The following is a 277,681-nucleotide window of genomic DNA, read 5'->3' on the forward strand; positions in this document are numbered from 1 at the left end:
TATTGAATGGGTTGGTTTCTGCCTTTTTTACCACTTCTTGGAGATTACACGTAGACGATATTCTTTGGCGTATTGCATCTGTGGTAGATGATACTTGGTTAGTGTAATTTTAAAAATTACAATGGAAAAAAGTGAGAAATACTGGACAATTTGATAAACTAAAAATAAAACTGAATTAACACTGTGCTACATTTCTTGAGCAATAATTGAAAGAGCCGATTTGCAAACAATGGAAACAGGAAAGTCATAGAACACAACCTAGTACAGTAGAAGAAAAAGAAATATTGTTTGTTTTTTTTTCAATTATAATCGTTATTATAGACAACCTTATGCGGCTACAAGTGGGGAAAATTTGTAGAAAACACTAAAAAACAAGGTCAGCTTTTGAAAAAAGATAAGATATTTACTAACAATTTTGATTATATCTAACTGCTGTGTACATCTTGAGTAACCATAATCTTTGAGTCGACTCTTATAACGTCATCGGAAATTATGACTGTTATTCGTTTTAAAATAACGCCTGTAATGCTTCGCAATTGCTCGAATTCGAGCAACAGGTACACTAGTTTAGATTTATTTAGTTTTTTTGTGTCATTTTAAATAGCTAAGTATACTTTGAAGCTGCGTGGATGGTAGCGTGTCGTCACGTGAAATAAAGTCAATAAATGGTAAGTGCTTCAGCTTCACATACGGACCCTTCAATGTATGGCCAGGATAAACTGTCCTTATTTTGATTTACTAATTTACAAGGGTCCACCGGGACACTTAAAAACTTCACTACTAGATTAAAGAGAAACAATTACCAGCTCAATAATTTTAAAACTAGCGAATCTATGCTAATGTATGTATGTATGTATGTACCTATGCGAATGTGTTTTAACAATAACAGCATGAGTATTTCCATTAGTTACATAAGCTTTTAGTTGAGTCTTTTAAAATCATCGAAAATTATGACCGTTATTTAGTTTTAAAATTACTCTTGTAATAACGGTACTTGACAATTGCTCGATTTCGAGCTACAAGAACATTAGTATCCTATTTTTCTCTTATAGAATGTATACATTATACTTACACGTGTTAGTTTGGAGTCTGGAGACCCTACATTACCAGAAATACACCGTCGGTGGGCTATAATCGAGAAACAGCCGTTGTGCGCTATAGTGACATTGTTGGATTTGAATGCCGCGCCAAAATGGCACCAGTGGCGCTGCGGCAGGGCACACATCAACTTGGCCGGGCAATCGAGTTCGCCTCAACTGCCCCATATATATGACTTATCTACTTGAGGAGTGTTTTATCTATGCTATAACCCAGAATGCTAACCGCATGGTAAAAAGCGTTGAGTACTTGGAGAGAGCTTTGCCTGTCAATTCGTAGGCAGCGCCACCAGCGTTGCTATGCTGGTGCATTGTAAAGATAAGATTCCCCATCAGATAAAAGGTTATTCTATTTTCTATTAATCACTGACTTCCTACGCCTCATTCATAGTTTTATATAATAATATATAATAGCCTCTACTTTACAAAAGGAGTCTTAAATGATAATAAGAAAAGGATTAGAGTTCATTAAATGTTGTATGTTCCAATATTCCCACAAAATGTTTGAACAATTGTTAAGAGTCTTCCTTAGTGGAAGCCATGTTGGATTTCTTCCCCATAAGAACAATGTTAAACATTACATCATTTGTGGACACGTAACGGCGTTATTTGTTAAGATATAGCTTTGAAATTTATAATTTGTATTTTTAACATAATAGACTCGTGACTGAGGTTTTTGAATTTCGAAAATCCATTTTCATTTCCTTTCAATAATTAGCTTAATTTTAAGCTAATTAATAATCAATTATTCATTATAAAAATTAAAAATTGTGAAATAAAAAACGTCAATCTCTAGAGGACCGCAATTCCTTAAATTTAACTTCTTATCCATAATTATATGACAATTTGCTGATGAGATATTTGGACCCAAAGTTAACATTGTTCTTATGGGGAAGAAATCCAACATGGCTTCCACTAAGGAAGACTCTTAACAAAAGTATTTGCATCATTATTAACTGACTCAAGAAAACCACAACTGTCATCTCTAATAAATTTGATAAAATCCCTATAATCCTCCAACAGACACAATCCGCAAAAAAACCTCAATTTCGTGAAAATCGCCAAAAGTGGCAACATTGGTCCGCATTGGTCGTGAACCGGATGTACGATTTAGATAATGCAAAAGGCATTCCATTATTGTCATCGAATATACCATTTACTTTGGATACTGCAAGTAGAAACTCATTTAATTGGACCAGATAAACCATTGAATCTGGATACTGTAAATAGGCATTCCATTTCATTTATGTAAACAAAAAAATATACCATTGCCTTGGATACTGCAAGTAGACATTTCATTTGCATTACGTGAACCAGAGAGAGTAGGCCTAACATTGCGTTTGGATTTAGCATCTTTAAATTTAATACGCTAGGCATATTTTTGTCATAATTGTTTTATAGCGGTGGTGCTACCGATCACCATGTCTAAGGTGATCAGTGGCCTTCAAAGTTCCCATGTTATTCTTAGGGAGAAAATGTTTGTTTACATTTGAAAAGGTGAGTACTTTGAAATTTACACTAATATTTGAAACAGCTGGTTATACTAAAAATGGAGACATGTGCTATAAGGATCTCTCGGATCTCTTATATTAATACGTGAGGGCTGTTTTTTTGTTTTTTTTTTTTACAAAACTCCGTTATTTCTGGATCGATTTTAACGTTCGTGGTGTCAAATAATTAGTCTCAACTCGTAGTTTTGCATTAAGGTTTTAGAATTTAAAAACTCTTACCCTTAAGGGCACGAGACGCTCTCAAAGGTCGCATTTACCCCTTAAGATTTACATTGAAATCAAATTTTAAAACAAAAACAGCTGTATATAAAAGTAACTCGCCAGCTTTTTGGGAGTAAATATTGATGTTTGTAATATTTAGGAGGTTATAGACGAATATAAACAGTCAATCAGTTTTGTTGGAAGAACAGACAATTTCTTGAGTTTAAAGGAGAAATATTGAAAACAGGAGGATGAGACAATTAATAGGAAATCTTATACGTATGGGAAGAGTAGAGGAGAGGCCTCTCACAGTAAGGAATCCAGGTACACAATCACTTGGGGGAGATGAATCATTTTTGCCAGTTATGCTAAGCAACGTTTTTGGAAGTAAAAAAAAAACCATGAAGAATATATGGACACTTCATGTTGTCACAGTGGTAAAGTAAACCTACCTAAAGTCAGATCAAATAAATAAATTCAAGAAATGTTTACTGGGAAAAGCTTGTTTTGGTTGCTTGGTTGGGAAACATTTGTTGAAAACACTAAAAATAAGGTCGGGTCCAAAATATTCGAAAATATTTTTACCAGAATCGTTTATTATTTCAAAGCGCTATTAAATAGCGTGAGTATTTCAATTAGTTAGGTACATAAGTATTTAGTCGGATCTTTTAAACTCATTGAAAATTATGACCGTTATTACTGTAGTTTTAAAATAACTTCTGTATAATACCGGTACTTGAAAATTGCTCGATTTCGAGCAGCAGGTACACTAGTTGGATTTGGATACTGCAAAATATACATCCTAACGTAAACCAAATGTACCATTGACTGCAAGTAGACCTCGTATATATGTGAACCAGTTCCTGGTCCTATTGACTTTGGTTACTGCTAGTATACATCCCATTTATGTAAATAAGATTTAGCTTTTACTTTGGAAAAGTATTAGATTAATATGCTTGCTCCACTCAATACTGAAAGCAAACAACTGCATTGTTTGTACCCACAGCCCAATGTACCCCTAGTGTTTTTGTTATATATGTGATTTCGGCTTTACTTGCCGAGAAAGCGATGATATTTCAAAGGCAGTGGAAAAGTTGAAGCTGAAGCTGTTAGCTGGCTCGCTGGGCTGGTGTGGGATGAGATTGGGAATGAGAGTCAGTTGATCTGATCTACTAGTAAAAAGTGGTGCAAACTGTTGGTAAAAATTTCTTTAGAGATTCAATGGCGATGAGAAAAATTAAACAATTGATTTTTAGTAGGTTTTCATAGTCTGCGTTGGTAGAACTGGTAGCTTCCCCATTTGGCATTTCTCAGGTGCAGTGTCGTGTGCTTACACCTTACTGCTAATTGATAAGAAAAAGAAGTAGGCCTTCCCTTGTTAATTGTATCAATGTGTGGAAATGGTGTGCAAGGAAGATGTTGTTTCGTGGTTTAAGAGTTTACAAAGTCATACACGCATAGATGTCATGTGTAACCTGTTTAATTTGTGCTTACCCTTCGAACTACGGTTCCTAGGCACATGCCTGGAAGACCTCGGAAAACGAGATTTTCATGATCTCAGGACTACCGAAACTTCGGCTAATAACCCTTCAGAATTAAGTTCTCCAGACTTTCAGTGTATCAGTGATAAGCGTGCTCGAACTAAGTTGGCTTTATACATATCGCTGCTTCATTCTTGTAACTATGCATGCTCTAATGGTTTTTATAAAATCCTCTCTAACATTGAAGAAGTGAACCATCTTATTAAAGTTAATGGTGTATCTAGTGCAGATGATGAAGTTTTGGAAGAACTTCTTTTGATATACACCTTGGCTTTAAACCATCCTGCATTTACTTTTGAGCAAAAACTCTACTTAGGTGAAGTTTTTACTAAGCTTCAGCAAGAAGATGATCGAAGACAATGTGTTAAACGGACTAGATCGGTGCAAGGATCATCGGGGCTAGAGCAAGTTGACAAGATCTCAATGCAGGTAAGTTCATCGTCTCTTGTTAAAACTGCTTAACTTAGTGTAGGCCTAACACTAATCTTCTGAAATCCCCAAAGTTAGGCTAGAATCAATTTAGCTTTGAGTAAGTTAGGGCCGGCCTATGCCTATGCCTAAGCTTAGTCCTTTGAAACTAGCAATAGGCCTACGTTATCACTTTTTCCCTACATGACCTTAGCTTGGGCCATTGCATAGAGCTAGGTTTTCTTTTGCTTGTTTAAGTTAGACTAGGCCTAGGCCTACCTTTTTTAATTTCATGGGGTTAATGCTACGTAAGTAAATTAGGCCTAAGTGATCCTATTTATCCACTAAGTTACTGGTAACAGTTAATCAGTAGGCCTAGGCCTAGTTAGGTAGGCAGAGGATTTGCGTCCGGTAACCAGACGTGGATTAGCCTAAGTTAGGCGTCTGGCAGTTACCGTCATAACCTAAATTAACCAAACTTGCTGATAATGAAAAAAATCAAATGAAGGTTAAATTATGTTCATAAAATAGCCTAAAATTATAAGTTAAAGACCTCATATTCTAACAAGATGTAGGCCTACAGTTAAGGAGAAATGGCATTATAAGCAAAATCTTGGACAAACAGTTAGGCTAAAGTTAGTGTCACCGCACCGATGGGATTCCATCTAGATACTTACCTCTTGTAAATCAGCCGAGTACTCTTTCCACTACACCACAAACACCTATGGCTGTAAATCGTATCGTTGTGGAAATGGTGTTCCGGGCCCCCACAACCCGGTGACGTCACTGCCGGACGCCTAATCCATGTTCGGTTACTGGACGCGTATCCTCTGCGAGGTAAAAAGGCCTATCCTTCTGCACGAGTAGGCCTTCTGCTAAAGGTAGAGGCCTACTGGTATTGGTAGGTCCTAACTCATTCTTTGCTTCTTGTAGGATTTTAGGCTAGATTGAGCCTAAGTTATGAAAGAAATTCGTAGATTTTGGTTCTTATTTTGTTGTTTAAGTCTAAACATGAAAATAGCCAATTTTGATTTGGAAGTTATCGTGGGGAGCTTAAAAAGACGAAGACCTAATTTTGTTTAAGTTATTTAAGTTGAGTGTTGTTTCTTCTAAGTTTACAAAGATAACCTAGTTTGGGAAAAAATCACACTTTAAGTTAAGTAGGTAGGCCCAAGTTAAAGCAGATTGGCAATCGCATACCGTCAGATGGGGCTACTCTGAACGAAAAGTAAAAAAAAAATGTTTTGGCTCTGCGTAACACACATGAAATATGTCATATCCTGCATCTAATATTCATTTTCTAATTCCTTGGTTTATTTACTTTAAGAATATAAGTTTTATTAGCCTGCATAAGTCTTCATCTTAATATAGGCCCTAAGTCTTACTTATCATAAAGTCTTCACGAGGATCAGGTTTATTTACCTTCGATGCTGACCTCAGCAACTACAGTAGAGGTATCATGTAAAAGAAAGAAAAAGAAATTAAAGAAAGTAAAAACTGTAGGTAGGATATCTTATCTTATCTTACTAATATTATAAATGTGAAAGTTTGTGTGTTTGTTTGTTTGAAGTTCAATCACGCTTTAACTACTGGACGGATTGGGCTGAAATTTGGCATGATGATAGCTCACATTCCCGATTAACATAGGCTATAGGCATAGTCTTATCTCAAAAATCCTTTCGGGCTCCGCCCCACTGGCTCTGTAGCTCCCCATGTTAACCTTATGAGTATTCATATTTAATGGGAATTAAAGAATTTAGTCAGCTGTGTTTCAATTAAAAAAGTTGGTTCTATGATATGCAAAAGCATTACAAAGTTATACGAATTACCAACAGGGTGCAGCACTATTATATTTTTTTGCATTTATAAAAACAGCTAATTTGAACTAAGCAGCAACAAAAAACTGTGATACGCAATGAGAAATGTTAAATTAGGATTGTTTACAGGCATGTTTATGTTTTTAATTTTATGAATGATTTGAGATATTTTGCGAATTTTTTATAATTTATTTTTCTCTATTGTTTAGAAGTGGTAGAAAATTATGGCTATGGTAGATATGTAATACTATAGTATAACGTAAATTTAAGGAAGCAAATTGTATCAAACTGTGTCCTCCCCCATTGCAAACGCAAAACTTGAGTATAACTGCAATATAACCTAAGCATTTTGTACTTTATGCCAACCCCGTACGAAGGACGGGTTCTCTGCTAGTTGTAAATATATTAGGAGTTTTTAAGTTTTTGTTATTGAAAAAATGTTTTTCACTGTAATATTCATCGATAACTTAATTAAGTGAAGAAGTTTAACCATTACCAGGCCTCTTGAAGAACTAAAGAATCATACTAATGGAGGAGTAAATTACAGTTTTTTTGCGAGTTGTTTCAGGTTGTACTTAGGCTAAGTAAAAATTTTAATATTTAGCCTAATATTTTTTAATATTTTGTGTACGGTATATATTTGTTCATTGAAACCCCTTTTTTTATGGCATATCAAAGAAGCCCCTAGGTTTAACAGTAGATATGAGGTTAAAGTTTAGATGTTCATAGAAGCCCCATCCATGAGGCTACTTTGAACAGTCACAAAAATAGTATTTTTTTTTCTATAACATCTCTTTTACCGTAGTACTCATGGTAAGACCTGGACCCAGGACCGATTTTTTTTTTTTCGTTTTGAGGTCCTTAGAGACCAAAAACACCATCCGTTGAAAATTCATATATATATATATTTATATATATATATGTGTCCGTTAGCGTGATAACTCAAGCAAAAATGATCCAATTTTGATGAAATTTGGTACAAACGTGTAAACCTACGTTTATTCAAACGAGTTCGCCAACCAGCATGATCGGACCATGGGAACGGGGGTTTATGAGGGGTTTTATGGGGTAAAATTGGGTTTTTCCCATTTTTGACCCAAAAAACATCAAATTTTGCAATTTCTTTCTAAACTATTTTGTAGAGCTTAAAAAAACAAATAATTTAGTATATTGAAGCGTTATAATGCGCCTAATGGTTACGGAGAAAATTCCAAAAAATTGCAAATTTAAAATTTCCATGTTATTCTTATGGAGAATAAGTAAACTGTTGTAGTTTGCTTGTTTATTAACATATTTTGCCCAAATTTGGAACATGTTTTTATTTCTTACTAACAATTAACATTTTACATAAAAAAACACTTTTACCCTCCCTGTTGCAGCAAACCTAAGTATGTGTTTTAAACTGATTCTATTTAAATAGGGATAAATGTGATATTTTTAAGGAGACATTTTAGTGTAAATCCAATCAGGCAAATGGAAATTCGCTTAGTCTGCAGGTTTGCTGCGGCGGGGGTATTTTTTTTTAACATGCACAAGCTATAAGTTAGATAACATCCACTAGTTTTTAAGTTATTTAAATTTTTGTAACAAATTAGGATCACCGGAATTTTATCCCCCAGAAATTTTACCCCCTGGGCAAAGCTACCGTCACTACGACTTAGTAACCTGAGCGCTCAAAAGTTTGTTCGCGGCCGGAATTTTTCCCCCGCGGATTCGGAAGTATGCTAAATGAAAATAGACAGCGTGATTAATTAGATTAGCAATAAAAACCGGAATTTTAACCCCTGTCCATATAACTAGCGTTTAGACAACTGAAGAATGAAGATGTATGGGCCGGATGTTTACCCCCAGATTTTTACCCCCCGGAATTTCACACCTTAGCCGGATATAGAAATTATTAAGAATGATTGATTTTCTTATTTCTATTTTTATTTAATTGTAAACATTTTATTATTAAATAGCCTAACTTATCTTTATTTAAACATAAATTCACTGTTTAATTTTGATCATATTAACTAACCAACAGTTGGCTGTTGGCTTCAATGATTAAATCCTGATATTCGAATCTCAAAATTAAAATTAAAAACCTGTTTGATTTAGTTGATGTTACAAATAAATCAAGATAGCTACTCAACAATAAAATGTTTACTATTAAATTAAAATTGAATGAAGAGTCTTAACCATTCTCACTAATTTATATATCTAGCCAGGGGGTAAAAATCCGCCCGGGGTTAATTACGGGGGTAAACTCAGCTTTGAAGGTGTAGCGTCAGCTGATGTCTTAGCAACCAATATTTATTCTCGCTATTGGAATTTTACAGGAATGTACACAACTTATAGTTAACTCTTTATTAAAAATACTTTTCTCTTACTCATTTGATCGTAAGTTTATTGAACTACACACAACTATGACCAATGGATCTCCTAAGACCTACACCCGCATCATGCCACAACATACAGGATCGTTTGTTTTCAAGAACCTCAGCACTTGTGATTTTGTCTTCCTCCGTCAAGATAGTTTAAGAAGATCTTAACAGGCCCCATATGCTGGTCCCTACAAGGTCATATGTGCCGTGATGACAAGCCAATCACAATCATTATAAGAGGCCAAACAACTTAAGTGTCTTTTGACAGGGTCAAGCGGATAGTGTCTTATATTGTCGCGGATGAAAATCGTTTTCCTGAGCCTACGAAACGTTTGGTGCCACCTGGACTTAAAGCGGAGGAATCCTCAAACCTACCACCTTGTAAAACTCCACCTGCGAAGCCGTATCAAACTCGTTCTGAAAGACAAATCCGACCCTGGGTTACTCTTCAGAATATATAGATTCCTTTTCTCTGTGGGAGGCTGGTGTAGCATCAGCTGATGTCTTTGCAAACACTATTTATCATTCTTGCTATTGGGTTTTTAGAGGAATGTACACAACTTGTAACTCTTCATTTTATCTACTAGGTACGTTTTTCTTTGATCATAAGTTTATTGAACTACACAAACAACTAGACCAGAAAGTCTCCTCTAGCGAAGTTGCAAAAATTTACACATTGTTCATCATAGGCTAAACTCTGTTAGGTACAAGAGTTGGTTTAACTTACTGCTAGTAAGCTGTTCGATACATGATAGGCCTATAGGACTAGAAGTTATATATTGTGTACTGTAATTGTATTGTAAATCGTCAGAAAAGTTTGTTTAAGTAATTGTAGTCTTAACTCAATAGAGCGTATTTATCTATTCGTATAGCCTGTTTATTATTACACAAAATTCAGTATTTCTAACTAAATAGCCTAGCCTACTTAGATTAATCACTAGAGATAACATTTTGAGGAATTTACTTACCCATGAACATTTGTAGGCTTATCAGCCATGTGGTTCACCGGATCAAATCCAGATGCATCCCCAGAGCAACACTGGTCACTCTACACCCATGACTCCTGCGGCTCTAACAGGTAATTTGGTACATAGGCTAAGTTTGCCAACAACTCTACTCTTTTTTTGTGATGTAGGCCTACTCTTGTTATGCAGTTAATTAAGATGCCCCATTTTTTTTTTTAGATCCAAAAGTCATATGGGCCTATGATTTAAAAGGTCTAGCCTACACAGGGTTTCCCTAAGTACTCAGCCAAAATCTGGGAAATGGTTTTATAGATCAAAATAAAGAGAAAAATGAGACACACTGACTAGCGCACGACCTTAATTTAACCTTATTGTATAAGAAATAACTAAAAATCTTCATATATCAGCTGTGATATTTATTAAGTTATCCCATCTTTTTTATTAAGGTGTCTTTTGATGGGAAATTAAAAATTATATGAAAGTGCTCTTGACATTTTTTCATAAAATTGGCCATTTTTTGGGAGCCTAAGTTAGCCTACAAAAAGTAAAATGGCCGCCATTTTGAATCTTCAAATTGGACAGACTTAACTTTACTTGGCAGATATCTGGTTGAATGAATAAATGATGGTGATTTACTCTAGAAAAATTTGCTATATGGTACAAAAGTTTATATTTTAAAATGCCAGGCATTAATTTCAGCAAACATAAATTAACTTAAATTTGGGCCTGCTACAAAAATATGGCAGAGGGAAAAAATTAACAAATGAACTTTAATGTTGAACGATAAAAAGTAACAAAACGAAGATAAAAATAAACTTTATGGTTAGTGGAGTGGACCTTTATATTGTCTCATAAAACCATTTCTCAGAGTTTGGCTCTTTACCTATGGGACACCCTGTTTACTTTCGTAGGTTATACTACAAATTGCATACCTATGCCTATTTTCCAGGCCATCATCAATGGAGACCTAAAGTAGCCTATTACCAGTATTGAGGAATAAGTATTTTTTTTCTGATTTGTCTTGATTTATTTATTTAATGTTAGTTTGTTAGGTGTTAGGTCCTAATAAAAGAATGTGTCTCTAAGATTTTGAATGTTTGTTCTATTTAGAAAGATGTTAATTGTATCAGAGTGTAGGCCTAATGATGAAGAGGTTAGAATGTTTGTCTACCATTCACGCTATAGGCCTAGTCTCTTCTTAGCGCATATCTACAGCCGAATGTATGAGTCAGTAATACTAGGCTGACGTTCGCTGAGGCGTCCACAAAATCGTGTGGAGTTATCAGGGCATTGTCATTGCCCCTTACCATCATTCTTCATTATTAAGTTATTTTACCTTCAATATTGGAGTGAGTAAGACAGTTACATATTGTTCCCAGTGAATAGAAGTAAAATCCACAGTGATCTCATCTATCTATATATATAATACGCTAAGCCGATTTTTGTAAACAGAACTCCTCCCTCATTTTTTGACCGATTTTGATGATTAAAGTGTCAAAAGAATGGCCCTGATCTGTAGTTTTGCAAAGTGTTTTTATTTTTTTGAAATCTTTATTAGTTCGGGCTGGATCTTCCATTAAAGTTGGGGTTTTTCCCATAAGATTAAGATGGGGGAATCTAAATATTTAATTGGAAAATTTGTCTCCAGTAATTGAAGAGAACGACTGGGCGTAGAAACTTGGTAGAGGTGTCCAAAGAAAGGTCTTGGTCTGTAGATGAGTTATCAAAAGAAAAACGAAGTAAATTCGCTTAGGGCTCTGCCCCAGAAGCCTTAAAGGATACCTCCACAGATTTGTTTACATTTTGGCCATGTGGATAGTACTTTTTAATGAAACAGCTGTTAATTTTTAAATTGTATTTTAAACAACAAACATTTATTGAGAGTTAGTTACTGAATTGTCCAAAGAAAGTATTTGCAATGTTATTTTCTTGAACTCTTAGAGAGCCTTTGAATATTAGGCTAACGAAATGGGTTGTGCATTTTTACTAGCGCGCTACTCAGCAACACAAACAATTTAATTTATCTCTAAAAAAAACATATTCTTAAAGTGCACTGAGCAGCAGCCTAAAAAATACTATGTAACTTCCTCATATAGTTACAAAATGCTCAAACTCGCATTTTGACATTTATGAATCGGCTTATATTTCTCCAACAGTTATTCATCTGCAGAAGATGTTCAGTGTGCTCTTATCGTGTCTAATAACATACAAACACAAAACCTTGCCTAAAATGGTACCTATCTTGACAAATTATTTGCAGTGGCCTATATAACGGACCGTGGCCAACTGGATTGGTAGGTAACATTATTGAAAGTAACACGATATTTTGGCTGTAAGAGTAAATACTATTTAAGCAGCTACTGTCATGACAGAAAGTCATGTTCCTTTTAAACTAGATTGCATTATCCTTTATAAGATACGTTGATTAAGAATGCATGTAAACGTCAATATTTACTTAACAGCCAATTTAAAGAATGTTTTTTCTCTTCGGAAATGCCACATTGCTATTTAATTTGCATTATTTGTTGCCAATGAAGCCACACGACCATATAAACGAGGAGGCCCCTAACCGTCCATTTCGACGGGTTTCACCTAGTTATATGTATTTTCAGAGACCTGTATATTTACATTTCAAGCTTAAAACCCTTGAAGTATGCAAACTTGTAGATAACAGAGAGTGATACAGTTATAAATAGTGTAAAGTAGAATCCAACCAAAATAGTTTCGGTTTCTACCATAACTGCATAAAAGTTTTACTGTTTGCAATGGTAAGTGTAAGAAGGTAAACACAAAAGATATATATCTCCCTTATATCTGACCCCCTGAAAACTAAAAGAGTTGAACCAACCAAACAATTAGATAAAACTATTCAATAAACTAATTTACATCTAGGCTACTGCAATATTATTTCATAATATACAATAGGCCTACTATTTATTGATACGGACAATTAATTTTAATGACATTGAACATTCCTTACTAAAACTGTGATATTTAAACAATGATTATCGACTTGCTTATTTGTCCAGACCGAGCTTTTTTAAATGCTTGTCGGTCGTTACTTTGGAAATCTAGGGTTAAAAAATAGTACATCTATCAGTGGAACTAGGCTCTAATATAATATGGTTTTCATTCAAACCAATTCATCACTGTATGGACTACTATTAAACATTAAATTTAAAGGATTTCTCAAGTACGCATATTTCATATAAAAAAAAATAATTTTAACTAAGATAGCCTACTATTATTTTGTAGCGATGGGCTGGTTAGAGATGATTTATTTTTGAGTGGGTTATGGTTGGTGCTGGCTGGCTGGGGGTTACATGAAATCAGGAACATGAGATTAAGGCCCCTTTTAATCACCGTGGCAGCCCGCCAGGGGTTCCCCGCCGCGGTTTTGTAAATGCATTGCCGTAAATGGGTGCTTTTATTCAAATAGGAGCGGTCTCTGAAGTTGCGGCTAGCCGCGAAGGTTTGTAAATTCATCCTAAGTTACCACATGGGTGGTTAGGTATTGGTGTACTTCAAGAAATGTCTGGTCAGACTAATTTAACTGAGGGCTTAGGAAGCGCTGGATCTGTTTAATTAAAAGGAAAAAAGGCTTTACTCTTGCTAAACATCCTGAGCCATCTATTTACGAGCTGTGATTAACCAATTTGTACTATGTTCAACTTAATAAACAACCTGAAAATCTAATATCTGCATTGATATGAATAAATTAATAAATGCCTTGATATTGAATAGGCCTACTGAATTTTAGACTGATAATTTATGGACTAGTGAATTACTTGGATTGGAAGGAGATAAAAGTTTTTAGATCAGTTTAATATCATGTGGTTAGATTGTCCAAATAGATGCTGGATTTAATAAAAAGGAAACTCTTTAAACACACAAGCAAACTATTTCCTTAAACCCCTGGTTTCTCCACAGCAACCCCTGACTAAAGCTGAACTATTGCATACTAAAGAAGTTAACTTAACCAAAATTAATAATAATAATACCCTACTCTCAGACTCAGGTAGGCTACTTAGGTAGAAAACTCTGATCCTGTTTATTTGCAATAGGTCTTGGGCGAGGGAGGTTGGATTTGTTTCGTTTCCGTTTCTGCGGCTGACTATTGATTTACCAGCCATTTACACATTGTCCTAAAATAGCTAAAACCCTAAAGCTGTTATTTAACTGAAGGTTCTTAGACCAAAAAATATAGAATAATGTAGATAGAACTGGTGAAAAACATTTTTAATTTAAGTAAGGATTTCAAAAAATAAAATGTATGTTTGATGGTCGAGTAATACAGTAGATCAAAGAATGATTTTATGTAAACCGACAATTTTGTCTAAGTTAAAACATGTAGTTCTGTTCTGTCCGAATGAAATCCCACGTAATTTATATTAGCATGTGGTTTTCATGCAAACGAATCCATAGATAATATGAGTGCTACTATAAAACTATTAAAGAAGCTTTCCCCAAGTAAGCTTAGGGAACTACGAACACACCATATCAGCTATTATTTAATTAGATATGATGTTGTTTGAATTTAAACAGGTTTATGTTGGATCAATACTTACTTGATTAGTATTAAAATAATAGTTTTCATTCAAACCATTTCAACACTATTATATGTTCCTAAATAAACTTTTTCCAAGTAAGCCTTGGGCAGTGTTGTTAAATTGTATCGTACTCTTGTACAATAATCGCAAAGTAAATGGCTTAACATTTTTTTTATAGCATTTCAAATTGTCTATTTTGTAGGGTAAAACTAATAAAATTTTGCTACAAATACTTAATAATAAAATAAAATAAATTTGGTTAGTCCATGTAGTAAATACTAAATTATATTCAAACTAAAACCAAGAATTAATCATGCTAAATAATAAATAACAAGATGATTAACAGCCTGAATATTAGAACAGAAACGGTATTGATTATAAGCTTAACAAAATTACGTCATTGGCACAAAAGTAAACATTTTTTTGTATTATTATTTATATGAAACTATCAAAGTTGTCCATACCATATGTTAATCTAAATAGTTTAAGGTTCCAACTAGTGCAACGTCATTTGTTCATGTTTATGATCCATACCGTTTCGGTTTTAATATCCGTAATCAACAGTTAATATAATTCTATCGGCTGTTTCAAAATGCGTTGCATTCAAGATAACGGCTGATCTCATGCCTTTGTTTATGTGTCAAATACTGCTTCCATAAGGATTACAATGAAACTTTAATTGAGACCATGTAGGGTGGATTCCTGGGATAATATTTTAATGCCATATAGATGTTGGCACTCACCAAATAGTATTTATCACCATCCAGAAATTTTGAAAATAATTGCTTCAGCCATTTATAAGGGGTTTGTGTATGACAAAATGGACAACAGTTGATGTAAAGGAGCTTTGCTCGCTCCGCTCAAAAAAGGGATTGAGGGTGTGATGATTTTATTGTTTGTATGCTCTACCTTGTGATCTTGCAAATTTGTACACATTTCTAATAGAGATTGGAAATACTATTACTTAGCAAAATTAGTCAAGAACGTTCCATAACAAAGTAAAAGGTGAAATAATACTATTTTGTCACCTATTACTTCCCTGTCCTAGATTAGAGTTATTGTATTTCTTGCCGCAATAGTAAGCACGCAGACTATTACTATTACTTGATGATGCTACCTGTTAATAGGAAGAAATAATTTGTATTATTCAACTCCCTTGTTCTATTTCTGCTCTATGTTTGTAGGTGATCCGCTTGTGAGCATGCCCGAGCCAATGATGGGGTTCCTCCCGCCATATTTAATGAGTTACCACCCTGCCATGGTGCTACAGCCACCCCCCTCAGATCAAAGATCTCCCTTGGTCAGTCGTACCAACTCACCTTGCCAGGTTGGAAGAGATTTACTGGAAAACAATTTTTTTATATTATGAAAATGTCTACCATAAAGGTGGAACTACTGAAATATAGTGTCCAAATTGTAATCTATATAATCTGAGTGATAGAGTTCATTTAAGCTTAAAAGGTTTTTAAATACCCTTAGTTTTTAATTTTATAAACTTTAAGTGTCTTTGTTTTATTAGGGTTTTGTGTTAAACAGAGTGTTTTGTTTGATTTAACTGTAAAAAAAACAAACGCAAGTAGCCTATGCCTCTATCGCTCAAGAGATTGAGTTTATGTCCTTAATATGTGTACGACTTTGCTTCTGAAATATAAGTTTTGGTCCTGCTTCAGTGGTTGATACTTTTGTGTTATTTATTTTTTCTTTGTCCTCAAAACAGGAAATATATGAATATGATGTTTTGGAGAAAGTTTGAGTGTGTTGCAATCTAGCTACCATTAGAGCATTTTTACGCATATAGTTACAGTTTCATGAAGTGTTTTATTAGTTTTATGTTCTCATTGTTGTACAAATTGTAAAAACTTGAACTAGAACTTTGATTGCAGTCTGCGGTTATTGAAACTGAACTTAAGTTATTTTCTGTATTGATCCAGAAAATTGATATCTGTGAAACAAGAAATATAAAGTTTATAAAGGGAACTTGCAATATATAGGGACATATAGTTGATGTTTTCTCTTGTTACAGTCTAACTCCCCTAGTAGAGCGGGCTCACCAGGGAGACCGAAGACTCTGCCTCAGTCGTTCAACCGACCTCCGCCCCCCGTCATCGACCCTCTAAGGGTTGAACAGATGGGTAAAGATGTGCCACACAACTTGCCTAATGCTGGGAAACCAACGTCCATGGAACAGGTACAAATCTGTGTGTCATTAGATCAATAAGACATGAATGATTCTTGGTAGGCTACTTTGGCCAAGCTAAAAATTACAGTAGCATTATTTAATATAGTATTAAGTACTGTATTTGCAAAAGATTGCGATTTTTTAAGAATCTCGCAAATCATTTCACTCATGCAGTGTAGCCAATTAAAGGTAGAGTTAGTTGATAACTCAATTGTTGCACCAGTTGAGACGGCTGACTGATGAGGAACTACGAGAGCAAGGGTTCAACAACCTGTCTATCAACCAGTTCCGTACGTTGGAGACCAAGCTTCAAGCTACCAATGGTTACAACCTTCCGGGCAAGAAGTTACCTCCCGTAGAACCTGAGCCTGCGCCCGCAGCTGACGTCTCTGTAAGTTCAACTTAACATGTTTTAGTTTTAGTAGTTTTACTAATTGTCAAAATCAGAATTTCTAATATTGAAACCGGAACATAATATCAAATCTTAACTCTCCTGCTACTATTTTTTTGCTTCTATAAAAATATCAAAATCAGTGTAACATTAGGCAGATACGAAATTGATCTCACTTTGTATCATCCAGTTAGCATTATACAGGTTGTTTGAAGGTCAGTTAGCTTAACTCATAATTTATCTTATCATAAGGTTGTTTTTTTAGGCTACCAAATTTATTATTTATTTAATAGTTACTCTCAGCTATATATTAAAAGATAAATTCGTAAGTGCCACAATCTATTTTAGAGGTCAGTAGCTAATTGTGCTTAGACTGTCACTAAACTATTATTTGTCGGTCTTACCGATATTAGTTTATTTGTAGGTCAGTGGCTGAAGTTGTTCCTCTGTAATTTTTTTTCAGTATGTTACATTATGTGTTTGTATTTGTGTACACAGGCCGCTGGACCGTTGCGGAGGTACAACAGCATGGACGGCCCACTCAACCCTGCGCCGCCTCAGCCGCAGTTTTACTACCCGTGTATCACGTCACCGTCGTGTCTGGCGTGCATGGTGGGCTACCGTGGTGCGCCACACGCCAAGTTCCCTCTGGTACATCAGCTCAAGTGCATGAGTCTGGAGAACGACGCCAGCCTTCACAACTCCAGTGCTAGTGACTCTGCTAGTGACCACTCACCACCCGACACACCTAGTCTGACCACTGCACCGTTAGAGAGAGGAGGTAATTATATCAACCAATTAAGCTTATATTCAACATATTTTCAAATAGTTTTCTTTTGTGGAATTGTTAAACATAGTACTAAAGACGCAAAACTGTTTTTAATGTCTAATGTGTGTAAAATTTTATCAATCTGTGATTGTGGCCCTAGTTGGTATTTACTACTGTAACAGCGACATCATCCTTAACGGAAAAACATGAACATCTACTGGGATTTAGGAGATGTCATCATTGTCACCAACCATACCGACAAAATCGTGAACATTTTGTCTGCTGTGTTCACGGGGACTTGTAATCGTAGGCACAAGTGTAACTCACGGTGACATCATCATATTCTCCCGCAAAAGTAGCGAATTAGTGGACACCTTCCTCAATTGCAAATACCAAGGGCTATTGTAATCCACCAAGCTGACAAAATCGTTCAGATCTCCTACGATGGCAGACACATCATCGTCATTTGCGATTGCGGCAAATTTCTTACAGCTAAAACATATCTCATACTGATTAAATCCAATCATACCTGAGGATCAGGAATGTATTTGTCCCAAATGTTTTCTAGAATTTTGGGAACCGTTTATTCATTGAGTTACCAGTAGGTAGCGAAGGTTGTGCACATAAGTAGAAGCTTTATAAGAAAAATATAGACTTGGTTGTTGTCTCTAGTATTCAGTTTAGTAACAGTAGCAGTGTTTGTAAACAGATGTGTGATGTGTATGTGTCACAGGTCCAGTGGTAACAGTTGTTTGAGTTGTCACAGGTCCAGATGTAACAGTTGTATGATGTGATACAGGTCCAGCAGAGGTGTGGGAGGAGCAGAGGTTACCAGAGACAAGTGACAGGATAGTAGCTGGACATGGACGTTCACGAGGAGCTGGCCGCAGCAGTCGTACCAACCCTCCTGGAATACAGACCTTGCCTCGGGGCCGTGGACTCAATCCTGCTCATAGGTACACTTGAATTTGTTGTCACTTTGCCAACAACTTCTCAACAGATATTACATCTTGATAATTTAATGGTATTGGGAAAACTATTCACAGCTAATTTTAACATGAAAATAGTTCCAGTTAATAGCATTCAATAATCTAACATACAAGTTTATTTCATATTTTGCCCCAAAAAAACTAACTCCAGAAAGAAATGGTATGTTAAAGTTGTATTTTAACACTTAAAATAATTTTCTACTAATATTTTTTTTTTTCACCGTCACATTTATTTTGATTTTGTAGGCGTCAAAAATACACACTTCCTGCACTTTTTATGGACGACATTTGTAGAAAGTAGTTGTACAAGTTTTGGAAGAAATAAATAGTGGAAGCATCTCTAGAAGAATTAGTTAAAGCAGATCAACAGTCAGTTTGAAGAACCCTTGCCACAAGCTTAATGTAATGTTTTTATTAGTTAGAGGATTCCTATAAGAAACGTATTAATACTGAACTCTAATTATGTGCAAAAGCCTTATATAAAAGATTGTACGTCTGTTCAGCAGATGGAATTTCTGCTTGTGTACTGGTTTTCGTAATACGACTGATGCAGATAAAGGAACATGGTGCACGCTGATGTAAATTAAGATTTTAGTATGAAAAATGTTATTACAGTAGTGTGAAACTGACTTTCTTTTATCACTTATTGGTATGTTGTGCTCCTAAATTATATCATTCAATCTTCTCAGCAACGCATTTAAATACATCACTACCGATTTACATTATAGGTATATTTTAACTGTTGCTGAAAATCTCAGAATTTGGTGTTAAATCACATGCTTGTAGAAATTCATAATCTGTTGGAGGTTTCACCCCTAGAAGACACTATGACATCTGATATTTGACATCTATGTAAAGTAACACATGATGAAGATTCAAAACATCACAGAGGCAGCCAAAAGCATATTCTTAGATTGAAAATACTAAAATCACTATAGTTTAAAGAATCTGGGAGAAAGATAAGTATTAATAAATAAAAGTATATATTTGAAATAACAAACAGTTGAAAAGTAATATACACACTGACAGCTGATCAGAGTTGCAACAAGGAAAGGTTATCAACTACGAGTTTTTGAGACTAAAAATATGAAAAAATTAGCAATTCCCTCACAGATTTGTTTATTGACCCTTAGGTCAAGTTCAAAAAGAAAAAGAAGTTTTGAAGAAGATGCAATGCTGATTTGTTTATTGACCTTTAGACAAGTTCAAAAAGAAAAAGAAGTTGTGAAGAAGATGCAATGCAGATTAGTTTATTGGCCCTTAGACCAGTTCAAAAAGAAAAAGAAGTTGTAAAGAAGATGCAATGCAGATTTGTTTATTGACCCTTAGACAAGTTAAAAAAGAAAAATAAGTTGTCAAGAAGATGCAATGCAGATTTGTTTATTGACCCTTAGAGAAGATCAACAAGAAAAATAAGTTGTGAAAAAGATGCAATGCAGATTTGTTTATTGGCCCTTAGACAAGTTCAAAAAGGAAAATAAGTTGTCAAGAAGATACAATGCAGATTTGTTTATTGACCCTTAGACAAGTTCAAAAAGAAAAAAAAGTTGTGAAGAAGATGCAATGCAGATTTGTTTATTGACCCTTAAACAAGTTCAAAAAGAAAAATAAGTTGTGAAGAAGATGCAATTAGTAGATTAATCGACCCAGGATGGGATGATTAGTGTAATAGAACTGTAACAAATGAGAAACCTCCTGAAGTAGGCTTGATTGTATGGAGTGACCAAGTGACCATGTCGGAAATAAATTATTGCGAGGCTTACAATCACTTCAGATTTGAGTGGCCACAGGAATAAGTAAGTAATTAGTGCACCTCAGTTAAAATAACATCAGGACTTATAAAGATAAAATAATACAAATAAAACTTTTTTTATAGAATAATTGCTATTGACAATGCTATGCTACTGTGCCTTTGTCAATATCAGGCAAAAGAATAATTGGGGCATTGGTTTATTGAGATTGGTAAGGTCTTTTTAGCCATTGAGTAGCTGATTATCAAAGCAGAAATATCAAAAAGTCATAAATATTTAATAAATGTTTTATACAATACCTATTCTATGTTATGTATGTGAATAAAGGCTGATGATTGTTTAAGTAACTTGCTGGTTTACTTACATATTTATTTACTTATGATAAAACTCTTACGTACTTTTTTTATTCTTATTCAAAAATTAGTAATTGATGCAAATAAATATATGCTTAGCTCATGCCGTACAACAAAATAATTTTTTTGACATACTAAAAAATCCACTGTGTTCTCAAACAATTTTTTTGTAGAATCCCAAATTTGTATTTAGGCTATTGATAAACGGTTTTTACGTTTCAATTTTTTCACAGGCGGAGGGATGCAAACTCTGCTAATGGCTCGGTAGACGACCGCAAAGTGTTCAATAACGAAGGAGGCAACGGCGGAGGGGTGACTTTCCCCTTCACCACCCCGTTGTATCCCCAGAATCAGTTCGTACATGCAGCCGCCTTCCCGTCATTCACGTCGCAGGGCTCCGTTTACCATCGACTGCCTCTACATCATCCCAACGGAGAGATGCTGTTCCATCCGTTGCCGCCACCTCCCACGACACAGTTCCTGCCCACACGGCCTGCGCTGCCGCATATGCCTTTCTCGCCCCTTGTCCCTCCGCCTAAGATCTCTTGTTACAACTGTGGCAGTCAGAGTCACATCGGCCCGGACTGTCCCGAGGCTACCATTGAGGAGATTACCAACAAGGGTGAGTTCAATGAATCCCACACCACCCAAATCGTCATTCTTGACATTTTAAATTATATAAAAAAAGTATATACAACAAAGTATTTGAGGAAAATAATCCGCAGATAAGATAAATCAAATTAACAAAACTACTTGAATTTGACATAACTTAACCCAAACAAACTTCCTCCAATACTTCCAATACCAAACATTTTGAATTTTGTTCTCCACGAATCACAAAAACTGAAATAATACAACCTAATCTAATCTGTCCATAAAGGAACCAACCAGCCGGTGAGTGTCCACCCACACAGGACAAGCCTCTCTCTTGTGCTCTTGTTATGTGTTGCTGACCGTGTATGTGTTATGTGCAGGTCAATACAAGATCGACTACACCAACAACCATCCCAAGCCTGGCGAGTGTCCACCCACACAGGACAAGCCTCTCTCTTGTGCTCTGCTATGTGTTATGTGTTGCTGACCGTGTATGTGCTATGTGCAGGTCAATACCAGATCGACTACACCAACAACTATCCCAAGCCTGGCGAGTGTCCACCCACACAGGACAAGCATCTCTCTTGTGCTCTGTTATGTGTTGCTGACCGTGTATGTGTTATGTGCAGGTCAATACCAGATCGACTACACCAACAACTACCCCAAGCCTGGCGAGTGTCCACCCACACAGGACAAGCCTCTCTCTTGTGCTCTGCTATGTGTTATGTGTTGCTGACCGTGTATGTGCTATGTGCAGGTCAATACCAGATCGACTACACCAACAACTATCCCAAGCCTGGCGAGTGTCCACCCACACAGGACAAGCCTCTCTCTTGTGCTCTGTTATGTGTTGCTGACCGTGTATGTGTTATGTGCAGGTCAATACCAGATCGACTACACCAACAACTACCCCAAGCCTGGCGAGTGTCCACCCACACAGGACAAGCCTCTCTCTTGTGCTCTGCTATGTGTTATGTGTTGCTGACTGTGTATGTGTTATGTGCAGGTCAATACAAGATCGACTACACCAACAACTATCCCAAGCCTGGCGAGTGTCCACCCACACAGGACAAGCCTCTCTCTTGTGCTCTGTTATGTGTTGCTGACCGTGTATGTGTTATGTGCAGGTCAATACAAGATCGACTACACCAACAACTATCCCAAGCTTGGCGAGTGTCCACCCACACAGGACAAGCCTCTCTCTTGTGCTCTGCTATGTGTTATGTGTTGCTGACTGTGTATGTGTTATGTGCAGGTCAATACAAGATCGACTACACCAACAACTATCCCAAGCTTGGCGAGTGTCCACCCACACAGGACAAGCCTCTCTCTTGTGCTCTGCTATGTGTTATGTGTTGCTGACCGTGTATGTGTTATGTGCAGGTCAATACAAGATCGACTACACCAACAACTATCCCAAGCCTGGCGAGTGTCCACCCACACAAGACAAGTGACCTCGCCTCTCTACTATAGTTACGTCTTCCAGCACCAGCGCAGCGCCATTGTCACCGTAAACTATTTATTTCTATGATTACTTTTTGTTTTAATAGTGTAATTAGCCTTATCTGTGCACATTCTTTTATATAATTTTCTAAGCGTATAAATTATTTAAAGTCTTAACGCTTATCACGGCAGGTGAAGCTGATTCGTATTATTTATTGTAGTCGGGATATTATTATTTTTTTAGTCCGACTTTATTTATGTCTTAAGGTGGTCACACCGACTATATAGCGTCCCTTTATGACTCAAAGTATTTTGTTATACCTTTTTATTGATTGAAAACCGTTTTTATATTTATACTGAAATATTTTCTGTAATATTAATCTTGAACAGATTTTACTGAAGTTAACAACCCGATTTACACTCACACGATGAAGCTCTCTCAGAAAGTGTCCTTATCGACAGATCGGTGATGATCCCGGTACTTAATCGCTTGCTTCACATCGTCTCTAAGTGACATCTACTGTTGAGTCTAGCGTTTCACAACTACGGTAGTGATTTGTCTGTGTTCATTGCTGTAAATACCATTAATGTTACATTTGTGTAAATAGATTTACTATAAATACTACCAATAAGTCATGAAAAATATATTTGTTAAGTTGTAACGTGTGAGTTAAAAATATTTTACCTTTGTGTATTTTAAAGGAAAAAAGATAAAAAATATTTGAATAAAAAGAAAACCTCTATTTTTTGTGTATTTATTTATCCCTTACTTCCTTCCTTCAATTATCAATGATCTTTATTTAGGGGATTATGAGTGTCTATAATTTGTATGATTTTGCCCCTGTGTTTGTGTTGTGTGAGTGTGAAGCCTCTGTTATTTGTAAGAAGACTATACAGTAAATAATTTTGTCATTAAAGGATATTGGTTCAATGGTGTGTAGTGTCAAGAGCCTTGGAGAACAAATAAGGGCAACACACAAGGGCTTGGCAATTTCACCTCAAAAACAGCTAATATTCAAGGTATTTCAAGGCAAACCTAATTTCATGTTAATTTGGACTTTGTTGCTGTAACTTACAGTTTATAGTTGTTTAGATATGTTGTTTTAGTGCTCAACGAATACAATTAAATGTGAGGTTGCTGGCTAGATCCTGAGATATAAGTGTCTCTTGGAGGTTGGAACTTGACTCATCTGCAAGTTACTTGATCATTGGGCTTATAATAAATAATAATGGCCAATAGAGCTAACTGGTCCTAGAGAAAAAACTATAATCTTATTTTTCCTCTGTCTCATCTTAAAATACACACCCTTGTTGGTAAGTCAACAGTCTGGAGTCAACATATTAAATTGAATCAGGGGTACCGCAAGGCAGTGTTCTTGGTCCTATTTTATACATTTTGTTCACTTATGATCTACCAAGAAGGGTATTTCAGTTGCAACGTTTGCAGATGACACTGCTTTTTTATCAAACCAGGATCATATTTTGGCATCATCAAACTTACAGGCTGCATTAGACTACAAAATTGGAAAATTAAATTAAACGAAACGAAGTCCATTCAAGTTACATTTACTATGTCAACAAGAACTTGCCCACCAGTAACATTGAATAATGTCATGCTTCAACAAGAAAAGAAGTTAAGTAGGTACCCTACCTCGCTATGCACTCAACAGAAGACTTTAGACCTACACCAGCTCTGGGGAACCTCTTCAAACTCAAATAGGTAAAGAAATAATTCAAAGATTTCAATCCAAAACACTTAGAAAACTTTTACAAGCACCTTGGTATGTATCTAATAAAGTTATTCATCAAGATACAAAATTAACTTTTCTTTAGAGAAGAAATAAAGAAACGAAGCGAAAATTGTCAAAGAAAATCATCCAAATTTCCAGGCAGTCAACTTCCTCGATAATAGCGAAGCTACTTACAGGCTCAGAAGAATACATCCAATCTATATTCCAAATTGTTTCTAGTTTATTTTTTATAAAATGTTTTGCTTTGTATGTTAGTGCACTCGCTGGAGTGTTAAGTGTTAACATAACACAAGCTGCTATACGGGTGCTTGGCAACGGGAAGAAAATTTGACCTAGAGAGCTATTAAAGTGGTGCCGATGTGCGTTACAGCGATAATATACAACTAACAATAATAATACAGCAACTCTATGGTTTAGTTTGAAAATATAAACTGATTTAAAAGCGTAAACCTACTTACTTTCAAACCCCTACTTTTGATGTTGAAATGAAATGAAATAATATTTTTAAATGAAATGTTTCCCATAAATTATATACGTATATAAGTACATTTTATTTTTTTAAAATATTACAGCAAAAATTACTAACTATATAACTAAACAAAAATTATATTCTGTTGAAAGAGATGTTATTGATTTATGTTAATAGATCCATAAGAATATGAAAACATACCTTAGTGTAGCAATAACATCAATTGCTTCATATTGATGATTCATGAGTGACATGTTTTACCATAATTCTTCAATAGTCAAGCCTCTTCACATGTAGCTTACTATATAAATTTAAAAAATGAAACTTTGAGCAATACTACAAAACTTATACAACCTCACTTTAAAACCAAACATAACCCTCCTTTGCTCCTTAATCTACATAAAGCGTCACAAACATCTTTTTCGAGTAAATAAACAAACACCAGTTCATTGTACTGACCAGCTGTTTCATTAACTAAATTAAATTAAATCATTTAAACATTAGGAGCATGCCAGGCATAGCCCTTTGGAAATCAGCCTGTATTAGGAAACTCGTACATATCAATACTTTTCGGCAAATCTACACACTCTAAGCTTCATTTTGATGTGCCATATGCCTTTATTTTTATTTGGTAAATACCTTAACCGCGTTTACATAAAATTTGATCGTATCACTTTAATAATATAATAGATAGCCCCGTTAACTCATGTTTAATCGTCATGACTCATGACATTTACTTATTGTTCCAGTATAGAACAGATTGTAAATAAAATACTTGTCAGAAAAAAATAAAAAAAGATTTAAACGGATTTTACTTAAGCCTAATATGTCATGTCCAATAATCAGGTGATGGGGAAAAAGTATGGCCATGGCCATCACAAACAGAACAATGAAAGAAAAGATATCAGGCACAGGCAGGTCACAAAGACAAAATGGAGACGGCAGGGCGTCCATTGAACCGTTGGTGTTCCATGTTCCATCGATCTCATACTACTTACTAAAACAATAGATAAAACATACTCGGCTACCTTTAACTCCGTTGTAGTAATATAGAACGAGTAGTAATAGTCCTTGGTCCAGACATTGATTATTCCTTTGGTAAATATAAAATCAATGGTACCAGGTTTTTTTCGGCCATGGCAATCCTGTTTGTTGATTACCTAGCCTGATTGGTCCGAAGCTTGAGAAGACTCATCCCTGGACCGAATACGGACCCAAACTTTCCCAATATTTTTCCTAAGGGTAAGAATATATCAAATAAAGCAAAATACAAAAAACACTTAAATTAGCAAAATAAAATCATTATAGCCTATATGTGTAAGTAATAAAATAGTCTATCTGTGTGAGTTCAGATAAAGTAAGTACAGTACATAGTAACAGTACAAATACCCGTATAATGGCTACAGCTACATGGCAGTTAATCAAGCTTGCTGAAAAAGCAAACATGACATGAAACAACAAAGAGTGTCGTGTCGTCTGCCGTGTCAACAAGAACAAAAATAAATAAACCAAACCAAACCAAACCCTATCTATCTATAGGCCGCTATCTTCCTAATTTGTTTATTTCATACGTTACTGCCGGACAGCTACAAACGCGTTTTTGAATGTGTATAGTCTGTATTGTCATCGCCAATATACTATTTCATGATGTTCGTTGAAGATAAGTTATGTAATAAAAGCAGTAAGATAGTAATAATAGACACAGATGCTGGAATAGACGACGCCTGGGCTATACTAATGCTTTTAGCAGCTTCTCAGTCTGAAAATGTGTCAGTAGCTGGCATAACATGTGTTCATGGTAATGCAGAAGTTGATCAAATTTGTTTGAATGTCCTTAGGACATTGGAGGCTTCAAAGCGGCCAGACGTGAGTAATTCAATTTTAGCCTTTGATTACAAATATTTGCTTTGATTGCATTTTATGGGATGTCAAGAGAATTTAAAAAAATCATTGTGGCATAAGGCACCTACCAATCACTGCAGCAAAATACATCTTCATTAAACCCTGTGATTGTGTTAAAAAGGCCTAGGGTTAAGTTGAATAACATTTCTGTTTTCCTGGTTTTCAAGAGGCAACAAACTTTCTCATAAATCTGCCCAGACTTTGTTGACATTAAGCTTTACTAAGTTTACCGTACCCATTTGGAAAAACTTTGATATCTAGGCTATATATATAAAAGGCAAAGCCCTCACTGACTGATTCACTCACTCATCACTAATTCTCTTACTTCCCATTTACCTAGGAGGCTGAAATTTGGTACACTGATTCTTTAGGCAATAAATAGGAAAACTAAGCTGTTTTTATTCTGATCGGACTCTCGGGCTCCGCCCCAGTGGCTCTGGAGTTTCCCATGTTAACCTTATGAGTACCTACTCATATTTAAATGGAATTAATAAATCTTAACTGCTGTTTCAATTAAACAAGTTGGTTCTGTTCTATGATGTTCAATAGCATTTAAATTACAAGGATTACCAACAGGGTGCAGCACTATTATTTCTTTCACATTTATGACAACAGCTAATTTGCAACCAAAAGGTGAGTGAGCGTAGCGAACGAACTTCAACCTGGAGGCGAGTTAGCGTAGCGAACGAGCTAACCTGAAGGCAAGTGAGCGCAGCGAACGAGCTCCAACCTAAAAGTGAGTGAGCGTAGCGAACGAACTTCAACCAGGACGTGATTGAGCCATGCGAAGGAGCTCACTTATGAAGTTAAACGGGGCAAAGAACGTGGGTACAGCTGTCTATTTATAAAGCCAAAAGTACCCATGAACTTTTCATCAATCTACAAGAGAAATCTACAAGAACACCCCCCATAAACCATATAGGTACTTAAAATGTTCGTCATGATGAGAAACCTTGCGCAAAACTATACATTATTTCATAAATTGCCCTTTAAGGTCGTAATTCCTTTCTAAAGGGAACTTTGCATTACCTACTGTAATGTTAAAAATACCTCAGCTGTACTTATTTGTTTGTATTACTGTATTCTGTTTTGTTTATTTCAGTTTAACTTAACCAATCAATAATTTTATTAATACTTATGAAGTCAAAAGGGGTGAATCCCGTGGGTAACAGGCTAGTTCAACTTCATCTTAAATTATTATTGATTAGGTACCGTAACTTACAATGATAGGCTATTAAATTGTGATTTAAGTTATTGGTGTGAAGTTTGGTTAATTCAACTAACTTATTGATCCCCATTTAATTTTTGTAAGGTTTAGCTTTCAGCTGTTTCTGTCAATTTTTACTGAAATTTTAAAAGGCTAAAGTTGTGCTCTTTGCATTTTTATAATCTACCTAAGTTAAAAGTTGTTTTTCAGATTCCAGTTTTTAAAGGCGCTTCTTCCCCAATAATTGAGGTTGACCCACACTTTAAAAACTCTTGGAGGCCATTTTTTGGTGCAGATGGTTTCGGTTGTGCAGAACACAAATCTATGCCTGACCCAAGATTTGTACAAGAAGAAAATGGGATTGTGGCACTGAACAGACTGGTAAATGAGAACAAAGGTATCTAACTGTTATATTTTTGTAGACTTTTTTATTATCTAGTCTCCTAGGTCTTTTCTTTTATAATGATGTTATTTGGTCCAGGATTACTTCTTGAAAATTAGTAAAATGGTATAAGATTACCTGTTTCCGTCTATGATCCTAAATGTAGTAATGGTAGTAATGAGCAACCAGTTTATCTTGCTCATGGTTATAACCTCATCATCAGGCTCTTGCGAGGTCGTCGAGTTTTATAAACACACAAAACACTGACATTTAATAACACAAGACATTGACGGACGAATACGATTTAACATAAATTCGGGAACTAGTTCCACACAAGACGCGGCACGGGCAGATGTTTTGTCATGACGGAACAGTAAGTTTACCATTTTAACTAGGTCTTTTTGTTTATCAGATTGTTGGAAACAAAAGGTCAATTCATCAGTTTGAAGCAATACCACGTGTATTTCTAAACCCTTAAAGTTCTAACCTTCAAAGAATCAGAATATAGAGAGGAATCTCTGGTAAGAGCCGCCAGGGGCCTCATAGATTCTAAATACACCCCTGTACTTAGTTTTACTACCTGCGCCGGGACTATCCGTGTCCTGTGATAGGCCTATCAATAAAATGAAATGTTGGTTTTGTGGTAACGATTTTTGTGTGTGTATGACAGGTATATATTTTTTTCCTGTTACTAGTATCAAAATCACAAGCTGGCTGTTAACACAAATTCGTTAATACCAAAGCAAGAATGTAGTTCGGATTCCACACTATAGCCATCTGAAGTGATCAAATATAAAAATAGGCTACTTGGTTGCTTGACCATTTTGTATTTTGACTAAAATTAAACGTTATTAACTTTATTACTTTGACCTCAAAACAGTTTTAAAAATATTTTTATCTAGTTCCGATTAGGTGCGGCCATTTTTTTCAGGCCGTGCACGGCGTTTTTGGGCTTTATGCAGGCATCAGCGATAAATTATATATCTTTTTACAGAATAGAGCTAGAACAATGAGACTTGTACCATTATTTTTAGTGAAATCCCCTCTAAATAAGGTATTTTAAACATTTTCTCTAAATCAAGCATTAATGCCTTAAAATTGTCATATTATTTTGAAAATACTTTTCAACAAAGTGCAATTTTTATGAATTTAACCCTCCGAGCGTCACTCGTCGAAAAATCGACTCACGACACACTTTGTATAGTGTCACGCGTCGATTTTTCGACACACGAACATCATTTACGGCGAAGGCTCTATGACTGACTGAATCGGATTGAACTGGATCGAGTTAGGTATCGTTCTTTTCGTTAGATTCTAAGCTTTCTCCAGAGGTCTGTCTCTAAGCGCTTTATGTTCTCCGAGCCAATCGTAATTGTAGCAGACAGCTGACGTTCGTGTTTTAGACAACTTGGTTATTTCACATCGGTGACTTGTGTGTTTTTGTACGTTTATCGTCGTTTTTAGTGGTAAAAATGGACAGTAGTGATATACGTAATGCACTAGAAGATGATATTAGTGATGTTGAAGGACTTATTGACGATCCGGATGAAGTAGGTAGTGATATTGATGTAAATTATCAGCCAGATTCCTAGCTATGGTTAGGCTATGCATTCTTAGCTAAACGCTATGTACTGAAATCTGTTTTTTGCCCATAACTTATTTATTTGCAAATCTACTTCCTTATATTATTATATATTTGTAATCCTCATAAAATTTAGAACAAAGTGGCTATTTTCAAATATTTATAGGCCTATAATTTATACAATTTCATTGAGCGCGAACTTATTTTTTTTTCAATTTCCAAAATAATTTTATTTTTACCTAAAAAAATTTTTTGAAACAAATATTCCTTATGTTTTATGTATGATATTGAAGCCCATGATTTTCCAAACAAAATGGTATATAGAACAGTAGAATTAACATTGTTTTAAGCTTCTCAGATCCGTTTTAATAAAACCTTGCAAATGCGCCAAAAATAGGTGGACATTAAGGCCTAAACTATGGACACTCGGAGGGTTAAAGGAAATTTCAACTTTTGCACCAGCTTTTAATCCCCAGATTTAAGGATAGAAAATCTATACACAATCTAGTAAGTAACATTGCAATAGTAACCTTGTTAGAAAGTCAAAAGCTAGAATATGTCCAGAAAAAAAACAAGAATCAAAGTTAATGGAATACATGGAATAAATGGAAATAAAATATAAAAACAATGGTTCTATCTTAAGGATTGTAACCATTAAAGTAGGTATAATTTATTTTACTGCAGCCGAGGTATGATAATCACTAATCAGCATATTTTGTTATAAAATAGGATATTGAATGACAAAGTGGATGACTATTAATTAAATTAAAACTTTTAATATTTCAGGAAATGTTTCTCTGCTGTGTTTTGGTCCATTGACTAATGTTGCCCTAGCCATTCGAACTTTCCCTAGTTTTGAAGAAAATTTAAAAGAAGTTCTTATAATGGGTGGAAACTATATGGGTAAGTAAGTTTTAAAATCCTATGTTTTCGATCAATACAGGTCAAGTTTCAGTCAAAATTTGATCAATTTACTTGTAATTTTGAGTGAAATTCATTCAATCTTGAAAGAATATTTCTTAAAAAAAGATTTTATCTTCTTATAATCAATAAAAAATTAGCAAAAAGATTATCACTATGTATTTATTTTACTACCAATTGGGAGTTTTTTTGCTATTCCTCTTATGTTTTAGTTGTGAAAATACTTTATCATGTCATCATTGTTTGATAAAAAGAGTGAAATAAATAGAGAATAAGTATATTGAATGTATCTCTATTACTAAGTAGTAAAATGTATTATGTTTCAACACTGGTAATTTTGTTTTTTTAATATAGAATATATATAATATTTAGTTAATACACCAGAGTCCCGCTAATCCAAACATCCACCTGGAGAAAAAAGATTACTCGGTTTGAATTTAAAACAAACTAAATACAAACCAAGGTTACCTGTTGACCAAGAAAACCAGGAATTAATTGTTTATGAATTTTGTATGAAACAGATGAATTTTCAATAGGTAATTGTCTATAGCCTATTGCTAAGCTTCCATTTATTAATAGTGTTTTGTTGGTCTCTTTTAAGATCATTACCGGTATTTAGTGAGAAGAACTGTAGCTAATCGCAAGAGATGATTATGGTTGTGACCGTTGGAGCAATATGGCCATTTACCTTCCCTTACCGCTGTGGCCATTCAAACCAAAGTATGTTTTTAGCATCCATCACAATGTGTCTCCATTCTTCTCAGTATTCAGCTTGCTCCCAAATTACTTCTGCAGTCTTTTGCCACTTGGTCTTTCCATCCTAGTTTTGGCCCTCTTAGCAGATCCCTAGAATACTTCTTTAATGAGGGTATTTTCAGGTCTCCTCAATACGTGGCCTGCCCATCTTAATCTTCTGCTTTTAATGGTAGCCTATAGCTACTAGGCTATATCCGAATGTTGATAGCGGTTTCATGATTTATGATTTCTAATTCTCCATTTGCCATTTATTGAACCTGATCACCTGATTTTCAAAAACTAAAAATTTTTTTCTGACTTCTCTACTTCTCGGGACATTCTCAGTTAAGTTTTTTGTTTGCAACTGAATAATTTGGATAAATAATATAAACTTTTATACTGTTATTTCCTGCGATCAGTCTACTTTCTACTCAATCTTCCTCTTTGTTATTTTGGTAATATTTTACCCCTAAGTATTTTAATTCTCTATCTCTAGTGAATCCTACATCATCAACCTGAAAATTGTTATTTGGAATTTATTCTGTTCTTGGGATTGAGAGGAATTTTGTTTTTTCTGTGTTGATTTGATGTCCAACTTTTTTAGCTTTTTCTTTCAGTTTTTCAGGTATTCTTTGGATCCACAGCTACTAGGGCCTCATAATCGGCACATGCTTAATACATTAGTTTTGGTGCCCTCTTCTAACTTCCTTGTGTCTTGGAGGCTTCTTCTATGATCAAGTTACATTTGTGATGGCCCATATCGTGTAAACACCTGTGGTGTTTGCAAATTAATCTGCTTTACTCATTTTCTATTCTTACTTTGTTCCTTGTGTCTGTGCAGCATAATTGAATTGACTGCATCAACTTATTTGGTAATCCAGACTTCTGTAAAATCTCCCACATCTTCTGTCGATTAATGCTGTCATATAGTCCAGGCAAATTAGATAAAAATAGGGTGTGCTGCCCAAAAAATCGTCTAAAGCTGGAAAGTACTTTAATACCTTTTGGGGGTCCAAAATAAGACTCCTGTGAGTTTGCGACGGATTCTGACGTCTGCTTAAGTTTTGGGAGTCGAAAAACTATGAAAATTTTGCACTTTTTTCAGTTTTTCGCTTATAACTCCTAAATAACGAATCCTAAGGAAAATGGTGTTCAAAGATGTCTTTTAGGGCATTAAATTCCGCATCGATTGATGTTAAATACGTCAAAATCGGCCGAGCCGTTTAGCCGCTGTAGCTATTCAAAGTTGGGATATTTTCATCAACATGGCCAAAAGGTTGATTATTTGACCAGTTTTCGGCTTACAACTCCTAAACAACGCTCCCAATAGTTTTTTTAATAGGCTAAATTACATAGTAAAACTATGTACATCTGTCCCATTATCATATTTCGTTTATTAAGCTAAAAATAACATTTTTGCAATATTTAATAAAACCTTTCTCTTTCTCGTTGTAATATCTTATTATATATTAGAATCGCTTAACACCATTTTGGAGTGTCCAGAGATGGGATCGTATAAATGGGAGCTTAGGACAAATACTAGAATTTTTTTAACCCCAGATAACAATATTAGATTTAAAATTACATAGGGGATCTTTCTACCCTTCCCTTCACACATTCTTGGATAAACCTCTGGATGATAACCATGGAATAAACCACTATCTAGTAATTCATAATCATAATTCTACGCCGAATTTTGTGTTTTCCAAACTAACTATAGGTGCATTTTCATATAGCATGCGTTGTTTAGGAGTTGTAAGCCGAAAACTGGTCAAATAATCAACCTTTTGGCCATGTTGATGAAAATATCCCAACTTTGAATAGCTACAGCGGCTAAACGGCTCGGCCGATTTTGACGTATTTAACATCAATCGATGCGGAATTTAATGCACTAAAAGACATCTTTGAACACCATTTTCCTTAGGATTCGTTATTTAGGAGTTATAAGCGAAAAACTGAAAAAAATGCAAAGTTTTTCATAGTTTTTCGACTCCCAAAACTTAAGCAGACGTCAGAATCCGTCGCAAACTCACAGGAGTCTTATTTTGGACCCCCAAAAGGTATTAAAACACTTTCCAGCTTTAGACGATTTTTTGGGGAGCATATGTCTAATTTGCCTGGGCTAATAAGCTTTATGGAATACTACAAACAGGGCATGATTGTGTTGCTCCCAGTTTCTGTTATTGCTTGTTTTAAAGAGAATACATGCTCTGGAGTTGACCTGCCTCTGATAAACACTGCCTGTTGGTCTTTCATGATTTCACTTACTGTCTCAAATTTAACAACGGACAATAGACAAATTCCTTTTATTTTCTTCCAAAAATACAATAGCGTCATGTCTGTTTATTTCTTTTGTTTACAAGTACTTTCTGGTCTTCTATCTTTATAAGAGACTAAATAATTCTTTGATTGAGTTGGGGCAAAATAGGGCATTGAGCATCTTTTTATTCAATGTAAATCCTACTACAGCTCTATGTATACATTCCATCATTTGTTTCACTGTAGTATAGCAGTATAACTTACTATTGTATATTGTTGAAAATAAATAATACGGCCATTTACGTTAAAAACTAATTTTTAACAATTAGGTAATCCGAACATAGTCCGGTCCCAATTAGTTTGGACTAGCAGGACTCTATTGTACCAATTATATTTTGAATAAATATGTTTAAAATAAAATTTAGTTGGATGAATCTCCAAATCCATCATGAAAAAGCAATATTGGCTTAAATGTCCACGTACTTAGCTATCAGTTCAGATTTGGTTTTAGTCCCTTACCAGCGTTTGTCCAATTAAACAGCTGTGGGTAACTCAACTAACTGTGCGGAATTCAACTTCCACTTCGACCCGGAGGCTGCTTATATTGTTCTCAATTCAGCAATCAAACGTAAAGTGTTGGTGCCTTGGGAGACGTGTTGCCACTTGGCTTATTCCTTGGTATGTCTTGCAGAGTAAATGTAGGACTACAACTTTCCAAAATAACCCTGGTGCTTGAATTAATACATTTTGCTTGGCATAGCAGCGTATTAACTCCACTTTATTAAATTTGTGTTCATTTTATGCTTTACTAGCTGATGTACCCGTTCTTCGCAACGGGAAGATGTAGGCCTACTATATCACCTAATCCAAACACTTGTTAAGTAGTTCGAATTTATAACCGAAAAGCCACTAAATTTATTAAAAAATTATAACTTACATTGTAGTCCAACTGTTTACATGAAAATATATCATTAACATTATTTTCATAACTTACGGTTATAGAATCTTTTTTCCATAATCAATGACATAGTTTTACAATAAATAAACCTATCACATGGTCGTGTAAAATATTGTACTTGTTTGGATCAGCTGTCTGAAGCTGTGAAATAAGCATTTGGCAGTTCTGGTTGTTTACATTGAAATGTCAACGTAAAGGTAAACATTGTGAATTTTCTTATGCTTCCATGGAGACCAATTATTAATATTTACTTTTTTAATTTCTGACAACAGCTGGAGTTTCATAACAATATTTGTTTCCCGTGTTAATCTTATGGAGAAATACAAAACTTTAAAGGGCCCCCGCCCCCCGGGCCTCACTCTCTAATTATTTCCCTAAAAAGATAGTTTCCTGCACAACTTCACGTTACGCTCTTTCCAATGACACCAAAAACATGTCAATCGTTTCAGTAGTTTCGGAGGAGTAATTGTCACAAAAAATCTGCTTGCGTATTAAATAAGTATAGATATATTTTAGATATGATTTTCTTCTGTAGGTTAATAAAAGAGGGGCACATTTCAAATGTAGTTTTCAATAGGTATATTTTTTTAATTTTAATTCTGGTGATGGCTAAAAAAAGCTTCATGAGTCTAAATACATTTTCAGTAAAGTTAACAAGCATGTAAGAATATATAGCAACTAGGTATTTGTATTGTAAACAATTTACAAAGACAGTTCATTCATTAATATTTTGCTAGTAATCCCCTTACAGTTTTATTTTTTACCTATCTTCCTTATAGCAGCCTTCTGCTTCCTCATGAAGCCTGTGTAGGCTACTGATATGCGGCATGTAAAGTAAGGTATTGACTCATTGGCTTTACTCTGAGTTTTGGTAACAATAACAGTTATACAGTGCTCGATTTGTGGGGGAACACAGGCAGAGTTCCAGTACCTCTCTTTCAGAAAGATAAAAATACCCCCGCCGCAGCAAACCTGCAGACTTAGCGAATTTCCATTTGCCTGATTGGATTTAAACTAAAATGTCTCCTTAAAAATATCACATTTATTCCCTATTTAAACAGAATTAGTTTAATGAGTACTTAGGTTTGCTGCAACAGGGAGGGTAAAAAAGTTTTTTTAATGTAGAATATTAAAAGGTACTGTGGTTTAGTAAGAAATTAATGTATTTTCCAACTTTTATCAAAATATGTTCATAAACAAGCAAACTACAACAGTTGACTTATTCTCCATAAGAATAACATGGGAATTTTAAAATTACAATTTTTTTGAATTTTCTCCGTAACAATTAGGCGCATAATAATGCTTCAATATACTAAATTATTTGTTTTTTTTAAGCTCTACAAAATGGTTTAAAAAGAAATTGTGAAATTTTGTGTTTTTAGGGTCAAAAATGGGAAAAACCTATTTTTACCCCATAAAACCCCCCATAAACCCCCGTTCCTATAGTCCGATCATGCTGGTTCGCGAACTCATTCAAGTTTATCCCGCCTTACACCTTCAAACCAAATTTGATCAAAATCGGACAAAAATTACTCAAGTTATCGTGCGGATGGACACATATATATATATATATCTATATATAGATATATAATATTGGCATAAATAGGTACAAATCACATTAAATAGGTTACAGTTTCGGCACCTAATTATTTACAAATCGAGCACTGGATGTACAGTATGAGGTTCCCAGCTTAGAAAACACTTAAGTGGAGGCTAAACTACTTACGTAGTTGTCATATATGGTGGATAATGTAGACATTAAATATTGGACATGTTTCAAACTTATGACAGTTCATAATCAGCAACATTTACTAGTTTATTTTAAATCACATAAAAAAGGTAACTTTTCAAGGATCTAAGGGCTTTGGGGAAAATCCCTCTTGAAAATAATTCTAAAAAAGTGAAACAGATATAGAATAGTGGTTTTATTTAACAACCAAAGTAAAAATATATAAATACTATTAAAGTTCTATAAACCAGAAAACATTAAATAAAAATTCAGATGTTTATTTTCTTGGTGTTGGTGTCTAAATTCAACAAGTGGCTAAGTTCTTTTTTATTCTACACGTTGCTTCAACTGCATCAACAGAGTGTGCATTGATTCAGTAGTGTGCTTAGTGTGTGTGTTTGTAAGTTAATTGGATTTTATACATTTTTATAGCTTTAAATGCGGTTTTAATTGTTCTTAGGAATGGCGTGACAACGTCCTTGGCTCATGCCAAAATGGAGGTGTACAATTTTTGAATCACGTGGAAAGACCTCTGAGAAAAAAACCGAGCTTTGTGGATTGGGTTGCTTGTGACCAAGTATGTATACTAAATTAAAATATAAGCTGTTGGTTCTTTTGGATTCGAGTGGTAGAAATGTAATATTTGTAAACTTATTAGTGATATAGACGTGATGTATCTTAATTAATTACAGAAACCAACAACTTTTAAATATTCATCCTTTACTAAGTGCCATGTTTGTAATATAATATACCAGAGTTATAGCGGGAGTTATTAGGATTTTGCGGGCCAGACTTATTTAACTTCGGGTCAAGTCAATAGTTTTGGCCTACCGTACTTGGGCCAATATCAGATTGAGTCAAAATCCAGTTGCTTTGGAAAGTATTGATGTTACAGTGAAACATAATTATTAAATTAAACCTCAATCTTTCGAAATCCATGATAAATCAAATCAACTTGTCCCTTCTTTCTCCCTCCGATTGGCGATACGATGGGACCAGCTAGTTCCAGACAGTGCTGCTCTTTGTGAGTGTTTCATCAAACTACGTTGACTCTTGTCGTTACGCAGCACATCACCGCACGTCATTTGATATTCGTCATACCAAAATATTTGAATTCCAAACGGGTTCGCTCGACACTGCGCCTCGCCATTGGCAGGCTGCAGCGATCGTGTTTTAAAGTATTAAATTTTATAATTGCGTTATTATCTATTCCAATACAATACACAAGGTACAAAACACTGTATTTTAGAAGGTAATAAATTATCCTGATGTTTTATTGCTTGCACTGAATTGAACCTCCATAAATCGAATTTTGTGGAGGATGAACCTTGTTAAATCAAATTTTTACTATTCAAAGTACTCGATAATTTGAAATTTCCTCTTGAGATCTTATTTATTGAGGCTCCACTGTCACTGTATAGTAAAATGTTACTCTTTAAAAACTACTATCAATTTAAATAACTTCCACAATGGCAGCAAATAAAAAATATTGTCCTCAGTCGCAAAAAAGTTTTGAGTATCCCCATGGTGACGGCGAAATTGTGAACATCTTTTGCGATTGTCGAAACTTCACAGAAATTTTGATTTTCAATCATACAATCCTCATGGACGTTGATGGGACAAAAAAAGAAGCTACAGCTTACAATAAGTTGTCCTCTCAGTTTAGCTTGGTTAAAAAGTTTGTGTGTTAAAAAAATTTGTAAATTTACATCTGTGCACTCCGTCATGGGAATGAAATGCCTGGTTATATCTATGGTCCTGCTTTCTGTTGTAGGCTGTAGCAGCAATATTCCTAGACCCTACTATAGCCTGTGAGATTGACAATGTCTTTGCTACTGTGGAGCTTCACGGACAGCACACCAGAGGTCAAGTAGTCGTGGGACACAAGTTTAAACGAGAACCAAACTTGGCGATTGTCAAATCCATAGACAAGGAACGGTTCACTGAGCAGCTGCTCAAAGTTCATACGCTTAAATAAATATTTTTGACTTAATAGTATATGTGTTTTTTACCATAAATGTCATGATCAAATCTGCTGAGGTATTTGGGATGCATTTACGTATGTTCCTAAAAAGATCATAGTGATTTAAAAAACTATGGTGGTCCAAAATGGTGGCAGTAAGCTGTTTAACAGTCTAAGGAGCAGGGTAGCTGGCAGCCCGAAGAGGGAGAAGGTGTAGTGACTCCCCGGGCGCCCCTCTCCGAGGACAGCGGCAAGGTAAAGCCTCCCATCCAGAACCTCGTCGGATGTGATTGGCGAACTTCTTACTGCATTTTGAAGACAAAGAACAAATTTATAACAAGCATCAACAAAGAACTATCAAGCTAATTTTACAAACAATAAAACACAGACTTTGCAGTTTGACAATCGCACGCCTTATGACAAACACATGTTTCAGACGGTGGACGTTGAAACGCCGGGGTCCACAACTCTGCCGTGCAACAACCAAATTCCGGCGACGACACAACATTAGCACTATACAAAAACAGAGACGTGACATCGCGTGAATGGTGTGTGGACGTGTCACGGCTCAGTTGATGGGACCTAAAAGAAGCTATAGCTTTAAGTCATCCTATCAGTTTGACTTGGTTTAAAAGTTGGCATATTTGATAGAAACCATATATTTAAATCGGCCTTTGGCGCAATTCAATTATATCCCTTTGGTTAAAAAACTGGAGACGACTACTGTATAACAAGGGGATACAGTGTCTAGTTATATCAATGGTCGAAAGTGCATTTTCTCCTATGGATGCCTTGGCTTTGGATGATTGTTCCGTTAGAAAAACCCAAATCATGAGAAGTTAATACTGTATGGATTTGTTTGAGAACTGCACGTTATGTGTGCAATAAGTACTACAGTATAACAATTAACAATAAAGGTGTACAGCAATGACATCTAAATGTATTAAACATCTGACGTACATGTAGTGACTTGCATATTACTGTTTATTGGAGAAAGCTGCATAAGTAACCAAGTGCATAAATCGTCATTGAAATCTTCTAAAGAACAAGATAAGTCTAGTTGTAAATTGTTAAATTATGAAAAAAGTCATAGAAGAGATGCAACATTCAATTTGATAACAAATTACCAAAAAATTTTTAAAAGTACAGTACAGTATTTTAAGTTGTATTAAATGTAAAAGGTTGTACTGTATTTGATCTCTTGCCGAAGGATGGTCAGTAGAGGAGTTAGGAGACTCAACAAAACTGGCTAAACTTTTATTCTGACATTATTCACATATCTACATCCTCAATGAAATAATATTGTCCAAGGTTCATCCTTGAGTAGGATTAATTAATTAAGTAATGTGTGACTAGGCTAAGCTAATAAGTTAATGATGCTTTTTAATCACAGGTTGAGCTATAACAAAACGAGAGCTATTACAATTGCATACCAAAATATGGCAAGACAGTGGCGTTAACATACAAAAAAATATCCAAACATTTTATGTGCTATACATTTTTTACTCTACACGGTAACTAAAACTTTGATAGTTTGTTAAAGATGTTTCAACATTATTTTTTTGTTTTCTTATTAGTCAATTTGTTGAACAATTAAATGTTATTACATCCCTTATCAGTGAATAATTTATGAAGTTGCATGAACTTCCTCTTGCAACCTTGCAATTACAAATGCTGCAACTCAACACTCAACAATTTAATGTTTAATGTAATGTGAAATATCCAGTGTTCACAAAGAAAAAAAAGTAGTTATTTATTTTCCTACTTTTGCCGCACTCCATTCCAAATTCCAAACAAACAACACAAAACAGTGTGCTTTTATTAGGCACGTAATACGTACAGGCCAGCTTGAAAATAAGCTGGCAACAAGCAAGATGCTACGACTACGATCAGCTGGTGCAGCGTAACCCATTTCGTCCAGCTTGGATTTAACCTAACCTAACCTAAAAACGTGTTGTATAGTGTTTGAAAAACTAATTATTTATAAGCTTTGTAGTAACCTGAAATGAATAGTATGAAATCAATTAATACTTCGCAGCAAAATCCTGCAGACTTTGAATTTGTATTATAAAAAATCAACAATACATTGACTTCACTATATTGCTATGAAATGGGGACGCAACTAAGGCATATTTTAACCGAAATAATAATGCGACTTCATGAGTTAGGTTTACCGTTAGGAACACAAAAACCTGTCTGGTCTTGTCTTGACTCAATTCAATCAATACTACCAATTCAGTAAATTTTACCATAAGTATTATTTGTTAAGTGTTCAACAGAAGTTTAATTTTCCATGACCAAGTCAGAACGCACTGATGAAGTTTAGAAGTTTCACATTATTTAATAATATAACCGCTCAGTTTGTAGGATAAATTATAGGCTCCTTGGCCTAGTATCCAAGGCTGTTGTTGGACAGAGTAGTCTTGTCGACGAAATCTTCTAAATCAAACAAGATTTTTTACCACATTAGTGAAGACTTTCAGTAGCTATTTATAAAGCTAAATTCGTGCTTACTTGAAATGTATTATCATTTTATTAAGATATATTGGGTTGGGTATTAACTTCTTCTATCAATGCATTATATGGTTTATGTTTGGAGGAAGTTAAAAGAGTAAACTGAATTATTTTCCAAAGTAGGAATTTTACGATTTATTGGAAAACAGGACAGAACAGCAATTTTTACATTGCTTTTAGCACTTGTGAAAGAGTGTATATCCGACACCCGGCCGACGCTTTCAGTGGAATCGTATCCATTCTTCCCTCCTTTTCTTAATAAACGAAACTGCTGTATCGGTAACACTGCGTATTTTACCCATTTTACCATAATTAGCTTGAGATTCATACACTCAGCATTTTAATTTTACGTAAAGAATACAACCTAATTCAAACTCTTTTCGCGATTGTTGTCGACACTACTGGTTTGCAAAACAAGGGAAACTTTCCGTAAAAACTGTTTATTTTCTATAATGAGTTCGAGTTTCATATTTAATCAGCAATCAGCAAAAATGTTTACCTGACGTATGGAATCATTCGAAGCTTGTTTGTTAATTTCTTCCATTACCGGTAACACTTCCTATAAAGGGATCTTTAAAAACCACTGTTTTCCCCTTTAGATTTGTTCATTCCCTACTGAAGGCAAGACGCAGGATCATACTGGTCCGGTCAGTGTAGAATGACCATGGCTAAGACCAGCTTAGGTTCAATGTCATTCCGTCACCAGTTCCGTTGCTCAAGGACTTTTCCCGGTCAACAGGTGTCGTTGTCTTGTTGGCGATCGAATTCTTCAACTCGACAAACTCGAGAACTAACCACGAAAAAGCAAATGTTTGTTGTGAATTTAAAACATGTTCTTTATGGTGCTCGGAATACAAGTACTTTTCCAGTAACATTCTTAATAATGGAAGTTAAGAATTAGTTCAACAATTCTTCTGGACTCTGGCTTTTTATCATTGGCCATGTGACTCTAAGGACATGTACAACACTCCCAACATTAAAATAAAAATTGTTGTTTGAAAGTTATCGTAGTCTAAGTCTATTGATTTTGACTATATATTATAAAATAGAGGTGGTGTCTGTCTGTCCGTCTGGGCAGATGTTGTACGACTAAAATACTAAACCAATACAGCCAAAATTAAGCACAAAGATGCTCCACATATCTAGGAATGTCTTAAGCCTATTCACTTCCTTGAGTTCCTCCTGGGCCACGACCCTTGGATGTTCAAAGTTTTGAGGCGAGGTTTCAAAAGAAATTACTAATTGGTATCCATGAAAGCATGAAACAATTCACAATGTTTACCTTTGCGTTGACATTTAAATGTAAACAATTAGAACTGCCAAATGCTACTTAACAATTTCAGACAAATGATCCAAAGAAATATATTTTACACAACAATTTCGTTGGAATATTTAATCTAAGACTTTATTATAGATTATTTTATTCTAAATCTATTTCAATGATTATGAAACTGATTTTTATTCCCGTTGCGAAATATAGTTGACTATATTTTCTCTAATTTAAATATGGGTACACATCAATGGTACTGTACATGGGTATGTATATATTATTTTAATTTTTTGAGTTCTTACAATAAAGATTTCACTTCTTGCAATATTGGAAAGCAAATATAAAAGATTTAGTTCACAACTAGTCGGTAACCAAAGGCATTGAACTAATTTGCAGGTGTTGTGTGGGATCGTAATATAATTCTTCGATAAACATTAAATACTATGAATAAATTCTGTATTGATTATCTCTAATCTCATTATCTCATCATCTACAACCTATCTTCATCTCTCTATCGTCATCCAACCTAATCAGTTTGTTTTAAGCATTCAAAACGTGTTTAAAATGTTTTGCAAAACCAGCAAGCCGGCGAGATACCGAAGAAACTGATAGTTGCATTGGTGTTTGTGTATTCCCAAGGTCATTATAGTTGATAAGAGAAGCATTATTGTGGGGAAGATGGTATTTTCTTGTCAAGAGATTTCCTATTGATAAAACATTTGCTAATGAGTATTTCGATCAGAGCTCTAGAATCAAAATAACTTCGAGAGTGGAAACACAAGGTACCAAGGACTATTACTTAATGGATCTTAATTGTAATAAATATAAAGAAATATAGAAATAGACAATTGTAAAAATAATAAACGTAAATATACACCAGCGTAAAAAGTTCTATGACTGACTACACAGATTAAGATATTCGAAAAACTAAAATTGAGTGTAAGGCGAGAACTAAAAACATTATTTGCTGAAATCTAAAAAAAAAAATAATAATTAGGCTACTTTAATTTAAGACGTTGTTTATCAATTTAACGCAACGAAATACGAAATACTGAGATATTACGTCATATAGACACACACCCGACATAAAGTGTATAATGTTGACATGCCTTTGATTAACAACAAATTAACAGTTAACTTAAAAAAAAACATCGCATTTCCTCCGGAAATTGTCCAAAAATTGTGTTCAGCTTAATCTTGAAGAATGATAATTTCGTAAATGATTATGCCATGGTTAAATAAAAGATTCCGAAGATCAGTTGTAGCCTATAACCCGTTAGTCATTTGTCGTACTATTTTTCAGTAATGGTATTACAGTTCACAATGTTTTGGATGTATTATAAGCATTGACTATATACACGGAAATTATTGTGAACCAAATGTTGTTACGCGGACAGAGGGTCTGGATCTGGATAAGTCTAAGCTTAACACATGTTTCTGTGTCCTTGTCAGGTATTGGTATTACAGATACTGTAATCCGTTAACTGTAATATCAAATAAGCATTGCGTAATTATCAATACCTAATAGCTTGTGTGTTTAAAGTTCGAATAAAGTTTAGTGTAAAATATAATTTTTATTTTATACGTGTTACTTTTTAGCGAATTTCCCCTATAGGGAATAAGCTATTACCGTAGTACTCATGGTAAGACCTGGACCCGGGACCAATTAACTTTTTCGTTTTGAGGTCCCTAGACACCAAAAACACCATCCGTTCAAATTCATATATGTATATATATATATATATGTGTGTGTGTGTGTGTGTGTCCGTTAGCGCGATAACTCGAGCAAAAATCATCCGATTTTGATGAAATTTGGTACAAACGTGTAAATCTACGTTTATTCGAACAAGTTCAAGAACCAGCATGATTGGACTATGGGAACAGGGGTTTATGTGGGTGTTAAGGTTTAAAATTTGGCTTTTCCCATTTTTTGACCCTAAAAACTTAAAATTTAGCAATTTATTTCCAAACCATTTTGTAGAGCTTAAAAAACAAATAATTTAGTATATTGAAGCGTTATTATGCGCCTAATGGTTATGGAGAAAATTCCAAAAATCTGTAAATTTAAGTTTCCTATGTTATTCTTATGGAGAATAAGTAAACTGTTGTAGTTTGCTGGTTTATGAACATATTTTGATAAAATTTGGAAAATTCAATCATTTTATACTAAACTATTACATTTAACAAAAAATACCTTTTTACCCTCCCTGTTGCAGCAAACCTAAGTACTCGTTAAACTATTGTTATTTAAATAGGGAATAAATGTGATATTTTTAAGGAAACATTTTAGTGAAATCCTGTCAGGCAAATGGAAATTCGCCTAGTCTGCAGGTATGCTGCTGCGGGGGTATTTATTTTATTTAATGCTAACATATCCAACTTTTATGATTTAGACCTATCTGCAGTTTATAAGTGAAACTCACCTCCGCCCTCGTCATAAGCAACAATTAATTACGCTGTATCATCATATGTCCATATCAAGAATAAGAGTAACATATTATAGTATTTCCAAATACCTTCCGGGTCAAAGAGCTCACGAGTTATGTCAGAGTACAAATCCCTCCTTATTGAACGAGGAAAGAGGAGACGATAACGACTCAGTCTACTGCGTGATTTAACTACGTATGCTCCAATGTAACCTTCACCTAAAATCCACTCTAGTCCGACAAAGTCCAAACTCGTTAAATAGGCCCTACCTGACATCCATGTTTCGATTTGGATGAACTTAGCGTTATTTTATATTTATATAAACTTACCTTATCACCTAGTATTTTGAAAGAGCTAAGCTTTTTCGTGCCATATTGATAATATTCAGTTAAAACCAAAAGTCGTAGCTTTAAAACAACTAGTTCCTGAGATTTTTGAAGCTGTAATTTCCAAGATTAAAACTGACCGCGTAAACACTAAAAACTGTCCAAATTTAAATGGGAAATCTATAATCTGTAAAAATACAATATGAAGGTTGTTGTTGAGAAAATGCAATTAGCAAATATAATTTGTCAAGGGCTACACATTATCTAACAAATTATTGCGGACATTTCCCATCACAAATAGTAAAAGTTTTCAAGACGTTTCGGGACTTGGAACTATCCCCGTCCTCAGAGAAGAAAATATTTATCATTATAAGAATAGTACACAATCCCAGACAAAACTATGTTTTGTTTATTATTTTTGTGTTTTTTTCTCTCACCTGAGGATACTAAACTTAAAGTGTTTGTTTTTTAATTCGTCATAGAGAATGTCCGCAATAATATTTCTGTTAGAGTAAATTCATTATCATAAATGAACCACATAAAGAAGGACATGTTATACAATTCACGATTTTAACCGTACGTGTTTTAACCTTTTCACCAAGACGTTCCGGAGGTGATTTTCCAACCAAAACAATCCCCTCCATGTAGCGCCGCAGACTCCCGGCGTAGCATAGAGAGCTACATCGCTGTATCGATAGTCGTGTGTCCGCCGTGACTCCATGTGCCGAGACCTTGTCTACCCGCAACCCGCAGTCGTACGCTGTAGGCCGCCCGGTGGACGACCATGAGTCCGTGCCTGGAAGTGCCTCAAACTTTGGTGAGTTCAGTAGTGTTGTGTAGCATACAGTGGTGTGGTCCAGAGAAAGTGTGGGTTCAGAGTTGAGAGAAAGCAGAGGTGAGTAGGCTAACCTCAGTGGGTCATCCGAGGAAGATGAGATGACGTTTATGGAGTTTAAGTGGTGTGTTCGGTATTTAAGGTAACAATTTGAGATTCGTACAGAAAAAAATGCAAACAAATGCAACAAACTGCTGCAATGGACAATAGACAAACAGTAGACCTAATGATGCGTCAACTCAGAAAAAAGACCATCAAAACATTGGAAAAGTTTCGGTTTAAAGATTCGATTGGCAAGTTTTGAGATTTGAAACTAAAAGCTGAAACAACAACAACTGTTGACCATAAATATCGACTTAATTTTTTTAAATAAATCTTTGAATTGATATATAATTATGTCAGTGTCAGGAGTTTAATTTATTTAAGTGTTTGCTGTTTATCAAAATTGATGTATTTTTTATGTTTAAAGTTGAAAGTCTATTAATTTATGTTATTATGCCAGGGTCAGGCATCCAATTCTTTTTCAGTTTTGATTACATAATAAATATGTTATCATCTGTAATTATTGTAGTAATAAACAGGAAAGAAAAACATTTCGTGTTTAGGTTTTGAAATTCTGGATTCGATTTGTCATATTTCGATTTTGAGATTCAAAATTTCTAATTTGTACCATCACTATGACACTGTAATTACAAAAGTAAGGCAATCCATAAGGCTGGTACATACATTAGTAATGTTATATCTAAGTTCTTCCATCCAAGTTTTCCTAACCAGGGCAAAGCCTTGAATTGTACTTTTAAAACTGTACTAATTTGTAATAAGCTTTAAGTCTCTTTCAGTTCTAGATGTAAAATTAGACCTTGATAATGTTCTGTATGCAACAGACAAATCATTGTAGATTTTTAATTCCACGTGCAATGTTTACGATTTCCTTTTATGGTGCTTGTAATAGTTTGTTTGAGATGGGTAATTAAAAAATAAATAGAAGAATAGTTCAGAAATACATTATGTTTTATTTTAAAAACCATGCAAACATCCAACGATTTTATGTCTGAGATTTTACTGTAATTCTTATGTTTTTCTGTCGTTGCGTTACTGTCGGCTTACTTGAATTTGGTACGGAAATTGTCAATTTAATGTATAAAATATTAGTTCGTCAGTATGCACAAGTTTCTTTGAAATAACCGATAGAGTAAACATGAACTTGTTTCCACAAAAATATTTAGCTAGTCTTTACAGTTTAGTTTAAACGATTAGCAAGTAAATCGTACCGTATATAGTAATTATGCTTTTTGTAATAACTTAATTGTTTTAATTAAAATATTTTCAACATTTGTAACAATAGCTAAAATACCGGTAGGTACATACTAAAGTAATCAATTAAGTTCAAGTAAGAATAATATCAAGAATACTTTATTTAGTATCCTAACTCGTTAAAATAATAACTACAGTAGTATACACTACATTATGCTCTAATTCAAACAATAGGTTGCCTTAGTGTTAATCAACAAATATAACACAATTGATTACAAAATACGTGGTGAGCATGTGCCCTTAGTTGAGGAGTATTTATTCCTTATAATTAATTAACTTTAAATCCTAAAAGCAGACTTATCTGATTTTTAAGTGTGATCCCTGCGTTACTGTGTTAAAGTATTACTGTGTGTTTAAGTTAATCTCGAATAAATTTTACTCTCTTTTATTTTAGGGTAAATATTACAATATACATTTTATCGTTAGTCTTAGTACTGAAGATAAAACAAACACTCAGTATTTTCATTTTCTAAAAATATATCTTTATTTTGTATATAGTTGTATAAATATTTATGTAGAGTACGACACGGCTCTACTATAATAATTTTGGCTGGTGTAACACGGTTAAGTGATTCTTTGCAAAACAAACAGGTCAAAAACAATAATGAGTACATTGCACCTATCACATACCCATTAGATGTACATCAACCGGTTTCAGCGATACATTGCAGCAAATGTCATGGACAAAACGTAGGTACCGCGTTACTCCTTTTTATACCTTTCATGAGGTCCAGTGTAGGACATTAAGTTCATTTGTTGATAACATCATAGTTTTATTTTTGTGGAAAAAGTAAAGGCGTATGAAAACATAACTGCACACTCTTAATTTTAGCACAATTCATTGTAAAAATTGATTCAAAACATATTTATAAAATTTAATTTTAAGACATTCATTGGACTATTTCAATTCTTAGGCCCCAATCATTGAGATGGTTATTGGGTTAATCCTTATGGGTTTAACTTTAATCATAGAATAACCAACATTAAGGGAGTTTTACCTATGCTTTAATGCTGAACAATGACTTATTGTTGTTGGTTTAAAAGGCAGTGGTCCGCAAACGCAACACGAGATGTCAATTTCCTCTCTTTTCAATTTGCAAGGCTAAACTCTAACAAACATGCCAGTTCTAATCCAAACAGCATATGGAAGGGTATAATGTCAGACAGTTCATTAGTGAGCCTACATTTCTAAACCCTATAAAATGTTATGATTGGTTCGCTCAAATCACTTCGCTCGATGACGCGTAACCGGAATGCTGAGGCATCAGAGCTTGAGGTATTCAATTAGACAAATATTTATGTGAATAGTAAATTAATCTGAGGTAAAATTCATAAACCTTTCTGGACTGATTTCTAATGTAAAATAACACAAAAGTTGAAGTAAACACTTGAAGTTTTATTTCACTTATTTTTATTTTTGGAAACTAGACACTGGAATCCCCTAACGCAAAAGGATGTAAACAATGCGATTTTATCAACGGTGTTTGGGTGTCATACAGCGCATCACTTGAAATTCCCGAGAATATTAATGTCGTAAGAAAGTTTCCAAATGATTTTACTAATTTTGAACCAATCTGTGGCCATTGAATCCAGTTTTTATCATTCTAAATTCACATTCACAGTGAATCCACTCTTTCTAGACAACTGTTTCTGGGAGGGGTCCAAGTGAGAAGAAGCCATCATCATTTTACTCGCAAGTAATGTTATTTGACAATGCAAAATATCGACTACAAGTCTTGGTAAAACTTATGGTAGTAATTATTAATTTTTGTACATATCAAAAACTATAACTAACTATAATAGTTGTCAAGCAAGTTATAGGGCTATAGGCCCACTCCCCTTTGGGGTGTCAATGGGAAAATTTGTCTAGAAACTAATTACATAAAATTGTAAAATTACTCCCAACTAAAAGACATGAAATACTGATAAAACTAACATGTCTGTGATTATGAGAGTTTGTCACTGTCACTTGCATGTCGCATGTTTCTTTACACATTGTGCAGGTTATTGACTACCACAGAGCATTGTGCCAAGTCATTGGTCTTACTTGTTGACCGACTGGCAGTGAACCGTATTACCCCTTCACCGTTACTAAGGATTTTCGCACGCCACACCGGCCTGGTTTCCTCGGATGCCGGATGATGGTTTCTTTCAGAGGTTTCACTGTAATTGCATTGCCTGTTGATTTCTTCGCTGTAGGAAGCTGTGCTAGTTAGTAGTTTGGCCTCTTGATCAGATAACAATGGATTCTCTGCCAGTAAGAGTCGTTGAAATAATTGTTCAATCATCAACAGCATAAAGAAGAACATGAAAATATATTTTACTTTGGCGATTTTACTTGTCTTTATGATATTTATTTATTCATTCATTCGTTGACAACTCTAACAGATCAGTAATTTACACATAAAAGATCTGGAATATTTTTATTGACTCAACATGGCTACAAACATATCATTTAATATCGAAGAGCCAAACATAAATGTACAGTAAAAGTTGACATCATAGCTTACCAATAGCGAACCTCTCTTCATAATAAACTAAATCTTGTTTGATTTTATGGTAAACGTGACAATAACCTTATAAAATATTTGCTGCACTAAACATTTTAAAACTCTTCATTTTCATCTGTTGCAAAAACTTTACTAACTCTGCAGTAGCCCTTTCAAGAAACTATTACGAAAACCAGATTTTAAAATCGCAAGTCTGTTAGTTTATTTCCTTTATAACACCTAAGTTCTTCAATTTTCCGCCATCAGAAGGATGTACTGCAGCAGGGACCTTGTGCACAAACCCACAATCGTGTAGCCTTGGCCACGAATCTGCAGAGTAAGCTAATGACACACCATCAAAGTTTATCACACAACCCATCCCGTCAATCCAACGTAGAAGTCATTAGGAGGTTCCATCTTGGTAAACCTGAGTGTTTGTAAAACGTTTAAACATATACACGTGGATAAGCTATATCTGAGATGTTCGTAAATGCATTCTGAAGAATACAACTCGGTTAGATAACAGAGTGGCGACAGTTGGCTTCATTTTTTGCACTTTTCGAAGAATCGAAACTGGACCCAGCTGTCCTTGATTGGACCAATAAAACAACAATCTGGCTAAAGTGACAACTTGTTGAGTTTCCTGTACGAATACTTCACTACAGTCATTTAGCTAAAATTATATCTGGAGGTAGCACTTATAGAGAAAATTCGTGCCTAAAACCATCTAGTGGTGAGGGTAATTACATTAAATTTTCTGTTTAGCTATTTAATTTTTAAAATAAATAAGTATAATTAAAATAGCCATAAAAGAGCGACTCCCACCTTCCTGTAAAGAAACTTCTATCGATTTGGCAAAAGTGTTATCATCAGTCATGTAAAAATTATAATTTAATATCGTAAAATTGTTTTTTATTGGTTAAAGCTTAAATGAAGTTTTCTATTTATAAATTAAAATATTTACATTGTCACCGTACCAATTCCAAGTGGTTGACTCTAAGTAACATATTCATTCTACATCACATAGATATTGTGTTTTTGTGGTTTAAATAAATCAACTAACTACTGTTGTAGTTCTCAATACGTTTTGTGTGAGTGTTGAAATGACTATTACAACAAACCACAGCAGACTATGGAAATTGATTTTACTTGGAGTGAAAGGATGTATGTTGCATGTACGGTACAAGCATGACATTGGAGTAGAAGATTAAGCTAACCAACTAACCAAATGCATGTGATGCATTTGAATGTCGAATATTTAACATAAATTATAAATCACTCATTGTTCTTTTTGTGCAATTGATTGTTCAAATCGCCACCCTATGGGATAAACATCAGTCTCACTGGTTTAGCTCAGTCTTGTATTTGCATCTGATCTTCCTCCTTATTAATAAGGTCTGTTTATATTGTAAATACTAACTACGTTTGGCACAGAAATAATTTTATCGGTAGGTACTCTTTCTATGTAGATCTATGAGCATCATAATCCCATCCGATATAATAAAACACTAATTACTCAGCATGAGCCTTTGTTTATGGATAGAATTTAAAAGTTTATGGTAGAAACATAAAAAGTCAACTATTGATCTGAAGTCACCACGCAAGGTGTGTTCTTTATGGCAGCGAAAATATGAAATAAAATATTTGTATTCGCAAAACAAAACAAAACGTTTATTTTTCACTTCCAACCATATTACATGCCAATACATAATGAATCATGCTAAACTAATTTCAAATAATTTTGAGAATTGAAAAAACTTAGTGGACAGTCTTTAAGTTTCAGTAAAAAGATTGCCAGCATTTATTTGTTCCGGGAGGTCATTGTGTAGATCAAGTAAAGGAAGAATAAAGCATTACAATGTTTAACCCCAAAGAAACTCAATAAACGCTTCCTTCTATGATTCACAACCTCGCGATATGTTTTGTGATGAAAGTAGTGGATTGCCCGAGGCTCTACTACAGCGCAGCCACAGCATCTAGCCTAGTCCTAGGCTCGCGATATGTTGCATAATTTGTCCTTTCCACCGCCAACTGTCGTCGCTGAGTTCAACAACCGTTTCCTCACTGTTACATCGCTACCTCGGTACGATTCGCTCGTGTGACGTGTGACTGACATGTCGTGTGATTGATACGTGGCTCAGTTTCCACACTGGTGCAGTTCGCGTCACGTATAGAACGAAGAAAAAAATAACGGATTCGATTAAAACACTTTAAAATGAACGTTAATGGAAACGTTTCACCTTTCGTAAGAAAATGGGATTGTTTCTTTCTGACGTCAACCGAGAAAGCATCCAAAATTGAAAAGAAACAGCTTGGTTTCGGTCAACTGGTTTGTTGGTCAACTGGCTTGTCGGTCAACTGGTTTGTCGACCAATTGACTTGTCGGTCAATTCCTTTTTAAATACGAACCCTAGAGCCACTGGGGTGGAGTCAGAAAGTCAGATAAGAATAAAATTAGGCCTACTTAGTTTTCCTATTTAATGCCTAAAGAATCAGTGTACCAAATTTCAGTCTCCTAGAAAAAAGTAATGGACATTTCATATGTTGAGTAATTACAGTATACGTTACGCAAAGTATCCGTAGTACACAGTAATTCAAGGCTTTTAGAGAAATGTATTTCTTAACAGCTATGTGTGGAGAGCCGTATCTACTGAGTGTTTATAAACAAACTGATTTGAAGATGTTGTAAACTTAATGTATTATTGATCAGTACGGTACACTGTAGTGACAGTCAACTCAACAATGTGTGTGACAAACCTTCATTTCTTGTTATCTGTGTATGTCAGCTATGAAGATGCAGGTAAAATATTCTTCTTATGTTAAAACTTAATATTAAGTAATTGGGAAATATGAGTAATATAGTCGGAAAATTCGAGTAATATAGCCGGCAAATCTGAGTAGTATAGTCGGGAAATCCGTGATATGTAAATGTCTCCCCCCCTATATTTTTTTTCGTGCGACATCCCTGGATTCATCACCTACTACATTGTCATGGAATTTGGAAGTTAAGAGACATTGACATTTTTCATTAATCTTCGTCTTTAATTACCCGCCCTTTTGTGTTGGCATTGTACGCCTGGATGAGATCGTAAATAATAAAAATGTATTGCTCAAGGCAGATACAACTTGGTAACTTCAAAATTACCACATTGAACAAGTAATCAAGATCTTAGTTTTTTTACGTCCTCACGTTTTCCGGATACAATACTTCAACGAAACAGACGCAAACGTTACCCAGAACCTGGCCACGTATTTAATATGGGAAAGCCCGATCATGATGAATAAGAAATTGTATTCCAACCTTCACACATCCCAGATCTTCAACGAAATCACAATATTTACTGAATAAACACGCAGAACTATTTGAATTTTAAATTGGACGTTTTTCTTCACGTACGGAGGCGATAGTTGTCCTTTGAACAGACAGTGTGTGAGTGTTTGTGTATAGGCGTGCGTGTGTGCAGTCATAATAGTTGTCGAGGCCAAGGCACGGTTGACTAGCAGACAAGTTCATCTATATGCATACCATATTACGATTGGTCGTTGAAGTTCGATTTCCTTATTCACACGTTTTTTAGAAGAAAAAAGTAGAAGGCTAATTTAAACGTGAAAATAAGTTAATTAATTATACACGTAGTTGTTTGTAGGCGTTGCACTGTGTAAAAAACTCGGACATTTGTTCATGAGTTACAGCGCATTACAGACGTAATACCGTAACTCATTAAAATCCACAAGGGTTAAATGTTTTGTATTAAACAATTCTACAAAATTACTGCGCTTTTATATAAAGGTAGGTTAACTGTCTACCCCTCTACTATGTACACGGTGAGCTAGAAGCTAAATTAGCCCCTTTACAACGGGTTGTAATTAAGATGGATTGATTGTTGTCACATTCTCTCCACGGCGTAGTGTGAGCGCCCCAGCATATGAGGATGTTCTAGATTGACATCCTGCTCCTCGCTCCTGCGTCAAACACTAAACTCTCAACTCTGTTCCACATCTACCTGTGGACAAGTCGAAACATAAAATACCGTCCTTGAATACCGTTCTGCTCTTTCGTCTTGGTTCAATGTTACTGTCTAATATGTATTATTTTGATTATAGTTTTGGATGACAAGCAATAGTTAGGTATAGACTGTAACTATTTATCTTACTTACAGTTTAAAAGTTAGGTAAGAAGAGCAAAATATATATTTTATAACATCACAGGTGTTTTAGTTGTCTTTTAGTTGTCATGCCTAAAATATCTCATGGGAGTCTGGGAGTGTATTTTATCCTTTGCGAAGACAAGCAGTGTCAATATTGACTGTTGGTCGCTTTATGTGCTTTGCAATATATTATACAGTCAATAAAACTGCACAAACATCCATAGTCAATGAGTGTACTGAGCATGTCATTGACCTCTGCAAGTAGACATCGCATCCTATTGGATGACACGTATCCAATGACGTTAAAGTATAAAATCCGAATGTCGGGTCACGTTTGGGTGCGTCTGTGTTTGCTAAATCGTTTTCTTTCGTTTTTAGGTTAAATTTTACGGTTTACAACCTGTTAGTTTTGTTTGGCTGTAATAACTGTTAACTTGATAAAACAACCACTACTTACAGAATCGGACCCGACGTCCGACAATCCCCAAAGAGCAATGTCGTCGGAAGGGTCGGATCGGAACTGATTTGGAGTGGAAAGCGTCGGACTAGTGGGTAAGTCCATTTTTAGAGCCTTGCAAAGTAATTTTGTCGGAAGGCGTCGGAGACTTGTCGGATCGGAGAGCGTCGGACTAGTGGGTTTCTGCTTTTTATCGTAGCTACACTAACTGAAGAGAGAATAGTTTCCTTGAACAAACCATAAAGTCAACAATTCACCAGGATTCAATTCCGAATAATTCCACTCCGGTTTGCAACACAAGTAATAACACTATTCAGTGTTGCAATTATACGGGCAGCGATTGTGGTTATCTAGCTGTGCACCAGGGCGAATGACGTAACCGTACAACTACGGGTTTAGTGTGTGTGTTGGTTAGTCTATGGTAGAAGCAAGACAGAGGATACAACTCAGTAAAATGTTACCTACACAGGCCTACTAACATATTTATTTTCTATAATTTCAAAATGTAACATCATAATGAAACAGCAAAGATATTGAAAAAGATTTTTTTTCTCGTATCTACACCAGTGGCATTTTTGTAATGAAGTCAAACGCTAAACATGATATTCATCTAATGCTACAATATTTCTTATTTAACTTAATGAAAACTTCGTGATAGAAGAACATGTACTGGAAACTCTATCTTTAGAATCTCTAAGGCAATAATCTCATGTGACTCAATATGATACGAACATTTAGTCAAAAATTATTCAATTTTAAAAGCTTTCGAAATGAGCATCTAAATGATTACGTTTCAAAATTTCTGAAGACCTATTTATTGGAAGTTTTTAGCAATGTTGAATAATAAAAGTGTGTACACTGTTTCCTGGTGTATTCCTAATGCCAAACATAAATTAAAAGACGCTTGAGGAACTATATTATATGCTCTTTTGCCAGTCTATAATGCACATATTGATATAATGATTATTGATAAATTTGATTAGTATGTATGAACATTAAGTTCAATTATTCATAGAGCATTTAACGCATAAATAGTCAAGTATATTTTATACTTGACAACGAAATGGTGACCATACGAATGCAGCTATTTTAAGCCTAGTATGAATGGAGATGAGTGTGATAGGTGGCGCGATCTTGTAGTCTTGTTAGTGAATAAGGCCGACATGTTCCTTAGACACAGCTGTTAATTTAGCCCATACAATGGCAAGGGACCTACAGTTTATAGTGGAATCCGAACCACATTTTTGCCTTGTAACTAACAAATTTGTCTAATTATCAGGATAGTACTGCGGATCGTCGTAGCACTCACTAGTGCGGACAATAGTATAGTTATTATTAGTAGTAAAGTTATAACATGCTCTATGCTCGTATTCAGTTAATCACGTGGTATTTGGATAAGGTAGTTATGAGGAGTGTATAACCATAGATGAATGAATATACGTTTACGAGTATTATATTAGTCCATCAACTGTATAGTTATGTAATTCGTCCTAGATAAAGATAAATTACGATTCTGAATCACCATCATTGCTTAATACATTTATAATTCCTAAAAGGTAAATAACTTGATGGCCATAATCTTCGATTGTGATCAATAATATCAACAGCCTTATTATCCAGGAACACCCTAATTTGTTTACAGCTGGTTTTCGACCAGTATTGTTACTTCCGGTCTTACATCAACTTTTATTATTCGACCAATATATGTAAAGGTAAATATGATTAATGACTCCGATCACATTTGTAGGTATTGTGTGTCTCGTTTTCCTAATTTGATTTCGATTCGAGACACTACAGGAATGCCCCTTCCTCTGAAAGGACCTTACCCAGTCAAGGTCGAGAAGTGTTAAGGATCTCCGGTGTTAATTCTTGCCACTAGAATTTTAATTCAAACCTCAAGGTCGAATGGCAACAGATTGTAAAACTTTATTGGGCTCTGATTCGACACGGGCTCTTAGAGAGGATATGTCAAAATAACAATATTCATCTTATTGCACTTGTAAAGTTCGATTGTCTATTACAACGCTAAAAGTAAGGTGTGTGGGTATAGATAAATACATCTGTCACATTGACTAAAGCTGTAATCCGTGGTTTATTGTTTTGATATGTTTCAACTTTAGATAAAAAATTAAATAATTAATTTTTAATTTGTATTTAAAATTTGTAACTTGTAATTAAATAGCGGGGTCTTCTTTTTAGATTGCTATTTATTCTGAACTGAGTTTGAGTTTTACATAGAACTTTTTCCAACCCGTAAAATATAACCACTGTAGAGTGTATTCATTCGCCTTGAACTAATCTCCAATCCACGCCACCGATATAGGAAGGCTCGACGCCTTGTAAAATGGATTTAATTTTTATTATAGTTAGAAATATAAAACAAGATGACTCTACTGAGCTTTCTTCAATACTGATACTACGCCCGAGAATTACAATTAGTTCAAAGATATTGACGTAACTCTTGCCCACTTCGGACCTTAGGCTATTTGGGATATTATAAAAACTTATATTAGGTTATAAATAATATTTACTGAAATCCACGTTGTTACGCCCATGCGTTGAACTAATTTGACTTTTCTCTAACTTGTTTCTTGTTTTACTCTTTCTGTCTTCTTAGACAATTTTTAATATCAATAGCGAATTTGGGATTCAAATAAATCAACCCTACACTGATAACATCATCGTGTTCATGTTCATTTATGAGTGAGCAAGCAGCTACATCAGGAAAGCCTGCGACATAAGCATTATCATGTTGATTGTTGTTTGTTGTTTAATGCATGTCATGCTTTCTCGCCAGACACGGACCGCAGCCGAGCATGGTGAGCATGCGCATGGGACACGCTGTCTTCACATGTCGCTTACACTTGTTTTAGACATTAGAAAAACGCATGATGCAAGAACATTTCAATTCAATTAGGCTAACATTAGTATACGACATGAACATATGATTTCTCAAGAAACCGGTTTAGGTTTCTTCTTATCAACATGTCGCTTACTTGCGATAATAGGCTATTCCTTGTGGATGACATAAGTGTGGGCTTCACGCACTTATGTTTATAGGCTTTACAACAAACAGAGAGATGGGTGTGTGTGTGTCCGTAAACGGGATAGCTCGAGATATTTTTGTTCGGTTTTTATTAAATTTTTGAAAAGTTGAATGAGTCCAACAGCAAGATCGGGTCCTGGGAACGGGCTATTATTTGGGTTTTGAAATTTTCAACAAGATTTTTAATTTCTTCCTCTTAACAAACTCAAATACCCAATTTTCATTTAAGCCATCATTCAAAGCTCAAAACCAAAGAATATTGTGTATTGAAGTGTTGTACTACAATTTATTAATTTGGTAAAGGAGAAAAAAATACATTTTAATGACCACGTTATTGTTAAGGAGGACAAGAAAAAGTTGTAGTTTCCTTGTGTTTATGGATATGAGTAAACTCGTATGTGGGTCAGATTTGGCAAATTTATTTTTTTAATTCTTTAAGGTTTGGTCAAAAACACTTTTTATTTTCCCGTAGCAGTAAACATAAGCACTTCTAAAATCTAATGCTATTTAATGGAGATTCTTTTTGTCTCTGAAATTTAAATCTATCAAGCTCGTATTGGTGATGTTCTGGCCAAATTTCCATAAAATTGTTGTGTTGGTGGGAAGCAATAGCTGTGTCCTTAATTTCAACTACCCTAATTTCAACTACCTTAATATCAAATACCTGAATTTAAACTACCCAATTCAATTACCTTATTTTCAACAACATACCTTAATTTCAGATACCGTAATATCACTTTTAGTTAGTGTTGTTAGAACGAATGTATTTAAATTTAATAATATTCAATTTGAAAGAAAATAACTAATGTAATACCAAGAAGTGTTGTTATGGTGGCTAAACTGTTACGAAATATATTCCCAAAGTTGAAACTTTTAATTGCCATGTTATTCTTATGGTGAATAAATAAATTGTTTTAGTTCCTTGTTTATGAAAATTGTAAGATTTAATTTGATAATTTGTTTATTTCATACTAATCTATCAATATTTAAAATCACACTCTCTTACCTTCCCTGTATAGCAGCAAATCTAAGTACTCATTATAATTAGAGTTAATTAAAGTGGAAATAAATCTGACTATTTTGGGGGAATATTTTTGTGAAAGATCCAACTACGTAAATGGAATTCACTTAGTCTCCAAGTTTGCTGCCATTGGGGTGGCATCATTCTGTAATTCAAATTTTGGATCTAAAATGTTTCTTATAATTTTACGTTCTTTTTGTAATTTTTGTAGAACAATTTGTGTGTAGAATAAGAGTTTCGCTAACGGATACATATATGAATTTGAACGGATGATGAATTTGGCCACTGGTGACCTCAAAACGAAAAATAAATTCGGTCCCGAGGACAGGTCTTACCATGAGACCTTCTGCTTCGGTAATACTGCAGCTGTAGCTCATTCCCTATATGGGAAATTCACTAATGGATAACCAATACAAAGAGTTGACAAGTGTAGCCTATCACATTAATGTTTAGTAGATGGTATGATCAAGTTGTCCTGTAAATTTATTGTGACTCATTTTCAAAATAAGTTGTTAGTTTTTTGTTGACCTCCTGATAACAAAAGGCCTTTAAAAATTGTACATCACACGATTCCCATGCGATGTACACAATATTTCGATTAACGCATTTGGTTGGACTGGAAGAGCAAAACAGGAATGCCTAGTCTGGCCAAATGTAATATCAAAGGACCTTGCGAGACATCTTTCTTATATCCGAAGAAAGAAACGCGAATAAGTTATGAAATTAATTGAAAACTTAATTAACTATTGTAAATATCTATATTTATCAGTTTTTTTTACCAAACTTAAAGTATTTACACGGATTGTGTCACAAATATAACGTTTTTATATGTCCACTCAAGGGTTTGAAGGTAAATTTCATATTACCCGACATCTAGTGGATTTCAACACAACTGTGTGGTTATAGTTGCCATATGTACCGCCAAGCACGCACGATACACCCGTGTAGCTTTTGCAGCGCCTGCATATTTTAAACGTGTAAAGCGTACACTTCTGCGTAGCGGTAGCTCATCGTCTTTAGTTGAAGGCGTTCACTTGACGAGTCGCGATATTGTTATCGACACCGCTTTTAATTTTGTAAATTATTGTTATGTGAGGACATGACCTACAAATTAATTACTGTATAGCAATTGAAACAATAACCATCCATTGATTTATTCCTTCATCAGATATAAATAATTGTGTTAGTATATTTATTGAAGGTTATGCAGTTGAGAAATAAAATCGATGGATTATTGAGATGTTAGTATGGAGCTGGAAAAAAACCAAGTGAAGATGTTTTCTCATTTAATTGAGTAATGAGGATATACAATAACTGACATTCGAGGCGTTTAGAAAACAGACATAACATATTTTTATTGGCAAGCAAACTATTTTTCATCATTAGATACTGATTGCTAGAGGTTGCGAGTTGGAGCTGACTTGCATGGAAATTAAATTCGTTCTAGAGTTAATTAAAAAAAATAACTCTTAAATTGGGAATTATGAAAACGGTACTGTATGTAATATGTATTTCCATCGCTCGTTTTCATCTAGAGGCAAGAGCAAACTCGCAAGTTCACAATTTTACCAAAACTGTATAATCACCACAGCATTTTGTTGGTTATTTTATTGTCGCGTATAACTTTAAAGAAAAGTGTACGGTTCGTGATGATTTTATTACAAAATTGCGTAGGCCTATTGGTGTTTATCCTACTAATCAAATAAACTCGTTGTACGATGTAATACGTTACAGTAATAAAAAGAATATTGAAGTAGACTAACATTTACCCATCATAGTTAGGCTACTTTAACACTTGGCTTTAACTATTCACAGTCTTCGCTAACTCCAAGTAAATATTATAATAAAATTTATAATATTTGTTTAAACCACAGGCTATATACCATTAATTAATATTGTCTATTATCTGTGTCCAAACATACTTTATTACCGACTTAGACGTGCAAGGTTTTCTAGGACAGAATTTTGGATGCTAGCGCAGTCAACGGTTTGATAAATAACCACGTTATCATACCAGGGGCCAGTGGGCCAGTCCCCAGTTGTTGATCAACAGATTGACAGAATACCGTATACTAAGTTAGTGTTAGTGTTGATTCTAAAAATATACATCTTTGTTATGTAAAGATAAAATATTATACCAAGAAACTCTTTGAACTATGATTGATTTTCTATTAGATATAATATATCAATAATAATAAACATGAATACAATTTCATAATATATGAAATCTTGTTTCAGAGCTGTGATATCGAGAAAGGCATCCACGATCAAGAAGGCTGTGAAACAGAGAAACCAAACAGCTGTGTTGACATTCCTGTGTCATCTGCTCACGCTCTACCCGTGCGTCCACGTCTACGTCACTTCTTCATAGTTGTTTTCAAAATAGTCGCAGTGGTTCTTCTCCTGACAGTATTAACTTTTACTATATGGTATTTCTTTGGTTGGATGATTGCCTTCGAGTTGATAATTGTCGCCATTGTAGCCATTTTGGCTGCTGGTGGAGGAATAAAATGGTTGAAAATAATTTACAAAACCCTACCAAGGGATTTGACGTAAGTACACAATTCCTTTTTACATAAGCCTAATGTATAGACCGCGGTGAAAGTTCTTAAGCAATTCCATGTGAATTCCTAGACGAAATTAGAAAAGTATGTCTCAAGGTTCTGCTAAAATTTCTTTAAGTCAATTATAACAACATTGGTTTAAATTTTAGGTTAAGGATAAGTTAAGAAGTAGGCCCAAGTTAACTTATAGTGCAATTTTTAATTCCACAACAAAATAAAATTTGTATCTTTAGTATTTTTTGAATCCCCACTTTGTGCACTTCACAAATTATATTATATTGATATGGATAATGTTTCTAAACATATAAAACAAAATGGAATGTCCGTTAAAATAAAAACAAGTTTTTTTATCGATGACAATTGTGGGTACACTTCCATATCTGTTGGCACAAACAACCGAATGAAAATATCGATCGATATATCGTTTCGGTTAGTTAGGTAAGGTTAACCTAACCTAACTAACCAAACGAAATATTGAATTAAACAATTGAATAATCAATATTACTCATTCGGTTGTTTGTGCCAACAGATATGGAAGCGCTGTAGACAATTGCTATTGGTAGTAAAACAATGAAAACCCACAAAATAACAAGATAAATCAAGCCCATTATACTCTTCAATGTTTTTGGCCACCGATTTGAGACAAAAATGTAGCTTTTCAAATTCTTTGCTATTTAAAGATGAAACAAACAGTGTGGGATAAAAATATTTAATGTTTGAAAATTTGGTGTAGTGTAAAAAAGTATAGCCTACCTCAGTTATCGCCAAACCCTTAATTTTATCATTGGATCATGCTGGTGGTTTGCAAACTCATTTAGACTAAGGGTGTCCTTAGCATCTAACTTCCTCTATGCCTAACTTTATTCGTCTATATTGTAGACCCTAATTAAATATCTAACTTAAATTATGAGAACAATTTTTTAATGTTTGGCAGAAATCTAATTATTCTTTATATTGTATTGCTTAGCCTACTTGCATGCTTACTTACCTACCGTACCTAAATTAATTTGATCTAGGATTAGGTTTTTATTTTTTACCTACCGGTATTCTTCTAAGTTGTGATAAAAATATTGTTCTGGTCTAGTACTTTAAAAGATAATATTGAGAACCCTTTTATCAATAGGCTATCGTGTGTTTTGCACTACAACTCCTCATCTGATAACTTATCTTTGTTTACCCAACAGTGACCTGCTTTCAAGTTCATTGGCATTAACTTTAGACATCCATTCATAATTAATACAAATTCCAGACGTTCCAAAATTATAAAATTTCCTATATTTGTCGGTTAATTTATTTTAAGGGTTGTTGAATTAATCATGCTAATGCACATGAAGATGCCACACTGAGCGGCGAAATGCGCATAGAATAATTTCAACATCCTACAAGACCTTCGGGATAAATAGGTAGCCTAAATAAATTAGTATTTAAATAGGCCTACTTAATTAGATGTTTGGTTACATCATATAGAAGAAAGTCATAATGTAAATCTACCTTCCATTTACTTCTACATGAATCTGTTATCCAACTACAGCTTACTATTATCTAAGGTCTTGTTTTATGCCTCTCAAGAACCTAACTGAACTTTTGTCTTTCAGAGCCCTGCAAAGGTATATAAGGTTCCTATGGAGTGTACGAGTTTTAAAAACCAAAGATATGAACATTGGTGACATTTTTGCCAAACATGTTGAGAAGAGACCAAACGATATCTGTTTCATATTTGAAGACACCGAATGGACATTTTTAGAGGTAAATTAGATTAAGCCTAAACCACCTCATTTATAGCCTATTAATTTTGATTCCTTTTGTAATTTTAATATAATTTGCTTTAGGCCTATTGCCCTCAACACAGCCTTTACAAACTCGTTTTTATAATGGTTGCAAAGTGGCACTTTGCACTCTTGTTACACATTGTATTTTTCCTATAGTTACTATAAAGCATATAAAAAAATTAGTCTTTCAAACACTATAACACACGTGTTTAGGTAAGGTTAAATCCAAGCGTTAAACAAAATGGGAAATGCTGGACCAGCTGATCGAAATCGTAGTATCTTAAAATGTTGCCAACCTATTTCCAAGTGTACGTACGTATTACGTGCCTAATAAAATCACAGTGTTTTGTGTTGTTTGGTTAAAATACTGAAGTGGGGCAAAAAAAAAGAATGCAGCAAAAGTAAGAAGACGATTCATCAATTAACAAATTCTTGTACTATAATCAGTGCAATGAAGCCCACTTTGTCAGGTGACTGTAAGAAAAATATATTTTTTTTACTACAGTACGGTCCACGAGAGTCTGCAGTTGAGGGTGGAGCCTATTTACCACGTGACTTTGAAGGAGCCAATGAAGACTGTGCGGTGTTGCCAAATCTAACCAGCTGATTTGAAAATATTGTTTAGTATATTTTAATTAGTGGTTATTTAATTAGTAGTTAATTAGTATTATATTTTAATTGGTATTGGCTTCCGCCAACTTCAGACTCTCGCTGCTCCTAGTATAGTTACCCTACCTGTTTATTTGGCTTAATCATACTTTTATTTAATTAATTTAATGTACGTCAGGTGGAGGAGTTCAGCAACAAAGTAGCCAATGTGTTCAAGTCGCAAGGACTCGTGAATGGTGACGCAGTGGCCCTCATGATGGACAATCGGCCGGAGTTTGTGTGTTTCTGGCTGGGTCTGTCCAAGATAGGAGTTGTGACAGCTTTAATCAACACCAACCTACGCCAGTCATCGCTCTCACATAGCATCAATGTGGCCAACTGCAAGTGTTTCATCTACTCCTCCGTGTTCAGTGAAGGTAATTGACTTTTTTATGTTTGTTGCTAAGTTTACAGTAAAGCCTCTTTTTAATTGCATCCTTTTATACCTGAACCTGAGCTAACCAAGACTGTAACGAAATGATGACATCAATTCAAAATTAGCTGGGCAACGGGAACTATGTGCCATGGCGCATGATAACCTGACAGCTACCGACAATATTAATAATTATAATATGAATAGTTACTTACGTAGTTGCCATATAAGATATCAGATGTATTTATTTCATGCTGTACATGTTTCAAATCAATGACAGTTCACCTTCAGCAGCATTTATTATAAATTAAAATCACATTGCAATACATTACGTCGTGTGTATAAATATCTAACAAGCATTGTGCAAAGTGATTTTTAGTTAAATTAATAAATGCTCCTGATGATGAACTGTCATTGGTTCGAAACAAGTACAGCATGAAATAAATATGTCTGATATCTTATATGGCAACTACGAAAGTAGTTAAAATTAACCCTTCATGGGTGTCTTTGATTTTAAAACAAGATTGGTGACAGACAGAGATTTTTCTGGGTATTGAAACATTAGACAATGTTTTTTATTCATATATACCTAATTAAACCATGTACAATCAATAAAATTGTCTATGAAATCTTTAAAAACTTTACATAGGCTATTTGTAAAGTTTTAACATATTTTTAAGTAATATTATAAATATTTTACTTTACATATATTTATTAAAATACATAGCACAAAAAAACCACACTATCTGAAATCTGCCGCTCGATCTGCGACTCATAGAGCCAGGCTCCTTGCTACCTTACTATTCAGGCTTCAACTGATTAGTATGGGGTTTTGGGGGGGGGGGGGAGGTGTAAGAGCAAAATAATATTCAATCGGTTCCTAGAAAGATGCAAGTGAGATACTGTTACTCCTAAAACTGCCGGCCAGCAATAACACATATTTTTATATAAAAACAAATGGGAAAACTCTATGGTGTCACCGATGAAGAGTTAATATTGTAATGAAAATTAAGGCTGTGTGATTTAAAAACACAATTAATGTTTACTAAAATCTATTAAATGGAAAATACTTTTAATTCTATACATATTGCATCTTTGTTAAGAGAATACTTGTATGTTCATATACCTAGTTATTTTACAGCTTATAAAGCCGTACGCAAGTGTCTCGTAACTACAACACTAATAAATTTATTTTTCCAACTGCATAAATAAACAGTCCAGAATAATTATGCTACATGACTTAGCCACATTGCCCAACATCAATTATTCGTTTCGCTCTTATGCTAGTCATTCTATATTTTCGCTTGCCTATTATATACTGTAGTTGCATGGTAAAACATTGCTTAAATATTACTTGGCATCACTTTGATCATGGTATGTAAATGTTTTCTTCTTGAAATTAGTTTTAACTGACCATACCACAATAAATATTGTTTTTCACACTACTATTTTTTTTTAAGATTTTTTAAGACTGGCAATTTCATCTATATTTTGCAATTTCAAATAGTTTTAAAATGGTTGCTGATTATTTTAATATTTACTGTGGTAATACAAGACACATTACCAGTAAATAGTTACAGTTAAAAATTGATGAATTGTTCCCTAGACTCAGTTTAGTTGCAATGATTACTCATACATGCTAGCCTGGACTGTGCTGGTCTGTAGTTGCTGAGAGATACGTCTTGTACAGTTATGCTGAGTAATGCCAGACAACATGTTTCTCAGAACTTTCCAGTCACTGTTTAGCTAATCACTGTGATGACTAATAGAAATTATTTACCACCTTTGTTTTCACAATCAACTCTGTAAATATGTTCTGTGCTGAGTTGTTTGATTAACTACTTTCTACATGTCAGCTTAGTATTTTTTTACATACATTCTATTACAACTTTCAATCTAAATAGATTTTTTAAACTTTATTGTTTCATGATAATTCCTCCATAGGCTGTAAATAATTATTTTATCTTTAGGTCAATATTCCTCCAAAAGCTGTAATTAATTATTAAATCTGTAGGCCAATTTGAAATAAAAATGAGAATTGTACATAGCACTCAAAAACTCATTAACTGTGTGATTATTTTGTTTCTTGTATACAACCACTGCATTGAATGTGTTTGAAGTGCTACTAAATGTTTTTCTTATTACCAGTACTCGTAATAAACACATACTAAAACATTATTTATTTTGACAAAAAATAGAAATGCAAAATATAATTCCAAGAAAATAATACCCCCGCCGCAGCAAACCTGCAGACTAAGCGAATTTCAACTCGTCTTATTACATTTTTGCTCAAATATTTCCATAAATAAGACATATTTTTATCCCCTATTTAAATAACATTAGATTTAACGAGTGCTTAGGTTTGCTGCTACGAGAAAGGTAAAAAGTGTTTTTTGACTATATGTCAATAGTATAGGATGAAATAAATAAATTTGCCAAATTTTATCAATATATATCCATAAACAAGTAAACTACAACAATGTTCATTTTCTCCATAAGAATAACATGGGAATTTTAAATTACACTATTTTTTAATTTTCTCCGTGACCGTTAGGCATACAACAGCGCTTCAATATACTAAATTATTTATTTTTTTAAGCTCTACAAAACGGTTTAAAAAGAAATTGCAAACTTTTTTATTTTTAGGGTCAAAAATGGGAAAACCCTATTTTTACCCCATAATACCCCCCGTAAACCCCCGTTCCCATAGTCCGATCATGCTGGTTCGCGAACTCGTTTGAATAAACGTAGGTTTACACGTTTATACCAAATTTCATCGAAATCGGATCATTTTTGCTCGAGTTATCGCGCTAACGGACACATATATAAATATATATATATATGAATTTGAACGATTAGTGTTTTTGGCCTCTGGGGACATCAAAATGAAAAAGCAAATCGGTCCCGCGCCCAGGTCTTACCATGAGACCTACGGTAATAGCTACTTCCCTATAGGGAAATTCGCTAAATTCCCTATAGGGAAATTCACTAAATACTTCCCTATAGGGAAATTCGCTAAAAAATATGAATTATGCATGTACAAACTGCCCCAATAATTATTTAAAATTTGTATTTCCATTTTAATTGAGTATGAGTGTATAGTCAATGGTATGAATCAGTATTAAAACATTATGTACATTTTATTTATCTTGGTCATTGTTACTTGTTGCTATCTCACTTTAAAGAAGGAAAAGTACCATTTAAAAAAGTCTGTTGTTTAAAAAATTTAAGTACCGTACTAAAAAAAATATTGTTTGTTTGTATACACTATTGATATAAATTGCATGACCATCGGTTTTTACTGATGTGTCAATGCCAAAACTGATAGATTTGATATCGATACTGATGCACCTGAAAAATCAATTACCGATTCTTAATATCAATACCATTTGTTCATAGTTTAACGAAATTTGCTGAATGGATTGGTTATACTACACCATCTCCTCTCTTTATGTCCTTACATACAGTATTTTTGAGGTAACGTTATCATCGTCTCCCGTGTTTGCAACAAACAAAATCATGTTCATCTCTTACGGTTATGTGGACATTTTCATTGTCTCCCACCATCGCGTCAAAATTAAGATCAACTCCTACAGCTATGTAAACATCATTATTGTCTTTATGTCAGGTTGTTAAGATATCGTCATCGTCCTGCGACTGCTGCAAAGTTCTTTTTTTAATAATATTTATAGTTATGGCTAAGTTTATGCATAGAATTTTATTAAATAATTATCAAAGATTGATTGATTTATTAGTCAAACAACCAAAGCTCTGAACAATCAAAACAGAGCTCTTGAGAAGAACCATAACTTTTCTAATCTCAAACGTAACATTTATGTTGCAGCTGTTCAGGAGGTGGCCTCTTCTATAGGCAATGTGCGTCGCTACAACTGGAGCCCGTCAACACGGCCGGTGTCTACTGTTCAGGAGGGCGAAGAGACTCAACTAGAGGATGTACTGAAGTCAACCCCTTCCACAACACCCACCCCTAGTAGCAAAGTGGGCTTCAATGATAAACTGTTGTACATCTACACTTCAGGCACCACAGGTCTACCTAAGGCAGCAAACATTACGCACTGCAGGTAGGTTGAGTGTACCACACCATTTATATGCGTTGGTGTTCTATAAGCAAAATTCCCAATAGGGAATAAGCTATTACTGTAGGTGGCACACAAAAATCTAGATGCGGGACCAATTTAATTTTTCCTTTTGATGTACCCGAGACCAAAAACACTATTCGCTCAAATTATATATATATATTTTTTGTATATGGACATAAAAGCACTGAGTTTAATTTCACTTTTGGATGTTGCAGGAAAATCAATCTTTCATTTTTTGTTTTGTCTTACACCGAAAACCAGTATTCCATTGTGTCTAAATTGAATTTTGGATTTAAACATAAGCGCAATCTTGTAGCATTATTTTGTAGTCTTTAAAACCTGTGTCCTCTTAAATGTCAACTGTAATGTCAACTACAGTATGGTGTATTTTTTTAAAACAAACATTAATATAACCACTCATTTGCTAACTAAGCTAACTAACTCAATAGTATTGTATCTAGTAAACTTTTTTATCACAATAGTTTTCTTATGCATTATTCTTTATTCGCTAAATTCTACTTTCCAATTTTTCAGTTTTGCACTGTTGTTGTGCTGGTTAGGAAGTGGTGACCTTTAATAAAGTGTTGGATATAAACTGGTTTCTCTTCTTGAATTGTAATCATTGTCAGCCAATTATGAAAACTCGTGAACTGTGGAATGATAACGAACTTATAACAGTTAATTACTGAGTCATACTAAAACTTGCATACATTCCTATGAAGCTTGTTTTTTTTATATTTAATATGTTCCACTAAATTTTAAAATATTCAAGATTTTATTGTTTTCTAAACACACAAATACTATGTTACTATTTTTAACCTGTTGTCAATCAATCCTATATTTGTCCTGGATGACTAGTTTCAGGGTTAAAACCCTATTCTCAAATCCTTTACTCATCAATTTTCAAACATAATCTTCTTGCACTTGCCGTTGTCAAAATTACCTCACACACAAACACAGAAGAAGCATTTAGATTTACATAATATCAAACCCAGCATTCTGGTTTGGTCGTTGGCCGGCCTTGTGTGTTGAAAATTGATTTTTAATGGTGATTTTTATGGGGGTTTTATCCCCTTAAAATAATGGAAAAATCTAATTTTCTCTAAAATGGCCCGAATGATTTTGATAGTAGTTAGTATGGGTAGTCCTAGTCCTAGTTAGGCCTAGTCCTTCTGAACAAAATGGTACAATTCCCCTTAATGTAAAAATTACTGTTCAAAAGTCATTGAAACTTAAGTTATTTTCCCAATAGAATGGGATAAAAACTGGTAATGATTAAAATTTGTCTGTTATGGTCTTTATAATTCTAAAAAAAAAATAGTGCAACCCCCGCTCTATTGCTGTAAAAATTATCGCTCAAAAGCTAAATTGCGACTTTTGGTATTTTCCCTATAAAATATCATAGTTCCCATGACTTACCCATGATAAAAGTTGTTGACAAGCAAATGGGAAAAAGTATGTGCCAGATTGCTGATACGGTTTATTTATTTTAATATGTTTGGGGATGTTATCTAGGGGTGTGCGAAGCAGCAAAAAATTTTCGATTCGAAGCAACGATTCGATTCAAAAGATTTTCGATTCGATTCGATGCAACTCGATTCGAAGCAATACGGTATTTTTCTATTCATAATTGTCAATTGAGTGGATTAACAATAATTAAAATTTATCACATTTGTGTAATACAAATTTTTGTTGATGTGGTATTAGGCCTATTCATACTTACATATGAATTTTAGGTGAAAAAATATTTATTTTCAATCATATGTATTAGAATAACTGCTGGAAATACCAGTGAGCTGCTTTACTTGCCTATTTCATAATTTTTACTTGGAATTGGCTCAACTGCAAGAAAGAAGAAAATATTTTTTTTATCAAGACATTCATTCCCATTTTAATAACTGTTTAAATAACTAAATAGGTACCGGTAGCTAAATTACAACAAATTTGAATGGAACTTAATATAAAAAGACCATTAAGAAATAAATTTACATATCACAAGTTTAGGGCCTGTGGACCGGCTTCAGGACTGCAAGCAAGAAGAAAATAAAAATAATATGTTTCCACCATGCAACATGTATCATTCATTCCCTGCCTCCTAACCTCCTTAGTATAATAACCTCACACTTACATTATTTGTTACATCATCATAAATAAAGAATTATTATTGGCATCAGTAGGCCTACAGCTTTACATAGGCATTATTTTTATAGGGCCTAAAAATAAAATAGTAATAGGCTAGAAGCAACATGTCAAGTGGAGAACTCATTGAAGAAAAGATATTGTGTAAACTAATTTCCTATAAAACTCAAAAACAGTAAATAACATACAAACATTGTTTATGGTATAATTAATAAGGACTAAAAAATGCATATCATGTCATACAGTAGTATAGACCTACAGGTACTGCAAGAGATTAAAATCCTAAAACAACTGATTTTGATAGCTAATGAATGAAAAGAATTAAAAATCCATAAAATGAAGCTAAACAATATCACAACTAATTAGGTACCCGAAAAGTAACTCTTAAATAATATATAGAAGATTAAAATAATATTAAATCAAGAGACAAGAAAGTTAAATGCTATCTTCTAGTGCCCTTGGCAACACAGGTCAATGTTTTTAAACTACCCTCAATGTTTTTGGAACAGCAGGGCCTTTTTCTCTTAAGGAAGGGTAGTAGTATGTCAACAAAAACAATGAATCAGTCTCACCAGCCAGGCCCGGGCAACGATGTGTGAATTCAAGGTCATAGACCCTCCCCCTCCCCTCTTACACCACCCGGTTGCTACCCAGTTGCTTCAATTGCTGACAAAATGCAAGTGATGAAACAAGGAAGTAGAGACAAAGAAATATATTTCTTTATTCAAAAACACAAAACTGTTAGAGATTATTTTCAAAGAAATTAATTCAATGTAATTTGTGAGTTGTAAATATTGTATTGGATCTTAGAAATATATTTTTTTAACCCTATTTAACCAAGATACAGATCTGTTCACTATATCAGATATTTCTTTTGTTTATAATTTATTATGTAAAATACTAAAATATATTTTTAATTAGGTATTGAATGAACAATAAATGATTATACTAGTATGTCTGGATAAATAGTCTTTCTATTCTTTTGACTTTGTTTTCTTTGCACTGTTAGTGTTGCGTCACGGCTTTTGTCTTGTTACTCTTATCAGTAGACGACTAGACCTGGCTCTGGCTAGTGGCAGTGCGGCAATTGCTCTGTTGTGTCTTTATTAAAGGTCGTGAGCCAACTTAATTTTTAATTCTCATTTGAACATTTTAATTCCTCTGTAATAGATATAATAATATAAGAGGGTTTCTTTGGAAATAAATTATTCTTTTTTTTCTTTTGCCCCAACAAAAATTCGGGGACGGGGACCGACAGACACCTAACAAAAATACCAAATGTATCAGTCTATAACATTGATCTTACTAGTTAAGTATTAAGTAACAATTTTTCAGACTTATTTTTAAAATGATTTTGGAGTAACCTACCTTGTTTTGGCTAGGTTCACAGTAGTAAAATATTTCACACACTGCTTACATCAAGACAAAAAACAAAACCTCTAAAAAAAATATAAAACAATTAAAGCTATATTTAATGCAAAGAATGTATTAAATAAGAACGCCTTCGTAAAGGAAACGCAACAGCAACGCGCTCCTGTATTGCGGGTATTGCATTGACTTTCTGCAGGCGTTTTTTCGTATATGGATACTGACTCCCTCGTGAATCGAATCGTTTTTTGACCACCACTGAATCGAATCGCGATTCGATGCATCGAATCGAATCGAATCGAAATTTCGATGCATTTTCGATGCATCGCACACCCCTAATGTTATCAGACTTCAGCAAACCAAGTTCTAAACCACAGCTGATTGACAATATGTTTCCCAGGTTGGTGTTTCTAGCTGGAGCTATCCACTACCAAGTAGGGTTTGATGTGAAGGACCGCTACTACACCCCTCTACCTCTATACCACACAGCAGGCGGGACCATGGCTATTGGACAAGCCCTAGTCTACGGTAGCACCGTCGTCATACGCAATAAGTTTTCTGCTTCAAACTACTTCGCTGACATTGTCAAGTATAACTGCACGGTAGAGTATTCTGGTTTTCTACACAGTATATTAGTTTTAGCTTTAAAATGTGTATGTTAGTTACAGTAATGTAATGGATTTGGTTAATAGATATTATATTGTTTGCAGCTGCAAGAATGTTGATATTTTTGTAGTTTGAAATTTTTTATTGTTAGTTTTTTTTTTTTTTTGCTTGCTATTCCTCATTTATGCTGTTTTGGCATATTTTACTTGTTACCCTTTTTATTATTAGTAAATGTACTGAATGTAACGAATGTGTTCTGTAGGAAGGAATAGTCCTATTACTTATAGTACTTTACGGATGATTATCTAGATAGAAAAGTTCTTTAGTTTTTAAATATCACATATCTCCTGGGTTGATATAGTGTCCGTAAAGTATTATTTATATTTATGTAAAGTGAACTATTCTCTCACCAAGTCAAGAAACAAAAATAAAAAGCAGCCTTTCAATTCATCAGCTAAAAAGGCTTTTTTGTCCCCTAACACCGATGAACTGTGGATAATATATGGCTTTTGTGGAGCAAAATATTAAATACATTGACAGTTCTCATTTAAGAGATACTCAACCTCGTAGTTGGACATACTGACATATGCCTTATTGATTTGTTATTATTATTGCATGGAAGACTAGCTTTGGGTATTGGCGGGATTCGAACATAGGCCTTCTGGACTAAAGACCATCTCTATTCACTAAACCAGCTGTGCCCTACCGTAGTAATTGCTGTTTAGTGTTTACTAATTTCGGTCCTCGAGGTGCCGGGTACAAATCCCGCCAATCAACAATAGACCGTATCGAAATCTGATCTATTGTGACAAACAGTTGCGGACTAGAACCTAGCGTCCTAGGAATTGAAGGTGGGACATTGCGATACTAACATGATGACATTCTGCAGGTAGCCCAGTACATCGGGGAGATGTGTAGGTATCTTCTGTCGACTCCACCTAGACCAGAGGACAAGGACCACAAGCTGAGGATGATCTTTGGCAACGGATTGAGGCCTCAGATATGGAGAGAGTTTGTTGAAAGGTTCAACATCCCCAAAGTAGCGGAGTTTTACGGTGCTACGGAGGGAAATGCTAATATAGGTAAACAATTAGGAGTAAATCAGCATGATATCGTGTGAACTTTGCAATAGACAAAATATTTTTAGCAAGATCGTTCTGTAAGTCTGCAAATAGACTTAAGCACCGGCTCACCATAAAAATAAATTTAAAAATTGGTTCTTACTCAACAGAGCGTAATTTCATGCTTGAGTAGGGATTAAAAAAAATAGGCACATAAGTGAAAGCATTTCCTCTACCAGTTTTTTAATGCATCGTAAATTTGTGATGAAAGTACCTTTTTCTAAAGTCATTGGTAACAAAAACAAATATAATAATCCATTTGCTACAATGTTCAGAAGTAGACCTGCTTTCTCTTTCTCTTATCCCACATAGTAACTTAAAGTTTAACACATAACATTTATTTTTGGTTTAAAAAATATAATTGTTTTCAGCTAACATTGACAACACAGAAGGTGCAATTGGCTTTGTGTCAAGACTGGTGCCGTCCGTCTACCCGATATCCATAATAAAAGTAAACCAAGAAACTGGCGAACCTTTGAGAAACAAAGACGGCCTCTGTATGACCTGTCAGCCTGGTGAGTTATCTAATTACATTTAGTTTTTTAAGTGAATCTTTTTTGTCGTGATTTTAAAAATTGCTTTAAACCAAATTTACTTACACACACTAATATGGAGAAGTTTAAAGTTTCAAAATAAATAATTAATCTTACTAAAAATAGTTTTAATGAAAAAAGTAAAAATATGCTAATAGTTGAGAAACGGTAACAAATAATAGCCTAGATAAAAAACATGTTGTATAATTACTGCTAATCTTCTGTTACAGGTGAACCAGGAGTGTTTATTGGAAAGATCATCCCGAGCAACCCAGCCCGTGCTTTCTTGGGATATGTAAACGAGACTGAGTCAAAGAAGAAGATTGTTCATGATGTCTTCAACAAAGGAGACTCTGCTTTTATTTCAGGTGAGTTTGTGAATGCTATAGTGTGTAAGAAGTGGTTTAGTTAAGAGAGCAGTCCAAACACTCGTGCCTTTAAGTTATTGATTTAAATCACACCGCATTGGTGTTTAGGGCCTAGTACTGGCTTTTTCCATTGAATACAAACCTCATTAAAAGCGCAGTGCCTTTGTTAAAAATTCAGTCAGCGGAGGCCGCACGAAGCTCGTTTCGCCACCAAATTTCGAGTCTGACTATTCTCCATAGCATTTAGCTTCTTATAAGGTTTCAAGGTTTGTATTCATTGCTTGTTCGTTTTACTGTTGGTCTCAACAAACTTATACAACTCGTTGAGGTTAAGGATGTGACAAAAAGTACAGGGGATTAGGATTTCAGGATGTTTCTGTGAGGATAGCAGGCTTACCTGTAAAATAATACACTCTGGTGCAAGAAACAACAGTTTACACTATACTTTCCTTGGTTGAAAATGTTGTCAATGACAGTGAGTGAAATTTTCCAATTTTTGTATAGCCAAGTTTTGTATTTCTTGTGATAAGGTTTTAAAAGGTATGGCTTTGTACCAAAACCTCCCTAACTTTGTCTTCCTTCCAAAGGTAAAACCTATTTTTAGTCACTGAATCTCTTACATTTTTAACAATATTCAGACACTAAGTTTAAATAAATTATGTATAAATGAGCCTACAAGTTTAGAAACTTAAAACATTGTTCTAACTGTATTATTTGCTATGTTTGCAGGAGACCTTTTGGTTATGGATGAGTGGGGATACTTGTACTTCAAAGATAGAACAGGAGATACATTCAGGTAAATTACATCCATCAAACAACAGGAATAATGGGGACAAGTAGCTATAGCTTATACCCCAAAAGATTAACAACTACTCACATAAGCAAACTAACAAGTGAATGCTTTTTAAATTTTTCAGTTGGACGTTTATATTTTTGTGTGTGGAGTGTTGGTGTTGCTAGCCTAGTGTTTAATTCTCAGACTTTAGATAGACTAGTGTTATTGATAATGGGGACAAGTATCTGTAGCTTATACCCCTGAAAGATTTTAGTAGTTCTTTTTCATAGCTATGATGAACGTGGATAATTAACTACTGACATTGGCTAACTAACAAGAGAATGTTCCTTTTTATTTTGCAGTTAGTCGTCTATATCATGAGTGTTTTGGTGTGTTGCTAGTCTAGTGGTTAATTCTAAGACTTTGGTGGACTTTGGCTGGTTTAATTCCCGGTTTATCCAGAAAAATTAACTTTTAAGGGCTAACTTCCCTTAAACGTTTAGTGTTCTCTCAACAATAATGCTGCTGATGTTACAACTAATTTTTATCCAATAATCTTACTTCAGTATCTCACCAAGCTTCTTTCATTTAAGTCTTAAATACAAACACCAATATATTTGAATATATATAAAACTATTTCATCTATACAAAGTCAAATGGTAACATTGCATAACCATTTGGAATTATTACTGCTGTGCATGTAATTTTCCTAGTACTTTCTAAAGCTAAGATTATATAATAATTTATTTCTGTACGTGTAGATGGAAAGGTGAAAACGTTTCAACGTCGGAAGTGGAAGGCCTCGTCAGCAACATCTCGAACTACAAAGATTGCGTTGTTTATGGAATTGAGGTAAATAGGGATTTCTCTTCTTAATTTTAGTTTGTTGTTGACTGAACTCTTAAGTGTAAAACATTGAAAAAATTAAGTCTTAATTGAAATTCTCAATTAGAACGTGAATCAGGTAGAATAAAATTGTAGTTGTGGAAACTACATGGTCAAGGTTTACAGTAAATAAATTTTTACAAACATGATGTGGAAAAGTGGCATTATATTTTTACATTTTATGAATAGTAGTAGATTAAAGTTCTATTGAAATATATATCTAAAATAATTTTTACTTGTTTCAGATACCTCGTTGTGAAGGGCGAGCTGGAATGGCGGCCATATTGGATCCTAACTGTGACCTTGATTTGACCTCTCTTGCCGAAGGAGTAAAGAAAGCGCTGCCAGTCTACGCCAGGCCTGTCTTTGTAAGATTACTGCAGGAAGTGGAAATGACAGGTAATTAAAAAAATACTGTTATGTGTTTCAGTTGAAAAGGCACTCTCGAGAATATTTTAGGTTGTTTTTGCCTGAGGGAACTCTGGCAATGAGCTCAATAGTTCTCCGAGTCACCATGTACGCCCCCATTATTGCTTTTAGCTAGGTAAGATGTGCAGGAGAGGGTGATTTACAAAAATAAAGGTGTGAATACACAGGTCAAAGAATAGAAGATATTGACTGAAAAACTGCAACAAGTAAACTGTTGTTACCTTTAGGAAATGACATACTTGATGAAAATTAAATATTTTGATGAAATTACAATAATTTTCATAAGCAAAATGTATCGAAATTGATTGAAAATTTCCATGATATCAGGAGCGATTAGCTAACATCGGGTGCGATCTTAAACATCCCAAATAAATCTTGTCCAGAAAAAAACCAGGTATTAAACAAATTCCGCTCGAGGATCAGGAATTTCAATCTTTATAAATCTATAATTTTTGTGACTCCATCAACTCTAGTAAATAAGAATATTGACTTTGATTTATCGTCTAAAAATAATACATTATATTTCATTTCTTATAGGAACATATAAACTGAAAAAATTAGACCTGCAAAAGGAAGGCTTCAACCCAAGCACGATAGAAGACAAGATTTACTTCCTCAGCGCCAGTGGAAAGTACGAACTTTTGACGCCAGAACTATACAAAGACATCGAAGTTGGTGTGATAAGATTCTAAGTAATGTATTAAGATTTTCTAGTAGACTGATCAAGTCTTGTACCAATGTAGCCTAGTGTGATAAATATTTTAATATTTATTTACATCGAAATCAGGGTTGTGTCTTTTTTTGTTGCTAGAAATGTATTTGACTGTACAGGTATAATTGTGTATAATATAAGCTGTATTTTATCCAATTTTGACTTTTTTTATAAAAATTCATCTTATTGAGTGGTCATCTTGTTTTATTTCCACAGATATTGATTTGTGACTAATGAGTTTCTCTCAATATATTTGTTACTTTAGACTTTTCATTGAGTAGTGTTAATCCTTCTACAATGAATTCTTTGCTAGTCATACTCATAATACATGTTCTACTCAGTCTTTTACTTTAAGAAGACCGCTTAAAGCTATCCTAATTCTGTGCCAATAACCTTTAAATTATTGATATGCTGTTTATGCATTCCAATAATTACTATGACTTAAAAACATTTAATATTTTTCAAATACTTGATTGTATACTTGTTTTAAAGTCATGTTTGCATAAGTAAAAAAGATTCAGAATCCTTAGGATTGGGCCTAATGTCACATTATATTGCATTTAATAAAACATTCCGATATTTTTAATGCAGAGTAAATAAATAATGTTAATGTTATATCTTTAGATTATATTACCATATTATCTAGACAAAATCTATTGACTTTTTCTTTATTTGTGAAATAAGTCGAGGCATGAGTTATGAATATTTTTAATGATTTATAACAGTTGCAATATAATTTGTCCCTTGATAGATTCAAAATCCCTTACAGTATTTTTAAGAATGTGAACTATTAGTTTGTTGTCCATGACACGTTTTGTTTTTCTAAATCGAAAGAATTATTTATTTTTGCTCTTTGATTGTTGACAAGACCAAGACTATAAGTCTCTAACGCTGTACATTGTTGTCTACTTAATGTTTGAAACTAAAGCTGTTTAATGCATTAGATTAGTGTTTTGTTAATTAATGTAGGTGTGTAAAGTTGTTATACAATGATTGTGCTGTAAGCATTTATTTTTATAAAGCATTGTAAACTGTTTTCTATTTTGTAATAAGTATAAAGATGCAATAAAGTATATTTTATCTCAAAACCTTAATATTATTTCCAAAACTAAAAATATCTAGATTGGAAGCTTTTCCCCAACTCTCTGTCAAACAAATGCTTTATTTCAATGGTTTACTAATGGATTCCATAATAAAAACAAAGCAGAAAAACTAAATATTTGTTTAACTGAATTTATTAGGTTCCATAAATAAATCAATATAAATTTGATAGAATTTTAGCCTTACCATTGCATTTAAATACAAAAAAATTGTGTAAAATTAAAATTGGTATTCATGCGATGTTGAACGATGCAGTAGGACAACTAGTTTAAACCTACATCAGTAATCATCATGCCAGTACTAGATGTTTTATTTGCTTCTATGAAGGTAAATGTTACACACACATGGACATAAGATCATGAACATTTAAGTGATAAACATTTAAGTGATACGACAATAATACTGGTGATACTGAGTCACAACGTGATAAGACGGATGTTATGTCTGGAATAACAAATAACAACACACAAAAATAACTTGATAACATATAACAATAATTAAATAAACACCCTGATATTAAAAAAAACAACTAACATTTAAAAAACAAATACCCCGCCACAGCAAACCTGCAGATTAAGCGAATTTCAATTTGTCAGATTGGATTTAAGTAAAATATTTCCATTAACAAGTCATATTTATGCCCTGTTTGAATAACATTAGATTTAACAAGTACCGTACTTGGGTTTGCAGGAACGGAGGAGGGAAAAAGTGTTTTTTGATAAAATGTTTATGGTGTAAATGAAATAAATAAATTTGTGAAATTTAATAAAAATATATCCATAAACAAGCAAACTACACCATTTTTCTGTATCCCCATAAGAAAGCATGGGAATTTTAAATTAAAAGGTTATTATTTTCTGTAACCTTTAATATTTTACAAAAATGCTTCAATATAACAAAATTGTTTGCTTTTTCAGATCTATAAAAATTATTTATTTTCATGTTTTAAGCGCAAAAATTTGAAATAATACATTCTGAAAAACTAATGACCCCATAATTCCCTGTTTTTATGACCCGATCTTACTGGTTCGCAAACTCATTCAAGTTTATCAAAGTCTACACTTTTGCACAAGTTTAATTAAAATAAACCAAAATAGCTTAAATATAGTTTTTGGGAAAAATATAAAAATTTTTTTAACAAATATGGTTTTTAACCTTTGGGTACATCAAAATGAAAAAGCAAATCGGTCCCAGGTCTATCTTTGCTTCTTCCCTATAGGGGAATTCGCTAAAAACATAAATTAATACTGAAAGTACCATGTTCAGTATTTGTGGTCAATGTTATATTTTAAGAAAACAAGAAAAGAAAACACAACCAAAATCCCAATTCGCAGTTTTTAAATAATGTTGATTTAAAATTTTCTGGTAAAAAAAATTCCTCAAATTTAATTTTAAAATGGTCACATTTTGTAGAGTAGAGAATTCAGATATAAAGTCGCAGCAATTTTTGGTTTATATACAAAGGGCCATAGAATATTGCTCAACAGGAAATTGGTTTTGGCATTTTTTATTTGTACAAATAATTTTTCTTTTGAGGTCGGGGTTGGTATGGCTGAGTTTCAACTCAACAAAACTAATCATAATTAATTATGGTTAAAAGCTCTTATACGACTGTTTTGACACCTATGAGACTTCAGATTTTTTTAAATTTTGAGTTCCCCACAAATCTTTAGTCTGGAGCACAGATTTGGGTACAAATATGAACGAATTTGTAACCATGAAAGTTACCCATATTTTTGTTAACCCTGTTTGGTATTTTTATTGGCTTTAACAAGTTCGCTACTGATCGCCACATATATGCGACGCTGCGGTCATCGCCATGGACTGATGAATCCATTTTTACACATGAGACCAGGTAGCACTTGGCAGAACACGCAGACCACGGGCCAGTGAAGTAATAAAGTAAAGTAATAAACGGTTTGCCAACTATCAAATGACGTCACCGATCATCATATCCACAGACCAAGTGACACAGATGTGCAACAGACATCCCTTTAGACCACTGCAGAGAATTCAGGGCCTTCAAATAGACCATTTAGAAGATATAAGCTTTTTAATAACATTGGTATACCGACGCAAATATGCGACGTCAGTCTATTTCAATGTGACCAGTCGTCGCATATATGCATTGCTGGTCTATATGAATGAAAGATTTAGTACTTATATATATCAGTATTTTAGATACCAGATTAAAAACAGAGACAAAATTAATATTTTGGTAGAATAAAATGGTTGCCTAGGAAATACAAATTAAAATTTTTAGTAAGCATAAATTTTTATATCAGCAAATAATAGTTTTGTCTCAAAATCATTAAACATAAATTTTACCTAATCTGACCAGGAAGACATCATGGCTGCTCTAGTACTGGTAAGTTTTAGTGTTTATATTTTGACTATGTGAATAGTTTAGCTTTAAATAAGTCTTCAATAATATACAGAAGGTAAATTGAATGTAAGCTTAGTTCAAACCATAACTATGATACAACTATAGACATTCCATCTTCATGTGAAAGTTGTTGCTAGTTTTTACGATCAAAATAGGCGTAGTTGATATAGGCAATGGTTGAATATACACATCACATTTAAGTCCTAACATAACATATTACCTGTAGTATCCAATAGTCAATGATGTTACTCATGTAAAAAAATATTTGTACACCGTCTGGAAAGCATTATAACACCTCACATTTTCTAGTTTTGAATTTTGAGCTTATGTTGCTTATTATTTGTACATCTACGGCTTTGGAATTTAAATTTTTTTTGTACCGTAAGGGAACGGTCTATACCCTGCTAGTGTTACTAGTCAACCTGTTGTTTTATGGCATCATTAGTTGATGGTCCAATAACAAATGGCATCTGGGTACGGGAACAATCTCGGTTGGAATTAAACAAGCATCCTTCAGATTGAAGGCGAGCACTATAATCACTCGGCGGCTACCTCTAGGAGGATTAAACATTAAGGAGAGGACACGCTGTAGTTTCGTTGAAGCCAGCGTACTTGGGAGGGGGGGAGGCAGCGCTACTCTCCCGCCCCCTCTCATACTGCGTTAGTGCGTTGTATGCGTTACTGGAAGATTTGGTAACAGAAATATCGAAATATCAATTAACTATTTAAAAATTAGACTTCATCATGCTAAGAAAATTAAAAAGTTAAATTCTAACCGTAATATTAGGAACCTATTAAGAGGAAAGTCATATTTATGAACCAATAGTACGTTCAAAGGTGAGTAATTTACACAAGGATGACTTATTTTTTGGAATTCGTTGTCCTTGTTTTTATTTTTTTAAAGAGAAATAAAATAAGTTTTAATCCTTTAAAAGAATGATAAACGCACTTTGGCGGTCAGAAGACGCGATGATTGTTGAACATTTACACTTTTTACTCGAAGTTTCTTTAGGTAAACAGATCAAATAAAGTTCAATATGATATTTAAAAAATCAAGAATTTGATTGCCAAGAAATTGTTTTACTTTTTATGATTGTAATTTAATTGTAACGGCTGTTGGTGTAAAAAAAGTTAGAGCGGCTTTGCATTTTTTCTTAACTTTGGCTATTTAAAATCACCTGCCTAGCACATAAATGACTTAAAACTAGTAAATAATTATATTAACAAATCGAGAAAACTATGAAAAATGCAAATTTAAAATGTATTTCATCACCCGAATTAAAATTTTCATTTTAACCTATTATTAGTAAGCTTGTTTATAAACTGGAAAAATTAAAAAAAAACTTTATTGTAATTATTTTTCTAAATACCACTTTTAAATATAGGTAAATATATATTTTTTATTTCGAGAATTTCTTAAGGAACACGAATAAATTGTTAATTTGTGTAGATACATCATATTTTTTTCAAAAACGTAATTAAAGTAATCATATGTTCAAAGTCCAGGTCAATTCTTTCAACTTTGATCTTCAATAATAAATAATAAATAATATTTTTTATAGAAATGATTGACACTGTTCGATAGGAAATTTAATTTACTTTAAGAATGCCATCGGTGAGTAACACAAGTGTTTTAGTTTAGCGGCAATTTTAATTCGAAACAGCGCGCGTCGCGTTTTTCCCTATCTCTCCCATGTTATAGCCGAGGCTTTTTGCCACTCTACGGCTCCGCGTGCCCCTCTAGTGTTCTGCTAAAGCTGGCTTCACCGCAACACGTGTATTCCTATTCGCGTGCCCTCTCCTTAATGTTTAATCCTCCTAGGGCTACCTGGACAATCGTTTTATATTTCACAGCCAAAATACTAAACAATGAAAGATGGAATTTTCAGCAATCAAAATCATGTCAACTCATCTAGTACTTAACTGGCTTAAGTAAGTATGGGATGTTCTAATTGAGTAACACATCTATTAAATGACATTGCGGTGCATTTTTCATTAAATCTGATGGTAAAGCCAGTAATTTTTCCAACTAAAAACAGTTTGTCTTTTTCAAATAAAGGTTTGAAGAACTTCAACAACAATAAACATTATTTATTTCTAAGCTATTTTAGACGTTACAATTAACATTGCATTAAGCATTGCACTTTCAGGCATGTCAAACCCCACAAAAAAAGGAAAAGAAATGCTGGCCTACTGGACACAAGTATGGTGGACCCTGTCTCTGCAAATGTGTAAGTTTTGTTTCATGGTTTCAAACAAAATATGTCTGATCAGTATTGATTGATCACAGCCTATATATTCATTCTTGTTGATTAAAATATATTTTTTCTCAAACAACTCTACATGCCATTGTGATTTAAAATCCTTTTGGAGAAGTCAGCTCAAACCCTGGTATGGAAAATGTCAATAGTTAGGAAATATCAAACTAAAAATATATTAAATACGGAAAGTAAAAAAAAGAAACATCTTATAACACTTAAAACATATATTTACGCTTATACTGTTACTCACAAGACGGTAACTATACATAAAAGATGGTAAGTGGTCATCGATATCAATTGGACACTCCAATCATCATCATTACAACAACGTGAATGTCATTTGCCTATTGGGTCTCGTCTGATTTTTTATGTGTTTTTAGATATTTCTTTTATTTACTTTCCGTAAATTTAATAACATGTACAATACTGATCAAGAAGTTGTGTATTAAATAGTAATCTATCAGCTTTGTGCTAAGTAACCTGTTGAATTTATTATCTAAATAAATCCTTTAAATATACTTTGTGTTGTGATTATTAAGAAGCCCATGAAGAGAAAATGTTCTTGTAATTTAAATAACCAACTACCGGTAGTCAAAAAACCTTTTTAGAATGTCAGTTTAATGTGTTAAACAAAGTTACTATTAATTCAATAATCAAACTAATAAATCTATTCGTCAAAACCACCTCAGTTAGCTTTTTGTTTTATGAATGTTTTTTTTTTTTTCTCTTTACAGAAATTACGGTACATCCAGCCAGAACGCCCTCAATCTTTCAAGCCAATCACTGTAAGTATGGCGTTAATATGTATGTTACTTCTTGGTAAAAGCACTTTGCAAAATAATTAATAAAGACATTATTTCAAAAAGAAGTTCTCGATCTGTAAACCTCCTTTAATCCCAGGTACATAGTACCGTCTTTCATTTTGACTCACAACACAGGAAACTCCCTCTTTATCAAATTCCTGAAAACCAGACTTTTTCACCAGCAGAAATGACTACAAACATGATTGTATTGATGACCTTTAAACCATAGTGAACAGATTGTGGTCTTTTTGTAAGACCTTGGTTAGTGATTCTAAGTAGAAGATGTTTTCAACAGATTAAATTCTGATTTCACAGGGTTTTTTTTTTTATTAAATTATTGCTCAAGTCACTTGACTACAATTTGATCGAAAAACAGATTTCTTATTACATTTACAATCTTTCAGAGTTTCAAGCAGCCTGATTGCAAAATCAATGATGGAACAACCTACAAAATGTCTTATTACGGGTTTGATCCAAAAGTTGTGAAGAACTGTCGAGGGCAGCCAGTGATTGCTAAGGAAAATTTAGTTTCATCTGGTGATTTCAGCAGTGATACCACACACAAGGTAAATTGTTTTGTAATTTCTAGAGTTTTTATTTTATTTTAGATATAACATGTGTCCTTTACTGCTACCGTCACTGAAATCACCTTGGGTTAAAAGAGTTGCTTCCCACACTCATTCCGCACTAAATTTGCCATAAATACCACTCTTACCCCATCCCCCACATCATCCAACATCAACTCTTTTTTATGTCAAGAATGTCTATGTGTTACTGCTCTGTTATTGTATGGTGATTAATTCACAGCGCAAAATAAAATGCAACTGAGGCGGACTACTACAAAAATATTTGAAATATCTTACTGTCTATTATCAATTTAAAAATAAACAATAATATACCCTGATACACGATATGAGACACTCTTTAATGCAAAGATGAAATGTCAAAATAGTGTAAAAATAAATAACATTGCTTTTAACATCAACAGTAATTTCTCGTTAATCCTAGATTATTTTCTCTTCAGATGAGCTACGGAGCGTGGCCAGGGTTCAAGCCTCCGACGACCATTGTCCCGGCAGACCACAAGCTGATAGGAGACGGTCCGTTGTCTCACCTCACAACTCACAAACACGACTACACACCTAAGCCTCTGCAAGAGGTGGAGCGAGTCATCCACGAGGGCAACTTGGGCTTCTCACAGGACCCGATGGAGGGCAAGTCAATCTGATTAGTTAAACATAGATTATAGATATAACTAACATTCAAATTAACAGGTGCAATGTGTAATGTTATAAGAAAATTAGAGACTTTAATATTCCATACTGATTAATTGTTTTTGTTTACAGACAAAACAACCAATAACATGTCCTATCAGGTTCCAGACTACAATAGATTTGAGCCCGCCACTTCATTCAAGCCTAACTCAATGTAAGTTATGAATATTTTAATTTATTGTTAGCCTACAATAAGTCCTTCATTGCAGCAGATGTGTAGGTTTAACATTAATTAAAACAGAACACAATAAAATAGACATTTATATTTTGGTTAAACAGGACTCAATGCTGTATTTCTAAATAGATTAAAAATTTGTTTGATTTTTTAACAATTGAAGGAGTATGAAAGATAAACTTAAAATATGTGTTTTAATTCCATAAAAGTAAGGATCTCGCTAATCTGTTCTAATTTCGACTTAATAAATAGTAAACAATTTTAGATTAAACCAATTTGTAAAAGTATTACACGACTACCATATTTATCTTTCAGCTTCAATCCTCCAAGTTCAAAAATGGATGACAAAACAACACACAAAATGAGTTTCCAGCCGTTTTGTCCCCCTGAAAAAGAGGAATACCCGTGGGCTCAGAAGCCCAGGTACCAAGCTCCAAAGGTCAGATTTGACGGCAGCACCATCTACAATGGAAGGTAAGTGGGTTGAACTTAATACACAATGGCTCAGAGATAGATAATATTCTTCCACTTAAAATAAAATCCAAAATATGTTTTGTAATTAAATTTCATATTGTAGCATGAAATGCAAAAATGTTGATTTTAATGTTAAAATCATGCCCCCTGTTTTGTCTTGTAGAAGAAATTTTCTGTAACAGAACTATTCAAATTGTTTCATGTAAAGTCATATCTAACAAAAAACCACTAAGTGGTAACACTTTCCCCGCCAAGTCAGCAATCCAAAAAAGTTAATAAATCATTACTTTTTTCGCCAAGAAAAACAATGTAATGTATGTAAGTTTGGCAACTTGGCGGCAGACTTTTGCTTGGTTTTTTTCATTTAAGTTACGTTCGTGGATAATTTCACAAATCAACTTCTAATTAGTCCAACTAAGTATAATTTATGAAATGTGGCACAAATAAGGTCAAATTTTGTAAAATAAGCTCTCACCTAGCAATGTACCAATGGGAGGGATACTTGCTCAATGAAACTAGTTTTATGGTATTTTTTAAAGGGATCGAGCAAAAGTCTGCCGCCAAGTTGCCAAACTTACATACATTACATTGTTTTTCTTGGCGGAAAAAGTAATGATTTATTAACTTTTTTGGATTGCTGACTTGGCGGGGAAAGTGTTACCACTTAGTGGTTTTTTGTTAGATTTTATTTATTTTTGTAGAAAATTAACAGTTAAAATAAAAATCCTCTTTTCTCTGATATATAGACCACGGCACAACTACATCTCATTTAATTTCAATAATATTGTTAATGTAGAACTAAATTCTACATTTTTGATCTTATCTGCTTTAAACAGATTAAAAACTTTTTGACACACGTACCAAAATTACTATTTAACAAACCCACTGGGCTTAAACTCAGTTTCAAATTTCATCAATGCTCATCTTGAACAACATAAAATGTGTTGATGTTACATAAGTGTTCTAATAATTATTAAACCCGTATATCTAAAGACTAGTGTAAATTGAGCCCTTATTAGAGATGTAAAAATGTAATCAAACTAATTAGGTTTGTTAGAAATAGCATAAGGCAAAACAAATATTGAATAACTCATTTATCCTAAATTTACATATCACTTTTTAATTGCTTGTTTAACATATGTAGAGTGATTTTCCCGATCGTTTTATTTGTTTTAGTGTATCAAAACATAGAACAAACCTTAGTACTAGCGTACTAGTACTAAGTTTCAAGTTCCTAGGTTTCATATGTTTTGATAAGTAGTATTAAACTGTTAAAAATGACGAGCTGCTGTACCAGTGTACCATCGGTACACTGCATTTTTCAATGGAAAGTATCGGGGAATATCACTGCTCTAAGTAATTTTATATTGTAAGTAGTTCAAATCATTCAGTATACCTGAAAAAAATACTTTATAAAAGTATTAAAATAATTTTTCAGCTGTTCCTATGAATTTCTCTAACATTTAATTAATTAAGATTTAATCGCAGCTGGTCCTTCTTTTGTTTTGATTTTAATCCCATGTTATTTAAATGGGCCAAACTCGTACTTTGAGAGCTTGCCAAGGGTTTATGGGTTAACGCACTTGAGACCCTCAAAAGGCACATCTACACGCTAAGGGCTTTCAAACAACATAAAAAACATTAAAATTGAGCCAGTGGTTTGGGCTGTAGGTCCGTCAACATTTAAGGAGAAGAAGGAGAACACGGAAAATTTGTGAATTTTCAAACTAGTTTTTCTTGGCTCAAACACAACCGTTTTTTAAATTCTTTTTTTTAATTTTGCCAAGAATGATTGCCCCTATCCAGTGGATGAACAATTATTTTAATAGCTTTTGTTTCTTCAGAGCTATAGACGAGTAAAAAAGCCACTTTGTCACGTCATGTATATATACAGTGCAGCAGCTGTGTACCGCTGGGGGACTTGGCGGGGCGGAACGCTGCCGCGTTCCTTAATAATTTACGTTTTGTTATTCTTTATGAAGTATTTGGCTTTAAAACTCTTAAATTCCATCTTTAAAATTTGAATAAAATTAAAGTTAGTGACAACTTAAAGTTAATAACTTCTTAGCTTTGCAGTTTGTCCTCTTGTTTTCATAAAAGTTTATGTTTGGATTCCATAAGATATACAATTTACTGACTGAAGTTAATTTTTGTTTCAGTTATTTTGCTCCTGGTCAGTTCATAGAGGATTGTGTGGGTCCAGGTAAGACTTTGAAGTGTTTTATTTGTCTAGTTTTCAATGTTTCTTGAGTCACAACCGTTTAAGTTAAAGAGTTCATGATGGAATGTCCTCTGGATCGATTGAATTAACCTATAGTGGTTTATGTTACCTTGTTACTGTCCGAAACCATGCTTTGTTGTTTGTTATGACTGCAGATGTTTCGTGCTTTAGATGGAGCACATAATAAGATCTGAAGAATGTCATGTAGTCATTAAATTCCTCATGGTGGAGCTCGTCAGAAGTTCAATAGTATATAAATAAAACAAAACAGAACAATTATAGCACTGTGTATATTAATATGGTATGAAAATGTTACTTTGAATTGAATACATTTTAACAATAATTTGTTGTATTGTAGATGGGTGCTACTGCATGTATCCAGGGGAGTGTTTTGACAAGGCTGGCGAGCCTCCGAAGGCCCACGACTTTGACATTTGTCCCTCTGAATACAATCCTCAGGTTTGCCAACCTAGACCGATGCCTGTCATCTGCGAAGAGTCTGCAAATGGCTTCGGTAACAAAAGGTATGCACTAAAAATCATCTTAATTTGTGTGACTTAAGTTTGGAAAATTAAAAATCATTACTCTTACAAACAATATTTACATTACTTACCAGTACTTACTCCCATGGCCATCAATACCCTAGAAGGATTTTGGCCTCGCCAACAATTGCTCGCTATCTTTCCCAGTCGTATGCTTCATCTACTTCAGCTCCCGCTCTTGCAATGTCTGTCTTCACGCTGTACCACCATCTTCTTTTAGGGCTTCTAGGTGGTCTTCTCCCGCTTGGCTGCCCTTCTCCTACAGTACTTCTATTACATCAAAAATAAATGTTAAATTCAACATAAACGCTAGGTTTAACCCTTTTTTCAAAGCTGTCGCGTATTTCATAACGCCCGAGACAAAAGTAATATTTAATCTGGTACATAACTATGTGCCATTCTATCATTAAAGCTCTATGTTCTATCATTCTAAATAGTTTTTAGATAGGTACCTGGTCATTCTATCTCTAAGCTCCTTTATACTGTAACATTCTCACATTCGTTAGCATGATAAATTATAGTATGGACTCGGTTAGCATAATTTATTTTCAATCTGTTCTAAATGCTATTTGTAATTGAAATAGTTAAGTATACAATTTATATTATGAGTTATAGTATTTACAGTAAGAGTTTGTAGTTTTATAGTAGAGGAGTTATATTAAACAATATAAAACCAGAGAACATTTTTGTTTCAGGTTTAATGGCAACTATGACCTAAGCAAGGAATGCTGACATGATGGATAAAAATTAAATAATAAGTAACTGTGATCTTATTTAAAGTGTTGTGTGAGAACAAATATAAATTCATGTAAATTTATGACTTTTGCATGTTGTTTTTATTGCTTTGACAGTTTTATTCAAATGTATCTTAGTGTGTCTAATAAGTCAAATGTGGATAAAATTTAAATGTGGTACTTGAGTAGCATTTTTACTTCAGTTTAGCCAAGATTAATAATTAAATAACCAGTGATCAACACGTTAGTACCAGTAGCAATCTCATTACAGTACAAAAATTACTGTCCTAAATAATCACATAAATCAACCGGTGTTTAAAAACCTAAGATAGTGGAAAACTAACGAAACCAAATAACTATTGTAAAGCCGTTAGCTTTCTATTTTGTGTATTTTGAAGCTAATGTAATTTAAGTTGTTATATGAATATATTTATTAGAGAGTAATGTTATCAAAAACGCTTACTGGAGTCCGTGTTACTTTAAGAACCTTAACTTAACTATTAACATCAACAACAGCTTTTAAACGGTATCCTTTATTAATTATTCATAACCACCCCAGTTTAAATTGCAACTCATAAGTTAACGTTTGCTTGCCTTTTCTAAGAGGATTCCACAAGGTCATATTGAAATTTCTCGCCATTTAGTTGTACATTCCTAATATCTCCATTTATACTTATGTTATCATTTCCCTCTAATATGAAAAATATTCATAAAATTTAAAGTAAGAAAAAATTCTCAAACAATTTAAATAAACCTAAAAATTACACTAAAAAACAAGTTGTACAGTTTCAATTAGCCAAAAAGCCAATATATTCTATTCAGTTGAGTGAATCAACTATAAAAAGTTGCCAATTATGTCTTGTTATGACAGGTTCTGATGCTAATTAACCAAATAATCAATATCGCCTCTAACCATCTGAGTGTTTATCCTTGGCCAGGCAAATTCAATGGTTTTGTTATCTTGCAGTTGTCTTTCTCAGTCCTTGGACACAAGTACAATGAAGATCCTCAGTGTTTTGATAATTAATCTGTTTATAAGCCACATTAAAGTGGCGGGTCTCTTATTGAAACCACTGGTAACCACACCATTATTTGTTTAGAAAGTACATTTTTTATTTAGCTTTAGCTTGCATGATGAATTTAATGTAGTTGTGAATTATTAGCTAACTAGCAGTTTTTTTTCTTAACTTATTTATTGGTTGTTTTTATGAGGAGAAAGAGTTTTTGTCTATAATATATTCCAAGTTTAAAATATAAAATTGGTTCCAGAAAAAAGTATTGAGGCGTAACATTATCTTACATTTGATACCTTATAAAAATGCATAGTACAGTAGCTTAGCCATTAATAGTAAGCTTCCACTTAGGAGAGCATTTTGATCGTGTAGTTTAAGTTCAAGTAAAAAGAATTAAATAAACAAACCAAAAACAAAATTTTGCAGAATATAGATTATGTTTATCAGAGTTTAAAATACAATTAGAAACAAGCAACAAATATAATGAGAATTTATAAATTAGGAATACAGTAATTTATTTTAGACTATACTTATTGATTCCCCCCGTGGTCGAAAACTCGACCAAAAGTGAGTATTGTGCAAACTTCTATATTTTCACCCCACGCTGTAAGTAAAGGTTGTGATTGGAAATTTTTTCCATTTGTTTTGATTTTCTGTTCAAATTTTGTTGTAATTTCGTCGCCAACATGGCAACCCATAAGGACCATGTTAATTTTATTAACATTTTTAAATTCATTTGTTGTGCTTATTTTTGAGCCTATTTTAATTTATAAAGGGATTCTGCACATCCACAGGAAAATATCTTTCATTTGTTACCAACCGCGTGTAATTCGGTCCAGTAGTATAGTCAGGCTAGCTGTCATAAGTTTTGCAAAAGTTTTTTAGTACATATGATTAAATATATCAGGTTAGATGTACTGTATATTTACATGTTACAGCCTGAGCTGATCACAGAGGCAGGGTACCCAGTAGAGACCCACATTATAGACAGCAGTGGGTATCTGTTGACAGTCTATAGACTGCCTCAACCCCAGTCTACATCATTGTCTGTAGCTCCATCTATGATGATGGCCCATGTATATTACATGTGTATATTTACATGTTACAGCCTGAGCTGATCACAGAGGCAGGGTACCCAGTAGAGACCCACATTATAGACAGCAGTGGGTATCTGTTGACAGTCTATAGACTGCCTCAACCCCAGTCTACATCATTATCTGCAGCTCCATCTATGATGATGGCCCATGTATATTACATGTGTATATTTACATGTTACAGCCTGAGCTGATCACAGAGGCAGGGTACCCAGTAGAGACCCACATTATAGACAGCGGTGTGTATCTGTTGACAGTCTATAGACTGCCTCAACCCCAGTCTACATCATTATCTGCAGCTCCATCTATGATGATGGCCCATGTATATTACATGTGTATATTTACATGTTACAGCCTGAGCTGATCACAGAGGCAGGGTACCCAGTAGAGACCCACATTATAGACAGCAGTGGGTATCTGTTGACAGTCTATAGACTGCCTCAACCCCAGTCTACATCATTATCTGCAGCTCCATCTATGATGATGGCCCATGTATATTACATGTGTATATTTACATGTTACAGCCTGAGCTGATCACAGAGGCAGGGTACCCAGTAGAGACCCACATTATAGACAGCAGTGGGTATCTGTTGACAGTCTATAGACTGCCTCAACCCCAGTCTACATCATTATCTGCAGCTCCATCTATGATGATGGCCCATGTATATTACATGTGTATATTTACATTACAGCCTGAGCTGATCACAGAGGCAGGGTACCCAGTAGAGACCCACATTATAGACAGCAGTGGGTATCTGTTGACAGTCTATAGACTGCCTCAACCCCAGTCTACATCATTGTCTGTAGCTCCATCTGTGATGATGGCCCATGTATATTACATGTGTATATTTACATGTTACAGCCTGAGCTGATCACAGAGGCAGGGTACCCAGTAGAGACCCACATTATAGACAGCGGTGTGTATCTGTTGACAGTCTATAGACTGCCTCAACCCCAGTCTACATCATTATCTGCAGCTCCATCTATGATGATGGCCCACGTATATTACATGTGTATATTTACATGTTACAGCCTGGGCTGATCACAGAGGCAGGGTACCCAGTAGAGACCCACATTATAGACAGCAGTGGGTATCTGTTGACAGTCTATAGACTGCCTCAACCCCAGTCTACATCATTGTCTGTAGCTCCATCTGTGATGATGGCCCATGTATATTACATGTGTATATTTACATGTTACAGCCTGAGCTGATCACAGAGGCAGGGTACCCAGTAGAGACCCACATTATAGACAGTGGTGGGTATCTGTTGACAGTCTATAGACTGCCTCAACCCTAGTCTACATCATTATCTGCAGCTCCATCTATGATGATGGCCCATGTATATTACATGTGTATATTTACATGTTACAGCCTGAGCTGATCACAGAGGCAGGGTACCCAGTAGAGACACACATTATTGACAGTGGTGGCTATCTGTTGACAGTCTATAGACTGCCTCAACCCCAGTCTACATCATTGTCTGTAGCTCCATCTGTGATGATGGTCCACGGACTCTTCTGCAGTGCCATAGACTGGATCATGCAGGGACGCGGAAGAGCTTTAGGTACAGAGGGTAGTTTTTATTTTGTCACTAGTTTAATTTGTATTTGATCTTTTTTAAATATAATCTCATAACACCTTTAGCAAATATAGGAACCAAAATTAGAAAGCCTAGAGTTCCAAAAACTAAAAAAATTTTAATAGCTTATTTAGTAGCACTAAAATAAATTTCTAAATATATTTTTGAACGATTCCTCATGAGGTTTACTTGAAATATTAGTTTATTAAAACGTATCTTAGGATACAAGTAACTTTCTTTACATTTTATGTATTTTGTAGGGTATCTTTTACATGATGCTGGACAAGACGTTTGGATTCCTAACCTACGAGGTTCTACAGATTCGTTGCAGCATAAGAAATGGAAACCGTCAGAGAAGGAGTTTTGGGATTTCACGTGAGTGGATTAGTTGATGTTTAATATAGCTGCCATTTAAACCTGAATCTAAATAAAAAATAAAGTAATAGAGAATATGTATCATTTTTTTGCCCTAGGACGCTAGGCACAAGCCCGGGATTGTTTTTCACATTACTTCAGGCTGGACCTAGGGGTTGCGGCATTATCACTTGGATAAAATCCATTGGTGATATGGCGGGATTTGAACCCGAGACCAAAGTCTCGTGTGCTAACCACTAGACAAGCTCGCTCCCCCAATATTTATCATTGGAAATTTAGGGAATCGAATCGTCTTAGATTGTATTCTTGGGTCCAAGAATAATTATTGCTCTCTGGAAAATGTTTTTTTTAAAGGGTTAAGGAAATGTCCTTATACACCCGTAACTGTAAAAATATTAAATTTGGTCATAACAGAGAAAGATAGAAACTGTATGTGCCAGTTTTTCACCGTTTTAGCAAATTTTCCAATAGCTATTACCCTATTGAGTTATTCATGGCAAGACCCTTTTTTGTTTGTTAATAGAAGCCAAAAACACCACCGGTTAAAATTCATATGCAAAAATGTGTTGGGATGCACAATAACTTAAATAAAAATCATCTGATTTTGATGAAATTCGCACAAGTGTATAAACCTATGTATATTCAAACAAAATTGCTAACCAGTATATGATCAGACTTTTAGAATGGAATTTCATAGAGACGTTATGGGGATAAAAGTTTTTTTCCCATTTTGACCCCCAAAACATAACATTTTTAATTTTCTTTCCATACCGTTATGTAGAGGTTAAAAAAAAAAACAATTAAGTATATTGTTGTTCGCTTAACAATCACAGATAAAAAAATGCAAATTTAACTCTCTGAATTTGTTTAGTCTGCAGGTTTTTGTAGCAGGGTTATTTTAGATACTTAAATATATTATGATATTAGTATTGCAATTTTTTGTAGTTTATGAAATCCTGAGCATACTGACTTTCAACATGTTTGTGTCTAGATTCGAAGAATTGGGAACGGAGGACATATTCTCTCTGACTGATTATATACTGAAAATCACCGGGAACCAAAAGATCTCCTTTGTCTCAAATTCCATGGGAGGGACCTCTATCTTGGCTGGTTTATCTGTGAAACCTGAATACAGTAAGAAATACCACAAGCTGGTGATGTTTGGGTCACACTCCAACATGAAGTACACCTCTGGTAGTGTGCGGCTGCTGAGTTTGTTGAGGCCCCAGATGGAGGTAATTATACACTTTTTGTTAAGGAATTAAATAATCAAAGTCAAAATATAGTATATTTCATCTCTAGGCATAGATTGACTCTTTTTGAGACAAGCTGAAGTTTAACAATTAAGGTGAAGCTGAAGTTGGAAAATTGAGCCAGGGTTAAATGATATTTTTTGTTTATGAGCTTAATTTTTTTGTCATTGCACCACTATTTTAGCAAACTAAGTTACAAAACGACTTATCAGAATATTAACACATTTTAAAATCATCGCCTTGGTATACTTCGTTCACAAAATTTAGGAGGTTTGAGGGGAAGTTCCCACACTACTTTTTTGTATTTAATGTATTTTGCTTAATCAGCTGCTGAGCGTTATTTTAAAGGTAAGGGTCAAGTGCTGGAGGGGATAGGTTTCTTCCCCAAAACTACCTAAATATTCTGAACGAAGTATAATAAAAATCAAACTAACCAAACTTACAAATATTCACACATCATATCTATTCTACAGGTTGAAGATTATATTTGAATATCATCAAGTGAATATGAATAATTAATAATAATTTATACTTCATTTTGTTTGAGTTTAGCCTCTTACGATTTTGTTCCAGAGAATGTCTCGTGATCTAAAAATATTTCAAGTTCCTCCAAGCAATTTCGGAGGGTCGTTTGACTTTTTGTACAATATTTGTTTGAATCAGGACTACGCAACAAATATATGTATGGCTATTCACAATGTTTTCATTGGAAATGGAGCCTTGATCGACTTTGTACGTATTGGTAAACCTAGTTGATATTGTTGTAGAGTTTCAAAAGCTTGGTTTTTATTTTATTCAAAGCATTTAAAAGTTTTAAGGTGAATATCTCAAAATATTTCTCTCTTTTGTTGAAGCAGCAAACATCATTTCTCAAAATGATTTTAAATTTTTTTTATGTGAAAAAAAAAACTTATATCCACTTCTTAAACATTCATTACAAATTTGTCTACTAATATCATTGACTATTGGAAAGGTAATATGTTCATACATTTGTTTCTAGGCCTGATAGGACAAACTCAAAATGATTCTGATGCAATCAAAATATGCTGCTTATTATTTAAAAATGGAATTAAACTAGCAATGACAATATGTAATCATATTTTATTTTTTCCAGCCACTTTTCACGAAATATGTCAAATATTATCCTACTGCTATGTCTGTTAAATGTCTTCTGCACATTTTTCAAACTATGGGGACAGGTGAGTTTCATAGTGTTTCCTATCCAAGATTTCAGTTAGTATTAAAACCACGTCTCAACCAAATCATAAACAACCTATAATGTTTTTTGCTGTAAATGGAGCACAACACAGTATTTACTATTCATACAGAACAATTTAACTACCATCAATCAAAACAGTCTTTTCCTACCAGTTATCGTGTGTGTTTGGTGAAGCCTAGAATATGGAAATGAATGTATATATTTAGTTTTGATTGAACAAATTTTAATGCTTTATTTTTTGGTCAAGTTTTTTCCTAACTTAACCTTTACATAAATTTTAATTTTTACAGGAAAAATCTAAAACGATCAATATAAAGTTTTGTTTTGTTTTTAAAGAGGTTGGCGGCCTCTTTTAACCTTGCATTTGCCCGTCCAAATAGACTAAGCGCCTGTGCGTGGATCGTTTACAGCAAAGCAAGGAGTGAGCCGGTACAGTACAAAGGTGAACTGTACTGATAAAATGTTATCGGCAGTGACCAGGATCCGAACCCACGACATCGCTGCCTTGGGCCCGAAGTTCGCGACGCTACCGACTGAGCCACCGACTCACTAGTTTTAGTATAAAGCCTATAATTTATATCTATTTCATAGATAAAACTGAGTTATGATTTTTTTTAGCTCTATTTTTTCAATTTCAGATAAGTTTGCAAGATTTGATTACGGTAAACAAAAAAATTTTAAATTGTATGGCTCACCCTACCCTGAGACCTACAATTTGAGCAACGTTGAAGTTCCAGTCTTCTTAATTTATGCGAAAAAGGACAACCTAGTTCCCCCTCAGGTAACATCAATTTTAATCTAGTTTGTTTAGCATTTGTTTTAACATTTTTAAAGAACGTTATCATATTACGGTATTGATTTCACTACGAGACACAGAGTTAGAAGAAATAATACCAATGAACCACACCACAACTATATGAAATTAAACAGCTTTCAGCCTAGTATTGAACAATTAGTTGTACCTGAATAGTTATAGTGTTTGCCTAGTAAAGAAAAGGCCGCCAGTTCGATCCTGAGAAAGGTTAGTAGCTTTTTGATGGATCATGGTTTGAGACAGGACCCAGCTGTCCTTGACATTGGCTTTTAATAAACGGTCCTGACTAATGTAACAGTTGGTTCTAGTCGGTAAAATGTTACACTCATCCTTTTACATTTGGATCAAAATATGCAATTGGTAAATAGTTATAAATCAATCTAGTTAAATTTGAAAGTAAATGTGTCTTGGTCAACTAATAATTTCTCAACAACCCAAAACACAAATTCCCAGAACATGTAGTTGAAATTACTAGCTACTATTCGGTAGCGGTACTAAGAGTATATGGTAATGAAAGTAAACAATAATTGTTATAAAAATGTTTTATGACCTTAAAACACACTATTTTAAAGCTACCCAAGTGTTTTCTATACAAAGAATTTTTCACACGGAAATTCCTTATGGTTCTTAAGGTATCAAGTCATAAGTCTAAGAGTAATAGCAGTGATCCTGATCATCTTTAATGTCTATTAATTCTTTTACTTTTCAGGATATTCAATTACTTAAAAGTCAACTTCCAAACGTAGTTGAGACTTTGTACATCACACGTGATGATTTTGGACACTCAAGTTTCCTGTGGCATCCCAACATAACGGAGATTGCTTACAAAAGGATAGTCTCTTCAATATCCAAGTTATAACAGTTTTATTCACTCAGCGAGAATTTTAATATACATTAAATGCTATTCTAATTGTTTTGTAACTTTTCAATAATTTAAAGAAAAGGTACATCAAGTATTTAACTGGTTATGTTAACATTTCTTACTCTGCCGTAGCATTAAACATATTATAATATAGGTTGTGTAGCTTTTACCACCATCGAACAATATGCAATCTATCTTACATTACATTAATCCTGATTCTTTAAAATAATGGTACAGAGTAAGTTGCTACAAAAAAATTGTAAAAATAAACCACTTATTCAGACATTAAAAACCAAAAATTGAATTTACAATGCTGCTATTTGTAGAAAAAGTTGTTTTTGCTGAAATGTATTACATTGTGTAATACATCCTGTACATTGTGTTTACATCCTGTAAACATCAAACATAATTAAAATGCAACAGTCTATACATTTTTTTACCATTCCTGTTATTCCCTAGATGTGTAGGGAGTTTTGACAACATATAGTAATACATGCAAGCATTAAAGTAACAAAACATTTCATCTTGTGCCAGCAATCATGGAACTCATGAATAAGTAATTGTAATACTGGTAATGAGATCTTAGTTAAAACTAAAACATCATAAAAATCCAACTGAAAATTATCTCTATAAATTGTATTTTGTTGCTAAATAATTAAATGGCTTAATCAGCTCTAATGTAAAGTATTAGAGAACAAAATGTGCTTATGAGGCAAATGTAAGGAGTATTTACTTTTTGTAAGATTTACAACAAATGTTGCACCGGTTTCATTAGTATCACTTTCTTCCTCCTTGGTTACTTCCGCATCTGATCCAGCAATGAGGCGAAGAAAAGCATCTTCTAAACTTGTTGGTAACTGAAATTAAAATTAAAGGAAATAAAAAAATGAAATAATAATTCAATATTAATTATTTATGCCAAACAATTTGTTTACAACTGTTGTTATAAAAGAACGCTTGGTTTGTTTTCTCAACAAAGTTTACTAACGGTGGCATTGCAAATAACATTCATTTCTGTAGATTTAATTCCTGTAAACATCAAACATAATTAAAATGCAACAGTCTATACATTTTTTTACCATTCCTGTTATTCCCTAGATGTGTAGGGAGTTTTGACAACATCCAAACCATTGGGTTTCGTTCCCTTTTAATGGAAAGATTCCCTTTAAAATTTTGTGGATTTATATTTTGCATAAAATGTGATGGTTTTAGTTGACTGAATTGCCAAGTAAATATAGACAAACAAATGAGAAGAATGTTTATTTGGTTGTTTAATAGGTTTAAAAAAAAAAATGAAAATATCGCTAATTGATTTTTGAAATACAAGTTTTCTCCTATTCATTTACTGAGCACTAAAATTCATTTGAAGTACAAAGTTTACCATGATTTTAGAAATCAAAGTAATTTCAGAATAAACTGAGAACTTAAGTTATTCCTTACCTCACTAAACTTAGCGCTGAGTTTCATCACTCTTTCTTGGTGGCTTCTCTTCATTTCTGTCTGCATGCAGCTCAACAGTTGAGGTTTCATTTCTTTATCGCACCACTCCTGATTGTCAGCGTAACTGTTTGATTTCGCCATTCCACAAGTGCTGACCTTCCCTTTAAACTGTTCTTTGAGTTTGGCCTCGAACCCAGCCGCCAGTTTCCGCTTACATTGTCCCATCAGCTGTTCCTTGTCGTAGGAGCCTTCACTCGATCCATCGAGCGATAAAGAGATTTCCATAATGTTGGGTGCACATCGCTCCTCGGATATGGAATTTCCGATCATTATAGTTACATTGTTTATCTGTTGAAGAGACTTGATGCAAACCTGAATTGTAGAAAATAATTGTAGTAATGATTATATAAAATAATATCTAAGAAATACAAGGTTTATTTAATGCTTACACAATATATTCTATCAGTAAAATTCTAAAGTAAAGTTGGAAGTCAAAGTCTTACTGGTCTGTTTAAACCTGCTTACAAGAAATTAGGTAATCATAAACTAACATGTTTTACAGGTGCACTTTAAAAAAAGTTGATTTGCAATACCACACAATTTTCCTGAAGTCAACTTAAGTTGAGAATATTTGTGGATTGAAAATTATAGTAAAAATCTTTCTAAAAGTAAAAAGAAAAATATATTTTTAATTCATAGCATAACTTTACAACATTCAAAAAAATTGTATTTTTGTAAGACAGTTGTTTTGGTTGCTATACATGATGATCCAAGTGTATTCCCATATGTACTAGACATAGATGTGAGTAACATAGTTAACTTACAGAATATTCCTGACTTGGAGTGTAAACTGTAGAATAGCCACAGCTTCCACTAATTGGCAGACCAAGCAAATATTTTTGGAGGAATAATCCAGCAGTTAATAACGTTCCTAAGGTGCTGTTGACAAAAGAAAGTAATGAACACAGTTGTATATGAAACCTGGAGGGGAAAGCAACCTTCTTTAATACAATAGACAGGTCAATTGTTGTACAAGAAACTCTTAACTGAAATATAACCTCTAGACTACGAAATTGATTTTTTTTTTAAATTTACAATACCTGTCAGCAGTTTTGGAAAGTAAGCATCAGTGTTACATGTTGGGACAAGAAAAAATATATAATTTTGCTGGATTGATTTATTTGGGAAAGGCATTTTGCTGAAAAATAAACACCTTGTTTGTTACCATTGGAACTGCTGATAGGTTCTGTACTTTCATATTTAAGTTGTCTCCTAACACCATTGACTTCGGGTTAATATACAGACTGTTTTTCTACAGGTCTAAGTTTAGATTCAAGCCATTTTAAACTTACTTTAGTAGATTTGGAGCCTCAAAACCTGGAGTAGAGCTTAACAAGTTGGTGCTTCCATCATCTTCACAGTCAAATATCTTACTGTGTAAACTATAGCAAAGATTGTCTAGTTTATTTTCAACCTGAAGCAAATAAAGACTGAAATATTACATGTGAAAACCCTGGTAAACACATAGTTAATTGCAAATGCTATTTATTTTTTAAACACATTATATTCTACATGTAATATGAGAGACAATAGCTGAGACAGTTTCTGACACTCCATCTTGAAGGTGTTAGCATTAGCACATAATCATAGCTTTAGATACATATCCGCAATCTCCTGAATAAATATTCAGAAGTTGATTGACAGGATATTGAGCAATAATAATTTGTACACGCTTCAATATTTTGAAAGTTGTGCAATATATTTTCTAAATTTTAAAATGTAGTTTTTACGCTTTCAATCCAGAACATACGTTTAACACTGTAGAGTATTGTGCAATAATATGGTGTATGTGACTCATAAACCTTATTTAGCACCCATAAAAAACTGTTTTCCACAAATTGTAAGGTTTCAAAATCAAACACAAACTGATTGCAACATCAACTTATGGTTTTCACATTATTTAAATAGCTGACTGGTCATATGTGGACTTGCTTATGTTTTAGTATTCAAGATCTCAACTGAATGATAAATAAACTCACAGTCTGTGATTTTTTGCCCTTCACTGAAGAGAGAGGTTTGCAGTTGTTACATGACACAGATAATGCATCATAGTTCTCACTGTTGGTCACAGTGAATATGTCAGTTTGTGTGTGCCATTTGAACCCAACGTGGTTATTCTCTGTAAAAAACAAATAAGAAGGTGATTGCAACTAAACAAAGTAAAAGTTAATAATTGATGAAAATTGTGAATTATTTCAATCCAAGAGAGTTAAATTCAAGTCATCGTAACATAGCCTTCAAGCTATTTCATAACTTAAGTCTGTTTGAACTGTTAGAGTGTTCGACATGTAATTTTGTTTATCTTAGGAGTTCAAAATGGCGATCAAGTCTCAACAATATGTTTCAGAGAATTATAAACAGTATTTAACTATCAGACTGTATTATGGTTCCATGTACTCCATAGCTTAGTACATACTAATAATATTTAACTATAGGTTTACCTTTATCCAAAGCTGGCTTCAATGTCACATAAATGTGATCGCTAAGTTTAATTTCTAAATGAAGAGGCAAATTAAAACGGCTGCTGTGAGAGTTTATGATGCCCTGCCAAATGTCTACCATTGTGTTCTTAATTTTCAAAACAGCTGAACCTTGGGACCAGTACCTGAAAATTACATCCAACGTAATAGAGAGAGAAGTATAAAAAATATCCAACTGCAAAATATTAAATACAACAAATTTAAATTGTCTTTGATAAAATATAAGGCATAGGAAATTCAGTACTCTATTATGTTCTTAATTTAAACTATTTTGTAATCTCTGCTAAGCCAAGAGTAGTTCATTTGCTGTTGACTTGAAGGATCAGCTTTGCAAGGATTTATGAGCACTTTATCATCCACGGGAGGATCAACAAAAAGTTTTGCCTTGAGTAAATTATATCCATAACGCTGTTTGACGCGGTAACATTTCTTGATGAAATTGTAATAAAGGAATTGTCTATTGTCTATAACAGATGATTTTGTTGGAACTGAGCTCATGAACATTTTACTCAATAGTTATGTCCAGACTCGTGCGCTTTCAATTTCAACGTGCATTTCAACATTTGATCCAATATTCAATTCATCATCTATCAACGCATGCGTTATTATTGCATGCGCTTTGTGACGTTTCTTTCAGCTGTCCACACTCATACCTCACTTTTTTTAGATGCCTTTATCTAGACTGGGACGGGTGGCGTCGTCCTGTAATCCAGCTACTAGGAGGTCACGAATTGTGGATATTTATAGGGATGCACTGTGGATGCGATGCTCACTGGTGTGGATTAACGTCCGCACTAGTGAGTACTACGACTATCCGCAGTACTATCCTGATAATTAGACCAATTCGTAAATTACAAGGAAAAATGTGGTTCGGATTCCACTATAAACTGTAGGTCCCTTAGTTGCCATTAGCTGTATGGGCTATTAATTAACAGCTGTGTCTAAGGAACATGTCGGCCTTAGTCACTAACAAGACTACAAGATCGCGCCACTCATCCTACACTCATCCTTCACTCATATTTGGGTTAAAATACGCACATAGTGGCGTCCCCATCTTAAATAATTGATAATTGATAATTGAATAATAGATGACGAAAAGAACACTTTTCTGTTGGGAGGTATTAGTTACAGCATATTTAGTGTTAAGAAAGCATCCATCTGCGTCAATGCATGCGCTTAGCACACACAAAAATGCACTAGATATTTAGCTATTTAAACATAGCTATTTAGGTATATTAGATTATAAATTTAAAATAACTTACCATCCCTACAGCTAAATAAATATAAGTGGAGGTCTTGCAGTGCTCATTTCATAAAACTGGATGAAATTCTGAATAATATTGACAAGAACACAATAAAAGCTAAAGTAAATTTTAGGATTGACTATTGTTCCACAAACAATATTTACCGTAAATCAAAAGTCACATCTTGAGTGGAGGCACTTGATGATTTTTCAGCTTTGAAACTGAAAATATTTGGATAATCCAAGGATACAACTCCAGGAAATCCAATATCAGTGACAAAAAATGTTTCCTTGTTAAAGAAACTGGATGCATGCAAGACTGAGAGGTTTAAGATGTTCTGTGATTGGAATGTATTGATCAAGTCTGAAATGGAAAAAAAATACATTAAATCATTTCATTGAATTAGAGAAACTCTTTTGGTTAAAAAATTAGCACTAAATTTGAACAAAGAATGTGTTCAAAGTGGTATAAGATGTATATAGTATTTTAAGTTATATTCTAGATCTGAAATATTTTAAATATTATTTTCCTGTACTTCTAGTCACGAATATTAGTGCAGAAACAGTATGGATCATAAACATAAACAAATTATGTCACTGGTCTGAAAGTAACATTACATAAAGAACTGACCAAACCAAATAATGTTAATGTCATTAGTGTAGGTTACGACATGTAATGTCTATGTTTATGAAACATATCTCATAGCCTCCTCTAATACAAGGCTGCAGGAAGACATAAGTGGCAACACCACAGACTCAGAATACTGAAACAGCTGTTGCACTCATTTATAATGGAGCTCGCACAATGTTTAGTGCAAAAACTATGAGGAGTTTATCAACACACTTAAAAATTTGTTGTTGGTTTGTTTTATGTCTTGGTGGCTTAGTAGTTTTTTCGCTCGGTTTCATTCAGTTAACAAGCTTACAGGTGTTTTGTATGAGACATAGTGACATTTCTTTTCAAGACATTTGTCTTTTACTTGCAATTGCAACACAAAGTTATTACAACATAAAGTTAATACAAATCTTAAAAGCATATTACAAATGGGCATTTACCTTTAAGTAAGCCATCGATGTTGTCTTTATCATAGTTCCTCAAGCTGACCACTTGTTGTTGATATAACAATATAAGCTCAAGTTGAAAGTTTTCAGGAATCAGATCATGTTGAATCAGTTTCACCAGAATATCTGCTGCTTTTGAAGGATGAACAATTGTTTGTAAAATATCGTTCAGCATTTCTATTTTGACTCCTTTTAATTTAATGTAAATCTGTAACAAATCAGATCCATACAAATACTTCAGATTGTAAAATAAATCATTTATATAATTTTAAGAAACTGGTCGAGTTTCCTTAAGGATACAATAAACTTTCAACAATTTTAACACTCTTTGATTAAAACACATTGCCTTTATACACAAGGACAAGAAACATAATATTATTGTTTTAAACATGGGTCTGTTCAACATACCCAAAATTAATCATAATTAATTTTATTAATTTTAATTGAAATATTAATTGACACGCCAATGACAAATCATCATTGACAAATTATACATCAGTGTAAAAATATTTTTGTTTGTTAATAAATTTAAAGAGGAAAAAAGGGCCTAAGTAATAAAGTAATTAATCTTAAAACTTACTGAATAATAAGTGATAGGATTCTCATCACAATTAGATGAGTAAGTAATGTAAGCAGAACTTCCATATTCTGGTACTGAACCAACAACTGACAACACTCGCAACTTCCCATCAGCAACAGAAAACTCATAAAAGGAGGAAGCAATCTCGGATATAACAGGTTTCTTCATTGTTCTCATAATCTGTTGAGCAATATGTTTCCTGAAACAAGATATAATACATTACTTTGAATTTCAAAAGCATTTAAACATAAAGGTATTTAAAGTTTTATACCCAAGTTTAGGTGTTAATTCTTTTCAAAGTATGTACAAATTGCTGAATAAATATTGCTTTATCCCCCTTGCTGCAGACCCAGTGAATTTATATTTGTGTGATTGGATTTTACTAAAATATTTCCACAAACAATGGGAGTTTTTGGCCACTGGGGACATCAAAATGAAAAAGTAAATCAGGCCCGGGTCTAGGTCTTTCTATGCAACCTTCGGTAATAGTTTCTTTCCTATAAAAGTGTAATTTAAAGTAAAACAAAATACTGACCTAGTTGAATGGCAGTGCTGCTTGTCTTCTGAGTAGCTTTTGATCAGTTTGTAGTAAATGTTATGCAAGTGAGAGTTGCACTCATCAACTGTCATAGTCTGATGAAGCTGAGTAAAAACTGACAATTCTTGCTGAGCCTCCATCAACAAAGTCAAGGCCGTTGCCCTTAGTTCCAGAGTGTTATCAGGGTTTATAATAACAGGCCAGTATATCTTGTAAGCCTGCAGAAAAACCGTTGTGTTATTGCTATCTGAGAAATAAGGATTAGAGTTAATAGTTTTACTTGTGAACACACCACCATAAGGGTGCATATTTTGTAGAACATGAGCAAACAATGACTGTTGTTGAATGGATGAGATGGCAGCTTTGTTACTGACCAAGACCAACTGTTTCTTTAGTCAGGACCATTTATTTTAACCCCAATGATCAAGGACAGCTGGGACCAGTTTCAAACAACCAAAAAGCTAATGACTTTTCTCAGGATCGAACTGGCAACCTTTTGATTACCTGCCGAGCCAGCTATAAAGTAATAGCTATATAGCTGAGATGTTTACAGGTGACAGTAAACTATGGAACATTGTTTTTATTTTAAGTATTTTGATTCAAAGTACTATGTATCTATGGTCATAAATATTACCATTGACTATATATAGTCAATGATATTACCTAATACCTATGGATCTTGGGTCTTTCTTAACAGTCATTGAGAAAATTGATCCCGGGCCATGGTGATTTTATATCTGGACACAAATATGCCCAATCTATTTGCTCAAATACTAAAGAATTTAATTGGACGTACAAAGAATCTGTCTTTAAGCTTAAAACTTATATTACTCACTCTGACTGAAAAGGCAATTGAAATCAAATTGGTTTCAAAATCAGTAAACACATTCTACATCCTTCAGACTTACTTGATCAGTACCTCCAGTAACCACTGGGAACACACAGCTCACAATCCAAACCCTGCCGTTCTTACTACACACTGGGTCTTCTCCTGATACCGGAGGTCCCACAAACTCAATCAGATTCTCCATCCTGCGGACTTACTTTATCAGGATCTGCAGCAACCAATCAGATTCTTTATCCTGTGGACTTACCTTATCAGGATTTGCAGCAACCACTGGGAACACAGCTCGCAATCCAAACACTTTGACAGTCTCACTGGACACTGGGTCTTCTCCAGAGATCAGAGGCTCCACAATCCCTACGAGATTCTCCAAGTGTAGATTGCTCAGGCCAGCCAGATAAACTAACTGGTTTAGGTATTCCTTGCTGTTTTCTGAAGAAAAATAATGCCACATTTAGTAGCTGTTTGTTTAAGTTTAGAAACAAAATGTTAGCTTTTGGAGTAAAATAGAACTTGGTTTAGGAGAAATAATTGATGACCTACACAACTACTTTATCCAATAAAAAATTTCCAGGTAGTTAACAGCTCATAAAAAATAACCACAACTCAATTTCTTAACAACAATATATGAAAGGGCATATAAAATAATTTGTTATGAAAACTGTTTGTGTGCTGATAACTGCCTGTAACTCTGTTCCTGTTCTTGTTCATGGTGGAATTTTTCAGAGGAGAAGAGAGATGTTAAGTCAAAAGCTTTTTGGGAAAACTGTCCAAACCCATATGATTGTTCTTGGGTTGGTTAGTTGTGTAAAGATTATGTTAACATTTCCTCTATAGAGTTGGTGAAAACTGAAAAACATTTATTCGTTTGATACTCATCAAGTGTATTTGTACAAAACTAGAGGAACTAGAGGATGCTGCTCCGCAGCGTTAAAATAATTATTATATCCGAGAAATAATCAAATTTATAATACGGTATCTTGAGCTTAACTGATTCAAACACTCAATAGCTCAATTTAAATCCTATAATTTACTGATTATTTTGTGTCTAAAACATATAGAAAAACGGGAACAATACTGGAGCTATTGATTTTTAACCATATTAAAACATAATGAAAAATAATTTTTATATTGGTTATTCACCTTGCATTTGCTTAAAACTCGTCGGATTTGAATAACTTAAATGAAAGCCAGTATTTAACTGAAGGTTCTTAGACTAAAATATATGGGATTATAAATCTATAACTGGTAAAGGTACATCTTAATTTGAAGTAAGAAATATAAAATAAATCAAATTATGTGTTCTGGTCGTGTAATACTGTAGGTAAATATTTGTAGATGATTGATGGCAAATTTGTGCGTGCATACCTTCAATTCGAGACCTCAAGCATGAAAATCGGTCGGGTAGAAGAGCGAAACGAACTCGGCAAAGAAAAACCAAATTTAACTTCCATAAGAAATACATGGGGAGCAAATTTTCATTTGCGTATACACCGAGTGGGATTATAGATAAATATATGTAGATTCTTGATGGCAAATCTGTGCGTGCATTCCTTTGATTTGAGACCTCAATCATGAAAATCGGTTGGGTAGAAGAGCCCAACGAACTCGGCAAAGAAAAGCCAAATTTAACTCCCATAAGAAATACATGGGGAGCAAATTTCGTTTACGTATAAACTGAGTGGGATTATAGATAAATATATGCCGATGCTTGATGGCTAATCTGTGCGTGCATACCTTCAATTTCAGACCTCAATCATGAAAATCGGTCGGGTAGAAGAGCCCAACGAACTCGGCAAAGAAAAGCCAAATTTAACTCCCATAAGAAATACATGTGGAGCAAATTTCGTTTACGTATAAGCCTAGTGGTATTATAGATAAATATATGCCGATGCTTGATGGCAAATCTGTGCGTTCATACCTTCGATTTGAGACCTCAATCATGAAAATCGGTCGGGTAGAAGAGCCAAACCAACTCGGAAAAGAAAAACCAAATTTTTTTAATATATAAGATATACAAAAGATTATACACAACACATGTTTGTGCAATATTGTTTTCTTGTCTTTATTTTTGTCAATATTATTTATTGTATGGTTGAAAATCTTATAGGTAAGACTACTGCTAGCATACATCTATTAATTCATTACCCTTTTTTCTTGCAATAAGCTTTCTGCATTTCTAACGCAGCAACACAGCACTTATTTGTTATAATTGTACAAATCAATCATTGTATTTTCTTTGATTCCAAATTTTCCAAATATATTTTCTTAAAAGTAAAAAAGTTATTATTGCTTATGATTAAATAAGTTTTTATACCATTGTGAGATTGTGCAAATATTGTTTACCTATAAACTGAAGAGTGTATTTGTTTATGGTCTTCGGATTGCATCTTCCACTCTTGCATGTTTCGTAAATTAGAGTTGCAAAACTTAAAATTGCTGCATTCCTCACATCGGTTTTTGTGTGTCCAGGAAGATTTAAGAGTCCCTAAAATGTTTGAAATTTGATTAAAAAATCCCTAAAAAAGGTTAAAAATTTCTATTTGCTTTTAGATAACTATCAAAAAGGAACTTATAGGACAAAAATATTACTCTTTTATTTTACTTAGTTGTCATGAAATTTAGTTCCAGACGTGTCTTGCTTTATAATTTTACCAGAGAATATTCGTGATTGAATCTGTTACATACCTCAAACTTCGACAGGTGTTCCTCGGACAGTTGCCGAAGGTGAAATGGCAACGATGAAATTAGAAGTTCAGCCTCGTAATCATTCACTTTATATTCTTTCGCTAAATTTATAAGAAACAAAGCTGAATCCTGGCTTCCAACCAAGGGTAGTATTTTGATCAACATGTCACTAAAAAGAAATATATTGTATAAGAAATAAAGATTGGAAGTTTAAAGAAAGGTACATTTTTGTTGCTAACTAAGATCCAGCTGATTCATCGGTCAGGATAATTTTAAAGCTCAATGATCAGGAAAAGCTGAACCCAGTTTTGAACTATCAAAAAGCTAATGACTATTCTCAGGACCTAACCGGCGACATTTTGATTGTTGGACAAGCACTTTAACCACTCAGCTACCCAGCCTGCCACAGGTTGTTAAACTACCTCTTTCTATACACAAAACTATAACATTTAATTGACAGTCGCTTTTTGAGCTTGAAAGAAAGACATATATATGTCCAATAATATGTCCAGGAAGTTCTACCTGAACTGTTTAAATTTTTACACAGAGTGATAATATTTTGTATTTATTATGCCAGAATGAACGTATTCCCATTCAAGAAAGCCTACTTCCTCAACAAAGGTACATAAATCTGGTTTTTAACAAGTCAGCATATAGCTAAAATTCAAATAAAAACTAATTAGATTTAAATTTAAGACAACATACATGGATGTAATGTCATTATTTTTCTCCAACTCGTCGTACAGTTGCTGTAGCAAGCCAATATCCAGTTTACGCAAGTACGTGATCACCAGCGGGACCAGATGTGGTTCCTGAGCTCCAACTTGTTCTGACAGTAAAGAGTTTATTCCCTCCAATTGTGAGCGAACTGTGGGAAGTAGGTGCTGTACCTGTAAAAAGTACTCCAGCAAGTGAAAATTATAGCAAATATTTTATAGTCTCCTGTATTTACATGATATTACATGCATTCATATTAATTATCCTGGAATGGCCTCTCTGGAACATTGAATATGCAGAAAGGTTTGACTAACTTATGTCTAGAATTCTCAAAAGTGACGTGAATAAACTATTAGGGTTTTATTTCATATCAAAACTATATTTTTCAAGTTCACTGACATTAGAAAACTCTAGTACTGTTGAGAGGAGATGTCCTATAGTGGCTTGGAACAAAATATCCAAGTACTTTTTTTACCAATTACACAGGGGTGCGCCACAATTCCATTTTTATTTTTCACTCAGCAATACAATTACTAGACTACAGTATACAATAAATTTGGTCATGGACACTAGGTGAAAAATTCTGAAGTAGGTCAAGCCATAACTTTAAAATGAGACCAACATCACTAAAAACATCTCATCATTTTGCACAATGCAAAATATTTAATCTTTTTATTAAAATAAGTCGTTGAGTTGAAAGATAATAATTTTTAAATTCAGAAAAAGAACTCGAGGAGAAATTTAGTACCAATATCTATCAGTGAATCACTATTACAAGCCCATAAATACGATAAATAAAACTGGTATTACGATAAACCAACAGGTATTTAAAATGATAAAACTGTACATTTCTTACCTTTTTCACAACCTTATTTAAATCTTCATTGGTGGAAAATTTAAAAGAATCAAACTGTCCAGATTTAAATTCTAGACTGTGTATTTCCTCGGGGTTAGGAATATCGACAACTCTGGTGATACCATTCATTGATACAAGTTGCAACTTCTGGCTGAAAAAAAATTTTAACTTTTTACTGAGCTTTTAATGAAAAAGTAAAGATCATATGACAAAAACTTCTTTGGAAAAGCCATGAAAATTAAGTGTGAATGAAAGTAGAGAAGAAATTGATATGCAATCACTTCAGGGTAGTCATGACGTAAGGACAGTCACTGTAGTATATTCAGTTCACTAACTCTTTACAGCACAATTTCTTTTATCAAAACGTTAAAAAAAATATTGAAAGCCACAAGTTAATCTTACCTAACAGTAATGTAATGAGAAGAATTTGAGTTTCCTCTCAGGAATCTGTGGGTTTTGCCTTCTGTGAATACTTCTCTTATGAGTAGAGTATCTTCACCATAGGGAGTCACCCTGTAAGTCTTTTGGCTAGTAGACTCCAAATTATTAGTCTGAAAGAAAAAAAAATAAAGAAAAACGGTTTACCTGTTTTACAAACAAATTGTTTTTAAAGAACAATATTGGGTAATGAAAAGGTGAAGTTATTCTATTTTTCTAGACTTCCCCCTAAGTATCACCATTGCATTTAGTTTCAAAGATGACCTCTTTATGGCACATAAATGTTGCTGGTTTAGCTAAGAGAGAACATGGTCCAGTAAGCATCTAAAAAGAGTCATTATCTCACTCATGTTCCATATACAGTCCTGGCTTCGTAAGGAGAGAAAGGGTCCAAGTAGACCAGGTCAGGCCTAATCCGCTGTTGTCAAAACATAGCTATTGTTGTGAAGCCGAGGAGGCGCGCTACCCAAACCAGCGGTCATTGCCACTGCCTCTCTTATATTCTTAGAAATAAATCGGTCCAGTACAAATTCTATAAGATCGACTAACCAACCAACAGAGCGTCGGTGAATTGTGATTCAAGTTTTGTGATATTCGTCTTCACTTTGGGAATAAAATTATCTGCCATTAAATTATAGGCATCATCCGTTCGATCTATAGAATTTTTACTGGGCAACTTATTTCTACGACTTAAACGGAGGCAGTGGCAATGACCGCTGGGACGGGATAGCGCGCCCCCTCGGCTTCACAACAATAGCTATGTTATGACAACGGTGGATTAGGCCTGACCTGATCTATCTGGACCTTTTCTCTCCTTACGTGGCCGGGACTGTAATACAAGCTACATCAATTATATTTGTTTTACCACTTACCAGAGGATTAAAATTCAAACATCCAGGTTCAGTTTCCACATTAGACCACTCCGCAGTGTCTCCAAGGCAGTCTCTTGTGTTGTAAAACTTTGTGATGTGAAGCTTGTTTTTGTGCGGTTTTACTGAATTCAACACTGCACAGAGTCCGTGTATACTTTGCTGTAATCAAGAGATATTTATTTTTGCAGATCTGGAAGTGTTGACTGTTATTTTATTTATTTTTTGTAAGAGGTTGGCGGCCTCTTTTAAGCTTGCATTTGCCCGTCCACATAGACTATTTGCCTATCCATGGAACGTATCCAACAAAGCAGGGGGTGAGCCGATACAGAACAAAGGTGAACTATACTGATAAAATGTTTGTGGCAGTGACCAGGATCCGAACCCACGACATCGCTGCCAAGTTCGTGACACTACCGACTGAGCCACCGACTCATCTAAACAAAACATATAACTACAGTAGACACCCGCTTATCCGGACACCTTTTAGCCGGACTGCATTCGACCAAAGTGATATCGCTTTAAACGGTAAATCTTTATCAGAACAACGGTTCAACCAGACTGGATCGGTAGTAAATGAGAGAGGTACTGAAACGTCTCTTCTCATGGGAAAGATTTCAGATCAGTGATCACTACTGAAACCACAATGCTACTAGACTATCATAGCTCACTGATGAAAAATATATTTAGTGAAGATCATTGTACTTACTTCAGTTGACAAAAAAGCAGAATATTCCTCAATGTTGATTTTTGGTAGATCAAACTGCAGAATACCACTAACAGCTTGCTTTATACTTCTTGACCACATTGGCGTTTCCGATGACATTTCTAATTTGGAAACCTTGAACAGTAGATATACTGAGTGTAATAGGCACATGAACAAAAATATTTGAGTCAATTGTGACTATCGACTTTGAATAATCCTTAGATAATTCTCTGTAAACATTTCCAAAAATACACGTTTTTAATTGTTCTGAGTAAAGATATGTTGAATAGACAAACTATATCCATGCAACCCTCAACTGAGCATATTATGTTATTTGAATAAATCTCTGATTTTAGTAATAAATCGTTGTACTAATCACCATTGTGTTAACCAATAACATGATCAATTTGAAAGCTTCATATGAAATTATAAAATTATGATCATCCACCATTGTCATTCCAATTAATTCATACATTGGACTATTTGGTTGAATAATTATTGGTTAATTTGAATTCGGAAATAATTGTTAAGAAATATTTCAAATTACATTTTGACAATTGTACTTAGCGCCCTCCCCACTTCTGATTGTTATTAGAGTTAAATAGTGATTAAATACAGTGCTCGATTTGCGGCGGAACGTGCCTTACAGCGTTCCAGTAAGTACATCTCTTTTGGAAAGAAAAAGAAAATTCATAAAAATAGGCTCATGGCTTTGAACACAAAGGAGTGTATTTAACCTTTCTCTCACTTAAGTATCCAAAGTACAAAGTTTTAAGGCAAATTAGTTGTGAGGTGTCAAAATCTAATGAAGAGAGAGATTTGTATTTGTGCCAATAGCCAAAGTGTAAAGTGTGCTGTATACTTCCAATAATCTGAAAGGCAATCAAATGTTACATACAGCTTATTCCATAAAATCACAGTTTAGTATTCTTACTGTAGTTTAAGTTGTTTACAATAATGATCATGTATTAGCCTGGTTATATTTTATAGCCAAACACCATTAATTCTTACCTGACCATCTTTGTAATATATATCAAATGGTTGATACAATGTCGCTGCATTGTCTGGTAGTTTGGATATTTTCAACTTCTTTTCAGCTGCTAAATCACCACTATACGAAACAAACTTCAAGTTGACAAACTGGAACAAATTATAATAAGAGATTTAGCAATTAATTATAGAAGTTTAGAAATATGCATTGTTATTTCAACAGAGCAATAAGAGATGCACCAAGTATAAAATATTATACTACGGATGTTTTGATAAAATCTTCTTAAACCACGAACACACACATCTAACGCTGTGAAAACTCCTCACGTAAATTTAAAAATACAAAATTCAAAAATAAAATGTACATTGTCGATTAGATTACGGCTTGATATTTACATCAACTACATCAGTTGGACTCTAAAAACTTGCTAGACTTTAATAAACTCAAAGCAGCTAAAAAATTTGATTATAATAATGGGTCTTGTCTTATTAGACTTTTTCAAATCTATTTACAAACCCTAAGATTAAAGTCTTTGGAATAGATAAAGATCAATTTATTTTATCACTAGGGCCTAAAAAAAACTCTTTTTGACACAAAGTTTAAGAAAAAGGCGAAGCCAAAATTGAGCAAGAGTCTAAAAGACACTTCCTGACAAGTGTGATGAACAACATTTGTTGTCATACTGCGCCATTAACTAAATCCAACAAAACCTTACACTACCTGTACTCTGGCTCTATTCTTGAATCCCTGCACTTTAATATTTCCAGTCAAATTGAACTGAGACACAAACGGTGCCGGAGACTTAGTTCCAGTTGTAACCACTGCAGAGTAGCTGTACAGAACTTCTTGCCCCTCGGGGTAAAGTCCTGTAAATAAATAAAATTTTTTCAACCAATATGTATATCAAGCAAGTGTATTCTTGTCATTTTGAACAAGTCCACAGTAAATTTGTTCTTTTAAGTTGGTATTGTTTGTAATTTGGTCAGGGCCGGTTTAACCCATACGCGAACTACGCGGCCGCATATGGCGCCACGAAAAAGTGGCGCCGTGGCGCCAACGTAACAATTTTTTTTACGTGAACAACATAATTTTGTTTATTTTCGCTCAGAGTTCAAGTACACCACAATAAAGGCATTTATTCTGTTTGTACCAACAGCACTTGAAAAATGTGTATATTTGTACAGCACTACAACTCCAGGACACAATGCCATTTGCAGTTTCGATTTTGTAGTGAGCTGACGCTCGGCAGCGTACGGCGCGGCGCCTGTGGGTTTCATTTCACGACTCACTCATTGCTCGAGATGAGATAAGCAAGCGCCAATTGTCACAACAAGAAACTTCCCCCTCCCTTCCCTCCCTTCTGATTCTTATCCTAGAGCAGAGCACTACGTTGTATTGCTCTCTTTTAGTGTATTAGCGTATTAGCGTGTATCGGTATCGTAATGGCGTTGTTTTGATGATTCATGATTGTTGATAAGTGAATGAATACGAGTGTTTTAAGTTTAATTTATAATTAGCGCATTAAATAAGAAGAAAGTATAAACTGAATAAATGAGTAAAACATCTAGCGAACCGATACTAAAAAAACAATGGCAGAAAAAAAGAAAACGTCTGGCACTTATTATAAAAAGGGTAAGGCGAATTTGGAAGAGGCTGATAAAAAACAAGCCAAATCAATGAGTAGATTTTTGTTTAAATCATCTGGTGGCGAGTCCAGTCAGCCCAAAGAAATCACGATAGAAGACGGCAATGACGTAGGTATTTATTTATTTATTTTCCAAGGAAAGATTAAAACAAGCAGCTGATCACAAACGGTAAACATTACGTCATTGCCGTTTTCTATCGTGACGTCATGCTTGACGAGCATTACGGATTACGGCCTGTTTTTAGCGAATTTCCCATATAGGGAATAAGCTATTACCGTAGTACTCATGGTAAGACCTGGACCCGAGACCGATCTAATTTTTCATTTTGAGGTCCCTAGAGGCCAAAAACACCATCCGTTCAAATTCATATATATATATATATATATATTTACTAGCTGTAACCCGCGGGCTTTGCCCCGTTTAACCTCTTAGTTTTCAAGTTTATCTCGTTCGCATTGCTCAATAACGTCCTGGTTGAAGTTTGTTCGCTACGCTCACTCACCTTTAGGTTGGAGCTCGTTCGCTGCGCTCACTTGCCTTCAGTTAGCTCGTTCGTTACACTAACTCGCCTCCAGGTTGAAGTTCGTTCGCTACGCTCACTCACCTTTTGGTTGCAAATTAGCTGATGTCATAAATGTAAAAGAAATAATAGTGCTGCACCCTGTTGGTAAACCTTGTAACTCTAATGCTATTGAACATCATAGAACAAAACCAACTTGTTTAATTGAAACAGCTGTTAAGATTCAATAATTCCATTTCTCATAAGGTTAACATGGGAAACTCCAGAGCCACTGGGGCGGAGCCCGAAAGGATTTTTGAAATAAGAATATGCCTATATGTTAATCGGGAATGTGAGCTATCATCATGCCAAATTTCAGCCCAATCCGACCAGTATTTTTCGCGTTCACTTGTCACAAACATACATCCATACATCCATACATCCATCCATAAATCCATACATCCAAACTTTCTCATTTATAATATTAGTAGGATATATATATGTGTGTGTCCGTTAGCGCGATAACTCGAGCAAAAATTATCCGATTTTGATGAATTGGTACAAACGTGTAAACCTACGTTTATTCGAACGAGTTCGCGATCCAGCATAATCGGACCATGGGAACGGGGGATTATGGGGGGTTTTATGGGGTAAAAATGGGTTTTCCCATTTTTGAACCTAAAAACAAAAAATTTTGCGATTTCTTTCTAAAATGTTTTGTAGAGCTTAAAAAAAGAAGTAATTTAGTATATTGAAGCGCTGTTGTATGCCTAACGGTCACGGAGAAAATTCAAAAATAGTGTAATTAAAAATTCCCATGTTATTCTTATGGAGAAAATGAAAATTGTTGTAGTTTACTTGTTTATGGGTATATATTGATAAAATTTGGCAAATTTATTTATTTCATCCTATACTATTGATGTATGGTCAAAAAACACTTTTTACCTGCCCCGTAGCAGCAAACCTAAGCACTTGTTAAATCTAATGTTATTTAAATAGGGAATAATATGTCTTATTTATGGAAATATTTTAGTAAAAATGTAATCAGACAAGTTGAAATTCGCTTAGTCTGCAGGTTTGCTGCGGCGGGGGTATTTTAGTGTGGCCTTGGTTTTTCTAAAGTTTATATGATGAGTAAAAGTGTAAAAATGTGAAATTTCTACGAATAATAAACAGTCTTTTATTGCAAGTATTCTTCTAACCTAAACTTATAAAAAAGTTCTTCCCAAAATTATTGGTAAAAAATTCACAAAAACGGTTATGTTATGTTATTGGTTTGTGGTGGGGGGGGGTGGGGGGAATCCTAAGTGGCGCTGATTCGGGTGTTCGCTTAACTCTGAAAAATTCCTAGAACCGGCCCTGAATTTGGTGTTTGAGATAGAGAACTAACAGCAGGATATTTTTTTCAGTGGCTAAATTGAACTAGCTTCTTTTCTATCCTCAATCTGGCTCCAGCGTTAACCGAGGAATGCCTACTTTACTTAATCTAGTCAAAGATTACTTTATTCCCTGAATAGTAGGTACCAACAAAAATCTGGAATCTAAATTAATGACAAACTTCTTAGGAAGGAGGTACTCTAGATATTCAACAGGGAACAATGATAAGAGAATAATCTCCTTAAATAATTCAGAAGATTGTAATTCTTTGCTATAAAAAATTTGCATTATCTCCTTATTTCCAGCCCTTGTTGGCAATTGCTAGTATTATCCTGATCGAATTGAATTCAATTAAAACATTGTGTCATGGTGATAACAATAAAACTACCTCCCACAAAATGTTACCTTTAAATGTGTTCTGTGGAACTTCATTATTTTGCAACAGTTTCTGCTGTCGATAGCTGTAGTCCATGCCAGTACAGCTCAATGTGAATTGTTTCGAGTGAAGTTTATCTTTTCCTGCAAACATTTAACGTTGGGGAAAAAATGCATCAACATAATAAAACTAAAACAGTTTTAAGTTTCATAACTGTTAACCCTGTATCCTCTCCTCTTAAATAAAAGTAAACATTTTGGAATTAATAATGCACAGTGGGTGGTTTTAATATTTTAAATTGCATTTCTTAAGTAATATTTTTATACATTTAGCCTTTTCTCTACTTGGTTAATAGCTGTGTTAATTGTAACAGTTGCCTACACTAATTTGTTGTTTCATTATTTGGAAGTTTGTTAAGTTCAATAAATTAAAATGTTGATGACAGTTCAAAAATTTTTAAATTGATTGTACAGTGTCTTTTTTATCCAATGGATATTTTGTTAGCCATAAAGTATTCTCTCCAAAACACAAGTCCAACTGAAAATAGAAGACCAAAAGTAGTAAAAAAATTTTGTAATTAAAAAAATCTTAGTATGAAAATTTTTTTGAGTCTATGGAATTTAAATGAAAATGGATATCCAATATTTTCCCCATTTATAATTTTTACTTACCTATCAGTGTGCTGAAGACACCAACAATTTGGATGATACCTAAAACAAAACACTTGTATAATCATATTTTGAAATACTTTAGTTGCAAAGTTATTGATTTAAAAAGCATATTTTTTGCCAAATATTTTTATGGGGACGCACAGAAGTTTTTTAAGGCGTTATAAATGTTGGTTTTATAACAATTTTTTAGACAAAATATTTCTTTAGCTATAAAGCTTTGAATTGCTTGTATTTAGTCAGTTTGTCAAATAAAGTAAAATTTAATCATGATACAAATGGTTTCAGTTCATAATATTCCTTTTTCACTATGTTACCCACCGTTAAACATAATTATGGATACCGGTAGTTTAACAACTGCATTTAAGATTTTAATAACAGATTAGTACATAAAAAACATTTCATCTCAAATATAATATTTAGTTAACATCTAATCCAAACATAAAATTAATTATAACAACAATTTACAGTTTCTCAACGTGATACCAATAAGTACTAGGTAAAACAATATTTATGTTCAGTAATTAAATTTTAGTTTCTGAACATTTGAGGCAAATTTTTACAACACGTTATCAAGCTTTGTAAGACTCCAGTAGATAGATGACATTTAAAATGGTTTTAACATATAGTTATAACTACAGGTTAATATATTCTAACACTAACCTACAAACACATCTACCAGCTTCATGTTGAATACACCTCAGACTCCTTTCACCAAGTTCACAGTTATCTCAAACAAAACAAACAAAGTTTCTTATCATCAAGTTCATTGTCCCTGATAATGACTGTCAAATTTTAGTCAAGTAATTATATTTTGCATTTGAAATTTAACAGTACTTAAAATGTGTGTAGTTTTGAGTTACGTGTATTGACAGAGTAAAAAATATTAACGGTAAATAGGAAAAACATTACAGACTAATCAGAAATCATAGATAGATAACTTGTTTCTCTCAAATCATTTTACACACACATAAAATATTTCAAGTAATACGTTGCAATTTTTCCTTTTTTATACAAAATTAAAGCATTTTTGATTTCAATATGTCATTATTTTCATAATGTATGACTATGTTTAACAAATCATCACACAGTGTATGTTCTGTTTTGATTGAGCTTTCTTCTGATAAATACATTGCCATATCCGAGAAAACTTTCAGAATAAAGATATTTAGAAAAATTTTTCTTCTATGCACATACCTATTCCATACAAGACCTATTTTTTAAATTTATTATATTTTTAAGTACTACTAAAACTGTTATTTAAACGCATGTAAAAACAACTTAATGAGTTAAAAAACAAAAACAAAATATAGCTACAAACAGCGAATATGAAAACATGTGAAGTGCAAAATAGTATTTATTTATAATTTTAATATTATACTAAGGCTGGAGTTAGGAAGGCTTGGTCATTTTAGGTGAGGAGAGACTGCTCGCTATCCCATCACCGAGCTGTGGTTGAACGTCTCGCTCCTTCTGTCTACTTCTCGCCAAACTCTCGGCATTGGACACTCGTCTAGACGGTCGAGGCTGTAGCCCACTTTTAGCTACCGCACTGTCGTCTGATAAGAACCCTGCAACACATTAGTCGACAAAATAAAGTACCATATCAAGGTTGACAGCTAAAACCTTGCTAATTCAACAATCTGTGGAACCAGAGGTTGTCGAGTTATCCACAACATTGAAATTTGTAATGGGTTTTAATACACGGATAGATAGCTTACTAATTTCCCCATACTTACAAAAGTATTTTTCCTACAGTCACCCAACAAAGTTGGCTTCCTTGTACTGTTTATAGTACAGAAAGCTGCTAATTGCTGCATATTTATACTTTGCCGTACGGTTTATACTTTGTCGTACGGTTTATACTTTGCCGCACATCAGGATTCCAACGAAACAACACAAAACAGCGTGGTTCTATTATGCACGTAATCCGTGTACGCTTGGAAATAGGTTGGCAACACTTAAAGATAATAATACTATGAGCAGCTGATTGACTATTATAACTACGATTTAACCCGTCATTTCGTGTTTATAGTTTCGGCATTTCTGAACTTACTGGACTTTTCTTTTAAACGTGTTTAAAACATTCCTACGATCTTAATAAACAAGAAAATACCTTTAAAGCATTTTTTTTAGGCGCGGAAACCACTTCAAATTACAAAAACATACGGAACTATATTCTCAAAACGCGGAGCACATTTCTTACCGAGGAAAAATAGCGGAGTGATACGGACCGCGGGTACTACTTTCTCTAGGGCACCATTTGTGTTGCCAGTTGAACCTAAAAACGTGTTGTATAGTGTTTGAAAGACTAATTATTTATATGCTTTACAGTGACTGTAGGAAAAATATAATGTGTAACACGAGTGAAAAGGCCTTTGCTGCACTCGAGATCATTCCGCACTCCCCTGCGGCTCGTGCGTAAACATTGCTCTCGTGTGCAGCAAAGTGCCACTTTCACCACTAGTTACACAAATAACTATTACATATTGAGTCAAAAGGTTCTGATGATTCTATAAAAACAAGAAGTCTAGCCATTTATTGATCATATAAAGTAGAGCGTAATACATAGATCTGATCAAGAATGCGTTCAGTTTTAGAGTACAGTTTATTTTAAAACTAGTGCTCGAACGCAGCAATATTGGCATAAATAGGTACATAAATATGTAGGGCCTACGGCACTAATCACATGTGTTATAATTCCGGCACATAACTTTTTACAAATCGAGCTCTGCTTAAAAAAACATTCTTTGGAGAAGACATTACCTGGTGAATGTACAGGCACTTGCATCAAAGAGAGGGTTAAACTCTTAGCTCGAGGGATCGCTTCTTTCCTGACACTGGCCGACACGGACTGTCTCAGTGCTGGAGGCAAATGTTCAGCTATACCTGTACGATAACAATCACAAACACAATACAAGCGACACGCAAATCATGTAAAGGCTTGCTACATTTGCTGATTATATTAAAACTGGTATTCAACTTTTTCTGTTAGCTTAACGCCATGGTCAAATGCTAGTCATGCAAAAGAGGTTAATATTTTTAGATGTTCAAAACCATCCTTTTAATCCAAAATCACATTTAACATTCATAGTCTGTCAAGTACTTGCGATTATCCTTCCATTCTGAGGTAATAACTGAGGTAAGAACTTTAAATATTTTAATTAAGAAAAAATAAATTCCATTTGACGGTCTGAAAAAGCAAGCAACACAGTGTAGCTACGAATATAATTTTAAAATGTTTCATAAACACTTTTTGATTTAACTAAAACCTTTACAATACACCATACAAATCGATATAAGATGTCAAAACAAAGAAATTTAGACCATTTGTACCCTGGTCTCCATAAGGTCCAATCAGGAGTCGTTTATTGTTTGTACAAAAGCGCCAATCAACATATAAAATATGCTAATCAAAGTGTAATTTCATACAAAAATATTATCCCATTATTAAAACGTTATCTGTTGAAATAAGACTAACAGTAGCAGGCTTGATGACACAGAAATGTTGCTGATTATAAAACTAATCATATTCAAGCCAAAACTCACTAGCAATGTCATCACTGAAAGGTGTCTGGTCCTGGTTGACTTTGGATAATTTCTCCTTTCTTTCTTCTTTCACCGATTCAAACCGATGAATGAATGATCTTGTGATGTCATTGATGTCTTTATCATCCAGACTAACTATAAAGAAATCTTTATATAGTAGTAACTTACATATACTTGTAATATAAATATGTATTACTCCTTGATCAGTTTTTGTCAATTTCAGAACACAGGCTGCTACTGTGTTTTCTAAAGTGCAAAATACCACTGGCCGTATGTACAAATGTGTTTTGGTTATTTAAACAAATTTTAAAATAATTTTAGCCAAATGAAACAATATATTCACAAATGACTGATGAACTGGTATTGCATTATTATTTGAACAGAGGGAGTCCTCGAATGCTGTTCCTCCTCAAACTGAACCCTCCACATAAAAAAAAAAAAAAAAAAAAAAAAAAAAAACACATACACACACAGCAAACAAACAACAACAAACACATTCAAAAGCATTCAGTTCAATCTGAAAAATCTAACATTGGATTTTAACTAAGAGTTTCTATCCTAAAACTATTTATTGTTTCAAAAACATCTATAACATTTTCTTAGAGAAGAAAGCTTAAATTTAACAAATTAGCAAATACAATGTTTCTTACCAAGACAATTTGTGCTTGCTATAATCTTGTCTCTGTATTTGGGAATCCTTACGATTTCATTACCACGGAAGTCTATATTTAAGATTCTCGGCCACTGGCAAATGACCGAGCAGACGGCTGGTAAGTCCCTCAGCAAGTTGTTGCTTGCATTTAGTTTTTCAATGGCCTTCAACTCTTTTAGATCACTTATTGATGAAATATTGTTACCCGAGATGTCTAGTATCCGTAGACAGCGCTGAAACAACAGATTTTATAGTTATGTTTTTTTTTTATCCATGTTTCTAGCCCCCTTGATATAATGTCAGATTAATCACTAACACAATTCCCATCAGACAGTTCAAATAATGTATTTTTTAAGGACATGTTTTGGTGTAAAAAAACCAAGTCAACTTCAAGTACTTGTAAAGTTACTCCGTTGGAAATCTGGTCATGTAGGATGAACACAATTTGAACAAAATACCCCCCACTGCAGCAAACACGCTGTTTAAGCAAATTTTCATTGCCTGATTGGTTTTTGACTAAAATATTTCCATTTATCAGACTGATTCTGTATTTATACAGGGGTGGGCTGAAAAAAATCAATAATTTTTTTTCGAGTTGTAATACCTTTGAAAAGTTGCAAAATTGTAAGATCAAAACAGGGTAAATGTAAATATATTAAAAATATCAGTCAATTTTTTCTGGTCACCCCCTAGAGTTAGAGCAATAAATGAAAACTCATATTTTTTCAGAAATGTTAATAATTTTTACATTTTCAATTTTTAATAGTTGAAAATATCATCTATAAGACACTACAAGAGGAATTGATATTCCAATAATATTATTGTATGTAAAGATCTTCCGGTCACGCATCAGCGGTAAATATAGCCAAAAATCAAGAAAAACGTCATTTGGTGCTAGATTTATTTGAAATATAATTATCGATAGCAAACTTTAATACCGAAAATCTGCTACACATTCAGATAGTAATTTAACAAAAACAACAAACGAATTCAGAATTGATCTTCCAGGCGTGCATAGCAATACAAAATTACTTGAGCACGGTACTATCGGGTCAGTGACCCGAACGACGTCATGTGGTTCCGAAGTTTAAGTTTCCAACAACAGGATGTTGATAATACAGTAATGTATTCCTGTGCTCGCCAACTGAAATTGACAACTGGAAGACAACGACCAATATTTTTTAATATTTTTAGTTTTACCCTGTTTTGGTCTTAGCAACTTTTCAAATGCCTACAACTAAAAAAATTACCTATTTTTTTGATTGATTTTTTTCAGCCCAGTTCATAAAAAACGTTTCGGGACTTTGGGAAATGAATCTTCATACTAAAAGAAAGAAACAAGGTTGTATTAAGCGTATGTCCTAAAATGCATATATACCCAGATATCCACCATTTTGTATTTTATACGGTACCTACTAAATATTTTTATATCTGAAGTTTTTCAAACCGTTTTTTATGAAACTTTGGTATTATATGGTACACAAGACCTATTATGTAAAAAATTTAATAAAATTGGTCTGGTTATAAATTTCAAAATGGCGGCCGTTTTAATTTGTACTACTTCTAATAATAACTCAAAAATTGATAATTTAATTTAAAAATGTCAAGTTGGTAGGTATACTTTTTAAGAATTTTTAATTCCCTATCAAACGATATCAGACGACAAACAACTGAAATAGAACGTTTTTTGGCTGTAAGATCAGGCAAAATGAAGTGCAGCCTGACTAACTTTGCCTTATTTTACACCTAAAAAGAAATATTTTTTTTGTCAGATTTTTTTGATCTTGGTATCCTTTGATAAGGAAAATGCTAAAAAAGTGAATTTTAAATTTTTTTATAAACTATCTATTTTTGAGTTATTTAAGTAAAAAGAATTAACCCTTTGAGTGCCAACGTCCGGGGAACCGGACGTTTTTAAAACGAGCCAAAAGTGCCAACGTCCGGCTGACCGGACGTTTCGTAATGATCGAACAGTTGTCATAACAACCGAATGGATACTCGGATTCTTTTAACCCATATATTAACATTGAGTCGAAAGTTACTAGATGCGATACATCGATTTTCGTTGGTTTACAAAATTTTAACCTAAAAATCGCCAGATCGCGCTCGGCATTTTTAGCAAAATCATCGGCATTTTTTGAGCGTTACTTTTATTTCTCGCCTGGCACTCTAAGGGTTAATACTGCCGCCATTTTGAAATTTATGATTTGATTATCTTTATTATTTTTCTATTCGAACGGATGGTGTTTTTTTGGAGACATCAAAACAATAAAGTAAATACGTCCCGGGTCTAAGTCTTACCATGAGACCTATGATAATAACTTATTCCCAACCTGGAAAATTTGCTAAAACCGTAACATTTAAACAAACAAGCTAAAATTGTACCTATTTAAAATAAACATTTTTTTTATTATTGTAAAAATGTTATAACACAAAATGAGACTGACTGCACTGATAGCATTGGAAATTACAAGGTTTCCAACTGAGCAACTTAGCAAGTACCTGAAGTTAACTGTTGAACGACGATTTTGCCGAAACATTTCCTGAAGAAAAATACTGTTTTGAGCTGTTTGCACAAATTTGAATAAGTAATTTGGTCTTACATTATGCTATTTTTTAATTACATTAGTTACAATACACTTTTTCTTAATACTGTATAAAAGAATCGCACTTACAGCTAGATTTTTGACAGTTCTGGGGTCAAAATAAATGGTTTCTCCAGGCTGCAATTGCTGACTCTCAATGTGCAACTCTTCCAGACTAAAGGTAGACTGCAGTCCTTCTACTACACTGATGCTGTTACATCCTAGGTAGCTGCAAACAAAACAAGATCAGCACAATAAGCGACTACCTACTCCGTTTTTAAAATTTAGGCGGTTTAAAGGGAAGGTTTTCCTGGGTTCTCCCAGTTAATTTTTTAGCTTTTATATATATATATATATCAGCTGTCGGCTGTTTCATACTTAGAGCGAAGTGGAAGGGATGGAATCGTTTCTCCGCAAATCCCCTAAATTTTGTAATCGGAGCATAAAGCCCTGCACACACCAGAGCGATACTCAGTACGATACTTGAGCGGGCACGATACTTTTTCTTCGAAATTCTCTTGCAATACCAGTGATCCGTGCGATACCATGGTGGCTTATGGAGCCGCACACACCAGAGCGAACGGCGATACCGAGACGAATGCGATACTGTAGCGATAGTATCACGGTAACGCTGCATGCACTGTTATAAAAGTGCCTACATCAGCAATCAATGTCTATAACCATGTCATGAAATACATCTGTACCTATACTATCTTTCATGTACATGGCTGGTTTTACATGAGTAGGCCTACACTAACACTACAGAAATATAGAGACGAAATTGCTTTGAACTATTCTTACGTATACAACATTTTTCAAGACAGTTCCCTGATCTAGACAAATTGAACAAAATAGCCTATTTAATCTATTTCTATAGATCAGTGAACTGTCTAGAAACGATTTTTTATTACCGCATATTACAATTTATGGAGTAATATTATCTTATAGGTTAGAGAACAAAGTCTGTGTCTTCAATAACTAATTAAGTAGGTACCGTACCGGTATATTAAAACAAAATTTCAAGAATGGTAATTTAGACACAAATTGATTAAGAGGGTTTTTAAATACAAAATTGTTACCGGTAATTTTTTCGTCAGTTATTGAGTTAACAAATTTACATTGTTCTGTAATTCCTATGGCATATTTCTCTATTTATTCATTAATAACATATTTCTTATTGTACCGGTATTGAATTATTCCTTAATGGATTGTCAGAAGCATGTGCACAGACCTGTATATTTACTATGAATGATAGAATAGACAGACAAAGGATTCAGTTACTAAGGCAAGCAATGGCATTTCGCTGATAGTTTATACTGTAGATGTAAGCACCTGGGGAGGCTAAACTAGCACAATAACTTACTCACAGCTTTTTCAACCGTTTTATGTTGTTCAAGCTATCCATTTTGGTGATCTTGTTGTGTTGAAGATGCAAATGTGTGAGGTATTCATTTTTATCAAGATTTTCAATGACTTGAATGTTGTTGCGATGAAGATACAAAACATTAAGGTTTTGTATACTGGATAGGTCCCCCTAAAACAAATTTATCTCTGATGTTTCATTTTCGATGTAGGCTAACTTACTTAGGATATGGTGCCTTTCAAGTTTCTATGACAACAAACAATAACAAGAAGACAATATGAATCAAGACAAACATGAGAATAAGGAAAGATAACTTAACCCTATAAAATATTATTCAAATGTCCATTTAACTTATATATTGATATTTAGGAATAATTAATTTTGATAAATTGATGATCAAAATGTATCTATTGTAAAAAAAAAATATACTCAACTATAACATCAATTGATTTTTCAGGAAGACTTAGATGAGTTATTTTTCTCAGACAATCGTCATTCTTTGATGGAGAAGTTGCCTTTGGCTTGACAGAACAATTCTTTTTTACATAATCGACAGTTAAGCGAACCATTTACTCTAATGTATACCTATAAATTACACCAACAAAAGCATTAATTTTAATATAACAAGCCAATTAATTAACTTAACTCCCAACATGGTAAAAGTTCTAACAACAAAACAAAACAACTGAACTAAACTAACTGAACTGAATCTGACAGGATGTGTAACAGTAAACAGTACTCACGCTGTTGCTGTTACCGGTTACCATGGTTACGCTTTAGCTTATGGCATGGCATGGAATAATGAATTGCATTGCTCTTTAATTTGTGCTTAGAGTACGAAACATAACGGCCGCCTTTTAAGGTGGCCGTGAATTCTTCCTTCTTGACAATGAAAACCAAAATTATTGTTTAATTACTAAAGCCACACACATTACCATGTAAACATATTTATTATCAGGGACTCCACAGCCATCAACTCTCTGAGACTTCATCGACAGCCTTGCCTTCAAGCAAGATTTGAAGAAACGGTGGATGTTTCCATGGTGGAGCACATCAGGGACCTTGTTGCTGAGGATGTCCCACACCCCCAGATCTGCGAGTAGGCACTGAAACGAAGTTGACGTCTACAGGTAGCTGAGCTACCAGGGCTTGAACCTACAGCTGTCAAGAAGTATAAGCTCCCAGCGAGCAGGATGCTTCGAGTGAAGTTGCGCAAGTCACCACAGTCAACAGGAATCTTTAATTACCTCTTCCTTGATCGAGACCAGCAGAGCCGGATAGGTTGCGTCAATTTTCTATTTACACTATATACACTAAACTTCCATAGATTGAAATATGAAAACTATGTTAAGTACCTACTTTGGCAGTGGATGATTTTGCCGCAGTCTTATTGAAGTTTCTCATTAAAATAGTCTTGTAGGCTGCAGTATGGTTTCTCCCTCAACAAGTTTTTCAGGGTTGTACGAAAGGCTTTTTCCCATTGGTTTTTGATTGACGTAGGCAGGTGGTTGTAAATACTGCAGGACTTGACTTGGACTGTCGCGACGGTCGGCCGTCTGACAGACAGCGCTACACACTCACAGACCAGACAAAAAAAGTGGCGAGGGAACCTTCCTTAGACCGTCTGTGGTCTGAGGGTTCGACCATCAGACACGCAGACAGTCTGGTCCGAGGAAATCGTTCCTCAGACAGCCCCACACACGATACGACAAGTGCCAGACACCAGACCAGACTGACCGGAGAGTCTGGTCTGAAGTTGACGTCTACAGTGGTCTGGCAGTGTGTGGGGGGCTCAAAATACCTTTTATCATAGACTAAACAACCCGAGTAATCCTACTAATATTATGATGAGATTATAAGTGAGAAAGTTTGGATGTATGGATGGATAAAGTATAATGGAGTATGAGGCTATGCTTTTATTGACTACTTATCCACTTGCAATAAATTGTACAGTATTGTCTCAACTGGAAATAGCCTTTTGAACGTAAAATCTTTTGAATGTGTATAAATAAAGTAGATGGTGTTGTGAAATATTATTCAATTCACCCTTATTTAAATTTTACCATACTTTGTAATGGATCTTCAACGAAGTAGGGTTACTTATGTAGAACATATTTATGTATTTTTGTTGTTTTTTATGTTTTAAAATTACTATGTTTTATTATTACTATCATTTAAATCTGACGATATCATGCATTTTGAATGTGGTTTTCATCACAATAAAATGTTATGATTAGTTGATTATACATCTCTTAAGGGATTTAATTTTACTACCCTAACTAAGAATATACATCCCATCTTGGGAGACTATGTGTGTGACATAAGTCTCCAAGGTTAATAATCAATGGCAGTATCATGGATTTCGATATTTTTAATCAGAGGCAGTTATCTTACTCTATGATAGTGACTTGCAAGCTCATTTGTTTTTTTCTTTTAGCAAACGCCTAATGTCATACAGGTTAGGGGGTTTCGGTTTGCTTATACACTAATCAGTAATCACTCAAATAGAGACAGCACAAATCTTCTAATAACAGTGAAGTTAATTTATATTTTAACACCAACAACATTGTAAACATAGTAATTTTTGCCAATCATATAAGTGGTCCTGGCTCAAGATGACGACTGCTACAGATACAGTCAGAGAGAAAGCTCTGCAGGATTACAGAAAGAAGTTGTTGGAACATAAAGAAGTTGAAAGCAGGCTGAAAGAAAGTAAGTTATTTTTATTATTAAAATCCAAAGCAAAGCCTAGGCCTACCTCAATTTTACTACCTGGATAAGTTAGGTATACGGGAAAATGTTTGCTGGGGGGTAGCGCTAGGCCTAAACCTAAACCAACTTTGAGGACTAGGCTGGCCTTTATTTGAGTTGTGTAATTGTCCCTATAAATTTACTGTTAAGTCTACAAGCTTATTGCCAGGAATCTGAATCATTTGCAGGCCAGATTGTAATATCTAGAGGTTTTCTGGTGTTGATCATGTTGTTGAACGAGTAAGACTATAGGCTGATGTTTCGGATGCGTAAGTTAGCAGTTATCTTTCTTCAAGGCAAACTACTCAACTTAAGAAGGTAGTGCACATTGAAGGTACAACCTATTTTCAAGAGTTATTTCGGCCATTAACCCTAGCAGTGGCCAACCGTCGTCTGGTGACGGTATGACGTTGATGCTTAGAATGGCCAAAGTCGTCTGGTGACGGTATGGGCCGAAATGTTTTTAACGGTAAAAAAAACACTTACAATCAACTCAGATGAGAATAATATATATACCATTCGAAAGACCACATTCTGAACTTTCATTTGATTACATAAACAAACCCTGTAGCAGGTATATAACAATGTCACGACGATTAGAAATCAAATGAAATTTTGGCGCGGCACGACTTTTGCAGCCGACACTTGGGAACTGACAAAACACGTCTTGTTTGGCATTACCCTGCTCGGGTAATTTTCTTCTTGGGATGTTGTGGGTGGTACCACTGGATAGCCATTGATTTTATCTTCATTGTGGTAGTGATATTTATAACTAAATATTGATTGCACAATCGGTACGATTTTATGAAAACAGCTGTTTTCGAAATTTCTAACAAATGGCCAACAGTCGTCTGGTGACAGTATGGAAAATACGAATTATATACAGTGAAAGTTATTATTACTAGTCATATAGTATATCATTTTGAAGAGGAAGAAATTTAGATTCAGAGAGTGGCAGCCCTGCACTCAGGGTTATTTCTGTATGCTCGCATGTAGACGACGGAAGTGAGTCATTACTGACTGCTACAGTCTGTCAGCTGTCTTGTATTGCCATTGTTTGTTTGTGTTGTTGCCGGTAATAGTTTTATTATGATATTACTATTTCTAGATTCTCCTGTTCTTTCCGAACAAAATGAATATGAGGTTGGCTAGGTTTACTTGTACGGTTGAATTTTTACGAATTTTCAAAAAAAGGTCTGCAAAATCGCCAAAATGGGTTGGCCATTCCCCACTTCTAACATTGGCCACTCCTAGGGTTAAGATATTTACAATTGGGGTAGGGGTGGCTGCTGTTCTGCATGTTTATTGCCGTAAACTTATATACTCAGCCTAAGTTATTTTTTACAGTGAGAGAACAACTTAAAGACCTAACAAAGCAGTATGATAAGTCTGAAAATGATCTAAAAGCTCTTCAGAGTGTTGGACAGGTAAGACAAATCAATTTCCTAATTATTTAGGACTTACCCTAGGTCTAAAATTACATGCATGCATCAAACCAAGTGTTAGGATTGAGCTTATTACCATACCAATCATTGAGTTTTACGTTAAATATCCCTTACTAGGCTATTTAACTTATTTAACTTTTTCTAGTTATTGTTGGCATTGGTACCTACTGTTAAAGGGAACATTCATTTCTATCGATTTGATTTCTTTTCGATACATGGATATTTATTTTGTTTTTTGATCCGATATACCAATATTAACGAACGAGATATCAGCTGACAACTACGATAAGTGAATATTGTTCAGTATCAACAAACAATTTAAAATATAATTGAAATGAAACTCTTCTAAGCTAACCTTACCTAGCCAACCAAACTTGCACACACACAACACAACATTTCCAAATTCCGTTTCATATTACCCACATGCCTTTTCTGCTATCAAACAAAATTTTGAAATGGTACAGCAAGTTTGGTTGGTTATGAAATGAAACTAAATGCTTTATTGTCGTTAAGACTAAGTACAAAGTCCATGACAATCGTCAAAAGAAAAAAAAACAATCAAGATGGCAACTTGATGTTAGGTATGTTAGGTTAGTTTAGAACAATTGAATTTCTGAATCCACATAATATATTATTTTTGCCTGAAAAATATCAGTTTTCATTTTGTAATTTAAATGTGTTTGAAGATATTAAAACAGAAAGAATGGTTCATAAAGGAAAACAAATACCCCGCCGCAGAAAACCTGCAGACTAACTTAAGCAAATTTTAACTTCTCTGATTAATTTTTTTATAAAATATTTCCATAAGTCATAAGTTATTTATTCCCAAAATAACATCAGATTTAACTAGTGCTAAGATTTGCTGCTACCGGGAAGGTAAACAGAGTTTTAGACCGTACGTCAATAGTATAGGATGAGATAAATCAATTTGCAAAATTTTGTCAATCAATAAACAAGTAAACTACGGTACAACAGTTTTAATTTTCTGAAAATCACATGGAAATTTAAAATTACACTACGGTATTTTTTAAATTGTCTCTGTGACCGTTAGGCATACAACTGCGCTTCAATAACCTATACAAAATTATTTCTTTTTTTTAAGCTCTACAAAACAGTAAAAAAAGTAATGGCAAAACTTTTTTTTAGGGTAAAAAATGGGAAAACACAAGTTTTACCCCTTAAACCCCCGTTCCCATGGTCCGATTATGTGGTTCGCGAACTTGTTAATTGGGTAGTTAAAGTATTGAGTTTTTGCGTGCACTAAAACAATTAGACCCTAGAAGGCTCTAGTTTTTTACTTAGTTGAACCCATAATGTGTCTTAACTATTAAGTGTCGAACTATCAAAGTTCTACTGTACTGTCATATTAATGAGTTAGTGTGAACTATACTCACTTTTTAAACTACAGTCAGTATTTTATTTTAGCCTATAGAATATAAGGATGCCGAAACAGGAACCTCTTGTTTAGTCACACCACGATCTGCACGCAAAATTTCACTATCTTTTATGATTGCTTCAAAAGAAACTGATAAACGACCTCACAAAAAATACCCCATAAATAATTGACCACTAAAATCCAATCACTAAACACTCTTTATTCTTAGTGGGGCTGTAGATTCTCATTTAGGCCTACATCGTTATTGGCTACTTAGACAAGATTAATGGTCATGCAGGGGTGGGATCGGTTTGAATAGCTGCTGTGGAAGAAGTGAGGAACTTGGAGCTATGGTCATATTCGAATTACAATTCTTGTATGATAACAATTTGAAATACTGGTATGATTATAATCCAACTTGTTATCTTCTTTAATGTAAAAAATATAATTCAATAAAAGGTTAAATTACCTGTGTCCGCCGGTCGATCCTTATGTGCTGTATCCTATTACAGGAATTACAGCACATTAGGATCGACCGGCGGACACAGGTAATTTAACCTTTTATTGAATCTCATACCGATCCGAAACAACAAAACAAAAATAAATATTAGTTTAAAAATAAATAAAATGCAATAATTTAGTGTTTGTGTTAGCCTAGTCTAAGTAATTAGGTCAAAAATGTCAATAAACAAATATTTGGCTGTCCTACTTTAAATATCTTTGCATTTTTAGATTGTGGGGGAGGTTCTGAAACAGCTCACTGAAGAAAAGTGTAAGTAAATAATCCAAATGAAAAGAAATACCTACTAGTTATGCTGTTGGAACTTAAGTTACCTATATAGCCTAGTTAAATTGAAATAGCAGCAAACTCTTTTATTATACCTACAAAGATTGACTATATATGTCTAACAATAAATAAACTAGCTCAACAGGTCTAGAGGCCTAAAAGCTCTACAGGGTCCAAGACGGAGATATTTTTATTTGTTATCTTAAACTATAACTTTGAATGGAATTCAATAAAGCCCAACTTCATGTTGAATGTAGAATTTCTTCTGCCTCTATACACCTTGGGTAGAAGAAATTCCACCTCGGTAAAAACACACAGCTTAATCATGTTTATAACTTACCCAATACAAGTCAATATTTCTTTAGGTTGAGAATTTTCAGTGGTTTTTGTCAAAACTACATCCTAGCTTGCACTCTACAAATCCTCAACAATATTGACGAGTTTTCTTCTGAAATTGCCATCCACAAGCACGGTACAAGGCAACCATCCAAATATTTGATTCCTCCAGTTAGGCTGGCCAGAACTAAGAAATGCTACCTACATTAAAGCCATCAAGGTGTACAACGAATTGCCCAACTTCTCAAAAGCCTGGTCAGAAGCATACTACTCCCCGGATAAGAGTTTTGAATACCCTCTATTAGGCCTAGCCTGAATTTTTACCAATCCACAGCCAAGTTTTGCTTTTAATGTGATTAAAATGAAATGAAAATCCTTCTTTATTGAGGCGAACTTCCCTCAAAGAGATTAAGAAAGTTGTTTAAGAACATCAATCTCCCACAGGGAAAATATGAACTGGCAGTAGGTTAAAGATGGTGTCTTGTTCTCAGTTATCGTTAAGGCCACCAACGGACCGAGGTACGTGGTGGGTTGTCGCCGCCAGCTGGACAAGGCCAAGTTGAAGTCTGGCACCAGAGTAGCTCTAGACATGACTACGCTGACTATCATGCGACATCTGCCTCGTGAGGTCGACCCTCTCGTGTACAACATGAGCCATGAGGACCCTGGACACGTCACGTACTCTGCAATCGGAGGACTGAGTGAGCAGATCAGGGAGTTGCGAGAGGTGATGTTGCTTATGTTTTGAAATCTTTTTAGAACAGTATTGTATAAAATCACTGCTAGAGCGATCTACCCAGTACTATTGTGAAAAGTGCTAGACCACTCTAGGCAATCTGAACTTAAATTACGTCTTGGTAGACAGTCATGTCTCCCTTATTTTTCAATATATTTGAGGGATCTCTTTCCTATTTTTTACATAAATGATAACTATTTTGATTGAATTTTATTTGTTATAGTCATTTTAACGCTAACCAAAATGGCATGACTACCAACGCTGTAAAACTTATAGAAAAGTTTTTGCAACTGTTGTCACTTTCCCTACAAAATTTCCTAAATATCTACAGATAGGCCTATAGCCTACACCTGTGATCTAATAACTATATTTTTGTGTTATTTGGAAGAAAATATTAATTTTCCACCTCCCTTGCAGAAGTAAACTCTATTTCTCCCATTGTTGTTTAAGGCTATTAATTTATTCAAAATTGAATAAAATAGGGCTTGTCCTATGGCTAAGCCCCTAGGTATCGTGTTAATCTCCTAAACTAACCTCATTTGCCAGTATGTACAAACTTGAAAAGGTGATCTAATGTATTTTAAGGCCGTTTGTATGCAGCCTATGGCTGCGCTAATTAAAGTTGGCATGTGCGGTGTTCGTGTTAATGAAGTCCATCTATTTACTGGAAATTGGCTCAGTCTCAGTCTGGACGGTTGTAATAATATAAACAATGCAGAGAACTAAAACCTTTGATATTGAGTGTTATTGTACACTCCTCTAAGCATATTGCAGTTCTTACTGCAATCAGTCAACAGTAAATAGTTTACGTTTTGTTTTCTCTTAAAAGACGTAGGCGTTAAACAAATCAAATGGGAGAAAGCATATGTCAGTTTGCAGATTCCATACATATTTACATGTTCTGGTTGTTTGTCTCAGGTTATTGAACTGCCGCTTCTGAACCCGGAGTTGTTCCAGAGAGTCGGTATCACTCCTCCCAAGGGTTGTCTGCTGTACGGACCTCCGGGCACAGGCAAGACTCTACTGGCCAGAGCCGTGGCCAGCCAGCTGGATGCAAACTTTTTGAAGGTAGCGCCAGAAAAATATTCAGCTAAAGCTGTCATTTATGTTTGGATTGTTTTTAGCATTTTTGTGAGGATAGCAGACTTATCTGAATGGGAAAGAGGAACCAAATTATTTTTTAATACGCCTATGAGTATTTGATTGTATGTGTACTTATCATACAAAACCGTTTCCCTTAATAAACAATATTAACTTTCTGAGAATGTCATCTTCTTCAGCTACCGTAATGCTCTAATACTCTTTAGGAAAGTGCTTTTAATAAAACCAAACTGTCATAAAAAGAATAATATGCTGTTAAACTTGTTTGTTTCCTACGTTGTATTCAGTTCATGTGGTTTTGTGAGCAAAGGAATATCATGAATACTGCTCGCCTTGTATTCAATGAATACAGTACAGGACTTTGAAGCTTACAGAGAAAGACCTCTGCCACCCTTAGTGTACCTGTTTGTCAACTATATTCATAGTCAACTTTGTTGCTCAGGTTGTATCGAGTGCCATTGTTGACAAGTACATTGGAGAGAGCGCTCGATTGATCAGAGAAATGTTCAACTACGCTCGTGATCACCAGCCTTGCATTATATTCATGGATGAAATTGACGCCATTGGTAAGACATGAACTAAGTTTACCAAAAGAAACATCTCCAACGAATATTGTTCAACAAAGTAAAATAACTCAAATCTAATCCAACCCTGTTCCTAAAAGTATTTCTTATATGCAAAATACATGTAGTATTAAATAAAATCAAAATCATATTTTCTTCTTGATTAATTATTTTAATTCGAATGTGTCAATAACTTAACTCATCATTTGAGTTTTGAATTTTAATCTCAAAATTTCAAATGAAGTAACTGACACCCTGCAAAAATAAGCTATAATATGAGCTACATGGGTTGGTGGAGACTAGGGATACCAGATCAGAAATGTTGTGGGTTGGTGTGTTGCCGTATGATATTATCACGTTCATTCTTGTACTGTTAGTCCACTGTTTGCTCGATACATCCCATTCACAAGCCAGAGGCTCATGTGGATGAGGATATCCTGTTTATGTTTTGTTTATCTTGTTATATCCTGTTTATGTTTGTGTGTTTAGGTGGACGAAGGTTCTCCGAAGGAACGTCTGCTGACCGAGAGATACAGAGGACGCTGATGGAGCTTCTCAACCAAATGGATGGTTTTGATTCACTTGGCCAGGTAGATTTGCTGTCCATCAGGCTTTTTAAAGAATAATGTTGTTTACTAAATGTTAGGAATGGCTTTAATCTTAACGTTGTGCCAGTATTAGTTGTATTGATGTATAAGACTTACCCAACAAACCTATAGTTTTTGTTTTTAATCAGTTTTAAAAATTTAGATTGCATTTTCTGCACATTGACGGCAACACTTTTTGGCACAGAAAAAACATTTTGAAATGTTAAAAGTCTATTGATAAATTTGTAATAAAAATAAGGTAGATTTAACGTATTCAAAGAATGAAACAACTTGTGTTGATTTAAATTTATAATTACCGTATTCTAATTATTGTAGCGTACAGTAGCTCTTAGCCAGATGAACTCTGTATAGTTTCAAATGAAAGGGAAACTAATTAGAGGCATCAATCCACTTAATACAGGCACAGAAATTTCCAAATACTTGAACACTACTTTTAGAGAAAATGTAAAGTACATGTAAAAATAGAACCGGAAAACTAGGGAAAGCTCCAGGCTGTATATATTATATTTAGCATTACTATTTTAAGCCTACCTTTAACAATTTAATTGAATCCTGAAGGTATAATGATGCCTATTAAAGAAAATGTTATTTTGCAGGTTAAAATGATCATGGCTACCAACCGTCCGGACACTCTGGACCCTGCCCTCCTGAGACCTGGACGTTTGGACCGTAAAATTGAAATACCTCTGCCTAATGAACAAGCTCGCCTAGAAATTCTCAAAATCCATGCTGGACCAATTGCTAAGCATGGAGATATCGGTATGTGGCCCTACCCTACACCTCTCATTAATTTCTTGTTTCTAGTTAGCCTTCGTAAGACAGAATTATTAATAGTATATTATCCATAAACAGCCTAGGTTTGGCAGTGTGTGTAAATGCATTTTATTGATTAAACTAATTGCTCTATGGTTTGGTAATATTTGTTCAGACCTACAGTAAGTAAAGGAAATATATATTTTTAATGTATTAAATTGAAGATTGAGAAACTAGACTAAACTTTGGGACTTGTAAAATGTTCAGTCGTGATGGATCCCAGAAAGGTTCGCTAAAAGCTGAACTAATATTTAAATTATTTGTTTGTAGATTATGAAGCTGTTGTCAAGTTATCTGACAGTTTCAATGGAGCTGACCTTCGTAATGTTTGTACGGAAGCTGGATTGTTTGCTATCCGAGCCGAAAGAGAATACGTGATCCAAGAAGACTTCATGAAAGCTGTTCGTAAAGTCGCTGATAACAAGAAACTTGAGTCTAAGCTTGACTATAAGCCTGTCTAAGAGTGTTGTGTTGTAAAATAATTTATTCAATAAAATTTTGGTTTTTCTATCTATATTTTAAGTTAGAGCTTTTTTCTAGCCCGATTCCAGTAGGCTACTGAAAGTTAAAATCTAGTAGTAACATTGGAATAGTTTTGATAGCTCAAATGAAAATGATCAAGAAACATGAAATAAAGATCAAGTTAAAAAAATTAACCCCAAGGTTCATGTTTTGAACTAATTTGGTTGGTTCTGTTTTATATTTATTACCACTGTCTAGTAACAATGCGTAATGTGTACAGGTATTATTTGAGTGAATAATGAAGAGGAGCTAACAATTAATAGACATATAACAATTACGGTATCCTTATTGTTTATTGCTAACAATGAGTTTGTTTGGGGTGGAGTTGATGCAACTATTGAAAAAAAGGTATAAAAACCCATTAGATTTTTACTAACTACAGTAGAACCCCGCTAATCCGATATTGGCTAGTCCAACTCTTCGCTTAATCCGACCATGCCATCGCTTATCAGTGGCAATGTTATCGTGGTAGGCTAATATTGTGACTGTTTGCATTGGTTGTATGGGGATCTTCACCGTCTACCACAATGGCGGCAGAAATTCTTGTTTATACCTTGCAATCTCGGATACATCAAGTTTTCATCGATCATGGAATCATTTATCGTCATCTTCCATGATTGTGGCAATATATTGATTGTCTCACACGGTTAAGGGAACATTGTCATTGTCTTCTGGCATAAACAAATTTTACGGTCACGGAACAAATTATCATCATCTTAGGCAATCGAGGCAAAATCCTGAACACCCCTCGTAGTCGGGTAGGCACCGTCTTCCATGATTGCAGCAAAATAGTAAACATCCCCCAAACTCGGGGGGGGGGGGGGGGGACAATATCAGATGGTCCCCCGCAATCACGAAAACTATCGTTGTTGGCTGCAATACTGCAAACTCCTGAAAATCTCCTGCAGTAAAGGAAACATTATTGTTGTCTCTTGCGATCAACATTGAACCTCTCCTGCGATCACGGAAACATTATCAAGTTCTGAAATTGTGATAAAATATTAAATGTTTCTTGTTGTCACTGGAACATTTAGCCTACATTGTTTTCTAAGATAGTGAACTTTCAATTACCAGTTGAGCAATTAATTCGGTAGACCCCCTAGCCTAATTTAATATGCTCCTCTAAGGTACCTATCAATATTCTGACTATGTTCTCTTAGGTGATGGATTAGCGGGGTTGTACTGTAATGATATTTATGGTAATATATATGCAGACCCAATGTTAATTTAGAGGCTATTTCAGACGTAAATTACTCTTATAAAGAAATAGGTAAAATAGGCAATTTTTTGACAGGCTGACTGTTTTCATCAGCTCACCCATTCTTTTCAATATCTACATTCCTTATCAAAACTGCTGAGAGTCAAGGCGTATGAGCCTTGGCTGAGTCTTCTACTGCTAAAGACAGAGCAATAAGTGACGTATAATCTACTGACCCCTGTTTGCCAGATTCTTGTAATTGAAGGCTAAGTAACTCAATACTGGAAAGTGGAAGAGTGGATGAAGTTCTCAATCAGGTAAAGTAAGCTTTCTGTAAGTAATTTAGTAATTTTGGTCACTAAACTGTTTCCAGTGAAAATTAGGCCTATTTGTTGAGAAACTTGGGATACTTAAATAAATAAAACTAAGCGATTAGAATATGTGAGCAACTTTAATTAAGCTTTAACCTTTTTATTGGGTGGTTCTGTAGCAGATAATCTGAGCTCTTTCCGTCTGAGATAATCTTGAACATTTTCAAACTTCCTCTTGAAAAGAAGATTCACAACATTTTTCTTCTGGTCAGCAGTCATATTTTGTTTATTTATTTCCTCCACAGCTTTAGCCACACATCCGGTCATGTTGTCTTGAAACTTGAACACTTCTAGGTTAAAAACCATGCTTTGCACAAGTACAATGTCATTTAAACTCATAACTAGCCATAAAATATTTGAACTCAACGACAAGCCCCATGGATGGCTGTTTTGAAAAGGTATGTTCTGGATAAAATTGCAACAAAACTTATCATTCTCACTTGAGCACTTGTACACTAAACAAGCATTGAAGTTGTCAACGGTTACACAAATTAGTGAAGTTGAACTATCCAAAGAAGTTGTTGCAGCATCAGTAATGGCTGCGATGTTACTTTCTGATTCCTCTTCTCCTTCACCTTTATCTTGACCAAATATTTGGGAGACATTGCAAACAGTTTCTTCTTTTCCAAGTAAATAATTCCAAAACCTAATTGTGCCATCACCAGAAGTTGAAATCAAATATTTTGAATCATGAGGGAGTAGACGCAAAGCACTTACGAATTCAGAATGGCCCAAGCAAAATGCAACAATATTGTAGCCACTGGGATAGCTGGACACCCTTATTTTCTCGTCCCTGTCACAAGTTATGATGAACTGTTCATCAGGTGTAACTAAAATATCTAACAAAAGAGAAAGGTGGCCCAATATGAGTTGTCCAGAGTTATCATCTGATTGAGGTTGGAACAAGTACACATCACCAGATTTGTCAGCAACAACTAGATGATTGTTGACAGGGGTGAATCTAACTTTGCCTGCACCTCTGATAAGCTTACATACTTTAATAATAGAGGGCTTACTATCTTGTAGGTCAACAACACAAAGAAGTTTCCCCAGAGTGCAGAATGCCATCAGGTGTCCATTAGAAGAAATGTCACAACATGCCAGACCTATCCCTATTTCTTCACTATCACTTGATGCTTTATTATTAGTATGAGTATCATCATTAACTTCAGTTATAATCGTTTCACCGATATCTGAATGTTTAAAAGGAAACAACACTCCATCACTTAATCGAGTAATTACAGTTTTAGTCCCGCAAGATACAGATACTACGTCGGAATTCGCACAAATACTTGCCATTGTCTGATCAAGACATAAATAGTTTACAGCACAATAATTAACTTCCTAGACACACAGACACAATCTAAATAAATATTTAACAAAGTTAGGTTAACACTGACTGACTGTAAATCTCCAACCCTAACCTCAATTCAATTTATAAAAAACGTAAACTTACTACTGACGACTATGAACAACAGACAAAATTTAGCTTCCCCACCATAGCATAGCGTGCTGTATGAAAAAAGCATAGAGTGTCTACCCACTGATCCATAACTATGCACAGTACTATAACAACATTATGCTCGAGATGGATCTCTATGGGTAGAATTTTCATGGCATCTGTTTCGTAAATTTACAGACACAGTTTTTAATCTTTTTCATATTTGAAAAATTTCAAAAGGACCAGGATATAATACAATTGGTTTTATAAATGTAGGCGAACTTATGCTTATATGCGCCATCTTGGCAATCCATACATTTATTTGACTGTAATATATGATGTAACCTATTGCATATTGCATGCAATAGTGAAAGTCAAACCACTCAAAGCACAGAAAACATAGTAGTATGTTTTCTGTGGTCAAAGTCAGAATAACAATGGTAGAATTAAAGGTAAGACGGCCGTGATATAGCCCAAACAATAACGATGATTTTTTGTTGGTTTGTTGTGCCACAAAAGAAGAAAAGCCATTTTTACTCCGTTCAAAGTTCTTATTTTTTCGAATTTAGTTAAAAATACACTACCAACCGTCCAGTCAACTTATTAATGACGCTGCAAAGAATTTAAAACCACACGAAATAAAATTCAAAGATCACCCTCAAGAAAGAAAATCGAAGCAATCTTCCTCTTTGACAAAAACTTACGAAGCAACCAACAAATAGAAGTTAGAAGTGGTTGCTATTTGAGTTCTAGTTCTAAAATGGATTCATTCCGGTATGTTTTTTCCTTCGTGATGGCATTATTAAATGTTATTCTTAGGTTGTCGGTTACTCATCACTAAAATAAATTAATCACAATTTACTAAAAAATGTCGAGGTATATTTCAAGTTTACATCAAAACTCATCTTCATTCTTTTTAGTGATGAGTAACCGACAACCTAAGAATAACATTCTAAAATGGAGTAATTGTGAAGTTACATATACTATACTTCGAACACCAGCCTAAAAGCAGATTTGAAAAAGTTTCTAAAATGCAGATAGCATAGGAGCATTATAATCAATGATAGCAGACAGATCACAGAACCAGAAGCAGACTGCGAGCAGACTAAATAAAAGGTGAAAGGAAAAGTCATAACATGTATATTGTATTGTATACGTACAGTGTCCTAACCTAACACAAACGAAAATAAAAGTTAACATTTTTATTTTACTAATTAAATCTTTGCTGGTGGTAGTATCGCAGTACAATGATTTTTCAAATATTTAATAATATAAATGAGAACTATTTCTGAAATATTTAAGGTAGGATATTTTGAAGATTGTACGTTTATGAATAAGATAAATAAATGAACTCTAACCTATGTCGTTAACCTGAACTACTTAAGATTTTCTATGAAGGATGTTTTGGTGATCAAAACCAATTTATTAATTGATCAACACACATAACATCAAATTTATTAAAATAGCATAAGATCGGATAAAAGTATAAGTTACAGTTAGTAGGCCCCTAACTTAAATGCAAATCGGGCAAGATTTGTCATCGGGTAAGATGGTTCTTTTTGTGAAATTTCCCCAAGTTTAGCTAATGTAATCCTAGAAAATTGCATACTTTTGATTATCTGTCCCTTATCATTCTTTTTGTTTAAAGGAAAAGGGGACGTCTGAACATTTATACATTGTTGGAACCTAGGCCTAGCATAATTTTTAGTGTGACGAGGTAAGTTAATGACGTTACATAAACAGGGTACACTTCCATATCTGTTGGCACAAACAACCGAATGAAAATATCGATCGATAACCAAACGATATATCGAATTAAACAATTGAATAATCAATATTACTCATTTGGTTGTTTGTGCCAACAGATATGGAAGTGTACCCCATAAACACTTCACCTGTAAATTTTAAGGTGTAAGACAACAGAGTCAAAATTTTTCAAACGACCTAACTTGCATTTATTTATTATCCTTGTCAATAAGTCATTTATTGAGCCAAACTGACAATACTTGCATTAGCCAAGCCAATACAAAAAAAAAAAAATAATAATAATAATTTAGTAGGCTAGGCTACATCTTAATAAAAAAAAAATTCCTTACTGAAAAAAACTATATAGGCTAACTAAATAACTAAACATGGTCATTGACTTAGTGAATGACCACTAAAGTAGGTATTCACGGACGCTGTAAAATGATATGTCTAACAACATGGACTTTAGGCCTTTTCTAAACTTTTTTGGATCTTGTTCGGCCTTCAGTTGAGGTGGAAGCCTATTAAATAGTTTTATGGAATTGCAATGAAAGTTTCTTTGAAAGAAAGAAGTGGAATGCCGGGGAATTGGTGGTAGATTTAAGTATTGCGCGATGGATACCTGGAATTTTTTTCAGATGAGAAAAAGGAAGGTTGTGTATTGAAGAATAAATCTAGTTTCAAATGTGTTCTCTGAATTGTCCCACTAAAGTTCGTCCGCTTAGAGAGCGACCTCCTCTAGCATTGGTTAGCATTAGCGCGCAGGTCGCTTTCTAAGCGGCTGAACTATAGCAACATCTAAGATATGTATAAAGCTAAAGCATCTCAAACGTTTGAGAAAACTGTTAACTGCACTTGAATGAAGTTCTTCGAATGTGAAACTTCCCACACAAACCTGAATTTAAATGGCCATATTCATTCACATTTAAAATGCAGATTTGTTTTATAGTTTGTTTAACTTTTTCTGAGTATGTTTACATTACAATAAATTTATTGATTCTGTCATAAAAATTGTAATGCAAATAAGTTACACAAGAGATTTTCATTGTAATAAGCAATAAGTACAATTTAGATTTGCCTATAGCCTACATTTGCATGGGGTGTGTAACAGTATTTTACAGTAGGCCTAGGTTTAAATACCGTACCTTATAAATCCGACATACAGCTTAATTTTATAGAAGGTCGTTTACATGTTTCGGTTTGTATCCGCCATTGTCAAAACATCACAGTTGGATGGCATGTGTGTATACACATCGCTTATGTGTGTATGTGTATGTACTTTTAGTAGCAAACAATGAAAAAGATTTCACCATCCAACTGCGATGTTTTGACAATGGCGGATACAAGCAGAAACATGTAAACGACCTTCTATAAAATTAAGCTGTATGTCGGATATATAAGGTACTAACTGGCCCGACAGAAGTCGTCCTGTCCCAATGTGGTTTTATGTCAAATGCTTGTTCATTTTCAAGATCCTGGTTGAAGTTCGTTCGCTACGCTCACTCACCTTTAGGTTGGAGCTCGTTCGCTGCGCTCACTTGCCTTCAGGTTAGCTCGTTCGCTACGCTAACTCGCCTCCAGGTTGAAGTTTGTTCGCTACGCTCACTCACCTTTTGGTTGCAAATTAGCTGTTGTCATAAATAAAAAAAAAAAAAATAATAATCGTGCTGCACCCTGTTGGTAAACTTATTAACTTTTTAATGCTATTGAACATCACAGAATCAAATTGCTTAGTTGTTCCAGCTGTTAAGATTCTTTAATTCCATTTAAATAAGAGTACTCATAAGGTTAACATGGGAAACCCCAGAGCCACTGGGGCGGAGCCCTTTTGACGGATCTGCACCAAACTTCACACAAACCATCCTTGAATAATGCCTAATAATGCCTGAAAGTGTCATTACAATTAATCTGTCTAGCGGTTTCGGAGTCCATAAAGGACAAACAAACATACATTGGATTTTATATAAAATATATAGATGTAAACCTATTTATCATATTGAATATAACAGCTCAGGAGCTAGAATGGAAATTAATTTTATTTTATACAGTAGATTTAGACAACCATTAATATTCTCTTAAATATTTTTGCCCCATTGTAAAGTACGGGCAGAATTATGATGAGAATGCAATTTTATAAACTGTCCTTATTTGTTTCAGCTATGGGTGTCAGAGGACTTACAACATACATTAAAACCAATGAAAAGAAGTTTTTAAAACTCCACAAGCTACACAATTGCACTATTTTGTTGGATGGAAATAGCATTGCTGCTAATTTATTCATTTGGAGCAGCATTGAGTCTGCCTTTGGTGGAGACTACGACAAGTTTGCTAAATATGTCAAAGAGTTCTTTAAACTTCTACAGAAGTGCAAGATAAAACCTTTTGTGTTGTTTGACGGAGGTTATGAACAAAGAAAATTAAAGACTGTATACTCTCGATTAAGAGAAAAGTTTAGAACAGCATGCCAAGCACAACCATTTACTGGTTCCTTGAACTTCCCTCTGTTCATGAGAATTGTTTTCCGAGAAGTAATGGTTGAATTGAATATCCCATTTGCACAAAGTGATTTTGAAGCAGACGATGAATTAGCTGCTTTGGCCAGGCAACTGAAATGTCCTGTCCTGAGTTACGATTCTGACTTCTACATTTATGATATCCTCTACATTCCTCTACCCTCACTTAATCTTATTCCTGTAGAATTCAACAAAAGTGACTGTCAAGATGTTGGACCAAAATATTACCTAGAATGCAAAATATATAGTGTTGATGTGTTTATTGAAAGTTTTGGTGGGCTTGATAGAAATATGCTGCCTCTTTTAGCTGCCCTTCTTGGAAATGATTACATCAAGCGTTCGGTTTTCAAAAAGTTCTATACCAACCTGAAAATTCCCAAGGGCAAAACAAACCATCTCCAAAGAAGGATTAAAGCGGTGATTGAATGGTTGAGACATGAAACATTCGAAACTGCCGTACACAAGGTAAAGGAAAATACAAACTGAAAACATTTTATCACCTAAATGGTTTTTATCTATATCATTTTTGCCTGACTGTCTTTCTGGGCAGCCCAGATATTAGCTTATAAGTTTTTACGTAGGATATCCACTTGACGATTACCTTGAGTCATGACTATAGTTCTGGACAGTGGTATCAGATCAAATGTTACTGTAAGCTGGGTGTTGTTCATTAGTGTGGTGGTCGGCCATTTGTTACTGCTGCTGGACTGAGTTCAAATTAAATGGGACTAGGAGCCCCTAACAAGTAATTTTCTTTAACACCTTACCTTTGCTGTGGTTGCGGATGGCCAGCCGCTGCAGGGAATGGGAGCAGCGGAGCAGCCAATGGCTTAGGACATGGACCAAACCATTGGTTCCACAAATAGCTTGACCACAACTCTATAGCTCTTCCGGCTGAAGTAAACAAACAGAATCATCAATGCCAAATAGGTAGCCTACCTAATAAATCCTAGAATGTCTTGCTCCACTCCATGTGTTTGAGCCGTGCTATACACTATATCTTTTTAGAAGTACTTTGGGATCACAATTTTAAAAACTTGCATGGTTTTACCAAATAACAATTCAATAAAAAAATATTCCTGAAAATGATGAAATGAAACGTATCAAAAACATTAAACTTAATAGTTAAATAAGTTTCTTTATTAATTTGTCAAAACATCCTGGGTTAGGATTGTCAGAAGATACATTTTGTATCCTCTCGATTGAACTTCGATCAAAGAACATTTTGTTAAATAAAATGCACAATTCAATGGATTGCAGATTGTCTGTGACAACCTGGAATGCATGTTTTCTTAAGATAATCTCAACTTTAACATTATTAAGCATAATAAACATTCTCTATCTCTGTCTACTTTTTAAACTATCTGCTAATATAGACAAAGATACATTCAGAATTAGGCTACTGTATATTTAAAGTGATGTTTCTGAAAACTGTGGTTATATTAATAAAAATTAAAAATCAATTCTTTACAGATACTGTGCCGTATGAGGAAAAACCACAGAAGATTTGTCAAAAGGCAACTAAAGAGAATTGTCCAGGGTTATGTTCAGTGTGAGAGCATATTAAGCGAATATCTGGGACTAGAACTTTACACAAAGAGCACAGAAAGTTTCAGTGTGTTGCCAAACTCAAGTCTCAGTAAAGTTGATTCGTCAATGGTCAACATTATAGAGCGTATAAATGTGGACTCCATAGAGGAAGAAACTCTGGCTGATGTGGACAATAATGATGTATCCTCGTCAAGCGAAGAAGATTCCTGTGAAGAATCTGATGCAGACGATAGTCCCGAAGGTGATTACAACACAGCCAACCTTATCAAAAACGACAGTGTAAATGAAGTCTGTAGCTCAGTAACAATTTGCAATGGCAACAATACCAATGTTCCATATTGGTTACTCGATTTTGCAAGAAAAGGGAAAATCCAGTCTTGTGTTTTTGATATTTTGACTCTGCAGCAATATTTTTTCCTACCTCAAGTTGAGGACTTTACTCTTCCTCCTTCTCACCTTATCAGCTTGAAACTTCTGAATGCGATTGTAGGGCTGTTACAAGGAGAAAATGGAAATCTAGTCAAGTATTGGACAAGAAATGGTTCTCAGTTGTGTTCATACAACTTGGAGCCTATTACTGCAACTCCCACTTCACAGTTTCCTCAGTGTGAAAGAATCCCTGATATAAGTCAGGACATTCGCAAAGCGTTGATCTTGGAAGTTGCAGAAGCTGATTTAGATTTAACCTCAGTACCTGAAGATTGGCATTTGTTTCTTATTGCCCTTGTGTTTTGGTTAAAAAACATGAAACAGCCTGCACCATCGGAAGCTTACTTGCATACCATGGTCATGTGTTTGGTAGGAATTTATACGGTAGATAGTTCCATCGGAGTGTATAGAAATAGGCAGACGTTCATGCGCAAGTACAGAAACTTTTTGAATAAAGTTGTTGAAGCGAGAAGTAGAGAGAAACAAAAATTGAAAGATAGTAATGAGGAGAGTGAAATAGAAAACGAGATTGAAAGTTCAGATCTTAGCAATCAGTTGAAGAGCGTTTCTAGCGAAGACTGTGTTTTAATAATTGAAACTATTCTGCCTTATCATCATGTTAGTGAACAAGTTAAAATGAAACCAAAACTGTTTTGTTTATCAACAGTTCATGCCTTCGCTCAATTTCAAAGTAGTTTGCTTCACCTGATGATTTTAAATTCTATACTGGGATATCCTTTGAAAGATAGTTTTGTATCAAAACTATTTTCTGGGACTTTTGTCTACAATGTCTTCCAAAATTTTTCCAAACGCAACAACATTGGGTTGTATGTAGAGACACTACTCAGAACTTCTCCTTCTCTACTTAAACTGTACAAGAGTTTAGTTTGTTATCTACAAAAATACTTGAACAGTGTTGCTCTTATTGAAAATCCCACTAAAAGTCGTAGGAAAAAGAAGAAAGACAACAAAAGACTAAAATTAGAACAATCTCACGAAAGACGACCAGAAGAGGAAGAAAGCAGTGAAATGTTTATTGACGACAACAACAGATTTTCAGGACTCTGTCTTGAGGAAACATAATTTGTTAAGGCTACCTATTCATAGCCTGCAAGAAAACATAATTTATATTTTACTCAATAAGATAAGTCCCTGTCTTGCATTTTAATACAAAGATGTCTACATCTTTTTATATCAAGTAAAACATATGTACTTATGAGGCTAGTTTTAAAATATAACAACTCAAAAATGAATTAATAGGAAAAAATTTACAGTAATTCTGAAACCATCATAATCATTAATTAATTAACTATTAAACCATTATACTGTACCTACAACATTTGTATTATACCAAGGCCACACTAAAAAACACGCCGTAATGCTCCTCAAGCATGACGTCACGATAGAAGACGGCAATGACGTAATGTTTGCCGTTTTTGATCAGCTGCTTGTTTTAATCTTTGCTTGGAAAATAAATAAATACCTCATTGCCGCCTTCTATCGTGACGTCACGCTTGACGAGCATTACGGCCTGTTATTTTTAGTGTGGCCTTGATTATACCCATATAAAGTGATGTAGCAATAGAATTAAATATTTATTTAATCTTATATTGTTATGATTAATTTTTGAAATAAATAAATACTTTCTGTATAGAATTTTGTTAAAAAAGCTACCTTATAAATTAGTACAGTTGTAGTGATTTAGAATATTTCTCATCAAATAGTAGTATCTTGTAATACAGTAATATCACTCGATGATTAATGAAAAATCAAATTTTTTCCCTAGGACGCTAGGCACGTGCCCGAGATTGTTTTTCACATTACTTAAGGCTAGACCTAGGGGTTGCGGCATTATCACTTAGATAAAATCCATTTGTGACTTGGCGGGATTTGAACCCGGGACCTCAGGGACTGAAGTTCCGCGCTATAACCACTACACCAGCTTGTTCCCCCCAAAAAATCACATGGTGGTAAACTAAATAAACCTTACAAAATATTGAATGGATTTATTTTTTTACAAAATACAAATATACAAACACATATTTACAATGATGTTTAGGATTTGGAGCATGAGAAATACAAGTCATAGAGTTAAAATGATCTTTGGCTGTTCATTCACTTGAAAAGGAATGTTGATGGTTTATCCAATTTGTCACAGGCTGAAACATATTCCAGGAACTGTGTGCTGGGTAATTTCTGTAAAGGTTCGGTAAAATAGCTTTTAATTGTTTTTTTCTCCTAATACAGCACTAAGGAAAAACTTGAAATCGTAAGTGTATTCAACTTGTTTTGTAAAATCTATTCTATAGTCTAGAGTAGAAAAAAATATAATCCGACCTTTCCTTGCCATGAGCAGTGAGTAGAGATTCCCTTGAATGGTAGGATAGGTGGACAGTAAATCTGCCAAGCCACAAATTGATAAACCAAAATCCAATACATTTTGAGGGATTTGATTCAAGTCAACAAATATGGTGGTTAGGTTCATGAACACTTGTGTATCCGCCAATGGCCTCCACATCTACAGCTCCTCGCCCAGCGCAGATCCCACGCTCTGATGGCAGCTGTCCTGGGACAACTCTGGACCTGGGCCTTACCTCCACACCTGAAAATACACAATTTACCTCAAAATAGGTACAGCAAACCAGGTTTTCTGGTTGTTTTGGACCAGAGACTTTTTGGACAAAAAAAGCCACGGCCATAGAACAACATGCAGTTGTGAAGCAATACAAATGTAAGAAATTTTTTTCTGCTGCATAATTGATCTCAAAATACAACAAAAAGATTTTCCTGTATGTTTGGATCAGAAGATTTTATGACCAAAAAGCCACTGCAAAAGAACAAGTCACATAGCGCAAATAAAAACCTAAAAGTTTAAATTGGGCTTATGTGGATGAAAATCAGCACCATGCAATTATAATAGCTATTTACATTACAAGTGTAGTAAGAGCGTTTTTACTTCACGCAGGTGAATGTTGTGCAACGAGCGGAAGCGAGTTGCATAATTCACCTAAGTGATGTAAACAGCACGCTCTTGCGTAACGTGTAACGTACAAGATTTTACCTGACCCGACAATAAACATGGGTTTACGTACAATATTTTTCATTATCCATTTCACTCATCTTCTATCAGTAACGTTCTTTTACTAACAAAAGCTAGGTTAGGTAGGAAAATACTTTAAAGCATAATAATAACATTCAAGCGCACAGCCGATTTCTAGCGTTGAACATCGTTGGCTCCATAGAGTTATATTTTTTAAGTTAAGCACTCAATGTTATTTAAATGGGTTTCTTTACATCACCGAGTGAGTTTTTGATACTTTACATCACTCGAGAAGTAAGGAAGTTGTATACATCACGCTTGGGATAGGGAAGTTTAACATGGCGGGTTAGGTAAAAGCTATTTAACAGTTTTTAGTAAACTAGACATTCCATCCCCCATGTTAAAGTTGTAGCCAGGTTTTTTATCAAATTTGTCTTAGTTGATGTGAGCCACCTACAGATTGCTCTGATCTAAATTACTGATTTCTGCTGATTACACAATGGTTTTTACCAAGTCAAACTGATGGAATGACTTATTATGAGCTATAGCAACTGTTGTGACCCAGCAACTATGTCAGTAACAAAAAATAAGGTACAAAATAGTTTTAGACACTAGCGCAATCTGTGACTGTCTCATACAACTACGTTCTTCTTTAGTAAAAATTTGGCGACAGCTGATCCATATAGATGGGATGTCTTGGTAAAATACTCAAGGTGCCTTAAAAATTTAACTGGGTACATAAATGAATCCAGTCAACTTATATTGTGTATGTTTAATTTTTTACCCCTATTTATAGTGTATTATGGAAATGTATTGTTTTCGTCAACTTTTTTGAGTTTGAGTTTTGGGTGGATATCATTTGATCTGAAGATTCTAAGGACATACCCTGGGCAGCTTGATCAACAGATTTGTCAATCTGTTGTATCTTCTCAAGAGTATTCAATTCAAAATCATAGGTTACTCACCGACAGCACTGTTTAACGACCAGTGGCTGATGTCCCAGGTAGATGTGTCGGATTGTGTCCACTATCTGGTCTGTAGCCATGGCTCCTTCCACAGGGCTCAGGTCAGGCACGTACAGCAGGCAATCAGGCTCTACACCAAACTCCAACTGGGGAAATATACATACAATCACATTTAACATTAAAGTAATAATCATTATTATTATGAGTTAGCTGAAGAAAAGTAATTAAGTTCAAGTTTTATCACTATAGAACAAGTTCGCAAACCAGCATGATGATACTATGGGGTGAAATGAAATGATTTGTTTCCATTTTTGACCCACAAAACATAGTTTTGCAATTTTGTCCAATCCATTTTGATGAGTTTGAGAATAGAAACAATTAATTATATTGAAGCATTGTTATACGCTCAATGGTGACAGCAAAACTCTGAAAAACTAATTAAAAAATGTCCATGTTATTTTCATAAAGAAACTTGGCAACTTTATTTCATACTACGCTATGAAACCTTTTAGTTTAATTAAAAACAAGCTTTACTACCTTCCCTGTAGTAGCAAACCTAAGTACTCATCAAATCTAATGTTTTTAAAATGGGGAATAAATCTAGCATTTTTAATAAATATTTTAGTAAGAAGAATCCAATTGCTTAGTCTGCGCGTTTGCTGTATCAGGGGGTTCTTTTGCTTATAGAGTAGTTTCTGTTTTACAAGGATTTTTACAGAAGGTTGAAGTGTTATGTACCTTGAGTGGTTGAGACAGATAGAAGAGTGCAGGTGAGGTGATGGCGATGATAGGTGTGGCTGTGTTGAGCGGAGGAATCATCACTTGGTTGGGCAGTAGAATACAGTCATCTACAAACAACAAATCCCTTACAAATATTGCTCTTTGGTACCATACTAGGGACGGGAAATACATTTGCTTTGCATTAATAGTAAGGAACGTTAATTAGCTTTTCGGTAATAGTTGAAACAATACTATTAATTTCATCACCAATTATAATGGTACTATCACAAATTATAATGTTGTTTTAACCCTGGGTTATTTTTACTGCCTATTATTTTGCTAATAGGCCTAGTTCCTCAGACATAGGAATAATTTTCAATGAGTTGTTTTTGTTTGGCCTCCAGACATTCCTCAGACAGGTAATTACTACTTAAATATGTTCGGTGTTAATAGGAAGACATCTTTAGCGTTATTTTACTCGCAATTAATTGCTAACAGTCCAGACAACGTAAACAAAATTCATATGATATTCTCACTTATCTATTACCAAGATACCATTATTTTATGATGTACTGTATGTGTAAATTATTTTGATGTTTTTGACTTAAAGCTCCGACGATGTTGTATTTGCAACGAAACATCTCAGCTTTGAACAAAATTATTTAAAGTTAGACGCAATTTAGGACTACTGACGGAGGTAAGCCTATAAAGCCGTCTACATACTAACTTTACATCTGAAGTACGAGTATTTACCATTAAATCACCATGAGCAATAAATGGAAGACATTTCAGACCTGACGGAAAAGGAATTTAACCAAGCGTTCATTCTAAAAACTAGTTCTGAAGAACAAAAAAACTATCCTGAACAACTACCTGGGTATAGTACCTAACATTTTATGCCATAAACTATACATACCTTGTGAACCGAGATTGTGAACTACCCAACGACCAAATGCATCAAAACTTCAAAATGTATTTATTTCTTGGTATTCAATGTTGGATTGTGAGGTGAAAGATAGTTTCTTCACTAACACTCCGTTTGTTTTCACAATATTCTATGTCTACAGATTTCTCTACTCCATGGTACATCTAGTGTCAAGATCTGCGAAGTCAATGAAAAAATTTTCTCTATTTTGACACCATACATATTGTCAGTCTGTTTAAGTTGCACACTCAAACCCAGCTTGTGATAACTGCCATGAGTCTTTTTCCTGTTTGTAAATAGTTTTTTTTTTATATTTTGAATAGTAACTATAGTTTATTTATTATTTTGCATACTTGTGTAACATAATTAAAATTTTCTGATAGTGAAACTCCACTTTTTCAGCATGGACAGTTAATAGCCTATGAGAGAAGTGTTTCTCGATACAACCAAGTTTTTTATTGTTTTGTTACCAAACTTTTTTTATATCATGGACAACTATTTATGAGATAAAGATCCTTATGATTTGATTTCCATACTAAAAATTGACTGTAGGGGACTATCATGATTATGAAAAGATTGTTGACAACACAAAGTAAGCAAATGCTCTAAAAACAGATTGTCTACAATACATTATAATATTGGAAAAACAGTGAGTTAAGTATTATTTGCTCTGTTCAGTGTTCACACACAAGCTCTACCATTAAAATTGTTAATAACATTACATCAGCTTGATGAAAAAAATCTTCATTTTATTGTAGGTATTTCAACTAAAAACCTTAAAAGACAAATTAAAAAAAACTCACATAAAAAAAACAAACAGTATGTTACAGCATAGTAAAAAAAGTAGTACAAGATATAAAGTAATTACCCTAAGATTTATTTGAAAAAAGCAAAAATACTTCTGACACAAAAGTCTGGGACATAGGAGCGCTTGCAACAAAAAACTCATTAGCCCCTGTGCTAGGAATATCAATAAACACGTCATCATTTTCTATACAATCAAGAGTGTCCTTAGTTTTCTCAACTCGAGGAACTTCGTGAACTGTAATTTCACCAATTGAAGTTAGAGTCTCCTTAGAATCTATACCAGATAGTCTCTTTCCGTTTCCGTTCCGTACAGCCTTAACTACACTCGGTATTCTAGTTTTTGACAGTCCTGATATTCTTCCGTAAGTTGTGGCTTCATTAGATAAAGCATTTACGTCATCTGATGACTGACCCAAAATGCTTTGTCTTTTCTCTTCTAACTCGGCAGCTTTGATGAGATCAATGAAAAACTCTTCTCTCGGAGTTAAAAGTGAGTTTGAGGACCAAAAGCGATCGCTTAGGGATTGTGGAAATATCGATGTAAATTCAGTTTTGGGAGAATTATAACGTCTAACAGACAAGTCTTGCATCTCTATGTCAACCGTATTGGAAGCAGGAAACCCATGAAAAGTGAAGCGCTTACTTGAATCGCATGGGGCGTTATTTGTATTCCCTCTTTCACCAGCTGGTATCCCGATATCCACTTTCAATGAAGTTCTGAATCGGCTTCTTCTATTTCCTGACCTGTGGATGGAAGCGAATTCCACATTTTCCCTATTTACTCTCGGTTTAACTTCATCAATATTTTCCACGGTGGGATTAAAATTCAAATGATTGTTTGGAGAAGTACGACTATTTTTACTTGGCCTTAAGTATCTTCTCTTCCTCTTTTGTTCAGAACAAACCAATAACACAACCATCAACAGCAACCACACCACAAACACTACACTAACCACCACAACGGTTCCCACGTTACCACAGAGAGGTTCAATGCAAATCTTCACAAAATCAAAGAAAAACGGATAACCAATGAACCAGTATAGGAAAAATACACCAAGGACTAACAATACGATCCCAGCATACTCCATTGTAGCAGTGTATAGAGCCATGTCAAATGAACCACTGTTTGCTGCACAGGAAATTGAAGACCACAGACCACATCCTTGCATCCCAATCTTGCATCTCCTGATTATAACTTGGTTTAACATAAACTGTGGGTTTCAAAAAGTATTCAGATTCAAAGCTTTGTTTATCACTAACAGCAAAATATGAACATTATCATTTAAAGATTTAAAAAAATTACAACCGATTTTTATGTTTAAAATCGATTACTTGTTACCATCAAGCAGAACATCGACGTGTTAAAAGCAGATTTAAGCCGATTTTAAGGAAATAACTTAGTATGACAAAGGAATAGGTGTGTATGAAAATTTGTCCGTGAAGAAGTATTTTACCTAATATAATTTGGTAATAACAATTTTTCATTTTAATAGGATTTAGTGTTTTAAACAAATCTTGTAGTCTCTATAAGCTGTTTTTAGTAAATGCTTAAGTTTTTGAAACCATTTACACTACAGTTCTAGTTAATATATTTCCATTTAGTCAAATAGTTGTCAAGGGATATTCAAAAACTCCAATTTTGAATCACAGTCGTAAGCAAGCAACAGAGTTGTTGAGTGTGTTTAACTAAATCCTCAACTGAGCAATAAGGAAATCAAAATCAAACTAATCTAAATTGATGAAATGGTACATTTAGAATGACATTAAGTTACAGAATGTAAGAATGTAAGTTACAGAATGTAGTTAAATATGTAAAAATAGTGAAACATTGGCTCGATTGAGTGTTAAACTAAGTTTAGAAGGAGCTAGGGTTGTAGAGGCTCTGATAGGTTTGAATTAAAAAGTCTAATCTTGCCCTGTATTGGTCAACAAAAAGATAATTTAGTTATTATTTGATGGTTCTACTGATACTGAGAAAATTGCTGCATTCAATAATTTAAGATTCTTCATCGCATCGCATCTTATAAAAATACACAACGTGTCTCTAAATTAAACTGTTTCTGACACGTTTGCACAATGACCGGCCGTTGTTCATCAATGTACAAGTAGACACAGTCGTGTATACTGTATGGTCAGTCAGGTGTTAGAAGATGTTTGTAGACACAGTCGTGTATACTGTATAGTCAGTCAGGTGTTAGAAGATGTTTGTAGACACAGTCGTGTATACTGTATAGTCAGTCAGGTGTTAGAAGATGTTTGTAGATACAGTCGTGTATGCTGTATAGTCAGTCAGGTGTTAGAAGATGTTTGTAGATACAGTCGTGTATGCTGTATAGTCAGTCAGGTGTTAGAAGATGTTTGTAGATACAGTCGTGTATACTGTATAGTCAGTCAGGTGTTAGAAGATGTTTGTAGATACAGTCGTGTATACTGTATAGTCAGTCAGGTGTTAGAAGATGTTTGTAGACACAGTCGTGTATACTGTATAGTCAGTCAGGTGTTAGAAGATGTTTGTAGACACAGTCGTGTATGCTGTATAGTCAGTCAGGTGTTAGAAGATGTTTGTAGACACAGTCGTGTATACTGTATAGTCAGTCAGGTGTTAGAAGATGTTTGTAGATACAGTCGTGTATGCTGTATAGTCAGTCAGGTGTTAGAAGATGTTTGTAGATACAGTCGTGTATGCTGTATAGTCAGTCAGGTGTTAGAAGATGTTTGTAGATACAGTCGTGTATGCTGTATAGTCAGTCAGGTGTTAGAAGATGTTTGTAGATACAGTCGTGTATGCTGTATAGTCAGTCAGGTGTTAGAAGATGTTTGTAGATACAGTCGTGTATGCTGTATAGTCAGTCAGGTGTTAGAAGATGTTTGTAGATACAGTCGTGTATACTGTATAGTCAGTCAGGTGTTAGAAGATGTTTGTAGATACAGTCGTGTATGCTGTATAGTCAGTCAGGTGTTAGAAGATGTTTGTAGATACAGTCGTGTATGCTGTATAGTCAGTCAGGTGTTAGAAGATGTTTGTAGATACAGTCGTGTATGCTGTATAGTCAGTCAGGTGTTAGAAGATGTTTGTAGATACAGTCGTGTATGCTGTATAGTCAGTCAGGTGTTAGAAGATGTTTGTAGATACAGTCGTGTATGCTGTATAGTCAGTCAGGTGTTAGAAGATGTTTGTAGATACAGTCGTGTATGCTGTATAGTCAGTCAGGTGTTAGAAGATGTTTGTAGATACAGTCGTGTATACTGTATAGTCAGTCAGGTGTTAGAAGATGTTTGTAGACACAGTCGTGTATGCTGTATAGTCAGTCAGGTGTTAGAAGATGTTTGTAGACACAGTCGTGTATACTGTATAGTCAGTCAGGTGTTAGAAGATGTTTGTAGACACAGTCGTGTATACTGTATAGTCAGTCAGGTGTTAGAAGATGTTTTCAGAATGGCTCGCATAATGACCAAATGGATTGTACCCCAACAGGCAACTAGCCCATTTGTGATTTCTACTTAAGCCCACTTCTTAGAATAAAATCCATACCTAAACAAGAAAAAACTCAAGACCTGTGGCTACTAACTAAAAATATGGCTTGTATTTTTAAGGATTGAAATCTAATGATACTGACCAATTAGAGCGTCGTCTGGTTCTGTGTTCTGTACAAGACGGGAAAGCAGTTTGAACAGTAGTCCTAGCACGTCTACGTTCTCTGCACTGCTGATGAACACTGGCAGACAGCTGTGACGCAGCAAACCCCAGAACCTGATGATGATCAGCAACTCTCTGATGCTGTTCACTGCCTTACCATCCCTCACAAGCTCATACTGTAACATTGGTTATACAAGAAATTGTAAGCTGTTATAGCCCTGGGATTGTGTGATATGTCAAATAGTGGCTGAAACATACCAGGTCAAACAGTCCTTGACATACAGTAGTACATTTATTGATGGTTGGAAACAGGAACATGGCAACTATGGGTTAGTATAGTTTCTAGTTTATCACGTAAAAAAAATTGTCCTTGCCAAATAACCACCTAATCTTGGTTAGTAACAATACTTGGTCAGTACTAATGCTATTGTATTATACATTCAACAAAAATACAGGAGGACCTTGATTAACTGGGGGTAGGTCAACCGTGGTCAATAGATTCCTTTAAAATTATGTTACATTGCCTCACTATTCAAGAAAAATATCAACAAGATTTTTAAAATTATGTTTCTTTAGTACTGTTAAAATGCATAGTATATTAAACTATTTCTGCCCATTATTTATATGCAGTAGGCACCCATATTATTGTTTTTAAAACATCACAGTTCATTTGAAAAAAATAATATGTTACAGTTAATAATAAAAGTTACAGTTTTTATAACTGAACCAAGGTTAATTTATTTATTACTTGGTTCAGATAAAAAAAATGACAACACATTATGAGTATGGCCATTGACTGTGCTATAGTAATTGTCTTTTGATGATAAAATGTATATTATCACAATTATGTCCATTTATACAGTATTTTAGGCTGTTTTATGGGTTTGTAATATATGTTTTCACCATACTGTCCGAAAATCAGCAGTTTTCAGGTCTCTAAATTGTCGTATTCGGGTAAATTCAAATAGGAAACAGAAACAACATATGGTTCGCTAACCTCAAAATTGTATTACTACATTTGTGTATTATCTTCAAGAACGAATAATTAATAAATTATGGAAACGCTACCAATCACACTATAATATTTTAAGTTATGTTTGTAAACAACAGGTATGTAAATATTGATGACGAATTTGTATAACATCAAATTATGTGGTCTAATTTTGTAACGGTTAAAAGTTTATTTCCACAGTATGAAGAAAGTAGTTGTATATCACACAGAGCGAAAGTGTCCTTTTGGTACTTAATTTTATTTCCAAGCTCGGCTCTGCCTCACTTGTAAAACACCATTGCGTACCAAAATGAACCACTTTCGCTCCTGATGAAAACTAATATTACGCATGTCATATTTGATAACCTTGGTTTTCAGTTATCCGTGGTCACCCTTAACACCATTACCCTGGATAATCGAGGTTATACTGTACTTCACTCATCTTCATTTTGATTTTTGCATCAAGGTCTGATGGGGTTGTATCAATCTAATCTAAGTTGTGTCTGGAGGTTGTGTTCACTCACCCCCATTGCTTTCCTCTGCTCCGGCAGCCTAGCCAGCAAGTTGAGCGCAAGGTCTGCCACCCACTGTATCAGCTGATGTAGAGACTGTAGTGTGCTCGGCTCTACAGTGAACTCCTTCGCCTCCAGGTGTAACAACACGGCATCTATGTCTGTCACTGCTTCACTCATTACAGCTGCAACAACAACCATTGCCTACTTGACCACTCAGATTGTTGTGTAGAAAACTTTTCTGGAATTACAGCTAGAAACCATTTAGTTTATGGAATAAGTAAGGGCAACCTTTTTTTTAGTGTAGCCACATATCGTTTGCAAATATTTGGCTCTGCATTTTAATGCTATGGGATATTCACTGGAGAATTAGTGCCTCTTAGTGCTTGTGGTGGTAAGAAACTGGAGCGCTCTTTTTTAAGTGCAGTGAAGCCAACGAATAGTTGCAATGAATATCTAAATCCTTAACCGAAAATACAATATAGGATGGAACACAAACAGTAATATTCACTATTAACTAACCCTGTAGGCTGTCAGCAGGTCCCTTGTCGTGGCTGGAGAGGTCGGACGGCCGCAGAAGTGTTTTGAACGCAGTGGACACAGAGTGCAGCATGAGTAGAGCAGTGAGGTCGGCAGCTCGTGATTGTCCTGAGGGGCTTAGACGATACAATGCTGCTCGTAAACTGAGGTGACTCACGTAATGGTACTGCTGAGTGGTAGAGGGCTGCCTAGAGAATCCTTCAGTCACCCGATCACACACTGCATCTACCTGGACCACAAGACGATGTAACTATCACTAGCACTGTTTTGTCTCTTATGTGATTAATTGCTGTACAGCAGAGGTGTACTAGCGGCTCGATTGACGAGTCGAGTTGAGTCTATCAGCTCGAGAGATCGGACATCATTTTAGAAAAACGAGCTTGAACCAAGCTTTTACGATCTAACGTATGATTGCAAAATGTGTCTGCAAAGATCGCAGATCGCGTGAAAAATTCACATTTTTGCCACTATTACATATGGCAACAATTAAGTTTCATTGAACACAGGAGACGAATATAATGACTAAATGACTGTGGGAGATGCTTTATTATAATTTGCCGCAATCGTTGGGGACAAAAGTATTGTACGACAAATTTGACTATGACTATGACATGCTAAGGATTTAACTGCGATCACATGAGACAATGATGTTTCCGTTATTGCAGGAGATATTCGGGATTTTACCAAACTCACGGAATACGATGATGACTTGTATTTTATACCCTCTTTAGAAAGTTGCAGTAAAATATTCATAGCATATTACATTGAATAGCTTCTCAGAGAAATATTTTTGTAAGAATTGCCATGTGGTAATCGTGAATGATACAAATCTTACCATTGTAGGCCTGAGAGCAACAAGAACGTCCCACCAATCCAGCCCAGTGACCAGACAGTACTCCAGCAATGTAGCTGCGTAGATGGCGCTGACTCCCTGACCTTTAATGTTAACACATTTGTAAGTAAATATAAAAGTAATTGTGTAAACTTTTTACACTGTTTCTATTACTAAATGGTACAAAATGTATTTTACTTAATTATTTCTTAAGAGGTTTGCAGTATCTTTGAGTTAAAACATTTTCTACATATTGTTGGTTTAGCTATTGTTTTTTACTGTTCAAACTCGATGAGTAGCTTAAGCATGAATGAAAATGTCCAGAAGAAATGTAGGTAGTTGTACCTGCTTCTCCAATGGGATGCAGCCTGTACATATACAACTGTCCCTGTGTATCTGCCATGACCAGAGCACCTCCCAGCCAAGTCAGGTCTATAGAGGCGATGTCAATAGTCAGCTTCTGATGCTTCACATCGTCTCTCCAACCCACCGCCATGTATGCTGTCCCTACCTGAACATTGTACAGTGTTGCAAACCCGGAATGTGTGACATAGGCAGAGTCACTATTTATTGAATCATGGTGTCAAGCATACCATGAAAGTAAAATAAAACTCAAGGACAATTCCAGGTTTCCAGGGTCAAAAATAAAAATTTTCAGGTGAAAACTAGTTTCTCCAAAAAAGGATTTTTTTCATCCATAGTAGTAGGCTAATATATCAAGATTACACCTGCTCTGACACAAATTCTCTTACTAAATTTGATGCATGCAGGACAAAGGGATGTTAGTACATATGATAAGCCTATGTACTTGCGCCCCATCATCTTGCAAGTAAAAAATTATCGTTACAAAAATTATTTTGAAGACTACAGAAATAACATTCAACAAAATTGTTTTGAAATCAGTTCAAATTTGCTTAAATAAATCAGTAATCTAGGAAATAACTTAAGTGGACGAACCTGTTTAAGCGAGTCCCTGGATAGACAATGAATGGAACTGTCTGACAACACAACGATGACATAGAGAGGTGGAGGTACTGTGTTCATCAGAGCCATCTTGAGAGTAGTCATACACGAGATCGTAGTGGTCAGTGTGAACTGGCTCTGATGTTGCCACACCTGCATAAAAACATCTGATTGATTGTAATTCTTACGGAATAATATTTTAGGTTTCAAGTAGAGGTGCCTTACATTTTTTATCAAGCTGAGCCAAAAGCTCGAGCCTCTAGCTTCTTTATACAAAAGATTTGATGTGTTGCCAAATAAAAATAATTTATTACAAATCTTCTTTTTAAAATTCAGTATAATGTTAGGATGTATTTATTCAAGCAGTATGAAATTTAGTAAATCATAAATGTTGTATAAAGTGCATTTATCATAATGACACAATGTCATCATAAATATGGCCATAGTATGTGGACATCATCACCGTCTTCCAGAATAATCTTGTTTATTCCCCGAGGCCATGTAAACATAATCTTCTTCCACAGTAAGAAAAAAAAAAAAATAATGCTTCATGGAGAACACATCATTGTCTTCCGCAAGCACGGCTAAATCCTGAACACCTCCTGCGGTCATATAAACACCATCATCGTCTCAGTGGTTGTGGCAAAATACTGATCACTCCCGCAGTGACGGAAACTTTATCGCTGTTGTCCGCAATCGGGGTGAAAGATTGAATTTTTTGATCATGTGAGAATTTGAATTTCGCAGAAGAGTTCTACAATCTTCATTACAAGCTGGATAACCGAACTGTTCGCACACCTCTACTAGCAATCGGTAAATAGTAATAATTTGTTTTCAATATCACATGACACATCCAACACTTACCACAGTTCTGAAAGGCTCTGTAGGCTGAACTTTAGGCTGGAAAAGTTTGTGTATAGACAGTGGCTTCTCTTGCAGTTCCCATATCTCAATAAGAGCTCCAGAGTCTCCATTGGCCGCCACTACCAGAGTGTCTGCGTCTTCTCTCACCACAAACTTGACCTGCGACACTGTGTGATCTGCACAACACAACTATCTTGGCAAATCTCAAACTTAAAAATCATTAGGCTAAGTGAGTAGGAATTCTGTTTGGCTCTTTAAGGCCATCTCCCGTGTCGCATTTCGGGGTGCCAATAGACGTACTGCTAACCCACTAGTGCTTAAAAGTGTGCTTTATGTTTTTTGTATTTATTTATTCTTATTGCCATATGTTTATGTTGTTACCAACTATAGGTTGAGCAGAATTTAATTTTAACACTAGAATAACTCACACATGTTGTCGGAGGAGGCGTGGGCCAGCATGAAGAAGCTGGGAAGGGCCTGAGAGTTGATGGTGAGTTTGTCCTCGACACGTTTAACTGACACTCGGAAACACTGTATTGGCATGTTTACACTTCCGCTACTTGCAGCAACAAGGTATTGGCCATCTGTGTGGGTAAAGCAATAACAGAATTACAATAAATAAGTTTAATAACTTAGGCTTACCAGAGAGAAAACCAGGTGGTGTAGCAAAAAAATATATAATTGAGTTGTCTAAATATTAATGATATACCGTAGCTTACTACTACGTTAAAGGGGGTTGTAAAATAGAATGTGTCGTATTCTCTACAATTGTAGACAAACACACTTCTCTCCACATAGCTGCTAGACTCATTGTTCCAATAGCAGAATGTGATTCTTGTAAATTTAAATAAGTTTTTAAATACTTCATCCTAAAATAGTTTGCATGTAAAATTATTGATTTCCTCGTTTCTATTTTGTTGTGTTTGCCATTGTAATTGCCTTAACTACACAACTTGGAGCTGTTTGCGATTACAAGGAATAACCTAAGAAAATGTGAAATATTGACTTTAGTTAGAAGTTAGAGAGGAACTTAGCCTAGGACCTCATAGTGTATTTTTGTCCCCAGATGTTGTTTTGAGGATGCGCAGCAGATGAGGAATGTCATCTTCACGTAAACACAATAGCTGCCACTATTTTTCTGGCTTAAAATTTGGTTTTGACTTTGTTTTTAGAGAAATGTTTTTTTACAGACATACTCTTGCCATAGCAGATATCCACTGCTGTGATCCGTTGTCTTGTAGATCCTAGACTTTCAGTAGTTGTGAGTAGAGATTGGCTTGTCCCATCCTTACTGACAGCTAGTGCTCCAACCATCCCTGCCAAACAAACACCACGATTGACTATAGTATTGGTCATATTAAAGGCATTAAAATATTGTAATTGTGTACATGTGGTGGAACTATACATTCTATTCTCAGGTTAACTGTTTTGTATATAGTGCAAAGTTACATTTTTTGTGTCAGTTTAGAATATTTCCATTTCAGTTCTCACTAAAAATCCTATTCCTATGTTAAAGTTACAGCTGGTTAAAACATGAACTTCATTGAATTGGGCCAGACAGCTGATCTACATTACCGATTTCAGTAAGAATACACCAATTTTCCAACCTAACCATACTGAAAGGAAAATTACAGCTATGACATGTTTTATGAAACCAAATAAACTTTTGCGAGTTACCAAATATAAGAGAGAGAAATATAATTTCAGACTGTATTCTATGAGTGGCTCATTCATCTAGGATCTATTGCAATAACAACTGGATACAACTGGTTCATGGGGTGTCTAGTGTAATACGTTATCCTAAAGACAACGTACTTAACAAGATTTTGTTAAAATGAATACATATAAACATTCATGTTTGTGTACACAATCTGATATACCGTATACGCTTTGAAGAAATACAAACTAAACTGCCCAGTAAAATGTTTAATAAAAACTGTCTTGCTGTAATCATGGAAGAAAGAATGAGTAGAAAGATTTAATGCTCTTGTTACGTTAAGTCTTTTATGTGCTTTTATGAGGGAAAGATCCAAATAATTTTTTTTACTTTGCCAAACCTGTTAAATTGGATCATAAATCGATGACAAATAAACTCAGTAGAGAATTACTCATTCTTGTGATCAAACCAGATATGTTCACATTATTTTAGTGATGAGCGCTCTAACCATTTAACTGCCTAGCCAGTAGTTAAACTTACCAAACCAGTACTGGCCTAGCTATAGTCAAACTTCAGTCAGTTTTAGAGCAAGTATTTAGTTGATAATCTAAAATCTTTGATGAAATAACAATTTACCTGTGGTACTAATAACCAGACATCCTTCAACTGATCTTCCGCCAAACTGTCGAACGGAAGGTGCAAATCTTACATGTGTGAACTTCTCACTGTATAAGTAATTGTCTTTCTTTTCAGGTACGATCACAATCTGCAATACCATTAGACATGTTTATCATATGATTAAAGCTATGAACTAAACTAGTAAAAACTGGTAACGTTCATATTTGATCCAACACACAGTTCCAGTAAAGAGAACTTCACAACCTATGAACACATGTTTTGGTACCGCAGTCAACAAATTTGGCTTGAGCTCAATTTTAGTTTCACGAGCTTGTAGGCTAGGACTGTCTAAAAAATAAACATATAATAAAATAGAACATGGACAACGAGAGTATCAAACCTTCTTCCCGTTGTGAAAGAAAGCAGCACCAATGATGTGTTCTCCCGGGAAGCTGACGGAACCGAGGCACTGCCAGTCGTTGAGAATGTAGTCACGCAACGTCCACAAAGACACGGTCCCACTGGAGTCGGCCACCAACAATTTGTGTCCCGGGAGATCCCATTCCAGTGCAGTGACAACAGCTGGACTTGACAGAATCCTTGAGGCAAAATCAACTGATTAGTTAATGATACAGAATGCTATTTTATACCTACAAAATCAGTTTTTTTAAAACAAAGGATGAAACAGATTTAACACAATTTAGCTTAATAATAATAATAATAATATATCTTTATTGTCGTTTGGTAATATAAACATTACAATAGACAAGGTCAACATGTTTTGTTACATATGTTACATAAAATACTAAATATTCTACAGAAAATGTTAAAATAAAGTTAAAAGAATCTTAAAAGGATAAAGCATCAGTAATAATAAAAACTTTGAAATTAACAGGGAAAAGACTATAACACGAACAAAGAATCATCAAGACTGCTTGGCCTCACATTTAAGCGTTGAAAAATCTACATTCTGCAAAAACTCCTCAACTGAATAAAAAGCACGACTTGTAAGCCAATCTGATAATTTTGACCTATACAAATGAATACTTTCCTGATTTCTAAAATATATTGGAAGTTTATTAAATAGTTTTATTTGCAAATATTTATAACTTTTGATAAATTTTGATAGCCTGGCTTGAGGAATATATAAATCTTTTGATTGTCTGGTGATATACCCATGGATTGAGTTGCAAGGAACAAATTTATTCAGATTCTCTTTAACGGAAACTAAATTGTAAAAAATGAAAATATTAGAGAGTGTCATGATTTTATTTTCAGCAAAAAATGCTTTGCAACTAACCCTATCCGGAATTTCAAACATAATTCTGAGAGCCTTCTTTTGCCATGTAAAGACCCGGTGAGCTCCTGAGCTATTACCCCACAGTATATTGCCATACAGCAAGTGTGAGTGAAATAAACTGTGGTAAACAATTAGAAGTGTTGGTTTAGAAACACAATTTTTAAGTTTTCTTATCAAACAACATAAGTTACTCTTGACAATTTTGAAATGATATTATTGGTATGTATTTCCCAAGTGAGTTTAGAGTCTATGGATATTCCGAGTAGTTTGACAGAAACTGCATTGTCTGCTTCAAGATTACGCAAAGTAAAACAAATTTTTTCTGTTTTATCATGATTTATTTCCAGAAAATTACTTTCAAACCATAGCTTACCCAATTCAATGGCGTTTTCTATACTTTGGTTTGCAGAGTAAAAGTTGTCAATAGCGAAATATTTTGGTATCTTTTACATTATGGAACATGGGATTTCATCTTAAAAATGTTATGAGTAGAATTACAGGTAATTAAGTTGTACAGAATGATTATCTAAATCATCACTTAAGTGTTTTTTTCTCCGTCGCTCTTTAACCCTCCGAGCGTCCATCGTCGAAAAATCGACGCGCTACACACTTTCACGAACATCGTTTACGGCGAAGGCTCTATGACTGACTGAATCGGATTGAACTGGATCGAGTTAGGTATCGTTCTTTCCGTTATATTCTAAGCTTTCTCCAGAGGTCTGTCTCAGCGCTATATGTTCTCCGAGCCGATCGTAATTGTAGCAGACAGCTGACGTGCGTATTCGTAAACAGCTTGGTTATCCTCGGACCGATGACTGATGTGTTTTATTACGTTTATCATTGTTTTAGTGTTAAAAATCAAAAGTAGTGATATACGTGGTGCATTATAAGAAGATTTAAGTGATTTTGAAGGGCTGGTTGATGATCCTGAAGAAGTAGGTAGTGATATTGATGTAAATTATCAGCCAGATTCCTAGCTATGGTTAGGCTATGCATTCTTAGCTAAACGCTATGTACTGAAATCCGTTTTTCACTCATAACTTATTTATTTGATAACTTACCTCACTATATGATTATATATTTGTAATCCTCATTAAATTTAGAACAAAGTAGCTATTTTCAAATATTTATAGGCCTATAATTTATACAATTTCATTGAGCGCAAACTTATTTTTTTTCAATTTTTCCAAAATAATTTTTTTTTTACCTAAAAAATTTTTTTGAAACAAATATTCCTTATGTTTTATGTATGATATTGAAGCCCATGATTTTCCAAACAAAATGGTATATAGAACATTAGAATTAACATTGTTTTAAGCTTCTCAGATCCGTTTTAATAAAACCTTGCAAATGTGCCAAAAATAGGTGGACATTAAGGCCTAAACTATGGACACTTGGAGGGTTAAGGAAAAGTTTTTTTAATTAAAAGCCTATTTTTCTATTAGATTTTATTTGTTTACATTTGTCATGTTTAACAGATTAGTTGGTATAGCCTAGTTACACCAAGTCGGACTACAATATAGCGGATATGGATATACCAAACTTTAATAACTAAGGCTGTTCCAATTACAACATGGCTCCCCTATTCTTTAATTTTTAACTAAATATTATCTACGTAAATAAAAGAAACATCTTATAACACTTAAAACATATATTTACGCTTATACTGTGACTCACAAGACGGTAAATATACAAAAAAGATGGTAAGTGGTGATTGATTTCGATTGGAGTGTCCAATCAAAATTGATCACCACTTTCTTTGTATATCTTACCATCTTAAGTGAGTAACAGTATTAGCGTAAATATATGTTTTAAGTGTTATAAGACGTTTCTTTTATTTACTTTCCGTAAATTTAATAACACGTACAATGCTGATAAAGAAGTTATTCAAAAATTGTCTTAAATTTCCCAATAGACTGGAAACTATTTTTACAACAGTAAAAAATAAGATATTTTGTATTTAGGGCCTTCTTATTTTACCATTATTTACCAAAAATATTACCTAGGTACTAATTACTAAAAGGCTTATGATGGTATTTGCCTACTAGGAAGATGGTGGCGGAACAGCAGCTTCGTTCCGTGACTACTTTAATCTTTTTTATTGTCCTCTACAGACTGCATAAATAGCTTGCATAAATAAACATTGGCTATTTGTGCATGTTGAGTCTTGATATTGTACTAATTATAAGCGAACTTGAGGTAGAGCATGGTGTTAATTCTCAGCAATGCAGCGAAAAGTGAGAATTGTGGGCAGGAATATTTGCTTATTGGAAACACATTGTTTTTCTGGTGCCACCGCGTGAGCATTTATCTGCAGAAATGGGAGCCTACAAGGTTTTTATAGGTGCCTTTGAATAAATAGGCTTACTTAGCAAATTCCATGTGTCTGTCATGTAAACATTTAACAGATTAATTGCCTAAAAATGATGGCAATTTAGGTAAATAAACACACTGTGATCTTCAAGATCTCTTGTGCACCTGTTTCTCGGCTGCATAGCTTAGGTTTTCTTAAGTAATCTCTCCACCTCCAGCCACATTATAGCCAGCCATATTTATATAGGTCTACAGTATTTTGTTCAACTATAGTAAAGTGTAACTAGATTGGGAAGAAAAGCAATAACCTAATTAGAAAAAGAGACACTTCCACGGTTAGGAGCTCTTCCTACAACAGGAGAACAATTTATTGTACTTTGTTTTAAACAATGGGGTGTAAACACCAGTGACTTACTTGTGGCTGAACCATGGTGTGTTCAGATCTGCCACGTAAACATGTGAACCCCAAGTCTTTCCTGATACATCGTCGAGCTCAGTACGGGTTGTAAATGCCACGATGTTCTGGCTTGACACAGAACATAGTGTTTCACCATCATGCAAGCTGTAACATATAAATTCCTTATTAAACTAAAATAAAAGCTTAAAAAGAACAATATGTGTCCTCCACCTCTATAGCCTACTAAAATGTAACTTAATAAGAAGCAGGACAGGTGTAATGGACAATCCCCAAACTTATTTAACTCAATAACTTAATGCTGTCAACTCCCACAAGCCTGCCACTGCTTATTTAAGGTGGGCCTCTCCCATCAGCTAAGCCACATATTAAGTTAGGTTCTAATGGATTACACATGTACGAACCCACGCATGTAGAATTAATTGCTGAAACTAACTGGAATTGTGTGTACAAGCTTGAGTCTCCTGATGAGGTAGAGCATTTTATTACTGATCATATAGAGAAAGTGAAAGTGTTTGGTGAGGTTGCTCCTATTGTTTGTAAGAAGGTAAATAACATGGGAAAAAGCTCCTTGGATAAATGAAGCAATTAAAGAATTGTCAATTGTTGAAAATAAACATTGTAACAAATATTGGAGGACCAGAGATTCTTCAGACTGGTATGAGTATAAAACCATAAGAAATAGTAGTTTGAATTTCATGATCCAAGAGGCTAAGAAAATATTCTTTTTTAACAAGCTTGCCTCATGTGAAAACCCTAGGTTTCTGGAACCGTTTGAAAAATTGTGAGATTGTAAGTAGTAAGAGAAATAGTAGGCTCCCCCTTGATTTAGACATTAATAAGAAAAAATAATATTTTGTCATGGATCTGGAAAAGAGATAAACACTGAATTGCTGAATAAACTTCAACAAGAGATAACATAATTGCCTCCCTCAGGACATTAAGAGCACCAAATCATAGGCTATGGTTCATTCAGGGCCTTAATCAAGAAAAAACAACTCTAAAATATAAATTGTAAATGTTTTTAATTTGTAGTTATTTGTATATTATATTTGCGTGTAACTTATATTAGGCTAGCGTAGTTTTAACTTAGTTTGACTTGAGTAAGTTTGAAAAACAAGTAGGCTATATATGAAATTCGCTTGCAAATAAAGGTATTTTTGTTTATTTATTTAATGAATTCAATACTACATACTCGTCGGTTTTAACACATTAGCCAACTGAGCACTACACATACTAGAAGCACACTAGCGCTTACAAGTGAGATTCAACGAATAAACGCCTTGAAAGATAGTCTGACTTTCAAGTGTTAAGACACTTAAGTTTTAAGCTATTCGACAACTAACAACTAAATAGGCCTATTTGTACATACAATTTTTACTGAGACCTAAATTTTGTTGGTACAATGACAAACTTATTTTTTTCATATACCTAAGTTAACTCAAGTCAGAAAAAGAGTTTCAAGCCGGGTTTTCCAAGGCGCGGAAGTGGAGAGCGGACTCTACTTGTCTTCAGACAAGTAGAGTCCTAAGTAGGTAATTTAATGTTACTGTTTTCCTGGAAGCGGAGCGGAACACCATGTTAATCTCTTCTACGCGCCTAGGAAAACCCAGCTTAAGTTAAACTTAGGCTACACAACTTGGTATAATTGAGTCTACATGATACTTTAATGTAGGCTATGATATAAAAGTTATAGTCATTTAAGTTAAGCAAGGCCTAAGATTAGGCCTATTCACTGTAGCCTAAGTTAGAACCTTATAAACCGTGAATGCAGTTTATAGGCTACTTACTTACTTACTTACTTCATACTTTTCTCTTCATCGTTGACCAGTATAACTGGATAGATGGCGTCAATACTATTACTACACAAAACATATATTTACAGCAAAAAACGTTGAGAAATTTAATTCTTAGATCTTGATTAAAATTTGGCGGCAGGTCACTTCATTTTATTGAGGAGTGGTCGGCTTCTAGATACTCATTAAGTGTGTAGAAGGGGTTGTTTTTAAGCCAAGTCCCAATTTTATTTTCAAACGTCCTTGGTTCTAGTTCTTTGACGGCAGCCGGGAGTAGGTTGAAAAATTTCATAGCCAGGACAGGGTAGCAGTCTTTCTTTTTGGTAGGCCTAAGTCTACAGAAAGGTAGGTCAATGTGTTTTTTCCTTCTGGTATTATAACTATGCTGGTCTGCTCGTATTGGTAGCGTTGGTAAATTTCGATGAATGTGAAGAAGACTGACCAAGATATAGTGGTTGAAGATTGTAAATATGCTTAATTTCTTGAATATGGGCTTGCAGTGCTCTTCATCATTGGCGGAGTCTATTATTCGGAGAGCTTTCTTCTGTAGGACTAGGATTTTAGTGCAGGTTGAGGCATGGCCCCACAGCTCAAGACCATAGATGATGTGGCTATGAAACAGTGACAAGTAGACTGTAACAAGAAAATCCTTGGAGACAAGTCGTTTCAGCCTACGTATGAGACAGATCACACGGTTTAGTTTTTTGCAGATGTAGTTAACATGCTTCTCCCAAGTTAGTTTCGGATCTATTTGGAAGCCAAGGAGCTTCACCTCATCTGTTTCATTATGGTATTTTGAAAGACTGCATACTATCTTTTGAGTTTTACCTTTAAGTTATTTAGGCTTAGGCTACTCTTGTCGAACCATGATTTTACGGCAACAAGCTTCGCTTCTGCTACTGTCAAGGCTGTCTCTGGATCATGGCCGCTAGTGTAAATGGAGGTATCATCTGCAAATAGTAGGATGTTTCCCAGTAGGCCTAGGTCATTTATAATGATCAGAAACAGCACAGGCCCAACCACCGAGCCCTGTGGCACACCGTGAAATACCTCAAGTGGCTCAGAATTTGCCCCATCGATTGTGAGAATTTGCTTTCTATTATGGAGGTAGGTACGAAACGTTTCTAGAACTTGTCCTTCTACTCCATATGCCGAGAGCTTTTGTATCAGCAGGCCATGCGGGACGCAATCAAACGCCTTGCTTAAATCAACCAATGCCAAGGCTGTGGATTCTTGAGACTCAAAGGAGTCTAGAATGTTTTCGACCAGTTGAAGGACAGCAGAAACTGTGGATTTACCACGACGGAACCCGTGCTGGGCATCAAGAAAGAGATGACTTTTCTCAAAGTGATAGACTATCTGGTTTTTCATTACAGTTTCAAAGATCTTTGCCAGGACAGGTATAATCGATATAGGCCTATAGCTTTTCATGGCCGTGGGATCGCCTTTTTTGTAAACTGGGACAGTGCGAGCCACCTTTAGCTATACGAACATGAACATGAATAGACTAGGCTTAAGGCCATACAATCAAATGAAGCCTTATATTATATTATATTTTATGTCAGTGAAATTAGTGAACATAGCCTAGACCTATGTATGTGTAACTTTTGGACTGAAGAAAAGAAAAAGGTTACCTACCTTTCGAATTCAGGGTGTATCTTCGCAGATGTGTTATGTTTTCTATATAAGGCATAGACCAAATCCATAATGGATAAATATTCTGTGTAGTATATGCCTAATGACGCGAACAGTTATTTTTGTTTACGTTGTTTAGCTTGACTTGACAGTCTTCTTGCTTGACACCGACTTTGACTTTTTGGCGACTTTTGATTTGAATCTATACTCAGTCCAGTCCATAACCTCAAAATTAACACAGCCTTGGCGGTCGCAATGAGGGGAGGACTCGTAGTAGGACGATGACGTCATTAATTAGTTCAAATTTTTTCCACGGGCAGCACTCTAGTCAGGCAGCCGACACCGTTATGACGTCATCAACTTTACTTTTTTTTAGGCTTGATGTTGATGTTGATGTTGATACATCAATCGGTGCAGCAGAAGACAAGAGTTGAGTATTTATTTTAGTATTTTTATTATTATTGCAAGATTTCTGTTACTACTGACACTAACTTGTTATTTGCTTCTTATTTATCAGTTTAGGCGTTAGGCATAGTTCATAGTTTGAATTGGCATTACTTACAACAGTATTATTATTGCAAGATTTCTGTTACTAAGTTACTGACACTAACTTGTTATTTGCTATTTATTTATCAGTTAGGCATAGTTCATAGTTAGAATTGGCATTTTTGAAGGCATTACAACAGTAAGTTAGAACTTTCAGCCTAATGAAGGTCGCATCACCTAAACAAGGTATTGCTGGAGTTGCCTGCTTTTTGCTGTCTTGTAATGCGGAGCCGATTCTAACAGTCTTCGAAATTGTTAAAACTTTGTATTGTATTTTCGGAAATAAAGACAGTGCTTTATACAAACTGTCTTGAAGATAGGCAAATACTTACTTACCGGTTGGCCTATTAAGTTACAACTTAGGTTTTAATCGTAGGCCTAACTGACGGATGTGGTTCAGATTTTATGAAATGCAAGTGGCTCGTCAAATGTTCTTTTATAAAATAAATTACTAGGGCCTAAAATTAAGAGTAAGTCTGGCAAAGTATAACTTATACACATTTAAATTGTTTCAGGTAACATATAGGGCACGAACACTTGTCGGTAGGCCTAAGTTAGCATAAAACAGTTTGATCGCAAGGGATGGATGAAGGATGAATAAATTGTATGACTAAGCCGATAGCGAGTTTGATCCAGGAAGCTCTGCGGGTGTCAGTATAAACTGGCTGTAGAACGACAAAGTTACTGAAGTGGCTCATCCAACTATGTCTTAGCATAGATAAAACATACTCCCTTAGTAGATTTCTCATCCTTATGGAACAGCTGAAGACAATTTTATTGTTAGTTCATGTACGGTTTATGTAGAGGTTGTGTTTTGTTTACAATTTGTTTCCCGTTATTACAGCCATTTAAAACCTCATTTAACCAAATAATACGATCTAATCATAAACAATAACTTGTCCCCTAGTTATATAACCAAACAGTAAAGCACAAATCAAGAAATTAACCCTAAAATAACGGAAACAAAGTTTCATCGACACTAGCGCCTTTGTGTCACTTACATGAACTAGACACGAAAAACGTGCTTCAAAATTTACAATGGGATGAGAAGTCTACTTGTGTTGGTTAGTCTATGGTCTTAGTTAATGAATTAAAAATGGCTAGCCTACATGCATGTTTGGTTACATTAAGTCAAAGCATTATCTTGATCAATTTTAAGACTAAGTTAACTCACCTTTCACCTCTTTGAGACAAATGATATATGTTAACCCGATGAACTTGACCAACACCATTTTACCTAAAATTTATATGCCTCGACAAAAAAATCGATAACTTATGTTTAACTTATAAGTTATTATTGTCTTGTTACAGATTCCTTGAAGGTGGTTCAACAAAATGCAAGGCATCAAAAGTAACATCTGATCAGTACGGTTCAAGAAGAAACGAGTGTTGAATTCTGATCTTTGTTTTAAATCAAGATTACCTTATTTGGTAAGAACACTTAATATATTATTTTGTAATCATATCCATGTGTGCATTAATGTCAATAGTGATAAGTCAACGGTAGTCTCTTGCTGGATCCCTTTTGGCTTAGCCAATCAAATACGAGATCACTGCAATGGTCAGAGCCGCTATCAATTTTTGCTGAAGCATCTGACAGTCGAGGCTTTCCTATAGTTTAATGATAGTTGGTTTACAAGTATGTACCAACATGTATTTGGGAAAAATTAAATCATGTTTATTCCAGCTAGAGAAGATTTAATTTACCATTTTAATAAAATTGTAGGCGATTGCTTAAAGCTATCCTCTTAATGTTTCTTCAGGTAGTCACTCATCACATTCAAAAATATGTAGGCTGCCTATAGACTATAGAGGATCAAAGTAAATGTTAACCTAAATTTGTTAATGCCAACAACTTTTTTAGATTTATTTTTGATTTTATGATCTTAATCATAATTCAACCCATCACTAACAAATTTGTGTTATTTTTATGTTTAGACTCATGCATCTTCGGCTAAAGCGACAGACCCTGAGTTAGAGGCAGTTAATCAAAGACTGGCTCGGACAAGCCAAATCAAGAGGTCTGAGCCAAATACAAGGTAAGTCTTAGTAGTGGTAAGTGAGTAGGCTTTTAGTACAGTAGAACTTAGCTTATTCGAATTTCAGAGGAAAGAAAATATATTTCGAACTATGGGAAGTTTAAAATGTAGAGAGTTTGATTAATAGAGGTCAGAAAAATAAAATTTGAATTGTGGAGGTCCCAGTTTTAAGTGTGGAGTTTGAGAGAATGGAGACTAATGAACACATCTTGGGGGACGGATTGTCAGTTCATGTTTCAACAAAGATATGTTTTGTCTTACGGTAATGCAGTTCGAATTGTAGAGGTTGACTTCGAATTTTGGAAGTAACAGTTTTAATTATGGCATCAAAATTCAAATTGTAGAGGCTGTATTAAGCTTAAAATTACTTTGTACTACTTTGTACTATCAGTATATTATTTTTTTGAGGGGAACAGACAAACATTTCTAATTATATAGGTTTTCGAATTAGCGAGGTTCTACTGTATAGGTACAGTTTATGACTTGGCATAGTGAAAAATATAACACTTAAGTTCCAGAACATAAAACATTGACGATGAATGTTTTTTACAGAGTGAAAATTATTTCAAGTGTTGCAGTCAGAAGAGATGTGTCTATTCTGTTTCTTCCTCTCTAATATAGTTATTTGTGCAACTAGTGAGAAAAGGGAGCAATTGACTCTCTCGAGAGAAATACTTACTCACGAGCCGTAGGCGAGTGTGGAATGGTTTCTCGAGTGAGGCAATTGCACTTTGCACTCGAGTTGTAGGTACATTATATTTTTCCTACAGTTACCATAAAACAAATAAATGGTAAAGAAACGTGACATATTTTTAAACAGAAGTGAACTTTTAATATTACATTTAATGATACAACAGCTGACCAGCTGATTTACAGCCAGTGCTGCCAACGTATTTTGCGCGCATACGACCTTGTCTGCATGTTACACGCTCACTATTTCGTGCCTTCACGTCGTGAAGGCAGAAATGTGGAGTGATTGAGACAAAGTAATTAGAGTGAGACAATGTTAACATTGTCTCACTGATGAGCGAATTGGCCACTTTGCTTTCTAAAATCAGTGAGAGAACATGTACATTGTTAGGTAACTGTAGGAAAAATATTTTGCCAACAGCCGATCAATTTGTCAATTTTTTAAATCTATGCCAGTCTACAGACCAAAAATATTGTTACAACAATGTACATTGCCATATTGTACTATTATAGTTTTTCAATTTTCTTTTAGGAACAAATGGGACAATATTCCTGGTTCTGGAGCCAAGCAACACCCAACACTTGGAAACAAAGACCAAGAATAGTTATTTTTAATTTAACAATTTATTCTTTTACTTTACAAAATTAACACCTAAATTTTAAAAGCTAGCTTTGGAAAATAAATATGTGTGATTTATAAATAAAACTATATTTCAACAACTCTTTTGTTTCAATTGATTAATATTTACAATTTGTCCAAGGTAGGCCTATATTGCTATTTTTGGTTTAAGTAGTGAGAAAATATTAGTCTTAAGATATATTTATGTGACCCTATCAAGCATATCGAATGTATTAAGAGAATTAACTATCACTGTAGGTGGCATGATCAGACCTAGACCCGGGACTGATATACTTTTTCATTTTGATGTCGTTAGAGGCCAAAAAAACTATTCATTCAAATTGTTATATTATATAACAACTATATGTGTCCGTGAACGTGATATCTCAAGTCATTTTGTTTGGTTTTGATGAAATTTGGCTTGAAGGTGTAGGGCAGGATAAACTTAAATGAGTTCCCGAACCAGCATGATCAGACTATGGGAACAGGGTGTTATGGGGTTTTACTAATTTTTGACCCTCAAAACATAAAAATTCCCAATTACTAATTATTAAGTTTACTAATTACTAATTATTAAGTAAGTAAGTAAGTTTACTAATTATTAAGTAATTTAATTATTAAGTTAGGTGTTTGTGTTATGATGATGAGAAGTCTAAACCATTTTGAATAGCTTAAAAATATAAAATTAATTTAGTACATTAAAGTGTTTGTACAATTATTGGTAACGGAGAAAAAAAAAAATCAAAATTTCCTTGTTAATCTTTTGGAGGATACTGTAAGTAACTGTTTTACGTAGTTTGATTGCTTAAAGCTTATGGATATATTTTGAGAAGAATCTGGCAAAATAGCAGGAATCCAATTGATAAACATTCTAATAGGTCATCTTAACATTTAAAGCGGTTGTTATATAGGCTAATATCAATAATCACTGGTATGAGAAGTACATCAGTGAGAAGTACCCGATCTCTATAACCTATGGCGAAGCCTAAGATTATTCACTATGGGGAGTGGGTCACCGGAAGACTGTCCCCCGGACAACTACCCCCCCCCCAAGCAGGTTCCTACGTCATGTTGACATCAGAGATCGGGAGGGGGGAGAGTTTTCCAGTCACGGAAACACAAGTTTCGTTGTCAAACTGTTCTAATATCAAACGGAATTACCCAAATTAAAAATTACTATTACATAGCATCATATTTTGCTAAGGGGGTGGATAGCATTCCAGTCGCGAACACGGCTCCCATATTGGTAAGTTGGCAGATTTCGCGCCGTCTTGTTTCACCGGGGGAGCCTGCATTTCCTGGTGAGTTATGAAACGACCTAAGCTTTAAATTAACTTTTTTAAAAAGTCTAATTGCCTGGGCCAAATGTAACACAGGGAAGCCTTTGCTCTAGGGTAAACTCTAACTTTGAGGATGTGTTCAAATCAAATGCAGAAGTAAACAACGAGGAAGAGATATTTGAGTATTTGTAGTCTCCATTACAACTTGACTTCTCATTGCAGAAGTAAATATCATCGTAGGTGAAATCAATCATCGTCAACGATCTTCATTCTGAGAAGGCTCCTGGTTACAACCTCATAACTGGCAAAATATTTATAGAGCTTCCACAAAAAGGAATTAAGTTTTTACCATGTTATTTAATACAATGTTAAGACTGGAATATGTACCAGCTCATTTCAAAAGGGTACAATCAATTGTCATCCCAAATCCTGGGAAGCCTCTTGAACAGGTAAGTTCATACCGACCTAAGTCTTCTACCAGTAATTCCCAAGGTATTTGAACTGGTGTAGTGTATTGGTGTAGTGTAGTGTAAGTGACGTGAGTGTATTAACAGAATTCCCTGACGGAATTCTGTTAATTTCCCTGACCACAGCACATTTTAGGTACTGTGAGTTCTCAATATTTAGGTATAAGCTTTGACTATTATCCAATAGACAATGGTATAAGGTAAGTATTTATCATTTAAAAAACTACTTATTTTTATTTAATACGGCCTCCGCCATTACACCTAATTTTAGTGAATTTTCCAAATGGGGAATAAGCTGTTACCGCAGGTCTCTTGATAAGACCTAGACCACCAACCGATTTACTTTTTTGTTTTGACAAATTTGTTTATTTCATATTAAGCGTTCAAGATTTGAATAAAAAACACTCATTTTATTTTCTGTAGCAACACACCAACCTATTGTAGTGCAGAGTGTGGGAACCCTTTGTGTCAGTTAGATTCAGGCCCACTTTTATAAACGGGCAGACTGCGCATATGCCCCGGGGCACCGGAGGTTTAGGGGTGCCCCCCAACCACCGCCCACCCGCTCTAGGAAAAAGGGGGCGCTGCTTTTGGGTTTGACCAGGGCTTCACTGACCCTTAACGCTGCCCTGGTTAGACTAATGTATCGGCAATCCTAAAATGCTATGGGAAGGGAGGGAAGAGGGAATTAGGTCCACGAGGTAGGAAGGGGAAAAGGAAGTAGTGAAGGCTAGCAGTGCAGAGTGGGAACCGTTTGTGGCAGTTACATTAAGGTCATGGAAGGAAGGGAGAAGGTCCACGACGTAGGAAGTGGTGAAGGAAGTAGTAAAGGTGCTGAGTGTGGGAACCGTTTGTGGCATTAAGATTAATGTATCGGCTATCCTAAAATGCCATGGGAAGGAAGGGAAAAAGGTCCACGACGTAGGAAGAGCTGAAGGAAGTAGTAAAGGCTAGCAGTGCAGTGTGTGGGAACATTTGTATTTTGTATTATATCCATAAACATTTTTTTATATTTATTGTTTCATTAAAAACCATGAAACATGATTGCTACGCTCAACTGGTTTTCACTGCTATAAAAGCAAACCTAGTTTTCAAGTCGAGGCTTGCTTTTTATTAGAACATTAGATGCTAACTTACAGTATTTCCACAGACTACTTAAGTATATCTGGCATCTTAGTTTCAGATCAATTCTGACCAAGTAGGCAAGGTTTTTAAATTTATCTATCGACTGATTTGTTAACAACTCAAATTATTAAGTTAGGCCTAAGTTAGATAGCCTTAATTCAAAGGCTTCGAGCTTGTTTTTTAATGTTAACCTAGTTTTTTTTTATTTTACTGGTTACAGCCAAGTAGTTATCAAAATTAATTGGGATAGCTCTAAGTGTAACCAACTAAGTTACTGACTGGATGTTATTAAATGAAATCGTTAGGCCCTAAGTTATGCATACATCATTTAAAATTTAAGGGTGTTTTGTCACAGTGTCATATCTTCACTAATGTAAATGTCCCACACCCACAGTTAAAAATAGTTTTAAGGGCGGCCGTGTTTCTAACTTACTCGAGTTTAAGAGCTAACTTAACTTATTAAATTAATTTACATCGATAAATTATGTTCACTTAATTACTCTCAAGAGTTAAACTGACGTTTTAACATCCACTTAACTTAATTAATCAAACTGTAGGCCTAATTATTACAAAAAACCTTATTGCAAGTAAATTAATGCTTCTTAACCTAACTCAACAGTTGTTGACAAATCAAGTAGCAGACGAATTTGATTACGCCTGCTCTCTCCGCTCGCGAGTCGCGAGAAACGGTGACGTCATCATCTTCATCCCGGGTCCGTCTGGCGCGCCCTTGTGGAGCAAATTTGAACTAATTAATGACGTCATCGTCCTACTACGAGTCCTCCCCCCATCGCGACCGCAGCCTTGGCGATGATATGATGTAGACTTGGTTCTTGGTTTGGTTTTAGTATTGGATTGGACCATTGGACCTCGTGGACGGCTGGACGGACTTGTGTTGTGATTGTGAATGTGAAACTGTGAAATTGAAAGTGAAACTGAACTGAAACACTGAAACTGAAACATCAAGATTCAAGAACAAGAAGAATGAACTTGTTGTTGTTGTTAGACGGACAGAGAAAAGAAAGTAGGGCAGGCAGACATAAGTTTAAAGTAGAAAGAAGTAGTGATTAGTGAAGTAAACCAAAACAGCACAATTACGTGGACACCAGTGTTTTAACTTAGAGAATTTGGACAACCAGCCTACTGTATATTTTTAAAACTTCTACTAAATAGCCTAGAGGTACATTTCATGTTGATTTGTTTGTTTCTATTTATTATTCCTAGTCCAGCCAAATGTAGGCCCTAAACTTACTAAGCCTTGGCCTAGGCCTAGGTTTAGTTGGAGAAAATAGGTCTTTAAGTTACTAGGCTTACTATGTGCGACCTGTATTACCCCAGATCCATTTATTGAGCATGTTAACATCCAGTTTTCTCAAACATAACAATTTTACCATCATTAACCTGAAAGTAAGGCTTAGGCTTCTAATAACACCTACCTAGGTAATAAAAAACAGGCACTGGTAGGCCTATACTGTCCACAAACAAGTCAGCGACGCTATTGCAAGATCTCTGAAGTCGGTACATCGTGTCGTTTGCTGTGTAGTTGGTACGATGTTGCTGCCTAGCGAACAGGTATCTGGAGCGATTGGCTGAAGGGGTCCTAAACAGGATCCAGCTCAGCTTATCGGGACAGTCAATCATGCCAAAATGGGTTGGCCATTCCCCACTTCTAACATTGGCCACTGCTAGGGTTAAGGATCTTTGACAGCAGTACAATGTCAGCGGAGAATCTGCGATCTGCAGATTTTGGAGTCCCAGATCACGAGATACTTCCTCGATGGGAACCTGACGATAGAGAAAGCCATTCCTGACACCCACCATTCGGATAAATCTTCAATTTGAATAGTCTCTAGTTCCTCTATGAGAAACTTCTGGTGGGGGTTCCACACTGGAGAGCCATATTCAAGAATTTGGCGTACCAAAGCACAGATTGAAGTCAGAATGGGCCATGTGGCCCTGACTTTGTCTGTTGAAATTAATTATTTTTATTTAATCTTCACACAGTAAAAATTTAGTTGTCAAATGTAACTTATTAATCAGTTAGGATACCCTTTACCTGTTACACCTGTGAATTGTATTTCAGTCAAATTGGTAAATCTTTGTAGGTACTACTTAAAAAAATCAAATAAATAGAAACATCAAATACTTTTGTGTTACAGGAGCTTTTTTGACTAGGCTTCAAAATGCCTGTAAGCGAAGGAAGGCAACCAAACTACGATGACTTGAACGATCCAGTTATGAATATAAAAGGAGGACTGCATGTGCAGTGAGTAACTAGCACACTTTTTCTATAATTTAGAATACTTCATTGCACATCCACATTAAACAGATTCAGTAGCCTACTTTAATTTTTATATGTATTTGTTTTAAAAGGCAATGTACAGTGTGCTTTAACAGTTACTGGCTGAAGAAAGTGAAGGGGCTTAGAGAGATATGCCTACATGAGATATTTAAAAATATAAGCTGATATATATGGTTACTGTGATTTGTTTGGTTTTCATATTGTAAACTAACACCAGAGCTATTTCAGGGTTTGAATTGGCAATGTCTGCTAGGACATATGCGGATTTGTAAATTCAGAACAGTTACTTGAATCCTTCAGTGTTTTATCTGTGTTCGTTGATACAAACTATTAGGCCTATGTCATATTACACTAGATAAATTACAGATAGTTACCGGTATACTATGTACACTAAGCCCACTCTAAAGAAAATTTTTAACATGTAATGTGTCTGTTGTAAGAAAAAAGCCCCAATTATTTCTTCAGTCAGGAATAAGTGGCCTGTTTGCTAAACCTTTTAATATCGTATAGGTCTACTTTTGAGTAGATTCTGCTGTAAGAGATTGGCAGGCAAAGCCCTCTTTATAGAAGGGTCTAGTAAATGTTAACCCATTGAGGGCCGCAGTATTTGAGGTTTGCCATGCATAACTTAGCCTACCTGCTAGGAATTACAGCCATTTCCCCTCATAAGATTTAGCCTACCCGTTTAGTAATATCATCATAAAATACTTGTTTTATTAACATTTTTGGACTCAAATTGTTTTGTTTGGTAGATTTTTTAGATTGTGCATTGTAAAATACTAATTTTACTTGGGCTTAACTTAGGCCTATATGAGTTACAATAAATGTAGGAACAATTGACAATGAGACAATGGACAGAAATATTGTAAAATTTATTTTCATTTCTATAGTTTGAATAAAAATATAATTTTAAATTATTCATTGACATTCAAATATTCATTTAACACGTTCACTGCTAATGACGCACTTGTGCGTCATAAGTATATTAGCAGATATATAATACATAAAGTATATAATTACATAATATATTTTAATCCACAATTTATAGTATAAAATTTATTTAATTAAAGATATATTGTCACTCAATTAACATGATCATGTTAATGTTTATGTTTTTTAGCCATTTATAAAAGTATTACATATCATTAGCAGTGAATGTGTTAAAGAACAGTACCAGGAGACCAAGCTTTGCTCATATTGAATTAAACATTTAATTAGACAAATTAATTAGGTAGCTAAATTAAAAATATTTATTATGTAGGTACGGTAATTAATGTGAACACATTTTAGATGATACGAAAAAAAAATTTAATAGGCACACTATGCCTATGCCTATTACATAATGTTTTACGTTTCCACTACCATATCGATCAGGTTGTCGTATAACAGGATCGGAGGAGCATTTGAATGATAAATGATTGTTTACAACTTATTTCCATAGTCTACTACTGCGGGTGTGAGTAGGGTTTGTTGGCGGTAGGAACATTTTGAAGCCGTTTTGGTTCTTAAACCCAAGAGTAGGCCATGCAATATACAAATGGAAGTGGACAGATGATCCGAGATGATCCATTTCTAGCACAATCTCGGCCGTCTTGGCACTCAAGCTACGACAATGGTGTGTCTTTGAGCGAGTCGCGATGGCACTCACAGGGTCAATGACAACGGGATGATAGCTCTTTAGCGATATAATATAATACCTACCGGTAAGTGATTTTTTCTGCAGTGCCATTGTTGTTGTAGTCCTATTTACCAACAAATGTTCCAGATTTTATTTTTCAAGTGAACAATACTGTAAAATACATTATTACTTATCTGCAGTTATTTATTGGGAATGAGTATTTAATTTCCTTGTCTCATTACTTATCACAACACTAGTACTACAAAGTTTTGAATATTACTTGCTTGAAGCTTCTCACCAAACAGCACATAAGAAAATTGGATGATTGATATTTGCTTACAGACTTTTTAGTGTTTAAACCAAAACTTAATTCAAAATTTATAAATTTAACTGGGCTTTTCCACTGGTTATTGTATTGCTTATTGTCTGTTAAATTTGTTTCTTTCAGAGAATTGTTAGCCAATCGTAAAACTGAGTTTGAGATTAAGCCTGATGAAGATCTAGAAGATCAGGAATGGACTTCTCCTGAATCTTGTTTTGATTTTGAGAAAATCCAAAACACTATAAATTTGGACATGATTGATGTTGAAGATACTGAAGATGGTACACCATTTGATAAGTTCCGTAGAAAAATGGTGGACATTAGGGAAGACGGAAAAGTGAAAAAATTTGTAAGTAACCATTTATATGTTTCTTTAAAACAGATCTATCAATTTGTGACGATAGAGATTTCATGTAGAATGAAATTGTTACCTTCCCAAACCCTTAAGGGTTAAAAAATATGGGCTATGCTATAAGCTATGAGCTACTGTAGAGTAACATGATTAACATACCATTTACTTTAACATTCCATTCGTGCTATAAATCTAGGGGCCTATAAATAAAAACTATTAAGCCTATTGTGTAATGGAGTGTAATGGGCTCCCTCACATCAGTTTCAGATTAAAAATGAGGACGAAAATTTTTCCTATAACTATTGTTTACCAAAATACTTCCTTTTTGATTCTCTAACTGTACATGGTCTATCTGATAAATTTTTCCAGGCTTCTGCAACCCAGCATGCAAATTTTTTTTACTGTTATTGCCTTCTGAGTTGCAGAAAACAATTTTCCTTTGTCCAACTGTTCAATCAAGGAAGTCATAAGCAGGCCTGGGTCCAGGGTGAATAGTGCCCTCGGCTGCAAACAGCTTTGGCCCCTCTGTACTGGAGGAGGCCCCAAACCCAAATGGCAGATAGCTATAATAAGCTAAAACACCAGAACAAGTTTTTTTTTTACAAGCCCCAGCAGACTAACGGTTAATCGTATCGTAAAACAACATGATTCTAGGCCTGATGAAAAATCTCTTTAACTCATACAATAGGTAGTTGAAAATGTGACAGTGGCATTTAAATATTATTTAAGTTAATGTTTTTGTTTACTGTTAGTGTACATTTATGACGATTTGGCTTCTTTCCCATTCAGGTCTTCATTCAGGCCAAGAGCCTGCTCTTCTCACTAATATCCTCTTACACCATATGAAAACCTTTCGAACATTTTTCACCTGTAATGTTGAATAAAGTAATGTGAGATTTCTTTTTTACAGGTAGTTAAACGTGGAGTGGGTCCCCAAGTGCCTCCCAATGCTGTAGTCTATGTGAGGTATCAAGCATACGTTGAGTATTCGGAGGTCCCGTTTGATAGCACGTTGTGGCAGGCTGGAGGAGAGAAAGACGAACCTATTCCCTTCGACTTCTCCAAAACTCAAATGTTGCCGGGGCTACAGGAGGCAATCCTTACCATGCAGAAGGGGGAGAAAGCTGAAGTACTCATACACCCGGACTTGGCCTTCGGAAAGTTGGGGTGTCCTCCTCGTATCCCTCCCGGTTAGAATATATTCTCATTACGCATCTATCTTTGCCGTAGACAATTTTTTCTCCACATTATTCTGTATGGATTTTGTCTCAAAAACTATTGTTTGATTTCTGCTTAGTTAAATGGGATTTCATATCGTACAACAGTAATTTTGATTGATATACCAGCTCATATACATCTTTTATATTTTTAGTTTTATAAGACGATTCTTTGCATTACAATTATGGGCGTCTGGAAAATAAAAAATACTTCCGCCGCAGCAAACCTGCCGTCTAAGCGAATTTCCATTTGTCCGAATTGATTTTCAATTGATCTATTTAAATAACATTATTAGGTTTAACGAGTACCTAGGTTTGCTGCTACAAGGAAACTAATAAAGTAGTGTGTTTTTAGTAAAATATTGATAGCTTACTATAAAATAAATAAATTTGCCAACTTTGATCAAAATATATCCATAAACAAGCAAACTACAACATTTTACAATATTCTCCGTAAGAATAACATGGGAATTTTAAATTTACCATTTTTTTAGTTTTCTCCGTAACCAATAACCGTACAAAAACACTTTGATATACTGAATTGTTTGTTTTTTTAAGCTCTTTAAGAAGGTTTAGAGAAAAATTGGGAAATTTTGTGTTTTGAGGGTAAAAAGTGAGAAAACCCCATTTTTACCCCATAAAACCCCCCATAAAACCCTGTTCCCATGGTCCGATCATGCTGGATCGCGAACTCATTCAAGTTTATCCCGCCTTACACCTTCAAACCAAATTTCATCAAAATCGGATAAAAATTACTCAAGTTATCGTGTTCACGGACACACATATATATAAATCTATATATATACCTATATATATATATATATATATATACATATATAAAAATTTGAACGAATGGTGTTTTTGGCCTCTGGGGACATTAAAATGAAAAAGTAAATCGGTCCCGGGCCTAAGTCTTACCATGAGATCTACGGTAATAGCAACTTCCCTATAGGGAAATTCGCTAAAAATGTTTGGTTACTTTAGTAATTGTGAATATTCTTAAGTAACTAAAGTGAAATAACCACATTGGTTTTTATTAATTATGGGTTAGGGATGATTCCAGAAATGTTTGATTCCGATTCTATTATGTTAAAAACATTTCCTGCAACAGAGTAGACATGGTCATTGTCTCCCTCCTTTATGATCGCTGCCAAATTGTAAATATTCGAGAAATTGTCGCAGACGCGTTCTGCGATCGCACTAACATAAACTTGACTTGGCATGACTCGTCCTATTTTCCTTAAAATACTCTAAATTCCGCTAATCTAATCATCCAAATTTTTTATTACTATTCAAATGGGGTCTGGTACCAATTGATTCAGATAATTTGAGTTAATAGTGTAACATTAGGTTTGCTGCTACAGGGAAAATAGTAATGGCTAATTCTCTATATGGAATACTCGCTAAAAAAAGTTTGTTATTAAGGAGTATATTTTTTATTGGCAGTGGGTATATATTATAAACAAACACACAACTTCTAAAAAATGTTGATAGTAGTCCTAGTGAGCCCTTCAAGTCAGTGTGTGGTCTTTTAGTTTAGGGTAGAATATTCAAAAATAGTATGACACTCGTCTGAAATGTGTTAATCATACTTGTTTGGTAAGAACCTTGACTCGTCCGTGAAACACTATCTCCTGGACTATCAATGTACCAAAGCAAGGCTTGTTTCTATCAGATGGATTGGTAGTTTAATTGTGTTGTGTTTTGTTACAGATGCTACTGTCTTGTTTATTGTGGAACTCCACAGATTCATAGATTGTGGAGACGTAGTCGAGAACCAAGATGAACTTGATATGTATGAACGAAGGGCATTCAAAAATACCAAGGAGATTGCCAACAAGCATCACTTGCTTGGTAATGATTTGTTCAACAATGGCAACTACAGGGCTGCCGTTGATAAGTAAGTGCTCACTACGTCTCAATAAGTTCAAGTTGTATTAAATAAGACTCATATGACAATTATAAGGTTCTCTTGGAGTGAACCGGATACAGACTGTTTGTAGCCATTTTCCTAATAGGAAATGGCCTTTGCCTGTATACAGTGTATTTATTTTCACTTGCCACTGTCCAACTATAGCAAACATTCAATTCAGATCCCACTGATCACTAATGGATTTTTGCAACGAGATATTGCCACTACCTAAAGGCCTATTCTGAATCAATGTAAAAAACAATTCCGGGGGAGAGCCTTAGAAATAAAAGAACAGTAACCTATCTCAGTTTCCTACTGCCAAGTGAATAGGTGAAATGAACGTATGGTACTTCACATTGTAATTCACATTGATTAATATCTTCTTTTCAGATACCGTCAAGCAATCAACGTGATGCATAATACAAGATTGGCAGACGATGTGGAGGAAGAAGAAAGAAATACTCGTTTGATACAGTATTACAAAAACGCTTGCCTATGCTACAAAAATCTAAAAAATTACAAGCGTATTTGTGTATTGGTCGCAGACGCTATCAACGTTGATAAAAGCAAGGTGTTCTCTGAATTCAAACTGCTCTACTTGTAAGTGTCATGACAAATTTACAATTTATAAGTCTCAAATAAATGAACGGCGACATTTTTAAGTAAACTTCCTTTGCTATTAAATTTGTATTAACTATATCAGGAGTTCTCAACCTCTTTTGCATGCCCCCTAGAATCACAAATAATTTATCTCATGCTCCCATAGCCACCAATATATAGTAAAATGTTGATGTAGCAATATATAAATAGCAACATATAAATATATAAGGCTTATATAAGTAGCAATATATAAATATTAAGCTCTTATATCATATTTAACTTCAATATTCTAATTTCTCTGCGTAATTAATTTCTACTCTATTTTTGATTAGGTAATGTGATTCAAAACTTAAATATCCTCTAAATACTATAATTTTATTTTATACAGCTATAACCCCAAATTGTAGTGTCATTAAAAAAAGTTGATAGTTGCTATAATTTGTCCTTATAGCAAAAACATTTTCATTTCTCAATACCTTATTGCTGCGGTATTGAAAGTAAGCTAGCTTACTTAAAAAAAAAAAAAAAAAAAAACAGATAGTCTATAGTACTCATTGGAAGCACAAAACACTCAATACTTTCACCTGAAGGCTTTACCAAGTGTAAACATAGAGAGTTTAATACATAACATTGACAAATATTGTGTGTTTTGTGTCTATTTTCTGTTTTTTCAATGTGTACAATGGCCTATCTGAACTTTTTCCTCACTTAAGCTAGCTGCTATCTTTCCTCTTATAAAAATCAAAATCCCCGCCTGAAGCCTTTCCTTGAACAAAGCTAAAAGTGTCGTAAGGTTAATCCTCTATGCGACAGTTAACTAATAGCTCTGTTCATAACTACTTTACTAGGCAAAACAATTATTTTAGAACTGACCAATGTAACTATCGAAGGGCAATTAATTCAACTTTTGAGCTGGGTAAAAGAATGTATAATAAATTACCGAACCATGTAAAGCAGCTAGATTTAATTAGATATAAGTCTTATTTGAAGCGGCTCCTCTTAGAATTAAGTATATAAAGTGTTGAAGAATTTGTTAAATATTTAGATGTTTATTTGTGTCATAGCTAGTTGTATTGTTTCTTTTTTCTAAATGTTATGACGGTGCACTAGTTTGATGTTACCTGCTGTAACCCATAAATGTTATGTGCAAATAAATACTTTGACTTTTGACTTTAACTCTCATATTTTTTAGTTGGGGGTATGCGAAAATGATGCTTGGAGAGTATGGGGCTGCCAAAGATCATCTGCTGAGAGCTCAGCGGCTGCGGCCACAGGAGACGGCTATTTCTCAGGCACTGAAAGATGTAAGCAAACTGAGTATGGTCTAGTTGTACAACATCCAGCATTTGGACAACATTCAATACAAGACTTTAGATTCGTTCAGCTCGAGCTTAAATCTTCAACAAAGGTTATAAGGTTTTAATTGAGCGAAGCTCACTTTGTAACTTCTTTGTAAGAGCATCAGAATGTAATGGCTTGACCAATTGATATGAAATTTTGCCAAAAGCTAAAGAATACTGAGCACAATGTTTTGGTAAAAAATATTTGCGAATTTCCTTCTGGATTTTATTTTACGGGTCACGCAATTTCGCTTGTTATTTTAATGTAAGTTGAAATAAAAATTATATTGGGTTTATGACATATGGGTTTATCTCGTTTCATTTAAATAAGATAAACATATGTTAATTGTTTGTAACTGTTTTGTTTACATTTCAATGTTTACTTTCATCCTAGGTTAAAGTTGGAATGCTACAGTTTATATCAATGGAAGTAACAGTTTTGCTATATTTGTTTTGAGCATGCCTCAAAGGCCACGTCGTAATATTGGTCGTCGCACGAATAATGCAAGTATTGTAAGAGAGTGGCGTCGTGAACAAGAAGAACCAGATGAAGCAGTGGCGGAAGAAGCTGATAATGATAGGCAGTTAGCTAATCAATTCCAACATGAATTAGATGCACTAAAATTTTACACTTGCACTAACTGTCATCGCCAACAACTAACAGCTTCAAACCAATCACCGATTTGTTCGCGTTGTCGTTCAAATGCAACTAAATTCACGGCGTTAAATAATATGGATGTGTCAAGTGTCCCGAACGAATTAACTGACCTGACGATTGTAGAACAAATGTTGATTGCACGAGTACATCCTGCTATGCCCATTTACAAAGTACAAGCAAATGGTCAGGATGGCCAGTTTCACTACAAAGGTAAAGTATGAACTATCAGATAAATTTGACATTCTTTAGAACTTAAATAATATCGGGCAAACAAACGGTGAATCTGTTGAAAGGGAACATTTATTGTAGGGTGTTAGCTGCTTTAGCCATTGATAATCTTTAAATAATGCTTCGCTCATTTATGCGTCTAAAGTGTAATGGCAGACCACCCTAGTTTAAGCAAACGGATTTGTTATTGACTAATATTCTTAATGAATGTGTAAATAAAGAGTAATTGTCTGTTGTCTATTAATAAGCTTATCAGCATAAAAAACAGTAGTGTTACGGGCCTAGGGCTCTCTAACAAACATTTAAAGTTCTGCCACAACATCTCACATAGCTTTTTTTATGGTTCCAGCTTGAGGCGAAGAAAATTCATGCTATGGAGGAAGAGAAATTAATGATGCGTAGAGCGTTTGGGAACATGGCTCCTTCTACTGTGAAAGTAGGTTATTCAATAGTTGACCAATATTTTGTTTTGTATAAAGAAATGTTAATCCAAAAATTGAATGACTCAAAGAAAGAGGCAAAAAGTTATGAACGAGTTTCAAATATGTAGTAATGAAAGCTTAGAGAGGCTGAGAATTGTTGGTTTTTTACGTTTATTGTTATTGAGTTTATGGAAGATACTGTGTATACATGTTACTCAATAATTCAGCTATTTATAATATTTGGATCTCCATATTTGGAGATTGGCTGTATACTAACTGAGATCTATGTTTATAGTAGGATCCATCTTATACATGAAATGCAAGAGAATATTAATATAAATTGAAAAAAACTCTGTTTGACATATTACAGCCTTTTTATTGTAAATCGCTAAAAATACAACAGTTAAAGCGGTTTGGATTGAGATTTTGTATTCTTACTCCCAACAATAGTTACATAACAATAGTTATCATTTCTCCCTGTTTTGTCTGACACTGCTGCTCGTTACTGACAATTCTATTTCTCAGATAACCGAAGTGGATGACAGTGAGGCACAGTTCCGGGACACAGTCAGGGAGGAGTTGAAGTGTTTTGCCGACGATTCTTCGCGAAAGGATATTTTCAAGAGAGACCAGCAGTTTACCGGTGAAGAAGAAAGAGTTTATCTGGACGAAGCAAAAGCTTTGGGGCTGTACGCAAGAATTGTTGACAGTGTTAGAAGAGTCATCCACATCACAAAACCGGCCGACTACAAAGATTAGTCTGAACCAGCTCTATAGCAAAGAAAGCCCTGACAATGTAAACTAAATTAAAACACATGGACGTTACATAGAGCACAAGGGTCTAGGATTTTTTTTAGGATAGTAGGCTTATTTGAATGGAAAAGAGTCCAAATTGGCCTAAATCTCTTCGCAACTCATACCTTCCCGAGTTAAACATTCTGTCAGTAGCTGTGAAATATTCCAATGTTTTGCGTTTCCTATGCAATTTTAGACTCTTTTCCACTCAGTTAAGCATGCTATCCTCACAAAAATCCTAAATACAGACACAATGCTCGATAAAAAAAAAATTCAAATTGTCAATGAAATTACATTTACAACACACTGGGGAATAACAAGAGTTGATTATGTTTAGTTTCAAGTATTGGAACAACAAATTTGTTTACTCAGTAAAATCATTATAATCTAGCTCATGTGTTTCTAAATTAATCAAATTTATTCGTCAATAACTTAATTAATTAAAACAACCAAGTAAATACCTCACATCTTTAGGCTATTCTATGTTTAAAATGTATATTAGAGGATGACAAAATCAAAGTTGAAAACAATTTAACTTTTTTGTGGCGGAGTTAAAAAATCTTTATATTTATTATAAAAAAACTAACCAAACCTAACCTAAACCTCTTTGTAATAACAAAAGGATTTTGATTGATAAGGTTTCTTTTTGGATTTTAAGGGTTTTGGTTCTATCACTTAATGTAAATCTGAGTCCAATTTTTTTTCAAGGCTTAAGCTGAGTTTTTGGCTTTCTGTAATAGTTATATAACTGGTATGGACCTAAGTAATTTTAAAAGACAAGTGATGTCTACTCAAGTTGTTTTTTGCCTTAGAATGTTAACAACTTGATACTTTTTTGAACGTAATTGACTTTGGTTCACAAGTTTTATATTTTATTATGTTAAGAGAATTTTTTATTTTCATGTTTGTTAATTTGTTATGTAAGAGAAATAAATCTAAATACATTTTCTCTTTTGAAGACCGATTTTGTTTTGCTGTTATGCTTGTCTAATCCACGTTTCCTGTTGAACAGCTTCCACAGCAGCAGCTAGCCAGGTACAGACAGCTAGGTAGCTGTGTTTCTGTGTGTTAGATAAATTTATATAATGAAATTACTCTGGATTATAATTGTTTTGGATTGAACAAAATAGGTATGTTTGCTAACTAAAAATAAATCTGAATAGGTTTGGATGTGTGTGTATTCAAATAATTTGTTTAACTTTTATTAACACACTTTTACTAAACTGCATTTACTCTGTTGTTTTAGGGTTGTATTTTAAAATGTTACCGAATATGAGGGCTAATAAAGGAACGTTTCCATCTGGCGTCGATAGCTCATTTTCTATTACAGTCGTGTCTGCTTATTTAAGGACTGTTCAGCCAACAGTAAAAGTATCATTGTCGCAGTATTAAAGTTTAAATAAAGGGCATCACTAATCTAACATACTTTCTCCCATAAACTTGTCAACAAAACTTAGGCCCTACCAAGCGGTGGGAGTTACTTGGTTTTTAAGAAAATAAGTTGCAAAAACTTTTAAACCTGTAATTTTTACAGAAATAAGGGTTTTTTTACCCTTTGTGGACGGGTGACGGATATTTCCGCCTAAGTCTTTGGCGATAAAGGACTGGTGAAGGATATGTCAACATATGGTTTTTGATGTTCCGGACAGGAAGCGGTTATATCCGCCTTCTCTTCAGACAGACTAGCAGGTGCTTGAGCAGTAACCAGATGTTTTGCAGTACCAAGGTGCCACTTTCCTGCTCTTTCCAATGACTGCACTCTCCCCCGCACACCCCCCTCTCTCCCGCACCAACCCCTCTCCTACACCTCGCCCCCTCACCATACCACCTCGTATGGTGGTATCCCACCTACCACCACTTTTCATCAAAATTGTTTGAGCCTGGTTAGCTGAGTAATTATAGTACTTGCCTTCAAATCTGAAGTCGCTGGTTTGATTCCAAGGAAGATTGTTTCTGGATCCAGATGTCATTTGCTATTGGGCTATTGGGTGTTTGCAATTAATGATGTAAACAAAATTTAAACATTAGCTAGTAACAAAATCGTTATGTAAATAGTTCCCTCACTCTCACAATGTTAAGACATTTCAATGACGTAGAAACACAACAAGTGGACAAATATTGTAGTTTGCTGTGTTGAAAGGACAAATCACACAACCATTGATGCCGTGAACATTTGTATGAGTATAGAAAGTAGAAAATGAATGGACTAAGTTAATTTAATTTCAACCAAATTCTTTTGAAATTACCATTTAAGTTGATCGTGGCAAAATAATATAAAACTTACTTTTTGGTACTTTAAAGAATGAGTGTTTTAAATAGGTGTGATGTCTATCTAAATCCCATGCTATCATATAGCATGAAGATACGGTAGTGAAATAAGCGACAATATATTAGTTTCTTCATTTATTGCTATTTCACCCATTAACCATTAAAAAAATTACGCACAGATCAATTAAAATGCTTAACTTATGGACAATCTTATTGCTATCACGTTGCGTAGTTAAATGCTATCAAAATAAATAATTCTATTTAATCAAACAAACAACATTTATTTATCACACAAAATTGCTTACTATTAACATCCACAATCTGCTGAACATATTGAGCCTACTAAATATATTCTCTACACAATCGTAGACCTGGTGTAAGCAGTTACCATTTGAGGTAAAATGGTTTGATTAAAGAAAATTTCTAGTTCTAATTTTAACGGAGAATTTTTTAAAGGGATCCACAAAGAAGGAATTAAATCTGAAATTTTTTTAAAAACATTTTGGTAAAAATCCAATGAGACAGATGGAAATTTGCTTAGTCTGTTTGGGGTATTTTGAATTTTTTATACCAAATGACAAATGTAGAATACAGCCTTCCAATGAAAAGTGATCAAAGTTTTAGAAAATACAAGAACACAACTTGAAATTGGCCCTTTTCTTATTTTATATTAAGCCAATGTACATTCAGTTAAAACCAATCAAAAATAAACTTTACCCTCCCAACAAAAATCAATAGCAAAGCATTTGTAAAAAAAAAAAAAACTAAAACAACTCTTATGGGACCCTTAGTTTGTAATTTTCTTTGACATCAGCAACCATTCCCCAAGATAAGAAAATTACATCATGATTATGGTTTTTATTTTTCCTGGATCAGTTCAGCTTTTTCACGAATCAAGTTTTGCTCAAGAAGTAACTATAGGTCGGCCGCTTAGAAAACGACCTCCTCCAGCATTGGTTTAGCATCAGCGCGCAGGTTGTTTTCTAAGCGGCCGAACTATAGAAGTGAAAATCTACTCATAAATTTGTTTTTCTTACTAATATTTGGTTGCACAGTTTTGTCAGTTTTTTTCATTATATTTCGCCCCATCAATTTTTTAAGGAAAAAAATATGCTAAATTAAATTAACCACTAGTTACAACATAAATTACAGTGACAAGTGATTTAAAGTACGAATTTAGGATAATTTGACTTTGATCCTTATCATTTTGGAGACAAATCCATAGAAATTAGAGAGCAGTTGAAAAAAATAGTCTGGTTCGGCTGGGATTCAGTAAGGAATAGTGAGCATTGTCCTTAAATTAGGTTCTCCGCTGAGCTACCGTCACAGCCACGCAAGCTATATCAAATCCGAGTCCAACATCATGAAACGTTCCTTTTGAAAAAAAGTGAGTTCCCTTCAATTAACTAACTGTTTTCCCCGGTTAATAAGAGTGGCCTGGCTAGAAGTATTGGATGACATGAGAAACATGGCATTAGTTTCGGATTTGATCTAACTTCCTTTGTTGCGACGAAACTCAATGCAGACCTTAATTTACTGATAACTTCTCGTTTTCGGTAATTTAGACTATGTAAGGTAAATGTGGAAGGTTATAATGTATCATCATTTCATAGAATGGCTAGTATTTCACAGAATGTTTTCATCAGAACACACCAAACTATTTGTTCAAACTGTACAGAGCTCGAAACATTTCAAAAAGATTTGATAAAAAATAACTCTAGTTTGTGCTACGTCCCTGGCGCAAGTCTTCTTCATTCGTAGAAATCAATATATAACTGTTGGCAAATATTGCTGCAAGGAGGAACTTAATTGACTAGAACATACATGAAAGTGCTTTAGCGTCTGTAGCAATTTCAGTCTTGATTAGTTCATGAGAGAGGTGGCTCAGAGGGTGGTTGTGGTGGAGGGGAGGACGGAGGCTTGCCAGGGTAGAGATTGGCCTGGAGATCGAACCCTGGGGGCATAGACATGGGGCCTTGTGCCTGGAAATGAGGAATAACAATTAATACTTTTACTTGAAATGGCGACCATACACTAGGTATATAAATGAATGGAGATGAGTGGCGCGAATTGTAGTCTTGTTACTGACTAAGGCCGACATTTTCCTTAGACATAACAGTTAATCAATTATAAAGGTATGTGAAGAAACCAATTTGATTTGGTCACATTGCTGAATTCTTTTTTAAGTTTTATTGCTTTAAAGAGAGAGAAGATCGTTACCTGAAGATACGCTATGAGTCTGCGAAGTTCATCCAAAGCATTGGCCTGCATCAGAATATAGTTCTTGGCGAGTAGAAGCGTTGCTATCTTTGATAGTTTGCGGACGGATGGGGAGTGAGCGTATGGAATGACGCTGCGAAGTTCGTCTAAAGCATCGTTCAAGTCATGCATCCTCCGTCGTTCCCGAGCGTTAATGTTGAGGCGGACTGACTTTCCTTGACGGTTTTTCGGTTTACCTCCAAGACCTGACGAGCTGCTACCAGGCCCACCAAGATGGTTTGGAGTCAGTCTGAAACATATGAGAATTAATTTCCAACTGATCTCTTTTGAATTTTGAATGAGCAGAGCTAAAAATTCAACTTAATTTGAATTATTATAAAACTTTTGATTTGCGAGAATTCATGGAATAAGATCATCATTTTGCAATAGATCAAGGTATGAAGATGAATGTTTCAAACCTTTAAATGTGGTGACTATTAATAGTTTTTATAGGAGATGGTTTGATTTTAAATAAGAATAAATAAGTTAAAATATAAATCTGATAGAATAATATTACACAAATGATTCCATAATAATACAATCCACAATTGATTCCATACAGTATGAAGAGAAGAGCATTAAACGTTTCTGTCTCGATGAATGAAATGATTTGGTACTGGTTTGGGTGTTTACCTGTGAGAGTGATGGGGACTAGGCTCAGGAGTGTTCTCATCTGAAGGAGGTCCAGGGGGGTAGTAGTAGCCCCCCAGTCCCATGGCCCCCAGCGGGGTACGACGCCCAGGGACTTGGCTGGACTCACTGGAAAAGTATGTTCCACTCTCCATCTAAAAAAAAAATCCAAACATATACAGTACCTACAATAACAACTTTATATTTATTATATTTTTTTTTGTGTACGCCCATAGTCAATTTTTTATTCTGAAAGGGCGACCATCCAATTGTTAGTTGTTGGTCCTGTGAGAGCATAGATCACAATTCTAAAAATAGTTGATGATTTTGAATTAAAAGAACTTTAATCCTCTTTATTTTATCCAAGAGCTTCTGGAAATTCTGCTGAAGTAGGTCATGCTACTTTTACTTTCTCCCCCTACACCATAGTATATGGAGAAAAGTATTGTTTTCGTCAAAATTTTCGAGTTTGAGTTTTGAGTGGATATATCCGTTTTGGGCGCCCCTAGACCCAAAAAAGTAGTTTTCGAAGTGATGTCTGTGTGTGTGTTTTTTTTTGAAATTTTGATTTTTAATGGGTTTCCCATAAAAACCATAAAATAACGAAAAAATCTGATTTTATAAAAAATGGCTTGAACAATTTTTGATAAAAATGTAGTATGTTGTAGCCCTTTGAATTCTGAACAAAATGGTTTCACTACCATTTCTGTAAAAATGACGGTTCAAAAGTTATAGTAAATTATGTTATTTTCCCATAAAACCCCCATAAAATAATGAAAATAGGATATTAGAAAAAAAGCCGGGTTTTATTTAACTTAGTATGCTATGGTCCTTAAAATTCACGTTTTTCTCGTTTATTGAAATTTTGATTTTCAATGGGGATTTTCCCGTAAAACCCCATAAAATAATAGAAAAATCGGATTTTATAAAAAATGGCCCGAACGATAAAAAAAAGTATGTTATAGTCCTTTTTATTCTGAACAAAATGGTACAAATCCCATTTACGTAAAAATTATGGTTCAAAAGTTATTGTAACTTTATGTTACTTTTCCATAAAATAACAACGAAAATCAGATTTTTGGAGAAATGCTGGTTTTGTTTAAAACTAATATGTTATGGTCCTTATGATTCAAAAAAATAGTACAACACACCATTGCTGTAACAATTAATTACGGGTCAAAAGTTATTGCAACTTTTGTGTATTTTTTGCATGTGTGTGCGTTTTGAGTTTTTAACGACAAGGCCCATTCCAGTCTACTGGTCGGCTGCTTTCTTCAAGGTATCAACTATAAAATTTATTTTACTCTCGCCCCGCTTACCCATGCATGATAAAGGTTGTTGACGAGCTTATGGGAGAAAGTATGTGTCAGAATGCTGATACCGTTTATTTATTTATTCTCGTGGAATTCTGTTTTCTGATATTTTACATTTGGTTTGAAGACGATTTTAACCAACACACTTTCCTATTATTTTTAAGTTATGCTTTATTTTATAGTAATTACCTAAGTTACATGATTTACATGATGTGGTTTTTTTTCTGGCGATGTCCATAGTTAAATCGATTGATTAAAATTAAAAATTTACTATTAAAATGTTTTTAAATTTATGTTTTGGTGCAAATTTTAACTCTGTTTATCACCAACTTAACACTATTATACCTGATCGGTTACCAAATTTTTTATGTAGTTTGTTGATCGGTTAAACATTTTACCAGCCTAAAAAACTATACTTTCAGAGAATGGCAATATTTTAAGTTCTATGCTATTTCATGCCAATTAATAATGATCTGTCCTATTTTGCCTCATCAAAGATAAAGAAAAACTATCGACTTACAACTAAACGTCATGCTCTTCAGTATAGTTTTGCGGGAACAATCAGCTCGTTTGGGCAACATTTGTGTCAGTTCGAGGGACAATAGCCTCTCCCACACTACGGTCCATGATCTACCCCATGATGCGGTATCGATTTTCACTTTAGTTCCAATTGTCCTCAGACCCCTACTTGGACAAAGGACACATCGCGGGGGGGGGGGAAGACTGCCCTGATGGCAGATTCGAGACGGCAGTTAACAAAATCAGTGTGCTCGCCAGCTCGATCATGAGAAAAGTCAGCAAATTTTCGGTGGTTCGAAACTGGACCCAGCTGTTCTTGACAATTGGGGTTTTAATAAATAGTCCACCTAAACATAAGCACCGGGCATCCTAATCAGCGTCGTAAAAGTCGAGTATAATCGTCATTTTGTTGTTTCTGGACCGTCCTTTGTTGAAGATTCTTAATTTTTTTCCCTCGAAAGTGACCAAAGCAAACTGAAGGAATGATGCGTTAGTGACGAAATACGAGTACATGGTCAGAAATAAATACTAAAACACTTGGATAATATCATATTATCATCTGTTGTCTGGTAGAGGGAGTTAATATTAATGATAACTCTGGTTCCATATCCTTAAAGAAAAACCTCAAATCGTATTTGGATCTTGTCAGAGAACTGCCATCTTTGATTGTAAACCGTAGGCTTACAAAATTTTCACCAGTGGGAGGGAGATTAATTATTTTTTATTTGATACAAGTATAAGTTTGTCTTTTACAGAGAGCCAGTAACATTCATACTTCGAAGGGGGGCTACTTGTGCAGCAATTTCGATTCCTTTCCTTACGTCGGACACGGACATCATTCTGTACTTCTGTCCTAATTGATTCATCTCGCTGTGAAATCTTGCCATGAGGATTATGTCAAACTTGACAATTATTGTTATGCGAATGAGTGTCCATTGCCTCACCGTACCTAACACATAGCAGAGTTGACATGTATAGTATCTCTTTGATATTTTGTGCATGGAGTAGACCATAACTGTAGTGAATCTGGCTATTGATCTTGAACAGTAGGGGACCACCACGTTCATAATGGATACAGAATAATAAGTAACAAATAATGCAAATTAGGTGAGATGCGACGGCACTGTTGTATTTCCGAATGCTATCTATGTAGTGAGGTTTAGATGCGTTGTTATATCGTTCATCAAAATTGTATACAAAGTGTGATGAGATCTGATTTGAAGGAGCTCAACCTTCCTATTAAGTCAGCAGCTACTGAAAAGGCAACCACTTTAGTGCAAATAACCTCACAGTTGAATTGCAGTGTTTTACAAAAAATTTCATCCGAGAGCAAGTGGGCCAATGTCCAAATAGGCCACTGTTGTATACTGTATATGTAATCTTTATACTGTCGAGAGCACAATTTAGGGAAGACTTTCGTGATCGGATGCTGTGCGTCACGACAGGAACACAATTAACTTCTTCAGAAGACGATTCTCTGTGGGTTCAAAAGAAAATCAAGCCAGTTTATGAATTTAACGATCCAAATGCATTCAATTGATCTGGACCTTTTCATAGTTTACGAGCTGGAACAGTTTTATATGTAGCTGGGTAACCTTTTTGGTATTTTAAGGCTACTGTTCGATGCAATTTAGATGTTTTTTTATGTGGTTTCTGCCAAGTATCGCTGGTAAACCTGGCACATTCTGTTTGCTAATATATATATTTAGATGTTACTCAAATGTCCTCTAAAAGTTCCAGTTCTAATTAGTATATATATTATGGTTCCTCTTAGCTGAATGTATTTAGTTTCTACGCCCAGCCGTTCCCTTAAATTAGTGGGGACAAGTCATCATACTACAAAAGTCGATCGGTTTGACAGAAAACAGGTAATTTAAACCTATATTAGTTTATTCAGATGATCTAGAGGCCATTCCATCATGAAGTTTTTTTTCTCTATAAGAATAATATGCGATGGGACATTTAAATGGCGCTCGGCGCTGGGGCAGAGCCTTGAGGGAATTTACCTCGCTTCTCTTTTGATGGCTCATCTATACAGACCAAGACATTGTTTAGGCACATCTACCAAGTTCCTAAGCCCAGCCGTTCTTTCAAATTAGTGGACAAAAAAATACATCAGATGTTAAACCATACCTTGCAAAAAGAACTACAAAATTCCACTGGCGTGAATTCTGCAAACACACTATCCAACCATAATATCAATTACTAATAAACCACAAAGCTGTATGTCTTAACAATAAATACAATGCAATAATGATAAATCTGTAAGAATAACAGACACAAGAATATACCACAATAGCTTAAATTTAGGTGAAATTCGTAATAGAACAAAGGCAAATTGTAAAATTATGTCTCTTTAGGTAGGGTATATGATTTTGCTGTTCAAATTCGGGTACCTTACACGTGATCAAGAGTGTGTTTGTAATAATTTAATCAAGTTTTGTTAAAACAACAAAGGGAAGATTTAAAAACTGAGTCGATAACATTAGAAAATAGAACCGAGGTCCCAGTCTTGCGTTTAGAAAAACCTATTTGCAATCAGAATCGAAATTGATACAGTAAAGCAATGTAATTTAAATTGAGAATTACGAAAATCAATTCAATATTTTATTAAAACATTCTGCATTTGATACATATACAATTAAATAATTTATTTTGTACAGGTGATGCTACAATCATGGGGCATCTACTCAATGTTACAATACAGATTTCTTAACAATACAAGACATACAACTTTAAACTGTCAACACAAAAAACTCCACTCTTAGAATTTCTATTGATACATCGTACAGCAAATTAACTACTAAACTAATTTATATTATAGGAAAAGCAAAATAAATCCCTACCTTACGAGCGTGCACCACAAACAATGTTACGGACAGCAGTAGAGCTGGGGTAGCTTGCCAAGTCTTGCCAACCTAACTTCCGCAACAAACACTGCAAGTCCATCCACACTAAACTCAGTAGAAAAACTATATTTATCAGTTAAAACACTTTAAATTTGCTGTGAGACATCCTATGTGCCAGGGTTGTTTGATGTTTGGATGCTTAGTTCCGTCGGTCGCCGCTAGATGGGAGGGTTGTTTGAACATATGGCGTGGTCCAGGGACAGAGACGGTTGCTAGGCAACGCTACCCTCTCTCCCACCCACCGCCCATCTCACCCTGCGATCGTCAATATCTTGTTATAACAAGTGTTTCCCCTGAATTGAGCATTTGCAATTGTTTGCGGTGAGCTGGGTTCTGCAACAAGCTCGAGTAGTTACTTCAACATTCCTAAAAGTTGTTTACTTTACTCATTTTTTATCACGTTTTTAACGGCTTTGGATGAAAACATTATGTTTTTTGAAAATATTTGCTTTCATACTACTGTAGTTTACTAATTATAGAGTACACTACGTTACAGATAAGGGTGTGGTTCTTAAATGTAACCGTCTATATAACACTGAAATATTTGTGTAACTAGTGTGCAAAGTGGCAAAGACACTTTCGCGATTTTTCTACAGTTACCTCATAAAGCATGCAAAGTAGGTGGTTGCTGCATTTACTTACTTTGCCGCACTCCAGTATTCCAACCAACACAAAACAGTGTGCTTTTATTAGGCAAGTAATACGTGTACGCTTCAAAATAAGTTGGAAACACTTAGATACTACGACTACGATAGGCTGGTGCAGCGTTTCACAGCCTTAAAAGCGCCAAAGGGTGTTTTTAATGCAACCCAAATTATAACTACCATTTAAGACACTAACTTTTTAACGACAAACCCAGCTCTTAATTTGGTATCACTGTAGTTGTAATTATTAATGTTACGTAAAAAAAAAACATTCTCTATTCATACAACACCACAGGGATTAATGTGTCTTTTATAATCCCCTTACACTAGAACCAACTAAGAAGACGAGATCTTTCTTTTTCATTGTTCCCACAAAGACTCGCAGCATTGTTAGTTGAGCTCGATGTAAAAAGTTTAAGAAAAGTTGGAGTTTGGCTGTAACCCAAACTTTAAACCTTAAATTGGGGAGCTCTTTGAGACAAAAGGACTTAATAAGCCCGACAAGTTTAATTGTATCCTTCAGTTTATAATATGTAATTCATTCAGGACAATTATTAAAGACGAATGAAGTTGTCAGGTATCACTCTTAAAGAAATCAAGAGAACCTCCTTAAATGAGTAAATACGTCCCTAAGACTACATGAAAACGAATTAAAGGCGTTATAGTTTTGACATCTTGTTTATACACTAAAACTTTAGATTTGTGAAATTTTCTACTCTGTATGAATTTTTTTCGGTAAAATACTACTAGACAATTAAATACGTATTCCATAGGTTGGCTAAATTAAATTGTGTCCATAAACTCCGACAATATTTCCTCCGTTATTCTTTAACTTAACTTGAACATACAATATTGTAATTGTGTGCAATATAAACAAGTTCCTTCATACCCTAACATGTTTTGTGTTATGAAAGTAATAAAGTAAATGTATAGCTTTTTTAACACGAGAAACCGGGTTTAGCCTACTGTGATATTTGGTGTGCGATTTAATATAAGATGTATATCGATATAAGCTTTGAAGCATGTTAATTGTTGCATATTTTTTCAATTTTAACAAATGATAATTTCAACAAAATTGAATTACAAACGTAATATAACTATGCTTTCTAATATAAATTGCCCTTGATTTATTTTACATCACCTCACATTCCCAGTAAGTGCTGCGCTCTGTTCAAACTCATCGTGGAAGTTCTCAAAATCAACGCTAGGTTTCAGCACTCACAACAATACTATACTTATGATTTAAAATATAAATAATTGTGATGTTCCAATTCGTTTTGGTGACTTTAATAAAAAACCGAGCTAAACAAGTGTAATTGAAATCGAACGACAAAGATTAAGTAGTTGTTTCATAGTTATCAACAATATACCTAAATAGTGTATAGAGGTGGTAAGAAATTAATGCTTAAGTCAAGGTACTGGTATGGCGAAACTGAATATAAAGTATAAAAATATATTAAGTAATTGGAATGAAATCAACATCGTATTTAAGGAACAAACCTAGCAACAGCCACCCTTTGAGACTTAACATTACAACATACCGTACATAACTTCCAGATCCAATCGCGGAGAGTGTTATTGTTATTCAGTTTGTGCTGAATAATTCGCTTCAGACTGTATTCAGTTTTCATCTGTTTACTCAGGCGTTTCTAGACAAAAGCAGACATTTTAAACCTGTTGTAAAACTACATAAATTGATTGAGAGCTCGCAACACACACAAATTGAACACTAGCTCGCAATTGTGCCCTTTTCATATACTCGGATGTGTTTCGTCACACTATTGAAATCGACACGTGTAATAATTTAAGCTGGAAAATCAGAGTGTGCTTAAATCCATGGTAGAATGGAGTGATATGACTTTCGTAGCCTTTTTACTGACTATGATCAGCTGTGTATGTTCCAAAAACCATTTATTATCTCAGTCATATGGTTCTAGTTTTCAAACAAAACTAAATAATTCAGCCAATACAATATGTAAAGGGACTGTGATGTTCCGAAATATTTCAAACATATTGAAAACGTATTGAAAACATACTGAAAACATATTAACTGTCGCGTTCTTAGTCCTTAGGTGGTATTTTTCTAGTATTCGTGGGTAAGAGTTTCTCATAAGTAAATAGAACAATTCTAATAAGTAGGCCTATAGTTTTTTTATTTCAAGTAACTATAATGTCAACAAATGTTGTCGCAAATATTAAAACGAGTACTTTTTTGTGTAGAGGGGAATTGAATGAATGAATGAATGAATCCTTTTTATTTCATTACAGTACATCATTTACAATGGTACAAACAGCAATTACTGAAATGTAATCCCCAAATAGGCTAATGCCTGTGGTTGGGGATTGAGTCCATCAACCGCACAATAAAACAATAAATTTAGGCTACTTTTAAAAAGGGAAAATAATATACATTGTACACAGAATTTTGTTTACAAGAAACGATAAATAAATAAAAAAACTAGTTTACGAGGTAAATATATACAAAACGATTCAGTGTATGAAAAATGAATGCACGCATATATCACGCGTTCAGTTTGCACGTTAAAATATAGGAAAAGCCTTTTAAATATTATAAAATAAATTTCTTCGTAGATGGATTATTTATTTAGTTTGTAGTTTCAAAATTGTGCAAAGGCACATGAAGCAATACCTAGACACAGGTGGAAGGAAAATATTATAAGGTTAATTAAGTTAACCAAAACTTGAACAAGATAACAAGTGTTTTACAATCACAACAATGCCCATAACAGTTTGAAATGAACATTTCATTACTTTTGAATGAATTAAACCCCAAATTGTTAATATACGTTTGCTGAAATCTTTGTATAGACTACTCTGTAGTTTGAGGTCAGAGAACCAAGTGGTCCCAGAGGTGATCAAATGGCTCCAAACCCACCTATCTTTATAGCCTCTCTTTATATTGGACTCAGCCTCCTCCTTGGCTTTGGTTTAACTTGCCAAAGACAACAGTGGAGTGTAAAGTATAATGTGCTTGTAGGAACTTACGCAAGCCAGTATTTGAAATCGGTTACTATAAAATATTAATAAACTTAATAATTGTTTAAGTCGATTAATTATTTTAGGAAATTTTACAACAGCTGCTCCATACAAAAATGTTTTCACCACACTATGATGTTTTTGGCTGTATTACATACGTTAATTGGTGGCTGAAAGTTACATTTTGCTGGCCATGCCAGCTGTCATCGTAATTTGGGGACCGAGCAGTTTTTACAGGCCGGGGCCGCAAAATCAGCTGTCCGCTTACTTACTTAAAACATAAATGCATTTTAAATACACAATCAAAATCCATAGCATTGCAATAGAATTATTGTGTTATTGTCACCGTTGCCTAGCAACTATTTATTTTTATTTTTGCTGATTGCTCAAATTATTTCTTCACATAACCTTATAGTTGTGTTGACTATCAGTGTGCATTAGTGGTGAATAGTGGTAATAGGGTATAGTGTGGTGAAAAATAGCGTTCGTACCACGGACCGAAATGGTTTTGCAGCTCTCGATCGATTTAAGTTCTCGACTTCGTCTCGAACTTAAAAACTATCTCGAGCCGGCAAAACCTCATTTTCGGCCCTAGGTACGAAATATATTATTGTTTACCGACGAAGATTTGAGTAAACATCTTATCCTAATACAAATATAAGCAATAGTGTTTTTTACTCTAAAATTAAAGTGTACAAATACAGCTTCACCAGCTTTTTAATATTCTAATATACTATATAAATATTACTACATTGAAAAGAATATCACTTAAGTCTTAACAGGATGTTAAAAACAATGAAATTAGTTCACAACAGAATACTTAATAACTAATAAAACTTATATTTATTATTGACAAAACTTTTCAGAATCCAATAGTCAATATAGACTTTTCATATAGTTATAACTTACATATATTTGCAAGAGAACAATGCGCACAGACTTTTATACTATCTATTTTCTTTTTATTTAAATGTCATACGGAATATTGTTAAAAAAATCCTAATTTCAAATTACAATTTTAACTTAACTTACAATAGTGGATTTGTTTCTAATTTGGATCTAAAGTGTTTAGAAGTGAGGCTTTATTACATAGTTATCTTGATAGCACTCAACAATTCTTTTGCTAAAGAGACAAAATTTAAAAAAAATACGTTTGACTTTTTTAGTTCATATCCGTCAGTGATGAGATTATGAGACAAATTACTATTATTGATTCGTAGCGAACCTTAGACTCCAAGACGGATAAGTTCCATAATCTCGCAGCTTTAACACAGCAAGTTTAAATAATAAAACCTCGTGTTAGCAAGCTTATTTTATATAGATAAAATAAATAAAGCCTAAAAACAATTCCAGTTGACATATTCGCCCACCCCTGCGTGGAGCAATATTCAATAACCGATTCGGACCGAGTTTCGACAATGTGTCATTCACCCCGAGCGGAATTTTATTTCCAAACGAACAAAGGGTTTATAATTCGTCGATTCGGAGATAAAACGCACGCCGGGCTAAGCGTGGAAATGTTGTTACAGGGAGGGGGAGGACACAGCCTCTCACAGGATCAATATGGGGTTGTCATAGCAACGGCCGGGGTAGACCGGGCGGCTCCTGCCCTTTAAACTTTGATTGCCTCGCCCAAGCCCGAGCTAACCAGGAAAACTACTATCCGATCACACCGGAGAAAACTACTAACAGTTGGCTGGATTGGAACTGTGATTGGAACATCGGAAATAATTTCAACCATTGAACATTGATTGAAGAAGATGTTTCTTATGTGCGAACAGGGATTTTATTTGAAAATAAGATATACAGTAGTTGAATTCACCACTTATTTTCAAAATTACTTGTATATACTTGTCTCTTAGTGTTGTTACTGTGATCAATCAGTTTTTCTTTCCGTTTGTCACGATGACAAGATGGTGTGTCAGATAGAACCCATATTTTATTGCAGCACACTTAAACTTGTCTACGTTTTAGCGAATTTCCTTATAGGGAAGTAGCTATTGAATACGTTCGCGGACCAGCATGATAGGACCACGGGAACATTTATGGAGGGACATATGGGGTAAAAAATGGTTTTTCTCATTTTTGACTCTCAAAACACAAAATTCCCAAATTTCTTTCTATACCTTTTTAAAGAGCTTAAAAATACAAATAATTTAGTATATCAAAGTGTTTTTGTAAAGTTATTGGTAACAGAGAAAATTAAGAAAATTGTGAATTTAAAATTCCCATATGGAGAATATTGTAAAATATTGTAGTTTGCTTGTTTATGGATATATTTCGATCAAACTTGGCCAATTTATTTATTTTATACTAAGTTATTAATATTTTACTAAAAAACACACTTTATTAGTCTCCTTGTAGCAGCAAACCTAGGTACTCGTTAAACCTAATGTTATTTAAATAGATTTGATTGAAAATCAATTCAGACAAATGGAAATTCGCTTGGTCGGCAGGTTTGCTGCGGTGGGGTTATATTGTATTCTAACTTGTCACGACGTTTAGGGAAAGAAATGCCTACGTCTCAGAATTTTATGTGTAACTCAGAGGTTCACCTTAAGCTAAACCCTTTAGCAATAGCGTGTGATTTTAACATGTTCCCAAATTTGAAAGATTCTAAGATATAGTGCTGTTTTAATCCAATTTGCGTCGTCAAACATAACATTGATAAATATAGATAGCTGATGGAAATAATTAAAAAAATAACACCTTCTTAATATATGTATTGATATATTAGAAATATTTAGTAGACTAACATGCATTGCTATAATGACAAAATGTTCGGATGATGGAAGAAAACGTGAGCTCACAAATCTATTGCTTAAAAAAAATACATAAATCAATAGAGGAAAGTTAAAGTAGACGAATGTGTTCAAGCTTACATCAAACTCGGAGTAAAACCACCTTCTCTGTGAATGAATAACAGAATTTCACCAATATTTAAGAAAACACAATTAGATCATAAGCATCCAGCAATATTAAACCCTTAATCACCAATTTGAAGCGGAGTCATTTTAATACAAATAACTGTGGTCGATTTTAGTCTGTGGTCGATTTTAGTCAATTAACTAGGAATACTATAGTTTGTAAATCATACTAGTTTTAATTCAGGGGGGACTTGAACGGAAGTACGAGCAGTAGTAGTGAAATAGTGGAAATCTCAAACTTGTTACATCACAAAGAATGGACTTATCAAACAATTTGTTAATAAAACACAGAACTGTGTTTATTTGGATATTTCAAGCAATATTTTCCAGTCTGTAAACTTTGAATGGTTCGTCCGGGCAATGAATAAGAGAATCGGAGCTTCTCGTTGTGTCCCTAAAAGCAGACGGATCATACATCCAGGTAAGTAGAAAAAGATATCTTCATTAGGTACTTTTGTTTTAATTTATACGCTGATATACGATCGACATTTATTTCCTTATTGCCATTTAATTAGCCAACGAAATACAGTTGATTGGAAATAATGCTGATAAAAACTATTCAATAGATGGTTTTAGTGGTAAATTTCTCCCCATGAATAAGCATTGTCACCTTAATGTATAGTTTACGTGAAAGATTCTATGAGTTGTTAACAGATCCACTACAATGACGTGTACACAATTGAACTCTGACGCAATATCATGTTACTAGAAATGTTTTCATCAGCATTGTTAAGGCTTTATTGAGCTACAGTATTAACTACACTGTTATTACAATACAAGGTTTACCTGGAAACTGCGTTGTTATCCTCCTCGAGCGCTCAGAGGGTAACCAATCCATGCTACTAACAATTTTTACATAGAAATTTCCTCTTCGATTCCTGGAGACAGGATGGAAACTCGATACACTTGGTTCCGAGAATCGTTCTCTATTGACGTCGCATTGGTTTTATCAACTCAGATATTTGCTATCTAGGATATTGTGATAATTTAAATCTATTCATACTTGCTATGAACAACAACTAGTTTCAAATAGTTTAATTCATTGCTTACTATTGATTAGTTAGTAATTTCTGCATTAGTATTTTATTTCAGTGATGTTCAATCACTTTTGGGCTTCCACCATAAAACTTTAAACATGTATGTTTGGTAAACATAGAAAGCCTCGATGGCTATTCATATTTCTTCTTTTTCTCTAAAGTAAATTTTACTATTTTGTGTTTACATACCTAACAACCAAACGATAAGAAAAATATTACAATAGTTTTCTTTGGTTTAACTGTGTTAAAGATTAGTGAACAAGAAATAAAACCTAACATCAAAACTCACTCTACATACGACATAAAAATACCTTAAAAACTGCCATAAACCACTTTATAAGGATTATAGTTATTCTAAAGGAGAGACTCTTAACCAATGCGTAACTTTTACAACAGTCATTAAGTTTCCAGCCTCAAAACATAAACAAATGCAATTCAAATACTTTATTTCGAAAAAAATCAGTAATCCAAGAGTATATTTTTATTCATCTAAGTGTGTTTTTATGGGAACCAAACTGGGAATCCATTCAATATTAAATGTAACGTTTTTAAAGCGACTCGTAAATAAAAAGGTCCTAATAATTGTCATCAATAAATTCCCTTTATGTCTACTATAATCTTTTGGATAATCTTACCTTTCCCAATCAAATTTATCTTATTTTCCCCAGACAAGTTAAGCACTAACTCACGTAACCACATATTTACACCGGAATTGAACTTTTGTAAGCTTTAAATTACAAATTACTCACGAATGTTTGATAAGTTGATTTGCGTCTCATGTATATTTAACACTGCACGCTCCCCTAATCCCGCATACAAGATGGAAAATTGCATTCGTGGTGCAAACTAGATTTTACACTCAGTCGAGGGTTATTGAGTTAGCGGAGACCCAAGCTGCACTGGAAACGCTGCGACTCGAGATATTACTAGCAAATCACAGAGTGGGATTATAAACCTCTCTTGACATGTTTTTTGTGTTAACACGTAAATGAGATGAGTGGTTGAAAAGAGGTTAAAAATACTTTTGTTAGATGGATATTTATCGTCAAACATTTCAAAGTTATGATACTTTTCTCATAATCCAACTTCTTAGTGATGAAAATTGAAAAAAATAAATCTTGCCGCTGAATAACACAACTTTTGTCAATTTTAATTTAAAAAACACAAAAACATAACCAAACATTGCATTACTAATTTTTTTGTATTTTGCTACCAGCTCGATAAAATACTTAAGAAAAGCCCCACGAAATTCGAAGTAAACCTTTCAAACACTGTATCTACTTTTACTTAGTTTTTCAACCAAACCTCTAAACACCATAACTATTTGACAAACCATGATGATCCAAGACCAGAATCTTACCATGCGAGTCATGCCAATAGCTTAACTTTCCACAGGGAATTCAGTTATAACGGCTGACTTGGTAAATAAAAGCTATGAAAAATAGTGTAGCGAGTTGTGGAAGTGAGTTTTAGAGGGGAGGCTGCGAGATGGTTTCCATGACGACCAAATCGATAGTGATGCTTTGCCCGGGACCAGCTTCGCTACCTGCTAGTGCTGCCTTCTGCTCGTCCAGGGTTACTGGTGGACTTATCCTGGTCTAGGACGACCCACATGGTTGAGGAGTATCATTGTGGAGGCTTCCTTCTCTAACACCGCCTAGGGTTTTGAGTTTGTTGATTATCATTTCTGACGACCTACATGGTTGAGGAGTATCATTGTGGAGGTTTCCTTCTCTAACACTACCTAGGGTTTTGAGTTTGTTGATTATCATTTCTGACGATCTACATGATTGAGGAGAATCATTGTGGAGGTTTCATTCTCTAACACTACCTAGAGTTTTGAGTTTGTTGATTATTATTTCTGACGATCTACATGATTGAGGAGAATCATTGTGGAGGTTTCATTCTCTAACACTACCTAGGGTTTTGAGTTTGTTGATTATCATTTCTGACGATCTACATGATTAAGGAGAATCATTGTGGAGGTTTCATTCTCTAACACTACCTAGGGTTTTGAGTTTGTTGATTGTCATTTCTGACTATCTACATGATTGAGGAGAATCATTGTGGAGGTTTCATTCTCTAACACTACCTAGAGTTTTGAGTTTGTTGATTATTATTTCTGACGATCTACATGATTGAGGAGAATCATTGTGGAGGTTTCATTCTCTAACACTACCTAGGGTTTTGAGTTTGTTGATTATCATTTCTGACGATCTACATGATTGAGGAGAATCATTGTGGAGGTTTCATTCTCTAACACTACCTAGGGTTTTGAGTTTGTTGATTATCATTTCTGACGACCCACATGGTTGAGGAGAATCATTGTGGAGAGTTTTTCTTTTATAACACTACCTTAAGGGTTGGAGTTAGTTGAATATCATATCTGACAACCTACGTGTTCAATGAAAATCATTGTGGTGTTTTCCTTTTATAACACTACCTAAGGGGTTGATTATCATTTCTGATTACCTACATGGTTGAGGAAAATCATTGTGGAGAGTTTTCTTTTTCTACTCTAACTTATGGGTTTGAGTTTGTTCATAATTATTTTCTGATGACCTTTTTTTTAGTTCAATATAGGGTGTTATTTTGTTCCAACCGAAGTGACAAAACGTTAAGAGTCTTTCATCATAATTCATAACCACCTATCGATGATTATAATAGTGCTTCATCTATGTTACCCAGGTGGCAAAATTATGAGAAGTAATATGGCTGAAACTGGCAAGAAAATTCCTAATAATGTTTGGACAAAAATCCTAATTTTGCAGGGTATTATTTTTTTAAGGGAGCGGTGTTATTCTAAACACCTCCATGATATGTTCAGCGTAATAAAAACAATGCAGCCATTAAAATAATAATACAATAAGTTTAAAAAATCTTTTTTTTTTTGAAAGTGGGTAAAATTATTTAAGTGTTAAAAATTAAGGGAATACAGTATACTAATTTAAAATTCGTTCTAAATCTCAGGTAAACACGCGGAAAAACATATTTCCAAACCATTTAAAATATTTACTCTTAAATTATTCATCGTGGTCCTATATGAATAAAAAAAGCCAATTCAAGACATTTCTAGTAAATTAAGCATTTTATATAGTATTTTTTTCTTGAAATGTGAAATAAACATTACAAAATACATATTTTTACAAATTCCTATATTTTCACTACTGTGTGCAACAAAAATACAAATTACGATACCTAGGCTATAACATGAGATTTTATTATTTTACTAATACAATCTTGCACCAATCAAGGGAGGCTGGTTTACCCCCTTTTCACCCGATTACCAGAGGCAGTGTCAACGAGCACATAATATAAATAGAGAGGACACGCTGCTAAAGCGTTGTACACAGGAGTGTCGCCAGTCCAGAGCGCCCCGACCCAGCCAAGATGGCGGTCGGAAGCATGAATCACCACACTAGCGAGCGTCGAACTACGCGGTGGTGCATCCGACAGTCCACTGTACTGTATAGACGCACGTCGTATAAACGCACATACAGACATACAGTATTTGTTGTAAATCTTGTATTTTTTACAAATATAACCGTAGTAAGGTGTAATCTGTAGAGTTGAATGGTGATATTTAACATATTTTGTATTGACTTCATTTTATTTAGTTATTTAGCTTAGTTTCAACAGTGAATTATTTAGGTTAGGATAAAGTAATGCCGCAAACTTGTGCTGCCTACGGATGCAATAATAGAGGAAAAACTAACGATGTTACTTTTCACAGGTAAGCATTAATATTAGCAGGAATAATAGTTAATTAGTTTTGATCTAATAACTAAAATATTCGTTTGTGTTTCCTCTTAATCTATCAATTCAAAAATGTCTTATACCAGAGGAAACTGTAATCTTGATGGAAACTGGAATGAGAAAGTGAAAAATACTTCTAGTAGTTATTAATAAACACGAATAAGCTATCCATTATACATGTAACAACTCTATACTATATTTTGGTAAAATAGTAACACTGTTACAATTTACTTAAATCAAAACACCTACTACATTAACTGCTTAATCTAATTTTACTTAACACCTCAGTATCTGTCCCTTGTTTTTAATATTTTTATTTATAACGTCTTCTTCTGCATAGGCTAGTGTCTATTTTAATAAAAATGTAACAGGGATATGAATATTTTTTCATGTATTGTTTTTAGCCATTCTATTTTATTGCGTGTTGCATGACAAGATATATTTACTGTACGTGTTTAATGATCGTAATAAAGGATCTGACTCTTTCCAAGTAATATTGTCATATTTTGTAATATTGTCCAAGTAATACTGATAGGCTTTGTTGCACGATCTATCAGAAAACAAATAATTTGCAATGACTGTCGTGACCTTTTAGTCAAAACGTCGCCATCCTCTGTGGATACCTTGATTTCTGTTAAGAATAGAGGTGGACTAATTGAACCGTCAGATGCAGTCATAAAAGTGTGCAGACTTTGTGAGTCAGTTTTTAGGAATAAAATAAATATAGACGGCAGGAATATTCCCAACGACATAAATATACTACAGAAAATGACCACTACTGTTATGGTACAGTTTATAGGGATACTACTTTTTTCTGGAGACCATTGTTTTCAACATGAAGCCGACCAAAACCACCACAATTTACTACTATGTATATGCAAGAAATATTTTACTGCAAGATTACATCATTTTAGCAATGAATTCAATGATCAAATCCACACAAGCAGAATCAGAAGCCATCTCAATAAAACAATCACCTTTCTTGGTCAGTGAAGATTAATAAAGAATTCTATCTGTGTATAATAAACTATTGCAAAACTACAACCAGAATATAATTTAACACTTCCCATATAAGTTCTTTCCTTAATTCGTGGTTTAACTTGGTAGTTTATCTAAAATGATTTATAATATATGAATAAGCTTTTAGAAATGTATATGAAATGTATAACAGACAAATTACGCACTACTTTGAAATATTTTCAAGCTTTGAGTATTTATTGGATGTTTATAACATCACATGAAATACTGTATGTTCATTACTAACATAGTTTTGCTAATATTAAGTACTAGCTGGCCCGACAGACGTCGTCCTGTCCTATTGTGGTTTTATGTCAAATGCTCGTTCATTTTCAAGATGAGCTCGTTCGCATGGCTCAATCACGTCCTGGTTGAAGTTCGTTCGCTACCACTCACCTTTAGGTTGGAGCTCGTTCGCTGCGCTCACTTGCCTTCAGGTTAGCTCGTTCGCTACGCTAACTCGCCTACAGGTTGAAGTTCGTTCGCTACGCTCACTCACCTTTTGGTTGCCAATTAGCTGTTCTTATAAATTAAAAAAAAAATTATATTGTGCTGCACCCTGTTGGTAAACCTATTAACTTTTTAATGCTATTGAACATCACAGAATCAAATTGTTTAGCTGCACCAGCTGTTAAGATTCTTTAATTCCATTTAAATATGAGTACTCATAAGGTTAACATGGGAAACTCCAGAGCCACTGGGGCGGAGCCCTATTGACGGATCTGCACCAAACTTCACACAAACCATCCTTGAATAATGCTTAATAATGCCTAAAAGTTTCATTACAATCTGTCGAGCGGTTTCGGAGTCCATAAAGGACAAACATACAAATATACAAACATACAAATATACAAACATACAAATATACAAACATACAAACATACATTGGATTTTATATATATAGATAATAGCAGTGTTTACAATGTAGTAACAATCCTACTTTCAAGTTGCCATGTTAGAAATATCCAGTGATGCCCGATCGAGACCCACACGGGCCCCGCGCGGCGGCAGAAATGAGTAAGTATTTACCGTTATTTAGCTCGCCCTAACTCCTAAACTAAAGCTCCCACAAAAAAATGTTTCAAGTGAGAAAATTACCTCATTTAATGATCTTGACGTTCATAAAACCTAAAACTCACCTGACCAAAAAATAAAAAATTTCCTCACAGAGTAACTTTTTGATGTCAAAATCTATAATTTTAAAAACATTACATTAGTTATCGTTGATTAATTAAAAAATTAATACTTCGGATAAAATTAAAATAGTACTGTTCATGGAAGAAGGACCTAACCTTCAACTGTGCAAAATTTGAAAATTTTATGTGCACTCTAAGGCATTTAAATCACGGTGTATTCTGTGCGTGTTCAATTAAAAGTTGTTCACTGCCGCGACCCAATTCGAGCCCCTTGACCAATTCAATATGGCGGAACTGGCGACACTAAGCAGGGTGGTATAGCCCCTCTATTTATATTATGTGCTCGTTGGGCAGTGTTGACCTCTGAAGTAGGTGATTGCCGGTGTTGCAGGACCAAGTCTCCCTCCAGTGATGAAGAATTTAACAGCTCACTGACCACATCATCGAACCAGAATCACCACACAGTGATTAGCTTTGGTGCTTTACATCTCTCTAAACATTCAACAACTTTGAAATAAATCTCTCACAATAAATCTGCACGAATTTGTTCAACTCCATCCATCTCTTAAGCTGGAACTAACCTTTCAGAATAAAACAGAGAAAACTAAAGCTTCAATTGATGAATTCAATCTGTATGCAGCGTCCAAGAGTCCCTATAAAAAGGTTGGAAGGTGACATCTTCAAATGTAAATATTAGAAATAGTAATAGGCCTACTATTAGTTTCTTTGCTAACGCAAAATGTGTTGTTATTGATTTGGTCCGGTCAAATATTTCATTTTATTATTTAATTGTTGCTTTATTTTTATCCAATCATGTCTTGTGGTCGTGTATTTAGTTACGAGACATATTCAATGATATAGTGGTAAACAAAACCTTTTAATCACGGATACACTTTTTGGCCCTTTTTAGAGGCAATATAAATCTTCACAGGATATTTTAACTCTAAATATTTTGGTCAACGTTCATGGGCCAAAAGCAAAATTAAAACATCATCAGAAGATCGCCGAATATTCCCAATCATTCTCCTAGCTGTCATATTATTTTTATGCAATATTGTATCACCAAATTCTTTGGTTTAGTCTTATCATGAATTACTGGCTTATTCATAAAAATCATGAATGAACAATGAATATCCATTGAGCCCTTCCTTCATATAAAACTATCTAAGCAATTGTTAACAGTAAGAATCAGTTCATTAATGAAGATTAAAACGTTTGGTGCTATATGTATACCTGTACTAATACTTAAAATCAAAAAGGAAAATTCAACCAGTTCATTATAGAAGAAAAGTATTCATTTGCGACGGCTAAGAGTGTGTGTTGCGTCAGTGAATAAAGGATTTTGAAATGCGACTTTTTAAAAGCCATCGCTAATGAGAATATGCCTAAACTGTAATGAGGAAAGGCGACTTTTCCCGTTTTGAAATACGATGTATTGAATGTATGAATGTGAGCAATTTATTTACATGCAACTGGAATATGCCTTCCACACTCACTGTTAAAACCTAGGGGAAACGAATTAAAAGTTGATAACAAACACAAGGAGTTTATCACTTACTTTGCATATCAAAGGTAACGAAAATTAAAAGAAGGTATAAGCGATTTTGATTTTAAATTATAAGGGTTTTAAATTGTAAAAAATATATTTTCCCTGTGTATTGAACACAATGCAGCTTTTAAAACTTACCAGAAGTGCTACTTGAAGCAGCAAACCTACTCACTGAGCATACCTTTATTAAGTTTCGATTATGAGTAAATTTATTTTTTTTATTGACTTGTCAGTCTAGGCCTATGGATAAAAAAACAAGTGAAGCAGCTAGAAATGAGCCAAGTTTGCCGGCGTGCTGTTATAGAGCTGTTTAATATTATTTTTTTCTCTGTCAACTGTCAAAATTCTTTAAAATTTTTTAATCTTTGCAAATTAGTAATTTATATTATATTTTGATGTATGTTTTTAAGAAAAATTTACTAATAATATCTTCCACAAATTAAAGCTTAAGAGGATTAAAGAATGTAGGACATGTTTGAAACCCACACTTTGACACTTGCGATAGTTAGTTAGTTTGATATAGTTTTAATAATTTTAATCACAATATAAACCTTTAAAGTGTTCAACATTTATTAGTTGTACTTCACCTGCCTAACAAAAAAAGCATACACTTTCAAAGAAAGTAATCACGAAGAGTTTCCCTACATAATATTTTATATTACAAATTATTTACTTCTACCTCTCCGCTCATATTAATTAGGATTGCCGTTAGCTCAGTGAAAACCAGTTGAGAGAGCAAAAAAAGTAAAACCAAATCACATTTCGTGATTTTTTAAACCAACAAAATAAAATGAAACTACTGTAAAAGTTGCTCACCAAGTTGTCGAACTTTAGGTTCCTTGACGTACTTAAGCCCACCGAAAGCTCTGTCTTGCAAATGGCAAAAACACCCCATTTCTTCTGGTATACATACCTTGACTTCGGTGGACGCTGAAAGGAAATTATAGGTGTAATCGTACACGTAATACTCCTCATTCTTCTTCTTTCTTCCGATTTTTAAACGTAACCGGGGGTTACGGGAATAACACCACTAAAAATTGTTGGAGCTTTAGTAGTGGTGAAAGCCATAAAAACACTCATAGGCATATCCTTCAATATCAAAGGGTCGGTCCTTATTTTTGTAAACTATTCAATGAACAGTCCCTAAAGTCGGTACCACCACAAAACAAAGTCTTTTTGTCCGAATATTCTTTCTTAAAACAACCCTACAGCCACACATGACGTACTCAACCATTTTCACATCAAAACGGGGTTCAGATATCACAACAGGACGAGAAGTATACTTGTACTGTTTGAAGTCAATATAAAATTGCGTGCTTATAATAGCCTAAATAAATAAATATTGATTTGAGAATATCCATAGTTAGTTGAAAAAATCAGATTCAAATTGTTGGTTTTAATTCCCATTTACATCTTCTATATATATAATACGTGAAGCCGTTTTTTGTTAATGCAACTCCTCCCTTATTTGCGGACCAATTTCAACGTTTAAGGTGTCAAAAGATTTGTCTCAATATGAAGTTTTGCAATAAGGTTTTAGCATTTTTCAATTCCTACCCTTAAGGGCGTGAGACCCTCTCAAAGGCCGGGTTTTCCCCATAAGAAATACATAGAACAAATTTAAAAACAAAAAACAGCTGTTTATAAAAAGAAACTCATTAGCTTTTTGGGAGTAAATATTCATGTTTGTAATATTGAGTAGGTTAAGACCAAGTTAAACAGTTAATCAGTTTTGTAGGAAGAACAGAAAATGACTCAATTTCAAAGAAGAAATATTGAAAACGTGGAGTATGACACAATTAATAATAAGATATCTTATGCGTATGAGGAGAGTAAAAATAGAAAGGCCTGGTCTAACACACATCCATCCAGATACACGTATTCACTTGGTGATAAGGATAATATTTGCCAGTTCTGCTATACATCGATGTTTCTGATAAGCAACTTAAAAAGAGAATATGAAAATTGCTATCCATCCAACCTATTTCGACAAATGAATCCATACTTTCAAAACTTTGGGACAGGTATTTAGAGAAACTTCACTAAACAACGTGAGACTGACAGACAACACGTTAAAATGCGTTAACCAACTTTCAATGGTGTTGCTGCTTTAGCCTATTCAAAGCAGGTTATGGCAGTCCAGTTGGCAACCCACAGTTTGTGGGTAAAAAATGGAGCACATGAAATGGTTGCGATATCACCTCACTATTCAGGGTTCTCAACGGAGAAAATTCGTTTGTTTAGGATGATGTCTCAAATCAAAGTTATAAAATGACCCAACTTAAATTACTAAACACAGGTCAGTAAGGCAACAGTTTTCGTCAATTCTCAAAGCTGGGAAAACTTTGTTGCAACATGTTAACTCAAATTGAAGCAGATCGTTTAGCATTCATTAGAAGTTATCAATGAAAACTGAGAGCAGATTTAATGCTGGTAAACCTTGACGACGCAAACAAAGATATTTAAAATTAGTTTCCAACAAGTGTATTTAAGCATAAAGTTTTCCTCGGCGTTATGTTTCATACCATGCGGCTCATTGAGCCGCACGGGTTCTCTGGTAGATCAATGTTATTTGTTATATTAATAACTCATAACTTTTTTACGTGAAAAATATTTAAATATTATTAAATATTTTAAATATATTTACGTGCATTAAATGTATACAAATATAATTGTTACTGGTTTTAACCAGTATCTGGCAGGGCAGCTCTAACAGAAAATCGACACTGCAAAATTGTATTATGTCGGTACAAACCAGGGGAGTCAACCAGCTCATTGGCTCATGGCTATATTATATTTTATACTTTTCAATGAAATGGCGAACATACAAAGTAGGTATTTTAAGCCAAGTATATACCAGATGAGTGTATTACAATTCAACAATCCCCCATTCCCTTGCCCCAATGTACCAAGTACAATGTATTCACCACTAAAACATATGAGGCCAACGTCACTAAATTCTCTCTCATTTTGTGATACGGAAGTAACTGGACAACTGGAAACAACTGGAAAGTTGTATCTCTAGCTCAATAAAATTATACTGGATCTATTTGATTAGTTATATTTTTTTAAATATCCTGTAATAGATCAATATCAATCAAAGACTGGGACGGTGGCGTCGTCCTGTATTCCAGCTACTAGGAGGTCACGAATTGTGGATATTTTTAGGCATGCACTGTGGATGCAATACTCCCTGGTGTGGATTAACGTCCGCACTAGTGAGTACTACGACTATCCGCAGTACTATCCTGATAATTAGACCAATTTGTTAATACCAAGGCAAAAATGTGGTTCGGATTCCACTATAAACTGTAGGTCCATTAGTTGCCATTAGCTGTGTGGGCTATTAATGTCTGTGTCTAAGGAATGGGGGTATGTCGGCCTTTTAGTCACTAACAAGACAACAAGATCGCGCCACGCATCCTACACTCATCTTGGCTTATAATACCTTCTTTGTATGGTCGCCATTTCATTGAAAAGTATTAACGTCATATTGGTTTATTTATAAACATATGCTATGACTATTTTGTTTACTTTTACGCCATTAGTTAGTGTCCATAATGGAAATCCGTTAACATAGTGTTATACATTAAAAATTTCAAATTAGATTTTAGAACATTTAATGTTTTATTTCAATAACGCACCCATTTGTCAAAATAACTTTCGTAAGTATGGATAAAATGTGTTCAAATGTTATAGCGTGATGATGTTATAAAGTTTCCATTAAACCCGAACCTAAAGAGCAAAGACTTTGTCCAATAAATAAACTAAAAACAAAAGCAACAATCAACTTTCAAAATTTAGTCTACTTGAAATAATTCGTTCTATAATAACATTTACCCGCGGTTAAGTAAACAAAGTGAATTAACCTCACCCGAGTTTTGTGTTCGTAGAGAAGTGTTGTGTTATACATAAGAATATTCAGTTGTATAAAGCGTAAACGAAGCAATTGTTAAATGGAAACCTGGGGCAGAAACTTCACGGAGTAATCAAAAGGAACAAAAGCAACTGTAGTGTTTCATTACACGCTGTAATTACATTTTAAAGGGATAAAGGTCGAGTTTCCACCCTTAACATGTTAAAACATTAACCTCGTTGGTTGAATACACTGCAGAACTCAACTGTTGTTAGCCGATTCACTGACGGATGTGATCATAATCGGGTAAAACTATAATTGAAAATAAATAAGAGGTTAAGTTACCTTTATTTCATCTATTGATGCCTAATACCTCCTCTAAGGGTGGATGACAATACGTTTGGCGAATATTTTTAAAAAATAAATTTTAAATTGTGTTAGAAATTTATCAAAAGAATGACAGGGGATTTTTCCAGCAGTTCACCAACATGTGTGTGTGTGGTTCTTTTCATACTATTTCACTGGATTCATATTGATGGATCAAATCAAATCAAATCAAATCAAAAATGCCTTTATTTAGCAAGCGTTCCTCAGTATAACTGCTTTACAGGATAACTCTTGTCAATTAACTAATACTAGATAAAACTAATAACAGAAAGTATAATCTAATCAGAAAGTATACAAGCAAAAAATTTTATTTACATTTCTATTTCAATCTATTTACAAAATTTGAGGTACTTCATTCACAGCTGTATACATTTCTTTTATTTTATTTCTGAACGCTGGAACACCCAGCAACTTAAGATCACAGGGGAGGTCGTTATACAACTTGGGCCCAAAGTACGAAAAGTCTCTCCTGCCAATCTCCAGCCTCACTCTCGGGAAGTGAAACTGCTTGTTCTGCCGAGTATTGCACCGAGACACCCGATCGCGGGAGACCAGTCTTTCCATCAGGTAAGCTGGTTCTTTTTTGACCAGCACCCGATGAACCAGAGTGCAGGTTTGCATCCTGCATACGGCTGCTGAGGGCAAAAGACCGGCAGTTTTTTTCAAATTCAGATATATGATCACGTTTCCGCAGACCATATATACATCTTACTGCAGTGTTCTGAAGTTTTTGAATCCTTTCCATTCCCTCATTTGTGATGCTGTTGCCATATGCAGGAAAACAGTAGTAGAGCACTGACAAGACAATTGATTGGACCAGCTGAATCTTGGCTGTCTCAGGTAGGATGGTTCGGCATTTGTACAGACCCCGCAATCTACCCAACGCCAGCTGGGAAACATGGGTGATATGATCAGAGAAGGTAAGACCACTGTCCAGTATTACGCCCAAAGTCCTGGCAGTGTGGCTCACCTTCAACTCCACGTCATCAAGTTTTACCTGCACCTGGATTTAGAGATTGCATATTCTAAAGTACTACTTTCCACTTTATTATGTTCTTCACGTTGCTTTTACCTAAAGATTTGCAGTTCATATGTACTGTTTCCAATTTTATCAATTTCAGATCACTTAATATTTAGATGTGTTCTTCTCACTTTTGTAAACTTTTATTGTTAACTAACTTTGATACATTCTTTTCCTGTCTATAACACCGTATCAAATCTACAATATGTTAGCCTTTTAATAAAACTATACTATGTTGTAACAGTCCGTTTTGAAAATACTTAGATGGAGTTGTTAACCCTCAAATCGTCTATAAAACGTCTATTGGCCCTATTTTAGCTGCGTGTATAACATATGTTACATATTCTACAGTAAGGCTAGAGTGAAGAAACTTAATTGGTTTTAAAAGTTAATACTGCAATATTATGTCAGGGGCAGTGATATTTATTTTGTTCAGCTACTACTTTTACTAAAAACCATTAAATACTTTATGTTTAAAATATGAAATCTTTTGTAAAATGTATTTGAACACAAAACAATTAATTCGGTCATTTTTGCATTTATCATTGTAGATATACAAGCATGAATTTAAAACGGTCTATGACATGAATATAGTGATTAAAAGTAATTAGGAAATCACATGAGTCCCTATTAGATTAAAAAAATCTACATTTTGCATTAATTTTATTCTATTGTCTTATGGGTTCGGCGTCAATTTGTTGTTTTAAAAAGTTTCTATTTTGAAATTAATTATTGGGAAACAACGGTTTAGGTTTACAGTAATATAAACAATGAATATTAATATTTTGATTTATATGCACGGTGTCCTTAAAAAAACATATAAGGACTTTTGGATATGGATATTCATATAAAAAGAAAAAAAGTGCATGTGATTGTGAATGTATGTCTGAAAATGCATATTTACCCAGCAGATATCTGCCAATTTTAAAATATACAAACAATTTTATATCTTAACCGATCTTGATGAAACTTGGTCTGTGTATTATAGTTACTGTAACTAGACTTATATGTTTGTGATAAACATTAAGTTGATCCTATTTGGAATTTCAAAATGGTGGCCAATTTGATTTGTATAGCTTAAATGACAACAAAATGGCTAATTTTATGAAAAAGAAATGGTAAGAAGAACCCCTTTATGTAGAATTTATAACTCCCAACTTGAATGACACCAAAATCAGAAAGATCGATTGACAAAAAACTGAAATATAATTTCTTTTGTAAAATAAGGCTAAATTAGTCAGGGTGCACCAAATTTTGCTTTATTTTTCAAATAAAAAATATATATTTCTGTGATTTGTCATTAAATCTTTTTTATCTTAATTTTGATTCTCGTTTTGATAGGGGATTTTAAATGCTAAATAAACTTGTTATAGATATTTCTCATAAAATTAGCAAATTTTAAGTAATTTAAGTTATACAAATTTAAACACCATTTTTAAATTTCAATTTGGGCAAACTTGCTACAAATAACTCAATAACTCATTTATTTAGCTAGATCAACAATATACATGCATTAGCCAATTTGAATTACTAAAACTAACTACTAACTGACTGTAAAATATAATTTGGATTTAAATTGCATCAACAAGAGCAGAATACCGAATTTCAAAACTTTACTTAGCAGCCACGGTCTTTAAGGAAGAGGTATTTCAACATTCACCGCAATCCATTCTTTAATACCTAAGAAATAATTCTTTAAAGAAATACCCTATCAATTAAGTATTAATTTTGTTGACAACATCATAGAATGTATTTAAAAATATAAAAAAAAACTCCGTCAAATATAAGTATGAATTAAACTTGGGCAAAGTTCCATCATGTTGTTTTCACTCTGGGTTTTATAACTTTACATTCGGTGAAAACCTCAGCCTCTTGAGAAAGCCGCTGGAAGTTTTTCACGAGTTTTCCAACAGCGGCAAAGTTATGATTAGTCTTCTCTCTAGGGAATGGCGGGAACTACGTCAGCAGGGAGTGCTGAGACCGCTTGCTGAGCTGTGGCGGGAACTACGTCAGCAGGGAGTGCTGAGACCGCTTGCTGAGCTGTGGCGGGAACTACGTCAGCAGGGAGTGCTGAGGCTGCTTGCTGAGCTGTGGCGGGAACTACGTCAGCAGGGAGTGCTGAGGCTGCTGCTTGCTGAGCTGTGGCGGGAACTACGTCAGCAGGGAGTGCTGAGGCTGCTGCTTGCTGAGCTGTGGCGGGAACTACGTCAGCAGGGAGTGCTGAGGCCGCTTGCTGAGCTGTGGCGGGAACTACGTCAGCAGGGAGTGCTGAGACCGCTTGCTGAGCTGTGGCGGGAACTACGTCAGCAGGGAGTGCTGAGGCTGCTGCTTGCTGAGCTGTGGCGGGAACTACGTCAGCAGGGAGTGCTGAGACTGCTTGCTGAGCTGTGGCGGGAACTACGTCAGCAGGGAGTGCTGAGGCTGCTGCTTGCTGAGCTGTGGCGGGAACTACGTCAGCAGGGAGTGCTGAGGCCGCTTGCTGAACTGTGGCGGGAACTACGTCAGCAGGGAGTGCTGAGGCTGCTTGCTGAGCTGTGGCGGGAACTACGTCAGCAGGGAGTGCTGAGGCTGCTTGCTGAGCTGTGGTCCCCGCAATGCAGTCGCTGTAATCATGTGGCACATTAATGTGTAAACTTCAACAAGGTGTGAGCTTTGAAAGTAGCCGTTGAACGTGTGATTATGCAGTTTTTAACTTGGAAAGTATGGCTTTTAAAATCCGTTAATGGTCTTTAATTATTTATAGGGCTGCGTCAGGTTTTGTGATTGTAGTGGGAGACTTCTGTCTTGGAGAGTACACAAATTTTGCCAACTAAAAAAAATGTAACAATGCAGTGACCAAGTGCTAAGCAACTGGGACGGTGGCGTCGTCCTGTAATCCAGCTACTAGGAGGTCACGAATTGTGGATATTTATAGGCATGCACTGTGGATGCGATACTCCCTGGTGTGGAATAACGTCCGTACTAGTGAGTACTACGACTATCCGCAGTACTATCCTGATAATTAAACCAATTCGTTAAATAATATCACGACAAAAATGTGGTTCGGATTCCACAAAAACTGTATACGCTGTATGGGCTATTAATTGACAGCTGTGTTAAGGAGTATGTCGGCCTTAGTCACTATTAAGACTACAAGATCGCGCCAAAAGTTATAAGGTCCGTCATAGAAACCCACCCTCTTTCCTAGTGGACCACAGACAAATTATTATCACGTAGTGTCTTTGAATCAGAAACAATCGTAATTTAAAATCAAACTAAATGAAATTAAACTTCATCTAGTTGCATATTGTAGTTGTTTGCTACAGTCAGTCAGCACCACATCCACCCTCAGTGACTACCCCTAGCGACTAGTCCCACAGGCCTGGGGCGACACCCTTTCAATACATCGTTTGCCAGATGCGTGCATTAAACTTTGATCCTATTGTTGGATCAACTATTTAAAAAAGCAATTTTTCCAACGGTCATTGCCCGATGACCAGCGCGTGCCAGTCGTCCTTTGATCAAACTCTAACTAGATCCGGGGTTATTTAATTTGTTTTAGGACGTGAATTCAGTAATTAAATCTTAGCAGATGAGTGGATAAAGTAGAGGAGAGTTGGAGTGCTTAAAATTAAATCATTTCAAGTCCGTGGTACAATTTATAAACAACTGTGGTTATTTTATTTGATACACGGGCCTCAAGCCTGTGTGGAACAAAAAACAGGACAATCAAGGGGTGAGCCGGTTTAATACGAGAATGGATTCTACTAGGAATAAAATATAAAACGATGTGGATCATAATCATAAACAAATTACGTCACTGACCCGAATTTTACATACTAACATTAACATCGAGTTAGAACGGTTTTTGACAGTTCCATTTAAATAAAAACTCAAAAATGTTTACTTTTGAATCGGTGACGTCTGTTTATGTTCATGGTCCATATAGTTTCCTGTTCTAATGTCCATGAAATGTACTGATATATTTTAATGGTGGCAACTGGGCGTGAACCCACTCCCACCAAGGACTAGCAATCCGTTGCTACCAGCTGAGCCACAAATTCACCAAATTATTAAATTATTATATGGTGAATTCTTTAAATCCTGGTTTTAGTACTTAATTGACTTTGATATAGTAATATGTTATTTTCGGAAGAGTTGAGGCTGCAGACATTTTCAACTTGGCGTGCAGAAGTATACCTTCACCCATTTTATAATTACAGAACATTATTGTCTCAATAATTGATTGTCACTCAAATGGCATTGCTGTTGGAATTCAGAATGGAGCCATGCAAGAATTCAGTATTCCCAAGTTGTACGGTGGCATTTAAGGTGGTAGTATTAAACTGATCAGTTAAAACGTTTCAGATTACAGATACAGAGTATTCTAACCGGAAAGGCTTGCATTTCTAACATTGTCAATTAGTTTTAATTTTCCAAAAGGAAACATCGAATTATATTGTGTACATAGCCTGCAGTATATTACAATACTTTGTCTAGAAACTGAGTATTCTCCATCTCGCTGCTACGCATTGCCCAATCAAAATGACAATATTTCTAATAAAAAATTGACACAAACAAACTAGACGTAACTTCCTTTACAAAAGGATGGAATGAAATGTTAATATTTTTTAAAATTTAAATTGTCAGTGTACACCAGTTAGCTATTCTATCTACAATGCATGCATACGTTAGAGCAATTTAAAAGTAGATTCCAACCTACTACTTCCAACATAACCAACTTAATAGTCGATTGTGTAAAAACTTGTTACTAACATGTTGTAGGATTACAGGAGTTACAAAATATTTGTCGTGCAGAATGGACAAATGTCCCTCCTAATGTTCCGCCCCACACACCGCGGGCGCTGGCCCTTCAAACGCTCTTTACCCCACGTTTGACAAAGACATTGTTTCCACTTTTAGTACAAAATTCATGTCATCTGTTCTGTTACTCACAGTCACACAGTGCATTTACACACTGATTCATTTCCAAAACAAACAGTATCAAAAGCTGACAAACAAACCTTTTCATCCTAAAACCAGGACATGTGTTGTTTAAATATTATGGTCATGACACTTTTTACTTTTAAATACTTTTGATCAGTAAGTTGATGATAAATAACTTTTCATAAAGAATCAGCATTTTAGTATTCCTCTTAAAGTACGAAGCACTACTTGGAAATCCTGTTTTGTATTTGTTATGTTTAGTAACAATTCCGTAACAGTTTTTTTTAAGCCACATAACTTTTTCACTTACGCTAATATATGTTCTAATGTGGCTATTTCGTTCTGAAAGGAGATATTTAAATGTTATATATAAAAATTTCTTTATTTTGTAGTTTCCCTGAATTTTAAATAATAATTGGAAATATTTATGTGAACCAGATATAATAAAATTGACCCTCTGGTGAACTCCTCAGTTATTAATCATATTTTAAAACTCGCAGATACACGTAAACGTTTATGCATCAATTGCAAAACATATTTGTCTCTTATAAAATATTTGTAAATTTAAACTTCCCGCAATTTTTAACTAACTTAATATGTCTCTGTTCGTCATCTGTTTAGTTGGAGGAAAGTAATTCCAGATTCTATGTTTCATTCGACTTTATACCACCATACATCTGAAACACACACAATATCTGAGGTCTCAAAAAAAAAAAAAAAAAAAAAAAAAAATCAATAAGTAAAAATACAGTACGTCTACACAATGTGAAAAATGCAAATCTGTTAAATATGAGTGGTAACATCAAAATTAATTTGTAGGGTTTATATGTTTGACAACTAGTAATAATTTACTTAGTTAATCAGACCTTGTATTACAATAATGGGGAGGGTTTGTTTAATCTATATACAGTATTTAATACAATAAATGGGATTCTCTTTAACAACCCTTAGCACCTGTCTTACTTCCGGATTTCTACGATTGGGGTGTAATTTTCAGGTTTATGAACTAGCAATAAAGATAATATCCTTAAAGACTTCACCTCCTAGTCTTCGCATAGGTGGTGTTGAAAAACTTTCTTCATACAGTTTTTAAGGTTAATTGTAATTTGACAGCTGATACACTTCAGTTGAATTTCAACCAAAGTCATCAGAAGGTAATCAAGAGACGAAATAATTGTTTCTGAAAAATACTAATTTGATTGATAATAAATTGCTAACTGGTGGAGATAGGTATATGATTATGGTATGGAGCTGGAATTGGAATAATTTTTTATATTGACAATTGATGGTTTATTAATCTAATATCTGTCTTAAACAAATATATTATTTTAAAACAAAGTTTCATGGAATGGCAATGGTTTTAAGTTACGAAATTACCACTAAAAGGTAAAGAGTATGACAAACATACAATGCTGTACACCATTACAGAATACAAAGAATAGAGTTCCATGTAATGTAAAAAAATGAAGACAAAAACGTGGTGAAATCTGTTGATATAGTCTACCAACTAATGACAATATTCTGTGTCAAGTGATAAATCAATCAGCGGTTTGCTACGGTACTGCATTGATTTTAACTATTACTAGAGGTCGTCCAGTGGTCGAAAACTAGACCAAAAATATGTAATGTACAGTCTTCTCAAATTTACTCCAAGCTGCCCGTACTTGTATGGAACATGTTTCCATAAAACATTTGATTAGAATTTTCTCCAATATATTTTGATTTTCTGTTTATATTTCGTTATTATTTCGTCACCAGCATGGCAACCCATAAGGCACATGTTAATTTTATATACATTTTAAATTCATTGTTGTGCTTATTTTTTGAGCCTATTTTAATTTATTAAAGGATTCTGCACATCAACAGGAAAATATCTTTCCAACAGTATGCGTAGAATTTCCCTGCGATGCACACGAGCTGAGAAAAATGGTTTTATAGAAACATGCTTGCATATTAAGGGATTCTGCACATCTACAGGAAAATATCTTTCTAACAGTATGCGTAGAATTTCCCTGCGATGCACACGAGCTGAGAAAAATGGTTTTAAATAAACTTGCTTGCCTATTAAGGGATTCTGCACATCTACAGGAAAATATCTTTTCAACAGTATGCGTAGAATTTCCCTGCGATGCACACGAGCTGAGAAAAATGGTTTTAAAGAAACATGCTTGCCTATTAAGGGATTCTGCACATCTACAGGAAAATATCTTTCTAACAGTATGCGTAGAATTTCCCTGCGATGCACACGAGCTGAGAAAAATGGGTTTAAAGAAAATTGCTTGCCTATTAATTATAGACACTATGCTATTGTTTTTTAATTGCCATGATAAAAAAATGTATGTAAAATAATAAAATAGTTCTCTAAATTGGAACACGGTATGTGGAGTAATTAAAAACTTTCTTAATTGAATTCGTCTAACTAACCATTAAAATATATTGATAATCGATAATATCATAGCAAAATGAAGAACTGTCATTAATTTGGTTCCAATGTAAGTCAAATTTGTAAAAAAGATCAATAGAATTCTGTATGGCCTTATGTAATGAATTTAAATTGAGAAACAGAAAACTAAAAACTGGTATTGTAAAACTAATTGAACAATAGTCAATTGTCAGCTATGCGTCAATATTGTTTATGATAATGTTCTTAAATTTTTGAAATTAACATACCTTACAAGATGCACATTACATAAGTTATTGTTTTTGAAAATGATATTGTTCTTTCAATAAGTTCGGAAGAATCTTGTATGACATAAAACACACATCGCTTACGTTACTACTGTACGTTAATTATTTTAAATTAAAGTACAATAATTGATTAATATTGTAGTTAATTTTGTAAAGATAAAGAATATTGTTAGTATTCATCTGCATTATTTTTTAAATATTAATTGTGTAGTAAATAATATGCAGATGTATTATTTTTATTGTAAACGAGGTGTTAGCCCGTCCTACGTACGGGAATTCAGTAGTCAGTTAAAACCGTGTACAATTCAGATCAGCTAGTTTACACATATAAAGACAAAGTTTCTTGCAGTTTTAATGTGAAAAATCATCTTGTAAACAAATGTTGTGTGACCAAATATGTTTTATTCCATCATAGGCCTATACGATATGCATTTGAAATCCGATAATTTTACAATAAAACAGCAATTCTGCAATTTTTACGATGTGAAAAGCTTTGAAGTGAGATTTGCAGCCGATTCGCACAGACGCACACTGATTATAAGTAGCCTATACAGTAGAGAGAGTAAATAGTGAATTGAGAAGTGTCTAGACCTAGTCAACGATACCACCTTCCATAGCATACCTGCCTCTTCCATAATTATTATCACCACAATACAACTACTATACACAATTTCCAGTAGGTCTGAATAGAAACGACCAAAAATAAAATGATAATATCCAATAAAATTCACAGTACACATAATTTAACTTTGGTGTCCTAACATCAAAACTAATCGTCACACCTATCCTTTATATAAATTTCACTGCATTTGCTAAATAAATAAGTGTAAACAAAGAAAAGTAAAAACAATAACAGTTTGTTTTGAAACAGCTGTTTGGTTCAAATAGCATTCATTTGAAAAAAAGAACTGGTCACATGTAGCAGGAATATAAAAAGTAAACACGCTAGTAAAGCTAATGACGTAATTGTCAATGTTTATTATCCATACCGTTATCAGTTATATCCTTGATAATTACCCACCCTCATTGAATAAATGTACATCGTAATTTCCCATATTAGTTAATTTAAACTACAATATATTCATAGTTAAAATAAAAGTGATATTTTCACGTTTGGGGGGCGCTGATATAGGCACCCCCAAACGTAACCACAAATGAACACGATTTCATAAAAGGATGGTTTGTCTAATTGCAGTATCCTAGGTCAATGTTGACGTTGTGTTCAATCTATGTCATCCATCTGTTTATCTTTGTATAAAACCCGGCTGAGGTTGTGGTGGTAATTTAAAATCGTGATTCCTGATTATTCTTGATCTTCTTTTTGTGACATCAATATTTCCGGGCCTAATCCAAACAAAGTTAAACCAGACAAACATAATTGTAAACAAAAAGCTACCATGAAGAATTAAAACATATAAACATTGTTATTTTTCCAATCTTTCCTTGAAAAGTGGAGCAGTAAAATAATTTGCATTTATCCTTTTTTATTATGACTCGTGTAAGCCTTGATTTGTCTGTGGTTTAATTAATTTTGGTCTAAACTATTTTAAACTGTGGTCTAATCATCTCTACTAATCTTACTTATTTACTATAATCAATGACAAAATAAGAGTTAATAAAATAACCTCATAGTTCCATAGTTTATGTTTAACCAGCTGTTAGTTAAAACAAATTATATTGCTCTAAAACAAATCGAAGATTACAAAGATTGCTTTAAAAAATAATTTGAACATCCTAGTATTTTACTATGTATATTTAATTAATCTGTAATCCTCTTACAGAAGAATTGAACGTATCAATGATTAGCATTACACATAGTATAAATAAGTCAACCCTAAGTATGTCTGTACATTTTTATCCAAATGCTGAATTTGTGACACAAAAGCTGAATGTTTACAGCTGTTATGTTAAACAAATTATTTTATGCCAAAAGCTAGTTTAAAATCTTAGCGTCGGCTGCTAGACTTTTTAAAAATTAAAACTCAATTTCTAAAAAACTGGGACCCTAAACTAAAATTATGGCTTCGACATTCCCTAGTTCTCAAAATTATCTTTCTTTCAACACAAAAATCATGAAAATCCATCGAGTGGTTGATTCAGAATCGTGAAATAAAAAAACACACTTTCGTTTTAATATTATAGATTTATAATTTTTAGTTTAAAATTATGGTATTCACTAAGATTATTGTGGGCTTCACTCACCTTTATTTTTGTCTGTGATGTCCGGGATCCATCAAAACACACAATCGTCCACGGCATCATTTTTTGTGTTGTATATATGTGTGTTTTGACGAGTCTCGGACATCACAGACAAAAATAAAGGTGATTGAAGCCCACAATAATCTTCGTGAATACCATAACACCTCGCCTAAACCCATGTTGTTCAGAAATAAAATTATGGTGTTAAGTACTAAGCTTAGTTTTTATACTTACAGTTTATACTTACAATAACAAAATAACAAGCTTACGATTGACTACGGCTTAAAGAATCTTACAATCTCCTGTTTAAACATTTCCTTTTAAACATATTTTAGACATTGCGAAACTCCATAGTGAAACATTGATCAACTTCTTTACCTTAACTATTTTGCACTAAGCACTCGCTTTTATTTTTACATTGTTCTCAATATAAATTTCTCTTAGGTACTCAAGTTTCTGTGCTAAAGGAGTGCTAAATAGCGATTCACCTTCGGCAATGTAATTATCTTATTTGTATAATCGTGTGGTTTAAATTATGAGGAACCAGTTTTCATTTATTCATATACAACCAGCTCTCGTCTGAATATTGTTTTTCTTTAGCAAGAGTTTTTTTGCTAAGAAAAATTTGTATTCCCCCTTTTCCTCCAACTTGCAGTTCAATGTGGACTGTGTGTGTGTAGCATTTATACTTTCTTGTTACATTCTAATTTGTTTGATATAATGAGCATTCTGCCTAGTGCTGCAGTATGTATTTGCTGCAACAGGAAGTGTTGATTCTGGAAGAAAGATGGAGGAAAATATCTCAAAATCTATTTGCGTTACTTATTATTTCCTCAATAATTTTGTGTTAGTATAATCATTACTAATAATTATAGTATAGTGTAAAACCTTCTTGAAATGGAATTTCATTACCATTGATTTTTGTTTTATACAACATTTTAGCAAAATAATTGAAAAATGAGTATGTAAAAACCTGCTCAGTTCCCTAATGAAGATGACAGCTGGCATGGACAGCAATAAAGGTTTGTATAGCGGCAAAAAAATCGTATTGTGGTGAAAAATTTGCTAAAAATATAAATCTGTATTTAGCCTATACCCAGGGGTCTCCAAACTTTTTTAAAAAGGGCCAGATGTAATTATCTTGAAGGCTATGCGGGCCAGCGAAACCGGGGGGTTTGGTGGGTATGGAATACCCCCCCGGAAAATTTTGTAAAATTATACTTACTAAGTCGACATTTTAAGCACTCTGACGAAGAAAAATTTAACTTTAATACTTTTCAATGAAGAAAATCCTGCAATTCGAAAAGGCGAGTGCAAAACTTCCTTTTTTTGGTTTGGTGTAATTTCGAGTTGTTATTTTTCTGTTGTAAAAATCTTAAAGCTTGTTAAAATGATTCAGAAATACATGGCAGATATTCTCAAAAGTTATTACCTGCAGTGAGATATCCGTCATCAATAAAATAAAATGTGTAAAACAACCACTATGCAAACAAATAATTAATTAATTGTATCAAATAAAATTGAAACCACAACTATACAAACATTTTAATTTTTCTACGGGTTAAGCTTTAACCTTTGGAATTTTCCATAATTATTTACCTTAACTTTCCAAGTCTCGTTCACAAAGTGCGGGCCACACAAGCATGTGTAGGTAGAAGATACCTAAGTCACATTCATGACAACCAAAGACAAACCGAAGGCACAATAGTGAAACAGGTTCAAGTGAAGACATTCAAAGACTCAGAATAAAGTTAGTAGAAGGATGGTATCCGTGTAGGCCGCAACACCCCTACTGATGTGCGTGTCAGCATGTTATAGATCGGCCTCTTTTTGTGATTTGTGGACAATTCCTTCTTCTTTGGCTACCTTGTACGTGAACTGGGTTACCGTGCCTATCATCATGTTTATTATGCGCAGTATAAAACCGTAAATATTGTTTATAGACTAACCGTCTGGATTGATCTTACATCACGACTATTTGACTTTTTACTGACTTACTCATTAGTAGTGCTAGTACCAATCAATTGGACAAAATATTAAGTCATGAGGCTTGTTAAATTGTATCGATTATGCTCTACAATAGTGCATGCACGAGATTTTTACTAATCTTTACTTGGCAAAATCGTTTACTTGATATAAAGTAAATCCTTCACAAAATGGTTGTATTTATTTTTGCAAATATCGTACTGCTTGTCATGTAGTGAAGTTTAGGAACTTACACCAAATTTTCCCCAAGGCTGAAAGTCTACTTTTATCTTATGTTTATGAGAGCATAAAGATTAAGTAAGGTTAAACCCATCCAACAACCAAATCCATCCAAACCAAAATGGACAAAATGGTCCAATCCATTGGCCTCAACATTAACAGCAAGATAAAATCCATTGGTGATTTTGGAGGTTTGATTTAGGGACATAGGTCCTGCCCCCCCACGTCCTTTCCTTCCAGTCATCTAATAGAATGAAATAATTGTTATGTTATTAAAATAAGGTTGAGTGTACAAGTGAATAGCGTGTGAATAAAACCTGGGGTTCCCCTTGAATCTGACATGGAAAATAGGCTGTTAAGCTGCAGAGGAAAGAATAGTTTAACTCGTCTAGCCTTAGTTCTCGTGTACCTCCCAATACAATTAACTCAAATAATACTGCGAGTTATTGCAGTGAATGATTATATAGAATTTTAAAATTAACCTAACCCTCCTCCTTATCACCAAAAACCAGTTAAATATTCCCAGGTTTATTCCAGACACCCTAATAATGACAATAACCATTTCAGGATCATTAAAACACAGATTATAGTGAATGGCCACTTTTCATCTAGAAATATACCACAACCTTAACCCATAGTGAAATTTTGATTATAGTGTGTCTACATAATTTCTGATGATATTTTTTCTTTCGAAGTAAGCACTTAATTTATCAAAAATCATCGTTTCCAAAACATTGAAAGAGAATCGATATATTTAGTGCCTAAAACGGTCATTAACTTATAGTTATAGCAAAGTTTTGATACAGGATATAACCAATTGTAACAGCTGGTTAGAATTTTGATATTCAAATAAGTACAACGAAGTACCTTAACTTGTTTACTGTGAATTAAATATAGTACATCGCAGTTTCCATCAATCAAAGAACCTTGACAGATACAACTAACCTTGTTTGTACGAGACACCATTGAGAGGGAGGAGCTTGAATACGAACTGGTCGGAACATTTTAAATCTTTGGGTTACAGAAGGATGATTGAATCTTTATTTTTGGACCAGTGACTTGATAGATAACAAACAGACTACAAAGCTACTTTTCAGACCGTTCGTAATAAACAAGCTAAAAAATAAACTTAAAATGATTTTTTACGAAAAGGCCATTCACTGGGTCAATTTTCTAATCGTCCGAGCACTACATGCTATATAGTACAGGATATGCACAGGATGTAAATTTCAATTTTGGTGTGTTCAGTTTTGGTTGATCATTTTTTCGATCCCTTTACGTAATTATTTATTTTGTTTGGTATTACTATTTTATGTACAATGCGTAAACTATAGAACATAAATACCCTACTTATTACTGAGTGGGTAAAATCAAACCATGTTGTATTGTAAACACCAGTATTTATTAACACCCCTAAAATATGCGTTAAGGACTCCCCATAGAGAAATGGTAAACTTGTACACAAATGCGCGTAAATGTGTTTATTTTTAAATGGTTATTAGATAGCAATTTCTTGATACTAGCAAATATCTACCCTAGTAAAACTCTTTGACCTAGTGTTTTATATAGAGTATAAATACCATAATACTATATTTTAAAATACTATAATACTAGTATACAAATATGAAAGCTTTTAACCATAAAATAACTCTTTTTACACAAGTAATCGTAATCAATTGCATAAACTATGTTATAAAGTAACCTAATGCTCAAGTCTGTATTCAGGGTAGAGTATTTTAGCCGCAAAGATACAAAGGTCTGAGCCATATTTACAAAGGGCTCGTCCGACCGTGTTAAGACGAAGGGCAATGTAGTGATGTATAAATGCCACAATCAATAGTCGCCCTACATCCAGCCTTGGTGCTTAGTTTACCTCCTAGACAGGCTAAATATATAACTTATGAATACGTACCTAAAGTAATAAGCCTAAATCTTTTACATCCAATACTACAGACTACAGCGATCCTTCATTTAAATCTCTTTTCTTAAATGTAAATATTGTGAGCTTATCTTTTATGAAACGAAACGATTGTATTTTAGTATTTGGGAAGTTTTTGAAAGATTGAACACATCTACTCTACAAATATTTTAATAATTTAAGGGTTGTTAATAAAGTAATTCTTACTAAAACTGGTATTAAAACACAGCCACCTTACTACCATATCTTCCACTAATTTCTGAATGAAATGATTTTTTTTAATTACATGAGTGTAACATTATTGCATAGAAAGAAGCTAAAACTAAAATAAACATACTACCTTACTAAATACCATCTAACAAATTAACATTTTACCACTAATAACATAGTAATAAGAGTATGAAACTATAATTATGATTCGTTTTCACAGTTTTACGATTGAATATAAAATTACACTACACATTATTTGCTTGGTCTTGACATTTTACATTTGTTTACAGAATTTGAACAAATTTTATTGTTTTGCAAACAGTACTCTACATCATTATGTCACGTCTTTACGAAGTTTCATCAAAAAGGTGTGATGCGATGTCTATGTAGCAGAATGTTGCATCAAACGATGAGTTTGCAGTAGAATGTTGCATCAAACGATGAGTTCGCATTAGAATGTCGCTTTAAACGATGAGTTATCAGTAGAATGTCACATCAAACGACGAGTTATCAGTAGAACGTTGCATCAAACGATGAGTTATCAGTAGAACGTTGCATCAAACGACGAGTTATCAGTAGAACGTTGCATCAAACGACGATTTATCAGTAGAATGTCGCATCAAACGATGAGTTTTAGTCCTCTCTTGGCATTCACCGCGTGCCTTATGACTGAGACACATACAGGCCAACAGTGAACACGAGGAGCTAGACAGATCTGTGACGTACAATAACCTGCAATAGCAACACTCAGTGCAGCTTACAATAACAATAATATGAACAATGGCTTACGTTAGTGTTGCTTAATACTGCCCATAGCTATATAGATTCATATAGATGATAACAGTACAATAACCTGCAATAATAATAACACTAACCCTCACTGCAGCTTACAATAACAGTAGCAAACAATAAATTTTCAATTACTGAAATTACTTAATTTTGTTCATCTAAACAAAGAAAACTGTACAGTGTACATTTTTTTATAACAGCATAATCACCTACAGTAACAATAATCTTTACTACAGTTTATTCTAAGGATAACAAACACAATAGCATGCATTAATGTTGTTCAATTTGTTATATTGGTACTTATAAGATAACCACATGAAAATGAATCCCGCACTCATATAACTGGCCTTAAAACTGTTTGACTGCTGGTTAAGGCTCGTGCTAGATTATTTTATTTTAAAGATAAATTCATTTAAATTTACTTAACTGTAATTCCTACCCTATTGTACAATCTTTTAGCAAAACAAACAATTTATGACTAAGTGTAAAAACTATATGGATTTAAGTTACTATTGGTGTTTAAACTATCATTGAATTAATTAAAAGTGTGTAAATAACATTATGTAACGAATAAATACATATTTTGAATCACTACCATCTAAGTGGCTTGTAAATATTTAACATTATAATATAAAATCCAAAATATAAATATATTAGTCAAAGATACACATTGTCCCCGTGTTGGTCTAGTATAAATAATATTTCCTCTTACAATGACAAATCTAAGGCAGAAGAAATTGCAATCAAGCCTTAGTAAATCTTCTACAGAGTTAGAAAATGACAACCATTGAATATATGATTCTTAGTATATTCAATGGCATATTCAATTGGATATACATAATTGAATATACCCTTAGGAATATGGGAGAGTCCCTGAACGCCAGGTAAAACACATATGTTCAGGGGCAATCCTATATTCCTTAGGGTATATTTAGTATCTTCGCACTACAGTCATTTATACACGATACATTATACATTGTTTGTCACTCACAATTTCAATAACAACTACTTAGAATCGGTAACAGTAAAATTTCAAAATAATTTACACAACCTATAATTCAAACTATACCTATTTATAGCTACTAGCAAAGTGTCTTACACCCTTCGATGCTTGTGCATTTAATCAGTAATCAGACTGTTTGCGTGGTGTTTGTTGTACACGCTACACACCCTTGGTTGTTTGTTGTTTGCTGTTTGCTGTTACGTCCTAAACATTCCTGTTGCCAAGTCGCGCCTACAACCGCGTGGCACGAATGTACAGGAGTTCAATCAATCGAGGATGAGAACTTTATTTGCACAGCATTGAATTGTAGCCTACTGTCATTGATCGTTAGGTTACCATTTGAAGATAATTTTTCTGTCTTTAGATCTCTGCAAATCTGCACACATACTTAGCAATTTTCACCAAAACACAAACAGATGTGTGCGTTGTTTTTGGAGGTATTTACATGTTAATTTACTTATAGGTATTTGATTAATTGTGTCTAGATCGACCCTTAAAAACATCTACTAGAGTCTCTTTTAATGGGTCTTTTATACGTCGTTATTAGCTTTTGTTTTCAAACAACAAGGAAATCTGGTTTTAAATTGGAAGAAATAATATAAAATACTGTAAAAAGTCCCAGAAACAGAGGTTAGAGGGATTAGATCACACCATTGATGGTATTATAAAATCTTTTAGTTATATTTTAACAAAGAGAGAGCTTAACAAGAATTAAGGTATGGTTTAACGAGAGTTGTTACACTTCAACAAACAACATAAATTGTACATATTTTATTTATTATACTTTTTTACCTCGATGTTAAAATGCTGTTCCCAAATTAGAATCAGACAGGGTTATGATCGACAGTTTTTTTTTTTTTTACTAAATTTATTGATTCTGTTTCGACATTTTCGTCATATATTGGTTCATTTGAAAATGATAATATTCATTAAGTGTTTCGAAAGTTGTCAAGATTGTGTAACTGATTCCTTTATCAAACCATTTAACTAATTTAAAGATATCAGGTCACTTAGAAAACCTAAAATTACTTATTATTACCTGACTGAAATACATGAGTAGACCAAGTAGAGGCTGTGATGGACGACTTCACGTTCACTGCTATATTACCATTGTACGTGTGTTATAGTGTTTGTACATGCTATGGTACTTGAAAGTGCACTATGAATGTTTAGGCTCTGTAGGTTAGAAAGTGCATTATGCTTTAGTAGATTTATTTAATTTAGGCAACCCTCCCTAGAGTTTAATTCAATTTGATAAAACATCTGTACGATGTCATGTTTTGCTGTATCATATTTAAGTAAAGAAAAAAATACAATGTACTTATCTGTAAAAAATTAATGGGAAATAAAATATTATTTCATTCCATTTAATTTCATTTCATGTTAGGTGAGGTTTTTCCTAAATTGGTTGAAATTATTAGTTACCGTTTTTTAGGAGTACCACACTATTATAACAAGTTAGAAAAAATAATAGAGCATTCTTATCTAAATAAAACGTGATTATTGAAATAGTAGTGCAGCTATGTTCGTTCATTTTTTTTACATTGTGAATCCAAAAAAGAAAGTGTCTATCGTATAGTATTGAAGTTTACACGTGCATACAAAAAAAAGGTGGGTAAATTATCAATTAATAAGTTGACTAGTGATTTCAAACAAAGTAATTACGATAGGCTACTTCATATCATTATAATTATCTATTATGACAAACATATTAATTGTAACCTTTTTGATTAAAAAATATGTTTTTATATTTAAAATATTCAGCAATTCAAAACTTATTCATAAAAAAACTGGTATCACGATAGGAACATCTTATATATAACATATTATATGTAACACATCCAACATCTAACTACAAGCCACGAAGGATATTTCACAGAACATCTTTAACCTCCCAACCCCTTATTTTACTGCAAATGTCTTAACACGAAAACAAATTGTGAACTGCCATTAATAACGTCGTTGTCCACGCTACAATCCAGAGTTAACCTCAATGTTGTGTAAACTCAACTATAGTGTGATAGGCTACAGACCGTTTATCGATAATTGGGGCAAATTACGTTACATAATGGAGAGGGTGGGGGTTGAGTGACATTGGATAAGTCTTACGTCAATTGACAACAAGTTTGGTACAGTTTTTGCAATATTGTTTTGCTAAGATATTTAACTTAAATATATCCGTAATATTTAAGTAATTTTCAATATACTTTATAAATGCTAAAATGTACTTTTGACCTAATATAGCCTCGAATCACAACACTCTTTTACATTATTGAGTTGACAGTATATGAGCTCTTTTCAGTGTACTTCAACAATTTGTTGCCAAGGATTCAATTCTTTACTTTAGTGTGATGGGTACATTCTTCAACTCATTTTATTTGCTAGTGTGGCCATGACACCTAAATGTCAATGACACAATCAATATTGTCGGGCTGGGTATTGTCGTCAATTGATGTTTGTAAATATTTCAAAACTACATATTGTATTCTTGGAGGTGCGATCACAAAACTAATAACATTCAGTAATCGTTTCCTCATACCAAATTTCAAACGTAATACTATGAAAACATTTTATACCATAAATCACTCACACAGTTTTACTTTCTATCGCGTGAATTCCAAACGTATTTTGCACAATCGTCACGCGAATGTATAAATAGCGACGGTATAGAAGTTTAATGATAAAAGTAGGCGCTAGAGGTCGTCGTGTGTAGACGCGGTGCCTTGCTGTGCCTGGTCGATAGCCTGGGGCTTCTGGGACGGTAGGCTACATGTAACTAACCTACACAGTACACAGAGTACATACTAGCACATACAACCATGCCTTGCTGTGCCTGGTAAATAACATGGGGCTTCTGGGACGGTATGCTAGATGTAACTAACCTACACAGTACACAGAGTACATACCAGCACATACAACCATGCCTAGCTGTGCCTGGTATATAACATGGGGCTTCTGGGACGGTATGCTACATGTAACTAACCTACACAGTACACAGAGTACATACCAGCACATACAACCATGCCTTACTGTGCCTGGTAAATAACATGGGGCTTCTGGGACGGTAGGCTACATGTAACTAACCTACACAGTACACAGAGTACATATCAACACATACAACCATGCCTTGCTGTGCCTGGTCGATAACCTGGGGCTTCTGGGACGGTATGCTAGATGTAACTAACCTACACAGTACACAGAGTACATACCAACACATACAACCATACCTAGCTGTGCCTGGTATATAACATGGGGCTTCTGGGACGGTAGGCTACATGTAACTAACCTACACAGTACACAGAGTACATACCAGCACATACAACCATGCCTTGCTGTGTCTGGTCGATTACATGGGGCTTCTGGGACGGTAGGCTACATGTAACTAACCTACACAGTACACAGAGTACATACCAGCACATACAACCATGCCTAGCTGTGCCTGGTCGATAACCTGGGGCTTCTGGGATGGTAGGCTACATGTAACTAACCTACACAGTACACATACATACACAGTACATACCAGCACATACAACAATACGTATGCTTACAGTAGTACAAACAGTTATACATAGTTTACACAATTTCATACATACACCCCTACACATACATCTGCCGTTGCAAGTAAAGGTAAACTGGGTACTTAGAGTACCCACCGTATCCGCAGAGCACTTTATGTGGTTATAGGGACTTCATACATACTATACTGTAGGCTATAGCATCGTGGGATTGTTTAGCTACAGAGAGCACATACTTAGGAAGAGTTAGTACGTATGCATACAGTATTACAAACAGTTATATATAGTTTACACAGAGACCAGTAGGGTGACAGGCTTAATGTAACAACCCACACTAACTACATAATATCATTTACACGAATATCTCATCTTGCCTAAGCATAGTATAGTGAATGCCAATTAGCAACAAAGTAAACATGCTTCAAATACACCAAAAGCTATTGGATATTGATACATGACTAAAATCTACACTACCAATCAATATTTTAAAGGAATGTGATTTTTTACCCAAAGTCTACTGTATTAAATTGGATTAAAGTTCATTAAAAAGCATACCCGTCTGCACTAACCACACATGAGTTTAAGGAACATGTGTTAACATGTGTTTTAAGGAATTCAGTCTGGGTTCAGTCTCAAGAGTCCATAAGTATTGCTGATAATGTGCAGAAAATTCTATCACCTGATAATACACGAACAAATATTTCTGTACACTTTCAAAATTAAAAAAGTCGTCCTGCCTCGCAGTCAGAGAAAATGATTTTTATGCAATTTCAGGAAATAAATTTTATATTAACTAGGACTAACAACAAATGCATATAAATCGTATTCAGTATATGGAAAAGTGTAAAAATGTTACGATTGATTGTAAATTATAAACTTTGTTATAAATAACTGAAAAATACCAATCTTATATATAAAAAAAACTTTTGCAAAACTTATGACAGCTAGCCTGACCATACTAAAACATGCTACTGGACCGAATTACACTCGGTTGGTGCAAAATGAAAGATATTTTTTTCTGTAGATGTGCAGAATCCCCTTATAAATTAAAATAGGCTCAAAAATAAGCACAACAAATTTTTTTTAATAAAAAAAAATTAACATGGGCCTTATTGGTTATCATGCTAGTGACGAAATAACAACAAAATATAAATATAAAATTAAAACAAATGGAAGACATTCCAATCGCATGCTTTATTTACAGCGTGAGGTGAAAAATGAGAAGTTTGCACAATACATTTTGGTTGAGTTTTCAACCAAGGGGCGAGCACTCGTGAAGTATTGAATTTAATTTGGGTTTGTGCGAAGTCTCAGTGACCTTATGAATCAAGATACAACAAATCTGGTGCGGGACCGTTATTATTGTACAGGAAGATCCTACATAAGCATACTTACATTTACAACATCAAACAAACATACTACACACACAGCAACAACTACACATACATTATACACGGTGTTCTTTAATTAATTACAATAAATTTCGGAATGGGCAGCTGACTGGTTGTAGTGCTCGCCTAACAATCAAAAGGTTGCCGAAAGTCAGTAGCTTTTTTATGGTTCAAAATTGTAATGAATCAGCTGATTTTAGTAACAAAGCTACACACACAGATCATCTCACTCCATACTACACTCATCCTTCACTCATTTTATTTGGGTTAAAATACGCACCTAGGTCTCCACCTTAGGTTGATTGATCGATAGTAGTTATACAATATTTGTTATTTAGAAATTGCTGTTATTTCAGTTATTATAATTTAAATTACTAAGAAATTACTGATTTTATGAACAATTGCGGATGGCATTTAATTTTCTCTAAAAAACCAGTTAAAACAGATTATACGGCTGGATTGCTGAGTGGTTAGAGTGCTCACCTAGTATTCAAAAGGTCGTCGGTTCGATCCTGAGAAAGACCAGTTAGTAGCTTTTTGATGGTTCAAAACAGGACCCAGCTGTCCTTGGCATTGGGCTATTAATAAATGGTCCTGGCTAACTAAACAGCTGATCTTACTCAGTAACAAAGTTACTCAAGGCACCTCATTCCATTCTACACAGAAAACTATGTGCTCAATGCTCTACACTCATCCTTCTCCGTATTTGGGTTTAATACGCGCATAGGCGACGTCCCCATCTCAAATAATAATGGTTCATAAAATATCCGAAAAATCACGATTTTTTTGTTTCACAGGCAAAATGAGGCCTGTTAGGGTGTAATGGTGGAATATAGCAAAAGGCCTACGCTAGATTGTAACAATACCAAGATTTATGAAGTTCTCTCGCAAACAGTGTGGAACATGCCAATTAGGCCTACCTAGGAACACAAATAAAATAAGGATAATAATAAAAATCCTTGCAGAAATATTAAATATTTAAACGTTTAGGACCCAACCATACTAGGATGTCTCTCGATTAAACATAAAAGCTAAAATAATGAAAAATCCCAAGACTGCTTTTACTTACTTTGACATAAATGCCGACTGCGAGTGAGATCGATTCTCAAATTAATCGAAAAAACATGATTGTGAGCAAACACAAACACTGTAATGATTGTTTAATGCATTACACGTTTTCAATACTTCAAAGCTACAAAAAAATACAAAAGAAATTTCATACTGGATTCACTGTACACAACATTTTACCTTAAACATATTCAACATGCTAGTTAGATTCTGTTCAAATATTTAATAAAATGTTTACTACTAATATCAAACGAAAACGATAAATGATTAAACCACGTAGAGACTAATGTTTAAAGAATCCTGTGTTATAAAAATGGGATACGCAAAATGGAACCATGACGAAACAATGTGTCTAGTAATACATGGAAACTGCGGAACGCTGATCAAAACAATAACCTATCACCATGAACAATCACACATGAAATTCGTATAAGTTTACAAGCAAATCATGCTATAAAGGACGAAAAACTACTCATGTATCCGGGGGAAATAAGCATGGACCCAGAACTCAATGTAAAGGGGGTCCCTAGACACAACGACCCTCCCTTGAACATGTTCATTCCCTACATTGAGACGACAGTGAAGGGACAACGTATTGCAATGCGGTAGACGAAGCGATCAATGTGACGTCATGGTCTGCTAGGGGTGCGAGAGAGAGAGAGAGTGTGTGAGGGGGGAGCATGAGTCACTAGTCACTATCACCGCTATCACCCCCGCACCGTCCCCCCGGACTTCCCCCCCTCACGGCAGCACGCGTGCTACTATCGTGTCGCTCCCGGAACTCACTACGGAAGGGTTCCCGTAGGAAAGTAGTTTACCAGGACACTTTTGTGAAGTAGCTTTTGTAGTGTGAAACTATAGCCTAAGGGGTTTGAGAGCCTGTTCAGTTTGTCGTTGTTGCAGAATAGTGTTTCGTTGATTTTAAATTTAACTTTACACAGAGTAATTGACCAATCAATCTAAACTTTTCTTTTATGTAAACATGTTACATGAAATAGAGTCTTTTTATGACCTTATTTTATTTTTAAACACGATTTTTATATTCTAATTATTAGTCTAGGGTTAGCTTAAAATGTACATGTACGGTTGTATTCTCTGGTAATTCAAGTGTATGGCTAATTAGAGGATCTGAAAAAAATTGTGTTCATTTTCAGTTTTAAATTCGGTTATATATATTCCTGAGCAGCTTTTTCCGTTGGTCAAGTTTTTATTACAACAGAGTTTGTGCAATTTACTGCCTACAAAAAAAAAAAAATGAAAAAAGCTTGATTTTTGTAAAATCAATTGGTTATTATGGCGTTAATTGAAAATATCCTACTTCAAAACACTAAGACAATTCAAAGATTTTTTTCTTTCAAGGATTTTAATTAAGGACGTTGACTTTGACTTTAAACATAGAATAATGACCATCGATTTATGGTGAAATGACATGTCGTCCTAGCTACGATGATTTAATCTTTTTAATCTGTTCTGACTAGTTCTTATAGTTATTACTTTTTAACGTTATTCTACAAATATTTTGTATCCCATTTAATGGTGCAGCTGTATTTTATAAAAAAAAAACGTTCCACCAAAATGTAACTTTTGTATTAAAATTATAACTGCTAAAGATCAAGCTATTACATAATACACCTGGCAATTTGTTATATAATAAACAATTCATTAGTTTCATATAAAAAGCGAGGCAATAATAGCAAAGCTATGGTGGATATCAGTTCAGTTAAAAACTCAAAACCGAATGAGAGACTCGTGATTAATTTCCATTTTTGTTTCGGTTGTTCCCCTCCCCTTTAATTTGGGAGTGACGTACTGTACTTGAGTGGCAGAACGGTAGTAAGCTAGTGGGTTATCTTATCAGCAAGTACTTGCCTTATCAGGCATCATTTTCTACCCTACTCATAGTAGTAGCACACACTCACTGTTCGGATCCCAAATTTACACTTTATCAATTGCTTGTCTCCCTCCAAACTCATGTTACTTTATGTTTAACAAATTAGTATTGGTTGGTGTGTTTTAACTACTTTATGAATTTGTGGTCTACTGTAAACATAAGCTTCTCCATTTATAATTTATAACGAATCAGTTTTACAGCTGAAATGCTAACACAGTTCAGTTTGTGCAAGTAATCATTACTATTTTCAAAAATGATGTTAGGTGGCATGGCATCACCATTTCAAATGATATTTAAATGATATCTTCTAGTGTTAAAGCTATTCTTCATTGATGCGTTACACACGGTAAAATCCCAATGAATGTGTGATTAATCTCCCACTTACAAATTAAATAGTAATACACAGGTAAATGAAAAGGCTAATGTCCAAAAGTCCAATTCAAAACTATTAAGATATGCAAATTAAAACAAGATAAAACCCCAAAAGCATAACCTCAGATGAAGAACCGATTAACTCTGCGGTCGCGTTGGGAATAAAATAAAAACTAATTAGACTGACGTAATCAGAAATTGCATTGTGGCGATTAAAAGATTTTAAAGGGTTCCGCATATCGGTCGAGGGAGGCTGAAATGTAACATTGGGGATGCGCACGCACCCCCTCCCCTCACCATCCCTTCCCATCATAAACATCACCCGAGCTGTGGACCAATCACAAGCGGCCTTGAACGCTTGAACCCTTCCCCGCCATTTTTAATTATCATTGTCGACGTCCAGATTTATCACGGACTGATTCTTTTCATAATTAAATTGGTTCTAATTTTCTGAACCGGAAATTATTGTAATCGGACCTAATTATTTTGAGGATTATTTTGATTATACTGCTGATTAGGTATACATTTTGTTTCGGTTTTAACAATTTGAGTGTTGTTAGCTAAGTAAAGCGTAATTCATCTGCATTTTCATAAAGTTGGGTTTGATTTTAGATACATATTGTGAAGCGAAACTAGGCACCTGTTTTACCGTTTGCTTAAAGGGATAATTTTTTTCCGTTATAGTTATATGTGTTTTGAGTTATATGTTATTGTATAAAATTAAAAACATTTGGACTATAGAGTTCAGACTTTATGGATAGGTAGAAAGTAATTTAATAATTTTTAGTAGGAGGTGTAAATATTTTGTTACTATATAACCAGAACTAAATTCAAGTTAAATATATTCAAGCAAGAATTCTATTAAGGCGATCCTTGGAAAATGTGGATTGAAAAAATCGGTGTTTCCTTTGCAATTAATACCAATATTAAGACACTTTCTACCAAAAATTAATGGTTTCAAGAATAAAACTATTGTCTTGTTTTCGTTAATATACACTGTAATAGGAGAGAGTGACTCAAGTCATGACTATATCGTGTTTTGCCCAGTAAAACACAACTCAGTGACTGGAATTAAAAGTTACTCAGCAAAGATTGTGAGTAACGGTTATATCTAGAGGTGCGTGTCTAAAAACCAGGCTCTAAACCTGATTGGTATTATTGATTGGGGCTCCAGAAGACGGACATAGTAATATCTACTTATTTTTACTCATCTAACTCGGTTAGAATTTAAATTAAGTATATTGGTTAAGTAGCTTTTATTAGTGTTTAATAATATTAATATTTAGGTTTTTTGAATTTTTACTACAGTACTCAATACTGCTTTGATTATAACATCAATATTTTTAGTTGATTTTTATACCTGTAAGTCTACAAAAAACCCTTCATGTTATTTTATTTGATTATTTGAAACAGGGAAGCCATTTAGTTTTAATAAATGCTATGTTTAGTTGCATACGATAAGCGTATTTGATATTATTTTAAACAGCTAGTTGTTTGTATAGCAATTCCAGAACTATGCGTTTTAATTTCTGATCGCTTATTTTACAAAGTTTTGCTCCACAATAATACCATAGTACCTTCTTAACGTGATTTTTAAAGGTACAGGAGATTTCTGCCTGGTTTGCAAAGTTTTTTTATGTAATTAATTTGATATCAAGTTAATCCCTTATCATTAATTTAACTGTTTGCAGCAAATGCACTACCTTCTCTGCCATCTGGCTTTGAAACCAGAGAGTAAAATGCACTTTACAAAAAAGATAAGAAACATTCTTACACTACAACGCAACACACAACTACATAAACTCATACATAGCCGGGGCATGTAACACGTAACACATCAAAACATACTTCAAATCATACTTGAATGAATGAATGAATTAATTAATTAATTAATTCATTCATTCATATTATCATTATATTATACATGCGGCATCCAAAGTCAAGGTTGTTAACAAACGGACTAGAAATTGTTTTGCAATTTTATAATTTCGTAGTTTTTAAAATGTATACTGTATAAGTGGTACAAAGAAGCATGTTTAACAGATTATTAAAAATATTATGATTGTTTAAGGCATCAGTAAAGTATCTTTTGACTTAATCGTAGAGTATACAAGGCATTCTAGCGTTACTGGATTTATCAAGATTATGTTTGAGAACTTCTAGTAGGGGGCCTATATATATATATTTCAATATCAAAATATCAATAGAGGATATAATCCCATAGCAATAGTTTCTGTACGAACACATATAGAAGTAAGGCTGGGATTCATAATTATTGTTGAGTCGATAACATCGTAAGGATATTTTTCTTTATATTAAAAACTTTGTTTTAAAGAAATTACTGAAAAAATCATTAAAGCATCTCGGTGAAATGTATTTTTCCTCATTTAATTTAACCATGATATTATTTATTGATTCTCGACTCATATTTGTGAATATCAATATGTCCTTTCATTATTTACGAAATTCACTCTTTTAAATTGGTAACTAACTTATTTTTATTATGTAATGTATCTTATTATGTAATGTTAATTAGTCGTAATGGATATTGATTGAATTAGCCTAAGTCACACAACGCAATTACTAGTTATGACATCAAAAAACTCCAAAGATGTATATAAAACAAAAAGAAAAATGCATCTACCCTCATGAGAGAATTTCAATATTATAGGCCTAGTATATCTTCGCAATTGATTTCACAGTTTCCAATTCACTAGGCAAGGATACAGCAAGCAGGTAAACCACCACTGGAAAATCCACACCCGATAAATGCTATTGAAGAAAGTAATTCAAACAAATAAAACACCTCAAATAAAAACTAGTTAACAAGTCACAACCATAATTGTCCAAGTCACCTTTGCCAACTGGAAGATCGCACTTTAGTATATAAGGTTAACGGTAACCGTCTGCTACCTGCGTGGTAAGGTCAAGGTCGTATTGCCCCACCCTTGTAACAGGGGAGGTTGCGTACAGCGGACATCACCCGCGCAGTACCGGCCCCACCCGCTCTCCGGGAGAAAACCCTGGGCCGACCGACCAGACGGGGGAGATCCCTCAGTTGGACTTCGTTAAATATATAATTTATTCTTCATTTTTTAATTTTTCAGGTAAGCCATTCGGGGGGAGGTGAATTAAAGTGTAGGCTCCATCCCAAACTAGCATTGACTGGTTTTCCAAAGACGATAGCATTGCTACCGGGTCCGGTTAACCAGCAGTTTGTTTTTAAAGTTCAATAATTGGAGTTTTCGACCATGTTTTGCCAACCGAGGTGGAAATTATATTGAAGAAATATGTTGTGGATTTTTTAAATATTTTACTTCCGATAACGACTTGGAAGGAGAAAGTAGTTTTATTCTATACAGATTTTAAATTAATGTAAATAATGTTGTTCCTCACGGGTTCCTAGTGTTTTACATTAAGTAAAATCATAGGCTAATTTTAGGTTTAAATTACGGTCGAACACATTCGTGTTGATTTGTTAATGTTATGCAAGGCGTTGCAATACACTTAGCCAGTTAGTTTAATGCATGTCGGTGTTTTAATTTTCGATAAGTAGCTTTTAGAAACTAATAAGTTAACGGTAAAACTGCAGTATTTAGTTGATAGGACGCAAAAACATCTTTAATATGTATCAATTATTAAATACATAATTTGAAAGGATTAAATCTGACTAAACGAAACAATTCTAATTATTGACGAGGTGATCAAATGTTTGCCTCCAGTTCGATAGTTATGGCCAGTATTCCACCCTGTAGGCGGGGACCTTGCATATTGCACGACGGGGTGTGGACATTGCCCACCCCTTCAATTGATAATGACAACTGATTCTATAATTTGTCTGCTCCTTGATTATCAGTTGATCTTTGGGTCACTAAACTCTTTGATTGTTTAAATATTTAGTTAGAACTTTCCTGCGGTCGGAAAACGGCTATTTTTGTTAACTTATTGTCAATAATTGCGATTTTGTTTTAATTGTATTAGCTAAAATGGTTTCAATTTCGTTCACGTGTTTTACTATTTTAACACCGACACATTTAAGAAATGTTCTTTTACTTACTGTTTTTAAAAGTTTCAAGAAGTCATTTACATATTCCTTTCACATGATAATCTTATTCCCATGCATCAAAGATTCAAAGGTTGTGTGTTGCATAGATATACTGTATTTTGTATCTGCAATTGCTGCAAAAAATTATACTGTTACTAATAATAATAACTAAATTAATTACTAAGTCAATCTGTTTACAAATTGGTAATAAAGCCCAGGGATCATAATTAGACATTATCAATGCAATTCAGTCACTAATTACAAGCAATCTAGGGCAAGTGCAACAAAAACAGCTGCTAAACACATAAAACGACTCAAACTCTTTATGAAAATAGATTATACAATGCTATTTGGATGTCTACACTTCAACTATAATGAATTTGAACCATAGCTTCAACACTAAAACAAATCAAATACTTCATTTTCAAACTAAATAAATATTATCCAGCAATAACCAAACTGTATCGATAAAAATGAAATCATGTCTACTACCTCAACAACTGTCCAAATGATATTGCAATCTTCAAGGTCATCTAGTGTAAAGCATGCACAACTTACAACTAAACACTTATCCGTATGCTGTAAATGTTCTGCAAAGTCGCCACACAAATACTCGCACAGAGCCTCGACACAAGCTACCCCAGTGTACGTTACGGAGCTCCAGCTCACTGCAGCTGCTTCTACTAGTTTTTGGACCCCGAGTGCAGACAATAGCCGCGACAAGCCCCGCACACTCCTGGGCGACACCCTTTAAAGGGGACGTATTAATTATAATAATTGGAAGGGGACGTGGCAGCCAGCTGGTATGACGTCATATCGATCGCCGACGCTCACGGAAATCCGCGGGGTCGTTGGCGTGGATGACGTGAGCCGTGATTGTAGTAGCGAGTAGTGAGAAGCTTTGAAACCCGTGCAAAAGAACACTATTGGAAAAATAATGATTTTCTGTCCTTACTCGTTAGTGTTAGTTAAGTTATGTAAGGTTAGAGTCGTTACACCCTTACGGTAATGAGTAATATCCACTACAGTTAGTTGTAAAGACCACAAGTCACTATAATTCTCCTTCGAGGGTCGGAACTGAACTGATACAATCGTAACAACAAAAACCATAAACGATCGCCAATAAAATATATTAAATGAAGGTGAGTTACCTGTAAGGGACCAGCCGGTGGTGAGCTCGACGCCGGAGTGTGAGCTAGACGTGGTGTCCGTCGCGACGGCGTCTACACGCGTGCGCCCCTGCCGCCGTGACGCGTGCGCACCCCCTCCCCCTCCCACCAACCCCGGTCGATACAGCCGGGATCCCGCTCATTAACAATATCGGGATTTCAATCGAAATTTGCATTTTGAAACTATCGACCGCGTAGTACTAGGGGCGAAAAAGAATGCTAGAATGTAGAGAGTGGTGTGATAGTTGCATCGCTGCGATGAGAGGGTGCGGCACGAGCGACGCGCGGGATGTGACTGCGAGTTGAGGCTGAGCTACTGATGTGGGGAACACCCCGGGAGGGTGATGGGGTGGCGGGCGTCGACCTCTAGGTCCTGGTCCAGTCTGCAGCCTCCACCACATACAGCTCCTTAGTTCACCTGCTAAGTGAGGGTGCCTCCATCATATCACACTTCTTACTAGACTGCCAACCTCGCAGTTAGCTGCTGAACTCCTTATCACGTCATCGCGTTCCAAAATTATAGTACACTCTTACTGCTTACCTCCATATCAGATTCTGACCTCCTTATAAGCTCAATGCCACCTACCAGCTCATTACATTTTTTAAAAGCTTTTCTCATTCCTACCCCCTTATCAATGTCCAGTCTAATGAACTAGTCAACGTAGCAATATGAGCTACAGTCTTGTTAAGACTTCATTCAAGTTAGACTTCATTTACCTTAAAAGGTTCAAAGTCATGTCTATTAAATAACAAAATCAGACTGTATTTTAGTAACACATTCCCTGTGCATAGTAATTCGTGCATGTTAATGGTTCCTTATATCACTTTGGATTATTTACAAGGCAATACATTTCTAGATCTTACTAACAAGTGTTACAGTGTTATTATTCCTTATATCATATTACCTTCAGGAATTAACTCCTTAAATAAATGTATATGAATTATGTACAGCGAAAAATGTATTATTAAAAACTTAAGCCATAGAACAAGAAGGACTACAACGTCTCTAAACATTGGATACATCTTCAGACAGGGCAGAAAACTTAAGTAAAATATATTAAAGCAAAAAAAGATATTAAATATAATAAGAGATAAAAGCATTGTGTAGACAAAATTTGAGTGACAATGTGAACCGTAAAATTTACATTGTATAGCAACATCCTTTAATTGATTCAAAATCCAATGTGTCAATAAATTATAGATCATTTGTGAGATTGAAAAAGTCTCCACCATCTTGAGAGAGGAAATAGTCAACATTAACATCAGGAACATACGCTTTAACAAGATCTGCATAGTCTGTTGACTCGGAATTATAACAACTGAACAAGGGTTTCTGGTCAAAACTAATCACAGACGTTAGTGGAAGTCATAACCAGCGTTTTTTGTATTCCTCAAACAGTGGGATGTATGTATCTATCTAATCCTGTAGTTTTATTCTTTTGTAAAATCAGTACCATTTATACTTTTAAAACCCTTCCGTATTTTAAAATCTGCCCATTCCTGTTAAATGTTATAAAGCTGAGAGTTGTTAAAACTAGTTGAGTCGAATTACAAATTCAATTTATGAACCGGTGAAGGGTAATCAGGCTTATAGAGTTGGTTGAATTTTGATCTATTCAAGGGGTGCGAGTGTAAAAACTATGCTTCGGGCTATGTTTGTCTTGGATTTGTAATATTATTACAACCAAATAAATGGTTATCGAATTGATATTAAGCTTAGAAGTAGGGGTTTCAACCTGCATTTTAATTAATTTATAACATTATTAGTAGGCAGGGGGATGGGGGTACCAGTAAGTACAAATTAAAAAAGTACAAGTTTAAAAAACAATTTAAAATGTCTATTTTTGAACAAGAAAACTTTTTTATTCTGTCATTGATTGAACAAACACCACTTAGTTTTCTTTGAAATTTTACTTAAATTTGCACTAATTTCTTTGAAAATAACTATTCAAAACAGAATTACTAATTTGGCAATTTTCAATAAAAACCCTATACAACTTTCACAAAAATATTCTTCAAAACAACAGGTTTTTAAAGCAAGTAAAAAGTTCGTTCATTCAAATTTAACGAAAAGTTTTTTATCACCAAATGATTTAATATCATAAATATCAAATGTAAATTTTTATTTAATTCTTTGATAGTTGTACTTTATTTAAATTATATTTTTGAGTTACATTGCATCCAATATTCTTTAAATACAATTAAAATGTAGTAGTTTGTTTTGCTAGCAACAGTTATATGAAAATCAAAATTGGTATTTTTAATTATATAATACTTTGGTTCGGGAACAATTGCACGATTTGTTTTAGAATCACATTAATTCTTTAGTACCGTAGTATATTAAATTGCTGATGTTATTATATACTTGCTTATAAAATCAATTTTATACATATTCAGAATTTATCGTTTATATCCAACATCATAATTATAAAAATGCCCATACAATTTTACTCTTACATTTTTATAAACATACATTTTGAAGCATCATATAATAATAATTGATCATTTTACCAACCTTTTTGATAAACAATATTTTGAAATAAATTTTAGATTAAAAAATATTTCTCTAGCAATTTGTTATAATACTTTAATGGTATGAGATTAAAATATTTTTGTGGCTTGAATTTGATGGAGTTCGTCGATACATAGGGGGTTCTCCATATTCGCATAGCTTGCTATTTTAGGTGGACACACAGTTCCAAGTGGAAACACCATGTCGTGGTACCATATAGCTAAAAGCCAATTTTAATTAGCGAAATTCAAACCCTGACCTTAAGGTCCGATGTTACTGTGATCTAACCACTGAAAGGTCTGCAATGCTTCTCAATATTTTTTATAATGTTTGGTTGTAAATTATATTTCACGAGAATCCCAAACAATGTTTTACGTAAGCGGTTACGTCGTCCCAGCGAGTACAATGAAGGCAAGGTGTAATGTCTGCAGTAAGAGCAGAGCTGCAGTAAACTCAGGTCCTTTATAGCTGAGAATGCTAGAGCCACATTAACTCGCCTCTTCAGGAAATGCCAGTCCTCGGTCGAGTGGCATTTCATAAACAACTGAATGTGCCACCTATTTTGGGGAATTTTAATTTTTCTTTGGTGTTTAATATCACTACGGTTTAGCTTACAAAAAAATGTCCACTATCTGAACTAGTTATAGAAAATGCAATTGTTTAGTTTGGCAAAGATATATTTTTGAAAATATTGTAAAGTAAAGCTGCATCCACACTACACTTTAATTACACTTTATCAAAGTAGAATCGTCTAAGAGCTCTTAATTAAATAACTTCTTGATCAGCATTGTACGTGTTATTCAATTTACGGAAGGTAAATGAAAGATGCGCCTAATAACACTTAAAATATCAATGTCTGATGATGATTGGAGTGTCCAATTGAAATCGATCACCACTTACCACCTTTTTTGTATATTTACCGTCTTGTGAGTAACAGTATAAGCGTAAATATGTGTTTTAAGTGTTATTAGACTTATATTTCATTTCCTTTCCGTATCTTTTAATTGTGTGTCACTAATTACTTTCACCATATAGGTCTACAAAATGGACATTAAGAACACGGTTCATAAAACCCCTCATATAAGTTCATACATTAAATAAAATAAGCTGTCGGTTTAGGAAAATATTAACTCGTAACACAAAGCTATATTTAGTAGTACGACTTCGGCGTCAACACGATACAACCCATGATAAAAGTGTTATCTACAACTATCCAGAAAATATATTTGTATTTTGGTGGGAAAAATCAAATCTGTACTATTTTGTTCCATGCATACAGCTTTGAATGCAGAGTCATGGGTATTGTAGTCTTGTAACTCAAGCGGGATAGTTAGGTTACATCTATGCCAGGGTCTAGAACAATACTAGGGTCATACTTAGTTTTATTCTTTATTTGAGACTGTATATTTTTAGGATATAGATATTTAGTGTATAAATTGTGCTTATTTAACAGTGAGATGTAAAAGTACTTCACACCAACGATCCGAGCTCCACTTGAATAACTTTTCTCTCGAGAGCAGTTTCAACAAATGTGTCCCGTTCACCGTGTACCAACACATAGTTTTATCAGCTCATCTATTGGACACATTACGCCACAAATGAGTCCATATACTCTCCTTAACTACCACAATGAACCTAGAATATGTTTTGATCAACTCATTATTTTATATGGTAGTTTTTAAAATACTAATTATTCACCATGAAATGGTATCCTGTATAGTGAAGAATAAAACTGCAAGTCACTGTTATACACAATAATTTATGTAATAAACAGAAAATGAATTTATGGTTAAACTATTTATCATATCCATAACTGAAATAATTTCCCGGCGAAACCTATCAACCATTTCCTCTGTCTTTGAAATATAAATTATATTTTTAATTTTGACAGTGGAATACAACAAGATTATTGTTAGTAAATAAACAAGGGAGGATTTTAAACAGTATTTCCCTAAACAGTAGAACCTCTAATTTGATTTTAGATCTTCTTGAGGGGGTGTTAAAAGCTCTGAAGATGTTGAAACTCCTCAACTCAAACTGAAGTGTAGCGAATCCTCGTACTTTGGGTGCATGAAAACAATTTTGTTGATTTACAAAGTTTGAGTTTAAATTTTAATATTATCTTCCTAAATGTCATCCATTACCACTTAAATGAGTCTCTTAACATGAAATAATACAATGAAAAGTTGGAATATCTATAGAAATAAAATTATAAAACTGGAATAAAATAGTGATTTTTTTTAATGTGATTTTAAAAGAGTTCTTAGAAAGGCGGAAAAGGAAAAAAATGGAATATGTTTGCTTACAAACCAAAATGCTAGGATAGAAAACTTCTTCTTTAGACCCTACTTATGTCCTGGAAGCAGCAAAAAAAATAATATTAGTTTTCAGTTTGCACTCACAAATTTTCGCTTTAAGTAGGGAGAATAAACTAGTTGAAATTCGCCGCAATACATTATTCATTCAAGATAATCCGTTACACAAATTGACAATATTTCAGATTGTCCATTGTTGTAAATGACGCTCAGCAATCAAAGTCTGTTAAATTAAATTTTCGTTATTAAAACTGATTGTTAGTTATGGACGTCTTTTTATTGGGTAATTTTAGCTATTTATATACTACATATACTGTATCACATTATAGTTGCATAAGTCATACTGCAATGTAAAAACGGATTTTTATATAGGAAGTTAATTTACAGTAAATGTGGTTATAGAATCAATTTGATAGAATCGTCAACTTTATTTATTTATGATAGAGATGACATGAACATACAATTAATTTACACGTTCATAAATTATAATACAGTATAATGTACACACAATAATCTATTTAAATACGTATGTCGGTATGGTCATAATTTTCATTAACTCAAAGCTACTTGTTAATTTTGATTGTTCTGCATTTGTTGTTTAGATTGTTTAAAGTTGAGTTTCTTTGTGTTATGAGTAAATTAATTTCTTAGCCATACTAATTAAAACACACAACTCTTTATAAGAAATTAATAAATAACTTCTTGATCAGCATTGTACGTGTTATTAAATTTACGGAAAGTAAATGTAACCATTTACCATCTTTTTTGTACATCTACCGTCATGTGAGTGACAGTATAAGCGTAATTATATGTTTTAAGTGTTATAAGACGTTTATTTTATTTACTTTCCGAAGTTAATTTACCAAAACTTTATGGAACTAAAATAATTTCAACTCAAACAATAAATACAATACTACATAATGGAATCAAAAGGGCGTTTAAGATTATTCAAGCCTAAAAGTCTTAACCTTAAGGTTATCACAATTAATTAACATTATGTACTATCAATGCTTAATGAGTCATGCGGTATATTATACATTAACTGTTTTGAAATAGCCAAGAAGGTGGCAGATAGACATACAATTTAAAAAATATTGTTCAAATCTAACTTAAAATTTCATTGACTTAGTAATGTAGCTAAAAGGTGTAAGGGTGCAAGATGTTTTAACAGTATACTGAGAAGAATGTCTGATTCCTATGGTGGAAAGTACAGATCCTGTGTCAATAGTCTTTGGTGGCGATGTACAAATGACATCCAATCATTGTAAGCGGAACACCTGAGTGTTCTTGAGAACATCACTCAATGTAACGATGTGAGTGGTGAAACATTAGACTCTACTGTTATATCATCTGTCTTTTGGGAACCTCATCTGTAACAAAGATCGTACGTGATGGTAGCCAAACTTAGATTTTTACACGAAAAAATATATGATGTAATAAATGTAAATTGATAGGTTTTAAGCTGCGATATCAAGGGGGTACTAAGAAGTCACTTGAATATAAATAAATGGTATCAGCAACCTAACACATACTATCTCCCATTCTCATACTCTGTCAACAACCTTTATAATGGGTAAGTTGTGGGTACTATGAGATTTTATGGGGAAAGGCCACAAATGCTGCAATTACTTTTGAACCTTAATTTTACAGCAATGGGGGATATACCATCTTGTTCAGGTTGAAAGGAGTATAACATACTAAATTTTAATCGAAATCGTTCAGGGAAATTTCAAGAAATGTTCAATTTTTCATTATTTTTGTGGTTTTTATAAGAAAATTACAATTGAAATCCAAAATTTCAAAAAAATCTGTGATTAAACTTATGCTCTGGAAATACGGTGATATGAGAAATCAAATTTTTCAAATTAAACGACATGTATTTAACGTCTAAGTGAGTTTATTTTGGATAAATTAAAAATATCTAAAGAGTAATCTTTACCGCGAGAGCTCCCCTCATTATATGCAAATAGTCAGGATGATAATTTGCTTGGGAGAATTTCCAATCTAGGATTACACTTTACAATATTGACAAGTGATGTGTTGTCGGGAGTGCAGTGCACCACGCCGTGATATTTGTATGACGCAGCCCGCACCACAACGCCTTTGTAGCCATATTGCCTAGCCTGCGCCGTGCTATATTCTCCGCAGTTACCGAATGTAGCCTATTTGCACGGTAAAAGTATTTCCTTATAAAACTTTTTTGTATTCTCAGACATGGATTGCTATCGAATTTTGCATACTGACGTCTGTTAAGAGTCAAAAGTATATTTTATGTGGCTGATAAATTAACTTCGTGGTTTTAAAGCCTTAGTGAAGAAGACACTTATAATAACAACACAGTTTAATAATGTGTTTAAATAATTACACAAGCTTAGTTCCCGATGACTATTATTGTAACCATAACCCCACGCTAGTCTCGTATTAATTATGTCTTTACATTGATATTTTTTCGGTTTAAAAATATCTTTCTAGTAATAAAGGTAATAATGTTCCTTGTAAAGTGTATTGGTTAATATTTACTAATTTTGTATGTGTTATTTTTATCAATTTCATTAAAGAAGTGTGCAAATCAGTTGATTATCGGTAAGTAATTTTTGTTGACGATAATTAATCTATTTATTCATACCATATTAAGTTTCCATTCAAATTTTACTAGTGACAATATTAAACTATTTTATAATAAATACACACGTATATACTACGTATAAGATAATAGTGATTAAACTAAAGAATTTTTAATTTCTCTTAAAATCTTTTGGCTAACATAATATTATCTTAATACTACCGTATTGTACTTCGAAACCTCTCTACAACCTTTACAGCTTCTACATTATAGTCCTTTAAACTTCTATCATACAATAACGTCCATCATTGGACTATTATACAAGTAGTAAGAAGAATTCTAGAACATCAGCAGCTCCAGGTAGCTAAGGACCAACTCCGGGATCGATCGGATGCTGGGTCACCATGGCAACGCCACTCCCTCCCCCGCACCCCTCTGTTGCCATGGTGATGGGGTAATGTATCATTAATACATTAATTCCCGTTTGATCACTTACTGTCATTTTTGTCCGTGAAAGTAGCAGATCGTTATGGCGGAGGTGGCCGGTAATTGGCAATTTTTGTTTGTCCATCTGTGAACGATTCTGGCGGTAGAGGTTGTATAATCCTCTCTGCCTCTTGTAAAAGAGAGATGGGACGATAAGCCGGATCAGGGCTCCTTGTGTTTTGTAACGGGTTGTTATTTTAACTTGTTTTTGTGTTTTTTGTTATTTCACTATGTTCTAAGATCAAATTAGTTTGCAAAATGTTCCACCAAACAATGTATTGCATTTGAATCTAGACAGATTTAACGACTTTGGTTTGACAATTTTAATAAAATAACTTATTTTATTTTGACTATGTGATGTCAAACTTGTGACTTACTTACATAAAACTAAATTAAAAATTTACTGATCAGTTAAGTATTCTAGTAAAACTGGGGAAACTTTAATTACTAGTAGAGACACGTAACTGACATATGTTTTGCTGGCATGTTTGCATAGTTTTCAAGCGGCTACTGTGTTTGACATCCGTCCAACTGGCATGGTTATGTACGAAATATGTTTCCTATCAAGTTTACCTGCTAACAGACAATTAGTTAATTTGCTTGTTACAGAGTATTAATGTTGAAGACATGTAAAGCTATTTTGTCAATGTTAGTACAATGGATGTTACCTAGCCTATGTGACGATCCCTTCTTTTCGGAGCCTACCTGAAGCTGTAGATCCTCAAGTTAAGTAAAACGTTATCGATATTTTAGGATAAGACCATTCTCTCTGGATTGTAGTTATTTTTCCTTAATAAGCCTTTTGTTGTTATACTATCAACAACAAACATACATTGTCTTCATTCTACAGCCAACCACAAGGGAAATATACCTAAATTAAAAATATATACTTGTTTCAACTATACATCATGTTTCCAAAAGTAAAACCAAATCAAAACTGCTATAAGAGTAAAAAACTTGAAACAAAATAATCAAATTCACAGTCGAATTCTCAAACAAAGTTAGCAAGCTACATTTTATATTCTGTCTAATAAACAAATACAACAGTTTCCCTTAGGTGATTTTGTGGTGGAGACAAAAACCTATAACGGGGTCCAAGGATGCTGCTAGGAATGTAGATATAGGGGAGGGATTGGGGGAGAAATAAAGGGAGATATAGAGAGACAACGGGGTGGGGGGGAGGGTAGAAACTTGGCAAGGATCGAGCCCCTCCTCCCACGATATTGTTTTATTTATTGGCTCACTAAGCGTCTGATATGGAGCTGAGTTATGCCGCTTCTCGTATCTGATCCGTCTGAAACAAGAAGAAAACAAATCGAAGGACTTTAGTCAACAAAACTGTCACGTAAAAACCTCTTGCATATAATCAATAGATAATATTAATTCTAATTTCGTCGTGGTTCTTATCTTACTAGATTGCTGCAAATATCCTTACTAATTTTAATGATTTATTAAAGTTCCATAGGATCGTTAGACTTCCCATGACATGTAAAAATTTGAAGCCAAGAAAATAGGACCATCTCACCAGAGGGTACTAAAGGTATTTGTGTATTGTGTTAAATATTATTCATGTTGAAGCCTTCCAGAATTGGTAATCAATTATAACATGTTACGTACCTTGACGTCCACAAATCCTCAGTCGAACTTACGTTGACTAGTTTTGACTACTTCGACTACTAGTTGTCGAAACTAGTCAACTGAAATTCGACTGAGGAATTGTGGACGTCAAGGTACGTAACTTGTTATAAGTGTTAAATATTAATTCAAACCAATGCATTGCCGTAGCAAACAGCCGATTGATTTGATACAGAATATTGTCATTAGTTGGTAGACAATCTCAACAGATTGCACCTCAATCTTGGGCTCAAAATGGGACAACATTACAATGGATCAACAAAATTACATAGGAAAATTACATGGAAAGTATATTATGTGTATAATTGATGGCACTAAGTGTCAGAAAGCTTTTATAAATTTTTTAATGCTTTGAACGTAACTTACTCAACTGGAGAGGCTTGGAGTGAAAATCAAACATGTTTTCTGAACAACCTACACCTTAACAACTAAATAACATCAAGTCAATTCTCAGGTGTGGTATCAATTATTCTATTAATTTCTTTGCTTTATCCAATAAAATTACGTTAACCACGAGTAACCAAAGTCCCGAATGCTCAAACTTGTTATATTGCACTAAAAATCCATTCGGTCTGCAAGCGGAAATTGTCCAAAACCAACATTCAACATTTATAAACTGATAAACTAAAACCAAACTAACTAATTGTTTTAGAGTAAAAAGTTCGGGAAAATAATTTTGACTAGTTTTGCAACTCATGTAGAAAGGGGTAAAAGGAGAAGCAGAGTTGTAATAACGCTTTTATTAAGTCCCAAGCAATAACTGAACGTTGGCCACGAAATGTTTGTCCGCCAGACTAAAACATTTAATTTTCAACGGTATTTATTTTTAATATTGGATTTTATGTTTCAGCTTATTTGAGCTCCCTTTTCATTAAATATTCGCTAGTTACATTGAAGTTTTTGCTAACTTATTCATTCTATTTGTTCAGCAATATTCAATTAGTTTTGCCTCGTATAGTGATTTTCTTTTTGAAACATGCTCAACAGCTTTAATATGAATTGTGAAACTACGAGTGACTTAAACCCAATTTGTGACTTAAACCCGTCTTACATTTTAGCAAACATTTTTCGTTCTAACGTATTTAAAGCATTTACAAGATGAAACCTTACAAAAAATGTGAAATTGAGATTTTTTACACTTTTAATGGTGGAGCAGAAAACAAACCATAAATTCTTTTCGATACCTACGATAAATCCTAAGAAACTGAGTTGATTGCATGAATACAGGTTTTTGACAAACGTGAGTGTCTATTGTACACGATTTATTTTACTAATTACTCCGAGGTTTTCATTTTCAGTTGTACTCCTATTGGTATAAGTAATTCGATGGGCTTATTCCTCTAAATTGTAACTACAGTTATGTAGATTATTGGCGATAATCTTTAGGATGAATAATCTAATTACAACCACAACTTGCAATCAACCGTAAACATAATAACACGAAATATTCCGCTCATAAAACATCCAGATCTACCATTGATTGCAACAATTAATTTAAATCTCCGGGTCATTTAAACTTTAAAGGGCTGCATAAGGAGTTGGCAGGTACTTGCAAGGTGAGGTGTCGTCACCCCGTCTAGCAGCTCCCCAGTCGCAGCCTGGCTATGGTGGCGAGTAGGGGGTTGGTTGGGGGGGGGGGTAGACATCCCCCGACGCGCTCGGTTATCTGCCCAGCTCAAATTTTAATTATCTGGGCTGTGATGGACACTGGGAATCCCAGGACTCTGTATCGCTATATCGATTTTAGATCCCCCACAAAACACAACCACTTGTACACAGTAATTTGGTGTTGTGAGAATTTTGAGATTGTTTGCTTTGAAGATTTTGATATTACTGCGTTGTTGTGGGGTTGTATCTATGATCATGTTACTTTGAGTGCCAGATTATTGATGGCTATAACAATATGTATTTAGGAATATACTCTATAGAAGAGGCAACTACTGGGAATATAATTATGGTTTATAATGTATTACAGCTTGGTGATGTGTTATTGAACAAACCCTTGCACTACACTGAACCTAGGAACAGTGAATTACTGAATGACCTCACTACAACCTTGAAGGTTAATGAAGTGTTGAAGTACGGAAATTGATGTATTGCAGTTTATTTCTATTAGAGTTAGCTGGTTTCAGTCAGGACCAAAATCAATAATACTCATTTATCACGATATGAGTAAAAAACAATATTTGCGATAACAGTATGAACGACGTTAAAAAAAGTTTAACCAAACTAAGTAATATGTTTACCGGGCATGGTTCGCTGCCAATTTTCAAACTCTCTGCCTTCAAAGACGGCTAGGTCCAGTTTTTGTTTGACAATTTTAAAAGTGCTTCTAACGCTTTTCCTCCCCTTACCCCACTAACATGTTATTACAATAGCTCTAACTACTATACTACCGAGCTAATAATCAAGGCCCATGTAGGCAGTAGTGTTATGTATGTATAGTAGTTGCTCCTCCTCCAAGAGTCGATCCTTCATCGTTGGCAAAACAGAAGCCCTTCAACATCCTCCACTCTCGACAACATGTTGATGTTTATGTTGATGTTGGAATGGCGGCTGTTTGCCTTCACCAAGGGTGACTCGACAATGTTTGTACTTCCCTCCCTTCTCATCATGCCGGAGGTCCGATCTCACTACTGGAACCTCCTTCCTTCCTTCCAATCTAAGCGTGCGAAAGTAAGCAGATAAGAGAGATTTACAAGGGGATTTGTGAGTTTTATCTTTTCCAAACGGACGGGGAATGTTTTAAGAGTCTTCCTTAGTGGAAGCCATGTTGGATTTCTTCCCCATAAGAACAATGTTAACTTTGGGTCCAAATATCTCATCAGCAAATTATCATATAATTATGGATAAGGAGTTAAATTTAAGGAATTGCGGTCCTCTAGAGATTGACGTTTTTTATTTCACAATTTTTAATTTTTATAATGAATAATTGATTATTAATTAGCTTAAAATTAAGCTAATAATTGAAAGGAAATGAAAATGGATTTTCGAAATTCAAAAACCTCAGTCACGAGTCTATTATGTTAAAAATACAAATTATAAATTTCAAAGCTATATCTTAACAAATAACGCCGTTACGTGTCCACAAATGATGTAATGTTTAACATTGTTCTTATGGGGAAGAAATCCAACATGGCTACCACTAAGGAAGACTCCTAAGAGGTTCTGTAGGCTTCTGAATACAATGTAAACTTATGTATTGCCACAAAAGTTGAACATCGTATATTCAAAACTACATATTCCATGTAATTTATACGTGTACGATTTTTATTCCCATTAATTAAACTGAAACATCGTTCAAACGTATTTAAAGCATTCACAAGATGAAACTTTCTTTTTCAATCAGACAGAGAGATTTGCAACAGATGTGTGTAAACGTAAGTAAGATCACACATCTGTTTCATAACTTGTTTTCAAGGAACCAATTTGGTTTATCAAACTGAAACTTTTTATAACAAAACTCCAACTTTACGTAGTTGAAATGAAAATTCGTATTGCTCCAATTTAGTATCTTCAACATTCATAAAATTAATACATTGTGCTGTAAAAAGTGATGAAAACCACAATACAGTAGTTTTAAATGTACTTACAATGATATGTTATGACAACAGGTCTACATGTAATTACTATCCTAAAAGAAACAAATAGGATCTAGACTTTGATCTAACAGGTAAAAAATTGTACTTATAGTAGGATTAAAATAGCGTATGCGTTTCCCCTCTCGTATAAGAGTCTACAAAATATGCACATGAATTAATCCTATTTTGTTATTAAACTGTAATTGAAACTTTACTGATGAAATTCCAGAACCAGAATTCGTGGTGTTTTACTTCGAAATAAAATTCACGCTTGGAAGAGTTTGTTCTGCTTTGTCGAGTCCAAAATCACGAAACATTGGTAAATATTAGCCGGAGTTTGTCGATACGTTTTGTCCTATGACATTCTGCGATACACGGCGACTTTGTCGTCAAACACCTGTCAATGTTTTACGTTTGAATTGGTTTGGCTCCAATTTGTCCTTTGCATAACTCTGTGCGTGATTTTACTATTTAACTTGTTACATTTCCGATTGAATAAAGCAGTGGCGAATTATAACCAATGAAGCTGAAACGTGCGATTATTTCCAATTAACAATGGATTTGAGAAAATATGATTAAAATAAGAATTCTAAAGAAGATTTTGCTTGTTCAATGACTAGTAATGGTTTTATTCGTCCGCAAATTATTACAAAAAAGCACACTCGGCTGCATATTGACAACTGAATGTGATTAAAGGTTTGGAGTAAGTTAATTTGTAACTGGGAAAATATAGTTAACATGTGTTATTTTCATGTTATACGATTGTACCTGGTATTTAGCGTCTCTAGGTTGTAAATAAATGATAGTTGGAGGTCATGTATTTACAGCATAATATTTCAATAGCGAACCATTGATTCAAATCCCATAAAACACGTATTGCTGAACAGTGGCATTTAGTTTTTACTAATTAAATTTTACCTTTGGAAAAAAATTATCAAAGAATGACGATTAAAGAACTGTTATAGAAGCACATTGAAGATATACACACTAGAGTGTATAAATATTCCAAAAGATTTTAGCAATTATTTTAAGAGTTTTGACATCATAAAATGTGGAATTGCCCCTGAACTGGTTTATAACTAATATTATTTTAAATATTAATATTATTTTAATTATTTTAACCTGAGGCTAAAAACACCAGACTGTATACATTAAATACTATTATATTTGTCTGTATTTCATGTCAAATTTAGTGTTTGTAAAGCAGATTAAGTGAAACTGTAAAACAATTTCCTAAAATAAGATTATTTTTGGGTATCCTGGGTACTCCAATAATAACGCAAAACATCATTGAGACTGAGGACAGGTTTTCCATATCGATAAAAACTTAATTGGTTGTTCATCCTGAAAATGGAACCAGGGAGGACAGAAATCAAACTAATTCTCTTATAAGTTTATTAACACCCTTATGTATAACCACTTGACACTAAATATATATTATAATAGATTGTTGTTTACGCTGCTGTCTTGAGTTGTTATAGCTTCAATGCCAGAGATTCTAGATACAATTGTGGAAACGTCGACCAGAAAGAGAATAATTTCTAAGTTTAAAACCATAGTACGCAATAAACATTGCATTAGTAATTTATAAACTCAAGTGAAGCCTTTTCCTGTAAACTCTCCATAAGCCCCAAGCCCACATAATCACCCTCTAAGCGGGCGTTGCGGAGGCGGCCATCCACAACAGAACGGACTCAACAATTCACCAACCATTCCAAGCTTTCTCGCCAGCTTAAAATTTCAGAAGTATTCGGAGCGTTGATGCTAATAAATAGTGTTTGAACGCGAGCCCTCCCCCCTTCCCACCCTGGCATGGCCTCAGCCCAGACTCCGGTTGCTAGGCAACGGCGGTGACGTCATTGCCAAATCCTACGCCTATTGATCTGTGGGGGGCGAGAGTACAGAGTACAACCTCGACTGTGTACTGTACGCATGAATAATTACATTATTTATACACACATCAATGCGTTTCCGTGCTGAATTTTTATGTTTGAAATTAATAACCTTGAAGAGATTAATATCGGTATTGATTTGCAGTAATTTGTTCAGCTTAATAAATCGGCTTAAGTATAATATTAACGTAATTTTCATTATTATAATGGTTATCTAAAAAAATTCAAAATTTTTGGTAACAAATTCTACAGTAGACTATCTGGAAAATTAAATAACAAAATCATGTTAATTATAGGTATACAGATAATGAACTAGAGGCGGAGTTATGCAGAAGAAAGATTTTATGCAATTCCAGATAATCTAATGAAGCTACATAAATATTTGATGAGATTTCAAAAGTTTAATGTTTCAATGTTTCGAATCAGCAAACTAATAATTTTCAAGTTTATCTACTAAAACCTGATTGTATTGCAAGTATGATCCCAGTATTATATGATGTCATTACTTTTTTTTACAAAACATACTAACTGTGATGAATGATCAACCCCAGCAAATAGTTAATACAGCTTCAACCGAACATGCCTTTGCAATCATGTGAAATCTTAAACTTCTCCAGATGAAAAGAAATCTAAATTAAATACGCAATTCCACGTAATGTTTCAATTGATAGTAAAATTTATTTTAACAAGCAGACTTCTTTCAGTAAAGATATATTTGAAAACCCTTGCTCTGTAATAGTTTGGAATTGTGTATACAAATTAGGCTAGTTTGAATATAATCACAGGCTAATCCATATATTTTTTCTCATCTTGATGGTTTAACTGAGTAGGCAATTATCAGAAATATATTATAACAAATATATCATTAATCACCAATATAGAAAAAGTTAAAGCAAAACTGTTAATAGCACTCGTGTTCATGATGTTATAAAAACGCTATATCAACCCCTAGGAAGCAATATGGAAATGAGGGAGAGATTTTGTGAAAGAATGTTCTGATTTATTCATATGAATATTCACATGGGTACAACAATGTGTAAAAATTGCACATCTAGAGACTTGTCCACTGCGTCCGCATCTCATTTCTTCAGGAAATATGGGTAAAATATTGTAAGAGTTATGTACTTTTTTCGATATTTATGATGGGGGAATTGAATTCGAAATTAGTATTCAATGTAACAATACGAATTGACGATGAAAAACTTTGAACTAGTATTAAAAACAATAATTGTTTAATGTTTAACAATTTAACATTAATAATTTATACAAATTACATGAGAAAGACAACAATTAATTATATTGGTCACAGATATAGACAAATAAAAAAAGTACATTTTCATTAAATTGATTTGCAAATATTCCTGTAATTTCAGTCACTGTAATGATGCAGTACCATCAATGTACCACAGATGGTGTTGGTGGTACAAGGTGTATTGATCCCCAGCATCCCTCACTACTGCTACTCACTACAGTCATTGTAATGATACAGTACCATCATTGTACCATAGATGGTGTTGGTGGTACAGGGTGTATTGATCCCCAGCATCCCTCACTACTGCTACTCACTACAGTCATTGTAATGATACAGTACCATCATTGTACCACAGATGGTGTTGGTGGTACAGGGTGTATTGATCCCCAGCATCCCTCACTACTGCTACTCACTACAGTCATTGTAATGATACAGTACCATCATTGTACCATAGATGGTGTTGGTGGTACAGGATGTATTGATCCCCAGCATCCCTCACTACTGCTACTCACCACAGTCATTGTAATGATACAGTACCATCATTGTACCACAGATGGTGTTGGTGGTACAGGGTGTATTGATCCCCAGCATCCCTCACTACTGCTACTCACCACAGTCACTGTAATGATACAGTACCATCATTGCACCACAGATGGTGTTGGAGGTCCAGGATGTATTGATCCTCAGCATCCCTCACTACTGCTACTCACCACAGTCATCGTAATGATACAGTACCATCATTGTACCACAGATGGTGTTGGTGGTACAGGATGTATTGATCCCCAGCATCCCTCACTACCGCTACTCACCACAGTCATTGTAATGATACAGTACCATCATTGTACCACAGATGGTGTTGGTGGTACAGGGTGTATTGATCCCCAGCATCCCTCACTACTGCTACTCACCACAGTCGCTGTAATGATACAGTACCATCATTGTACCACAGATGGTGTTGGTGGTACAGGGTGTATTGATCCCCAGCATCCCTCACTACTGCTACTCACCACAGTCACTGTAATGATACAGTACCATCATTGTACCACAGATGGTGTTGGTGGTACAGGCTGTATTGATCCCTAGCATCCCTCACTACTGCTACTCACCTCAGTCATTGTAATGATACAGTACCATCATTGTACCACAGATGGTGTTGGTGGCACAGGGTGTATTGATCCCCAGCATCCCTCACTACTGCTACTCACCACAGTCACTGTAATGATACAGTACCATCATTGCACCACAGATGGTGTTGGAGGTCCAGGATGTATTGATCCTCAGCATCCCTCACTACTGCTACTCACCACAGTCATCGTAATGATACAGTACCATCATTGTACCACAGATGGTGTTGGTGGTACAGGATGTATTGATCCCCAGCATCCCTCACTACCGCTACTCACCACAGTCATTGTAATGATACAGTACCATCATTGTACCACAGATGGTGTTGGTGGTACAGGGTGTATTGATCCCCAGCATCCCTCACTACTGCTACTCACCACAGTCGCTGTAATGATACAGTACCATCATTGTACCACAGATGGTGTTGGTGGTACAGGGTGTATTGATCCCCAGCATCCCTCACTACTGCTACTCACTACAGTCATTGTAATGATACAGTACCATCATTGTACTACAGATGGTGTTGGAGGTCCAGGGTGTATTGACCCCCAGCATCCCTTACTACTGCTACTCACCACAGTCGCTGTAATGATACAGTACCATTATTGTACCACATATGGTGTTGGAGGTCCATGGTGTATTGATCCCCAGCATCCCTCACTACTGCTACTCACCACAGTCACTGTAATGATACAGTACCATTATTGTACCACAGATGGTGTTGGAGGTCCAGGGTGTATTGATCCCCAGCATCCCTCACTACTTCTACTCACCACAGTCATTGTAATGATACAGTACCATCATTGTACCACAGATGGTGTTGGTGGTACAGGATGTATTGATCCTCAGCATCCCTCACTACTGCTACTCACCACAGTCATTGTAATGATACAGTACCATCATTGTACCACAGATGGTGTTGGAGGTCCAGAATGTATTGATCCTCAGCATCCCTCACTACTGCTACTCACCACAGTCATCGTAATGATACAGTACCATCATTGTACCACAGATGGTGTTGGTGGTACAGGATGTATTGATCCCCAGCATCCCTCACTACCGCTACTCACCACAGTCATTGTAATGATACAGTACCATCATTGTACTACAGATGGTGTTGGAGGTCCAGGGTGTATTGACCCCCAGCATCCCTTACTACTGCTACTCACCACAGTCGCTGTAATGATACAGTACCATTATTGTACCACATATGGTGTTGGTGGTACAGGGTGTATTGATCCCCAGCATCCCTCACTACTGCTACTCACCACAGTCGCTGTAATGATACAGTACCATCATTGTACCACAGATGGTGTTGGTGGTACAGGGTGTATTGATCCCCAGCATCCCTCACTACTGCTACTCACTACAGTCATTGTAATGATACAGTACCATCATTGTACTACAGATGGTGTTGGAGGTCCAGGGTGTATTGACCCCCAGCATCCCTTACTACTGCTACTCACCACAGTCGCTGTAATGATACAGTACCATTATTGTACCACATATGGTGTTGGAGGTCCAGGGCGTATTGATCCCCAGCATCCCTCACTACTGCTACTCACCACAGTCACTGTAATGATACAGTACCATTATTGTACCACAGATGGTGTTGGAGGTCCAGGGTGTATTGATCCCCAGCATCCCTCACTACTTCTACTCACCACAGTCATTGTAATGATACAGTACCATCATTGTACCACAGATGGTGTTGGTGGTACAGGATGTATTGATCCTCAGCATCCCTCACTACTGCTACTCACCACAGTCATTGTAATGATACAGTACCATCATTGTACCACAGATGGTGTTGGAGGTCCAGAATGTATTGATCCCCAGCATCCCTCACTACTGCTACCCACCACAGTCATTGTAATGATACAGTACCATCATTGTACCACAGATAATGTTGGTGGTACAGGATGTATTGATCCCCAGCATCCCTCACTACTGCTACTCACCACAGTCACTGTAATGATGCAGTACCATCATTGTACCACAGATGATGTTGGTGTTCCAGGGTGTATTGATCCTCAGCATCCCTCACTACTGCTACTCACCACAGTCATTGTAATGATACAGTACCATCATTGTACCACAGATAGTGTTGGAGGTTTAGGGTGTATTGATCCTCAGCATCCCTCACTACTGCTACTCACCACAGTCACTGTAATGATACAGTACCATCATTGTACCACAGATGGTGTTGGAGGTCCAGGATGTATTGATCCCCAGCATCCCTCACTACTGCTACTCACCACAGTCACTGTAATGATACAGTACCATCATTGCACCACAGATGGTGTTGGAGGTCCAGGATGTATTGATCCTCAGCATCCCTCACTACTGCTACTCACCACAGTCATCGTAATGATACAGTACCATCATTGTACTACAGATGGTGTTGGTGGTACAGGATGTATTGATCCCCAGCATCCCTCACTACCGCTACTCACCATAGTCATTGTAATGATACAGTACCATCATTTTACCACAGATGGTGTTGGTGGTACAGGGTGTATTGATCCCCAGCATCCCTCACTACTGCTACTCACCACAGTCGCTGTAATGATACAGTACCATCATTGTACCACAGATGGTGTTGGTGGTACAGGGTGTATTGATCCCCAGCATCCCTCACTACTGCTACTCACTACAGTCATTGTAATGATACAGTACCATCATTGTACTACAGATGGTGTTGGAGGTCCAGGGTGTATTGATCCCCAGCATCCCTCACTACTGCTACTCACCACAGTCACCATAATGATACAGTACCATCATTGTACCACAGATGGTGTTGGAGGTCCAGGGTGTATTGATCCCCAGCATTCCTTTACTACTGCTACTCACTACAGTCACTTTAATGATACAGTACCATCATTGTACCACAGATGGTGTTGATGGTCCAGGGTGTATTGATCCCCAGCATCCCTCACTACTGCTACTCACCACAGTCATTGTAATGATACAGTACCATCAATGTACCACAGATGGTGTTGGTGGTCCAGGGTGTATTGATCCCCAGCATCCCTCACTATTGCTATTCACCACAGTTACTGTAATGATACAGTACCATCATTGTACCACAGATGGTGTTAGTGGTCCAGGGTGTATTGATCCCCAGCATCCCTCACTACTGCTATTCACCACAGTCACTGTAATGATACAGTACCATCATTGTACCACAGATGGTGTTGGTGGTCCATGGTGTATTGATCCTCAGCATCCCTCACTACTGCTATTCACCACAGTCACTGTAATGATACAGTACCATCATTGTACTACAGATGGTGTTGGTGGTCCAGGGTGTATTGATCCCCAGCATCCCTCACTACTGCTACTCACCACAGTCACTGTAATGATACAGTACTATCATTGTACTACAGATGGTGTTGGTGGTCCAGGGTGTATTGATCCCCAGCATCCCTCACTACTGCTACTCACTACAGTTACTGTAATGATACATCATCATCATTGTACCACAGATGAACACAGTCACTGTAATGATAGTATTTCTTATTAGTTATACAGTACTTATAAACACTCCAATATGTAATCATTCATTTTACACCGTTGTAATTTTCTACATTACAAAAAGGACAGGATTGTAACAATATTATCATATTTTTAAACTTTATAATACTTTTCACCCTATATCCATTTTGAGTATTTACTGTGAGACAACAACGGTGCTAGATGTAGATTGAGGGAGCATACAGCGTTGTCGACGATACCGCCCATGTCATCCCAGGCTCAAATTGATTCTAGTATTGGAGGGTGGGTTGCAGCCCGGACAGCTTCCCCCTCCCCTCCCACCTCTTCTATCAAAGCTAATTTACAATCCAGGCTCAGCCGGGACGCACATTATGTACTAATGGGAACCGCCACAACTACTCGCACTGAGGATGTGCATTAGCTGAGTACATCAATGCTTTTTCAACATATTTACTGAGTTGCGGGTTAGCAGAGTTAACATGTGGTTGCCTTAGAGAGTGGCGGTTACTAACGTGGAATTGTCAAATACATGGTTAATGTTTAATGTTTGCGTATGTCTAGAAGACTTTGATAATATGGATGAAAATATACATTGTATTTATGTTATTCTATCTGCAACAATACGACGATAATTGTCGATCTCATTGGTAATTTGCACTATTGAGAAGAATGTACTCTGTTAGACATTATTTTTAGAGTCCTAAAAGCCAAAGTACTTTTAGTTCAAAAAGCAATGTGGCTAAAAGAGGTTTGCCATTGAGAGTTTTAACAAAATTCATAGAAAACGTGAAATGCTCTGTACGCGTGAATGCTGCTTCGTGGAGGACTTTTATTTCTTGTTAACTAAAGAACTTCCTAGATTCTAAAACCTAATGGTTAACTAGTTTTTTTAATGGGTTATTTACTGATTAAATTTATTTGTGCTTACTGTTGGTTGGTTTTCAACAAATTCAGGTATATTACTTATTTATAATAATTTATAATAATATTACTTATTTAATACGCAAGCAGATTTTTTATGACAATTACTCCTCCGAAACTTCTGAACCGATTGTCATGTTTTTGGTGTCATTGGAAAGAGCGTAACGTGAAGTTGTACAGGAAACTTTGTTTTTAAGGAAATAATGAGAGAATGAGGCCCTGGAGCCTTTAAAAAGTTTTGTTTTTCTCCATAAGATTATAACATTGGAAAGAAAAATTGTTATGAAACTCCAGCTGTTGTCAGAAATCAAAAGTAAGAAGAAGAGCATACGTTAATTGTAAACAGCCAATAAGTTTGCTAAATTAGCAGTTTGCTACAAACATTTGCTGACTTGGTTGAAATTCGTTTTAAAATAATGCCTGTAATACTTAGCAATTGCTCGAATTTGAGCAACAGGGACACTAGTACTAATTTATAGTTTAATATACAGCACGTTTTGCTATTAACAATAATTAATTATTTTGGGTTTCTAAGGGTATTCTAACCATGAAAGATGTTGAAACTCATGTGTTTAATATTGTTGGGATTAACTCTAAAGGCATACAGTTTATTTTAAGCGTCAATTCTCCGTATTAGCATCCTCTAATAGATATATGCAATTAGAAAGTGTCATTACGTCATATTCAAACTACTATTGTCAACTGTGGTCCAAAATCGATCAGTTTCAGTGTGTCCTGACAAATTGTTTATTTAAAAATGAACACTCCAGTTTGGACCATTCATATTGAATCAATTAAAACCCATATTTTCATAAAACTTTACTTTTTAAAAATTATGCTTTGATTGACTCTCGATTCGCGAAAAAATCCCCCCCCCCCCAAAAATGTCAAACACACAGCAATAATTAGAAAACCAAAACCGTGTTCAAAACCGTAATGAGTTTCAACTCGCCTCTTTCCTCAACAACTCACAAAGCTCATCTTGTATTTCATAATGAGAGCAAAACTGGCAGAAGGAAACTCATCTTCTTTGAGGACCTTCAAGCGTGAAGCCTAAGTAAAGGGTAATAATTGCACGACTCCTTTGTGCGCCAAATTGAGCAGATGCGCTCCACGAGCTGCTGTTAATGTTTGATGAATTTCTTCTAACCTCGTTATAAGCTCTACTTTCTCAGAGATCGCGTCTTGATGAATAAAGATGGATTGCTTCCCCGAGCGCTGAGAAATGCGAACTTAGCGTTCGGGATGAGGAGAATACGAGCGAACGGATTCTGCAATGCATTGTTTGAGATTGTTTTGTTTGGTAATTTTTCAAAGTGATTTATTATATCATTGTAAGTTTTCGAAATACTACTTGGATAACGGGTGTTTTTCATCGCACGCGTTTTGTGGCTAAAGTAAATCTAAATTAGCTTTTAGTAACTAAACGGAGGGTTCGGCTGTGTTAAATTCACGTAAAGAAGTTCTTTAACTCTTAGGAAAAAAGAGTCACCTGTACTTTTCTTAATTATAATTAGTTTGCTTGATTTTAAAGAAAATAGTCCCGGTTGATAAAGATAGTATTGCATCGTTATTAGAACGTATCGATGGTTATCATCACGTCCCATTGTATTTTTTGCCAAAATAACTATCGATAAACTTAGATTGAGATAAATTTAAACTCATCACTGTGTGGCGGAGTAGTACGTGTTGTTCCTAAACAGCTACAGCTGTTTGTATACAACTGCAAAACAAGACGGCAATATTTTATAAGCTGATTTACAACAGTAAACGATTTACAGGATTATTGTTCAACTTGAGCTTGTGTTCAATAGATACCCAAAATAATAAATATGAGTAAAGTATTGAAACGTGGAAAACATGTAAAATATACGTACTGAATTAATAAATACTCGTCACATTTTCCAACTCCGCCTCTTAGTTCTGGAGTATTTAGAGTTACTGCGAAGGGTTTTTCAAAAGACACTCAATCCTTCAACTGTCCGCGTTGGCAGATTCACTGCTTCACTCCGTGCTTTGAATTTATACCCTCACTTCCCTCCAAATCTCTCTTTTCACAAACATCACCTGACGTTTTACCTTCATGCGAATAAACATTAGATTAGACTAGTTGTTCTGCCCGTGCTTCGCAACGGGGCAAGAATATTAAGAGAATAATGTGGGTCTCTAAATCCACTGTAAATCTACGACCTAAGTGGCAATAATTATTGATTGATAATCAAAATGTGTGGTAGAATCAATAGCTTAACTCGTGGCTAAAATATACAAACTAATAAAATAAAAACAAATGTAACAGTTGATGAATCAGCAATAGTTTAAATGTGATTAAATGCAACCCTTATTGATGTTTATGCCTTAGGAGAGGGTTTATCGAATAACTGATATCATCGGGGTAGTTTCACATGAAGACCTTTCATTTAAGTACCTTACAGGGGTTTTCAATACAAAGGTTCGTGATCTTATTAGCTTTATAACATAGATTCGTTACCCACATGTTTTGTTCCGGAGGAGGCGTATCTCCTTAATCGTTTAACAAAGAAAAGTACGAGATCATAAATAATTATAACAATGGAATAGTATATCTCAACGTTTATGAGATGTTTGTTGGATGCATGCAGCACTACTAAAACGACCTTTGTAATATTCAAGTACCGGTATACAGTTGTGTATAGGAGTATGATGACACAATTACGCGTTTGAAAAAGAGTGTGGTGGAGTTCTATAATTAATTATATAGCATGTATTCTGATTACTTTGAATATTCCAAACTGTAATTGATCAATTAACCTCATTTCCCGGTTTTATACAACAAATATTGTGCTGTTTACACTAAATGCTGGTATTTTAAACCATCTCGTGCAATTACAAGTGATCCTGATGCTAAACAACTGTTAAAATAACGTTCCTTGATGCGCCGCGCGCGCCGTGATATTATTTGTGATGCTTCACGCAGTACAAGCCTCATGTAGCTCGATTGCCTACCTTGCGCCGTCTGACTGAGAAACACAGTTGGAAACACTTGGTCTGTGTAACTAATAATATAGACGAGTTATAATAGTTCATTATGTCCCTAATCAGGTCCCGGTGTCCTGGCAATCAGGTGATATAATCATGTCGTGCCACAGTCTAAACAAGGACACACAATCTTTTAATCTCGTGTTAATCGCATGCGAGTGCGTGTTTAAATGTTGGTTGCATCATCGTCCTATACTTTGATTTTTGTAGTGTGAATTAAAATAGTAAAATTTGTATCACCATAAACTACAAAAACCAATATAGTATTTAGATATGAATATAGGTAGATAGATATATGCTAGTGATATCACAACTTTGTAAATATGTTTAATAATGACGACTATTAGCCGAAAAACTTGAATTCGTTTTCCAACCCTATTACTTTATTGCAATTTTAATAGTTTTGTGGTTCAAAAAGGGTAAAAATACTCTAAAAGCAATGGCAACAGTTGCCTCAATATTACTTCAAATGTGATGCTGTCTCTAACAGTACGTTGTTCTACAGAAACACAGCTTGGACAACATGTTATTTAGGTAACAGCAAGGTTTATTCTATAACTATGCAACGAAGTGCAAGGTAGGTAATATTCTTATAAATAGTTATGTATTCATATCATATTTACTATATTTACTCAAATCTGAAAAAGTTAAAATTATAGTTAAGACAAGGGCGTATTTAATACATTTATCTAGGGTCCTATGAACGCCTCCATATGACCTTCTAGTCAACAAATATAGCTCGATATCAAATTATTGTTATCGTCACTTCAAATACCTAAGTCAATTCCCAGAGTTCTATCCGACTCAATAAAACTAACTCGATCAAACAATTACTCCTTACGTCCAATCAGCTCTATTCTTATCAAATAGCTTCTGTCCCCCCAGAATACACTTCTTGAGGGAACTGAGGGAAAATTAGGGCCATTTCTTTCTATAAAGGTGGCAGCACTGTGGGACGTGATACAGCCTGCACGTCGTTAACGTCGGTTCATAATCTCCAGTTTCAGACGTGATCCTTTCCCCCAACTTCCCACCCTTAGCCCAAGGCTAGTACGTGTTTCTACTCGTATATCTCAGCTTGAAATACAGTATCTCTAGTGCTGCATAATACATTGAGTTTATGATTCTTTTAAAACTTGATTTTTGATGCCTGTATTAATTGTGATTGCTTTGGTTTTATTTTTAGTTTAAGTACGCTTGTGTCAGCTCTGAAATTTTGCAAGGAAACCGTCCAAACCCTGGATTTGTGGCAAAATCTTTGATCAGTTCCATACAAGTGTTCCACAGCTTAAAACGATAGCATTTGTTACCGTTACCAAGAATAAGATTATAGGTTTTATATAAAACAGAGGATTGACAACTATGTTTTAAATGTTTGATTAAACGCTTTCAAATTTGAAGATTACTGGTGAGATTCCAAGTGTGATAGTCACCAGACGCAAATGCAATTTACCGTTAGGCTATCAGAAAGCTATCATTTAATGATGTTACAAAAGGCTATATGAGAAGACAATGCTAGGCCAGTTCTCTTACAAAAAAGCTAAATGCCACTAAATAAAATTAAAGCACCAAAGCACGAGAGGGTTCCTATTACTTAGATTTCTGGCCTAACAATGAGAAAGCAAGTAATTACGATAAAAACTAGTACTGTTTACTATTTTCTTTAATTTTCACCATTAAGGTTAGTACGTATCTTATACCTGCGTTTGAAAAAATTTTGAACCACTCTTTCTATTCTGACTATAGGTCCAGTAGTGGAAGCATACTATAGGTCCAAAATATAGTTTTTAAACGCAAAAACATAGCTTCGTCTGGGGATGAAAAATGTTGACCACGCTGTTCGTTTTTGATGTGTGGAGACAAACAGAAGTAATTTGGTGTCAAATCAGGGCTGTATGTAGGATGGCCCATCAATTTTAACTTCCTGGCTTGATATCATTGATGCACCTTTAGTTTTCAACATTTCATTCCACGAAGTCAGGCAATGCTGGATCAAATCTTTTTTACGACCAAAAAATGGTCATGTAGGATAGTATTTATGCTAGTAATGTTTAAGGATGCTTCAATCGCACGGTATTTCACATGGCTATGATTTATCAGTTTCACAGCAAGATTCGTCTGGACGGTCTTAACGGATGTCATCCTGGAGTGAACATATGCCACGTTTGAATTCGTTATTCATGGTTTTTTACGGTGCTGTAAGATGGGGCTTCATCCCCATACAACAATTTAAGCTTTACTGTCTTAAAATCCACGACAGATATGAAAAATAACTGCATGAAAGTGTTCCCTGGTCATTTATTTTTTTTTTTACAGGAATTGCATACTTCGATTAACTAAAAGAAAAACACTAATCACATTCAAACACAAAATGTGGTGTTGAGGTTATGTTCAACAATGTAAAGATTACACATGAAATATCAGCGGAAGTAGTGAGTTTTGCCAATGCCAGAAATTTATAAACAACAACCCTCTAATAAAGCCCATTGGCATATGTAATGCCAATGCCACTGAAACATCACCTTAACATAGATGGCTGTAAAACAGGGAAATCCGGGGAATGTGTTTGAAAATTAATTGTAAATAAAAGTGCAAATCATAAAGTAGTTAGGTTTGCTTAAATATGCATTAACCATGATAGTTTTTATACTATATATAAAGAAATTTCCATGCTGCTATACAGTACTGAGTTTTCTCATCCAGTCTTAGTTTTATTGATGCCCAATTGGAGCAGCACATGTCAAATAGGTGTTGGTAATGCAGTGTTGAATAAGTGTGAGAAAAATACTTATATATTTTTGCTCAAACTCTTTAGTAATCAAACAAAATAAATGTTAAATGATGATTGTCAATAAGAGGGTTATTTTCAATTATTTCAAGTTTAAATTTAAAGATAAAATATAATTTTAATTTCTCAAACGTAAAAATATTATCACCAATTATGTCTGTTTTCGATATTGTTTTATCGATTCCGAGCAAGGTTTGGTCCCCCGATACTTTATTTTAACTAGACCAGGTAACATAAATTCTGATTATTGTTATGATTTCCAATCACTATAATAATTTATTTTTGTAAAAAAATACAACCGACTTCAAACGCTCTAAAAAGAATGAAATAATTTCATCTGATCGGGGGTTTCGGGCTCTGCCCCAGTGGCTCTAGAGTTTCCCATGATAACCTTATGATACTCATATTTAAATGGAACGAGCTGTTGGCCCGTCCTACGTACGGGAATCGAGTAGTCAATTAAAACTGAATATGATTCAGTACAGCTAGTTTACAATTTGGTGGCTGATTCAAACACACTGGTTTTGAGTGCAGTAGCTACATACTACCTTCATATTACCTGTTTACATAGGCCTACTATCACTTACCGTACCTTATTTTACCTCAGTGGCCACTGAAACCTCTAAAAGGATACCAGTCTGAAGATGTCTTTCGTTACTTGGTCTTCCAAGTGGTCGTCTGCCTAGTAGTACTCCTTGGAATACTCTTTAAGTTAACGTATCTTCTCTCCACCACGCAAAGCCTATGCCCAGCCCGCTTTTTGGTCTACTTTTGGAATGCGCCCCTTTTTCAAGTTTCTGAATCATACAGTACTACTGGGATGGTTATGGTATGGTATGAATCGGTTTTGGTTTCTACTGACAGCCTGCAACTTATCGTACAGTTTTCTAGAGACCTACTACACCAGTTGACATTTTCATTACGAATAAAAATGTCTGCATGCCGTCATACACATATTAGAACAGCAAGAAAAGGATGTATCAACATGTAATCCACTTATATCTTAAACGAGCGAAACATTTCATGGCATGTGGCATAAACTTACACTTTCACAGATTGCATTTATGACAAAACCTTATTATAGGTTTGAGATGTTAAGCTCAAAATTAAATATCTCCTGATAACGCAGATCTTTTTTATAGGGAAAAAACTAGCCTACATTTTAAGGTGAAATAGTTTGTACGCAAACTCTAACGACCAATGTTTTTGTAAACAAACAACTTGTAATGTAAACATTTCAATGACACTTAGAAACCAGCTGTTAGTTAAACCACCACTGCAACGAAATTAAATTGCTAGCGTCGGCTGATAGACTTAAAAAAAATTAAAACTTAATTTCTAAAAAAACTAAAACCCTAAACTAAAATTATGGCTTCGACATTCCCTAGTTCTCAAAATTATCTTTCTTTCAACACAAAAATCATGAAAATTATATTATATGAAAATTATATGAAAAGAATCTCAAATAAACCTTAGATTTCCCACATGCCTCTGTCTTAATCTGATAAAGATGCTTGAAATAGATTTAACATCCACATACATTAAAAACTAAAAAGTATAAAATAATTTATAAATAAAAAATTTTTTTAAACAAAACGTTTTTAAACGCACTAAAAAGTAGAAAATAATTTATAAATATGTGGAGAGTATAATTACTTGTAAGATTTAAAACTAAAAACGTTGGGTGCATGCAATTGATAATCATACA

General features: G+C 34.6%; 12 protein-coding genes and 1 long non-coding RNA gene across 18 annotated transcripts; 8 read left to right on the forward strand and 5 right to left on the reverse strand.

Annotated features, from left to right (window-relative positions):
• Nucleotides 1–3,975: 3,975 nt before the first annotated feature.
• On the forward strand, nt 3,976–23,657 carry LOC128999722 (zinc finger CCHC domain-containing protein 2-like). The gene is made up of 9 exons (XM_054426371.1): nt 3,976–4,779; nt 9,926–10,019; nt 15,641–15,783; nt 16,480–16,644; nt 16,859–17,026; nt 17,525–17,807; nt 18,595–18,751; nt 21,122–21,510; nt 22,866–23,657. Exons 1-9 carry the CDS (start codon nt 4,210–4,212, stop codon nt 22,934–22,936), a joined length of 2,040 nt encoding a protein of 679 aa, XP_054282346.1. The 5' UTR covers nt 3,976–4,209; the 3' UTR covers nt 22,937–23,657.
• A 2,645-nt stretch (nt 23,658–26,302) lies between these two features.
• Nucleotides 26,303–38,813, forward strand: LOC128999724 (pyrimidine-specific ribonucleoside hydrolase RihA-like). Of its 2 annotated transcripts, none has more exons than XM_054426374.1 (6): nt 26,303–26,387; nt 28,465–28,651; nt 31,005–31,121; nt 34,675–34,811; nt 37,281–37,397; nt 38,595–38,813. In XM_054426374.1, exons 2-6 carry the CDS (start codon nt 28,579–28,581, stop codon nt 38,796–38,798), a joined length of 648 nt encoding a protein of 215 aa, XP_054282349.1. In that variant the 5' UTR covers nt 26,303–26,387; nt 28,465–28,578; the 3' UTR covers nt 38,799–38,813. The 2 variants fall into 2 exon arrangements, with proteins under 2 accessions (XP_054282349.1, XP_054282348.1); XM_054426373.1 differs by lacking the exon at nt 26,303–26,387 and adding an exon at nt 26,678–27,011.
• Nucleotides 38,814–46,006: 7,193 nt separating this feature from the next.
• LOC128999721 (long-chain fatty acid transport protein 4-like) lies at nt 46,007–78,108 on the forward strand. The gene is made up of 13 exons (XM_054426370.1): nt 46,007–46,137; nt 60,869–61,182; nt 62,790–62,940; nt 63,751–63,988; nt 67,829–68,066; nt 71,992–72,193; nt 73,087–73,279; nt 73,690–73,833; nt 74,082–74,219; nt 74,949–75,015; nt 75,756–75,846; nt 76,125–76,278; nt 76,846–78,108. The coding sequence occupies exons 1-13, from the start codon at nt 46,105–46,107 to the stop codon at nt 76,998–77,000; spliced, it is 2,118 nt and encodes a 705-aa protein (XP_054282345.1). The 5' UTR covers nt 46,007–46,104; the 3' UTR covers nt 77,001–78,108.
• Nucleotides 78,109–80,377: 2,269 nt separating this feature from the next.
• LOC128999726 (uncharacterized) lies at nt 80,378–89,067 on the forward strand. Its single transcript, XM_054426376.1, has 10 exons — nt 80,378–80,489; nt 82,658–82,738; nt 83,503–83,553; nt 83,976–84,137; nt 84,596–84,785; nt 84,918–84,999; nt 85,336–85,494; nt 87,654–87,697; nt 88,074–88,239; nt 88,953–89,067. The coding sequence occupies exons 1-10, from the start codon at nt 80,472–80,474 to the stop codon at nt 88,987–88,989; spliced, it is 990 nt and encodes a 329-aa protein (XP_054282351.1). The 5' UTR covers nt 80,378–80,471; the 3' UTR covers nt 88,990–89,067.
• Nucleotides 89,068–97,702: 8,635 nt separating this feature from the next.
• LOC129000439 (uncharacterized) lies at nt 97,703–116,707 on the reverse strand. Its single transcript, XM_054427403.1, has 21 exons — nt 116,641–116,707; nt 113,434–113,579; nt 112,734–112,862; nt 111,726–111,857; nt 111,020–111,178; nt 110,112–110,260; nt 109,710–109,860; nt 108,842–109,026; nt 108,137–108,305; nt 107,795–107,936; nt 105,699–105,880; nt 104,602–104,822; nt 104,067–104,265; nt 103,481–103,694; nt 102,590–102,788; nt 101,143–101,306; nt 100,681–100,820; nt 99,994–100,115; nt 99,466–99,580; nt 98,642–99,013; nt 97,703–98,058 (listed from the first exon to the last, which is right to left on the reverse strand). Exons 1-21 carry the CDS (start codon nt 116,705–116,707, stop codon nt 97,876–97,878), a joined length of 3,540 nt encoding a protein of 1,179 aa, XP_054283378.1. The 3' UTR covers nt 97,703–97,875.
• A 1,939-nt stretch (nt 116,708–118,646) lies between these two features.
• LOC129001656 (protein phosphatase 1 regulatory subunit 42-like) lies at nt 118,647–126,032 on the reverse strand. The gene is made up of 7 exons (XM_054429028.1): nt 125,863–126,032; nt 125,433–125,599; nt 124,156–124,294; nt 121,479–121,713; nt 120,829–120,963; nt 120,046–120,168; nt 118,647–118,850 (listed from the first exon to the last, which is right to left on the reverse strand). Exons 1-7 carry the CDS (start codon nt 125,995–125,997, stop codon nt 118,672–118,674), a joined length of 1,113 nt encoding a protein of 370 aa, XP_054285003.1. The 5' UTR covers nt 125,998–126,032; the 3' UTR covers nt 118,647–118,671.
• Nucleotides 126,033–127,899: 1,867 nt separating this feature from the next.
• On the forward strand, nt 127,900–136,459 carry LOC128999650 (26S proteasome regulatory subunit 10B). The gene is made up of 9 exons (XM_054426264.1): nt 127,900–128,140; nt 129,527–129,606; nt 131,732–131,771; nt 132,614–132,849; nt 133,777–133,926; nt 134,402–134,525; nt 135,012–135,112; nt 135,727–135,889; nt 136,214–136,459. The coding sequence occupies exons 1-9, from the start codon at nt 128,044–128,046 to the stop codon at nt 136,402–136,404; spliced, it is 1,182 nt and encodes a 393-aa protein (XP_054282239.1). The 5' UTR covers nt 127,900–128,043; the 3' UTR covers nt 136,405–136,459.
• Nucleotides 136,460–138,095: 1,636 nt separating this feature from the next.
• LOC129000186 (tRNA (guanine-N(7)-)-methyltransferase non-catalytic subunit wuho) lies at nt 138,096–139,484 on the reverse strand. Its single transcript, XM_054427132.1, has one exon. The coding sequence runs from the start codon at nt 139,331–139,333 to the stop codon at nt 138,119–138,121; it is 1,215 nt and encodes a 404-aa protein (XP_054283107.1). The 5' UTR covers nt 139,334–139,484; the 3' UTR covers nt 138,096–138,118.
• A 776-nt stretch (nt 139,485–140,260) lies between these two features.
• On the forward strand, nt 140,261–147,355 carry LOC129001566 (protein asteroid-like). Of its 4 annotated transcripts, XM_054428902.1 has the most exons (5): nt 140,261–140,351; nt 140,450–140,591; nt 141,124–141,192; nt 143,379–144,199; nt 145,208–147,355. In XM_054428902.1, the coding sequence occupies exons 4-5, from the start codon at nt 143,381–143,383 to the stop codon at nt 146,795–146,797; spliced, it is 2,409 nt and encodes an 802-aa protein (XP_054284877.1). In that variant the 5' UTR covers nt 140,261–140,351; nt 140,450–140,591; nt 141,124–141,192; nt 143,379–143,380; the 3' UTR covers nt 146,798–147,355. The 4 variants fall into 4 exon arrangements, with proteins under 4 accessions (XP_054284877.1, XP_054284878.1, XP_054284875.1 ...); XM_054428900.1 differs by lacking the exons at nt 140,261–140,351; nt 140,450–140,591 and adding an exon at nt 140,637–140,777; XM_054428903.1 differs by lacking the exons at nt 140,261–140,351; nt 141,124–141,192 and having other exon boundaries at nt 140,438–140,591.
• Nucleotides 147,356–147,704: 349 nt separating this feature from the next.
• LOC129001393 (mediator of RNA polymerase II transcription subunit 16-like) lies at nt 147,705–170,410 on the reverse strand. Its single transcript, XM_054428642.1, has 16 exons — nt 170,248–170,410; nt 166,814–166,960; nt 163,186–163,384; nt 162,804–162,933; nt 161,707–161,826; nt 160,939–161,094; nt 160,511–160,686; nt 159,641–159,799; nt 159,029–159,194; nt 158,687–158,787; nt 157,834–158,080; nt 157,324–157,496; nt 155,789–155,984; nt 150,458–150,567; nt 149,720–149,865; nt 147,705–148,316 (listed from the first exon to the last, which is right to left on the reverse strand). The coding sequence occupies exons 1-16, from the start codon at nt 170,313–170,315 to the stop codon at nt 148,196–148,198; spliced, it is 2,415 nt and encodes an 804-aa protein (XP_054284617.1). The 5' UTR covers nt 170,316–170,410; the 3' UTR covers nt 147,705–148,195.
• Nucleotides 170,411–170,578: 168 nt separating this feature from the next.
• Nucleotides 170,579–174,239, forward strand: LOC129000926 (uncharacterized). Of its 2 annotated transcripts, none has more exons than XR_008491375.1 (4): nt 170,579–170,673; nt 172,102–172,221; nt 172,729–172,829; nt 174,052–174,239. It is a non-coding gene; the product is annotated as an uncharacterized LOC129000926 (long non-coding RNA). The 2 variants fall into 2 exon arrangements; XR_008491376.1 differs by lacking the exon at nt 170,579–170,673 and adding an exon at nt 170,958–170,976.
• Nucleotides 174,240–178,015: 3,776 nt separating this feature from the next.
• Nucleotides 178,016–189,740, forward strand: LOC129001736 (inactive peptidyl-prolyl cis-trans isomerase FKBP6-like). The gene is made up of 9 exons (XM_054429147.1): nt 178,016–178,190; nt 179,170–179,276; nt 181,379–181,601; nt 182,515–182,794; nt 184,535–184,721; nt 185,124–185,333; nt 186,526–186,637; nt 187,909–187,995; nt 188,507–189,740. Exons 2-9 carry the CDS (start codon nt 179,194–179,196, stop codon nt 188,738–188,740), a joined length of 1,416 nt encoding a protein of 471 aa, XP_054285122.1. The 5' UTR covers nt 178,016–178,190; nt 179,170–179,193; the 3' UTR covers nt 188,741–189,740.
• Nucleotides 189,741–191,764: 2,024 nt separating this feature from the next.
• On the reverse strand, nt 191,765–198,818 carry LOC129000707 (class E basic helix-loop-helix protein 22-like). Its single transcript, XM_054427671.1, has 4 exons — nt 198,612–198,818; nt 193,937–194,088; nt 193,265–193,553; nt 191,765–193,026 (listed from the first exon to the last, which is right to left on the reverse strand). The coding sequence occupies exons 2-4, from the start codon at nt 194,086–194,088 to the stop codon at nt 192,913–192,915; spliced, it is 555 nt and encodes a 184-aa protein (XP_054283646.1). The 5' UTR covers nt 198,612–198,818; the 3' UTR covers nt 191,765–192,912.
• Nucleotides 198,819–277,681: the final 78,863 nt, after the last annotated feature.

Source organism: Macrosteles quadrilineatus, unplaced genomic scaffold (assembly GCF_028750875.1).
Source record: "Macrosteles quadrilineatus isolate MER2022 unplaced genomic scaffold, UCM_ALF_1.0 Scaffold_8__2_contigs__length_117827958, whole genome shotgun sequence".
NCBI classification, from domain to species: domain Eukaryota; kingdom Metazoa; phylum Arthropoda; class Insecta; order Hemiptera; family Cicadellidae; genus Macrosteles; species Macrosteles quadrilineatus.

Excerpts from the sequence above, each read along its gene's own strand:
- LOC128999722 (XM_054426371.1), top strand. The coding sequence starts at position 4,210 with ATGGTGTGCAAGGAAGATGTTGTTTCGTGGTTTAAGAGTTTACAAAGT. Across the intron at positions 16,645-16,858 it reads AACCAACGTCCATGGAACAG|TTGAGACGGCTGACTGATGA; the intron begins GTACAAATCTGT and ends TTGTTGCACCAG. Across the intron at positions 17,027-17,524 it reads CGCCCGCAGCTGACGTCTCT|GCCGCTGGACCGTTGCGGAG; the intron begins GTAAGTTCAACT and ends TTGTGTACACAG.
- LOC128999724 (XM_054426373.1), top strand. The coding sequence starts at position 26,790 with ATGATGTTCGTTGAAGATAAGTTATGTAATAAAAGCAGTAAGATAGTA. Across the intron at positions 27,012-28,464 it reads AGGCTTCAAAGCGGCCAGAC|ATTCCAGTTTTTAAAGGCGC; the intron begins GTGAGTAATTCA and ends GTTGTTTTTCAG. Across the intron at positions 28,652-31,004 it reads ACTGGTAAATGAGAACAAAG|GAAATGTTTCTCTGCTGTGT; the intron begins GTATCTAACTGT and ends TTAATATTTCAG.
- LOC128999721 (XM_054426370.1), top strand. The coding sequence starts at position 46,105 with ATGAGTCCGTGCCTGGAAGTGCCTCAAACTTTG. Across the intron at positions 73,280-73,689 it reads GGAGGGAAATGCTAATATAG|CTAACATTGACAACACAGAA; the intron begins GTAAACAATTAG and ends AATTGTTTTCAG. Across the intron at positions 75,016-75,755 it reads AGAACAGGAGATACATTCAG|ATGGAAAGGTGAAAACGTTT; the intron begins GTAAATTACATC and ends CTGTACGTGTAG.
- LOC128999726 (XM_054426376.1), top strand. Across the intron at positions 84,786-84,917 it reads CTCACAGGACCCGATGGAGG|ACAAAACAACCAATAACATG; the intron begins GCAAGTCAATCT and ends TTTTGTTTACAG. Across the intron at positions 87,698-88,073 it reads AGAGGATTGTGTGGGTCCAG|ATGGGTGCTACTGCATGTAT; the intron begins GTAAGACTTTGA and ends GTTGTATTGTAG.
- LOC129000439 (XM_054427403.1), bottom strand. The coding sequence starts at position 116,707 with ATGGACTACAGCTATCGACAGCAGAAACTGTTGCAAAATAATGAAGTT. Across the intron at positions 109,027-109,709 it reads TAAATAAGGTTGTGAAAAAG|GTACAGCACCTACTTCCCAC; the intron begins GTAAGAAATGTA and ends TACTTTTTACAG. Across the intron at positions 104,266-104,601 it reads CAGCACTGCCATTCAACTAG|GAAACATATTGCTCAACAGA; the intron begins GTCAGTATTTTG and ends ATCTTGTTTCAG.
- LOC129001656 (XM_054429028.1), bottom strand. The coding sequence starts at position 125,997 with ATGGTTCGCTTAACTGTCGATTATGTAAAAAAGAATTGTTCTGTCAAG. Across the intron at positions 124,295-125,432 it reads ATAAAACGGTTGAAAAAGCT|CTACCTAGGATGTAACAGCA; the intron begins GTGAGTAAGTTA and ends TTTTGTTTGCAG. Across the intron at positions 120,964-121,478 it reads AGCAAGCACAAATTGTCTTG|TTAGTCTGGATGATAAAGAC; the intron begins GTAAGAAACATT and ends ATTTCTTTATAG.
- LOC128999650 (XM_054426264.1), top strand. The coding sequence starts at position 128,044 with ATGACGACTGCTACAGATACAGTCAGAGAGAAAGCTCTGCAGGATTAC. Across the intron at positions 133,927-134,401 it reads TGGATGCAAACTTTTTGAAG|GTTGTATCGAGTGCCATTGT; the intron begins GTAGCGCCAGAA and ends TTTGTTGCTCAG. Across the intron at positions 135,113-135,726 it reads GTTTTGATTCACTTGGCCAG|GTTAAAATGATCATGGCTAC; the intron begins GTAGATTTGCTG and ends GTTATTTTGCAG.
- LOC129000186 (XM_054427132.1), bottom strand. The coding sequence starts at position 139,333 with ATGGCAAGTATTTGTGCGAATTCCGACGTAGTATCTGTATCTTGCGGG.
- LOC129001566 (XM_054428902.1), top strand. The coding sequence starts at position 143,381 with ATGGGTGTCAGAGGACTTACAACATACATTAAAACCAATGAAAAGAAG. Across the intron at positions 144,200-145,207 it reads TCGAAACTGCCGTACACAAG|ATACTGTGCCGTATGAGGAA; the intron begins GTAAAGGAAAAT and ends AATTCTTTACAG.
- LOC129001393 (XM_054428642.1), bottom strand. The coding sequence starts at position 170,315 with ATGGATTTGGTCTATGCCTTATATAGAAAACATAACACATCTGCGAAG. Across the intron at positions 160,687-160,938 it reads CGCCTCCTCCGACAACATGT|ATCACACAGTGTCGCAGGTC; the intron begins GTGAGTTATTCT and ends TGTGTTGTGCAG. Across the intron at positions 158,081-158,686 it reads TTGCTCTCAGGCCTACAATG|GTAGATGCAGTGTGTGATCG; the intron begins GTAAGATTTGTA and ends CTTGTGGTCCAG.
- LOC129001736 (XM_054429147.1), top strand. The coding sequence starts at position 179,194 with ATGCCTGTAAGCGAAGGAAGGCAACCAAACTACGATGACTTGAACGAT. Across the intron at positions 184,722-185,123 it reads TACAGGGCTGCCGTTGATAA|ATACCGTCAAGCAATCAACG; the intron begins GTAAGTGCTCAC and ends TCTTCTTTTCAG. Across the intron at positions 186,638-187,908 it reads TTTCTCAGGCACTGAAAGAT|CTTGAGGCGAAGAAAATTCA; the intron begins GTAAGCAAACTG and ends TTATGGTTCCAG.
- LOC129000707 (XM_054427671.1), bottom strand. The coding sequence starts at position 194,088 with ATGGAGAGTGGAACATACTTTTCCAGTGAGTCCAGCCAAGTCCCTGGG. Across the intron at positions 193,554-193,936 it reads AGTCCCCATCACTCTCACAG|ACTGACTCCAAACCATCTTG; the intron begins GTAAACACCCAA and ends CATATGTTTCAG. Across the intron at positions 193,027-193,264 it reads GACTCATAGCGTATCTTCAG|GCACAAGGCCCCATGTCTAT; the intron begins GTAACGATCTTC and ends CCTCATTTCCAG.